The sequence below is a fragment of the Mustela nivalis genome, assembly GCF_964662115.1.
Source record: "Mustela nivalis genome assembly, chromosome: 14".
NCBI lineage: Eukaryota > Metazoa > Chordata > Mammalia > Carnivora > Mustelidae > Mustela > Mustela nivalis.
This window is the reverse complement of record NC_139033.1, coordinates 74,579,058-74,867,415: the sequence shown is the minus strand read 5'-3', so window position 1 is coordinate 74,867,415 and position 288,358 is coordinate 74,579,058. Positions and strand designations below refer to the sequence as shown.

The 288,358-nt window shown below is 43.2% G+C and overlaps 2 protein-coding genes and 1 long non-coding RNA gene across 3 annotated transcripts; 1 reads left to right on the top strand and 2 right to left on the bottom strand.

Annotated features, from left to right (window-relative positions):
- Positions 1-40,151: 40,151 nt before the first annotated feature.
- LOC309847602 lies at positions 40,152-49,667 on the bottom strand. The gene is made up of 3 exons (XR_014302519.1): positions 49,472-49,667; positions 49,020-49,129; positions 40,152-40,257 (listed from the first exon to the last, which is right to left on the bottom strand). It is a non-coding gene; the product is annotated as an uncharacterized lncRNA (long non-coding RNA).
- A 5,260-nt stretch (positions 49,668-54,927) lies between these two features.
- On the bottom strand, positions 54,928-55,833 carry LRRC30 (leucine rich repeat containing 30; the record flags this gene model as incomplete). The annotated part of the gene is made up of 1 exon (XM_082700018.1): positions 54,928-55,833. The coding sequence occupies one exon, from the start codon at positions 55,831-55,833 to the stop codon at positions 54,928-54,930; it is 906 nt and encodes a 301-aa protein (XP_082556144.1).
- Positions 55,834-129,971: 74,138 nt separating this feature from the next.
- Positions 129,972-287,891, top strand: LAMA1 (laminin subunit alpha 1). The gene is made up of 63 exons (XM_082697304.1): positions 129,972-130,159; positions 160,559-160,729; positions 160,926-161,038; positions 183,975-184,217; positions 185,556-185,735; positions 188,321-188,410; positions 191,488-191,605; positions 192,737-192,915; positions 193,641-193,746; positions 196,223-196,383; positions 197,563-197,703; positions 198,925-199,098; positions 200,943-201,044; positions 202,303-202,514; positions 203,306-203,417; positions 206,368-206,478; positions 212,349-212,476; positions 213,814-213,900; positions 214,668-214,879; positions 220,733-220,839; positions 221,377-221,557; positions 222,148-222,284; positions 222,893-223,129; positions 224,449-224,592; positions 225,130-225,309; positions 226,753-226,938; positions 227,506-227,633; positions 228,285-228,405; positions 230,285-230,422; positions 234,877-234,998; positions 237,249-237,335; positions 237,617-237,810; positions 238,314-238,456; positions 240,343-240,432; positions 241,858-241,969; positions 243,420-243,582; positions 248,104-248,314; positions 248,526-248,642; positions 248,745-248,908; positions 250,801-250,936; positions 251,655-251,748; positions 253,025-253,141; positions 255,071-255,253; positions 255,903-256,057; positions 257,785-257,928; positions 258,925-259,058; positions 259,875-260,025; positions 260,775-260,899; positions 266,185-266,335; positions 266,966-267,110; positions 268,241-268,382; positions 271,570-271,684; positions 271,870-272,040; positions 274,293-274,456; positions 275,163-275,348; positions 276,764-276,899; positions 278,002-278,114; positions 281,170-281,359; positions 281,903-282,061; positions 282,592-282,745; positions 283,901-284,034; positions 286,758-286,980; positions 287,538-287,891. The coding sequence occupies exons 1-63, from the start codon at positions 130,084-130,086 to the stop codon at positions 287,696-287,698; spliced, it is 9,261 nt and encodes a 3,086-aa protein (XP_082553430.1). The 5' UTR covers positions 129,972-130,083; the 3' UTR covers positions 287,699-287,891.
- Positions 287,892-288,358: the final 467 nt, after the last annotated feature.

Genomic DNA, 288,358 nt, shown 5'->3' with positions numbered 1-288,358 from the left:
GGGGAAGGGGCAGTTCAGTCCAAAGGGGGCACGAGGGCTGAGGTCACTAGGGCAGAGGTCAGTGAGGCTGGCATTCACTAACCAGAGGCTGGCTGGTAACTCACTAATCCCTCCCTTGGTTATGCATTAAGATCTGGCTGTGTTTATGTAACGGCTGTCTTAGCATGGGGCCATTCATCATTTTGCATAGAACCAAAAGTGGGTATCTATCCTAGAAGTGGCATTTTCTTTGGAAAAGAGGGTATGATGATTTATTACCAGGTTACTGTATTTTGGAGCCTGTATTTTTGTATTTGAAGTCCTATAGGAAACATTGCTGACAGAGCCTTACAAGTTTCCGGAAAATGTCCATTAACACCTTTGCTACCAGAATTATCTCTGAAGGGGAAATAAGAGAAGTGTAAGCGAAGGCTAAGGACAGAGCCACATGTCACCATCGGGGACCAAGATGAGGTTATAACAAATCCACCAACTTTTGAAAAGAGACATAAGAGGGCTTTTATCTTGACTGAATGTCTCAGGCATCCCTGAGAAGGTCACCCACTGTGAGCCCTGTTGGGAGCGGGTTCCGGCTTCCATGGCTTCTCAGAGACCTGTGCCTCTTCTGCATCCTGGGTCTTGTCATACCTGTCACAACTCACATCTGAAATCAATACTCAGGTTCAAATTCCTATCCTGCCAGGGAACCCGGGCCTTTACACACTAAACATTCAGTCTTCCGGGCACCTCCCGATTCCTTCCTTCTCCAGCCTGGACATGGCTTATTACACAGCCGCTCGTTCATCAGGTCCCACCGTCTGCTTTCCCTATGGGACCAGCTGAGATGGCCCTTAGTTGTGTGTAATAGAATCTGACATCGGTGGCTTAATTAGAGGTTTCACTTTTTTCCTCCACAAAAGAAACCCACAGGGCTGATACATATATAAACAGTGCTCTGTTCATATACAGGTAACTTCCTCCTCCTCATTCAGTCATGATTAACATGTGGCTTTTGTCCTTGTCTTGTCGCCTCACGGTCACAAATGGTTGCCCTACTTCCAGCATGGTGTCTGCCTTCCAGGCAGGATGTAGGGGAAAGGGCAGGGGAGATTGACTGTGCCCAAAAACAAACCAAATTATGAAAAGCTCTTTCTTAAAAGGATGACTCAGGGATTTCAGCCAATCTCATGGGCCATCTACAGCTCCCCTCCCCCTAATGCCTTCAGATATGGGGGAGGCTGATACATGTATACGCGTTTACTCATCGCATTGCCTCTCTAAACAGAGCAGGGCTCTTAGTAAAGAGAGTGAGGAGTGGACCTGGGCTGGTCAACCAGCTGTCTCTGCGCCCCTGCACCCTCAGGCTGCTCCAGAGGACAGCCGCTGCACACACATGGTCTCCTGCTCAGCTTTTCTTCTACCCTCAGAGGCTGCCCTGTACACCTCAGCACTCCCTCCGGCCCTCGGCTCAAGCCCTCCGCCCAACCCCACCTCCCTCGTTGATCCTCTTCTGACAGGGACATGCCAACCTTCAGGCAAGTCCCCCCATGTGTAAATAGGCAGACATTTTTCTCGTATTAAATCTCTGCAAATGAGTTCTCCTCACCACACCCTCTCTCTGTGCTTCTATATCCCACCTCCTTGTCCACATGGCCCCACTAAGCTCTTCGACTTCATCCTCTCTCCTGGCTGTCTTCCCACGGACTCTCAACCTGGTAGTACTTTCTGTATCTTGTGTGAGGCCCACCTAAGTCAGTATGTGTGAAGGGCTTAGAGTAGCGACTGATCCATAGAAACATCTCTACAAGGCTTAGCTGTTATTATTATTCTAAAACAGAAAGAAAGAAAGAAAGCTATACAAATAGCCTTCTTGTTTTCTCTCTCTATGTGCACGTGTGTGTGTGTTTGCGTGATTATGGAACCCAGGCACTTGAATATTCTAGAAATACTAGCTTCAGCATGTCCTAAGCCAAGACTACCTTCCTCCTCAGGCCTGTTCACGGTCTCAGTGAATGAGATCAACACTCAGTTACTCAAACCAGAACCCAGGCACCATCCTTAGTTTCCATCTCTCACTTTGTCCCAAGCCCAAAAATCGTGAAGTCAGTCAACTAAACCGTCCAAATATTTTGGAGTTTGCTCCTTCCCCTCCATGCTGTGTTCAACCTAGGTGAATCCAGTAGCAGTCTGGTTGGTCTGCCTTGGTTTGGAGCATAGTCCTCTCAAAGCTCTCCTCTAAGTACCACCTGTGCACCACGTAGACTGCCGGCCGGCTCACAGCTCTCTGCATAGCGGGGCTGACAGCTCACAGGCTCACAGGAGCAGGGCGAATGACCATTCCACTTAAAAAAACTTATCTGATGGCAGCTGAGCAAAATTTAAGTAAAATTTTTCTTTTTAAATATGGACTTTTTTCTAATGGAAAAAATAAAATTAGAATTCATTTCTCCCCTGAGGTTATATATATATATATATATATATATATATATATAATTTATTTATTTGAGAGACAGAGCACACGAACAAGGGGAGAGAGAGAGAAGCAGACTCTTCACTGAGCAGGGAGCCTGACATGGGGCTTGATCCCAAGACCCTGAGATCATGACCTGAGCTGAAGGCAGATACTTAACTGACTGAACCACCCAGGCACTCTGCTCCTATGAGGTTGTAAAGGGCTGAATCTAGTTCTAGAATACAAACCTGATCTGTTTGGCATAAGTTATGGAATTCTGAGCAGTGGTGCTGTGGCCACTACCCCCATCTCTGCCCTTTCCCACCACCTGCCACAGCTGGCTCTCTCCCTTCATCTGGAAGGTCATAATAATAGGCATTCCTTCCCCCTTGGAAGAGCTGGATTTCAAGGTATTTATAAATCTTTATTAAGCTAGAAATTATCCTTGTAGGGATGAGGAGAGAGCCTTGTCTTTAAGTGGGAACATTTTGTCAAAGAGCTTAAAGCTTTTTGATCCCAAATCATTTTTTTAAGTCTGCATTAGGTCAGAAGGGGGCTGGGATCATCATTGTTCTCTGACAGGAGAGGAAGCTGTAATACCAGATGGGAAGGTTGGTAGTAGCTTGCTCACAGTGGTGGATCAGACGGATTTGAGCCAGATTTGATCCCCATGCAATGTTCTGGTCACAGCTTACACGTCTCAAGTAAAATGCAGTTCGTCGTAAACCTGCTCATCTGGACTGTTGCTTTGTGCTGGAGGTTGAAGGGCAGAGAATGGGGTAGTCATGCTATCAAATTAAGAATTTTTTCAGGACTAATGGGAGGAAAATAAAAAAAGTGGTGAAAGTATAATTTAAAAAGTCAGCTTCTTCCAGCTCTCCTGCACTGTCTGATGACTCCTTATCTTTCTATTTATGATCTTACTGGTTCTATCAGTATACCTAATACAACATCTTTATGCTTGCATGGAGAAAGCACACTCTGCTTTCAGACATAAATGGCATTTTAAGGCAAGGCACAAGGATCAAACACCTCCCAGGAGTCAACCTAAGGATGTGGGGCTTAAGTCTACATAGTTCTCCCTTGTTCCTGGGGAAAAGAAAATAGGCAGGAGTCAGGTGATAATGCACAGAGCCCAAGGACTGGGGAGCAGTCAGGCAACTGGGGATATATAGCTACCAAAAGGAATTATTATTCTGAAACTGCAGCTGTTGCTATTAGGATCTAAAATCCTAAATTTTAAAAGCCAGAGGTCAATAATCAGGATAGAAACAACTTGTATTTTGGTCACTGCCTTAATTCTCATTCTCATCTCCCCAAAGCCTTCCAAAGGAACCTTCTGTTTCCATCCACATCAAACTACTCTTCATGGACCACACTCTCTTATGTTACTGTTCTGATTTCCTGGGAAACTCTTCATTGCTTTCTCTACATGCTTGATTTTTACTTATATTGTAAGATTGTTTCCCAGAGCAGTAGAATAAGAACGTCTACAAATTCACTCTTCCCAAATAGCAATAAGAAAACTAGCAGTAACTATCAAACTCACCTTTATCAGAATTCTGGAAATTAACTAAAGGTTTACAATAGCCTGAAGAGAGTTTTTTTCAAGAAAGTTAAATCTCAGTAATACAAAGGTTTGTAGCATTTTCACTTGCCTTCATCCTATCCCCCTCTCACTAGCATTATGATAATCTTGAAAAACAACAACTTCACAACTATGATAGCTATACCCAAAGAGCCACTGAAGGAGGCAGATCAGATTTAGAATTCCCTTAAAGCCCAATCCTTAGTGATTTTTTGCTATTTGAGCTATTTGGCCAGCCACTGAAAAACTCCATTCTCACTACTTGGCTTTATTTCACATGACTCAGAATTTCCTATGTATGTATGAACAGCAATATCTTTAGGTAAATTGTTGAAAACAATTAACAGCAATTGTTTAACATGGCAGCTTCCTGTAGCAATGTTAGAAGTTGGGACTAACAAGAAGCTGACCAAAAAAAAACCCCAAACAACAACAACAACAACAACAACAACAACAACAACAACAAAAACTTAAAAAGAGGTGGGAGATCTGTGATGGGCTTTGAAAAGGTCCAGCAAATTCTGGGGAATTCAAAAGACAGTGCACAGACACAGAGCTATGTGCCTGGCCATAAAAGGTAAAGGTTTTAAACTCTCACCTCGGGCTCACCTTGAAGCTCTACACAATCAGGAAGTGAAGGGTAAGGCACAGGTGTAAACACTGGATCTTTGAAGTCATGCCTCAACATGTATACAGAGTCCCTCACCAAAAGCTGAGGAAACACATTGGTTCAAGGTGTTGAAGAAAATCAGAGATCCAAGGGTGCCTGGAAGGCTAGTTGAAGGTCCAGCTCTTGATTTCAGCTCAAGTCATGATCTCAGGATGATAGGATTGAGCCCCAGGTTGGGCTCCACACTCAGCAGGGAGTCTGCTTGGATTCTTCCCCTCTCCCTCTTCCCCTCCCTCCACTCACACAAACTCTCTCTCAAATAAATAGATAAACTTAAAAAAAGAAAGAAATAAAGAAACAAAGAAAGAAAATCTCTATCTAATCATTAGCTAAACACTAAGTTAACCAAACAAAGAATTCAGTGGCCACACATATTAAGAAATATAAACTTAATAGAATTAATCCAAGAAAGTCACTAGTCAAACAAATGGCAGCAGCAGCAACAGCGACACCTGGAAAAAGGAGAGGGATCTGATTCCCAGAGTTGCCACATCATACTATTTTAAATGTCTACTTTTCAACAACACCAATTGCAACACAAATGAGACAAGCACAGTTGTAAAATGGTATGGCCCTTATAAAGGAGAAAAAAAGCAGCTGATACAAACTTTACCTGGGGAAGTCCAGACAACAGACTCACTAGAAAAATATTTTAAATAAATAAGTTCAAAAACTAATGGAAATTATGTTTGAAGAACTAAAGAAATTTATGAAATTGATGTCTCACCAAATATAGATTATCAATAAAAATAAAGGTTATAAAAAGAACTAAATAGAAATTCTGGGGTTAGGGACACCTGGGTGGCTCAGTCGGTTAAGTGTCTGCCTTCAGCTCAGGTCCTAATCTCAGGGTCCTAGAATTGAGTCCCATACCTGGCTCCTTGCTAAGCAGGGAGCCTGCTTTTTCCTCTGTCTGCCACTTCCCTTGCTTGTGCATCCCCCCACCAAAAGTAAATAAAATCTTAAAAAAAAAAAAAAAGAAATTCTGAAAAATTGAAGTGAAAAATTCATTATTGCGTTCAATAGTGGATTTGAACTAGCAGGAGAAAGAATCAATGACCTTGAAGACAAGTCAGTTGAGATTATCCAATCTGAGAAACAGAAAGAAAAAAGAATATAGATAAATTTATCTGCAAGACCTGTCAGACACCATCAAATGTATCAACATAAGCATAATAGAAGTCCCAGAAGGATAGGAGAGAAAAGGGACAGAAAGAATATTGAAGAAACAATGATAGAAAACTTCCCAAATTTGATGGAAAACATCAAGATACATACTCAAGAACTTTAATGAATTTTAAGTAGAAAACCCAGAGATCCACACCTGATCATATTATAGTTGAAGTGTCAAAAACAAAGGCATGATACCAATATTCATATAATATTCACATCAGCACTATTCACAGTAGCAGAAAGGTGGAAACAATCCAAACATTCATCAATGAATGAATGATAAATAAGATATATACATAAAAATGGAAAATATTTTAGCTTTAAAAGAAATGAAATTCTGACACATGGCATGGGTAAGTCTGAGAACATTATGCTAAGTGAAATAAGCCAGACAAAAAAATACCAAATATTATGCAATTCCACTTATGAAAGGTACGTAGAATAGTCAACTTTATAGAGACAGAAAGTAGAGTGGAGGTTTCTAGGAGCTAAGGAGATGGGGAAGTTAGGAATTATTGTTTAATGGGTATAGATTTTCAGTTCAGGAAAATGAAAAGTTCTGGAAATGTAGTGATGATAGTGATGGTAGCACAATAATGTGAATGTACCTAACTCCATAAAACTATACATTTAAATGTATAAATTATATGTTATGTATATTTTACCATAGTTGTTAAAAAAAAAAGACAAAGAGAACCTTGAATGCATCAAGAAAGAAATGATTCATCATCTACAAGGGATTTTTGAAAGTTTAAAAGCTGACTTCTCTTTAGATGGAGACCAAAAGTCAATGAGATGATATGCTCAGGTATTAAAAAGGAAAAAAAAAAATCTTGTTAACCAAGAATTCTAGATCCAGCATAATTATCATTTAAAAAACAAGTGAGAAATTAAGACATTCTCAGAAAACAAAAACAGAACACTTGCCTCTAATTGATCTATTCTGCAAGAAATTCTAAAGGAATTCTTTAAGCTGAAATAAAAGAATGCAAGAGAGAAAATCAAATCTATACAAAGAAACAAAAAACATTGGTAAACATAAAAATATAGTTAAACATAAAAGACAGTATAAATATATTTTTGTTTGTAACTCTTTTTTCTCCTAGTTGATGTAAAAGAAAACTACTTAAAGCAATCAATAATTATAAAATTGAATTGGTTTATAAGGCATAAGGATGTAATTTGTTTGGTAACAATAATAATACAAAATAGGAGGGAAAGGCATGGAGCTATATTGGAGCAAATTTTGCATATTATTGAAATTAAGTTGGTTTAATCTGCACTGTGCTGTGTTAAGATGTTAATTTAATTCTTAGTGCAACCACTAATAAAAATAATTCAAAAGTAGATAGTAAAATAAACAGCAAGGGAATCAAAATAATATACTAGAAAATACCTATTTAACACAAAAGAAGGCAGTAATAGAAAATTAAAAAGAGAAAAGACACACGCAAACCAAATAGTTAAATGACAGATATAATCTTATTTTATAGTTACATTAAATGTAAATGGTAGAAACACTCCCATCAAATAGCAAAGATTGGCATCAAATAGCAAAGATTGGCAAAATGGAAATTTAAAAACCTTATCCAACCATATGGCATCTATGAAAGACACACTTTAAATTAAAAATCACAAATGGTGATTTTTGGAAGTAAAAGGTTGGGAAAATACACCATTAGACAATACCCAAAAGAGAGTTAGAGTGGAGCTACTATTACGCAAAGTAGACTTTAAGACAAAAATTATGACATAGAGAAAGACATTTTTTAATGATAAAAAGATTAATACATCAGGAAGATAGAACAAGTATACCTAAATAACTAGAAGTGCACCCCATGTTTATGAATTGGAAGGCTTAATTTTGAAAAGATGGTAATAACCCTCAAATAACCTATGCTATAAACTATCCCAATCAAAATTCCAACTACCTTTATGCAGAAATCAATAAGCCAATCCTAAAATTCACATGGAATTGGAAGGAACCCAGGATTACCAAAACAATCTCTCCAGGTCCCGCTTCCTGCCCTCCACGCAAACCTTACTGCTCTGGGATTGTCTTGCTTTTCTCGGTCAGCGGTCGCCATGCCACACACCCTGCAGCCTTCTGGGCATTCTGTCTGTCTGCCTAGTCTGTCACCTGGGGTCTGGTTTCATGTCTGGCTGCTGCTTGTTGCACATCCTGTTTTTCTTAGAAGGAGTCACCCATGCTTCCTCAGCCAGCCCAGACACCCAAATCCCAAACCTCAGCCTGAAGTGAGAAACAATGGGGTTTCAAGGGGGCGAAAGATGCAGATATAAGAACTCTAATAACTGTTGGTGGAGGGACTTTCAAGGGGGACAAGAATGTAAGAATGTTTGCCATGTACTTGGTGTGATGTTAGGCATAACATCTGTGAATTTCTCAGTTAATTCTGTAAAAACGCTTTAGGATAGGGATGATTCTATACCGTTTTTCAAGATGAGGAAATCAAGGCTGAGAAAGGTTAAGTGACTAGTGACTCAACTGCTAGGTACAGAGCTGGGAGACGCAGACCAAGGCCGCTCGTGAAGGGAGGACTCTTTTCAGAGGCCAGCAATAGAGAGGCCCTATCTTGACCTGAGAAGTGTGGGTGTACATTAAGGACACACGTAAACAGCACCACACTTATTTCTGCATCTCCGTTAGTTTGGATTTTGAGTCCCCGGCTTTCCAGCCTCAAGCTCTGGATTTGCTAGCAGGGAGAGAAAGCAGAGTTGGAGCGGGTGTGGCACCAAAGCAGCATTTTGTTTCACTGTGATTAACAGAAAAGAATGGCCCATAAGAAGTCTGTTTTGAAAAGACAAAGTTCTTGCCTTCTCCAGAAAGACTGAGCTTTGGAATTCAAAACAACAGGCTGAATTAAATGGTTTAGAGCCAAAATGGAGAAAATGAATCACTTTATAATACATTATATATCAAGGCACCCGCAATCTAAAAAGGAAGGAAAATAACCCCACAGATAGAATTGACCCTACATTCCCTGTGTGATTGGGATAGGTGTGTATTGTCTGAAATGAATTATTTGGGGTCTGTTTTGCCTGTTGGCCTTTTTTGGTGAGAGAAAGAGAGAACGGAACCGTAGTCATATACGTGTGAAAGCTGGCTTAAGATGAGGGAGTCAGGGGTTCATTTTCCTTGTGCTCTTGTGTTTATTTCCCCAAAGCCTGCATGGGTGATGGAGCAGGAGCTGGAGATCTGTGATGCTTAAGTGATTTCTTTATAATCTTTCTCAAAGCACATATCCCTGTTCATGATATCAAAGTAAAAGCATGTAATCTGTTCTGTATCGATATTTGTGTTAAAGGCATCACAATTGGGAGACTCATGTGGAGGGGATACATAACTTGATGATTAAATGATACGGATTTCACAGTGGAGAATTTATTTTCAGATTCTAATTAGGACCAAAATGAGCTGTGTGGATTCTTGTTAATTCACGTGGATTATCTTGTAGATTATAATATTAATAAAACTCTAGTTTTACATCATTTCCAAAGGAGTCGGGGAGGTCAGGCTGGGAACCAGAGAGATTGGCCTTCTCCTGTGAGCCCGCCGGGGCTTGAGGACAGATCTGTGCCTGTGGACACAGCTCGGGAACCCTCCCAGCAGCTGGACAGGCAAGTGGAAAATCCCTTCCTGTTCCATGATGGTTCTTGAAGGCGTTGTTCTGTGACCCTCCTCCCAGGACTACTCCCTGGGGCTCCATGAGACAGGGGAGAGACAGGACTTGCTGTTTCTGTGTAGGGAGAGGATTCTTCCTTGGCACTGCACATATGTGATCATCAGAATTGTTATTTACTTAGGTAGTCTTCTGCCTGGCCACAGAGAGTTTCTGGGTTACCATTTGCACACTTTTACCTAAGCCCCTAACGTACATTTCCCTGTGCCAAAACACATCAGTGCCTTGGCTAACTGAGCCAGTAGATTTGACCAGTTCACCAGAGTCATTCGCACTCAATAGTCTCAGCCCCTCTCAGCAGGACAGAAGTCTTCACATCACCCAGGGAAAAAAAGAAGAGGGAAGTACTTTTTTGTTGTTGACTCGCTAGGTCCTATTCCCCATGTACATATATCTTCTTATCGAATTCTCCCGAAATCCCACGAGATGGGCATTGCTGCCCTCACTTAACAGATGAAGAAACTGAGCCCAGAGAGTGAAGTGATGGGCCCATGATCTCACGGCTCTCAATCAGAGCCGATTCAGAGAACTGACGTCCATTCCATATAGGCCATCAGCGGGGTGATGTGGCTCTCCGTAGCTGGCGCCTTCTCCCATCTGTCCTGAGAAAAACAGCTCCCCATGCCCTGAAGTGGGGACCACTCAGGTTGTGCTAGAGGAAAGCTCCAGCCCAAAGCACCCATCATGGTTCCCCCAGGAACGGGGAAACTGGCAAAGCCTGTAATGTGGACCTTCCCCATCCCCCACCCCTCCCTCCCCCCTCCCCCACCCCCTTCTCTTTGTCCCCCCATGGAGATGGGAATAAACAACTGAGAAAACAAACGGGTTTCCTGAAGTTTCCTTCCTCTCCTGTCCCAGCAGACTGCATTGTTCTTCACTGCGGAGGACAGGTTTCATATAAATAAGGGATTCAGTGTGACTCCTTTCACCAATGTTAAAATTCCATTTAAAAGTAAATTGACTTCCTGAAATATATGTATTGGCAGCAGTGGCCACCACAGCTGGGATTACATTTTACATTTAACATAGTGCTGTTTGCCTTGACAGATTCCATATTTTTTCATACATAAATCAATAGAGTGATGTTTGAAGAGCTCGAATCTATCTTTCATCGTTCCCCACCCCCTCCGAGCCTGCATTCTGAAACCCATAAAGAAGTAACTTTCTAGCAGGTGTCATTTAGTCGGAGACCATTATTTATGGCATTTGACTATAACACCGTCCACTGTGAACTCAAACAGGAAATGCTACCAGGGAGAGCCAAGAATTTGCTTTTGGAAGGAAGCATCCCAAAAGTGCTTTCTAAATCATATTTCTGTGTGTGTGTGTGTGTTTGTGCACCTATATATGCATGTGTTGTAAGACCATTATGTGTAGTTTTTTCCTGACCCTTGGCCCTGAACTGGGTAGATGTGGGTATGTAAGGAGCGGCCAGCCAAGGCAAGAAGCATCAGGCTGGAAAGGCTGGGAGAAGCAGGGGATGTGCAATGGTGGGAAATGGGCAGGTGCATGGGAGTCAGAGTACCTGTGGTGGGAAATGAGGGCAGGTGAAAGCTCAGAGAAGGTATGGATCTGCCCTTTCCTTGCCCAACAGTACATTTTGAGATTGCCACTTAGCTTTGGGAAGGAAGAAAACCTCTTAAACCTCTAGCCTCCATGAAGCTCCTTCACTCAGCACTCAAGGTGGGAGGTGCTGATCAGACACTCCCAATTCCAGGCTGGAGATCTGGCTTGTTTTCTAGTGGGTGGAGCTTGGGGATATCCAGAAGCTTGTGCAGAAAAATGCAAGACTTGCTGGCTCCATTTTTTTTTTTTTTTAATGTAGCAAGAAAATAAAATTTTGCTCAAATCTTTTTTTTTTAAGATTTTATTTATTTATTTGACAGGCAGAGATCACAAGTAGGTAGAGAGAGTGGAGGAAGCTGCTCAGCAGGGAGCCTGACGTGGGGCTCATCCCAGAACCCTGGGATCATGACCTGAGCCGAAGACAGAGGCTTTAACCCACTGAGCTACCCAGACGCCCCGCTCAAATCTTTTTTTTAAAGACTAATGACCCATAATTTGTTGTTACCATAGGATGACATGATCTGTAGCCTTATTTTCTGGAATTGGTTGATAGGTGTAAAACAAAAAGTAAGTCAGGACTTCTCTGGGACCTTCTACTATTTAACATTTTAGACAAAGCAGAGATGCCGAGTCACAGCAGTGGTGGGTGAGGGCCATAAGCTAAAGGAAGGGCACGAGGGGTAGGAAGGGGGCGTTTCGAGCTAGGAGCTGACCCAGTTGTTCGTATTTGCATGGCCCAAAGGACAAAGCCAAGTACAGAGCTGTTGTAATGATTCTGCTGTTTCAGGAGGTCTCTGCTAGTCCTCTCCCTAACTTGCTTCTGAAGAAAAGAGTTTTCTATTTTATTTTAACCTGAAACATTCTGATTGTTTACATATATAAAAATTCACAGACTATTTTACCTCTTTCCCTGGTATTTGTAGTGCCTAGATTTTTGACTCTTCCATTCTTTACAATAAATGATATTCATTTGAAAGAGAATCTTATGTGCTTTAATTTTTATTCCTCTGCCATTCCATTATTCTGATTTTGGTGTTAGAAATGAGGGAGGCTCCTAGGACTCTCTAGGGGAGAATTGTCTCTGTGCCTTTGACTCCACTGTCAAGAAGGAAACCTACTGGGCCAATGGATATGTCCCTTTTTCAGATGGGTTGAACTTGAAGACAGGAATAAGCATTTACGAGGAAATGGAAACTCTCTATTCCAGTTCTTATCTGTCAGAAATGTAAATATTTGCCCTGTCTTTTGGAAGCAGTATGATCTGAAATTTAGGTTTATGCTAGAGAGAAAAGTGGCTCCATAGACCTCAGTCCTGGACAAATGAATGTTTGCCAGGATCCAGCCCAGCCCTATTGGAGTTCTGCACTGGGATTTGGGCCACAGTCCTAGGCAGCACAAATATTCCTCAGCCCTTGATTTGCTAATCATTGTTCTTGATCCTCAGAGACTCAGAAGGGAGTTGTGATCAAGGACAGGGTTTTCCTGGCCCTTTGACCAAAAGCTCTCAAAGTACCATCTGATAGCTTCCAGTCTAACTATGTAACAGCTCTACCCAGAGGTCCCATTTTATAAATGATTGGAGCATAAAGAGAATTCAGTCAGCCGGGATGCATGGCTAAGAATTCAATCAGAAGAATCTTATTTAGATTCCCTGGCCAGAAGATTGCAGACAGAAGCTTGGTGGAAACAGAGTAAACTAAATCCATCTACTAACTGGTCCTTTGTCCTTTCAGTTGTATTTCCTGGTAGAGGTGGGGGGAGTAGGTAAGCAGCCGACTTGCTCCAGGGAGATCTCTGATGAGTTTCCGCATAGAGTGCTATACTCTTCCCCTGCTGGTGGAGCACAGCACCCCCACCCCGCCCCACTGTCCAGATGCTGCCCGTGCCACCAGATGCCTAAGAACATGCATGAGATCAGGTCAAGTCCAAAGTCTCTGCTTTGGTGCCAGGCCCTACGGATCCTTCCAGAGCCGCCTGGAACACAACATGACTACTTATTATGATTCTTAAGTTTTTATTGTTACTCTGGATGATTCCTCAACTCAGTTACAAACATCTTAAGGGCTTTCGCCATATTTTATATTTCTCTGTACCCTCCACAGAGCCAAGCACAGCGACTTGTATACAGCTCATACTCAGACACTATTAATGGATTTTTGTATGGATTATCTAAAAGGCCCAGGAATGGGAAATCCTTGGACTTTTGATTTAAAAAAAAAATCTTCATCTGCAAGGCTACTCCTGAGTTGCAATGAGAGTTTTCCTTTGACACCTTCTTGGCATGGTATGTCTCCTACCTACTTATTATAAACTGCAGTTACAAAATAATCTAATTTTGGAAAGGATGTGCCTACTGTATTCCATCAATTCGTTTTTAACACTGATGGCTCTTGTAATTGGCAGTATTTTTTCCTTTTCTTAGTGTTATATAAAATAATAGTGTTCCTTATAATGAATGATGACCTAAAGTAACAGAATACAGTGTATTTGTATCTCTCATTTGTCATGTGTCTATCCAGTAATTCATCTATAACTCTACACAGTGGCCTTTACTTGATGAATGAATGTGGACAGAGTCCATAAATTACATCAAACATGACAGTCCCCTACCTTGCTGCCACTCTCATGCATGTTCTTAGGCATCCCCTTAGAGCTTTTAGGGTACGAGTGGACCCAGAACTGGGGAAAGGGAAGGTTGCATAAATAGAAGACACAATAAAGCATGCGTATGCAGAGGAAGACGCTGAGTCATGGTGGTCTGCTTGTCATCTCTACTTCCATTTTATCCTCCCATTTCTGTTTCTTTATGCTTCTAGGGCCTGAAGTTTCACCAGTCCATGATTAATTGTTAAGCTGGGCGTAGAAAGAAGCATCTAAAAACACAAATACCTGAGTCATTGGTCTTATCAGTCTTAGTGTGCCTTCATCTATGTCACGCCTTCTTGCAAGTCAACTGGGAAGAGAAGCACCCGTGCCGGGGATTGCAGGAGAGAGGAATGCATGAAGGACTGAGGTGTGAGAAACTCGGGGCAGCTGGATGCCTTGTTCTGCTCTAGTCTTCAAAACACCGGTTCTGATGTGGCCTTAGTGAAAGCCTGGGTGTGATGGACACAAGGACACAGGGAGGAGGATGTTGAAAGTTTAGAAGCTGTCCTTCTACAGAAAATGGAGAGGACACATTGCCTTCTCTTGCTTCATTCTGTAACACATGTGTGGTGAATAGGAGTATTGTACTCAGCTGTCCAACCTCCCTTCCTTTTCCTTTTGTATTGAGGTACTGGCCCTTCTGCCTTTCAGCCTGGGAGTTTCAGGGACACCTTACTCCACTCCACCACCTGAGTGGCTGAAGTCAATGAATACATCTCATTCCAGAGATGTCTAAAAATGGACACATGACCCAACTGGAAGCAATGAGACGTGTGTGTCCGAAAAAGAATCTTCCACTTGCTTTGGATAGGAAGGTGTGAGGCTGTGATGTCCCATCTGTTGTAGGGCTATATAGATTTTTGTAGGTTGACCTGGAAACCTCACCATCATATATATCATTTTTATAATAAGAATTTTTTTTTCATCTTGGGAGAAATAGCTGACTTCATACAAGCTTTCAGAAACCAATCTGCTGATCAGTTCTAGAGTAATACTAGCAATTTTAAAATAATAAGTCATTGATATATAATATACCAAAGAAGTGAAGAATCTTTTCTATAATATTTCAAAAATTTGAGAGTGACATTGTATCCTGAAATGATATATTATATTAAAAGGGAATATGACACCCTGATATATAAAAATGCAAGACACTGAAGTAATTTATGAAGTGCTAGCAGCTAGCTTCATGTTAAATCTCACTGTGTGGGCACTAAATTACTTTGGACACCGTGGTGAGATGTTTCAGTACATTGTGTTATGAAAGCACCAGGTTCAAGGTCCTATAGTCAGAAGTGGCCTCCAACCCAGTTCTGGTTCTACCCAGTATATGTGGAGAGTGAGTCTATTTCAGCCTGATCTGGTCCAAGTGGGGGGCCCCAGGACATCCAAAGATTAAGATCCATTTGGATCCAGGGTGGTCCTAGAGGACCTAAAGGTAGTCTTCACACTCACATAATACATAAATAAAATAATGATAGCAGCCAATGATTTTAGAGAGTTTTCCAGCTTGCAAGATGCTTTTAAAAACACATTTCAGTTATGCTCTGGGGAGGCAGCATTCCTGCTCCAGAGAAGCAAACAGGAAAGGATCTCGCAACAGACCAGGTACTCCAAAAGCTTTCCTGACCTCAAACATAAAACTCGAGTTTATTAACTAATCCAGATACTTCCAGTATATTTTGCCTTAAGCTTTACCAAGAAAATTGAGACCAAGGGTTGAGTTCCCTTGTTTTCCATCCTCTACATTTTAAGAGGTCTCTGGAATCATCTGTTCTCTCTCCATTTTCTCTTGTCTTAACTGAAAGGGAAAGATACCTCTGCAATATCTAGAGTTAATTCATTTGTTGTGTTAATCCCTCTGGTCAGTCTCCCTAGATCCTCTTGGGCTTCTTTGTTCCCCTCCTCCTTCCCCTCTGTCTCTAAATGTGACGAACTCTGCTCTATACAAATATCAATACTTTCATCTGAAGTCACTGTCTTATTCTTTCTCTTCCTTTCCTTCCATCCCATATCTTTTATTTATTTTTTTAAAGATTTTATTGATTTATTTGACAGAGAGAGAGATCACAAGTAGGCAGAGAGGCAGGCAGAGAGAGAGGGGGAAGCAGGCTCCCTGCCGAGCAGAGAGCCCGATGTGGAGCTCGATCCCAGGACACTAAGATCATGACCTGAGCTGAAGGCAGAGGCTTAACCCACTGAGCCACCTATCCCGTATCTTTTAGAAGAAGTGATCTCTCCCAAGTGTCCTTCTTCCTTCTGCACACACCCACTTCTCATCAAGTGTTGTTAGTTGTACTTTCCTTATGGTTCTAGATTTATTTCTCCTTCCTTATGCCCAAGGAAACCATCTTAATTCCAACCTCTATTGTCTATGTTGTGAGCTGAATTGTGTCCCCCCTCCAGTTCATATCGTAAAGTCCTAACTGCCAATCCTGAAGAATGTGACTATATTGGGAGATAGGGCTTCTAAAAGGGTAATTCAGGTAAAATGAAGTCATTAGGGTGGCCTTAACCCAATATGATTCTTCTCATATAAGAAGAAATTACGACATAGACACAGAGAGGAAAGATCCCACAGAAACAGAGGGAGAAAACGACCATCTACAAGCCTAGGAGAAAGGTTTCATAAGAAACCAACCCTGCCAACACTGTGATCTCAGATTTCCAGTCTCCAAAACTGAGAGAAAATAAGTATCTGTTGTTCAAGTCCTCTAGTCTGTGGTAATCTGTTACGGCAGTCCTAGCAAAGTAATACAGCCCCCAAGTTCTAGTCAGTTCACTAATCACTTCCCAGGCACCCAGATTCTCCCCTTCCAATGACAATGTCCTTCTGTATGGCCAAGAATAATTTTTCTAAATCACAGTGTTGACTACAGTACTTCCCTTCTCAAAAATTCCAATGGCCCCCTTCTACCTGTAGAATAAGTCTGAAAATCATCCTAACATTCAGGCTCCCACAATTTTACCATTTCTCTTTCTAGCTCTGTCTTCCTCAACCTCCCACCTGAATTTTCTCCCTCTTCATACTCAGTTGTTTGCCATACCCCACCATGTTTTTTCCTGTGTGTAGCCCTCCCCTGCTTCATATCTCCATTAAAGGAATCCCCATTTCAAAGCCACAGCCATTTGGGCCCTGCAAAAAGTCATTGCTTAATTTCATTTTCTTGTAAATTGCAGAGGAAAATGGTTTCTCTTCTATTTGTATGACACAGAACCCACCTCACCTAATCTTATAATTATACATACACGGGACACAACATCACTCCTCAGCTAGACTCTACTCTCCTGGAGGACATGGATTTTTGTGTCAGGCTTTGTTGTTTTATTTGGTTTGGTTTGGTTTGTGTTCTTTATACCTCTTGCCAGAATGTTTCATACATAGCAAACGATCAGTAACTATTAGTAATAAATGAACAAGTCAAAGTACAGGTTATAGTGAAAACCTATTACTTCTCATTCTTAGGTAACAGAAGTAATATTTTAAGGGGTAGAGAAACGTGGGATGTGACTCAATGTTCTACAACGGACCTTATTTATTTTTATGTACTTACTATCTTTTATTTCTCTGTCTCTTGTGTCTTACCTATGGATTGTGTTGTTTTTTAATCTGGCTATGAAGAAGCATTAGTAGAGAAGACCGTTGTACTTCACTTGGGTTCTCACTTAATTACTTCCGTAATGTATTCATTGTGTTATTTGTAGTAAGCAGTTTCTGTATAACTTCCATGATTGAGTGGATTCATTTCATAAAGATTAAAAATGGATAGCAAACCATTTTTATTATTACATGTGTTATTAAAGAAAGTATGCTGTTGCTTTGGAACTTTTGATTCAGAGAGAATTTCCTTTTGTTTACTGTATTGCTGAATAATTCCCCTGTTACCCACCCTGACTCCTCTCCAGAATAGCTATGGCTTTGGCGGTGCTTGCTGGCTAGACAAATATATCACTGCGATTGGAAAAATATCACAAGAGGGACAGTTCCAGGTTTGAAAATAGGGCAATTAGCTCTCAGCATGAAAAGGTGTGTCAGATGTTCCTGAAACTGAGTGACAGATAATGTTGGCTTCAATCAGGCATAATACCAAGGGCTGAAATGGCCATGTAGGATGCCTCCCTGTGTGTTTCTGTCAGAGGATGACTTCTTAACTGACTTCCACTACTCACCCCGACAGAATTTGCCAGTAGGTAATTAGGCAGAGGGATGTGTGTGTGTATGTGCGCGCATGCGTGTGTGTACATATATATATATATGTATGTATGTATATATATGTACATATATATACATATATATATAAGGTCAAATATCATTCCCTCATCATTTCCTTTATTAGTAGGAGGAATTCTGCTGCACAAATGATATGTTGACATTTCAGAAAAATCACCAAAATAAACACTAGACACTTGATGTGGGCATCAATAACAGTCTCTTCCTTTGGAGAAACGCTTTGTTGTATTTCGGGTGGGGCTACCCATCGTGGTCCCTCGCAGCCAGCCTGGAGAATCACAGCACCAGCCCTGAACCCCGTGACTGGTCACAGCAGTGAGAGTGTCCTCCACACCAGGCCGATAGAGAGAGCTCCTCTGGGAATCATAACACTGTCACAGGATGGAGAGGCTCCTTTCCTCTGGGGGTTGCTACACTGACCTGGTATAAGCCTTGCCAAGTACACAGAAGCTGTTTGGATTAGAAAAGAAAGAAAAAGACAACTTACCAAGATAAGCAAGGACAAGCTGGAGAGAGAGAGAGAAAAAAGAGAGAAGGAGAGAGAGAGAGAGAGAGAGAGAGAGAGCGAGCATTATTTACATCACTGTATCCAACCTTCCTTCAGGCCATTTCTCCTCCTGTCATCCCAGGTCCAGGAGGGAACAATCCTCTTCTCATTCATGCGTGGGTTAGGTTGAAGAGGGTGGTCATTGTGGGTGTGGAAACAGGGGACACTCTCTCACAGGTAGATGGCCTCTTTGCCTTCCCTGAGCAGGAATTGTCTTAGATAAACCAAGGAAGCTGGAAAGGGTCCAAAGGGCCACAAGATGTCCTGAGTCATCTTCTCAGGAACTGGGCTCCTGGGTCAGATCGTCATGGTGGTTGTGTGTGGATCTCCAGCATATATCTGTCCAAGCCTATTCAGCTTAGTCAAGGAAGTGAGACAGGACACTCCAAAAAATAAGGAACCATTTGGAGCACCCCGCACCAGCCCACCAATATTCATGGCGTGCTCATTGGTACTGTAGGGTTGTGGAGAGGGGCAGAAAGGTGGGGCTTGTAGAGTCACCAAGGGTTCTTGGTGGCTGTGGTCCTTGATCAGGGGCTTGGAAAGCTGGGCAGAGATTATAGTTAAATAACTCTTCAAGTGCCGGGATAAAATTCTTCTCTTCCCTTTTTGGAGTTTCAGAGTTTGGGGGAAATGTTTGCTCCCTGCTTCTCTTTTAGGTTTTTCTTTTTTGTCTTACCCAACTTATCCCAAGGATGATGTGGGTCATGCCAAAAGCGTGGGGCAGACTCCACATTTACTCTGGTCTTCACAAAACTGACACACCTAGCTCTCATGCCTGTAGAGAAAAGTACGTCTCTTTCCAGTGTGGTCAAATGGGGCATTGTACAACTTGTTCTAACTACCTCACAGTATTATTGTGACCAACCAATAAGATAACCTGGTGATAACACTTAAGAAAAACAAACAATAGGTATGATCAATCAATAACTCTCAGCTTTGACACCAAATCTATTACCCAAATGAATGGACCATAGCTTTGCAGTTTGGGTCTGCATGGTTCAGCATGGTTCTTGCTCCAGAAATGCCATAACCAGATAGACTAGGTGGCCTCCATCCGTCATTCTCGTGAATGACGCTAACAGATCCTTTTACTTTTCAGTATTCGCAAGGGAAAAACTTGTTCAAGAAATGGTGAATGGGAAATAACAAGAAAGCACCCATTTAACCATCTGCAATTTACAAAATTATCTTATATTTATAAATTCAAACAATGATGCTTATTTAAGACAGATTAAAGCCTTTTTTTAAAAAAGATAAAGAGTGGGAAGCAGAGAAAAGAGAACAGGTCCATTTGTGACAAGTACTGTTCAAAGCAATTTAAAGTTTCAGGGACTAAATTCTTTTCCTACAGATCAAGAGCCCCTGGGAAGACGGAATGGATGTAGCCATCTCAATCCATCCCCTGTGAGTACTAACACCTTGAGTGAGATAGTGAACAGCTTTTAAAGAGATGAATCTTCATTCCAGGGGTGAATATTAAATTTCACATTTCATAAAGGACTTGAGTCAGATCTACTGCATAAAAAGTGACTCCCAGTTAATGTCATCTACAGGCAAGAAGCACCCTCTTCTTGCTTCTGACTTGGATTGCCTGGCTCGCACCACCAGAAAAGGGTACTCATTTTTTCCTCATCATCACCTCAGCTGTATATTAAAGATATCATAAAGATATTTTATTTCTGTACCAGGATCAAGAGGTTCCTGAATCTCTCAAACTTGTCTGAACCTAGATTTGGTTAACAAGAAATATAGGGACTATCATCTCAGGAGCCTCTTGAAACTTAGCTGGTAAACACAAAGAAGAGTAACACTTCGGAGAAAATGACTTCCTGGTAGGACATGCCTAATGATGGGCCGGTGCTCCCCTGCCCCCACCCCATACCTCTGAACTGGCATGTGTTTGCTCAGGAAAGACGAGAGTGCTCTAGTAGGGCAAGCAGGAAGGATCAGAGAGAGGCAAGTAGGTGCTGCTGCCAGAGAGTTAAGAGCTGATGTTGTCCCGAGTCAAGAAGCTACGAACAACTGCTACAGGTCTCATAGGTGATCCTTCATAGATATGAGGCAAAAACCATGTCAGGGCTGAAAGCTGCTAATAACCCATGTCAGGCAAAACCAGAACCATGATTTCTAAAGGAAGAAATGAAATGTTTCCTGTCACCCTTCTACTTTCCAAATACCAAGTGAGTTCATCTTATTGGTGGAAAGTATATGAAGGGGTTCCTGGGTGTCACTGTTGGTTTGGGCTCAGGTTGTGATCTCAGAGTTCTGGGATCGAGTCCAACCGGGCTCCAAGCTCCGCACGAAGTCTGCTTGGGATTGTCTCTGCCCCTCCCGCCCCTCAAATAAATAAATAAATCTTTACAGTATATGGAGAGAGACACATGGGTGTCTCTGTCAGTTGCACGTCTGACTCTTGGTTTTGGCTCAGGTCATCCTCTCAGGGTTGTGGGATCAAGCACCAAGTTAGGCTCTGTGCTGGGCATGGAGTCTACTTGAGATTATCTCTCTCCTTCTCCCTCTGTTCCTTCCCCCACTCTCGCTCTGTAAATAGACAGATGATAGATAGATGGATAGATAGACAGATAGATAGATAGAGTGTGTGGAGAACATTCCTAGCAAGGGAGAAGAGGAATTATAGCTTCCAAGTTTCTGGCATGTGAAACATGAGAAAGAACATAGGAGGAGACATATTGCCAACAGTTAATATCCAACCCAGCCTCCATCTTAAGTATTTCTAGTTTGGTATCTTTTCTTCACCAACCAGCCCCCTTCCTAACTTCCAGCCACCGCACAGTTGTGATTGGTGCTTACCCACTGAAGCTTATTGTCCTAAATAAATGCATTTCCTAGATGAAAAGCAGTGACCAAGTGGTCTTCAAATTAATTCTCCATTCATTTCTATTTTCTCTCCTTTGGACCCAAACCTCCCTATTCTCTTCCACCTCTACTTTTCTTGATTTAAAAAAAGAAAAAATTGCATAAGTCAACAGTCTAACAAAGAATGCCAATGTGTGTCAAATTTATTGCATCTGACAACAGAGACGTTACCATCATAATGAAAGCTGTTGAAAGTGTAGTAGCTATGTCTAGTTTAAAAGTGCATTAATTCAATTCAGCATTTCCAATTCCATTTAACAAAAGGCCCACGATGACATTTTGACACACTTTTCCTACTCTTGTATCTGATTTTCTTGAAAAGTGAAACCATGCTAAGAAACACCGAGGATATAACCGTGGTGGTAGGGTGGAGGGAAAAGACACATTGAGGACATTTTCCTTGATTCTCCAAGCCAAAAAGGAGTTATGCTACTTTTTGTGAAATTTTCCATCATATTAGAGTGATAAGAAGAAATGAGTCAACAGACCGCATTCTCCTCTCTAGGCTGAAGCCACAGGACAGAGAACAAATACCTCAGTCCCATGGCGTCCTTTTGTCCTGCTCACACCTGGTGAGCCCCTGGGGTGGGGGAGTGAAGTTCTATGAGTGTGCCAGCATCTCAGCTGCTCTCCCTACACTGTGCTGTGGGACAGGGACTCGAATGGCAAGTCCCCCCTCCCCCCACTCCCAACCAGGCTTTTCCAGTGGGCAGTGCTTGAGGGAGCTGGCAAGGAGGGACTAGAGACCTCCTGTCTGCCCCCTCTTCCTCTGAGCGTTCCCTAGCTACCTTTCATCCCAGGCAGCAAGTCTCTGTTGCAGTGGCCGAATCCAGTTTTGGGTTCTTTTTTTTTTTTTTTTTTTCTTTTAAGATTTTATTCATTTATTTGAGACAGAGCTTACAAAAGAGAGCACAAGCAGAGGGAGAGGGAGAAGCAGACTCTCCGCTGAGTCCATTGTGGGGTTTGATGCCAAGATAAGCCTGTCACCCCAACCCCACCCAGGCTTCTGGGAAGCTCCTTTCTGGCTCCCTCCTCTCTGCTTCCTTGCCTCAGCCTGGGACACCAGCTGTTTCTGTACCAAGTGTAAACACGCCCTCAGACAAGGAGGTGTCTGCACAAGGCCACTTGGAGCAATTAGCTGGGACAATCAGCTTTGCATGTGGACACAGCATTTCTGTCATCTGCCAGACCTGCACTTTGAACTCCCAAACTCTGGAAGATCTCAACCATCATACTTTGCTCCAGGAAAGAACGTAGCCGGGGGAAATGTCGAGTTGACTATTACCCAATTGAAGTAACACAGTAGGAAGCAAATAAACCTGATTAAAGAAAATGGAGTACATTTCTGGCTTGGCAGACAAAAAATATATATACAAATAAAATTTTAAATGCACCTGAAATTTTCCCTTGTTACGGCCTTGCTTAGGAGCTGGAATCCTAAATCGAGAGCACCACCTGCTGTCCGTTGTCAGACCTGAATGTTGTGGGTATTCGGAAGCGGAGAACCATCCTGTGTTAATGTTGTGTGAAGGAGTAGATGTATGACTGCCCAAGTCCGAGTTCCCAAAGGGTTTCTGGCCCTGCTCAGAACAGATGAACTTAACACGCATCCGCAGTGATGCCAGCGGTGGTGTGTTCTCTGGCATCCACGTCTTTGAAAAAGTGTCTCTTCCGAGGTTCAGAAGTATGCCACACTTTCCAACAAAATCCATGGCAGAGGAAACTGAAACTGGAGAGTTAATGTACGGAAATAAGTAGTTATGGTTGTACACTAGACAGAATGAGATGACAGGAAACTGTTCCATGGAATTGATGAACTGTGGGATGTTGGAACCAGGAGGGATCTTGGAATATTTTTTACAAGAGCCATACCAAGCCTTAAAAGTAGGTGAAGCGGTTGACAGCTTATAGATGCCATCTTAGGCTACTGGGAAAGTGGTGCCTATTCGAAGAAGCTTTGCAAGTACATTGTGATGATGACGATGATGATGGGTTGTTTGTTACTCCCTCCTTGGATGAGGGGAAAAGACCAACTTCCCAATTGGTTTCTGAAAACCCTTAACGAGAGACACAACTCTTCTAGACAAAATGAAAGCTAAGGATGGAATTGCAAATATCCCCAAAAACAAGAAAACAGAGACTCGCTCATGTTACTCGAAAGAGCAAAGGGTTTTTATTTTTTTATTTTTTTTAAAAGATTTCATTTATTTATTTGAGAGAGACAGTGAGAGAGAGCATGAGCAAGGAGAAGGTCAGAGGGAGAAGCATACTCCCCATGGAGCTCGGAGCCCGATACAGGACTTGATCCCCCAGGACTCCAGGATCATGACCTGAGCCGAAGGCAGTCGTCCAACCGAGCCACCCAGGCGTCCCGAGCAAAGGGTTTTTAATTGAGTTCTTTTCTGAAACACTTTTTGGAGGGCGCGTGGATGGGAAGGAATGCGTCTAGCATGTAGGAACTAGAGACAAACAAAGAGTATTGACCATGGCAATCAAGTCAAGGGGGCAGAAGGAAAGGCAAAAGGCTGAGTCAGCAACAGACTTGGAAGAGAATTCCCCTTCCAAGCTCATCTCACTGTGATGTGATCAGGACAGGTCATCTCGGACAGGCGCAATCAGAAGGGGACGTGCCTCTTGGCTTTCCTGCCAGCTCAGCTCCTCTGCGCCATTGACCAGGAAAGTGTGAGGAGGGGACCCTCGTAGCTCTGATCCTGCTTACAGAGCCAATGATGTGTATAAACCCCAGGGTAACTTGATACTGTGGTGAGAAGGAAGCTCTTCTGTTGTCCCTTTTCAACTTTTTACTGCTTTGCTTTTATTTTCTATGGAATTGATTTCACCACTTTGGGTAGATATGTGATGTCTCCCCTCCCCTACCACCAATAAAATTCCCTGCTATGGACCACATGTATTGATGGCTTTTCTATGCTACCTGCCACGTGATTCATCATGGGCACATGAGTGGAACCAAGGGATCATCAAGGAGAGACATCACAAGACCCTAAGGTGCTTCTGAATCATCAATGATGAGATTATGCTCAGTGAATTTATTTTAAGGGTCAAGTGTATTTTCATATCATCCAGTGTCCTAACAGCGAACACCGACATTGCTGAACGTGATGCTGTGTGACTCGCTGTTAAGAGAATTCCCCTTCCAAGTGTGGGTATACATCATTTGCAATAGAAGCCAATAAAGTCAAATTAGTTTCTGCGCTGATAAGACATTTTCATTACCATGATAATTGGAGGCTTTCTGGGTGAGAGAAATATACCTTAAGGTAAATCTCCAAAAATTATTAAGGAATAGCAAAGCGCGTCAGTCATAATAGATATTTTCATGGCAGCGATAACATTGACGTCGTGGAACTATGTGCAGAGCCTGCAGCACCGCCGACTTTGTCCTCAGCACCGTGGGGGTTCCGAAAGAGTGGAAAAGATATGTCCTGGTCTTTCTCTGAATACTTAGTCAAAAATTGCTCCCTTCTGCACCCACTTCATCCCATATTACTATCTATACCATTAACCTGGATTTATTTTTCTTCATAGCAGTGAATATGGTCTGGAATAATATTTGGCGTGTATACAGCAAAATAATGGAATGAACACACCGTTATTATGCCGTTCTTTCCTTGCTGGCTCTGTCTCTCTCCCATAAAGAGGGGAAGTCCATTGAGGGGAAGACTTGGTCTCATTTGCTACTGAATCGTCAGTGACTAGTAGCACAAACTTAGTGTCTAATAATTGTTTGTTGACCCAGGAATGATGATCAAATCTATGTCAATATATGTTTTGGGTTTTTTTAATACTGGCTTCTTTTTTCCATTTTAAGTAAATCCAGGTGTTTCTGGCTTATACAAAATGATGATTGTAATTTAGCAAGCACTTTAATTGCTATGTGTGATTTATTTATGAAAATGAAACATTTTAAGCCATATATACCTTCCTAACTCATTCATTTTCTGCCAAATTATGTGTCTCATGTTATTGAGCACATCCTTTGGACAAGTGCCTTTTACCTACTAGACATTGCAGTCTTCCACGTTAAAATATATAAACTCCAGAAATAGGATTAATTTGAAACAGGTCAGGTCCAGGACATATATGTTCCTCCTGTTCTGTTGCCCATTTGCTGAGTGAATACTGTATGCCAGGAGTCCCTGTACCTTGTAGATGTCTCATCTTAACTACACAAATAAAATAACTCTAACAATAACTATTATCCTCATTTTGCAGGCACACACACACACACACAAAACCAACAACAAAAAAACCAACCCAGGCTAGTTTAGTAATAAGCCTAAGATTTTTTGGTTTTGGTTTTATTATCATTATCATTATTATTTTTTTTTTAAGATTTTTTATTTATTTATCAGAGAGAGAGAGGGGGAGAGAGCAAGCACAGGCAGACAGAATGGCAGGCAGAGACAGAGGGAGAAGCAGGCTCCCTGCCGAGCAAGGAGCCCGATGTGGGACTCGATCCCAGGATGCTGGGATCATGACCTGAGCCGAAGGCAGCTGCTTAACCAACTGAGCCACCCAGGCGTCCCTCATTATCATTATTATTATTCATCTGAGAAAGGAAGAGAGCACTGGGGGAAGGTCAGATAGAGAGAGAGAATCCTAAGCAGACTCCCCACTGAGCATGGAGCCCAATGCAGGGTTTCATCCCACAACCCCGAGATCATGACCTGAGTTGGAAGCTTAATCGACTGAGCCACCCAGACCTAAGGTTTAACATCTAATAAAATGCTAGGTCCTGGGTCAAACTCTCTGAGTCACTGTTTTGGGGATGAAAGATATGTCCATGTCCACACACATAGTAAGTACTAGGACTGAGCCTCAAGGGCATGTCTGTGACCCTGAAGCCCGTGCTCTTGACCCTCATGCTGCATTTCCTTTTCTTCCTGCCGGTCCTACCTCCGTACTGGTTTTCACGTGTGATTTCCTTTTCTCCTCGTTCTGGGAGAGCGTCTCAGGTTTGTCCCCCTCACTACCAATCTTCTTCCGTGGTGCCATGTCTGCTCTCGACCATATCCGGGTGGATTAATCCAGCATTGAATTCTTAGTTCTTCCATCATCTTCCCTTTGCTTGACATCCTGTCTTGGCTCCATAGTGGTTCATCTGCCTTTGATATTATGTTCTTGTTTGAAAAAGACAACATGGTTTTTCATCCTAGGAAGAATGATAACTTTCTTTCTTTCTTTGTTTACAAATCGTATTTTTATTTTGTTATTATTTAAATCCAATTAGCCAACATATAGTATATCATTTGTTTCAGATGTAGTGTTCAATAATTTTCTGTGAAAATATTTTAGTGGTTTAGAAAAATATTGTTTCAGTGAAATTTTACCATGAGGTTCACTTCCTTTGGTCTGTAAGACTTTTTTCAGGCACCTCCCCCTCTCCTTTTTCCTGTTTCCATGTCTAAGAACACAGAGTTCCTACCAGCACAGGAGAAGGAGAACAAGCGTGCCACATGCCCTTGTCCCCTCTCTGTCTTGAAAGAGCAAGGAACATGCACATTCTTCTCAAGGACACGTTTCCGGTGTCCCTGGAACTCACATCTGCTCCAGGCTTCCTAGTCTCCCTGCCTGATGTTTTTGGCCTTTTGTAAAATATGCAGACTTAAAAAGGAACAGTCCTTGGGATATGTAGTCACCAGGGCTCTTCTAGATTCTGTTAGCTCTAATTATGCTGAAACTATGCTTGATCTGTGCTCTGTCTCTCTCCAGAATACAGCATGCTCTCTTAGATGCCCCAGAATTTTCTAACTGGATCTAATAATGGAAGTAACTTCTTTGGGGAGGAGGAATACAGAATTTGATTGTGTTAACAAGGACCATCAGAGAGTCGGTGCATTACACTTCCTGTTTGTTGCAGAGACAGGACGTCTGAACTTGGGGGAGGGGAGCATTGGGGAAAGATGAACGGAATGCCTACTACCCCTGCAGCAGGATGACTCATTCCTGCCCCCTCACCCCCCACGATGAGCCAGCTTCTGCCTTCTCCATTGAGTCACATTAGTGCTATGGTCTGTGGAAAGTCTTTCCAAACTCTAGCAAGAGGGAGTTGTGAATATATTTTTTTCTTATAAAGTGATAATTATTTTAAGGCGAGCTTAGGGGGATGGCATCAGGCCTGCTGGACTGATGATCTTTTACAATTAGAAACCTTGGCCTTTCCCTCCCCCCAGTATAAAATTACTGCACCACTGACTAACTGAAAGAACTGAAACTTGAAAGTTTTAAGTATCTAATCAACAAACAGATAAAAGGGGATGAATGATAATGATGGGATAAAGTGTTTACTGCCCCATAAGAATATTTCATCTCAGGGGTGCCTGGGTGGCTCAGTGGGTTAAAGCCTCTGCCTTCGGCTCAGGTCATGGGTCCATGGGATCGAGCCCCACATTGGGCTCTCTGCTCAGTGGGGAGCCTGCTTCCCCCTCTCTCTGTCTCTGCCTGCCTCTCTGCCTACTTGTGATCTCTGTCAAATAAATAAATAAAATCTTAAAAAAAAAAAAAGAATATTTCATCCCAGCTTGTCTGTGGTCGGGGCATCTCTTTGGAGAGCAGATCCAGAGAAAAGTTGATGCTGTGCCTCCCTTGGTCCTGATCTCTTATGGGAGTCCAGGGTGATACCTGGTTAATGAGAAGACACCCCCTCCTCACCCCCACCACCATCATCATCAATAACCACATCAAATGCTGTCCCATTCACCCATACCATGAACCCATGGAAAGTTCAGCCCTGGGGGACCTGGGGACCTGGCACGCTCAGTCCTCTAGGGCTCTAGGGTTAGCACCTGCCTGCAACAGCTTGGAGATTCCTTTTATCCCCTCACATAATTGGGGTTATTTGAAATGTCTGGGTTTTAGGTGAGAAGGAAGATTAAATGAAGTAGAAAAAAGCATTCACACTACCTGTGATTTCAATTAAACACATTATTTCAACAATGATAATGAAACAAAATCTTTTGACTGCTGAGGGGCGCTTGGGTGTCTCAGTCCGTTAAGAGTTTGGCTCTTGATTTTGGCACAGGACATGATCTCTGTGTCCTGAGACTGAGCCCCTCATTGGGCTCCACACTCAGCAGGGAGCCTGTTTAAGAATCTCTCTCTCCCTCTCCCCCCCGCAACTCACACGCTCTCTCTCTCTAAAAAAAGTCTTTCAGCTGCTGAGAGGATTAGTTATGACAATGAACTCCTACTCAGAAATCCAGATTTTATCATCAGCTCTTACTGAACTTTCTGGATCCTTAAAGGCAAATAACGTGGCCTGTCCAGTGGGCCTTAGCTTCCTTCCCTGGCTGGGGATAGGGCTCCCTGTGGCCCAGAAGCCTACCCCTGTAGGAGAACACAAGGGAGTGGGGGTGGGTGGAGAGGACCTTCACCTCAGCAATTTTAGGTCTGTCTGTGGGCATGAGAGGGACCCTCCCAAGTCAGCCACAAACCCTCCTGAGGAACGGACTTGGAACACCACGTAGTGGCCAGCATCTCTCTCAATGCACACTATGTCCTTGGGGATTTGGATTCTGGACATGCCGGGCTCCTCCTGTTACTGGAAGGAAAGATGGGTGCTTTGGGAGTAAGAAGTCCTGCATTAAAAGTCTTAGCTCTGGCATTTACTCGTAGCCAAACTGTGACAGCACAGTGAGGAAATATAGGTACAGCACCACAGAGCTTTGCACAGAGTAGAAATGTCAGGTTTGCTGCATGTCCTCTCTGCTTGGCTTTTAGCATAAGAACTAGGCCAGCAAGTCCAGCCAGATGGCCAAAGGAGTAGGAATTATAACTGTGTTCTCTCTCCTTACCCCAGAAGTCTTCTGGCAGAAGAAAACCTATCAACAAGACCTCCAGTGACAACCCCTAATCCTTTACTTCCTTTACTTCCCTCAATGTCTTTGGTGACCCCAGAGTCTTGGAAGATAAGGGGATATAACTGTGCCTTCAGGAGAGCTCCATCCCAAAGAACTTGGGGAGCAGGACTCTGCTGGCCTTCAGGGATGACTCTATTAATAAAGACCTTTGGGGGGTATCCCAGGATTTGGGATCTGGTAACAGTTTTTCCTGATTAGCCCTTGGAGCAAACCAAGAATGCCTCATCCCTTCCCTGTCCCTCAGGTCCACTTCCATAGACCAGCTGCCAGGGAGAAGAGCCCGGTGGGGCCTGTATGTTTTGGAGACATGGTCCTCTCAAAAAGTCAAGGCTCCATCCTTCTCATTCCAGAGATGAAGAATATTTACTGACCTTTTTCTCTGCTAGTTACTGGGAGTATGTCACTGTTTAGAAATCTATCAAAGTTTTCATTTTTTCTGTTAGAGTGTTTCTTTTTTTTTTTTTTTTTAAAGATTTTATTTATTTATTTGACAGAGAGAAATCACAAGTAGACGGAGAGGCAGGCAGAGAGAGAGAGAGAGAAAGGGAAAGAGATGCAGGCTCCCTGCTGAGCAGAGAGCCCGATGCGGGACTCGATCCCAGGACCCTGAGATCATGACCTGAGCCGAAGGCAGCGGCTTAGCCCACTGAGCCACCCAGGTGCCCTGTTAAAGTGTTTCTTAATTGTTTTCTATTGGTGATATGTGGTCAAGAGGAGATCAAATACTAGAGGAGATATAAAGGCGAAACTACTAAAAAGATGGAGAATAAGGTCACTGGTGACTGGGAGTTCAGAAACAGGGCAGGTTGTCCTGCTACGGGAAGGAGCTAATGGTGAGGGAATGTGAGAGATTAGGAGAAATTCTAGCATAACAAAGAGGAAAACAGGGCACTTCTCTATGTTGTTGAATCAGGGATAAATTGTGCATCAGAAATAAAAATGTTCCAGAATTCTCTGAATAATGTATCAGAATTGTCCTAAGATACATGGGACCAAAGAACCTTCTTTACTTTGCCCTGGAGATCTTGAAATAAACCAACAGATACACAAACAAATAAGCAAGTGTCCAAGGGAACAAGGGTATACATATAGGCTCATTCACAGCTGTCTCAATTCCATTGTGCCTCAATGGTCCCAGAAGCCACAAGACAGCTGAGAGTTCGTCATTATCTGCCATTCCGGAAGAACATCTTAAAAGAGCTGTTTTAGCCACTTCTGCAAAGTAAGGGAATATAGTTCTTGCCAGCTCCTTGTCTAAATAGAAACATTTCCGTGAAGCAGCCAGTAAAATCAGTAGCCTTTGACTTCTGGAGGTCAGGACAAAACCTGCTTTGCTTGCAAATAACAAAGCTGATTCTTGTCCAGCCTCTGATGGATATTTAGCCACTGCCCCAAACTGTATAATTGGCATCCTCTACTTCGATCAGCCAGAAATACTACAGAAGAAACATGGAAACGACCCCCAATGAGGCGTATGCTATCAGGATCTGGCTAATTAGATAATTTTCATATCCTAAATGCATTGACCAATAACCCATATATTCACCCCAGGCTTGAAAGAATTCGTCAATGTGTTGTTTGTGCCAAGAGCCACATGTCTGGCCTCTCATTTGGTTTCCAGCTTTCCTTTGCAAGTGGGAGCCATCAGCAGTGAATTCAGAGTAGAGGACCAGGCAGAGGAATCCCAGAGTGACTAGTTGGTGGCGGGAGCAGCACCTGTCCCGGTCACTTGCAGTAATCTGGCCCTCAGTGATTTCGCAATTGTACAGTGGGAAGACTTATCAGCCAGCAAAGGGGACCGCTGGGATACAGTGACAATTCAATTGTCTCTGTCTCCCTTAGAGGAAATGTTTAATTAACAAATGAAAATAATCCAGAAATGGATACCAACTACTGAATACATAAATTAATAACAGCGCCGTGAGTTGATTATACAGGCAGTTTGGTCTTAAAATAACAACTCTATTTTATGTGAGCCTGGAAAATCTAAATAAAGGCTTCTTTTTTTTTTTTTTCTTTTTCTTTCTCTTTTTTTCTTTTATGTCATTAAATAGAAATCTGAAAGTTGACAAAGCCTCTGCAGATCCCAGTTTCCTGAACAAGCAAACAGACAACCAGGATGGGAAATGCCTAGTGTATGTCTCCTCTGCTCAGAGCAGATACCAAGTTACAGGGTGGGAGTAAGCAGAAGCACTTCTACCGGACTCTCCACCCTAAGAACAGAGCATGTAAGTGGCATACGTAAATTCTGTTCATGAGGGAGAGAGCAAGAGAGGAATTCTTTTAGGTGTTCATAAGCTCATTATTTGCTAATTAGAAGAAAGGATTCTGCCTTGAGGGATAAATCTCACCACCCTAAGAGGACCAGGAAAGCTGACATCCCTCCTCTGACTCTAGGGGATCCCATGATTTAGAGAGAAGCCTTCTAGCATGTTCACCATTCAGCTGGCTCTTCGGGGAGTGCTTTAGATTAACAAATGCAAACATTCTAACATTACTGGAGGGATTATTACATCGTGTTAAATATTTCATTTGTCTGACATCACCCTACTGACTCACTGCTATAATTTATTAAATCTGCCTCTTGGTAAAACTATTTGATCGTTTTTCACGGCGGGGCTTGACTTTCAATGTCCTCTCCCACCACACCTGCAAGTGCATCTCTTCCCTTTTGTTCCATCAACGCTCTTATTTCCCACAAGCGGCATGAATCCTGGCTACATGAGTGGAGCAGGTGGACAGGTTGAAAAGTCAATGGGAAGGGGCAAAGGAGGGGTGAGGGTACATCAGAACTGGTATGGGGTGGACATCTGGTCTCCATTGGACAGAGTCAGGACTCAGACAATAAGCATGGAACTTAGGGGCCACCCACAGGTCCAGATGCCTGGGGCTGTAGCAGGCAGAGAATGAACAACTTTTATCCTTGGAGCTGTTGGGACATCCCAGTAAAATGTCATCAACAAGGTGAGTCCCAAGAAAGCTTCTTGATAGGATAGCAATGCACCTTTTATCTTTGTCCTCTAAGATCATTCATTCTACCCCCGAGTACCACGCCCATTCATTTGAAGACTCTTCGTAGAATGCCTACTAGCTGCTAGCTACTCTAGAAGATATAATGATCAGGGAATGGTCCAGAACTCATGGACTTACGCAGCCAGGTGAAATCTCTGCCTTGTACCTTGTGGCAGGTTCATTACAGAGATCATTTTCAATCATTCCAGCAACTCTGCAATGATAGATATGATCCTTACTATGTTGTGGATGAGATGTTAAACCCCCTGTAGTTCACCCAGTCAGGAAGCTGCTGGTTTAGCATTTAGACTCAGATCTTCATGACACCAGAGCCCTTGCTTTTTGTCACGGAAGGAGCTCCTACTCACCCGAGGTAAAGTGTAATGACTGTTATCCTTCACTTGGCTCCATGTAGTCAAAGGACAGTGTACATTCACCTAGGACTTCTTGTTGAAGGAATTTAAGAATGACATCATCTTTTGTGCTCATCAAGGTCTCAAGAAGGCGTTTAGGGCTTTGTTGGTCTTGCTCACATCTATGTCCTTGGGTTCCTCTGGTGGAATCCAATTCCACCAGGTGCAACCCCTTGCACCTCCACCAGTCAGGAAACATGGGATCCAAGCTCATTATAGGAAGCTCTTTTTCAGACTTCAGTAAAAAGGAGAGCATGGTTATAGAGCAAATCAATTCAGATCGATTGCAGATTTTTGTCATTTTCAGAGTTTTTTAGTAACTTGGATAAAAAGCCCCTATCTTGCCCCAGGAGTGCAGATGGGCGTGTTCAGGCCTTTGCATGGGGCCTGAGGAGGGTGCAATTCAATCTGTGTCTCAGAGACAGGCCCAGAGAGGTCTGAGCTCATGTGAAACCTGTGGACTATTACCGCATTATTATATTGAAGCATTTTTATTTGTAAAGTACAAATGATCCTTTCAATCCCACTTGCAATTTCATCATACAACCCTTTTCTGTTAATGAAGCTCAAACACAGCCTGCAGCAGCGTGTACAAGATGGCCACACCTCTTCTGCATGGCCTTGATCCTCGGTAGCTGGGCGCCTTACTGCCCCTCCCCCAGTGGTACTGTTTCCTCCATTACTGCTCCCTCGTGGTTTCCCGAGTGGATTCTTTTGATTAGATCCACCAGGATAGATTACGCAGAGCAATGTAGTGTATCTTACGGGCTGTTAACTGATCCGCCATGACCTCAGGCTAGACAGGGAGAGAAATAATGCTGAAGAATGATCATCTTCCAAATAAACAAATCCATTTAAAACCATGTGTTTTCAACTATTTAAAAATAGGAGAGCCCACCAAAAGCTGGACAAAAGTAGATTTAACAAAACATGAACAGTGGCCACTTCTGGATGGAGAGATGAGGGATAATATCAAGTTTCTCACTGATGCTTTCCCATCTCATTCAGGGTCTATAATAAGCAGGTAAAAATATAATCAGAACAAACACAATGAACATTGTGTAAGTCTTCTTTATGAAATTTTACCAGAAACATTTGCATTTAAAATGTATGTTATACACACATGAAGTCACTTGAGAGCTCCAGCTATAAGCTGATATTTCCATAAAGTCTCAATTTCAGGCTTTTGTCACAAGTATTCATAAAAAAGCCTGAATGATGATCCTACATAAAACAAAAAAAAATTCTGGGCATCATATCTTGAAAAAAACTACTTTTAGATGTTGCAGTAACCTGGGAGTGGGAATTCAGAGAGAGGAAAGTAATCAATGAGGCAGGCACTTCAAACCAAAGTATTTGCCAAACCTAGAGGAACCTGAGCTTCAATTTCCATAGTTTTTAGGGCAAGAGGAAAAGGAGACAATGCCTGGGATCTGCCCAAAGTGAGAAGTCTGCCCACTGCTCTGCAAAAAAATGTCAATTCCAACCAAGTAGCTGACCTTCAAGAAAGGTGAACTGGGAGTAAACCCATATTCCTCTGTGAGGGGATAGCTATAGAGATTTCCTGTCTTAAAGATTTGGGCAGAGTAGAGACAAAATATGTCCACCTGGGTTCATAACAACATGGCAGGTCTCCAGCAGGTATGCAGCCCAAATCTTCCCAGTATGGGTAAAGCTCTATCATGTACATGAGCAGAAAGCTATGCCAGGCAGGTGAGGCACACAAGAATCAGCAAAAGGAAATGCAGATCCTTTCTAAAGGAATCTCTTCCCCACCTCCAACCTTGATTTCAAAGGATTCCTCCAGTTCCTTCAGATGAAGCCCCACAGTCAAATATCATAATAATGATGATCATTTCTGTTGCCTTGGCAAAAATTAGCCGAACTGGAACAGGACATTAGGTGTTAAAGTGATTTTTTTTAAAAAGGTATGTTTAATATGTTAAATGACATGGAAAGGAAAAGGATAAAAAATAGTAGTAAGGAAAAGATTAGAAAGAAAGACCTTGAAGACTGGACTAAGAACCAAGGAGAATAGCTAGAAATTAAAGTGTAGCAATTGAAATTAAAAATTAAGTGAATATTGCTTAGGTAATCAAGACTTAACTGAAGCAAAATTGATTAAGTAGGAGGTATATATATCTGAAGAAATTTTCTAGAATTCAGCCTGGTGAGAAAAGTGAGAAAAAATATGAAAAAAGAAGTTAAGATCTATGGTAAAGTGAGAGAAATCTAACAAACTCTGAATTGGAGTTTCAGAAAGAGTGGCTAGAATAGAGAGAGGCAATTTTATCACTTCTGGGAATTTCCCAGAACAGAGGAAAAACATCAATCTACAGATCCAAGAAGCTAGTGAATCCCAGCCAAGCCTGAGAAATAAAAACACTAAGACACATCATAATGAAAGTAAAGAATAACAAATGCAAGGAAAAACGTTTCATGAAATCGGCCACAAATAAAAGATGAATTGCCTTAAAAACACAGTAAGTAGACTGACAGCCGACTTTTCAAAACAAAATAAAACAAAGCAATGGAAGCCAATATTACAGTGGGAAAAAACAACTCCAACATTCCAAAAGAAAATAACAATCAGCATAGAGTTATATACCTGGTAAAAAAAAAAATGTCATTCGGTAATAAGGACAAAGATATTTTTAGGAATTAAAAATGCGTAACATTTTCCAATAATGACTAACATACTCTAACCAAAGGAAATTTGAAAGGATGTACATCAGTTAAAGAAGAAATGTGATTGCCAGGTGGGAAATCTAAGCTTGACAACGAGGTGATAAAAAGGGGGGGAAGGGGCTAAAACGGGGGCAACACTAAAGATAGACTGTGCTAAGCAGTAGTAAAAATGTCTTGTGTGATTTATTTTAAAAAGAGAGAAAACTAAAATATGCCATGTGAAAAAAGTGCATAATAAGCACATACAGAGGTAATCAGAATTATATTAAAGACCTTGTATAAGACAGTAGAGACATAGATTAACTGTAGACTTTGATAAGTGTTAATTAGAAAAATATATTGCATAACTTCACAACTAGTAGAGGGGAAAGTGAAATGAGGGGGAAAAATTAAATTAAAAGAAAGCAATAAAGGAAAGAAGAAATTTGTAGACGGCAGGACAAATAGGAACCTCCCTCAGAGATATTGTGGGTTCAGTTCCAGACCACTGTAATAAAGACAGTAGTGTAATAAAGTGAGACAAATGAAGTTCTTGATTTCCCAGTGCATATAAAAGTAATTTTATACTAGATTATTGTTATTAAGCGTGCAATGACATTATGTCTAAAAAACGATGTACGTACCTTAATTTAAAAATATTACCAAAAAATGTTAACCATCATCTGGAACTTTCAGTGAATTTTACTCCTTTTGATGTTGGAGGGTTTTGCCTTGATGTTGTGGTTGATGACTGAGCAGGGCAGTGGCTACTGACGGTTGGAGGGGCTGTGGCAAATGCTTAAAATAAGACAACAATAAACTCCGCCATATTAATTGGCTTTTTTTCTTCTGGACAATCTGTCTGTAGCCACAATGCTGTTTGATAGCATTTTACTCAGAACAGAATTTCTTTCAGAACTGGAGTCAATCCTCTCAAACCCTGCCACTGCTTTACCAACTATGTTTATGGAATATTCTAAATCCTCTGTCGTCATTTCAACCATCTCCATGGCATCTTCAGCAGGACTAAATTCCATCTCAAGAAATCACCTTCTTTGTTCATCTGTAAGAAGCAACTCCTCATCCGTGAGTGTTATCAGGAGATCACAGCAACTCGGTCATATCTGCAGGCTTTACTTCTAATTCTGGTTTTCTTGGTATTTCCACCACATCTGTGGTGACTTCCTCCACTGAAATCTGGAACCCTTCAAAGTCATCCATGAGAGTTAGAAATAACTTCCAAACTCCTGGCAGTGTTGATATTTTGACTTATCTCATCCCATGATTCACAAGTGTTCTTAATGGCATCTAGAACGGTGAACCTTTCTGTAAGGTTTTCCATTGTCTTTACCCAGATCCACCAAAGGAATGAGTCCATGGCAGTTGTAGTCTTATAGAATGTATTTCTTAAAAAGCAAGACTAGAAAACCAAAATAATCCAGAATGAATGTTGTCTTTGCAGGCAGGAAAAGAACATTCATCTCGAACATCTCCATCAGAGCTCTTGGGTGACCCAGAGCATTGTCAGTGAGCCATTGTATTTTTAAAGGAATTTTTTTTTTTTTTTTTCCTGAGCAGCAGGTTTGAACAGCAGGCTTAAAATATTCAGTAAACCATCTTGTAAACAGATGTACTGTCATCCAGACTCTGTTGTTCCCTTTATAGAGCACAGGCAGAGTCAATTTAGCATAATTCTTGGGGGCCCTGGGATTTTCAGCATGGTCAGTGAGCACTAGCTTCAGCTTAAAGTCACCAGCTGTAGTAGCCCCTAACAAGAGTCAGCCTGTCGTTTGGAGCTTTGAAGCCAGACATTGACTTCTCCTATCTAGCTATGAAAGTCCTAGATGTAATCTTCTTTAAGTAGAAGGCTGTTTCTTCTACATTCAAAGTCTGTTGTTCAGTGTAGCCACCTTCATGAATTATCTAAGCTAGGTCTTCTGGATTACTAGATGCAGCTTCTCCATCAACACCTGCTGCTTCACCTTGCACGTTGATGTCATGGGTACGGCATCTTTCCTTGAACCTCATGAACCACCTCCTGCCAGCTTCAGACTTTTCTCCTGCAGCTGCCTCACCTCTCTCAGCCTTCCCAGAATGGAAAAGAATCAGGTCTGGCTCTGGATTGGGCTTTGATTGGCTCAAGGGAATGTTGCAGCTGGTTTGATCTTCTATCCAGAACACTCAAACTTCCAAACAGCAATAAGTCTGTTTGGCTTTCTTATCATTCATGTGTTCACTGGAGTAGCATTTTAAATTTCCTTCAAGAACTTTTTCCTTTGCATTCATAACGTGGCTAACTGTTCGGCCCAAGAAGCCTAGATTTCAGCTTATCTCAGTTTTTGACCTGCCTTCCTCACCTAAGCTAAATCATTTCTAGCTTTTGACTTACTAAGAGAGACTGGTGACTGCCTTTCATTTGAACCCTTGCAGGCTATTTTATGGATATTAATTGGCCTCATTTCAATATTGTGTTCCAAGGAATAGGGAGGACTGAGGAGAGGGAGGGAGACAGAGAAACAGCTGGTGGAACAGTCAGAACACACACAACATTTATCAATTAAGTTTGCCATCTTATACGTGTCCCACAACAATTACAAGAGTAACACCAAAGATCACTGAACAGAGATCACCATAACAAGTATAATAATGAAAATGTTTGAATCATTGTGAGAATCTCCAAAGCATGACACAGAGATACAAAGTGAGAGCAAAGGCTGTTGGAGAAAATGGCATAGGTAGACTTGCTCAACACAGGGTTGCCATAAACCTTCAATTTATGGGAAAAAAATATGCAGTATGTTTGAAGCTTCATAAAAGGAAGCACAATCAAATAAAGTGTAGGACCAAATAGATGGTAGAGAAAGATAATCTCAGTTCCACATAGAATTTAGAGCATCTGTTCTGAAGCACCATGGTTATTAACCTTAGATGTGTAAGTAAAGGGAAAAATCAGAAGTTGATTAGCTTCTTTCCTCCAGCCACTGCTGGATGGTTGATAGAATGTCCATCTCTTTGGCACAGATTAATCTTCTTCACAACCACCCTACCAACAAAATTCTATTGAAGAAAAGATCCATCCTGTGAATGCTTTCACAACATTGTGGGAATCCGGCATTCACTGAGGACCAAACCTCAGTGACATGGTCTGGAGGTCTATGTTGCAACTGCTCAACTCTGTGGTTGTAATACAAATACAGTCAGAGCCAATAGACAAAGAAACAGGTGTGCTGTGTCCCAATAAAACTTTATTTACACAAATAAGCAGTGGGTCAGATTTGATGCATGCTTTTCTTCATCTCCCAGAATTAATGCCAGTTTTTAAAGACTTCGCAAGTCCCTTCCGTAATATGGTGTCTGTGGCAACTGAGGCTGCTGACCTCATGTAAGGAGGCAGTAGTGGGGCTGTGCCAGGTAATTCACACATTGCTCTCTGGGGTTCATGATGTTGCAAAACTACTGTCACCAAGAGAAGACATAGAAGGACTGGTCACTCTGTTAGGTGCCATCTTTACTACATGCATCTCACAGACTCTTACCCACAACCTGTGCTAAGGTGATGCTGTGATGTCAGCCATGGAGGCTATGGGCACCCCTGGGTGATGTCCTTGTACAGTAGAGGGATTAACCTTATTTATTAATCCATAAATATATGGATTAAAATAGTGGATGAGGGCTGGCTCTACCTCATGACTCTTGAAATTAGAAGCACAGCGAGAGGCTAAGAGGCCAGTGACACTAATCCCCTTCAACCAAACAAGGAATTCCAGAACCACATTGCAAATGCGCCGCTTGTGGGGATATATTATCCCATAACTATGGGTACAGCTCAGAAAAGGGAAAGAGGCATCCCATGGAATGTCCTGGGATCAGAGAAGGCAGTGGTTTACTTGGACCTCAACAAAAAATGCACCAGGCAGAGAAAAGTAAGAGGAATCTGAATGCAAAGCAGGGACAGATAGGAACTGGCAGAGGCTGCAGTGGGCAGAGAAGTGAAGCCCTAACACATGGAGAACTTTAGGAAACAGGAAGAAAGCAAGCCCTGGAGGAAAGTGCCTTAGACTTCAGGAGACAGGAAGGGCCTGGGAGTTGGGGTTGGCACATGGGATTCTGCAGCAGGCCACGCCCTCCTCGGGTGCCTGGTGGAGACCTTGACCTCTTTCTCCTTCACTGTTGCTCTCTCCCAGAGAGGAGAAAACTGAAGAATAGCAAGCCTGGATTTGCACCTCTCAGAACAATATCCCGGGCCATCGAAGTTCCCGTGGGATGACACTAAATTGTGCCCTACATTTACTTTTTTTTTTTTTTTTCTTTTGACTTAGAACACATGGTGCAAAAAGCATGCTCTCTGTCAGCAGCCAAAGCAACTCATCTGGGACGTGCAAGTACCATCCATCCCATTCGGCATTTTGATCCAGTGCTCCATCTGAGGCTTGAAACGATAGAGCTGCCACCGTATGTGAAATCTGCCTTCTCTCTGTTTACTGTTTCGTTTCATCCTTGATCTGCTGTCACTTTTAGAGGTATTGAACGCATTATTGAAGGGCTGAGTTGATGTCTAAAACATTCCTTAACCTGTCTTCGATTTCCACAGCCAAATATTATGAGTTGTTACAACTGAAACCACAGTGTAAAACTATTTATATGCACTTATCAGGGAAACTAATCAGTGAAATACTTCCTACAATGTTTGAAGACCTGTTTGAATCGGAAGTGATAGACTTATTACATCGGGACAGGTTGGCGTGTTTGGAGATCTGGAGTCGGCGATGCGGTTAACCGTACTGGGCAGCCTGGACTGTGCTCTGGCAGCATGTCGGGGACGGTGTTCAGCCCCGAGTCTCACAGAAGACGCCTGTGGGGAGAGAAGGAGATGAGGAGAGGACAGGCTGCCCGGACAAGGACAGCATGCATCCCACATGAGAATCCCCTTCTCGGCAAACACTGAGGGAGTCTGGGAATGTGCCCACGAGAGCCGTGGGCCCTCTGGAGCCTGCGGTGGAAGACACACATTAGAATCATCCTGACTCCTGAAAGACTGGTACCTGAGAGTCGTACCAGTGTGGGCATCAACCACTAGAACTCAAAGATCATCGCTGGGAGAAATGTGACCGGGATGATGTACTCCATACAGCTGAAGTGCAACGTCTGTCCTTGGAGAATTTAACAGCAGCCCATGATGGCCCAAATGCTCGCGGCTGTCTTAGAGGAGCGCACAGCTTTTGTTACAAGCTAGGGCTGCTCTAATGGTGACAGCAGGGACAGGACAGGAGAGAAGGGAAGGAGCAGAATGTCAAAGGAAGAGGACTTCCCAGAAGCAGGATAGAGACTGTCCTGAAGTTCCTGGCTGGGCAGCTGGGGGAACAGGAATGGGCAGGGGTCAGCCCACCCATCCCAGCTACTTAGAAACCTTTACCTGCCCCCTCCACCCCTCACTGGCACTTCCCCACAGAACCTCCTGTTCTGGATGCTTGTGAAATCCAGCCTGAGTCTGGTTTCCTCTGTTCCCACCCACTCCTCCTTTCTCTTATCTTCTCCAGCTTCAACTTACATCGACTTCCAGTTCTCCCCACAAGGGCCCCTGCCTTGACAGCCTTAAATGATGCCTCCTCTTCAAGCTGATCCTAACATCTCCCTATGGTAGCATTCAATGAGCACAGCCCAGGCTAGGCAAGGCATCAGCCTCCTCCAGGCTTGCTGCCCCTGAGGACAAGACCATGGGCACACTCTGCACCCCACTTTCTTCATTTATGGAAAATAACCGATTAACAGGGTTGTCATAGGAATTATTTATGAGAGATGCATCAGTACCTCATGACTTAATATAGATCAGTTTCTAGATGAGGCTTCCCCAGTACCCACATTGAAGGAACCATTGTAATACCAAAAAACTATCATAGACATGCTAGCGTATTAATGATCTCTTTCTTAAATACACATTCGGGTTACAAACAAATGTAATTGTCAGTAAACAGCTCCCTTGAATTCAGTCTGTTCTTATAAAGGTGTGAGTTAAGAACTCTTTTGTGTGCTAGTAAGAGGAGATATCCAACCACAAAGAAGGGGGTTTCCTGCCAGCAAGATCCTGATGCTCTCCATGGGCAGATCAGGGCAACACAGCTGGGAGATGACACAGTACGACAGTTACTCTCAAGGTGGCTGGCGTCAGACAACCTAGAGTCAATTGCCCTGCTCCCTCAATGACTGCACTGACAAGTAATTTATGCTCCCCGAGTCTCAGTCCCCCGACCTGTAAAATGGGGTAATAAGAGTACCTACGTAATAGAGAGGCATCTTGTCAGAATTAAATAGACCTGACTTGTGCTAAGTAAGTACTCCATAAATGTTACTGACGCTGTGTTATGATCATACTTAATCTTTATTATTTGTTCCACGTACCACCAACAACCTGGGTAACGTCCTCTGTCAAACAAACACTAAAGGAGACGATCCTGCCAATGGGGGCCATTCTGTCCCCAAGCTCATCATTTATTTATTTAACTCATGACTGCGAGTTTAATTATGCATGCTCTGCTCATGTTAAAGTTAACCTAAATAAGCGATATGCACTTCATATGTTTATTTTTTTACTTCTCAAGTACAATATTTCTTAATGAGCCTAACTTTGCTTTATAGGAAAAGGCACTTCTTAATCAGGGATACACATAAATCCTTTGGTTGATTAACAAATTTCAACTAAGACGCAATTTCTAAATTAATGATTTCTAATAATTAGGTGTGACTATATATATTCTGGGTGATGTACTGGCTGCTTAAGGTGGGCCAGGAAGAAAATTGTATGGGGGGCAATTCAACAGTTAAATAAGGCAGATATTCTGCCCACTGTCCTGTGATGGGAGATATTATATATGTCCCACATCAGTGCATGTCTATATGTAATTACATATACATATTACATGTGCATACAATCACACACACACGCATGTACTTTCGATTGTGGTGAGGACCATGAAGAAAAAGTCATGAAGGAAAAGGTTAGGGAAAGCTTTTTTTTTTTTTTTAAGACTTTATTTATTTATTTGACAGAGAGAAAGAGATCACAAGTAGGCAGAGAGGCAGACAAAGAAAGGAGGGAAGCAGGCTCCCCACTGAACAGAGAGCCTGGTGCAGGGCTCGATCCCAGGACCACGAGATCATGACCCAAGCCGAAGGCAGAGGCTTAACCCACTGAGCCACCAGGCATCCCATAGGGAAAGATTTTCTGAGAAAATGTATCTGAGGTAAAGTGTAAGCAGTTGGGCAGGTGCATTCCCAGGGGAGGGAACCATGTGCTTGAAAGCCCTAAGATGGGGCAGTGTTTGGCCCCTTCCAGAACTAAAGATGACCAGCCTGGGTGCACATTCGTGAGAGAACAGAGGAAGGTGAGGAGTCTGAAGAAACAGTTGGAGTGGAGATTGCAGGGCCTTGTAAATCATATGAAAGCTTTTGGATTTTATTGCAAATACATAGTGAAGGCCTTCCAGCAGCCGCCTATCATGGTCCTGTTCACATTTTTAAATATCCCTCTGAGTGCTTGCATGGGGGATGCATGAAAAAGGGGCCAAAAGAAGGAAAAAGGGAGATCAGAATGAGGCATGATGCTGGCGTGGACAGAAGGACAGCGACAGAGACTGGGGAAAGGGTTTCGGAGGGAACATGTGGGACTGGGCGGTAGGTCATATGAGAGGAGTACGACAGTCAGATGGCTAGAATGAACCTTGGGTTGCTGGTGGTTGGGGGCGCCATTTATGGAGATGGAGAACAAGGCACCAGGATCAGGTTTAAGAGAAAAATATCAAGAGATCAAAAGACTTGACGGTTTACATGCGGGTGAGCGCCCAGTTCCTGGATGTGCTTGAGCACCAATGTCTCTTCAAACGATGTGTGGGGAAGGAGTTCAGCTTAGGTGAATTTTAAGTTTTGTTTGTTCTACATCTAGAGTTTGCAACTACTCGATAGATGTTAGCCTGGGAAGATAAAGACGAGAATATTGATGAAGTTTCGGTCAGCCCTTGAACTACGGAACTGGGTACAATGTACAATTTTTATTGCCTTTGATAGCAACCGGACCAACACTTCTCTGCCCTATAAGATATTGTTACATTATATGAAAATGTGAATGTCAAAGATTTGAAATAATGTGGTAACATTATTAAGAAAGCTTTACTTTTGTACAAAATTCAAAATAATGTCAATCCTTTAGGTTAAAAAAAAAATCAAGAACTGTGATTTCAAAGCTGACAAATCCTGTGAATGTTGAAGTGTGTTTATATGGCTTTCCTATGGCTGGTAGACAGAAACACTGATCCTTCTTTTCTAGAATTAGTGATGAACTACAAAGTTTTGAATTAAGATATAGAGGAAGGCATCTGCAAGTGCAGTGAGAATTTCTACGTAGCAGAATTATAGGATTTTAGCTTAGAAATGATCTTCCCTACACTCCCCCCATAGATGTACCTTTATACAATGCTATGCACTCAGTAAAAATATTTCACACATATTCTCAGATATATTCTTTTAAAAAGGATCTTTCTTCTCTTCCCCTTTGTTTCTCATTTTCCCAGAGCGTAGATTTAAAGTAGGTTGTTAGCAAGTTTGTAGACAGTATTTAAACCTCGGTGATACGTGGACAGAACAGCAAGTATCAAATCAGAAGTTATTCCTTAAATTTCTTTTCCCCCAAGGAGGAGGAACTGTAAGATGGAAAAAGGCCTGTCATCATCAAAACACAATGGAGAAAATAATTTCCCAGTGAGAAGATAAAATCCTGCGGGCTGTCTCTGCAGTTTGAGCTAGGAGGGTAGAATCTGTTCAAAAGAGCTTATATTAGCAAGATATAAATGACAATCAGATTATTTAACCAACGTGTGGAAAAAATCATGCATCCATGCCAGGAGAACTTTTCCTTTGTTTTTCAAAATTGTTCAGCCGCTTTATTTTCTTTCAATATCCTATGCAGAAGAAAAAGAGGAAATAATAGATCACAACCTGCATTGATCCCAAAGTGCCCCCCTCTCTCTGTGATTTGTGTAAAAATAGATCAGGACGCATAGAACAATTTTTCTGCCCCACATGCAAGAATAAAAATCCAAAGCTTCATAATTCTCCTTGTGCAGGACTTTATGGTGTTTCCATGTCTGTAGAGATAATATGAAATGAGGTTAAATAGAGGATGGTATTTAGCTGGTGTTCCAAAGCCAGGCTGTTTGCGCTACTTAAACTGGAGAGACTTAGTAATTCAGAACAAGAAAAGCAGAAGAATATACAATATAACAGTAACAGAGAGGCCTTGTGGGCCCTTGTCCTGTGGACCCATCAAGAAGCCCTGGGGATGAATCAGATGCGTAGGCAGGAGAAACTGCAGGAGCAAACTCCAGCGTTCAAAAAGAAAATCTAATGTGAATGTGGATTTGCTATTCCTCACTCTGGTTTTAACCATGTAATTTGCAAACATACTGATGTTCCCTCAGGTCAAGACAAATTAAAACCCGTGGAGAAGGAAAAAAGGGGAGGGGAGATGCATTGAGACTTGTCCGGCTGTATTTCAGGGAAGCTTGAGGGATACCAGCACAGATCATTCCTTGGTGATGGATTAAAATCCCCTGTCAATTAGGAAGTAGACAAAGGCAGATGGGACGTCAAGTGTCCCCTCAGGACATTTGCCCTTCTATGATCTAATTTCTATGTGATTAGAGAATGCCTCTCTTCCTAGCAACCAATAATTGCAGGGCTTTTCACAAACATAAGTCTGAGATCTAGAAGTAGTAAAATTCCATTTATCCAACATCTGGAAAAAAAAGCCAGCTTTACCACCTGCAGGAATTTTCCAGATGACTAAATATCACACTTAGATTACTAAAAGTTAAAGGAAAAGAATTGCCGGTTTTGACCGAAACCCTTCACAATGAACACATCTTTTCCTGACTTCTTCCTGTATATTTTGCTACAGATTCCCAAATGTATATTCTCAACAACAACCGTCCCAGAAACCCTAGATTCTCTATCCTAGTGTCTCTTCATCAGACCCATCGGAAAATCTATTTATCTTCTCAAACTTAGCATGTTGATCTTTTCCCCTGAACCCTTCCCTTTCTCCATAAATGACAACTTTAAACTTCCAGCTGCTCAGGTCAAACACACGGAATTTAATCTGGATCTCTCTCTCTCCGTTTCTCTCCGTTTCTGTGTCTGTCTCTCCCCACCCCGCTTCACATTCAACCCTGCAATTTCTGCAGGAGTATCATCAAAATTATCTCCACAATTTCATCACCTCCTCCATCACCACCCTGGTACAAGCCACCATCATCATCTGTCACTGAAATACTGGAGGAAAGAAAGGAATATTGGAAAAGATTTTTTTCCTTTTTTTTTTTTTTTTTTTTAAGAGAGGGCTCCACGCCCAGCATGGAGTCTGACTTGGACTGGATCTCACAATCCTGGTGATCAAGATCTGAGCTGAAACCGAGAGTTGGACACTTAACCAACCGAGCCACCCAGAGGCCTGGAAGAGATTTCTAACTAGTCTTTCCCTATAAAAAGGGAGAACAATCAAGGAAGTGAATTCTCTCCCCCAAAAGGCATCCCTGCCACAGGTGGCCAGCATGGAGGTGGCATCTGAGAGCCTATGGCTTCTCTTTTCTTGCTTTCCTCATAAAATCTCTCTACCCCATGCACCTTCAGGTTCAACAATTTGCTAGAAGGACTCATAAAATTCTGAAAATCTGCTATACTCGTGGTTATCATTTATTATAGCAAAGAGACAGAAATCGAAATTAGCAAAGATAAGGAAGCATCTGGCAGAATCCAGGAGAGACCGGAGACAAGGTCCCCTCTATCCCCTCCCCAAATGCAACTGTTTGACAGTGCTGAATTCTGCCCGCAAAGACATGTGACACGTCCAGGGTAACAGCAACCCAGAGCACTCACCTGAGCCTTGGTGACTGGTTGATTTTTAGTGGGAGCTCCCATGTGGCTGACTTCACTCCTGTCTCTAGTCTCTCCAGAGGTCACAGTGACAATGTGTTGCCACGGGCCACACCATAAATCACCATGTGAGCGTAGACCGGTATATACAAAGATACTAGTCAGACAGGGTACTTCGAGGGCTTAAATGTTATTTCCCAGGAATGGTCAAAGGCCAGGCTATTCTTTCAAATATGCAGAGTTTGACACCCTAGCCCTGCTAGGGTGCACACAGACCAGGTGCTTTTGTCAAATTCATCCTTGACCTTTACACAATGACTGTGAAGCAACTGGCCTCACAGGGCATAAAAAAATGCATCTGTTCGTCCTGACCGAGGAAGTGTCCTCCTTTGGCCATACAAGAGAAAGAGTCCACTCAAATGGTATTTGTAGTAGTGAATTAATAAGAGCCTGGCAAGTTCATTTACAAACCAAGTGATTAAACTCAATTTTCATTTACAAACCAAGTGATTAAACTCAATTTTCTAAAGCCAACACATCCTACATGAACAATGGAAGTTTTCTTTTCCATATATATATATATATATATATATATATATATATATATATATATATATATTTAGCCAGAACGAGCCATTTTGTTGTTTATGCAGTAAACTTAGATTGAACCTACCCCTTCCCCCCAAGAGAAAAGCGCTTAGAAACAGAACTGGTGAAATATGACCGACCAACCCCTGATAACGGAGCCCACATACAAGGACGTGTCCGGCCAGGTGGAAACGTCCAATCAGTAAAAGCGCACGTATTACCTCCCTACCCACCAAGGATGAGCCAGGCCAGGTGGAAACGTCCAATCAAGGGAAAGCGCGCGTAGTACCCGCCAAGGAGTGTGAGCCCCGTCTATTTGGCACCAGACAAAGGCGCCAATTCCAGCCAAGGCCATAGGCTGAATTAAATGACTATCATGGGGTGAATTTCAATTCAATTGGCCACCTGTGTGTGGCCAGGCTCAACCACATGGACTTTACTCTATAAAAGTTAGTCTGTGAGACTGGGAGGGGTCGCCTCTTTGCAAGAGACAGCCCTGGCTGGTCAGTTTCATTCTCGATGCTTGGCACAAAATAAAGCTTTGCCTGACCTTCGCTTTGTATCAGTCTCGTCCTTTTGTCTACGGACCCTTTCATATATATTTAAAGATTTTATTTATTTATTTGACAGAGAGAGATCACAAGTAGGCAGAGAGGCAGACAGAGAGCCCAATGTGGGGCTCAATCCCAGGACCCTGGGATCATGACCTGAGCGGAAGGCAGAGGCTTCACCCACTGAGCCACCCAGTACCTGGCAGGGGAGATACCATGATCACGAACAATGGAAGTTTTCTGTAACAAACATATTATATACATTTCTGGGAAATTAAACAGATTTCTAGATTATTTACAGTAGACATTTAATTATGATAAGAAAATATAAAATATGAAGACTTGCATTCTTCTCTGCTAGATTCTTTGTTTAAACTATTTCTGTGATTCCCAGAATGAAAACATTCCTTAACCTTGTTTTCTGTATGTTGGCCCAGGAGGAAAAAACCAAATCTGCCCTTCCGAATTCTCTAAGTACTTATGGCAACAAAATTATTCAAGATTCTTATCGGGGGCACCTGGGTGATTCAGAGGGTTAAGCATCTGCCTCTGGCTCAGGGAATGATCCAGGGGTCCTGGGATCAAGCCTTACATTGAGCTCCTTGCTCCGTGGGGGAGCCTGCTTCTCCCTCTCCAGTTCCCCCTGCCTGTTCTCTCTCTCTGTCAAATAAATAAATAAAATCTTAAAAAAAAAAAAAGAATTCTTATTGAACACAACCATAGCTTAGCCTCTTATAAGGAAGGCTAGTCAAAAACAAATTCAGGTAGTTAATTTCCAGTTTCTACCCGTGTAGGTAGGTAGGTAGGTAGATATGTGTGGCTTTGACTAAAGCAACGGAGGCAGAGAGAGGACCATTATGAAGAATCAGAAAAACCAAGGGGAGAACTATTTTGCAGAAACTGCAAAGTATGTGAATTCATTTGCAGAAACTGCTTTTGAAAATTTATACTGAAATTCAAGTTTGACTCATCTGCCTATGTGGACAGGGAAGTGTTGGGGAGGAGGCATACATTTTATCACAAGAGTTCAACTCACACTTAGGAACACATAATGCTTTTTTGTAAAGAGGAAAGATTTCCACTCCAAGTGCCCAAATCATGTTATTGAACCAAATCCAATGAGCTTTTTGTTTTTAATGGAAAATGGATAATTACAAATTCTTTTCTCTTCCAGCAAAACAGAAGAGGTTTTGAATCAGCCAATCAACAAAGCCAAACTAGATTCTCTTTTCTGAGCCTTCAATCCAATAAAAAGTTAGAGGTGGGATTCAGACAATTTGGAGGTCTACATACTTGCATCAGAATTAAATGATATTTTCTATGGTGCCGCAAGGAGATATTAAAACATTCATAATGATCGTGACCAAGCTCCTCAGTGGTTTTTTTTGCTTTTCTTGAGTAATCACGGTGATTATAAGCTCAGCTGTCTATTCACTGAGGCATTTGATAAAGGGAAGACAAAGCAAAAAAAAAAAAAAAAAAAAAAAAATAGAGTCAGAATTTTAAAACTGAAGGAAGCTTGAAATAAGTTCTTGTTAAAATATGTTTGCCTCACCTCACAGGAAACGGAGGCCTGGAGAGGGTAACATCTGTGTGTATGGGTTCACTTCATTATGCGCTGTTCATTCTTCAATCAACGATAAATCATTGCATCTCTTCTATAGCCTGGATGCAAAGGTAAGAGTCAGCAGAGTTCAAAGTCGATGGCAGAGCTGGTCAGGAGAATTAGCAGCACCGAGGTCGTAGCTGAGTCTGGAACACAGGGCCTTTCCCATTTTCCAGTAGGACACATTCTGCTAGCCCACGTCTTCTCCAGTGTGTCATGTGATAGGAACCACAGAGAGGGCTTGTCAGACCGACGCATGCCAAACCCTCCCCAGACCTCCTGAATCTGAAGGGACACCAATGGAACCTGGGATTCTCAGTGTTTAACAAGTGCCCAGACGAACCCTACCACAATCCACCAGCTGTGTTTCTGTGTGACAGCCACGGTCAAGGATCTCTCACCTCTTACTGCCCTCTCTCAGTGGGTAGCTTCCACCATTGGCTAACAGTTCTACATCACACCATTCAGGGAAGAGCCTACATCAGCATTTCTCAGCACAGAATTAGCGAGGGAATTAAAAAACAAAAACAAAGACCAACAAACTAACCAAAAAAAAAAAAAAAAAAAGTAAAAATAAGAAGCTCAGGCCCCACTTAATCCAGCTCTATCAAAATCTCTGAAATGGAGGCGTTCTTTTTTGAAGTTCCTCAGGAATTCTTTTTTTTTTTTTTTTTTTTTTTTACCCCTCAGGGGATTCTGATGAGCAGTCAGTGTTGGGGACCACTGTCAACCTGGGTGCTTTCAGAAGCCTCCTTGCCCATAATGAGATGGGAGAGAGGCTTGACTTGAATTCACAGTACGGGGTGCCACCATTATGACGACGTGCTCTCTCCCAGGCCACGTACATGCCCTTCATCTTGGATTCAGGTAGGGAAAAAAAAAAAGCCACAACATTGTTACAAAGCAGACCACTCTGGGAGGGTGGGAGGGTGGGATTCACAGATTTTCCAAAAGACAAAGCAGAACAAAGCTCAAAAACTGTCAAGTCAGATTGTGTGTACCTCACACTACTGCAATCTCATCATCCCTCTGCCCCTCCTCTATGCTCACACACATGTCTTTATACTCACTTATGCATCTACTAAGGCAGTTTTCCTCCCATTTAGCTGTTTAGCTGAGCTTGGCCCTGGACATGGGAGCCCCTGGAGTGTGGGGATCTTGTTCTTTTGTCATGTCCCCAACACCTGCATAGTCTTAGGATACAGTGAAGCTTATTTGTGCAACTGACCTGCCCACCCTTAGAGAGGAGCTTTCCCTACCCCCTGCAGGGCCTCTCCCCATGTTTATGCACAGAAGTGATCAGCATGACATTCAGGAGACAGAAGAACACAGGCTTCTCCTAAGTGGGCGCTGGCTTCTGGGGAACTCCAGAAAGGAAAGAACATGGCTGATGATACAATGTTTCATTGGCAGCCAGCAGTCTTGTAGCTTTCACAATGCCTGTTTCTCTCCTGGGCATGAGGAAATACTTTGACGCTTTGTGGATAGATGCCAATTCATCTTTTATTTTCTCTCTTGTGCTGAAATAAGGAGTGAGTCTAAAAGCAGCAGAAAATAAGCCCGCTCTTTGCAAGTAGATTCCTTGGACACTACTTTAAAAATCTGCACAGCAAGCTTCATGCTAATCACTTTCAGTGATGTTTGCCTAATGACGCCCAAGCTCTTACAAATTCATTATGAGCCCTCTCTGCTTCCTTTTTATTACTATGCTGTCCTTTTCTTTTTAATTAGTAATGCTTGGGATTCAACACATAACTTGGCAGGTAGCTTAAAAGGAACATTTGTAAAAAGTTCTTTCCTCCACAAGGTCAAGGTTGTTCCCGTTATTGTTTATAATAGCTTTAATGTTCTCTGAATTTTATTATGTTTTCTCAAAATATTTGAGGGTGTTGTATTTGGGTGTTCTTGGGTGAATTATAATGATTGGGTACTGGTAATTAGTTACACGTTACATCCAGGCTGGGTATTTTGTGTTTCTCAAGTAGATCTCACATAGTACTGAAAATAATTCCTTGGTGGAGTTAAGATAGAGCACACATAGGAACTTCAATTGTAATCAGTGGAACAATTGAGGAGGACCATCACATAAGCTAAATCTAGCAGTTTGAATTTCTGCCTTTTTTGGTTTTTACACCATTTTCTGAACTTACCTCCTATCTTTCATCATCTGTAATAGCACCTCAGTGACTCAGTCCAGACTCTCCCTAGCCCATCCGTATTACCGAAGAGAAACACCCCAGCCCAGCCTCACACACCCAGTAATCTCAGGGTGCTAATACCTGCCCCTGTCTTCCAGAGACCAAGCCCAGGGTCCTTTAATCTCCTTCTGTTTGTAATGCATATATACGAAAATGCATATTCAGTATGTGCTTTGAGGCATATGAAATGGAATCTTAAAAAGCAATAATCCACCACCACAAAAAAAGGGTTTAGTTTAATGGGTCCCTGCAAACTATAATAGCATCCCTCTTTCCCTTTCCGTCGCCAGCATGACTCCCATTGTGAGATCCAGGTGTGCTGCTCCAAAGTCGCTCGATCTTAGGTAACTATAGAAAAGCAGTCTCTATTAACGAAAGCCCCAGAATGGTGCACAATTCTTCTATTAACCATTTATTAAGTCAACGAGCTGAGAAATGACTTCATTTTTCCTTCTCATGTGCAGCAGTTTTATGCATTTAGCAGTATTATTCCTCGAACAGATGTGTCTTTTCAAAGTCGTCTTACTTTCCCATGAACGTAGGATTTTTTTCCTTAATTGTATGCTTGTAGTCTGCAACAGCTTCTAAAGGTGTTTCTGAACACACCGCGGAGATTGCTCCGTACCGAGAGCCGAGTGACTTGAGCACCACAATATCATCGGGAATGCGGGCCTCAAGCTCCCGACATCAAACGCCCAATTAGTGCGTATTCTTTGGCTAAATACACTCCGCTGCCAGTGCAGCCATCGTCAGCGCTTTGATTTCCAAAGCCTTAGAAATACCTGGGAGTTATTTGAATGTGGCAGTATTAGAACTACAAAAGAGAAGCAAGAAGCATTCACAGTCAGTCAGCAAACTGCAGAATTTGACAGCAAAGACACTGAAGGTGGTATCTAATTCCCTCCACGTTAGTGTCTTGAATAACTAAGCATGTTTATGCTTTTTTACTTTTTCTTTTTTCTTTTATTTGGAGGGGGGTATTGCTCGGCACTTCCCTTTATCAATAAAAAGGAGCATTCACAAAGAATCAATATCTAAAGCATCCCGGGCAACTACGATGACTTTTATGATTTCTGCCACGCTGAGCATTAACAAAGCAAACCTTGGCACTATACTTTTGAACGGTACCAATGGCAGCATGGCTGTGGGCAACCAAATCGATACCAATTTTTTTTCTCTAAGAAGGTATAATCAGCTCTTGGGTCACCTTCAAAATATGGTCCTGTGCTTTCCCTGGAGTCGAGTTACTGTGGGATCAAATGACTGCAAAAGCAAGGAGAGGAAATAAACGGTTGGTTCAGCGGAAAAAGCACGGTGCTGTCGTGCTGGCCTGCCGCTCTGCCCAGTGCAAGGTCATGGCCATTCAGTGTGAGCCCAAGTGGTTCTTCAGCAGCAGACAGCAACGGGCGTGATCCTGGCACAAGCCGGCATTTATCAGACAGCTGCATGTGCTCCAGCCAAAAAGCTGCAGTAAGCGATCTGCCCGGTTCTGCTCTGCGGAGGAAGGCTCGCCCTGCAGTGCCCCACTGAGTCATGAGGTCAAGGAAGAATGCCACTGAAATCTTTAAATAGCCTTGGCTCCAGCAAGCCAGAGAGGCTGAGGCTACTGGAGTGTGCCTGTGTGTGCCTGGCAGGGACACACAGATCTCGGTGCTCCGGGCTGGGTGCTTGGGGGGGACTTCTTCAGCTGCCTCCCAGCGACATTGGTAAGATCTGTTTGCAGTGGTTCAACAGAAGAGCTCATGCACAAACGTGCTAATGGAATTCTGGTATCTGATGCTAGCAGCAGGGATTGGCTTCCCTCTTTTATGGACGGGAAGATGGACTTGAGGGTACATTGGGAAAATCATTTTTCCTATGGAGAAGTTATGTGGACCCCTTTGAGCAGCTCCACACTAATGTCGCTTAAGCTCAGAACCCGAGAGGGTGCTCCCCACTGCCCCAGGGCCTTGCCACTCTTTCTGGAGTGGGGTGGGGGGTGGGGGGTGGGGTATTGGGACGAGGAGGGTTTGACTGGCTCACCCCAGTCAAGTCCTTCAGTCACTGTTCTTTGGTTACTAAGGATTCAGGGTTTGATCTCGTCTACATCATCCAGTGTGTCATCCTGGCTTGGCCTTTGCTTACGCTTCCCTTGGGCAGGGATCATGACGTGCCACATATTGTAGAAACCCATGTGGGTCTATCTCTGTTACCAGACCATGAGTTTCTTGGTAGAAGCAATGGGGCGCTGCTCCTTTTGAACTCCCAGCCCAGTGTCCAGTGTGCAGAAGGTGCTGAGAAACGTAAGTTTAACTAAATTAAACTAAGGGTGTTAAGAAATTAGGCAAGCCTTCCAGCAACTGCAAATCCCAAGTCCTGATATTGTTTGGTATACTCTGTAGAGAAATCATCCCCCAAACCTGAGCATTTGGCTGGCTCTCCATTGATCTGAAGGGACTGCCCTTTCTTCACTGCCATATTTTCTTTGGAATTTCTTTACCTCTGAATAAATAGTCCTGTCTTAGGGGTTCTTGGCTGCTGACAGCAGTAAGACCCAGCAACCCTGGCAGCAGAAACTCTGTAATTGCTCACCCGAATGTCCACCTTTAACTAACAGCTGTGTACTCTAAGAATTAAAAACAAAACAAACTTAATATTTTTACAGAGCCTTTTGTCCAAAGAGCTTTTAAATGTCACCAAACTCATTTTTTAAATGTCCACATGCAAAAGCGAAGTGGCAAATATTACCCTACTTTGAATGTGAAAAGGGTAATTACTCTTCTGCGTGTGACTTGCTTGTGCCTTACTTCCTCCTTCCTGCCATTTGGCCATTTTCTCCCCCAATTATTAGCCTCACCCCTGAGAGGGCGAATCTAGTAAGGGAGAAGAGAAAATAGAATTGGCTGATTTAACCATCGGCTGGTGTCTTTGGAAAAGCTCAGGGATATGACAGTGGGTACCCGAGGATTGGAAAAGAAGGTTGAAACTGTGCATTAAAAACAGTTGTATTTATTATCTGAAAGCCATCATGCTATTCCTGTCACTCACCAGCAGACGTAAACATAAGCAGCTGGAGTGTTGCTCTACAGTCATTTTAGAGACAGATTTCTTAAGATTGTTTCCCCCAGAACTCGGGGTGGGGAAGCTCTGCCCGACGCGGTCGTTGCCAGCAGAGCAGTCCTCCAGCTTGCTCTTTGGTCCCCAGTAACGTCTGATCGAGGCTGACCTAGGAGCACTCCTCACTGCAGCTCTCTGATGGCCCCCTGCCAGTTCAGGGGTTGAAACCAGATGGTGTTAGTGTCTCATACCATACTTGGCCCACAGCACATCCTTAGCAAATACCTGACTTCTGAGTTCCATCGATCAGACCTGCTGCCTACTCTTCCAAGGGCTGAATCCCGCGGCGCATCGGAAGAATCAGAATGGTTTCTCTTCAGAGAAAACCGAAGACCTGTTTCCATTTATGTTTGGGATGAGATGAACATCACATCAGGGGGCTTCTTAGGCACACACAGAGGTCAAAGCAAACACCTCCATAGAATGAGGGTTCCATACCACTCGGCAAATCTGAACGCAAGCACTGACCAACATGAACGGTTAGAGCAGAAAGCTGAGACCAGAGCAGTACCCAGCGGACAGGTGTCCATGAGCTGGCGCCGGACCATGCCTCTGGGGCCCAGTCAGTTGTGTTTTTTGTCCTTCAGGTAACTGAAGAGCATCTCCAGGCCCCCCTCCACCAGCTCCGGCAGAGGCTTGGACAACGGGTTATGGGAAATGTGGAGCCCTTTGTCCATAGGATTCCAAGCAATCCGCCCCAGTCTCCACAGCAGGTAGAGCTCGTCCGGGAGGGTCTGGATGTCATTGTTGTTCAAGTTCAGCAGCTCCAGTCTGGTGAGCAGGCAGAGCGACCGCGGGAAGGAGTGGATGTTGTTGCTCTCGGCGATGAAGATCTGCAGACTGGCCAGACACTGAATGCTCTCGGCGATGTTTTCCAGGCGATTAGAACCCACGTGCAGGAAATCCAGCTCCTTCAGCGCAAACACGCAGACGGGGATGTGAGCGAAGTAGTTGTTGCTCAGGTTTAGCTTTCGCAGCCTGGAGAGGTCGGCGAAGCTGGCGGGAAGCTGGGAGAGGCAGTTGTGGGACAAGCTCAGGACCTCCAGGCTTCTGCAAGCGCTCAACTCGGCGGGCAGCTCGGTCAGGCAGTTCATGTTCACGAACAGGACCTTGAGGCTCTTGAGGAGGCTGATTTCCCGGGGCAGGCTCCGCAGGCGGTTCCCGCAGAGATTCAAGACCACCAGCCGGCTCAGCTTCCCCACATCGGGCGGGAGAGCCCTGAGCTGGTTGTGAGACAGATTGAGCTTCTGGACCTCAGACAAGCTCCACAGAAAGTCGGGGACGTCCGTCATGCCCTTGGTGACCAGGCTGAAGCTGACGTGACGCATGCCCCGCTTCAGCAGAGCCCGGGGGTCCTTTCCCGAGAGCAGACTGTCGTCCCACGAGGAGAAGGGCTGCCTCCCTCGGAGCAGGACCATCCCCCTGGGGCCCTTGTCCCTGCAGCAAGCCCTTGACTGCTTGGCTCCCATCTTCCTTCCTTTCCACTCACTGGCCTCTGGAGAGGCAGGGAGGGGGTCCCCACCTGCCGAAAGCTGAGCTGCTGCTGGCAGGAAGCTCACAGAGGGGTCTCAGCAGGGCCTTGCAGGGGCCCGAGCCGTCCCGCCGTGGTCCAGCCCCGAGGGTGGGTTTAGGTGGCCTCTCTCAGAACAGCCGGACTGTAATGATACGCTCGTCCCTGAGACTGCGGAACTGAACCACTCAAGTCCCTCTGACTGCCACAAGGCAGCTGTCACTGTCATTCGGCCCCAGTTTTATTGGCCTGGTGTGTGTGCAAAGAGGTCACGGGGAGGCTGCACCTAACTTAGCCTTCTCAGCTTTTCTTGGATATTGGAGCTGAGCAGGTGATAAAGCAGCCCATCCCCAAAAAGCAGCAAAGTGGAGAAAGAAAGCCAACCGTGCAAGGGCCAGACCGTGTGCGTGGCCACGGGAACTCATCCAGACCCCTTCAGAGTGACCGTGAGCTTCATGAACGCTAGTGACAGAGCTCTGTTTCTGAAGCCGCGATGGTCAGATGATATGGCACACACCTGTTTTCAAACTTTGATGAGTTGCACAGTTGTGAAAAAGTCATGGGAGGAGCCTGGACACCTGCAGTCCTCCCCCAGGGTTAAGGTTTCTGCACGGCGCTTGTCACAGGTGACTCCATGAGGAGAGGATGAAGGGGCCCAGACCCCGCCATGTTCATTTCAACCAGAGACGCTCTGCGGTCCTCTGCTTCACTCTGGGCTTCTGGATGGAATAAGACACGCTTTACATGTTCGAGTGGCTGCCTTAGTAAGGTTAGCACGGGATGCCTGTTGTCCTTGAAGAGCAGTGTGGATCACCTCCCTGGAACACACCAACCAATCAATCTCTCTCTCCCCTCTTCCTCCCTCCTTCAACACACTCTTTCTTGAATTAAAATGGTTCATTTATACCTCTAAGTATGTAGGGTTAACTATTGGCATCATGAGCTGAAAACTGTGTCCCCCCCAAATTTCAAATATTGAAGTCCTAACCACCCCCGACCTCCTTGTACCTCAGATGTGACTGTATTTGGAGATAAGGCTATGTGAGGACACAAGGAAGAGACAGCCATCTGTGAGCCAAGGACAAAGGCCTCAGAAGCAACCAATCCTGTTGACACCTTGATCTGAGCCTTGCAGCCTCCGGAAGGATGAGAAAATAAACTTGTGTTGTTTCAGCCTCTCAGTATGTGGTGCTTAGCTATGGCAGCCCTGGCAAACATTGGAGGAGGAGGCGGACACATTTGCATAGGTCGTGATTAAGGAGAGGGATAGCAAGGGTGAGGACCCAGGTTCAAAGAAAGGGCTTGTGGTCTGGAGCGCAGGCTGGCTTGGTTCGGAAACATATGGCTTTTGCTGGCAGCTGGCACAGCCGTTTATATCCTGGAGAGCGATGCTGGTCCTATGACCGTGCTCTCAGAGCTGTGACCACCAAGCCAGGAGTGGGAGCTGAGCCCCAGTTGCACACCGCCCGGGGGATCTGCAGGTCCCTCCACACCCTGGACAGGGGGAGCAGTGGGAGGTGCAAAACGAGGTGAGGCTATTTCTCCCTCCACTTGGCATTGACCCAACAAGACCCCTGGGATTCTTGAACAAAGGTGGATACTTTGGGCATTTTTAAAAATGGAGTTCTTGAGTATTCTGGTTATTACCTGGGGCGGGTTTGGGGTAGGGGGAGGTAATGGGCTAAATTTGTATCCTAAGTTTGGGAAGCATGTTATGCCTTATATGATTTTATCTGACAACAGGGTTCTGCTGTTATAAAATTAGATATGCATCCTCTTTCCCTCTTTCCCTCTTTCCCTCCACGAGCATGAGAAATTATTTAGGGTTCCCGAAATATGGGAGCTGAGATGGTCCTGGCAAGAATTGACAGCTTTCTTCTTCGTGGTAACCCCCTCTTTCCTCTTGTTCTTTTCCAATAAATGCTTTTGAAATACTTATCAATATCCAACGTTTACCACATGTTTACTCTGTGAAAGGCATGGCACTAGGGGGGCACGTGGCGGGTCCATCGATTAAGCCTCTGCCTTAGACACATGATCCCTGGGTCCCAGGATGGAGTCCTGTATGGGGCTCCCTGCTCAGTGAGAAGTCAGTTTCTCCCTCTCCCTCTGCTGCTCCTCCTGCTTGGGCTCTCTCGCCTTCCCTTTCAAATAAATAATATCTTTTTTTTTTTTTTTTTTAAGGCATAACACTAGTTACCGTGCAGGATGGGCATTAAAATCATCTCAGTTTTACAGATAAGGAAGGGAGGATAGAGAAGCTACTTAGGCACAATCAAGTCACTTGCCCAAATTCAAATAATAATATATCTTGTCAATGTGATAATCAGAATTCAAACCCAGTTAGTCGGACTCCACAGCCCAAGCTAGAACCATAAGAAGACTCTGGGCTTAGCCCAGTAGTAAGACAGAATCAATATGGCCAGGATAAGGACTTTCGTTTTCAAGTTGCTAGGACTGAAAGAAACACGGATAAAGAAATGACTACATAATTACATGCATAGAAGTAACTACATAAATTGGCATTAATCCTTCTCAGTCTACCCCCCACCAGGACAAACAAGAAAAGCAAAGTTAAAATGTCGTCCCAGAACACTTTGGCATAAGGAGTTTGATTCCTTCTAAAATAGCCCGGTTCTTCTCTAGCAAAGTTCTTATTTATCAAATGAATGAACTACGTGAATAGCTGACTGTTTCTTCCAAGTTTTGAAACGTAGAGACTGCCCAGTGGCCACCTCCAGGGTGGTCAAGTTGTGTCTGGCTAGTGTCCTCATCTGCGAAATGGGCCACGGCACAGTGATCTCCCCACAGCTCCTTCTCACTAGGCCAGTGGGATTCTCACTGCAAAGTAGACCACCCTAGGGAAGTGAAAGATATTTAACCTTTTTTTCTGGCATGCAAAATTCAAGGCAACTTTTTTTTTTTTTTTTGCTTGCGTTACTATTGGTCCCTGGAGAATTAACAGTAACGGGGAATGCTGTTGGCTTTAGGATTTACTATGAAGTTTGCTTGTCAGACTTAGGCCAAAAGAGACTTCCCAAGGCTCTCTGAATGAAATTTGGTTTGGAATAAGTCTCAAAATAAAGCTTTGTTGAGCAGATCTTTGAAATCCCAAATCATGGTAAATCGTGTGATTGTCTTTAACACCTAAAGAAGTTATAGAATAATTGAAATGTATTTAGTATACTCAATGTGTTTACTACGTTTTTATGTATTCTAATTGATTCCTCTTCCAACGAATGAAAATCAACATTTATGATGTCTCTAGTTTTTAAAAAAATAAAATTAAAATGATGAGAGTATAAAACCGTAGGTTATGAAAGCGCCTACAGCTGCCCCTTGAATTCACACTAACAGTATATCTACTGAAAACAATTCTTTTTATTCTCACTGTGGCTTTCCAGCTTATGTCTACATATCATGTCTCTTAATTTGGAAGAAACTACTGTGTACCTTTAAATAGTAGGTTAAAACAACATTTTGCTAATTTAAAATTTTAAAATAGAAACTATAGAAGAGTATAGACAATCTGGTTAGCCTCTTGCCCATGGAAAGGTAGTTCCTTCTCTCACTAATATTTACGTCCATGTATTTTCTTTTATCAAAAAAAGAAAAAAAAATTGGTCTTAGAGCAGGTTTCCTCAGAAGCTGTGCTTGAGGCCAAAGCTGTGGGCTAATGTCTTATTGAGGAGTACAACTGGGCAAGTAAGTTAGGGGGGAGCCTGGGAAGTAGGACAGGGAGGGAGAGCAAAGTCAAGCTGTGCACTCAGAGACCGACACACTCAGCATCAAACGCAGCCCGTCGCTAAGTTTGCAACCATCTGCGGAGAGGCTGTGTCTCAGAACAGCCTGTGGTTAAGCATCTGTAACATACATGTAATGGGGAAACCCGACGTACGTAACACAGCTACTTACATGGTTAATAACATTAAGTACATTAATAACACATGGTTATTAATGGTCTATGACCCCCTGGATGGTGATGGTACATGGTACGACCTCAGGGTCAATGGCCCCAACACACACATGCACACCCATGCCTGCTGCCTGTTTACTGAATACACTGCGTGTTTTTTATTTTTATTATGCCCTTGTTCATGAACTTAACACTTTTTTTTCGAGGCCAGTCAAACCCATGTTCAGGAAGCACCCCTCTTTCATCTTTCACTCACCTTTTACTTAGAGAGTATTGACTTAGTGTCGGGGGCTGTTTTAGACCCTGTTGGATAGTCTATCTCACATTTAAATGATGTGAGAGGGTGAAATTGCTAACTTCACTTTCAAGATGAGACAGCTGAGCTTTGGTGGGGTTTGCTGATGATGATTCAGGTCACAAAACCAGTTAGTGGCAGTGACCATCAACGCCTGGGTTATCTAGACTAAATTCTGTTCTCTTCCTACCAAGTGCCTACCCTCCTTGCCGCTACACGGTCTTTTAGTAAAGTAGTCTGTTACTATTCTGATTAGAACACATCCCAGCCTTCCAGCTCACAACCAGCTCAGCGGGAGGCAGACAGGCTGGCAGTCAATGTCAGAGGCCCTCATTGCTGTGGCTGACCACCTTGGGTTATAATCCTGACTTTATTACTGAAAGGTTGTGTCTGTATTTCCATGTCTCTATATGTGGGCAAACTACTTAGCTTGTCTGTATTTCCATGTCTTCATATGCGAAGAGGAGACAGTCACAGTACCTATAAGGTTGCTTTGGGAATTAAATGCCCATATACACATGAGACACAGAGAACACAGCTCCATGCCTGAGAACCACCAGAGCTTGGGGAAGATGGCCAATTCCACTGCTTCGTCCAGGGGCTCAAGTGCGAGGAACTTCACAGTGACAGGGCTAGCCCGGTCCCTTTCATCTCTTAGAAACTTCCCTTGGCCCAAGTTTTCAGCTCAGTTTATCGCTTCCAGAGGAAAACAGAGTTTCCTAGAGAGCGAGAAGTTCAGGGGCAGATTCTCAGGCACATCCAAATTGAGCTGCTTTTCTTTCAAAGGTAAGCTTCTCTTGCAAAATCATTTATCCTCAGGTTTCTAGCTCCTTGTCTCCCCCAGAAACATGGGACAATGCTGAAGCTATAGTAGGCTCCCAATAAATGCTTGCTGAAATGATCAGACATCTGGGGCCTGATGGACCTTTGATGCGAGTGAGGAAAAAAACAATGCAGGAGGCACTTGGCTGTCCTGCTTGTTTTTAGTTGCTTCTCTGTGACTATATACTGACCCGTGTCTGCCTAACGAGTCCCTGGGAGGACTTCCGCCACCCGCTGTGTGCACGGGCTGATCACAGAAACCCTAACGTCACCTCCATCACAGCACGTGCTGAACAAAACTCTATCAGACAAGCTAGGCCTGTTTCATCTTGCAGAAGAGGCCGCTATACCTGCTCACAGAAGGTCCTGGTCCTCCTCTCCCGCGTGACACCCAGCATGAAGTGCGGAGGTCTGGCCTTTCTATGTCCTTGCCCATAAATGGGATCACTATGCTTCCTTCTCCCAGGCCTATTGTGAGGACCGACTGGAGTAACTGAAGTGAGTAGTACAGCACCTGGTGCGTTCTAGAGCCCACTGCAATCCATGCTTGGCACTGTGGCCAGAATGTTCCAGAAGCCTATTCCTACCAACCAGCTGCTTACAGGCCCAGCAATGGCACACCTGGGCCCACAGATGCTTCTCACAGCCCATGGTCACACACTTGCCCTGTCATAGTCTCATGCCCTACGATCCACCCCCCAACACACACACCCTTGACTTCTCAGCAATACCAAGGTAGCGGCTGATGGGCCTGCATACCTTCTGAGGGTTCAGGATGAGGCTCCTTTGTTACGTGGGTCCCTTACTTCACATGCTAGCACCACTCCTGCTTCCCACGAGACACAGTGTCACTCAAGGGAGCTTTCATGACAACCCTATTTGACTCCAAGGCTGCCTGGGCATCCTTCCTCCCCTCCTAAAGCATCCTGGCCTTGTCCTTGCCACACACAGTGCTCACTGCCCCCCAAAGCAGTGGTTCTCAACTGGGGCAGTTTTGCCTTCGGGGGACACATGGAACGTCTGAGGCTAGGTTTGGCTGTCCGCCGTGGGGTTGGACAGGTGCCACCGGAATCTCATGGGTAGAGGCTAGGGACGCTGCTAACATCCCATCGTGGAGACAACAGCCCCACCATGAAGTTATCTGGCCCCACATCTCAACTGTACTGAGGCTTAGAGACCCGACCACACGGAAATCACCAGCTTCTATGCCAGTCTCCTCTCCCAGACTATAAATATATTCACTAGGGCTGGAGCTAAATCTTACTCCTTCTTGTTTGCTATCCTTGAGGGCAGGAGATTGGCCAGAGGAGGGCACCTATTCTGTGAATCCTGTCTCCTCCCCTGCTAAGACTTCTTCATGAATTGAGCTCACTCTATTTTGAGAGGGTTACTGCCCCCTACTACTATGCAGCCCACGTGACCAGAAACATAAATACAACCTGTCTTGTTTATCATCCGGTCTCTGACTTCTATTGCTACAGAAGTGCACTGCTCAATTTACCCATTCAGAAACAGAGCCCACAGCAAGGCCACTTCACTCCGGATTCTGAACGTCAACAGGTCCGGCCTGTCCGAGAAATCGAGTGTTGTGCAATTCTCAGAAAACACTGAGTCTACCCTTGCCGGCCAGCTATGTTTTATTAAATCCTCCCACAAATTAATGCTGAGTTTTTAAAAAGGCTTGCTTGCAGAAAGAGACGTATTTTGTTATTGCACACTTTCTCCTCTCTGGAAATCCCTCCACTGGGCTAACGAACCCCAGTTGGCGCAGCTCAGTCTTCCCAGCGCCTCCCTGTCTCTCCACGGAGCTGAGTGACAGTGACGGCTTTTATAGTCCTGCTCACTTGGTCCTGATCATCAAAGTACGTGTAAATGGCACTGAAGGAAAGAGGAAATAAAATGATGTTTTGATTAAAAGTCGAGGGAGTAATCAAACCAAATCAGCATTCTGCACGTGAAATTTGTCACAGAAAGCAAGGTCATGGATTTAAGAGCAACAAGATTTCATATGATAGGCTTGGTCCAGAGTAGCAGAGCTCATTAAAGATCAAGTCTCCTTTTGAAAAGTTTCAAATTATTGAGGTATTTTAGGATAATAAATTTAAAAATGGCTAAAAAATAATAGAAGCGGAGAGACTAAGATCGGTGAACTTAGAGAACTAAGTTCAATTTGTTCAGTCCCAATCTGAGATGTGTGCTTCTCCAATAGGGAGTTTAAAATACGCATGGGTGTGTATTTAACTTATGCATTCCATAAATTAAAAGTTTAAAATCTTATTTAGGGGCACCTAGGTGGCTCAGATGGTTAAGCATCTACCTTCAGCTCAGGTTATGATCTGAGTTCTGGGATCAAGCCCTAATTTGGCTTCTCTGCTCAGTGGGGAGTCTGCTTCTCTCTCCCCACTCCTGCTCTCTCTCTTTCTCTCTCTCAAATAAATAAATAAGAATAAAATCTTGTTTAAAAAATCTCCTCCATCAGGCATGCCTGGGTGGCTCATTCGGTTAAGAGCCTGCCTTTGGCTCAGGTCATGATTGCAGGGTCCTAGGATCAAGCCCCGCATCTGGCTCCCTGCTCATTGGTGAGTCTGCTTCTTCCTCTCTCTCTGCCCCTCCTCCCCGTTCATGTTCTCATTCTCTCTCTCTTTCTCAAATAAATAAATAAAATATTAAAACATATATATATATATTTCAAATAAATAAATAAAATACTTAAATATATGCATATATAAAAATTGAATATTTAAAAAATATATATATTTCTCCAATTACCTATTATTGTTTTCATTTCAGATTTTCACCCCCCTCCCTGTCAAGGTGATACGGTAGAGTATAAAGGGGCGGAAGCCGTGCATTTGAGCGAGTCCACAATCACTTTCAAATCCTTGGTTACAAGTTGGGCTTTGCAGTCAGAAAGCTGAGGGTCAGTTCCTAGCTTTGCCATTTTTTAGGGGTGTGACGTAGGCTGATTACTTAGGCTCTCGAAACCTCAATTTAAAAATAATGTGACTTGGCTGTGAGGACTAAATGGGATGAAGCTGGTAAACTTCTTAGCTGGGGTCCTGGCCTAGAATGGAGTAGTTGGTAAGTATTAGGGATGACAAGTATTGTTTCTCTTCTACTGGTTTAGTGACTTTCGACAAGGCTACAGCCTCACCGAGTTGTTCTGAGGATTAGAAATGGAATGTACACAGCAGTGGCCCAGGGTTGGAGCTCTGTTAGGTGACAGTCATCACCATCATCATCATAGAAACCATTGTCTTGTAGTCACCCAACTTCTAAGTGATTGCATAGAAGCTGAAAGAAAGAGGGTTATGATAAGATGCCTATATGCCTAGAAAATCTACATAAATTATTGCAACTGCATAAAAATTATATATGCACATGGGCAAGAATTGAAAGAAAGCAGGAAAGAATAGAAATTGATTGGTTGTGATGTTAGGCATGTGGATGAAGGTTTTACCTTTTGCTCTGATGTCTACTCATGTTATAACTGTAATAATTGTGCTTTAAAAAGGTTTATTATATAAAAGCAGAATAATATGCCTATATACCTATCTACCACTTTCAACAATTAATAGTGCCTTTTTAAATCATGAAGGAAAATTCAAGTCAGTACTGTCAATTGTAACAACTTTCATAAATAAAGGAGACAATACAATTGTTCTGGAATAAGCAGATGAAGGATACGGAACAGAAAGTAAAAGGGTCTGGCTCAACTGAAGACTTCACTCCAGCTGGCTCAGAGTAACCAGGATCAAGCTCAAGTATGTTCGTGCCACATCATCTCCTGCATTCATTTGATAAGCATTAATGAAGCGCTTGCTGTCTACCAAGCCGGGTACAAGGTCCTAAGAATGTAAAGAAGAAAAAAGCACTGGGAAAACAGAAGATGAAGCCGACTCCACTGAGTTCCTACTGAATTCTTGCTCTCCATCTAACTCTGTACTTTGATGCATGGTTACAAGGGCTGCAATGAATCTGTCTAAGGTGCCATAGGAAGAGACAGAGGGAGGAAGAAGCTGTGTGAGGGATGGGGAAGGTGCAGGAGGGTTCGGGGGAGGCAGGAGCCTGGTTTGGCCATGTGCGGGCTGCGCTGAGCTAGGAGCAGGAGCAGAAAGTGCGGGCACATTGCAGTGGAGGCTCAGAAACAAACAAACGGGGGAGAGGAGCAGCAGCGGACAGGACAGACAAGGGAGGGAGAGGACTGGCACAGAAAAGAAATGGGAAGTACCCCCCTGCAGTGTCGCTTTTCTCAGAATAATTCATCTTTAAAGAGTTATTTGACTTCAGAGTTAAAGACCTATCTCTGTATAATGATTATTCTGCTCAATGTAAGTTCGAAGAGAGTTTCATTGTTCCGGTGTCTTACTTGTAAAGAAAAATACATGGCTTTGGCCATAGGTCCCCAGGGGTCTAACAAGCTTGCATTTGGATATTTGCAAGATTTAATGATCTAATATTGTAATAGATTTTAAGTATCTCTTAAAATAATTAAAAGGAATAGAAAGAAGTCTCGTTTTTATTTTTTTTTAATTTATTTTATTTAAAGGCAATTAGCCAACATGTTTCATTAGTTTCAGAGGTTGAATTCAGTTATTCCTTAGTTGCTCATCACATCCCGTGCCCTCCTTAAATGCCCATCACCCAGTGACCCCATCTCTCCACCCCGTCCCTTCCAGCAGCCCTTAGTTTGTTTCCTAAAGTTAAGAATCTCTCATGGTTTTTCTCCCTCTCTGATTTCTTCCTATCCAGTTTTCCCTCCTTTCCCCTATGATCCTCTGAGATGTTTCTTATATTCCACATATGAGTGAAACCACATGTTAATTGTCTTTTTCTGATTAACTTACTTTGCTTGGCAGAATACCTCCAGTTCCATCCACATGGATACAAATGGTAAGATATCATCCTTTTGATGGCTGAGTGATATTCCATTGTATGTATATATGGCATCTTCTTTATCCATTCATCTGTTGATGGACATGACTCTTTCCACAGTTTAGCTAGTGTGCTCATTGCTGCTGTAAACGTTGGGGTACAGGTGCCCCTTCCGATCACTACATTTGTATCTTTCAGGTAAATACTCAGTAGTGTGATTGCTGGGTCATAGGGTAGCTCTATTTTCAACTTCTTGAGGAAACTCCACACTGTATTCCAAAATGGCTATACCAGCTGCATTCCTACCAAGAGTGTAGGAGGGTTCTCCTTTCTTCACATCCTCACCAACATTTGTTGTTTCCCGACTTGTTGATTTTAGCCATTCTGACTAGTGTGAGGTGGTATCTCATTGTGGTTTTGGTTCATATTTCTCTGATGCTGAGCTGATGCTGAGGATTTTTCATGTGACTGTTGGCCATCTGCATGTGTTCTTTGGAGAAATGTCCGTTCATGTCTTCTGCCCATTGAAAGAACTCTCTTTTTTTTTTTTTTAAGATTTTTATTTATTTATTTGATAGAGAGAGATCACAAGTAAGCAGAGAGGCAGGCAGAGAGAGAGGGGGAAGCAGGCTCCCTGCTGAGCAGAGAGCCTGATGTGGGGCTCGATCCCAGGACCCTGAGATCATGACCCGAGCTGAAGGCAGAGGCTTAAACCACTGAGCCACCCAGGCACCCCAGAACTCTCTTTTTTTAAAGATTCTTTTTTATTTATTTGAGAGAAAAAGCCAGAGTGTGCAAGTGGGGAGAGGCAGAGGGAAAGAATCTCACATGACTCTTCCCTGAATACAGAACCTGGGCCTTGATCTCAAGACCCTGAGATCATGACCTGAGCCGAAATCAAGAGTCGGCCACTCAGCTGACTGAGCCACCCAGGCGCCCCACAGAAAGAAGTGTTAAGTACTACAAATGCTTCACAAGCTTTGCAGTTATATATTGTGTTCAACTAAGCAAACTCTATTGCTACATTAACACCTTTCCTGCGGTGGCATATTCTCATCTCCCATGCTTATCCTCTTGCAAGCTCTACTCATGCGTGCAGACTCATGCTCTCACACTCACCAGGCTGGCCTCACATCCAGGCCCATGGGGTACTGCGGGGAGCCCTCATCTTTGCAAATCCCTGTACAATGCCTGCCACCCCAGCTCAGTTCCTGAGCATGGGGTTTGCTTGGGGTACTGAGGACTGATGGAATCACCACCCAGTCCAGATGCTGGAAGTACAGAGAGTGGGTGGTCCAGGTTCTGGTCTGGTCGCCCCACGATGTGATTAGGTGGGAAGTCCAACAGCCAGCTCAGAACCAACCGAAGGGGAAGGAAGGAGAAATTGTATAACTTAACTGAGTTGAAACCAAAAATTACTACAAAAGCACTCACTTAAATTGCATTCATAGGAATGGGTTTGTGTGAGTGTTCAGTTTCTAGGCAGCTATGAGAGCTTGGGATAGATTTAACTTTAGTTATAAGAAAACGAGAGAGTTATTTATTTTTTTATTTATTTCGCACAGCTCAGTTTGGCTTAAAATCACATATACTATACCTACCGACCTTTTTAAAACTCAAAAACAAAATTAATGGAAACATTATGGGAAAGAAAGCAAATATGTTTTTGTTTTGTTTTGTTTTTTGAAAGGGAAAGAAATCAGCCTTTGTTGTGGTTCATGGCTCTGTAACAATTTGTGTTTTTAGATTCAGTTTGTTTAGTAAATTGGAGCAGTTTATTCTGGCGTTTGGTTCAGGTCACATCCCTGTAACTGTATTTGCCCTTTGAGCAGCAAATATGCTCCAAAAGGCCGAGTCTAGAATGGTTCCTCCTGCCTCTCAAAATCTTCTCTGTGTATAAGCATGAGAAATACCCAGGTGTAGAGTCAGAGGCTTCTGACTGCTTGTGCATGAACCTGTAGTTAAAAGAGCTGGGTCTCTGTCCTCACCTGAGGTGTTCTGGAGAATTCTCTGGCCGAGGGTGATTTCCTGTGAAGCTGGTACGGCTTAGCCCTTCCTCACTTGCCCAGAGTGCCTTCAAGGCACTAGCTGAGACCTCGTGATATGTTGACACTGTGGCTTTTTAAACATAAAATGTACAAAAGTAAGGCATTTTAGCTACAGTCCATTGAATTCCCCTCCATTGTATTCCCCCCATTTCAAGTGGCACTAAAGTGGTAAAACATTTTTGGGATCCAGAAGGGGGATTTGGATAAGGAATGCACCTTGCTTGGGTTGAGTGAGAGGAATTGATGTTGTGGTTTAAAGCCGTTACTTACAGGCTCACTCTCACTCTCTCTCTAAAATAAATAAATAAAATCTTTAAAGAAATTTAAAATAATGGAATGTGGAAGAAAAATGATCAAAGATGAATAATTAAGTAAGTCAAAATTATACTGCCTATGAGAAGCAAATTCTAAGAATCACACAGTGGTTGGAGGCAAGATAATAGGAAACTGAAACTTGAAGTTGGAGTGGACATTTTTTAATGCCTAAACAGAATAAAAGAGCTGAAGAATTCACCCAAGCTGTTTTTAAACGACAGGAAAGGGGAAGAAGTATCATCGAAGGCAGCAATAGGAGAAAATAAAACCATTTCATTCTTGTACCAAGTTCAGATTGTTCAATACATGAATCTCACTTTTGTGACCCAAAGAGACCGAAAATTGGGCCTCTAGAGGCCCTGGCCAAGCAGAGAAGTTACAGAGGAAGAGTACAGGGAACCTGTCTCCTCACAGCATGAAAACTTGCCTTCCTCTCCTTTCCTTGAACGGCTTTTGTTAGTGTTTTTAATTTTCTTCTTTTCGAAGAACCTTTCTTCTGAGCGCTTTAATCCCCCTTTCAAGGAAATGCTCACTCGGCCTCAGGGAAGTTTGCTGTCAATTCCTCTCCTGTCCATGATTTTATCTGACAAATCAAACTTTGCCAAGAGAACACTCGGTTTGCCTCATGTCTCCAGGACTCAGTCAGAGACCTCAGATGAGGAGGACTTTAAAGCTGACAGAACTCTAAGGACCATCCCTCTAAACCGAGAAACCACAGGGGTTAGAGAAATTAAGTGACACGCTCAAGGTCAAGCTGGGTCAAAATCTTGCAACTGCAGACACCTCATCTGGTGTATTTTTTGCCACTGAGTACCTGGTATTCAAGATTTCTCAAGAGCCACCTTTTCCCCATGAGCTGAGGAAAAATCTTGAAAGGCAGTATGCAGGGGTAATGGAGGTGCGGCCAGGGCCAACTTGTCATCAGAGCCCTTGACAGTGCCCTAGAGCCCAGGGCCTCCTCTGTGCACTTATGTTCTTCCAAGCGCATTCAAACCAAGCTCCCATTTGTAAAAGGGCTTCTGTAAGTCCGTGTCCTCTGTTTTATTTTATCATTTTCTTTAAAAACACAGCATTTTACATAGAGAACCATAAAACAAGAAAGGAAGGAAAGATAAAAAAACAAACAAACAAACAAACATCTAAGAAAATTAACAAATCTAAGAAAAGATTTGAAAAGTGAGCCCAGAGAAAAAGGAAGAAGACGTGGGGGGAGGAGGAAGCTGTTGTAGGAGCTTCAAAATCAGGGCCATATTTTCCTCTGTCATTTGGAAGGATTAATTTACCAAGTCGGGGGAACTGTATTGCCAATAAGTAGAAAAGCTTTCAGGTAAAATCTCAGGGAGGCAGCAGCAGACCAGAGACTACCAGCCCGAAGGGAAGATGTTGGAGCCCCAACAGCGAGGAAGGCTCCTCCTCCGATTGCCCTGAGAAGGACGTTGGTTCCCCAGGACAAGAGCGGGCATCATTTCTTCACTCTGGTCCTGGACAAATTCCGCTATGTCCTGCTAGGAAATAGCGCTGCAATTAACAGCAACTTGCCATTGCTTTGTGAGCCTCTCCTTTCTCATTTACCCTCCCAACCCCCACTTCCCCTCACCCTGCTATTAGGTTTGTCCCCAAAGGGTTGTGCTGATTTTTAGTGAGAAGTGTCGGGGGGGAGGGATGGAAGCCGCAGGGCTAGGGAGGATGGCAGGGGAATGTTCTTCACATACAGTTTGAAAAGTGTTCTTTCCAGTCTGGGGAGTCTAGTGTTTTTCTTGCAGTAGCTTGGGAATTACATTTCTGTTTCTTTTATGCTCTGGTTCTTTTGAAATAGATACAAACGCATGTGTTTTCTTCCTCACCTTTGAGAATTACTTCCCTATAAATCGACTCCCAATTTTAAAAAATTACCTCTTTTCCAAAAAAAGTAGAAGTGAAGCAACTCTTCCCTTGAGGGCCTGGCTTTGCGTCCGGGGGCCTTGGTTTCTCTCTGCAAATTCAAGAATTTTTGTAAGGACTCTGTATGCTTCAGCTCAGAGTCTGGCTCATCGTAGGATGTACCCTTAAGTGACAGCTGCTATCATTTTCAGCATCTTGCTTCTCCCTTCCCATATACAAATACAGAGGTGGCTTACCTAAATGAAATTGGGACAAATGTAATGGACAACAGGAAGCCTGGCAGGAAAGTCAGGCAGTCAGCAGCAAAGAAAGTGAATCCGGAATCCCTGTATTGTCCACCTGAAACTAATAGACCACAGTATGTTACGTATGCTCTATTTAAAATAAAAAGCTTAATTAAAAAGAAAGAGAGAGAGAGAGAATGACTCTGCTTCACCTTCCCTTACTCTTCCCTTTCCAATCTGGTTGTGTATCTCTGTCTCTTATTCAATCCAGCATTACTGTTACATATAGACGCTTCAATATCTATGGGGAATTCACTACGAGAAGGTACCAAGGTATGGACACTGTCCTTGAGCCATAGCCAGGAGAAAGAGGGGGTGATAGGGAGGGCTTTTGCAGCTGGAAGGTTGAGTAGACTTTCTGCAGTGCAGTGATTTTTTTATTAACTAATTACAAGGTTTACCATAATCCCAAGAATGACATTTTGCAGGTTTAACAGAGTCAGCAGATCTATCAACCAGTTAGATTAGCCCCAATTATACCATAAAATTCCTCTGTTTACTGAAAGTCTATAAGACATTGAGCTCTAGGCATTTTTCCAAAGAGTAGACTAGAGCGCGAGAGTGAATGGAAAAGAAAATAGAGAGAAAAAAGAAATGGAAAGAAAAAAGAACATTCATGGAGAAAATATGAAAAGAACATAGCGTTTACAGACTATTGAGAAGAGCTGGGAAGGGTTTGGGAAGGGTACCCTTTCTGAAAGTTATTGTAGGAGAGTGACAGCTCTCAGAATCGAGCTGACGCGGTGTCACCTTTTTTTAAAAGAGTACTCAAGGAAGATTTTGTTTTCAGCAACTTTAACACGTATCGTTTGAAGCAGGCTAACCACAGTCAGGCTCTTCCACATGAAGTCCTGCCAGAAAGTTTCACAACTATCTTTTTAGAGCCAAGCAAAGTATTTTTAACCAGTCAACACTAAAGACTCCCTAAAGTGTATCATCAACAAGAGTCTGTACTCTTCCACTGTTGATTCTAATCAGATAATTCAGAACAGTTGAAAGATCTAAACATCAACAAAGAACATACCACAAAACTTAAAAATCTACCATGCTAAAGGCTGGGGGGAATCCCAGTTCTCTGATTCTCTGGCTCTGAATTTATAGATAATTGGACTAAGATCTGGTGCCAGTGAGGGATGCTCCCTGGTCCCTACTAACGGCAAAGCCTGGTCTGAACTTAAACCTGTTTCTTGACTCCAGGTTCAGTGACACCCCACTCCCCTACATGACCCTTTCCTGAAAACACCTTGAAGTACTACCTTTCCTAGGGACACTGTCTTTTAAGCCAGAATTGAATAAAAAGACTGAGACTATAATTGGCTGACTTCTAGTCTTTAATCAGTAGGTAAACTCATTCTGGTTGCCAAGTATGGCCTGCCTTGTGCCTCAGAGATCACCCCATGAAAAGAATAGTTGCCTGCTCTCCATATAATTGATGAGGGGCGCCTGGGTGGCTTAGTCAGTTAGGCATCCAACTTGTGCCTCAGGTCACGATCCCAGCATCCTGATATCAAACCCTGAGTTAGACTTCTCGCTCAGCAGGCAGAGTCTGCTTGGGAGTCTCTCTCCCTCTCCCTTTGCCCCTCCCCCTACTCACTCTTGCTCTCTCTCATCCTGTCTCTGAAATAAATAAATAAATAAATAAATGTATGTATGTATGTATGTTAAGGGGGAAAATGAGCTTTGGGTAAGGAAAAGGAGAATCTGGGTGGCAGACAGAACAGCTGGTATTGATGTGGAGCCCCAAAACTTCTTCCACTCCTCCCAGAAGACACTGGAGGAAATGTGTCATCATGACCTTGGGAGCTGGATGGAAAATTTAGTTTGTAATGGGGAAACTTGGCTTTCAGAACCAGCTCTTCCATTGATTTCCCAGAGAACTTGCCTTCTCTCGCTCAGCCTCTGAACCTCAAGTGGGGACGCCCTCCACATTAGAGGGTTCTGGGGTGATCCAGTGGATAACAGTTGTGTTTACTCATTGTAAACAAGACTTCACTGCACAGATTGAAGTTATTATTAGTCTCATTAATTAGTGCACTTTTTAAAAAATACATCACTCTGATTGATGCTACTTAGCCAGTTAGGAAATGCTTAAATGGACCTATTCAGTTTGACCAGGTTAGTCTAAATTAATAGTTGAGAGAAAGGACTTTGGTGTTTGACAAATCTAGATTTTAATAAGGTCCTACAATCTTTTGTCCTACAGCACATTGGACAAGTTGTTTACTCTTTCTCAGTCTCGGCTTCCTCCTATGTGAAATGGAGATGGCCAAGCCACCTATCTCTCAGGTCAATGTAACCAGTAAAGGAGTGGGCACATGCACCGTGCTTTGCACAAGGCTTCGCATAGACTCAACTGCCCTCAGAATGCTAACTACATTTATTAGCAAAAGGAGTTAAGATTTATCTTCCCCATGGAACTAATAGAGAGAATTTGGTCCTGAGGATTAAAATACAAAGGAGATGCTTGCCTGGGCTGGTCCTAGGGCCAAGCAAATAGGAGTCCAAAGACACTCATAGGCTGTGTGCTGGGCTACTCCAAGGGATCTCAACTAAGATGCTGTTCCAACATACACAGAAAGCTGCAAGACTGGGGACACAACCCACGCACATGTACTGCTCACTCTCGTATCTCCCCTCTCCATCTCACTTCTCCACACAGGGCAAGGTCTCATGGAACTCTGTACAGTATAATGAGGAATTCATAAAATGAACTTAGGAATATAAATTAAGCCATATTCATATCATTTGATCGGCTATATTCTTTAGCCTGGAGATTTATTATTTGTTGATTTTAATTTAAATGGAAAGAACTCCTTATTTCTTAGACTAGGCAGTATTTAAAGAAGAAGCATTATTCAATGATTGTCTATAAATTAATGCTGTCTCAAAGGGGGAAAGATGTGGATGCAGACATGGACGTGTCAAGCCTTGCTTAAAATCTGGATATTTTAGTCTGAATATTTGGTACCAGGTGGAGAATGGAATTTTTTGAGAAATGTTAACAAGTTGGCACTCTGTAATCTTCTGGGCCACACGTGTATGTGTGTATGCACATGTATACACATGCATGTTCTTTTGCTTCATATGGAAAGGTGCTAGCACTTTGCTGTGGGATCCTGGGAGCAACGGTTGGAGTGTGTTGGGGCAGCTGGAATAGAATGTGAAGGTGCGTTGGCAGCTCATATGTGCTCATCACAAAGCTGCTTCTGCCTCCAAATCTTAACCATGCCCTGAGAATCAAGGCAAAAGCCCTTCATCAGGCCCTGCATGAGTTGGTCCTTGCATGTCCCTCCACCCTGTCCCCCAACTCTCTCCACCAAGTCATCCAGTTCCTTCTGTGACCATGCCCTTCCCAATCCCAGCCACCCAGAAGGGTCTCCTCACCATGTCCCTTTGTAGGCTACTCTCACCAATCCTACAGGTCTCCCCCGATCAAGAACTTTGGCATTTTCAGTTGGGTTCCCTCCAGATTTGTAGTCTTTTAAAGACCCAAGCAGCCAAGTTCAGGTTATCTGTATTTTAGAAATTACCCTCCATGATCTAGTTTGGTTTGGTTCTAAAGTAGTTTGGCTTTTGGTATTTGTTTCATATTTTAGGTCATTCTTTGGGAATGTTATTTTTTTTTTAATATTCCTCACTGGCTTTCTGAAAAACCAGTTAAGGGCTTTGGGAGTGTGAAACAGAGGTCAGATGTCAAAGCCAGTATTTTAAAAATTTATGAAATGGAAATGAGGAAGGAAGAGCATAAATAGTGGCTGATGGTGCAAGGCTGGAAATCAGAATGATGGACAAGAGGGCAAAGCAGCACCAAGCAAGGAGAAGAACATCTGTGAGGACTTCAGAATGTTAAGTGGATGAATTCCCTGGAGTATCAGCCATAAATAAAACAATGGAGGCTAGACGTCCTCAAACCCCATCAGCCATCAGGGAAATGCTAATGAAAGCCACAAAGAGCTATCATCACACACCTGTCAAAAAAAGACAAGAGGTAGTAAGTGTTGGTGAGGATGCCGAAAAGGGACCTCTCGTGCACTGTTGGTGGAGATGTAACCTGGTGCAGCCACTGTGGAAAACAGTATGGAGGTTCCTCAAAAACTAAAAATACAAATACCTTATGATCCAGCAATTCCATTTCTGGGTATTTCTCTGAAGAAAATGAGAAGAGGATCTCAAAGAGATAGCTGCATACCCATGTTCACAGCAACATTATTCACAGTAGCCCAAACACGGAAACAGCCGAAGTGTTCATTGACAAATAAATGGATAAAGAAGACGGTGCCATGATGAAGAAGGAAATCCTATCACTTACCACAACCTGGCTGGGACCCTGAAGGCATTATGCGAAGTGAACCAAGACACAGAAGGCAAAAACTGCATGATAGCACTTACATGTGAAATCTGAAAAAGTCAAATTCATAGAAATGGAGACTACATACAGTGTTGGTTACTAGGAGCTGGGAGTGGGGGAAATTGGAAGATGTTGGTCAAAGGGTACAAATTTCCAGTTGGAAGACAAAGAAGTTCTGGGGCTTTTTGTAAGGCGTGATGGTTATAGTAAACGATACTCTATTACGCACTTAAAAGTCGCTGAGACCTTAAATGCTCTCACCGCAAAAAAAGAAATGGTAATTTGGTGACATGAGGTAAGTTTTAGTTAACCCTATTGTGGTAATCATTTTGCAATGTTATAGCTCAATTATATCTCAATAAAGCTGAGAAAACGAATCCTCTGAACAATGGTCCAAACTGTACTCTGTTTACAAGATGGGGGTTGGGGCACCATGAGATCTGAGTGGCCTTAGGTTACTATGGTGCTCCCAGCACGATGGTGCTGGCCTGACAATCCCAAGAGGAAAACATTTTTTTTTTTTAAAGTGCGAAACTACATGTTATAAAAGAAATGGGAGAGGAAGGGCAAAGCAGGAGTGTAGGAGAGGATGAAAAATGACACATCTCTCTAGGTAGGCAGCATGTGAGAGCAATCTTTGCCTTTATGGCTTCCATACATTTTTTTTTCACATATTTCTTTCTAAAATATTAACACATTTGGGTTTCAGTTTTAACTTTTTAAACCTTTGAATTTTGGATCTAACTGCAAGTTATTTTTTGTTAGGTGTGAGGTAAGTATCCAACTTAGTATATATATATCTTTTTCCAAATAGCTATCTGGTTATCCCAGTACAGTTTAGTTAACAGAAAACAATTTCCTCCTGATTCAAAATGATCTAGGTTTTTTACATCTCTTGGTGTTCCCCATGGGAAACATTCATTAAACAGAAATTTCAGATTCCCTGGCCTCATGGGCCTGGTTGATGTGTTACAGTGAAGTAGGGTGAGGGACTTTTGTCTTAGCTAGACCTGAATCCTCTCACATAATTTCAGGACACTTGTGCCATGGGAGAAGAGAATAAGGCACGGTAACTAAATGGTCCCCATGCTTTGAATTCATGTGTTTGATTTATGCCTTCTTGCATTGCTGTACCAATGCTGCAGGGAAAATTAGGCATGTTGGACATATTTAGGATACCTTAGTAGAGTGTGTGTGTGTATGTGTGTATGTCTAATTTTACACTATTTGCCAATACTTGTGTAACTTTTGCCTTTTGGGCTAGCTTTATAATTTGATTCCCATATATAGTGTGATTTTACGATATGGTAGAAGTTAGGTGTTTTTAACTTGGTCTCATGAGGTTAAAGAGGGCTTGTGTTGGAAGTGGCGGTGAAGTTGATGTAAGGAATTGAGCTAGATGAGGGACTGAGGCAAAACTTTCCTGACAGGGCCATGGAAGAACTCGAAATGAGAGAATATGTCATGTTCTAGAAACCCAAAAGGTCTGGGTTGGTTGGATTATTTGAATGATAACAATAATTAGCAACAGAAATAACTAACATGTATTTGTTGTCTACTGTGAGGAAAGACCTTTACATTTTTACCTCTTTTAATCCCCACAAACCATTTCTTTAAATAAAATTGTCTTTATCTGACCACCAAGGAGACCAAAACTTAGAGAAATCAAATAGCTTGTCTTAAGTGGCAAACATATTTACTGTGGAACATTTACCTTTTAAAGGTGAGATTAAGAATAATTTCATCAAACTCTAAAAGAAAATGTGACTTGGTTGTTTGCTCTGTTTTTTCCATGGATTTCTTTATGACCAGAGCAGGTCACCTGTGTTCTCTCTGTGTCTCCTCTTGTGTAGAACAGGTGTTTGACAAAGGTCAGATCCTCCCTCTGTATGGGTGATGCCTATAGCCTCCTCTATTCATGCAACACAGAGAACTCTGCCAGTTACTTCAAGAATGTTCCCTTTCTTTCTGAATCACATCTCCTCCCTGGCACATTTCCTATTTTCTGGCTTGGCCTCCTGCTACTCCAGACACCATCTTACTTTTTACCTTCTTTTCCCTACTAAACCACTGGACTACTTGGCCTATAAGGCTGGATCCAGCTTGCATCGCTGGCTTAAAGCTCACTTTTACTCCACCTGTTACTGAGCAGAGCAAATGTGTGGCCAAGACACCTCTGGGCTCTCTCAGCTTGATGGCCCTTTCTTGAAGCTCATTTTCTTTTGAATCTATACTATAAATCCTTATTTCTCCTTAACTCCTATCTTCCTTTGGCTTCCACAACTATCCAGGTTGTTCTCATTTTCCCAGGAACTCGTTTTTCACTGGGTTCTGGCTTTTCTCCCACACCCAAGATGTGGGCCTGGTGGAGCTCTCACTCGCCAGGTACGAGCTCTTCTCCCCGTTTCTCTCTTGGGATTTTACTGTCAGTGTGGAAGGCATGACTCTGAAAAGGCAGTCCCTGTCCTGGCCACTCTCTAAAAGTTCAAGACCATATTTACAGCTCTCAGTTCTGGATGTCCATTTGGACTTCACAGAAGCTTTTCAAGGTAAATCTAGTTAATATTGAACTTATTTTCCCTTCTTCTATCTAAACCCAGATTTCTTTACTGGGGATGGAAGCTGAAGCTGGCAAACTATGAACCTTTCTTATGTTTTCCATCTTCTTCACCCTTCATTAAGCAATTACTAGAACTCACTTTCTCTGGATTGTTCCTTCCTTTCCTCTTCCGTCCTTTCTTCTTTTCACTCTTCCATTCTCTCCTCTTTCTCTCTCTGTTTTGGTGTTACTTGTCATTCCCTCAACAAATTCATTCCAACATTCTTATTATCTCATGCCTGGGTCTTAGCTGTAGTCAACTATCTAATTTCCTTGCCATTAATACTTGAGCAGTCCAATCCATCCTTTGAAGAGCTGCCAAATTAACATGTATCAACATCAGAAGTATTACATTAAGTGAAAGAAGACACAAAAGACTACATACTTTGATTCCATTTAACCAGAAGGCAAGACAATAGTGATAGAAATCAGATCAGTGATTGCTGGATGTTGTGGGAAGAAGATGACTGTAAAGAGGCACAAAGGAACATTTTTGGGTTCTGGAACTATTTTATATCATGGTCACAGTGGTGGCTACATGATCATATATATTTATCCAAATTCACTGACAATTGGGGGATTTTATTTTATGAAATTTATACTTGATTTATAAATGCATAGCTCAGCTCAGAACCATGTGCTTTACACCCCCAGGAGATATTAATTCATGTTTGCCTATGTTACATGCACATGAGTATGACTGTCTTCAAGGTAGTAGTCACTATCATATGACACACACCCATGCCTCCATGCCTTCTTTCCCATGTTCTGTTGTGGGCCCAGACTTGACATTTCCTAAATGACTTAGAAATTGTCATAACCAACTTCTGTGTAGAATGTGATGAGAATATCTGCTCTTTCTGCCATGCCTTTATTTAGAAAGAATTAACATATGAATAGCTTGAAAGTTCAGAAAATAGCATCTCCATGCTAAGTCTACCCCTATGTCAAGGTCCAACTTCTTTTTTATCTTCTCTTTATAACCTTCACTGATCTTTCCATCTCTTAGTGATCTGCCCTGGTCTTTGAACTCTGATGTAAAGTGATGGAGATTTATTCCATCAGATTTCTGTTGGGGAAAATCACCGTATGTGTTTGAAAAGAAAACTTTGAAAAACTTCTTGATCAAAAGCGAGACTCAAAGAGAAAGAATAAGCCACAAAGAGTGACCACAAAATGCCTTCCGAAGAAGCTGGAATCTATTACCTGGAGAGCTCATAGTTTGGGGCAGCAATAGTCTTAAGTTTGCGTGTGCAAATTTGGAAGGTAGTTGCTGATACGGTGATGAAGTCCTTTCCATAATAAAAGAGAAAGGCATTTGAAACTTCTCCTGAGAAGAGCTCTCAGGGTGAGGGGAGAGAAGCCGGAGAGGCTGGTATGGGTTTTTGGAAAGATGAGAGACAATTCTGTAGCCAGCTCTACCGCTGAGAGATCAACTTTGGAAAACACCGGTGTCTAGGCAGGATTTTCCAGTTGTTTGCTGAGGAGCAAGTGATCCAAACTGCCTCCTACATCTCCACTACCCAGTGTTCACTGAGGCTGACGGTACTCACTAGGGCTTGCAGCTGAACCTGAAGATGAGCTGAAACGGGTGTTGGGGTTGTTTCAGCGGATGGAGACTGCACATGCAAAAGGATGCCTGGAAGATGAGAGGGTGCCATCTGGGTTACCCTTGAACAATGCCATGTGTGTGAGCCTCTGTTCTGGTGCCTCACCAATCACATCAAGCCACCTCGTCTCATCTCAGCCTGGAGGAAGAGACAGACAAAGTATATAAACAAAAGGAACCAACTAAAGCTCCAGTCCTAACTGTAGCCCCATGTGAACTACATCTCCTAGTGACGGTGAAGGAAAGAATGTTCTTCTTTGTATCTTTGGTCCACGCACTTGAAGGTTCTTCCTAACAGATGCTTGTTTTTACTCCTTCTAAACAATTTCCTGGGTTTCCTTTTTGTATGGGATGGCCTGATGGGGCATAGCCTACCCCCCCACCCCATATAGCTCTTTCTTTGGCTAGACTTCTATGAAGAAGTTGTTATCTAATTCCCTTGGCAATTTAAAAAATAGACAAAAGTCTAAGATCAGATTGGAAGTCTGCAGAGATCATCAGTGTCCTGGTAAGAGCTGGTAGCACCTTCTAATGAAATATTTATTACGATTGTGGTTTTGCAAATGAAAAATCGATTTAAAGTAATGTTTCTTCCGGAAGATGGAAGAGCGTAGTAGAGCTTCATGCCCGTCACAGGTTGACATTTCCTTGAACCTCCTAGCTTCAGCCTTCCATTGTGTAGCAAATGTGTGACACAAATGTAGCAGAACGGAGTGCTCTTGCAAGGGCACAAACTGCTCTAACAAGGCCAGCACAGCTGTCCGCATGCCCAACATAAACACAGCATCAGCAAATTCAGGAAAACAGAACACATAATTGAACCGAGATGAGGACAAGAGTCAGATTTTATAAGATCATCCCTAAGTGGATGCAGCTAATAGGGCTTTATCATTTCTTCTCAAATCAGGGCTGAATGGATGAGTAGGCAGCCTTAGGAAGCCCATAGCAACAGAGAAGGATCATAGACACCCACAGCTTCCATGGAGCAAACACAGACTCTCTGGTTGAGGAAATACTTCTGTGAGAGGCTTGGGAAATGGAGGGAGGGGCAAGAAACAAAACCAATGAATAGCAGTATCCCCTGCTTCAGAGAAAAATCCTCAAGTCTTTCTATAATTCCCTATGGGGGACTGTAGCTTATGCAAATTTCTAATACCTGATTGGCACCAAGCACGGGGCCTCACGTGTAGAAGGAACCTAGTGGAGGCGTGTTGCACTATTTTTGTGTTTAACTTTATTAACCCCCTGTTCCTCTTTTCCTCCAAACCTAAGGTTCCCATTGAACATGGCTTAGGTTTGTTAACATAGAACTGGAACGGCAAGTGTAAAAGACAGAATCATGGAAATCAACATTAATATAAATAGTAAAATTGAGATTTTCACTTCTGGTCAAGATGGGATATCTGAAAAATAGGGCAAGATACAGAAACGATGGGTTTATTCATAGTAGCCCAACACTGGAAATCTGAATGTCCACTGATAAGTGAACAGAGAAACAAATTATAGTATATGCATACAGCAGAATCATACCAGCAATAAAAATAATTCTCAGCAACAAAAAATAGCAACCTATGGATACTCATAATGAGATAGAGGCATCTGAAAATAATTACGCTGAGCAAAAGAAGCTATGCACACACAGGACTGCATACTTTTATGATCCCATATATATATGTACATATATATATATATATATATATACAATTCGGATATGCAAATTAATCTATGGTGACAGAAAGTACATTGCTGATGACCCAGAGGTGTGGTGGCAGAGAGGAGGAGCAAGAAAGATTAGAGGGATATGAAGAAAGCTCAGGGGACGTCTACATATGGTGTGTGTGTCTATGTATACATGATGCCAAAATTTGTCAAATTGTCTTTTAAACATGCACTTTCATATCATATCAATTTACCTCAATAAAACTGAAAAAGTTCATTCATTTTCTAGATTGTTTAAATAGGAAAAAATAATATTTACTTTTTTGGTGAGACCTTTTAGTTTTCAAACAAATACGACTTTCATTTTCCGATTTTCACCAGAGCCCTGCGGAACTGGGAGGGAGAATGGTGCTATTTCCATTACTCAGAACACGACTCTGACCTCGCAGATGCGAGGTGTTCTGTTTAAGTTCCCAGGCCCAGGCAGTGCTGGATCCAGGGTACGATTCAGGTTGTCTGACTACGGGACCAATCACGGTACCTGCTCTGTTCAGTATCGAAATCTCGTGGGAAACCCTGCAATTGGCTTCTTAGAGATTTTGTTTCTATCGGCACAAATTCAACCAATAAATCCCCCCCAATCATAGCGTTTTAATAGGTTACTAGAATTAGAATAAAACCAAAGCTACAAGTGACAGCTTGAGAGGATTTTCAATCACAAAATGCAAAGTACATCGCACTCCAGCCAACCCTGGAGAGTCATGGGCCGGTTTACCCATCATGCTGGGTAATCACTGTCAATCCCTGGAAATTCCAGGACTGAGAACTGCCCCTGGAGCACATGTAGTCCCCAATAGAAGAAAGAGTCCGTAGAAGAGTGTTCTTTGTAAATGGCTTACTCTCCATTGACTCTCAGATCCCTAGTGACAATCTCGTTGTTACCAGGGATGTGTTTTCTTGCCATACTTACCTTTGGCTTTTTCTTTTATCTAAAACATATCTGATAGCCAGCGAAGGACACGGGCTGCTCTGCCAACGCAAAGGTCTACTGCAAGGTTGGAGAGCTTCCAGAAAACATAATATTCCGCATCCTCACCAGCCACAGGTCTTGGGTGAGACTTTGACCAGAGCACCAGAGCTTTCAAGTTGTAGCTATAAAGGCAGGTCACTTGCTCCATGGGGATGTGTAAGGATGGAACAATGTTGGCCTTCCATAGAGTCTTGCTAAGAAATAAAGAAATGTGGGGCACCTGGGTGGCTGCATTGGTTAAGCAGCTGCCTTGGGCTCAGGTCACGATCCCAGGGTCCTGGGGCCAAGCCTCACATTGGGCTCCTTGTTCAGCAGGGAGCCTGCTTCTCCCCTGCCTGCCCCTCCCCTGCTTGTGCTTGCACTCTCCCTCCCTCCCTCTCTGTCTCTTTCTGTGCCAAATAAATAAAATCTTTAAAATATATATATAAATAAAGAAATGAGTGTGAATTACCATTCACAATTGGTGTTATTATTTTTAATTTCCTACCCTAAACTCTTCAAGTCAAAATTTGAGAACTAGACAATATGTCCATGCCTCCCACATGTTTTCAGCTGGAATCCCATCTGCAGTGATTGCTGTTCGTCCTATAACTTCCAGTCCCAATGCTGACCCTTCCAGGCTCTCCTCACCGGGACTCACCAGCAATCACCACGCACTTTTTCCCCAGGCTCCACCTCCAGGGCCACCCCTTCAATAAACCTTCTCTGAATGTGCTCCATTTGGCTCTCTGTCCTCATGGTATTTGATATGCATGATTCCCGTGGCCTTTGCAATCTCTGCTTTGTACCATAATCATCTAAGGACACGTCTATCTCCCTCACTAGAGAGCAAGCACCTCGAGGGCACTACCATATTTTACTCAGTTTTCACCATCACATGAAACCTTCCCCCTGGATAATCCAACAATATTGAGTAGACACAAAGAGAGGTTAGGGAAAAGAATATGGAGATAATTCTCCATATTGTGTGATTGTGTGCTCAGAGCTTAGACTGAGACCATGACCTTAGAAGTCCCAGGTGTGTCCCATTGTCTTCTTTCTTCACGTCAAGAGAGCATTTTTCATTTTCAACTGATAATTCCCATGCTTTTTTTTACATAATTTTATTATCTATGTTCACATTCTCAAGTATCTTTTTATAGCGTATGTTTTATAGGTACATAAAACACAAATATTATTTATATATATTATGCATATAATAGACTGTTTTTGAGCTTCATGTAATATTGGAATCACAGTGCATGTATTTTATTGTGACCCCCTTTTTGTTCAAAATCGTGTCTTTAAGGCTTATGTATGTTCTGCTCGTGGAAACACGCCCACTGAGAGACAGAGCAGGGGTCCTCTTGAACTCTGTGTCATATCAACTGCAGGACGCTTCGGCCTCCTTATGCCCAGGAACAAGAAGGCAGGCAGAGGAATGACCTGATTGCCTCGTGGAACTAGGGCCGATTTTCCCCGGTGGGGCAGGAAGGAAACCGTGTAGAACTTGGGTGATCCATGAGTCCTATCTGGCCATCAGGACTGTGGATAAGTAGTCAGCACCCTTGAGCTGAGAAGGAGTGATGGCTAAGGGTGCAGTGTCCTGGGGATTGAAGCTGGGCTCACACCACCGGGTAAGCTGCCCGGTCATAGGCACTTGGGTAGACTGGTTCGCAAGGAAGAAGAGAAAGTTCCTATCCTTACGGATCTTACATTTTAGTGTTGTGAGGCAGAACTCGAGAGAGAAACAAATAAATAGCAGATATAATAAATAAGCAAATTATGGCTTATGCTAGAAGGGATGGGTAGGAGGGAAATGGGAACAATGGGATGGGGTAATGAGGTCAGGAGTGGGGAGGGATTGGCAGTGTCTATTAGGGTGACTCGCGTAGACAAGGGGGCATCTGAGCAAATCTTGAAGATGGTGAGGGATTAGTCCTGGAGCTCTCTGAGAGAAGTGTAGCTGTCTGAGAGAAGCACATTCAAGGCAGAGGAAACTACCAGCGGATCACAGGAGGCAGGAGTGTGCCTGGAACTGCAGGAAGAGGAGGGAGCCGGGTGGGGCGGACGGGAGATGAAGTTAGAGCAGCCAGGGGAGAGAGGAGTAGAGGGAGCAGGTCCTGCGGGGCTTTTGTGAGGACGGTCGTGAAGCCCTTGGCTCCTACTCCAGGTCGAAATGGGAAGCCATTTCAGGTTTTTAAGCAGAGGACTGTTATGAACGGATTTACTACTTTGGAACGATTACCCTGATGCTGTAGGAGAAACAGAACCTAAATGCCAGTGGTGGGGAGACAGCAGCCGATGGCAGGAACCCAGGGGAGAAGCAATGCGGGCTCAGAGCAGGATGTTAGCCGTGGAAAGTAGAGAGGTGGTCTGGAAACGGCTTTAAGAATCAGTCCCCTAGGGGCACCTGGGTGGCTCAGTGGGTTAAGCCTCTGCCTTCAACCCAGGTCATGATCCCAGGGTCCTGGGATGGAGCCCTGAGTCGGGCTCTCTGCTCAGCAGGGAGCCTGCTTCCCTTCCCCTCTCTCTGCCTGCCTCTCTGCCTACTTGTGATCTGTTTGTCAAGTAAATAGATAAAATCTTAAAAAAAAAAAAAAAAGAGTCAGTCCCCTAGTCTTCCTGATACAGTGAAGAAGGGGCATTTGTATTAAGCCAGTGGCAGGATGAAGTGGCAGTCACAGGAGATGGGAGAGCTTGCAAACAGAATCGGGGCTGTTCGGGGGTTTTGGGGGGATGCAGAGGACAAGTTACCCTTTGCACATGGTAAATTTGGGTTATCTAGTAGACATCCAAGAAGAGACATCCAAGAAGAGATATCAAATAAGAAGTTTGATGTATCCACCTGGAGTGCTGGGGAGACCAAATATGGGAGCCTTTAGCATATGGGCGACATATAGTAGTCATGCCAGAAATTTTGATAAATTATTTAACTTCACCAAGTTTAAAGTCAGTGCATATCTTTATGGGTTTTTTAAAAAACGATACAGGGAATTTGAAATCCTGTAATTTTGATTATTCCTTTTGTAGTACACATTTTCCTTGTTTTTGTTTAATCCTACAGGATGTATTGCTATTGTCTTATACAGCTTATGTAGATGTGTCTTTTCCCAGCATCTGTTCCTTGTACCTCAGATCTAGAGCTGGGGTCATTTGCCTTTTCCTGAAATGCATCCTTCAGAATCTCCTTAACAAAGTTGGTTTATATCAGCTTGAAAACGATTTTGTATTACGTTCATTTCTGATAGATCACTTTTGCTGAGAATATAATTCTAAGTTGATATCTCCTTTCTCTGAGCTCAGTAAAAATACCATTTCATGTCCCAGGCCTCCTGTTGTTGCCTCTTGGAAAATCAAATCTCAGACGAGACGTCATTCGATTGGAGTTAGTCCGTGTTTTCTCTCTAGCTTTTCCAAAGAAGTGTTCGTCTCACCATGATGCAACGAACTGTGCATGTTTTTTTCTTTCTATTAATTGTACTTGGAAATTGTTGGGTTTAGTCTGGGAATTGAAGATTTTTATCAGCTTTGGAGAAATCCACAGTTATTCCCTCATCAAATATTTCCTGGGACAGATTCCTGCCGGGGACCTTGACCTTCGAGCCACAGGATCTCTTAACCTCTCCATCAGATGTGGCTGCAGGTGCTGGTCCCAGGTGCCGAACTCTGGATCATGTCTTCAGAATTAGCTTCCATTTTGCTCTCTTTAGGTATACAGTATCGATAACCCAGTCAACTGTTTTCATGTCAATTACTATACATCTATATACATACATACATATACATATATACACTTCTTGTCTAGGATTATTCAGTCACTTTTTAAAATATTTTATTTATTTTTTTGACAGAGAGAGAGACAGCAAGAGAGGGAACAGAAGCAGGGAGAGTAGGAGAGGGAGAAGCAGGCTTCCCACTGAGCAGGAAGCCTGATGCAGGGCTTGATCGCAGGACCCTGGGATCATGACCTGAGCTGAAGGCAGACACTTAACGACTAAGTCACCCTGGCACCCCTATTCAGTTACTTTTAAAACTGCCTTTTTGTTATTATTTTAAGCTCTCATTTGTATCTCTTTAAAACATATTAAACATCCTTATGCTACGTTCTGTAGCAGATCATTCCAATACTTGCTCTCTGGTGGGTCTGGTTCTGCTGTGTTTTTGCCGGCTCTTGATCATGGCACCATGACACCTTGTGTGTTTGGTGATTTTTTTAATGTCGAGTCATATTTTCTGGAATTTTCTTTGAGGGAACTCTTGGAGGCCTCACTTGAAGGTAAATGGTTCCAGAGATCGCTCTGGGCTGCTTCTTCCAGTTATCTCAGGCCACCAACAGCCCTGGATGACTAGAAACTAAATGATGGTTCAATAAATTCTGGACCATGGAAACAGAGTGAATCCAAGGTACAAACCATGGTAAGGCCACCTGGTAGCCATCACTCTTCAGGAAGATTTGTTCCCCTCTCTAGCTCCAGATTCAAGCTACTCAGTTGGCCTTGCCATCTCTTGGGGGCCGGGGGTCAGTACTTTTAGACCAGACTAACACCATGTGGGTAATTGTTTGCGGTTCCATCTTAACACCAGGGGTTCTCCATTTTTCTTCTTGGACGAGCCATGAAAACCAAAGACCAAGGCACCAGGTTTGGCAAAGGTACTCAGGGTTAAACCTGCTTCCTGTCTATTTTCTATTTCAGGTTTCACTTTTACTTCATTCTAGGCCTGTATATTTGCCTGAACTGCTTGTGGGCATATCAGTACCTTATAGTTATCTCATAGCCTAGCATTTTAGCATACGTAAGCAGAAAAACTGGTCAGGGTATCTGTTCCCAGACCGTTGGAATCCCTAAATCACAAACTTTCTACTGTCTTTTCACCTTATTCTTTTTTTTTTTAAGATTTTTTTTCTTTTTAGATTTTATTTATTTTTTGACAGACAGATCACAAGTAGGCAGAGAGTCAGGCAGAGAGAGAGGAAGGGAAGCAGGCTCCCTGCCGAGCAGAGAGCCTGATGTGGGGCTCGATCCCAGGACCCTGGGATCATGACCTGAGCTGAATGCAGAGGCTTTAACCCACTGAGCCACCCAGGCGCCCCTCACAACAGTTGTATTATGTCAACATAGTCTCCTTTTATGATGATTGAAAAGACGCTAGTTTTGGAAAACCCACTACTACTACTACTACTACTACTACTATTTTGTCCTCATAGCTAAGTTTTTGAGAGTATGTATATAGGGAGAGAAAAAAAAACAATTAAAAAAAAAAGGTCACTCCAGAGGCACAGAGGGTTTTTAAAAGCAGGCAAATGGGAGATAAGATCTCCTGCTTCCGAAGCCGGAAGAGTGAGCTCAGCTCCTGTCCGTGTGATTCTGTGGTATGGACAGGTGCACTTGAAGAGGGCTGCGTGGGATAGATCAGCCCAAATAACCACTGCTGGTCAAAACCGGGACTCTAAATTTAGATCCCATTCCAGAAATTGTATATGTGAAGACATATTGGGTTTTGACCCGTCAGGTTCTGTTAATGAAAACTGATTTCTCCGAATCTCCTTTTTGTTGGTATTTATATCAAACACTCTGTAACTGAGCATGAACCATTAGATTTGGATTTTCTGCCTGAAAACCCAAACAACTTGGAGTGTTTCACTTCCCGGTTCAAGGCTTGATCTTCTCTTTGCTCATTTTATTAAATACCAAAAAAAAAAAAATAACGATGGGTTTATATTAAATGTTAACCAAGTCTGTGTGGCGTACGTTTTAAAATTTAATTTGATAGTTGCTTGCCTCTAACCCTCAGTGAATGCGATTAGACTGTGAATAAGTACCACCAATATGTTCATATGCAATGACCAGGAGAATCTGAAAGAAGTGATTTTTTCTGAAAGAATATTTCTCTCCTGTCAAGCCTTTTCCATTAGATTATCAAATCTTATTGATTTGATTTCTCTATGCAATTTGTGGTTCTGTGTGCCTTTGGCCTTTGGGTCTCTTTCATTTAATTTTCAAAATCTTCTGGGAATCGCTTCTCTCTCGTTGTACATTAACTTAAAATTATGCCGAATAATTTTCCATTTAGCTGAATGAGGCAACTAGAAAAGACAGTAATGAATGTTGCCAATCTCCACTAAGCATTGTTCACACTTGGAGAAAATTCTGAAAAGAAAAGTTAAATATATATTTCTCTCTTGGCAGTTTAGAATTTTCCCCAAGTTCCCCCAAATTAACCATAGTTGTTAACATCTCATGAAAATCTCGTCAAAACATTACAGTCTTACCAACAGTAATGCAATATATGCCTTTTCTTAATAAATCCTTATGCTTATGTTTTGATAAGCTAAGATGAATGATTGTTCTGAGATAATTAGATTCACTTTTATCTGTGTTTCTCCAGCATTAAGACTATTTAAATAAATGCATGATTATCATAAAGTCTTTGAGTGACAGAAAGAATAATTGATATATTGTTTAACTTACTCTTAACTGATAATTAGAATGTTCTCTTTTTTTAAGATTTTATTTATTTATTTTTGGGACAGAGAGAGATGACTCCCGCTGAGCCGGGAGTCTGATAAGGGACTGATCCCAGCATCCTGGGATCATGACCTGAGCTGAAGGCAGACAGACGCTTAACCAAGTGAGTCACCCAGGCACCCTGATAATTAGAATTTTCACTTATAATTTTTGATTCACCTTGTGAAAATCTGCAATAAAATAGGCTTACACCTGTATTTGGACCAACTGACTGGAGTTCCGGTTAGGGGACATAAACAGTGAGTAGCCCTGTTTTTTCACTAGGGGGAGCTGTTGGTCCTTCCTTACTCAGGGAACCAGCGCTGGTCATCTGCCTTGCTGCGCTTTCTGATTAGGAGTGTTTCATTATCACTTCAAGCTCGGCACAATTTTGAAAGAACTCTCTAATCATTCAGAGAGGCAGTGAAGAAGCTATGAAACAGCAGCTGATAAACTCAATCAGATACCTTGAAAACTTCTAAAGAATGTTCCGCTGGCTTCAGGCTCAACATCAGATACTGACAACTACTCTAATACAGAAAGTAAAATTATAGAAATTCCACACAAGAAACACATTTCATTAAAGTTGAAAGGGATCATAGGTCAAAAGTTACATGATAAGTGGTCTCAAAACTGCTTATTTTAAAAAAAAAAAAAAAACGGCCATGAAAATGTTGTCAATTAACCTGGCCTTCTTTTTCTTCTTTTTTTACTTTTTTTTTCTTTTTCAATCCAATTCAAAGAATCTGGGCATTCCTAGCCCTCATGGCTTGAGGGTACAAAAGAGGTTCTTATTATCACCAAGATCTGAATGTTTGTTAGCTTGCTAATCCCACTTGGTCACCGCAGAATCTTGACCCCATTTAGAAGTCATCCCTTTGTTCTAGAATCTCAGAGCCCCAGGGAGGCTCTCCAGTGGGGAAAAGGTTTCTTCTCTTATGGTTCGGGTTTTTACTGGGGTCCGAATGGTTGGCAAGGCAGGGAGGAAACTCTTTCAGATGGTAGAGGGTCTTTCTTCCCTAGGATGTAAAGGCTGAGAACTCAGTATCATGACATTCCCGGAGCTCAGGTCAGCCCGTTATGCATGCACCCTTCCTTTCTGGGGCACCCTGGCTCACATGTGCCTTCGTTGTCTTTCTGTGACCTCCTTTCCTCAACCAGTTCGCCAGGCTCACCCACAACCTCCACATAAAGGTAACGAAGATAATACTTTGAACATATTACAATAACGGATTTCTCCTTTCTTTTCCCTAGAAACAGTGTCCCATAGTCGCATTTTTGCCATTTTTGGAAGGTAAGAACTTAGACCAAAAAGAGAAAACAGGAAAATCCCCATCTGGAAAGGAAAAGGAGGTACGCACTTGGGGCTTCTGGCCCCTGGGAATTGCAGAGAGAACAGAATGGAGCACATGGGACACAGCAGAGAAGGGCCCTGTGATGGACTGAACTGTGTCCCCTCACTTCCCTGTGGCCCCAAATGTCCTATGTGGAACTCCGAACCCCCGGTACCTTGGACTGTGACTACCTTTGGAGATAGGGCCTTTAAAGAAATAATTAAGGTGAAATGAGGTCACGGGGGAGGGCTCTAATCCAACATGAGCGGTGTTCTTCCCGGAAGAGGAGTGTGGCATGCAGACTGGCACAGGGGGGACACTGTGTAAAGACACAGGCAGAAGCCAGTCATCTGCAAGCCAAAGAGAGAGGCCTCCAGTGAAACCGACCCTACTGACACCTTCAACTTCCAGCCTCTTGAACTATGAGACAACATATTTCTGTTGGTCAAGTCTGTCGGTCTGTGAGGTTTGGTTACAGTAGCCCTGGGGTAACCAGAGAGCTGACTCCCCTCTCCGGGTTGATGTTTTAGAGAAGAGCTGATGCGTGAAGACGTCAAAAGGATGTGGAGAGCAGGTCTGCAGCCCTACAGCCCACGCAGGATTCTGGGCACAAAACATCGCAGAGTCCTTAAGCCAACGTGGGGAATCCCGTCTGTGTGCAGTGAGTAGCAAAGTGGAGCACGGAGGACAAATGTCTGGGGGTCACTCATACCTGTGTGGGCCTTGTGAGGGTGCAGAAGGTCGCTCACATGTCAGAGGAGGATGGCGGCTGCTGTGGAGGAGAAATCAGGACCCGGCAGGTAAGCCTGCCTGTTGTGCTCCCTGCAGAGGAGCGAATGGAGGTCACAGTCAGACCCTGTCCCTTGGAGAGAGACAGGAGGCAAGGTCAGCAGGCAGCATCCCCAGCCCCAGCCGAAGTGGCCACCAAGTGGGGAGTAGCCTTTGCTAAGAGGCCACTGAGGGCTCACTAATGGCTCACCCAGACACCATCTTGGGAAGGGAACGACAGATGGGCCGTAGACTCTGAAACACTGAACATTCTCTTGAAAGGACAATGAAACCGGAAGACCATTCTTTAGCAAATGTATCCTTGCCTTCAACCTGGGGGCTGGGAACAATGTTTGCAACCTGCCTACACAGGTGCCATGAGGGTAGGGACTTTAACTCTGGCATGACACGTAGCTGGCCACTATTTCTTTCAGGGTACAAGCAAGCTTCATGTACCGTGTGGGAGCTGGGCCCAGGAATGTCCCTACTGCTGCCCGGTGACATGCCCTGTCCCTAGTGAATGTCTTTTCTCTTTCACCTCTTTTTTTTTTTTTTTTCAGTTATCAAATTCCAGCTCCCTGAAAATATCGCCCAAATAATCAATCAGCTGATACACAAAGGAAGCTGTATTAACCCTCTGCTGAGGGAAGAGACTCTGAGGGAGGAAGCCAAAGGCAGGAATCTTCATCAGGATTCTGAAGTCTGGCTTAAGGTTGGTTTTCAAGTGCAAGGGCCTTGATTAGGACAAGGTAGCAGCCATTAGGTGATGGTTAGGACGGGTGGGCATCACGAGGCAATGATCTTGAAGCAGAGGTATAAACTATCTACGATACCTTCTACTGAAAAGCTGATGATGGGTCTTTCTGGAAGATTCTGGAATGACAAAGTAATTTGCAACTTTCTGGGCAAGAGTTTTCTAGAAGAGTGAAGTTAGCTCGAGGAAAACAGTGGCATGGCGAAGTCACGTGACTGCAGACAGAGGGCTGTGTGGCCGTGTGCAGGCGATCAGGCCTTTAAGTCTGGGCAATGTCTCTGCCTGGAACAGCATACGTTCAGGCAAAACCCTGCGGTTCCGCGCATGCACCCTGGTTCCCTGCCACCAGTAGAAGGGATTTGGCAGGAGAACCTGGGAGAAAGTTCTTTCTATTCATACTATCAGAATCTCTCCTCAGCCCTTGGCATTCGTAGACATATCAGAGATGTACACAAATGGGCATAACATGTCAAACAGAAGCCAGGGCCAGGCCCAGAGGTTTCTAACAGCTCTAGGAAGTCATGGTCAGTGAACCGAACTATACAGAAAGACGAGAAGGCAGGACATGGTGGGGCGTGTCTTCTCCTGATTTGGGATTCACCTCTGCCTGCCCCACTATGCCTTCTTTCCTCAGTGTGGCCTATCAGGTTGGGCTCTGACTGAGCCCCTGAGGGACACATATTTGCAGCCCTGCTCCTTCCCAGAGGCAGGCACCTGATTGGATAGGAAAAGCAGCAGATGCGGAGCCAGGAGCCCTGGGCTCACCTCCGGGCAGGTCCTGGCATCACAGCTGAAGAGCACAGGCCCCTGGGCAAGCGGGTTGTTTCCCCTCCCAGCCTCTTGTTTCTCATCTGTGCCAGCTCCTCCGGGTACTTCATAGGCTGGCCCAAGACGCAGCATTTACACTTAGTTCTACAGGGCTCCCCTCGTGAAAGCATTCGGCGGGGCCTCCCCTTGCAATTCGCAATCTCTCCTCTCCCCGCATCTCTCCTGTGCCCCTGCAAAATGCATTCTCCTTTCCTCCGCCAGCCCCTTACCCCTCCACTCCCAAAACCATCGCGACTGTTTACCCTTCGTGTATCTCTGGCTTCCGTCCAGACTAAAATCTTTGTCCCAGGCCTACATGTGTCTAGTTTCTAGAATGCAAATACCAAATATGTTTCCCATATATACAGAAACTCCAAAGGGCCATGGGAAGATCTTTGCTTTGAAAGCGGGGGGAGTGGGGTGCTCAACTTGGATATGAAATTAAAGGAGGCATCGAAAAACTCATCCATCAATATAAATCATATTTTGATGCAGTATTCAAAGTCTTTGATTATCCAAAGACTGGGACCCCCGTCTGACTGCTTGGTTCCGTAAACAATGTTTCATTTCAGAGCTGAGACCAGGGTCAGGTGAGGCCAGGTGGTACAAGTACAGGGTCGAATCCCGTCTTTATTGACAATTTCAATATTCTTGTCCATCCCAAATTTGTATGTTCATGTTTATGTTGGCGAGACTGCACTAAGACGCGGTCTGTCTTGAGGACTAAGTGTTTGGGGCGTGCCCTTTCATTTTGCACCCAGGTGAGTGCTCACTTGCCCCACCCTGGTCCCAGCCCTGCTCCCACTTCCTGGGCTGTGTCATCTCTGCAAAGTCCTGTGCATTCTCTGCACCTCAGTTTCCTCCTGTATTAAACAAGGGGGGGGGGCTGGAAATAACAGCACCTGTCTCAGAGTCATTGTGAAGATCAATTACGTTGGTAAGTGTAACGCATTTACACAGTGGCTGTGTACTCACTAATAGGATTTTCCTCCACGGTGTCTTTGCACATGATGTGACCTCTTCCCACTGCCTTGCGTCGGCCCCATTTCACTCACTTACCCACTCAACCCGCATCCCTTTAGCATCTAATCTGTAAAAGACAGTCCACTCGGTGCCGTGCAGGATTGACTAATGTGTAAGACAGGGTCCTACAAATTTATAACCTAGTCCACAGATACAGTTGGGCCGATTTCAGCGGCAAATCGCAGAATACATGATGAAAACATTACTTAGAAAAGAGAGATTTATTTTTTTAATGGAACAGGGAGTCTGGAGCCAGGGAGGGGGACAGAATTGTCCAATCCAGAAGATCGGTGGCATCAGGGCCCAGGGGCAGCTTCCTGAGGGCTGCCCCAAGGGAGTGAATCCTTCAAGCACAACCTTGGTAGCCGTCATCCAAGAGCCGAAGGAAGGGGGTGGTGTGCCCACGCCTCAGTGTACGTGTGATCGGGGCGGTGCGAATTGTGCAAGTGTGCCGTGTGGACATACACATGTTCTGTAGGGTCTGGGTGGTATATATTGTGCTGTGGTGTATGCGTGTTTGTGCGCTGTCTGTGTGTGGCACATCTGGGTAGATGTGAGTGTGTGCTGTGTGTGTTGTATATGTGTGTGCTGCTTGTGTAATGGGTTGTGTGCTGTGTGCAGTCTCTGTGGTATGGTCTGTATGGGTGTTGTGTATGGTGAGTGTTATGCACGTGCTCTGTGGTGTGTATTGTGTGTGCACGTGCTCTGTGGTGTGTATTGTGTGTGCATGTGTGTGGCATGGGGTATGGAGATGTGTTTTGCCTATGCTGTGGGTTATGTTTTGGTATGTGTGTTGCCTATAGTGTGTGTGGTCCGTGTGGTGTATCATATGTACTGTGTTGCTGGGTGTACGTGTATGCATTGGTGGGGGTAGCCTGCCTTCTCAGAGTGTCCCTCTAACTGAGGAACGCAGCCGTTCTCCAAGAGCTTCCAGCCCTGCCCACCACTCCCCCGCCCACCCCTGCAGTCCTTCGAGAACTAGGCTGAGTGGGTTGGGAGGGGGGTCCCTTCTTGCCCCTTGCCAGGGCACATTGGCATCCTGCTACCACAAAGGAGGGCCCAGGATGTTAATAATCTTCCAGAAGTGTACTAGTAGGGACATTTTAAGAAAGGATTGCCCAAAGCAGAGAGAAGACTCTTTAGTTCAGCATTTCTAGCTTCACTGATTGTGAAGCTGATTCAGTTTTAGTCTTCCCGGGCTCAGTTCCCACCTGGGTTAAACTCACCCGCAAGAGGAGGGACACAGGCAGCTCTGTTAAGAGGGCGGAGTTCAGAGAGCCTGTCTTCTTTGCTGTGGGCAGCCTTCCTCTACACCGGCAATCCCTCTTTTAAGGCAGCCCCTGTGAACCATGGGAGGTACTGGGGACCACTTCCTGCCAAAGGAGGAAGGAAAGAGGGCTTTCTGCGGGCAGGACCAAAGGAGACCTAGTGGGAGGGCCTGTGAGCCAGGTGCGCTTCAGGTGGGGGTGGGGTGGGGTGGGGGTGTGGGAGGGGTTGACCTGGGAGGGGTGGGGAGGGGAGGGGGAGGATTGGAACGGGTGGGGTGCCGGTGGGGAGGAGAGATGGGCACCTGGGAAGATGGAGGATGGGGACCTGGGGGGGGAAGGGAGATAGGGACCCCGGAGGGGAGTGGAAGGAGGGTGTGGACCTGGTACTGTGCGGAGGGAGGTATGGACTGGGGAAGCCTAGGAGGGGGGATGTGAACCCAGGTGGGCTTAAATCCAGTCTAGGAGTCGGAGTTGTAGGCATCTTTGTTGTATGACTTAAAGATACTCAGGTCGGCTACAGAAAATAAGAGAAACAAGCGAGGAGAGGCTGAGCGTGGAAGCAAGAGGCCTGGGAGGCACAGGTGTACCTGAGCTCTGCAGGCATCCATGGGCAAAGCATACCCCGGAGAGGCAGAGGACTAGGTGGGCGCCAGCTCAGGGCTGTTTGCACTAGGGAGGCTCCGTGGTCAGGAGGTGTGTTGGTCCCCCCGACAGGCCTCCGCAGGCCCTCTGTCCCCGCTAGTCTCTGTCAAGCAGCAAGTGCGGGTTAGCTCCCCAACTCAGCACCAGCCCCAGAACCACACGAGGCCCCACAAAGACCCCCCAGAAAAGGGAGTGTGGGGTGGTGGGAGCAAGGAGCAGGAGTCAGGTGGCTAGCTCTACCCCACTGTTGCCGGTCCTACGGGCGCTCCCCTACCCCTCTGTTTTCTCCCTGCTCTTTGTCCAGTAGAAGGGATACGCACTAGAACATTCACAGTAGGAGTCTGGACTGGTGTAAACCTGACATCTTATTTCCTTATTCCTGCTTATTTATTCCTTATTTCTATGTTTTCTAGCATATATGTATATGTTTCTAATACATATGTTTCTAATATATATATACATATATATGCCTTTATAACAGTAAAAGGCTATCTTATTTATTTATTTATTTATTTTTAAAGATTTTATTTACTTATTAAGTGACAGAGAGAGAGATAGAGAGGGAAGACAAGTAGGGGGAGTAGGGGAGGGAGAAGAAGGCTTCCAGCCAAGCAGGGAGCCCAATGCGGGGCTTGATCCCAGAACCCTGGGATCATGACCTGAGCTGAAGGCAGACCCTTAATGACTGAGCCCCCCAGGTCCCCCCAAACCCTATCTTATTTAAATAAAAATAATTTCCATTAGGAAAATGAAGGAGCTTCTTGCACCCGTGTTCCCTCTTGGAGACCCCAGGCTCGCTTCTAGTCTCCCTCCTTCCTGCTCACCCCTCCCAGGCCCCTGTATGGCAGCCGTTCCCTGAGCCCACATTCCCCAAGTCCAAAGTCACCTCATAGGGCCTCCTACAAAGCTGCCCTTCTCCAGGCGTCAGGTTGCCAATTGTCTGATAAGTACCTTGAAGGGTCCCTGTTGTGTTACCACTTCATTTTCTTTTCAACCCAGAGTGAAACTTTAGTGGTAAAAACTCAGTCATCATGTACACACACACACACACACACACACACACACACACACACACCTACACACACACAATCCACTGTCATTTGTTCCAAGAAGCTAAGTGTCAAGGAGGGTTCCAGGATCCTGCCTCCCAGACATCACACACCTAAGCCCCTCTCCTGTTTGGGGCCAGTGGTGGGATGCTGATCTCAATATCTCATATTAGCTGAATGATTTCAAAAGCCCTCCTCTCCTTAACCAGAGTATCAAAAAACTCAAAGCCTGATTAGCTACGTACTGTCAACAGCATTCACCCAAAACTCATCTGGGCTCCAAAAGATTTTTATCCCTTAAAATTATGCAATATTCCAAAATGCAACTTGACTTTGTCTTTTCCCCCAAAGCTTTGTGAACCTGGGAAATACTAAGCTGATGCTTTAATGTTCCCAAAAATCTTATATGCACCTTCCCTTCCCACCACAGGAGTCTCTAGAGGGTGGGTCTCATTCTCCAGCAAAATTAGAAGCTTGAAAGCAAGAGTATTGTTTTATTGTTTTGAGAGAGGCGTTTCCCAATTCCTCAGCTCTTAGCACAGAACCAGGAGGGACTCTGCACCTCTTCGAGCAGTCCCCTGGGTGTATAAGTCCGGAGGACAGTGGGAGGTAGGCTGGGCTACTGTGCCTGGGTTTCTTCATCCATAGAAAGGGGATGACATTAAATCACCTGATACAATATCTGTGAAGGTTAAAGGAGTTAATATACATTGTCCAGTGAGCACTTAATAAATGTCAGCCCTCATTACATGAGGCAGGGGGAGAGCTAGTAGAGAGACACCTAGAAAAAAGCAAAAAGACAGCTCCTAATTTCCTCTGTCAGGGAAGCTCAGAAAGCAAAGAAAGGCACGGTTGCTCTCTACCCACCCCCACCCCTGCCCCGCTCAGGGAAAGTTCCAGAAAGCATTTAACAGTAGTACACTTCCCAGATTGGTAAGGCTATGGTGGAAGTTCCAGACAAGGATCTAGATGGTCTGCTCAGGAGGCTTGCCTTGAGCTTGGTGCAGAGCAAGGAGATCTCCCATAGAGGTCTGGAAGAGGGGTGCCAAGCAGCCACGCTGGTGGAGAGAAGCCTAGTGTGTGTGTGTGTGTGTGTGTGTGTGTGTGTGTGTGTGTGTTGGAGGTGGGAGCTGATGATGCCCAAGCACTGGGGCATCCACCAAGCTCAGCAAGGCAGGCTATGTGGGCCTCAGGCACCCCAACAACCCAGTGACAGTGCCTGAGGGGTGGGCGGTGCCCACCAAGAACCAGCCTGAGACAGAGGTTCTTCCAATACCTCAGACTCGCATCCCCTGAACCCAGAACATCTCAACTCTGCCTTCATTGGGTTCCCAAAATGCTCACAACCTCCCCAGGACCACCTGACCCAAAGAAAGTTCTGGAAAGAACAAGTGGGAATGAAAAGATAAGATGCTTGGACCCACTGTATCTTAGTCCTGTTCACCAACTATGCCATTTCTGGCCCTGTGGAGACATTGTAGTGTCCCCCTGAGGCCTTACAAGGAGTCTGGGTGAGGAGCCTGAGTTCCATTCGTCTCCGGGAACATCCTCCTGTGTTGGAAGGGACAAAAGCATAAAGGGAGGCTGAGGAAATGATGAATTTCCTCCCAATAACATCTCAGCTCAATTCTATTAGATTTGAGGTATAGAGCCTGTGTAGAGGAAGGATTAACAGCTTTCTCTGAAAGATAAAGCAGATAGTAAAAACCCACATATTCATGAATTAAAGCTCGCTTATAAAACCCTCATCATCAAAAATTAGATTTGAAGCAGGTTAAAAAAATACAATTTATGTACAAACATTAAATTGGAAATGATGTGTGCAGAATATGAACATGAATTTCTGCAACCTTGGATCTTTACATTCTTCTTCTCATTGTCGCCTGTTTTCTTAATCTTTCTGACCTTTCATCAATGAGCAGTTTATTGCTGTAGGTTTTTTTTTTTCTTTTTTTTTTTTTTTTTTTTTTTTGCTTTATGGTGTAATTTTTTGTTCTTGCTGTTGGTTTTAAGTACTTGGGGATTGCATTGTAGAGACTATCTCCTAATGGGTTCAGAGCACAGTCTCTGGCAAACTAAAGTCACTGCAGGTTAATTAAGAAATTTAGAAAATTCTTCCACAGACAACTCTGCGTCCCTGAGAGGAAAGTTTATAATTAAGATAGATTTGGTGTCATTAGGATCATTTGAAATGCCAACTCGTCAAAAACAGAAGATAATCAAGCCAGTAGGGAGAAAACACTCTGTATGTTTACCCGGTTTATTGGATGAGCTGACCTTGTGAGGAACAAAGTGTTTTGCGCCCCTCACTGTTTCTATACCTGTGCAGTCTGATCTGTATTTCCAAGTCCCGAAAGACGCCTTAAGCCTTCACTAAAGCCTATCACTTTCAAGGATTAGAACGTCTCATGTTCAGACCCTCATGACTCAAAAGGTACCTCTCATGTCCAGTCCAGAGCTTCCCAGAGCTCAGGCCTGCCCAGGTTCCAGAATGTCCCGGGGCAGGTGCGAGGAGTAAGGATGGAGATGGAAGGCTGAATCGCGTTGGTTGCGTGGTATCAATACCCCCACCCTCCTCACCCCCGCCGCCCCGTGCTGCAGAAGTCCCATGATGACCCTGTGGCACTCGGGAAGCTCTCTTGGGTTCTTCAAGTACATGCATGCCCAGCTGGGGATGTCCTATCCTGCTGCTCTCTGGAAGGGGGCAATGAGGATGTAGGCTTTGAGTCAGTCCTTGAAGCATGCCACCAAGGGGAGGGCCAGGGTGTGCTTCTGGGCCAGGCTCCGGTGGCTCCAACGAGACAAGGCAGAGACAGAGAAAGGACCTTGTATTACTTTCTTAGGGCTGTTGTAACAAAGCACCACAGACTGGGGGTGCTTAAAACAACAAAAATGTATTATTTCATAGTTCTGGAGGCCAGAAATCCAAAATCAAGATGTCGGAGGGTTTATGTGTAGGAGGCCACAGTCTCACAGCTCTGGTGGTTGAGGCTGACATCTTTGGTGTCCCTTGGCTCCCAGCTACATTAGTCCAGTCTCTTCCTCTGTGGTCACATGGCATTCTCCTATGTACCTGTCTCTTCTCTTATGAAGACACCAACCATGTGGCCTTAGAGGCCATGCTGACCCAGTATGACTTCATCTTACTGTAAACAATAACACCTCCAATGACCTTCCTTCCTAATAAGGTCACATTCACTGAGGTTCAGACTTCATTTCTTTTTGGGGAGACACAGTTCAACCCATAACAGACATGGAGAACCTATGGCAGCTCCTCAAAGCTTCATGTTTTTTTTTTCTTTTTTTTAATATTTCATTTATTTATTGGAAAGAGAGAGCGTGAGAAAGGGGAAGGTCAGAGGAGAAGCAGACTCCCTGCCGAGCAGGGAGCCCAACGTGGGACTTGATCCTGGGTCTCTAGGATCATAGCCCGAGCCAAAGGCAGTCGCCCAGCCAACTGAGCCACCCAGGTACCCCTCAAAGCTTCATGTTTCAAGTCTAAAAATCAGCGGGACATTCATGGTCCCTCACGGTCCATCCTCAGGTCTCTCCCTTCCAGACATATGGTCGACCAGTTGTCCTACTTACTCTACACTCAAGCTTTATGAACTACTTAGTCAGGGACGCGTGATGATCTCTGTGGGCCTCTCCATGCCTCCCCATCCCCTCAGCTGAATGAACTCTTTGTATTTCAAGCTAAAAATCACTTCATCTTTAGGACCTCCTCCAGCCTTCAGCTATCGGGGAAGAAGGAACCACCTCTGCTCCACTGTGTTTTCTCCAGAGTTCCATTGTAGCCCTCGACATGTCACCTTCTTTGACTAACTGTGATCCCTTTGTAACTCTGTTAATCATCCCCTATAGATTTGGGGCTCCTTAAATGATAGAATTGTTAGGATTGATAGCTATAGTCTCCATAATCTTCCTCAAACCCATTCAATCCCTTGTCTAGTTGATGTAAAATACTGCCTTTGGCACCTGGCCAAACAATGTTTTCTGAAAGAAGATTTGAGAGGATAGAAACCCCTCCCTCCCACGTGGTAAGGAGAAATTGCTTAACTCCAGTACTGGGTCTCTGAGGATGGCTTCCAGAGCTAGGCCAGGGGTCTGCAAGTGGGGTCTGCCTGGGTGTCAGTCCCTAGATTGAGAGGTCAAGGGTTCTGGCTACCTTAGAACAATAGGGTTGTGAGGAAGGAGAGGGTAGATGGGAAAGAAGGCAGAGAAGGAAATTCTAGGTGTCTGCTATTGGAGAGGAAGAGGAAACCTTTTGCTCCTACTGTTTTCCTGGAATCCTTAGAAGGACCCAAGGAGGGGATGAAGTTGGATGGCTGGTTGAGCATGTTCTAAGTGTGCTACACATAAACTGGAGATAGTGCTCTTTGATTAGTGATAGAGTACTTACAAAGACAAATGAAATGGCAGAATCACTGTATGATTCCTTATAGAAATTCACACTTGCCACTTTTGAATACCATATTTGGAAACTAGCTCCTCCAAGGGCTGGTTTTCCTGCTGTATGGATATTCAGCGCCATCTAGTGGCACACTGAGTAAACAGTTGGTGGTCTGGGGCACAAAGAGCCAAGACGACTTTCGCATCAAAAACTCCATTTGTGTGTGTTTGATAGAATTTATTTCAGGTTACAATAAAATTGGAATGAGAAAATGTTTTTTGCATGTCTATTTAAAGCTTTGGGAATGAATGAAAGAAGGAAACTCTATCTTCAGCTCTAACAACATTTTATCATTTGACAAATATTACCGAGTAACTACCACATACCAGGCCCTGGAAACACCTGGGGGTCAGTGTAGGCACAGCCCTCATGGGATGCTGTATGGGACATTCAGAGTCATTTGTGCACACTCTGATGTTCTAGAGAATCTGTTTCACACATGGACACTCTAAGATTAAATTTTAGGGAGAGAAGCTTGGGTTTATACAACTGTCTATATTTTTTGATAGGTGTGGGACTTCTTATTTTTGATTTTTTAATTTTGAGGTGTTAGTAGACATTACCTCTGCCATTCCAATGGCAGGCTCATTCCCGTTCCTCCCTCCTGTCCTTGACTACAGGTACCCCCTTGGGGAGTTTCCTCAGTCCTTGTCCCTCAAGCCTCATGACTAACTGCTGGGTCTGTGTGGACGACTCATACATCTACATCTCCTTCGCGATCTTGCGTCTTACTTGCAAATCCACATTTCTAGATGCCTATCATTCATCTCCCCCTAGATGACCTGCAGGAACCTTAAACTCCACATGCCCAAACCAAATCCATTTTCTTCTTAAATCCGTTCTTCCTCCGTTTTCTCCTTTGGTTCGTAGTGTAACGTCCACCATCTCACCTGAGCCAGAAATCCTGGCCCCATTCATCCTTAACTTGTTGTCCTCCTGCAACCAGGCACAGTTTTGGGACCTGGCAGAATGGAAAGTCTCACACAAATAATTCAGAATCCCAACCGGTGTGTTTGCTGAAAACAACAACAAAGTTATTTCAAAATAGAAATGAATAAAAGTGTAAATGATTACCCAACTTAGATCACATTAATGTCAGAAACTGTTGTATTTAGGATTCAGAAATATTTGATTACATTAACATTGTAAGTTGGTTCTTCTTAATAGTGTCTTTGTAAGAATTCCTAAATATAGGGGATGATTTGTGAGGGAGTGGATTACAAATGAAGGAATTGTTGCCAAATAATTTCAAAAGTAACATAATAGAATATGCTTTCTCAATTTTTACAGTGAAAAAAATGTGACTATCTTTAATGTGGGAAGCAACATAGGGGAAAAGAAAGAGGTGTCAAGGAGGTCGCCAACTTCAGTAGATGGTTGGAAGTTGTGTTGGAGAGGGCTCTGAGGCTGATGTCCCATTATGTGCATAACTGAGCCCAGTGAGTTGCACTGTCCTTTTTGGAAAATGAGGGTGAGGGGGTGGTGGCCATATTCAGTGTTGCAAAGATAGCTGAAGCTGGAATTTTGCAAGCCAGGTGTTAAACCCGATCCTGATTAAAAATTAAACTATATAAACTATAAAATTGGTTAAATCCCATTAAAAATGAAGATACTAAGTACTCATAAGTTGTCATTTCCTAATGTATTTTCCACACACTCAAAGTTACTGGGTCTCCTGCACTGTGTGGTAGAAGGTGGCTCTGAGAATCTCCTCTCAATTCTGACATCATGCTGGTGGCCTGAAATCAGTCGTTGTGGGAGCATCTACACCGTGGAAACTGGTAAACCCTACAGATCAGGGCTTGCCCCTCAGCTTCCCAGAGATGACTTCCAGAAGCAGGGTACCCGAGGCAAGAATAATAAAATAAGAACTAACACTCACATCGTGGGTTTTATGTGCCAGGCACTGTTCGAACAGTGATCTAAAAGCCATATAAATGTATTGGTTCATTTAATTTAATCATAGACTCACTAGAAGTCTGAGCTAAGTATCACTAATTTGGCCAGTTTGTAGATGAGGAAACAGAGGCACAGGGGTGTTAAGAAACTTAATGAAAAGTTCTTTGGATGGGGTGCATGGGGGGCTCAGTCAATTAAACTGCCAAGTCTTGGTTTAGGCTCAGGTCATGATCTCAGAGTCATGGGATCGAGCCCCATATCAGTCTGAGGCTCATTGCTCAGCGCAGAGCCTGCTTGTCCCTCTCCCTCTCTCTCTGCTCCTCTCCGTGTACTCTCTGTCTCTCAAATAAATAAATACAATTTTCTTTTTTTAAAGATCATTGGACGGTCAGGTGAAAATATCTACTTGCTCCTTCCTAGGAGCTAACAGCTCTAGAGGCCAGGCAGACAGGCAAAAACAACAAAGAATTTCCACCTTTCCCCTCTCCCAGGCATGTGTGTGGGTGCTGCTGTGTTTATTTCAAACCATGACATTCAAGGCAGTTTCATTATGTTGCAGGGACAAACAGTCCCCAGATCTTAGTGACGTAGCACAATAAGGTTTTATTTCCATTCACACTCTATGTCCAGGGAAGGTCACCCAGGGCTCAGCTCACTGCCATCTCTGAGGGTTCTGGCTGCGGGGGTTTCCATCTCAAAACACAGGTTCACGCTCACGGCAGCAGGGATGAGCGGATGTAGCAACTTATGCACGGCCTCTTCAAACATCCACCTGCAAGGGATGCAGTAAACTCTGCCATGTTTCATTGTCCACATCAAGGAGATAAGGAATCGTGATCCTACCATAGCTCCCGAAGAAGAAGAAATGGAGTATGTGTGATCTGCCCTTAATGACTCCCTTGAGGGAAAGTGTGTTCCCTGAGCTCAGAGGACACATGATTGATGTCTGACATGGGCCTGACAACCGAGGTACCTTGGCAGCAGGACTGAGGCTGTGGTGAGGTTGGTGTGCCTTCCCACCACGTCCAGGTAAGGAACGATGGTGGTAGACAACAGTAACTAGTACTTAACCCTCTCTGATCGTGCACCCGTCACCATGCTCAGTGTTATCCATACATCAACTCATGCCAGTCCAGACCTATCACTGGAGAGATCACTGGAGAGATACAGGCACCTTCAGAAGAAGCCTGCTCAGATGGTTTCTAGTATCTATGCCCTTCCAGTATCAGAGTCATCAGAGCCCTTCTAGTATCTATTGTGCAAGTTCTTGAAATGCTGAATGCCCCCAGCAAGATTCACAGACCGAGTAACCACCTTGTTTCACAACAGAGCATCTTAGATGAGTGGGGCCTTCCTCTATTCCCATTTTCCTGCAAATTCCAATTTTGTAACACAGCTTCTTAAGAATGAGGTTGGCCACCATTCTGTCTCCTGGACGAACGTCTGTACCATACCCTCGTATTTGCATAGTGGCCACAGATTCCCCTGGCCAAAGTACTTGAACTAAACCATCATTGGGGCTCAAACTTAGACAAAATTGTCTGATGGGCTGAGTGGGCTCTGATGGAGACAGAGTGGAGAAGGAACAGTGGGATCCCAAGAGAGATCTCAGAGTCGGCACCTGAGCATGGTGATGGAGAGGGAGGGTTTAGGGGCACAGGTATCTAGCCTGCTGGGCTGTATGTAGGGGTTGAAATGCTATAACTCTTTGGGGCCACAGTGAGGGTATCAGAGCCCCAGCGAGGGAGCAGCATCTTCATGGAAGTCTTTTTGGCTTGGCCTCTCAAAGCTAAAAGAGGGCTATAACACCATCATCATGACGGACACGTGGAGAGCTTTGCACAGCTCTAACTCCTTCATGTGCACTAACCACCATCACCATGTGAAGCAGGTACTGTCATTATAATAATTTTCTGGATGAAAACCCTAAGGCATGGAAAAGTAAAATGATCTGCAGAGGTCACGCAGACAGTAAATGGAAGAATCCCATTCCAACCCAGTCATTCTGGTTCCAGACATTGTAGAACTATAAATATAAAAAGCAAAATGAACAGCACTACATTCTACAGAGCAAAGAACCCCATCTGTGTAGGCTGAGATGGTCGCATTTTCTTAACAGGGTGCATTGTTAAGTCTGGACCCAAGATTGGCCAAGGCAGAGGGGCTTACTGAGCGAAAGGAAATGAAGCACAGTTTTTATGGCCATTTGAGTTGGCTTGATAGATTTAGACGTGGGGAGAACACAATGAGTGGCAGATTTTCCATTTCCTGAGTGTGAGGCTGGCATGTGAAGCTATAGGGCTGAGCAGGAAAGGCAGAGCAAACTCTCCTACAGTCTCACTTTGCTTGGGAGACAGATTCCACTGGGAGGGAGAGCCCTGCAGGGAACGTGCAACAGATCTCAAGCTGAAAACATCTGAAACCAGAGGTGCCCCGAGTCTAATACAGGTAATACATTTCTTTTACACAGAGAAAATTATGGTCAAAATTGAAAATCCTCAACAGAGAATTCAGATTTATAAAGAAAATTAAGAACTAAAAATAAAACAGAAAACAAAAAAACAAAAAACACTTGCAATGAATAACTCATTGGGTAAGATTAATAAGCAATCGACATAAAAAATGCTAGGAATAGTGAACTTGCAGAAAGGTAAGCAAAGAATATCTAAATTGAAGCATAACAAGAAAGAAGAGTAGAAATAATAGAATAAAGCATAGGGAAAATGGAGGCAGAGTAAAAATGTCTAAAATAATGTGTAATTAGATTTCTAGACGAGAAGAGAGAGACTGGGAGAGAATAATCAAAGAAATAACATCTGAGAGTTTTCTAAAACAAAGAAAAATATCAACCAACAGTCAAGTAACTAAATGGGCCACAAAAACAAGGAGATGTACAGCTAATGGGCAGATGGAAAGACGCTCAACATCGCTCATCATCAGGGAAATGCAAACTAAAGCAATGAGATTTCACAACACACCTATTAGAATATCTAAAATCCACAAAACTGACAATACCAAGTGCTGACAAAGACGCGAAGAAACAAGAACTCTGAATCATGGCAGCTGGGAAGGCAAAATGGCACAATCACTATGGAAGACAGTTTGGCAGTTTCTTCAAATGCTAGACATGCTCAGGGCGTCTGGGTGGCTCTGTCCATTAAGCCTCCAGCTCTTGGTTTCGGGTCATGTCGTGATCTCAGGGCTCTGAAATGGAGCCCTGTGTTGGGTTTCCGCCACAGCCAAGAGTCTTCTTCCCCCTCTCTCTCCCTCTGTTCCTCCCCTACTCATGTATGCTCTCCTACTCTCTCTAAAATAAACTTAAAATTTAAAAATTAAAAAAAAAATGCTAGACATACTCCTACCATACAACTCAACCATCACGGTTGCAGGCAATTACCCAACTCATCTGAAAGTGAATGTTCACCCAAAAACTAGAACCAAATACCCAGTGAAGAAAACGCATGCTCAAAACAGCAGGAAACTCTGTGGGATTTTTTTTTTTTTTTTTTTTTTTTTTTTTTTGGTCCCGTCCAATTCCCAGCCCAGCAAAGCCCTTAGAGGGGAGCTTCCCTCAGGGAAGAAGGGAAGAGTTACACTTGTTTGCAAAGTCCAGGCTTCTCAGGGAGCCTCTGGAGGAACTGGTTTCTGTTTCCACTGACTCTGAGAGGAAACGGGAATAGTGCAAGTTGCGATATCAGTGTGGAGGCCACGAAAAGTGTGGTGAGCCCCAGGGCACATGGAAAACACGGGAGCACTGCGGACCCACGGGCCCCTGGGGTAAGAGATTGCAGGCAGAGGAACACAGTGACACAGGCAAGGCCCTGAGAAGAAGCAGGGGCAAGACTTCCCCTTCCTTCCTCCTCCAGCCTCTGGGAACCACCGTTCAGCTTTCTGCCTCTATGAATCTGACTCCTCAACGTACTTGACAGAAGTAGATCTATCTAGTATTTGTCCTCCTGTGTCTGGCTGGGACTTCACTTACCATAGTATCTTCCCGGTTCATCCACGCTGTGGCATGTGTCAGAATTTCCTTCCTTTTCAAGTCTCAAAAATGTCCCACTGGATGTGGAGACCACATCTTGTTTATATATCCGTCCATCGGTGGACATCTGGGTTGTTTCCAAACGTGTGGAAACTGGGGGGTATAGGGAGCGATCTCATGATGGATGGTACCTTTAAACTCTGAAGTTTGGCTTAATTTTGGGTGCCACTGGACTTTATTATTTAATGCAGTCATTTTGTCGTCTTTTAGTTTTATCTTTGGTAAGCAGTTAGGCATTTGTTATTGCCATATAACAAGAAATATTAGAATAATGAGAAATTTGTCCCTGGTTAGCATTTCCTGTCAAACATTTAAGTTTCAGGTATAGATTACCCCTGAGTAACTTGTATTTGAAAAAGTCTGCAAATGTACGTGTGGAGGGATATTCCTCATAAACTCAATTTTAAGATGTAAGTCTTGGAAACCATGTACATGTCCGTTCATGGGAACGCAGACAAGCAATGGCTTTTGACGAAATGCAAATAGCAAACCCACCTCTAGAGGATTCTGAACTTAAAAATACCTTTCCAGGTGAAAAGGACTATATAAGAAATGAGGTTTAGAAAGTTTGGGTTCCTCTGTTAAGGAAAAAGGAGCACTTTTCCTCTCCATCCACCTGTCTACCCCTTTCCTCCCAGAACAGGAAATGCTAATCCCACAGGTTAAGGCGTTGGTGAGGTCACATCTGTCGGTCAACAGAGACACTGGGCATTAAGAGGGCCTATACTTGTGTGGGATTGAGCTGTTCAAATTGTTTTAGGGAAGACTCAGCTAGTTCTTGGTCACTCTCTTCTCTCTCTCTCTCTCTCTCTTTTACTTGTCACCTTGGCCTTCTCTTCTGTTAAGTCTCCTCTGTGAGCTCTCTGCTTATTCCATCAGCAAGCTAATCCAAGCCTAGGTGTCCTCAAGGAACAGTCCGTTCTTCTCTCTTCCTCTTTCTCATCCCGGTCTGAGCATACCCATTCTTGTGGCAGGCCGAGTTCTAAGAATAATCCTCCACGACCATTGTCCCTGCTGCTGGAAACATAAATAAGATAAAATACCGTTCCTGGGTCAATAATACATTATATCACCATAGAGAGATTTCCTGGGTGAGCCTAATCTCATCACACCAGTGATTATCTTCACTAATATCACACATTATAATCACACACACACAATCTAAACACACACTGTTCTCTACTGTTTGTCTTCTCTCCTCAAAAAAAAAAAAAAAAAGTAGGAAGGAGATTGTCCTGCTCCTTGCAGTTCCATTGTCAATGATGATCTTGGTGGCCATCTACTTCCATGGGCCCTGAGGCATTGCTGCCCCAATCTCCCCTTTTGGCCACCACCAGCCTTTCTTGGGTCTCAAGCCAGGATCCCCTGTGTTTCATGGTTACTCTTTCTCCTTGCCCTGAGGTGTTCTGAGATAGCCCCGTTTAACTTTTGACTCTGGTTATTTTCTTGTCACATTCTCCACATAACCTAACGCACATCCACAGACGTGTTTCGACCAGTGGTACATGTAAATGGGACAAAAAGCGGCATTGTTCTGAATAGGTTCTCAGGAGAAGCAAAGTCCAACTCTTGTCTATTTGTCAAGCAGATTTTTTCCCAAAAAAGGAATATATTACATTCTTGACCATACCTAATTTAGGAAACAATGGGCTAACAGTAATATCTTCTGAGATAAAAATGTGTATGCTTGCTTCCAAGAAGTGAAGGATCTCTTGAGGATTTTTCCATCAATTGAAAAAAAAAAGTAGGAGCAGCAGAAGGGAACATATTTGAGCCAGATCTCTCTCTCTCTCTTTCCCTCTCTCCCTCACTTCCTCTCTCTCTCTGTATATAGATAGAGAGATAGGGGATAGATGCATAGACAGATACATAGATATCTGCCTTTATCTATATAAATATTTCAACCTATTATTAAGGAAATATTGGAAGTGGAAACATATTATTACTAAGACTACATTTGTTATTTGGGAAGATTTTGCTCTTTTGTTTCATTTTGCTCCCTCATTAAATTTAAATATGCATAGTATTTAATAGAATGTTCCAGATAACACAGGAGGGGTCTTGTTAGAAGTCAGGTCAATCAATGTCACCTACCGTTTTGACCCATACAGACATTCCTGAAAATTCAACTGGATTCTTTAACTAGTCACTCAAAAGCCTTATTAACCAGTTCCTTTACTTTTTTTCCCTGCTTTGATGACATATATTCTACTGTTCCTTTAGTGTCCATCCTACTTTGTTAGGACTTTTGTTACTCTTGCTTTTCCTTCTACAAGGATGTACATGCCTTGGAGGTGGCGAACAGGTCACACTTATCTCCGCACCTCTTGTATTTCTTGGCACAGTGTCTCACTCAAAAGATCCTTATTCAGTTCCGTATTAAAAAAAAAAAAAAAATCAAAATCACCACCCCCGTAAAAGGGACCAGACTGGCAAAAATCTGGCGATATAGATATTTAAAAGAACGTGTCAGTCAGGATGGTTTTGACTGCGTGTACCAGAAAAGACAAATAAAATTTGTTTCCATGATTTTCAGAAGTGGATCTCACAGGACAAGGAGTCTGGAAGTAGCTGGCTCCAGATCGTTTAATTCAGCAGCCCAACAAGATCATCGAAAGCCCAGACCCTCTGCCTTTCTCTGTGTGTTTTCCTCAGTGCGTCAGCCCTTGCCGTCACAGGATGGCTACGCCATTCGAGGCACCGCATCCTCACACAATCATGTCTAAGGGCCTTCCTTCTGGTCCTTTTTGTAATACTGAGGAAAACCAGTTTAAACTTACAGCAGAGAATTCCTTGTGTCTCAGCCAGAATTCAGGATTTCTGTTTCCAGCCAGGACCTAGAAAGAGAGACTAGATTTAACCTCCCACATCAAACAATAGCAAACTGGTCAAAATATATGAAACAACATTTTTAGACATTAAGCCACAGGCAGTGCCAAACTGAAATCCATGAGAGGAGGGAGATTAATGAAGTGAGCCCTCCATGTGCTCAAGATTAGTGCGTGGAAATTGTTTCCAGGACAAGGCACAGAAAGACAACCAAAACAGAGTCTGCTGGCCTCTCTGACTTGAGGAGACTGACATCGGGGTGTCGATGCCAGGCCTGCCAGGATTTGTGGGATCTGGACAGGAGCCCAGCATTACCCCAATGCCACAACCATAAAAATCCCCTACTGTCAAAGAACACTACCCACCGATGTCCCTTGAAAGCATAGGTACAGAAGTCCTCAACAAATTTCAGCAAACTAAATCCAGTCATAGAGTAAATGTGACACATTAGCTAAGATGTTGTAACTTCATGGAGTTTCTCCCAGGAATGCAAGGGCAGTTTAATACAGTGGAAGAGAGGAAAGAAAGGAAGAAAGGAAGAAAGAAAGAAAGAAAGAAAGAAAGAAAGAAAGAAAGAGGAAGGAAGGAAAGAAGGGAGAGAGAAAGAAAAAGAAAATCCATATAGTCAACCCAGTAGTTACAGTAAAAATATTTCAGAATAATCAACATCGATGTGATAAAAACTCTGAACACACTAGGAGGAAAAAGAAACTTCCGCAGGGTGATAAAGTACTTCAAAAATCCTGCAGCTAGCATCGCTCACAATGGTGAAAGACTCATTTCTGATTAAGAAGAAGGCAAAGATGTTCATTCTCATCACTGCTGTTAAACATCACCTTGAGCTTCTAACCTGGGCAACAAGGCAAAAAAAAAAGGAAAGAAAACAAAAAAACCCAAAAGGCTTTGAGATGGAAACTGAGAAGCAAAACTATCTTTTATTTTTTAAGATGACATGACTGTTTATGTAGAAAATCCTATGGAATCTGCAAAGAGCCAGTAGGATTAATAAATGACTTTAGAAAGGTCACAAAATACAAGGTTAATAGACAAAAATTATATGTGCTCCTAACAATAGTTTGAAATTGAAAAAAAAAAAATAATAGCACTGAAAAACCATGGCAGAGTTGGTGACAAATTCAACAACAAAATAAAACAGTACGTGCAAAACCTATATCTGAAACTATAAACCATTGCTCCAAGAAATCACAGGAGACCGTTGTAAATGGAGAGAAATGAGCTGCTTCATAGATTGGAAGCTTAATTTTATAAATGTTAATTGTCCTGCAACTAATCTATAGATCCCTGCATTCCCAAAGTCCCTGTAGGCTTTCGTGTCCATGCGTGGTAATTGACCAACATGTTCTAAAACGTATGTGGAAATGCAAAGGACTTAGAAGAGTCCAAACACACTTGAAAATGGAGAATAAATTTACAAGATATATTCCATCTGATGGCAAAACTTGATATAAAGCTATGGTAATCAAGACAGTCTGAGATTTGCATAAGGATAGAGATACGGACCAATGGAACATGGTAAAATATCCATAAGTAGGTTCATCCATCCATAGCCAATCGATTTTCAAAAAGGTTCTGAGGTAATTCAATGAAGAAAGAATATTCTCTTGGGACGCCTGGGTGGCTCAGTTGGTTAAGCAGCTGCCTTCGGCTCAGGTCATGATCCCAGCGTCCTGGGATCGAGTCCCACATCGGGCTCCTTGCTCCGCAGGGAGCCTGCTTCTCCCTCTGACTCTGCCTTCCACTCTGTCTGCCTGTGTTCGCTCTCACTCGCTCTCTCTTACAAATAAATAAATAAAATCTTAAAAAAAAAAAAGAATATTCTCTTCAACAAACAGTACTAGAACAATTAAACATCCAGATTTTTAAAAATGCACCTCAACACTTACCTCATAAAATACACCAGATGTAAACTTTAAAAGGATCATAAACCTCAGTACAATAAAACTATAAAACTTAGAACAAAGCATAGGAAAAACTTTGTGACCATGGGTTACGCACGATATCATAGGCAGGACACAAAAAGCTCAAACTGTAAGAGAAAAAAATTGACAATTCGAACTTTGTTAAAAGTTAAAGCTTTTGTTCTTCAAAAGTCACTCTCATGATAAAACTCTTCTGTATTACACAGTAATGAGGAATACATGATATTATGCATTTGTGAAAACTCACACAATTGTATAACACAAGGGGTGGACGTTTGTTTATGAAAATTTTAAATAATTTTTCATTTTATTTTATTTTATTTTATTTTATTTTATTTTATTTTATTTCTTTTCAGTGTTCCAGAATTCATTGTTTATGCACCACACCCAGTGCTCCATGCAATATGTGCCCTCCTTAATACCCACCACCGGGCTCACCCAACCACCCATCTCCTTGCCCTCCAAAACCTTCAGTTTGTTTCTCAGAGTTTTTTAGTAGATTGGGGGATTCCAAGAAAAAATACAGACTGTGACAAGAGAATCAAGTGTACTATATAGGTATGAAACAACCTCACTGATGGGAGTGGGAGACAAAGATGCTGAACTAAGTAAATTTGGACATGAATGTCATCTGTAAAATTAAGAGTAAAAGGAGCTTCACACAAACCCTAGTTGATACCATTATTTCCCAAGGAGGTAGGAGTTACTAACAGTTCTGATACTGCTGATACACATTCTGACACATGTGTACCGGAGTTGGACAATTGAGCAAATAAATGGTAAATGGTGGTAGCCAAGTTTTTAACTGTTGGGGTATGAATTCGGGGAGAATCTAGGGAACAAAGCTAGAATGATCCATCTGGTAATGGATTAAAATCGGAGTCATTGGAAAGAACCCACATTTAACCTGATATATATATATATATATATATATATATATATATATATATATATGGTCATACATAGAAATATTTATAAACTTGTGTATATACACAGGTTAGTATCTTGGTTTCTAATGCCGTTCTCCAATAAAAGGAACTCGGACTCCTTGGAGAAATTGCTCATGTTAGGTCTGGGTCAGGAAATCTAGGAGATGAGCCCTGAGCTCCTTGTACTGCCAGAAAGCAGGCAAATGCTCAAAGAACAAAACAAAGCAAAATAACAATCCCACCGTAATGGGGGAAGGGAGTAATGCCAAAGGAGCCAACTGAAAGAGTTCTCAATGGTCAAAGCTGGGGAAAAAATTAATAAATAAAATAAACGAAGTGTTGGATTATAAACTAAAGAATAACATACTGATACTCTGCAGAAGGGGACCATAATGCGACTCTGTAAGTGTGGGCTGTGCGGAGTGTCTTGCCAAGGGTACAACACGGAAAGGGGAAGGACAATAGCTTTACTTGGAGAAACCCTACAAACCCTCCTTCAGCCAGCTGATTAAAGTCAACCTTAAAACAGTCATCAATCATGTACGTATATAATGCCATCATGTGATGTGGTACAATGAAAATGACACTTCACCTCTGTGCTCTTCTTCCCCAAGACCCATAACCACAACCTAATCATGAGAAAAACATCAGACAAATTCCAGTGGAAGAGTGTCCTACAAAATTCCTGACCAGTCCTCCTCAAAACTGTCAAGGTCATCCAAAACAAGGAAATTCTTTCATAGCTGAAGGAGACGTGGAAATTAAATATAATGTGTCATACTGAATAGGATCATGGAACAGAAGAAAGGACGTTATATAAAAACTAGAGAAATCTGAATAAAGTATGCAATATAGTTAAGATGTTAATATTGGTTAGTTAATTTCAACAATGTGCCACACCAATGGAAGACATTAAAATGAAAAAACAACCTACCAAATGGGAGAAAATATTTGCAAGTCAAATATCTGATAAGACATTAATATCCGAAATATATCAAGAGCATTTAAAACTCAATTCCAAAAAATTAAAAAATGAACAGGTGATCTGAACAGATATTCTTCTGGAGAAAACATCTAGATGGCCAACGGTACATGAAAAGGTGTTCAACATCACTAATCACCAGGGAAATGTAAACCAAAATATGTACAATGAAATATCATTCAGCCATAAAAATAAGGAAATCTTGTCGTTTGTGACAACATGGATGGACTTTGAGGGCATTATGCTGAGTGAAATAAGTCAAACCAGAGAAACACAAATACCATGGGATTTCACATATATGTGGAATCTATAAAACAATACAAATCAAATCAAAAAACCAAATTCAGATATATGGAAAGCAGATTGGTGGTTAGCAGGGAAGAGGGACAGAGAGTGAGTAAAATGGGTGAAGGGAGTGAAAGCGTACAAATTCTCAGTCACAAAATGAGTAAACCCTGGAAGGTAATGTACAGCATGGCGGCTATAGTTAATGATACTGTGTTGCATATCTGAAGGTAGCTAAGAGGGATGCCTGGGTGGCTCAGTCCATCAAGCATCTGCCTTTGGCTCAAGTCATGATACCAGTGTCCTGGGATCCAGTCCCACATCAGGCTCCCTGCTCAGGGGGGAGCCTGTTTTTCCCTCTGTCAGCTGCTCCTCCTGCTTGTGTGGGCTTTCTCTCTGACAAATAAGTAAATAAAATCTTTTTAAAAAGTGAAAGTAGCTAAGAGAGTGGATCTTGAAAGTTCTCGCCTCTTGAGGTGAGAAATTATTATAAATATGTAAAGTGATAGGTGTTAACTAGACTTTTTGCGGTGATCGTTTGCAATCTATACAAATGTTGAAATCATTATGTCGTGCACCTGAAACTAACAGGGTGTTTTATGACAATTCTATCTCAGTGTTGATTTTTTTAAAGAAAAGAAAATGAAAAGGCAAGCATATGCCAATAAAAATATTTTTAAAACATATCTGATAAAGGATTTATATCCAGAACCTATAAAAAGCTGATACAACTCAATATTAAGACAAAAACTGAATTTTTTTTAAAAAGGCAAGAGAACAAACACACTTTGCCAAAGAAGATATAAAAGTGGCAAATACGTACATATAAAGATGTTCCTTATCATATCTGATCCTTTGTTATCATAGTCAATATAAATTAAACTACACAAAGATACCACTACTGGAAGTGTTAATATTAGGCAGGATAACAGTGCCAGAGGCAAGTGAGGAAGGTGGAGGAACTGGAAATCTTGGAAGTCGTCAATATTGTTGATAGGAATGCCGCTTTGGAAAAGACTTTTGCAGCTTCTGAAAGCTTATATATACTTATATATTTATCGTATGACTCAGAAACCCCACTCCTAGGTATTTACTTAAGAAAATGATAGCACCATAAGAGACTCTTAATCTTAGGAAACAAACTGGGGTTGCTGGAGGGAAGGGTGTGGGGTAACTGCATGATGGACATTAAGGAAGCCTCGTAGCGGAGTGTTCTATGCAACCGATGAATCAATCCTTGACCTCCACCTCTGAAACTGCTAATACATGTTAATATATGTTAATTAATTAATTTAAATAAAAATTTTTTTAAAAAGAAAATGACAACCCAAAGATTTGTACTTGAATGTTCAGCAACATTATGCATAGGAGTCAAAATCTGTAAGTCCTCCAAATGGATTCGTTGGTTGTGCCGTAGCCATACGATGGAACGCCCCTGGCGAGAGAGGTCCAGACTGCTGAGTCATAAAACAACATAGACGAATGTCAAGTGTGTTATGTTGAAAGAAAGAAGATAAACACAAGGACTACGCACTGTGTCATTTAATTTATAGGAACACTTAGAAAAGGCTGATCTGTAGTGAAAGAAAGCAGAAGAGTGGTTTCCAGAAAGTGGGGGAAGGAAATATCAGCAAAAAGACAGCAGCAAACTTTTGGGGGGTGTTGAGGAAATGTTTCCTGTCATGAGTGTGGCGGAGGTCACGTGGCTGTTTACTTATGTCGGTCTTACCAGATTGTACCCTTAAAATTGCGGGATTTTATTTCACAGATAACTATACTTCAGGAATGCTGACGCAAAAAACACAGAGTCAGGAGCCTGAGTCGAAGCCAATCTCCGGCAATCAGAACAGAATGAACTTGCTCCATCTGCATTTATCAAGGTTCACTCTCGGGTGGGAAAGAGCCGCCTCTGTCAAGCCCAGACCACCTTAAACCTGCATGACACGGGGGTTTGTTAGCAAGAAGAAAAGGTGCCTTTCCATCTAGCAGCTTCTCCTACCCAGGCTCATATATACAGGCTTTGGAGAACAGTAACATCTTTATTTAAGTTAATCATAAATAATCCTTATTCTGTCATTAGAATCCAGCCTTTCGTAAGTAGTAATTACCTATTGAACCATTCCTGGCAACCACAACTGTGGAGAATATTCCCGAAAAATAGTTATTCGATTAAAAGACGCATGCCGAGTTATTCGATTAAAAGACGCATGCCGAGCAAATCTTCCAAGCTTAATGGGCTTGGCAATGTAGGGACGAGTAGATGGAGCTCCCCCTTGAACACTCTGTGACATTGTAACCAGCACATGTGGATTGTGACCTTTTTCAACTCTTCTTTTCCATCCCTTCATATGGGTTATTTTGTTTCCAATCCTTGGCTGCTTCGCTTGGCTTTGAAGGGAGGACATTTTTGGCCTAACCCTCAGAGAGGAAAGACATATGCTGCTCTGCTCTTGAAATCTGTTTATTTTTCCCCACTACATATGTTTTGCTTCCTTCTCTAATGTCTGTGCTGAAATGTAAGAAGTCTGCCTTACACCAGTGGTTCTCATTAAAATAGGCCTGGGCTGGTGTCCCTGTTTCTATGTCGATTTCAGGACCGTAGCTTTTTATGGGTGAGTTAGAGAGCCCTGCATAACTCGTGTTCTGCCGTTTGTGATGCGTTGCCCATAGTTGTACGAGAGTTCAGGCAGAAACTGACAGATCGGGTAGAAGCTCACTTGAATCACCTGATAGTTAAGTAAGACAATCAAGTAGAAGAGAAATCAATGCATTCTTCTAGATTCTTTAAGAATTTAAGTCCTAAATACCTTAGGGACGTAGGTAACAAAAAAGCAAACAAACTTGAGCTCATTATCTCTGTAACCCCTCCCATCAAAAAAGCTCTGCCTGAGTTACAGAGGGGTGACTGTGCGCTGGGCTCCGAGAAGGTTAATAGAAGACTGTTTGCATAACCCTGGCTTTTAAAAACCTGTAACTAAATATATTGTCCATTATGTTCTAAAATTCACAAACAATACACTAATGCTATCTTTATACTTAAATGTCCATCCCTGACGATTTCTTTTACTAGAAAACAAAAACTAGGTAGGCATTGGCACTTTTATTATTGTCTTAGGAAACATGAAAGGTATTTTATGAAGAATTTTAATGAATTCTTTCTGAAGAATTTTAATGATGAGCCTAATTTAGATACCTAGGAATGGCTGAGATACTTGGTTTTTCAAATGGTTGAGGTCAGAGCCACTGCCCAGAGCACATGCCCAGCTACAGACAGCCCAGACCTGGGGACAACTCCACTCCAGTCTTAAGGCTGTTACTTAGGCCTTTTTTTTTTTTTTTTTTTGCCTCTAGTAAAGTCCCCATTCTGCCACTTGAACGGGTAGTGCTGTGTCCCAGGACAGACTCAGACTAAGTCTGGGTCAGAAGAGAAAGAGCATCTCCATCCCAGCACACAATGAATGGAGTTTCCTGGATTGGGGGTTCTCTCACAATAAGCTTCCCTGTTTACAGCATCCCCACTCTATACAACTCCCTTCTGGGGAGCAATCTAGCTATGTTTTCCACCCTAACCTGGCCTCACTCCCCGCTCTGGCTCTCTACTTCATTTATGTGCTCAGCTGGGATCCCTCAAACCATGTAGTTCCTATGTGTCTGCCCACCATGTCTTAGAATACTACCTAAGGATTTCTCTGTGGTTACCATCAGTACCATTTCTCCCAGTATTTCTGGTTCTCCTCCACTTACAGGCACACACTAGGATCCCACTGAAGTGAGGCATGGCCAGATGACTTGCCTTGGCCAATGGAACATAAAGGGAAAGTTTAAGTGTCAGTACATGGTTTAACTTCTTTTGCTGCCTCAGTGAGGTTGGGAGCACACGTTGGAGTGCTTGGGCCATCAGCTTGGGCCCCTGAGTTACAAAAATGAACACAGCCCACTGCTCGCCCATAACAATCAAGACAATACCTCTGTTGTTCAAAGTTTCTGAGGTTTGGGAGTGGTTGCAACATAACCTTGAGTTTATTAACGATAGATCTTCTCCCATGTTTGTGTTTTATTTTTCTGTTTGAGTATTGCACAACCTTTTTATATCCTGTGTTTTGCTGGAGCCTTTAGCACTTGGTTTGCACTCTCTTTTTGTTTTATGCCTTATTATCCTCCATGATCCTCATTGACCTCAACATCCATGTTTATGACTTCCAGCGTCTTAGACCTGTAGTGCTCGCCCTTCTGGTCTTTAGACCATTTGTCTTAGTACCAGTCAGTGTCCGGCAGTATCGTATTCTGGCACTCATTATTATAAGGCATCTATCCCAAGATCGTGATCGTTACATCCAGCCTTTCTCCCAAATTCCAAACCCCTAATCCTTCTACCTGGATTTATCTTGGTCAAGCTACTTAAGTATTTCGTGTTTGTTTCTTCATTGAAAAAGAAGGCTAAGAACCATCCCTATCTCACAGGATTCTTGTGAAGATTAAGTGAGATAATGCACAAAAGCTCTCAGTATCAGTGCCCTGCCCGTTTCGAAAGCCCCGGAGCAGTTAGCTCCAGCAATCCGGGTTGTGCTGTGCTGTGGGCGAGTGCTCTCTACCGCACACATTAGCCTTCCCCTCCATTCCCGTTGTTTTAAACACTTTATTCTAATTCTGATTTCGTCTGAATTCCTAATTCATGGACTCCAATGGCATCCCTTGACTCTGGTGGACTCCCGTGTTTGAACTCCATATCTCCCAGCTGTGGCACCTTCCACATCCCTTCCTTTCTTGACCTGAAGTTGACTACGGACACAGGAATGAGCCCAGGGAGGGCCAGTCACACTTCCAGCCTACAGAATCTCCTTGAGGAAAAGCATGGTTATTGTTCTAAGCCATTCAGTTTAGGTGATTTATGATATAGCCAAAACTGACACATTTTCTAGCTGTGTGATTTTGAACAAATCACTTAGTCTCTCTGAACCTCTATCGTTTTACTGGTAAAATGGAGATACTATTTTTTTTTTTATAAGACATTGTTTTTACTGAAGAAGACATTTATCATTAGAACATATATTTCTTCTATGGTACTCCTCTCTTTAGTGGTTCATTTAAAAAGTAGTTCTTCATGTATTTCGTTATTGAGATACGATTTATCTTGCTGATGAGGTTTAAGCAGCCGGCCCAGAAATTCTCAGTGAAGTGAGTGTGGCTCCCTATAACTTCTTGGAGTTGTCACCATTATTTCACTCCTTGTTCTTACTCACTCTTACCATCAACGGATCAGTAGTGCACCTCCCTTCCAACTGAGGCTTCCCCCACCTTCCAGGCAAGGAAAGAGCTTGCCTGGATTTGTCTCTGAGCAGCGGCACTTGGTGAGCTCGCTCCTGTCTGGAACTTTGTGATCAAGCAGAGTAGACTCTACTCTCTGCCTTGCACTTCCAGCTAGTTGACTTGACTATTTGGTAAAGTCTGAAATACAATAATCCACTACATTTAGTATTTCCTCTCCCATTGGCTCACCTTCCCATCTAATCTGTGGTTTGTTTTGTTTCTTTTCTTTTTCTTTTTTTCATTCTCAGAAATTTTTAAATCCCAATTTCCTTTATTGTCTGTATCCAATTAGTTACTAAGTCCTGTTTCTTCCTTCAAAATCTCATTTTAGTCTTTCTTCTCCTTTCCCACTGCCAGTCCTCTGTTCTAGGTTCTCCCTACCTCGACCCCCGTTTCTATCCTAGTCACCTCCTTCCACATCCCTTGATTCCACTCTTCCCAGTAACTGCTGGAAGATTGATTTTTCTAAGATTTTGATCTTGCTCTTTTGTTTCTCTGCTTAAGAACCCTTAAGTCACCCCACCCATGCTTCCAGGTCAGATCCCTACACCTTGTGGCCTCATGGCCATATCTAAACCTCTTTCCCATCCATGACTAATGGCTCCATTCAAGAGTGGCCGGGATGAGTCCCATCTCCCACAAACAGATGCTGGCAAAGCTGAAAACGCTAATGCTTTATTTAAAAAGTGAAATCCACGGTTGGCCACAGAGAAGAGAAGGATGCAGAAAGAAGGAAGGGGGGAGGCAGGCAAAGCAGAGTGAGGCGTTAGGTGCTGGTTCTGTTTCATGGTGAACCAAAAGGAGCTCACAAGGAGCTTGGCAGGTGTGTCCGCACACTGGCCTCCTCTGGCCAGCAGCAAGGAGGGGCTGGGCCTTCATGCAGCACATGGGAGAAAGAAACAGGAGGGATTTCTGTCTGGCTCCTTTGTCTCCGATTCCTTATCCATCCAAGTTGCCCCAACAGGAAGTAAAGTGCCCTCCACTTCTGGGTTTCATTTGTCCTGTGCAGGAGCTGCTTTGGGGCCACATCTGGCCCAGGGCTGTGTGGTTTCTGCCCATGCCAGAAGGTCTAAGGGGGAGGCAGAACTCCAGCAGCTACAGAAGAGGCCAGAGGGGAGGGTCCAAAGCCAAGATCAGGGCCTGGTTGGTCCCGCATGGAGGGAATCTGAGGAGACCCGCCAGCTTGTGTCTCCTACAGGCTTCCGGCGGCCCTTCGTATCCAAACAGACCCAACCCTGACGCTGTCTCCTGGCTTAGGCTATTCTCCACCATCTTTCACTTTCTGTTCTGCCTTTCTGAGTTCTACTGCTCTTCAGCGACCGACTAAGTTCCACTCTCTCCATAACATACTTCCCGACTACCTGTAGAGGACATTTGCTATTTTGGATGTTGTCTTTTTTCTTAGCACTTGGTTCTCTCCTTGGGTGGGGGTGAGTTCTTATTGTGTAAGCTTCTCTACCCCCTTCCTCACTCCCAATGGCTACTATGGAATGGAAGAGAAGGGCCGATGCCTCTTCTACCCCCACTTTGGACACACGATGTAAGCTCAGTCCATCAGCTACGGGCTCCCCAGGATTTGGACTTGGAGTTAGTGAAACAAAGATGAAGTGAACATCTGAAGATCAAAAGACTCCCCACACTGCAGTCTGCTTCAGCCCTACTGTTTGGGGGGATGACCTTGGCTGCGGTTCTGCTGCCTAGCATCTGGAACTCTCTTGCTTGCTGTGTGTTCTCATGCCTTGTTTTCCATGTTCCTGTGGATTCCGTGAATCCCCTTTTCCTGGCCCAACTGATATCTCTCCAACCCCCTGGCCTGCTTTAGAGGTGGCCAGTGTCAACTTTTGTTGCTTGTAACTCAGAACCTTGTTTATACCTCATAGCTGACGTTAACTTCTGCCACCCTGGGATGTTTACAGCACTTGAGATCATTAACGTCATATGTTTAGCATAATGCTTGGAACCTAATGCATACACAAGAACGGCAACCACGTTATTACATATGTTGAGTACAACATTAATATTGTTGAATACCACATCCTTGTCGTATTCAACAAATATTTGTCAAGTTTCAGGCACTGTAGGAAGTGTTAAGACAGAAGAAAGTGAAAAGAGCCATGTGTTCCTTGTTTAATATGAAAAATAATAATCAACAGAAAATAATAATTAAAAAAACAAAAAAAAATAAAATCAACAGAACAGTTAGAACAGAGATTGTACTACAAAGTACGTTCATAGTACAAAGGAGTAAGCAAGCAGTCCATGAGTACTGGAACAATCATGGAAGACCACCTAGGGAATAAGGTGTTTGATTTGGGTCTTGAACAAGGACCAGGAACGCAACAGATGGGAAGAGGGAGAGATGGGCATCCTTGGCAGAGGGAGCTGTAGCTGTGCTCTGAAAAGGTGGGCTGCCCCCTGGAGAATGGACAGCTTGGAGAAGGTAGTGTGATTGCCAGACAATTAGAAAGGCCAACTTTAATAAGTGTGGGCATGAGTTGAAGAGAGACTGGTCAGCATGGTTCTCCAGCCTCATTCAGATGCCATGATGCCGCCGTGGGAGGGGGGTAGTTGGAGATTTAAGTAGAATCAATATGATCATGGATGTACAGTACACGTTCAAGATTCAACACATAGCAGCTGTTACTATTATTACTGTCATTAATAAGAGACAGTAAGAGAGGTTCTCATTTAGATTTTATAGAGGAGGAACACTGAGGCTCTGAGAAGGGATTTGACCAATTCGAGAGTCGGGTCCTTGATATTCTCTAGAAACATGATTTTAATCTCAGGTCTTCTGATTTTCTGATCTCCAGCATCACCTTCCAGGATTAACTATTGTCTCCTGAAAAAGAACCTGTTGATGAAAGAATGCTGTCCATTCCTACAACAAATCCTGTTTCTTAGTATTGTCTTCTTCCTTAAATTTGAATATTATTTCTGCCATGAAACCATAGTCAGATTTATGAGTTATTTGATTATAAATTGGCTTCTTGATGAAATGTCTGGAGAAGGTGTCATAAAATGACAACAGATGGAGACCTGGAGGCAGACATGGAGAAAAAGAGGGCTTGGAAAACTGAAAATGCAGACTAGTGTAGAATGTTTGCCTCTATCCAGAGTGAAGAGAAGGAGAACTTAAACAAACAAACGAAAAGCAGAAGGAAGCATCATTAACAGTGTTGGTTTGTAAGTATATTCTTCTAAGCCGGGCGGATGAAAATGACAGTGACAAGTCTGTTTATAAACATCTATTTCTTACTTTTCAGATAGTGTCCAGCTCTAAATTTCTTGTGCTCCTATCATTGAAAACACTGATTTCAAAGTTGAACCTTCCTGTTGAAGGGTTTTATTGTTACAAATACCCAGCAGGCAAGGACATCCTGCAGGGTCCCAGGGACAAATGCTGTTTACTTGTCCTTGTGAACAGCTGTCTTCCAGACTCTTCCCAATTGGCTTCCTCTTCCTTGATGAAAGAAAAAGCAAACTTGCCAACTTCCCTAGTGCCTGATTCCCTGCCAAAATATATTTTTTTAAAAATCTTTTTGGGTTTTCCTTCAGCTTGTTGCCGTTTTATTTTAATCTCTACCTATTACTTGGGTTTCAGGAAGATGCTCTCTCCTAGCTTGTATTTCCCCTCAGAGTCTACTGTGTTTCTTCCATAGAAATAAGAAGGTGAATGATGGTGTATCTCTTCATAGGCATTTAGCTGCCTTTCAGAAGCATGTGCTGACAGATCTGCTCATCTTTTATAGTCTCACAGTAGCTATACAATGTCACTTCCTAATCCATGCGTGATGATGATATTTGTCATTGAAGAAAATAATTATTGGGTATTTACTTGATGCCAGGCACTATGCAAAGAGTCTTGATTCTCACTTTTTGGCATAGGTCTTGTATCCCCCTCCCCACCCCAGCCCACCCCACCCCTCATTTTACAGATGAGGACAGTGAGAGCAGGAAAGTTGAATCGTTTTCCAAAGATCACCCCGTCAAGTAAATGTGAGAACTGGTATCTGGTTCCAGACCAATTCCTTCCTTGTTTCACCACTACTTTTTCTTGTGTGAAATCCTTGTTAAATTCCACTTGTTTGTTCTTTTTTTTTTTTTTTAAGGAATGCTCTGGAAACTTAGACTTGTGAATATAAAATACTCTAAGTCCTTTAAGAAACCATGAAGCATCAGAGAGCAGATGCTACTGACATTAACTGTGACCAGTAATGGAAAGTATATCAATATAAAAAGTGTGCATTAAGACTGAGTTTTAAGTGACAAAAACCCAACTCACAATGGTTAAGGAAAGAGGAAAGTTCATTGGCACGTGAATGTAAGGAAGGCTGAAAAGCCAAGTATGCCACCTGGGGTGGGGTGGGGGGTGTCTTAGATAATGACCTCGATCAGCCAACCCACAGAGGGTGGGCGGGGTAGGATGAGGTCATGTTGGTGCAAATCAGGTCTTTTTGTGGTAGCCACAGAACCATGGGAAGGTAATTCTCAGAAAGTATGTGGGACATAGATGTCCTATACATCTATGGAGAAGCTAAGAAGTTTCCTTAAGAAATGATTTCTAAGACATGTTGTCAAAGGTAAGGCCTGAACTGAATGGTGAAAAAATGTTCTTATTTGACAAAGCAGTTCTGGGCCAGGCATGATAGGCTCCTGACATCAGTCATTATTTTGCTTGTGTGGGTCTGTGCTCTTACAAACAAATAGTAGCAATAGGATTTTGAAAAGCAAAAATTTCCCTGACATGCAAGCAGATATATGACAGGATGTTTGAGGTGGGGGAAAAAAAAAAAGAAAGAAAGAAAGAAAAAGAAAAGAAAAGAAAAAAGAAAAAAGAAATAAAGCCATGTTTGGTGAGGACATGATATGTGAATCAAAATTAATAAAGTTAAATTCAGAACGAGTTAGAAAAATGTGTTCTACTCAGGCCTGGAGCACTCTTCTGGTAAGATCAGGCTCTAAGGCAGGATTTATTCGCTCTCATTTTGACAGACTTGTGAGGGAGCTACTTCATCAATCAAGCTAAGTAATCCTAATATGGTTCCATTTTTAATTTCAGCGTAATCTGGTGCAAGTCATGATAATTTACTTCTGCTAACTGCGCAGAGGCGAGTCTGGTTATTCGGGTTATAGGATGTGTCAGGGGAAGACTAAGTTGCCCTTATAAAGGACTCCAACATAGAACGGCTTGACTTTCACAATATTCACAATATTGTATTTCTTTCTTCCGGAATGCAGGCCAGGCAGAGAGTGACTCTGTTCCATAACCCTCCGGGAGTGCTTCACCCCAGTGGGACCGAAGCTGTGTGTTGGAGTAGGTGAGCTGAGGCTAGGGAAAGGAGGACAGACATTGTCCTAGGGATGCCTGGGTGGCATGCGAGGACGGAGGTCTTCTGTCATGGGAAAAGGGCTGAAGTTGCAACTTCACCTCTGTTCGCATCCTATTGGCCTGGACTTCTCGGATCTGTTGTGGATTGGATGTTGGTGTCCCCTGAAAATTCACATGTTGAACCTCTAACCCTTACGTGTGACTGTATTTGGAGATGGACATAAGGAAGGGCATAAGGTTCATTGAGTCCTAACGGTGAAGTCTTGATGTAATAGGAGTAGTGTCCTTACAAGAAGATACCACAGAGCGTTCCCACTATCTCTGCATACACAGAAGAAAGGCCATATGAGGACACAGTGGGAGAGAGCAGCTGTCTGGAAGTCAGGAAGAGAACTGAACAGGCGGGAACCTTGATCTTGGACTTTCAGCCTCCTGAACGGTGGGAAAACAAATTCCTCTTTCCTAAGCCACTTAGTCTATTTTGTTTTGGCGGCTCTTGCAGACTAATACAGACTCATGGCTCGCTGCAAGAAAGGCCAGAAATGCGGTACCCCACTGGGGGATCAAGTCTGCAGATGGAAAGAAGCCTGGATGCCAGGAGGCAACTAGTCATGTGTCGCCTGGCGCCATCAACAGAGCCCTGCCCACCTCTTGACAGCTGCTTTGCCCATTTGGTTATGGGCTTTATAACACATCGGTCCTTGCAAGAAGACCAAAGCTTATAAACCTCTTGGTCCTTCAGAATCCCAATCCTGTCCCACCCCAGACCCCAGGTTCTCCTCTACCACTGCTCTCTGAACCCTCTGTTCTTCTTCATCATCTCCGTAATAATTCACATAATTCCTTCAAATTCTTTCTTTCTCTGACCTTTCCATTACTACTGACATGAGGGGAATCTTCAGTATCTGTTTAGGCTGTGATATAGCTACTTATTATTCTCCCCTCAACACCATCTCCACTTGATTTCTGAGAGATGGTGTTAGTCTAGCGCACTAGCTCCTAATGGCTGCTATAACAAATTACCTCAAACTTACTGGCTTTAAACATGTGTTTATTATCCAACAGATCTGGAGGTCAGAATTCCAACAGGGCCTTCCACTGGCTGAAATCAAGATGTTCTCAGAGCTCCTTCTTTCTGGAGTCTCTAGGGAAGTATCCGTCTCCCTGCCTTGCCCCATCCAGAGGCCTCCGCATTCCTTTACCAAAGGTCCCCATCCTTGCATCTTCAAAACCAGCAATGGCAGTTTGAGTCCTTCTCCCGCCTTCTTATTTTACTTATAAGGGCCTCTAGGATTACATTGGTCCTACCCAGATAATCAAGAAAAATTGCCTCACCTCAAGGGCCTGGGGCCCTCATTGTCCTAGGGATGCCTGGGTGGCTCAGTCAGTTAAGCATATGAACTTCAGTTCAAGTCATGATCCCTGGGGCCTGGGTTGAACCCCGTATCAGACTCCTTCCTCAGCGGAAAGCCTGCTTCTCCCTCTCCCTCTGCTGATGTCTTATGTGCTCGCTCTCAAATAAATAAATAAATTTTTAAAGAAAAATTTAGAAAAAGATCCTTATTTACGCAGAAAAATGCAAGGTCCTAAATCTATGTAATTAAATGAATTTTGGTAATTATGTAATCTATGTAATTAAATGAATCTTGGTAAACCCATGCAACCAACCCCCCATTCAGGACATAAAACATTTCCTTTACCCCAGTTTCCCTTCTGTCCCCTTCCCGTGGATGTTCGCACTCTCCATAGGCAGCCACTGTTTTCCTCTGACTATTTTTGCCTGTTGCTAAACTTCTCTTAAATGGAATTATCCAATACCCTTTCGTGTCTGACTCCTTTCACTTAACACAACGTTCTTGAAGTTCATTCATGTCGCGTGAGTCAGTGGCCCATTCTATTGTATTGCCAAGTAAATATTCTGTTGTAAAATAGACCACAGTTTTGAAATCCATTCTCCTATTGATGGACATATCACACGACTTGGTTCCAGTTTGGGACCATGAATGAAGGGACCATGAAAAAATCCTTATTTAGGGACGCCTGGGTGGCTCAGTTGGTTAAGCGGCTGCCTTTGGCTCAGGCCATGATCCCAGCGTCCTGGGATCGAGTCCCACATCGGGCTCCTTGCTCAGCAGGGAGCCTGCTTCTCCCTCTGCCTCTCCAGGCCTCTCTGCCTGTGCTCTCTCTCTCTCTCTCTTCCTCTATCCCTGAAAAATAAATAAATAAAATCTTTAAAAAAAAAAATCCTTATTTAGTCACCTCTGCGAAGTCCATTTTGTCATGTAATGTAACATATTCCCAGGTTCCCACCATTAGCATGTGCATATCTTTGGGGCGCCATTATTCTGCCTACTACTCCTGATTTGCCTCCTTGGTCTCCTTGTCCTGCCACTTCTCAACAGTGCCTAAGGCTGAGTGTGCTAATCACTTTATCTCCTCCTATGGGCCCTTAAGGAGCTTAGCTTATACTCAGCCTCTTTAGCTTTGTCTTGGATCAGACTCTGACACCATAACCCACTTTCAGTAATTGACCTCTCACCTCTTTCCTTAGAACCAAGTTCCCAGCTTTGTACTCCAGGCCAGCTTCCGGGATCCTGGCTCCATGCTCCTGGGCCCAAGTCCCTGCCTGGAACCTCAATTCCCTTAGAGCTAAAGGACAGTTGGGCTTATAGCAAGCCTCCAGAGAAACAGTCCTGCCCCTTATTCTGGGCACCATGGCTGGGTCTCTGCTGTGTGGATATCAGGCCTCGCAGGAAAAACATTTGCCAAGCGGGGCTTCATCCTCTTGCCTGGGACCATACTGCTTTGAGGCTGGCTCCTCCACTGGGCCCAGCCACCAATAATCAGACCCAGATTGCCTTTGATGCAGGAATCAGTCAAATCTAAACACCTCCGTGTTTCTAAAATGTTGTTGCAGGAGATTAGGATTACCTGGAGAGCCTTAGAACATCTAGATATCCAGGCTGCACCTGGTACCAATTAAATCAGAATCTTCAGGGAGTATAAATCAGTGTATTTTAAAAAAAACTCCATCGATTTCATTTTTTAGGCAAGATCAAGGATAAACTGACACACTGAGATCAGGACCTGAGTTGAAATCAAGAGTTGGGGGGCTCCTGGGGAGCTCAGTGGGTTAAGGCCTCTGCCTCTGGCTCAAGTCATGGTCTCAGGGTCCTGGGATCGAGCCCCGCATTGGGTTCTCTGCTCAGTGGGGAGCCTGCTCCCCACCCTCCTCTGCCTGCGTCTCTGCCCACTTGTGATCTCTCTCTCTCTCTCTCTCTCTGTGTCAAATAAATGGATAAATCCTTAAAAAGAAAGAAAGAAAGAAAGAAAGGAAGAAAGAAAGAAAGAAAAAGAAATCAAGAGTCGGCCCCTGAACCCACGGTGCCCCCCAGGTGCCGTGGCCCATTCAATCTTTGGGATGAAGATTTTACCTCAGTAAAATCTCTCTTAAGTTGTTTACTCAGTGCTTGATTTCCCATCCTATCTCTCTGCCATTTGATGTTTCTTAATATAACTTTTATTTTATATATATTTTTTCTTTACCCTTTTCTCTCTTAACTGCCAGGCTGAACATTCCACAAAAAAAGATGAGGACCATAATATGTCTGTCTTCTATTACCTCTACTTTGCAGATGAAGGAACTTGCTCAAGATGTTTCTTCCAGTAAGTGAGCTAGGAGAACGTGAGCTTCCTGCGAGCTCAGTCCAAGTTCCCTATCACGACTTCTAACCTCCATGCCACCACTCACCTCTCATCAGCTGGACACAACTGTATTTTCTGTATGAGGCTTTCGAGTTTTTTATTTGTATGAATGCTTATTTTATAAAATGGAATGCCCATATTGTCTAGGATTTTGCTTTTCTCACTGAACATACCACAATGTTTTTTGCAAACTTTAAGTCTGATCTTTTAAGAATGCCTATGTAATAGACTGTCACACTGAATTACTATAAACTACTTAACCACTTAACTATTGCTTAGCATTTAGGCATTTTCACTGGTCATTTTTTTTTTCAGGTGACTTTGAACCACACGTCTTCGTGTGCCTGCCTGAACTGAGTTCCTTCTTTCTCACAAATCGTAAACATTCTTATCTCATTTTCACCTTGAACCAGCCATCCCCGGAACTTTCATGGTGCCGTAGCTAATTTATCAAAGCGTGCTAAAGAATAGGAAAATTTGTACAGCAGTCGTTTTTTATTTTTATAAGACACGTAGAATTGTGACATTTTTACTCTTCCATCTTATCTAAGCTTGTTCATTAAATTGGCTTTGTAAATTCTTCTTTCCCTTAATTATCTCCGCTTAATTTTGAGGAATGACAAATTGGGTCCACTTGCACATTTTGATGTCTCCTGTTCACTCCCCAAGTGTGCTGACCCTTTGCTTCCTCAAATCACAAATGAGTTCCTTGTCTGCAGTTCAAAGATAAGGTCTGGCTGGAGTCTGAACTGAATTTCTAGGAACCCAGGACAAAAGGGAGACAGATAACCCCTTATGATTACTGCCGCTGCATTTGATCTCATCCTCCCCACGGAGGATCTCAGCACAGTGATGTAGAGAAGTCTGAACCAGAAACCAGACCTGGGGGCTTGCTCTCACCTGGACATTTGCTCATCTTGGCACCTTAACCCCCTGAACTCATTTCCTCAACTCAAAGGTGGCAGACCCTTTGGCCCCAATGTGGCTGGGCAGAATCTCACAAAATTGGAAATATCACATAAGATAACCAATGTGAATGTGCTTGTTAGCTTGTTACACTCTAAAAGACATATGTGTACGTGTGAAATATCTGTGTGGACACAGTTGTTTCAGTGCAGACAATTTTTATTTAATATTTAAAGGTTTGACACTTGATTAGTTATTAAATACCGATTTACTGAATTAGTTGATACTTAATACTTAAATATTCTAATAGTAAAAAAAAAAAACTATTTTAAATTTGACCCTGTGACGAACACTTTCTCACTCAACCATAGGCATCCTTTAAAAAAAAGAAAAAAATTTTTTTTTTTTTTTAAGCAATCTACACATCCAGCTCTGGGATCAAACTCACAACCTCAAGATCAAGAGTCACATGCTCTACCAACTAAGCCAGCCAGACATCCCACAGCAAGTCCTTTTAAAAGGCCTCAATTCTACCTTTTTTGTTCTTTGCTTCTATAATTGCTAACATAATATTTTATTCACTAAGTGCTTAAGGAAGTATCTTTAGAAAAACTGGAATTGCTAGGGTGGTCAAATTGATTGACACAATGAGATAAAATTATCTCCCTACAGAGAAAAGAAAAAAAAAAAAACCCTAAAAACAAAATGAGGACGTGAGTTGGTGGTACTCAGTGGCTTTTAGTATGTCTTCTGTTTACATCGTGAGAAAATGATATCTACAAAGTGTTATGAATACTTTTAATTGAAAAAAAATCAGAGGAAATTAAAAGCTCTTTAACAGGGACCAGATGTAGTTTAAAAAAAAAAAAAAAAAAGAACAAAGCAGTTGAACTCTTGTGTTAAGATTAACTTCCCAAAAAAAGGGGGGGAGGGGGACCTCTTCCTCCAGCTGTAAGGGGTAAGGGTAGACTAATAATTAAGTCCAAGTGACCCTTCTCGCCTTACTTAGACTGAGTGAGAAACAAGTTGCAACTCATTTTCAGAAGAAAAATCTTTACAAAATCCTACGCCAACAGCCAGTGGGGGAGGCTGATCAGCTAAGCCCCGAGTCCCGTCCGCGAGGCTGGCGGCCAGGACACAGGAGGCCGGGCCACCGTCGGAGGGAAGAGGGACGCTGGTCAGCTACACCCTGGTCGCGCTCCAAAGGGGAGGCCGGCCGCCGGCCCGGGGAGCGTCTGGCGCGGGAGGGGCGCGGGCCCGGAGGTGCCGCGGGTGTGGGCAGCGGCGAGTCCTCCCGGCTCCCGGGGCCCGGCGGGGGCTCAGAGCCGCCGTGGGGCCGGAAGGGTCAACAGGGCAAATGCTTTCTCGGAATTCACCAGCTCGGGCCAACTTCAGCAGATTCTCTCCTCCTTCCCAGCCACTTTCTCCGCCCACCCTCCCCCACCGCCCCCAGCCCCACCCCGCCCGCCGCCCGGGCTCGGAGCGGGTCACCCCGCCACACCCCCCGAGTCGGGGACGCTCTCAGCACCGCGCCGGGCCGGCGGCCAGCTGGAGCGGCGGGTCCCCGCGGGTCGCAGGGGCCGAGCTAGGGGCCCCGCGGGGGAGGGGTCTGCGCGGGCGGGGGCGGGGAGGGGCGGGCGCGGCGCAGGTCGGGGGCGGTGTGTCCAAGGGGCCCGCGGGCTGGAGGCCGGAGCCCGGCGGGGAAGGGCGGACTCGCGCTCTGCGGAGAGCTCCCGCGCGTGGCAGTGCCTTTCTTCCCAGAGCCCACGCGAGCGGCGGCAGCGAGATGCGTGGCGGCGGCGGCGCGGGGGTCGCGCTCCTGGCCTCGCTGCTCTGGGTCGCCGCGCGGTGCCAGCAGAGAGGTGAGCCCCGGTCCCCAGTCCCCGGGCGGGCGGCGGCAGCAGCGGGACAAAGCCGGCCGCTTTGCCGCTGCTTCGGTGGGGGCGCGCATCCTTGTTCGCCTCAGACGGGGGAATCGCACACGTGGGGCTCCCGCGCGGCCCCCACGAAGCGTCTCCCGGGCGGGGCGGGATAGGAATGGGGACGCCACCCGAGATGGACACAACCCGGTCCTACGACCCTTGGGCTTGAAACTCCTCGGGCTCGGGGGTGGGGAGGTGGGGAGTGAGGATCCGTTCCGTTTTTTTGCGATCCGGAGCGCCGCTGACGGGAGCGGCACGGGGTTGGGGAAGCCGGGGGTCGTGGGGTGCAGGAGCGGGTTGCGACCCCCGCAGAGATCCCCAGCTTGCAGTCCCCGGGCTGCGGCGGGCAGGGGTGCGGGCGGCTGACTCGGCGCGGGGAATGAATGGGAAAGGCGACCTCCCGAGTCGCCCTCATTGTCCTGCGGTGGAAAGCCCGCTGGTCCGCGGCGCGGAAAGGGCGGGCTCCTCGGGACCGCTCGCGGCCCAGGTGGGCTCGTGGGGACAGACCGTGGCGAGAAGCGGGCCCCTGGCCGGCTGTCTTGAGCCCTGGGTACTCGCCCGCCCGCGGCGTCCCGGCCACAGATGCTCCTTCCGAAAGGGCGCTCTTTGTGCAGCCCCCGAGGTGGCCAAACCGGCTCATTCCCCGTGCGGGGTTAGACCGCGGTCACCCTGGGGTGACAGAGCCGGTGACGAAGGGACGACTTTGCACGCTCGCCGGCTGCGGTGGTGCAGTGTTTCTCCTGACAAGGTTTGGGGAGAACGGAAACCCCAAGCGAATTTTCAAGGCTTCTATCAATGCCAGAGAGAAAGAGAAGCCCTGTTTCCCTTTCTGCGGACCACTCCATTCCCCCACTCGATCAAGCGGACACTGGGTGAAGTCTTGGCGGCGTCGCTTTCTAGTTGGCTAGGCGGTCACAATACTTGTTGACTGCATCTAATGTGCGCAACACGTGACCATGGACACATCCCTACAAATACACATTTCATTAAAAAATAAATAAATAAATACAGGTCAAAAGTAGGTAGGTGGCATGCGAAATACCCTCGTGGGAAAATGTGTTTGGGCATTGTGCTGAGTCGTGAACTCGACAGAGACGCGTCCATCTCATTCATTCAGGCATTCGTGATGAACGCACTGGACCGGAGCTGGCCACACAGCTTTGAATACCCAGCGCCTGCTCTGCGCGGAGTGGGGCTGGGACGTAGAGGGAATTTACATAGTTATGCGGCCCAGAAAAGAGCCCGCCTTTAAGCGAGGGAAGGCTTTGGCGCTACAAGCCGGACTCCTTTCTCTCGGGTTGCTGAAAGTGAGCGAGTCCCAGTTTCCCACAGGGTGGGGAGAGAGCCACTTGGTTCAGCTTTATTGTTTTAAGAAATTGAAAGTCCTAGATGGAGGCAATGCCGGGAATGTTTTTCTTGCCCCTAGGAGCTGAGCACTTGGCGTGGGAGGTTATGAATGGTGTTTGGAGAAAGTGGGACCACATGGGGCTTTCCTGCTTAAGATGCCTTGGAAAACCACCCACCAGGGGAGTCTTTGAGTCTTTCACACCGGTTCCATATTTGCTGTCTCCACCCCATCAGCCAACACCATGCTTCCTAACAAGCACCTTTGAGGGAGTTTTCATTTTAAGAAATAACTTGTGCTCCAGGGCGCCTGGGTGGCCCAGTGGGGTAAAGCCTCTGCCTTCAGCTCAGGTCATGATCCCAGGGTCCTGGGATCCGGAGCCTGCTTTCTCCTCTCTCTCTGCCTGCCTCCCTGCCTGCTTGTGATCTCTGTCAAATAAATAAATAAAATCTTTAAAAGAAATAAGTTGTACTCTACATATAAAGCATAAATGATTAGTGAAATGGTATTATTTGGTCGTAGTAAAATCAAGCTGACCTGTGGCACTGCTGAGTTGGCTAATTGGTGCCTACATTTTAAAAAATGATCATTATCTAACAGCCACTCAGATTATTAGCAGTCCTCTGTAATATCTGTGTCTCTCTGGATTACCTTACAACTCACTGTATAGGAGGACCCAGTGGCTCACTGACCTTGAAATGTAACCTGTTTAAAGTGAGTTATTCCCTGGGGTTAGAGTAAGAGGTGGTATGTTTTTTAAAATAGTGCCTTGTTGAGTCCACAGCTGGTAATATAGAATTATGATTACAACATAGAATTATAATTGCTTCACAGGTTGGCTCATCAGTTTTTCTGTTTTAAATCATCCTTTCTTTTTTAAAAGTAAAAAATAGATCATTCCAAGTAGAAAGAGAAAAAACAATCTGTTGTATGACTAGAAGAACATGTACTTCGTTCTCAACAGGGCATAGCATTAGAATTAGCATGTATCATTCCACAGTATGGAGTACGTGTGCCTGAAGGGATTTCAAAGGCACACTTTTCTCTTCTGTAAGCTGTATTGCCATGTAAGTGCCAATAAAAAAAATATTGGTCTTAGCAGTGGGAAACAAGGATATGTGTAGTAAAAACATCACTGCCCACCATTTGCATATCCTGGTTTGGCCCACTCCTTTTTCCTTCCTCTTTTCCAGACATTAAATATGAAGCCTACTGCTGTAGTTAATACAATGTCATAAAGAATTCAAATACCACAAAGATATGGTAATGTCTTGAGCCATTCTTAGAACTGCACTGCTCTATAACCAAGTATCCTAAAATGTTTATATACCCACTTATTTCAAAGTAATCATCCTTGAAACACTCTATCATTTTATAATAATTTGTTCATAAAGCCCTAGGGATATTCATTATCATCTATGGTGCATTTGGGGCAGGGATGACAAGCCATACCTTTAAGCTTTAGATGTTTTATTCTCTGGCTTCACTAGCTGGGGGATATTGGGCAAGTTAATTTTCCTGTGCTTTGGTGTCAGCGTCTGCAAACTGGGAGTAATAAAGAGGTTTCCCTGCAGAGGCTGTTAAAGAGGAGATGAAACAATGCAAGAAAAGTGTCAGTACAGTGTCTAGTACAGGGTTAGCCCTCAAAATATTTTATCTAGGAGTATCACTGTTACTATTTTACACAGGACTCTGGGGGAGGCCCTCTTCTGGAACTGTAGTTTCTGGAATGCGTAATTGTTTCAAAATTTGGAGTTTGGAGTTGAAATCAAGTAGTCTTGGGCTTAAATACCAGGCCTGTCTGTCTGATGAGCCATGACATTGGTTAACACCTTACCAGCTCTGAATGTCAATCTTCCTGTCTATAAAATGGGTAGGATTCACATGATTAAATAACACATGAAAATATTGGCATGGCGTTGGGCTCGACATACTGTCACAGGTGTGGGATCTGTGGCGATGACCCTTACTGTTAAGCCTGTCACGTGCACTCACTGTTCTGGGCACCCCTCCCTCTCTCATTGCCCACGTTCATTTGCTCATTTAGGGCTTGTTGATTTTACCTCCTGAAAGTCTGTGCGATCTGTCTGCATTTTTTTTTTTTTTTTTTTTTTTTGGTCCCCACTGCTGACCAGGCTCAGGAATTGTTTGTTTTTCCCATGAAATATTGTGATGGTTCTCTAGCCAAACCTCCCTCCTCCCCTCGTCTCCCTTCTCAGCATCGCCGCCTCTGTGATTTTTCTAGAAACACCACCGTAGGGCTCAGACTGTGCCACCCACACCCCTCACTTTTTCACAGGTATATACAAAATAACAGTGATGTGCATCACACGGGGGGGATAAGCCAAGGGGGTTGGGACTCCAGCTGGCCTGTTATCCCAGAGCTGAGGGGCATTATTTTTTTTTTTTAAGATTATTTATTTATTTATTTGACAGATCACAAGTAGGCAGAGAGGCAGGCAGAGAGAGAGAGGAGGAAGCAGGCTCCGCACTGAGCAGAGAGCCCGATGCGGGGTTCGATCCCAGGACCCTGGGATTATGACTTGAGCCGAAGGCAGAGGCTTTAACCCACTGAACCACCCAGGCACCGAGGGACATTATTTTAGGACACTTGTACCTATTCATAGGCAACGAGTATTTCCTTGCACACAAGCTGCGAAGACAGACAAGTCTGCTATTTGGGTTCGAATGCCCTGGGAAACCTTCCCGGTCCCCCGATGTTGAAGTACTCTCTTCCCTAAACTCCCAGCGGTCTCTCCACTTAGCGCTATCGTCATTTGTATCCACTTATCATGGTGGCGTGAACAATTGGCTGACCAGTCCTTCTCACCCACTGACTGGGCAGGGAACATGTTTATTTTTAAAGATTTTATTTATTTATTTGACAGAGATACAGTGAGATAGAGAACACTGGCAGGGGGAGTGGGAGAGGGAGAAGCAGGCTTCCCACTGAACAGGGAGCCCGACGCAGGGCTCGATCCCAGGACCCTGGGATCATGACTTGAGCCGAAGGCAGATGCTTCATGACTGAGGCACCCAGGCGCCCCTGTGGGGATCATTTTATCCATATCTGCACCATCATTGCTTTGCAAAGTTCCTAGCAGTGAATAGCCACCTATCTTCATTGAGTCAAATTGAAATGAATATCTTTGTTTAGGAATCAAGTAACTTCAAAACATTTTGTTGTGTAGGTAATCCATGCCAAGGTACAAAACTCAAATTGTACTAAAGTGTCTGTAGAAAAAGGTTAAGTCTCAACCTTTGTCACCTTCTTCTGAGGTAACCACTACTTTTGGCTTCTTGTGCATTCTTCCATGGACATCTTTTCATGGAACTCTCAAAAGCAAGCTACTTCTTTGGTAGTAGAAACCTACTTCTTCTCCAACTGTATAAGGGGGTCCCACTCATTTCCTGACAAAACATGGACCAATATTCCTCTCTCCACTGCCCACTCCACATTCTAGTACTTCAGTGGACCTGTTGCAGGGAATTAATACATCATTTAATAAATGTACATACTTGTAAACTTGTCACCTTCAACTTGTCCCTTCCAACGTGGTCTTTGACAGAAAGGTATTAGAGCAGTGTTTCCTAGATCTTATGGACTTTAAAAACTAGGTCACCAGTTGATTTCATGACATTGTACTCTACTCATTCTGAACGTCTTGTTTACTGTGCATTAACAAGCTATTCCTTATGCAGTAAAGACTTTTTAAAAATGTGTTTTAGGAGATTCATGATACAGAGAAGTCGAGTTTGAGAATAATTCTATTAGAAGTTTAAGACAGTGGTTACTTATTTTACCAAGTGTGATTTGTTATTGGAACATCTATGACAGCCACAGAAAAATTTAATTTTTGAAAATAATTCCCAGTGAATAAAGTTAAGTCTGCACTTTGAATAGAGATTCAATGGAGATGACCAGAGAACTCTCCATCTTGGGCCTTAGATGATGTTTTTAGTTACATTCCTTAGAAATGTTTGGACAACCAAGAGAAACTATAGTTTCCTGAGAAAGATGTCTGTAACTTATCTACATGCTTGTAGATAATTCTTTCTCTTGTTTTGTTTTCCAAATACTAATATGATTCCATGGACAATTGAGTAAATAAATAAAGGCATTTCAAAATTAATGAGGAGGAAAAAAAAAAAAACCTTTATTAGAAGTAGTTTAGTTAAGGTCATGAACTTGGGCTCTGTTAGAACATGCTAGCCCAGGAGCTGTTTCGGCCCAAATCCCCCTGCAAGACAGAGACAGCTGGGTTCACTGTATTTTCATGGACTCGATGCTCAGGGTGACAGTCCGTGCTCAGAGTAAGAATTTCATAGCTCAGAATCCCTCCACTTGAGTCTTTGTGTTTTCAAGGCTGGATCAGGAGAGCTTTCTTTGGGTTAACTTGTTGCCAGCGAATGTGTGTCTTGCTTGGGGGCAGATGACAGACAATGGAGGCAGTGAGAATCCGAATCAGCCCGATAGATGACATTCTTGCCTAGGGAAGCATTTATCTCCTCCGAGTGCTCATCCAGAAACTACAGAGTGTGGAAATACGTAAGATCCCGGCTTCGGCTTGTATGCACACTTTTGCTTTTTTTCTCTTCTGAATTTACTATTTGAAGTTTGCCTCTCTTCATTCCTGAACTGTCTTTGAAGTCTGAGCTGTCGGCCTAGCAGGCCGTGTGGCTCAAATTCTTGTGCCAGAGAGCGTCCTGAGTAGCTGGTGGGAATGTCAAATTTAGATCCATGAGCATATATAGAAAATGCCCTCCTTTCGCCGTTGCCTGAAGTATTTCCTGCATTTTATTCCATTGCCCCTTAACTTCCTGCCAGAACCTCAGGAAATTCTCTCCGACAATAAAGATGCTACAGTGTAGCCGACCATGTGTAGTTAAAAGAGAACCTTTGGAAGGGGGCCCTCACCTAACAATGCTGATTATTGTATAGCACACATTTAAATGTCTTCCAGCCTTTTTGTAGTGACAGAATTTTACCAACAAAAGTGATTATCTTGTTACCTTGGGGGGCCCAGCACGGGAACCCGCTCCAGTGTCTTCTCTCTGGATTTCCCCCAGCTCATAGCATTCTTGCTGTTCCCTTGTCTTAGTCTGCTTTTACTTTTTTTGCCCCCTTATCCAAATTGTCCCACCACATTTTTGTTCTTTCCCTTAAAAAAAAAAATCTGACTTTTTTTTTTTTTTTTAATTTTCATTTCTCCCTCTAACCAGGCAAATAGTCACCTGCTGTCTGAATTGACTATGACCAGCCACTTTTTTGTTTGTTTGTTTTCAGAGAGAAAAGGGGAGGGACAGAAGGAGAGGGAGAGAGAGAATCTTACTTAAGCTGACTCCATGCCCAACACAGAGCCCACCTCAGGACTTGATCCCAGGACCCCGAGATCACGGCCTGAGCTGAGATCAAGAGTCGGACACTTAACTGCCTGAGCCACCTGGTGTCCCCATAACCAGCTGCTTGTAGTAACTGTCTGATGCTCGCACGCTTTCTCCTTGACTGGTCAAACACTGCCGTTAGGCTCATGCTGCTGAGGTCCTGCCTTCATCCTGTGCCCCCTGCTTCATCCAGCTCCAGTCCTGCCACAGCCATGGCCCTCCATGATCCCTCCGGTCAGCCAGGACCACTAGACTTAGCCGCGTCTCTCTCTATCCCGGGCGCCTATCTCTCTATCTCTCTCTATCCCGGGCTCTTCCTTCCTTTCTGATTGCAGCTGCATGATTTGTTCATGTTATTTCTTATCTGAATTGCACCCCCACTTCTTACCTAAAACCTAGCCTGACCGCCGATGCACGGCCTGTTGCTTACTGCCCTGGGCCAGCCTTGTGATTATGACCCCAACCAACCAGCCTGTTTCTGCATTTGCACTGTTTTTTGTGATAAGTCAGGCATTGAAGTTTGCATCTCTTCATTCCTGAACTATCTTTGAAGTCTGAGCTGTCGGCCTAGCAGGCCGTGTGGCTCAAATTCTTGTGCCAGAGAGCCTCCTGCAAAGCTGGTGGGAATGTCGAGTTTAGATCCATGAGCATGTACAGAAAATGCCCTCCCTTACCCATTACCTGAAGTATTTCCTGCATTTTGTTCCATTGTCCCTTAACTTCCTGCTAGAACCTCAGGAAATTCTCTATGACAATAAAGAAGATGCTGTCCGGTCCTCTTTTGGATGGCTTGCCTAGAATTCTGTAAGTCAAGGTCCGAAAGATTTTCTTTCCTGCAAAGTTCAAACCCTTAGCTCCCAGCTTTTCTTTCAATACAGCGATAACTTGAGGGTAGAAGGTTCTTGGGCTCAGACCTGAGCCCTTGGCAGTGGGAGAGTGGGCCCACCTACAAATGCTCTAGAGCTTGACAACCATGGAACCCTTACCCAGCCCCTGGATTGCCAGCCCAGCCCTGAGTCCTGGCCCTGCGCTGGGCATGAGTTCCTCTAGACCCTTGTGTTTCATTTCACCCAAAGGGATTAGTAGTCACAGCCCAACATGGGCTCTGGGATCTGTGTCTCCAAAAACCTTATTCCCATTTTGGTATCCAGAGGTACAAGGACTTGAAAGGCACAACCTAAGGTTGGTCTTCAAGCTGACTCTTCTGGGTTTCTAGTTTAAATCATTATCTCCACCACTCTCTCTGCCACTGGGCTTACCATCTGTCCCTGTTACTGTGTGCTACGGTGGGCTAGTGCTCTTTGCCCACCCTCACAATTCCCAGTCTAGTCTTCCAACCCTCTCTATTCTGAATCTCTAATTCTGGGTTTTTTTTTTAATTGAGATACAGCTGACATATTAGTTTCAGGTGTACAACAAAATGATTCGATATTTGTATATATTGCCAAATGATCACCATAAGTGTGGTTAACATTCATTCCCATAGACAGTTAAGAAATTTTTTTCTTGTGATGAGAACTTTTAAGATTTACTCTTAGCACGTTTCGAATGTGCAGCACGGTATTATTAACTGCTTACCATGTGGCGCATTACCTCCCCAGGACTTGTGCATATAATTCTATATAATAAACATATGATATTTATATAAATATAGCTGGAAGTTTGTGCCTTCTGACCTCCTTCACCCAAACACTCTCTTCGTTTTTGAATACAATCTAGTTTCCTAATTCTTTACAACCACGCTCCTGGAAGTGTGGGGTGGAGGGAGTTTGAGATATTCTCTAACATGTGAAATGCCTTTGGAAGCTTCTTTCACTTTTCTTAAAGGCAGTTGACATTTTAAATAGTTAATAGCTTCTTGGAGTAGGGAATAATATTTTCTGGTGAGATTGTTTCTATTCCATGTTTCTAATTTTTGTTCCTGTGTTTGCCTTTTCATTCATTCATGCAGGGAACGTATCTTGGGACCCCGAGTCAGGGATGCACAAAGGCGAGCGTGTCTCGAGGACTCCTTTCTCAGCCGCATTCCTTGCTATGATTCCAGGCACTTCTTGACATTTTTAGTGGGCTTGTTTTTGGAGTCCACAGAACTGAAAAGCGCATATTAAAAAAAAAAAAAATGTTCTCCATGAGCAATAATGGGCAGAGCAGAAATAGAAGGATTAAAGTCTCAATCATGGGTGTTACCATCTATATTTTGTTTACTTATAGTCACATAGGTTCACATTGACCCGAGGAGGCCGTGTTGTGGGGCAGGGAAAGGCAGGAGATGGGGAGGCCGAGAGGCGTTCAGCATTAGCTGGAGTGACAGAGGCAGCTTCTACACCAGACACCCTGTTAAGGGATGTCCGTTTCCTTAGGCTTCCTTTCTTTTCTGGGAAACTCAGATCTTCCCCGCTGGCCTAGCGTGCTCCAGGTGAAGAGGCACGGTTAGTACAGAAGTTCTCTCTCCAGGCAGCACATTAGATTTTAATAACATCAGTGCCCAGGTCCTACCCCTTATGTGGTCTGGGATGGTACTCAGCCGTTTGCACTTTAAAAATGCTCCCCGGGAGGGTGGGACGTCTGGGTGGCGCAGTGAGCTGAGCATCTGACTCAGTTTGGGATCAGGTCATGATCTCGGTGTCCTGGGATCAAGCCCCTCGTCGGACTCCAAGCTTGGTGCAGAGACTGCTTGGGTTTCTCTCTCCTTCTCCTGCTGCCTTACCCCTGTGTTGCTCTTTCTCTCTAAAATAAATACATAACTTGTAAAAAAAAAAAAAGTCTATAAAAACGTTCCATAGGGGATTCTGCTGTGTAGACAGGGTTGAGAGTCACAAAGTTAACATGACATTTGCTGTGCCAGTGAACACGATCGCACTGCAATGCAGGCTTGGGAAAGGGATGCTGTACCTGGTGGTCGTCCCTACCTTTTTCATGGGGGCACCGGGGGGCCCTGAATCTGCCGTTGCCTGGAGGCTAATGCCTTGTGCAGACACCAAGCCCTCGGATCCAAGCACCCTCCTTGCTCGCCTCATGTCTGTTTCATGCGATTCCCACTCCTCCGGGAAGCAGGGATGATACCAAGCACTTCAAAGTTGTGAGGGATCCCTGCTGTCATGGCCCGTGTCACTGACATTGCTCGGAGAAAGACGGTCCCTTCTTTGTGTCCCAGGAGTCCCTTGACAGGCGTTTGTCACTGGTAAATGCTCAGCTGATGCTTATTAACTGCCGAGATTCTGATTACACGAGCACAGTTTTCATCTCGGTTTGCTGACGTTGCTGTGTATAAAGGCCCTTCTTTGGTTAAAATCCCTCCTCATGAAATATGACATTTAGAGTCCCTCCTGTCTGAGGACAAGGTCCAGCCTTGTAGGGTGGAGTGGTTGGTTGATTGGATTACTTTTTTATACTTTAAATAATTCATCCAAAATTTCGTAAATCCATTCTATATATAGGCATGTCCCTCCCTCCCAGCCCCTCTAAATGGACAAACTACAGATACTCTTTCCTCTGGGTTTATCTGGGCCACCTCCTTCTCTCCAGATCCAAGCTTCACCTTCTCAGGTCGGGTGGCTACAAAGTCTAGCTGTCCTTATCCACCTACTTCTCTTATCCTTCCCCGATCTTGTCTTTAATTGATCATCCACTGTGCACTTGCTTTTCCTGCCTTCCTTCAGAAGTTGTTACCTCCCCCTCCCTCAACCATGTTTGGCTTATTATTTCCCTTCTACGTCCACCTCCCCAAATAAAAGCCATTCTTCCCTCTCGATCCCCAGCACCTCCCACCGCCCCCCAATCACATTCCCTCCACACATAGCCCACATACGCTGCATGCCAGACCCAACCCCTGCACTGACCTTGCGGACCGGCTCCCAGTTCATGGTACCTGGAGAGGTATTGTCCTAACTGACCACATACTGGCCAGAACCAGAGTCTGGACCCGGGCCCCAGTTCAGGGCTAGGAAGCCCCAGTCCAGTGGCAGGGGCTGAGTTGAAGTCTCATGTGGCCAATAAGAGATCAGAAAGCTGTTGGTATCCAGAGTCCCTGCGAATTTAGGGACCATGGAGCTGACCAGTGTCACCCACCCCCGTTGAACAGCTTCTCAGTCTCTGTGTGCAGAATTTCCAGGGCCCTCTGTGCTTAGACCCATCCATGGCTTCTTCTCCCAATGCCAACCCTACTTTGGCCATTCTGAGATACCTGGTTCCCCACAGTGTGACGCAGAAGCTCGCATCTGTGAGCCTTGAATACACTGTCCATGGCAACTCTGTGGCCTCTCTGACATGCCCCCACCGGCCCCCGTCATTCAGGTTTTCCACCTGCTTGTTGCCATAGCAATTTGTTTATACACCTGCCACCTGGCGCTTCATAACTGTTAACTTGCCTGTCTCCTGGGGGGCAGAGAGCTTTGTTCTTACTTCTGATCGCCAGCACAGGGCCTGGCATTTCGTGTCAATTCTTTGAATACTAGTTGGGTGCATGAATGGAGGGCCCAGTGCAGACAAGCAACAGGAGTAGAAAGGAATCCAGTGGGCATGGTTTAGGGATTGGGCAGACAGGCAGCTGGGGTCAGGGAAGTCACTGAGGAGAGGGACCGTCTCCTGGAAAGCAGTAGCAGGGAAAGGACAGGTTGCCAGATCAAGAAAGCCCGGTGACAGGATTCTGGGACAGGGAATGAGGAAGAATTCAGGTAATTAAACAAGGGCAGAGGACGGACCAACATTTTGGGGACCAAAATCTTCACTCTCTTTCTAAACCAGAACATGGGATCAGGGACCACCTAGTGTGGGAAATGAGAAGTCCAGATGCTTTTCGTGCTCATAGATAGCACCCAAATATGGAGAGAGAAGAGCCACAGAGTCTGGGAACCAGGAGGGGCTGAACAACTAGAAGAGTTATTGATCTGTTGGGTTTGGTTTTTTTTTCCCCATCTACAATTCAGCACAAAGAAAACACAGATTACATTTTTGTCATTAAAATAATGGCTGGTGGCAAATATTCAATATGGATCTAAAAGCCTGATTTTATTTAACATCTTATTTCTGGATTTGGAACCACTAACATCTAAGAACCTCAAGGTAGCAACATATTCACACACACAGCAGGTACTTACTAGAATGTTCCACATACTGGTGACCGTGGTTTTTGCACCTCCAGTGCCTGTAGTCAAAGGAACATGAGAAGGACCCAGAGAATCCTAGTAAGTGTGTTCGCAGCTCTGACCTGGGAGAGGTTTTTGCTTCTGAAGGCCTCAAACACCAATATACTTCCCACTTGTTGCATTAGAATAATATTGCCTTAAACAGAACGAGAACTCGGATTCACGTCTACATGTCTTCTGCCGTGGGTGTTCCTTGGAAAGGGTGTAACTTCAGGACACTCTATGGTATGTGACTTTAGCCTTGTTGGCATTTGCTAACTAGCTCTTGTAGTTATATTTTCATAGTTGAGGTTTTTTTTTTTTTTTTTTTTTAAGGGAACCTGCCTGCCGTTGGAGCACTTTGTTTAAGTGGAAAAGCAGCTGCTCTCCTCCAGGCATTCTGAGCTAAGGCATCCTCCCTTCTCAGGAACAGAACAAAGGCATACAGAACTTATGTCACAGATGGATTTTTGTTTGATAAAAATCACTTTTTACTGAATGAAAGAATGGCCTATTCTCCTTAGAAATATGAGCATAACATCTCCTGGGTCTTTAGCGGTTTCTAACTTTGTTGGTTTCTTTTTCATTATTAGAATTGACTGACTTAAGATATGCCTCATTGAGGTGCTCAAACGTCCCTGAAAATTTGGGCATAAGACAGTCTTCTGTAAAGGAAATAATTTCAAATTGAATAGGAAAATATTTCCAAAATGATATTTGAAGGAATCAGCCAGGGAAGAAAATAAACATTGCTTTGGTTTCTGTTACCAGCTGACCTAAGCCAATTTTGTTATACAAAATGCTTGGGTACTTTTTTGGTGAATGATGATACCTACCGAGAAGCTCGAGGCACATGAGGATGTACTGCTCCCTGACAACCTAATCCACTAGATGATGCCAAGTGCATAGCTTACACATTATTAACGTACCTTAATTAGCAGTCAGGTCCAAGGCTGGTCATAGGCCATATGCAGTGAACTCGATCGAGTTGCAGCCTTCTGTCGTTGTGGGAGCGCATACTTCTCCATTGAATCAATGTCAAGCGGTACACACCCTTAAACACTGTCTGGATCCAAGACATCTGAAGGACCAAGCCCCAGGTGGCATCCCCATCCTTCAGAATGGAGGCCTCAGCCTGCATGATTTTTTACCCTGTACAATGCAAGGGTGAGGAGAAACTCCAACGTGTTTGAACAGTTGTATCGGGGTGTAATTTACATACCATAAAATCCTACCAATCGGATGTGTATCATGCAATGGTTTTTAGTAAATTTAGAGTGTTGCATAGTTGTCCCCACGATCTGGTGTGGAATATTTCCAAGACCTCGAAAGGCTTCCTCACGTTCATTTATACTTAGTCCCAGCCTCCATCCTCACCTCAGCCCGAACCAATCATCTGCTTTTGGCACTTTTACATTTGCCCTTTCTGGAAATTTCATACGCATAGAGCTATGCAGTATATGTATTCTTTTGTGTCTGTCTTCTTTCTCTTCACATAATATTTTTTAGGTTCATCTAGGTTGTAGGTTGTGGCATGTATCTGGAGTTTGTTATACTTGATTGCTGAAGATGATTCCTTTGTGTATGTAGCCTTTTTTTTTTTTTTTAGCCAGTCACCAGTCGATGGACAATTTTTTTGTTTCCGTTTGGGGTCTGTTAGGAATAATGCTATCAACATTTGCATTCAGGTCTTCCTGGAGACATGTTTCATTTCTCTTGAGTGAAATTCCCAAGAGTGGAATATAGGTCATATCGTAAATTTGTGTTGACCTTTTTTTTTTTTTTTAAGATTTTATTTATTTATTTATTTTGTGGTGCGAAGAGAATGGGGAGGAGGGGAAAGACTGAGGGAGAGAGAGAAACTCTGAAGCAGACTCTGTCTTGAGCACAGAGCCAGACCCCGGGGCTCAGTCTTGTGACCGCGAGATAATGACCTGAACTGAAATCTAGAATCAGACACTTAGCTGACTGAGCCACCCAGGAGCCCCTTGCATTAATTTTTTTTAAGTGGTTATGAGATTCTTTTCCAAAGTGGTTGTGCAATTTTGCATTCTCCCAGCAGTGTATGAACATTGCAGTCACCCTACATCTTTACCAACACCACAGACCGTCTTCCTGATTGTAGTCATTTTAGTGGCTGTGAAGTGGCATTTTGCGTTTTAACTTGCCATTTCCCTATAATTTACTGAGCATATTTCATGTGCTTACTAGCTATTCATCTATCTTCTGTGGGAAAAATATGTATTCTAGGGGCACCTGGGTAGCTCAGTCATTTAAGTATTCAACTCTTGGTTTCGGCTCAGGTCATGAGCTCAGGGTCTTGGGGTCCAGACCGTCATCAGGCTCCCTGCTCAGTGGGGGGTTTGCTTTTCCCTCTCCCTTTACCCCTTCCCCCCAACTCGTGCACTCTCTCTCTAAAATAAATATAAATAAATCTTTAAAAAAGTCTATTCTAATATTTTTCCTGTTTTTTTTATTGGGTTTTTCTGTCTTTTGAATAGTGAGTTATAAGAGTTCTTCATATTTTCTTGATATAAGTCTTTTATCAGAAATGTGATTTGGAAGTATTTTCTCTCAGTTTATGGCTTATCTTTAGATTTTCTTTTTTTTTTTTTTAAGATTTTATTTTTAAGGGATGCCTGGGTGGCTCAGTGGGTTAAAGCCTCTGCTTTCTGCTCAGGTCATGATCTCAGGGTCCTGGGATGGAGCCCCGCATCTGGCTCTCTGCTCAGCAGGGAGCCTGCTTCCCCCCTCTCTCTGCCTACTTGTGATCTCTCTGTCAAATAAATAAAGAAAATCTTTTTTTTAAAAAAAAGATTTTACTTCTAAGTAATGTGGGGCTCAAACGTACAAACTTATGTGCTCTACTGACTAAACCAGCCAGGCACCCTAAATTTTTCTTAACAGTGTTTCATGGCACCAAACGTTTTTTTTTTTTTTTTTTCCAAGTCCATTTTATCAATTTGTTTTTCTTCTTATGGATTGTTCTTTTGGTGTCATAGTTAAGAATTTTTGTCCAATCTAAGGTCACAAAGGTTTTCTCCTCTATCCTCTATTTTCTTCTATAAGTTTTCAAGTTTAGCTCTTCCATTTAGTTCTGTGATCCATTTTGAGTTAACTTTTATGCTTGGTGAGGAGGCAAGATCTAAATTCAGTTTTTGCATGTGGATATCCAATAGCCCCAAACATTTGTTGGAAAGACAAAAGCCCCTTCGCATTTTGCCAAAAATCACTTTGCCGTAAATGTATATTTCTGGATTCTATTTTCTTCCATTGATTCATGTGTATTTTCTCATGCAAATACCATGCTGTCAGGAATCCTTAGGTTTTAGAGTAAGTTTTAAAATTTGTAGTTTAAGACATTCAATTTTGGTTACTTTTCTCTAAATTGCTTTGACAGTTTCAGGCCCCTTGTATTTCCATTAAGTATCAGCTTGTCAATTTCTACAAAAGATGCTAACTGAGCTTTTGATAGGACGGAGACTAAATCTGTAAACAGTGTGGGGAGAATTGCTGTCTAATAGCACTTTTCCTTCCTTCCAAAGGAAAAATATATCACTTTATTCATTTAGGTCTTTTTTTCATTTCTCTCAGAGGTGTTTTGTAGTTTTCAATGTGTTGGTCTTAATTTTTTGCTGAATTCTTAAGTGTTTTCTTCTTTTCCAATTAAAAACACACACGCGCGCATACACACACACACACACACACACACATTCTCCCAGGGACCTATGGAGAGCTGGCCATGCCCTTCTTTGATGCTCATATTTCCAGGACATTGCTGTTAATGTGTTTGGCTGGTCCAGCTTTCTGTAGCTTGCCCTCTGGGACTGCAACCTTAGGCCGGGAGGGCCTTAAACGATCCCCATTCATTTATTCATTTATTCGTTTTCTACTGAATTTACAACTTTTACAACAAGATCATTGTGCTTCCACTTTTCCATTCCAAGGCGAGCCTGCGGTCAGACCCCATCCTTGAAGCTTCTGATGGCCAGGCTTGCCCTGCTTTGAGAAACTGCCTAGACGGCGAGGAGCTGGGTGAGGGTGAGGCAGGTCACCCCCTGGTCTTACCTGAAACCCTGGCAGCTTTGTATAGGGAATAGTAAAGAACATCGTCTCATTTTTCATTGGTCTTTGGCTGATTTCAGAGTCCTGAAATGGTTATTCTTAAAACAGCCGTTTTGTCCAATTCCATATTTTTTTTTTCCAGGGGAGGGTTTGTCAACCTCTTTTCCATGCTGGAGCCAGAAGTCTCTCTAAGATAACTTTAACGTATGTGGGTACCTTGACCACCATGAATTTCTCTGGTGAGAGTCCTATTATCATGCCATTAACAGCCCACTGACTTCCCTAATAACAGATTTCTGATACTCACCCTGCTAATTAGCAAAGTGCCCGTGTTGACAGAGACAGAGAACAGACAGTACGGGGGGCGTCCCTGGAATGTGGCCAGTGATCCTGACTGGAGTACCAGCTGATTGCCCCTGGGAGGTATCTCACCAGTTTTAACACTAATGGCATCTCGGTAGTTTCACCTGAGACACACACGCGTGCACACACACAACTATCACACTTTATACTGAAGTATCTTAAAGTAAATTCCCGATATTATGCTAGTTACCACTCATGCTTAAGTAGACGTTCATCGTGACTCAGACCTCAGTGGACATCCTCAGTCTGACTTGTCAGCACAAGCAAGTAAAAGGGAACTCCGTGGGAAATGCAGTCCCCATGAGGAAAGGAACACCGCATTTAAAGAATTGCTAGCAGTGTTGGCAGCCTGGGATCGTGGCCCCAGAAGTTGGAAGAAGGGCTGACATTCTCCTGGGAACAAATGAGGCCTCTACACTTGCCAACTTCTTCGGGGCAAGAGCCAGAGGAGCCGGGGAAACACAGAGGGAGGTCTGTGCTGAGGTGCGGGAAGGGCAAGGAGAAAACCCTCTGAGAGGAACCTGCAACTTGAACTCAAACCAGAAAACTTAGAATGGGCGATGTGCGCACACTGGTGCGGAGAGTGTAGTAAAGATGGACCGTTGGGCTTTTACTGGTTTGTTCTAAACAAAATGGGCTATGGAGGATTTATGTCCGTGTGATTTATTTGAGAGTAATCTGTTAATGTGGTTCCGCCTGGGTTCTGATTTCTTCATTACTAAATGTGGAAATCAAATAAACTTGCCTTGCCTAGATTATCATAATAGCATATAAATATAGAGAAGAACTTAAAAAATAAAAGGATAATAATATTAAAAATCTTCTTTTAATAAGACAAAAAAGAAAGAGCCTCAGGGGTTCTGCTGTGGTAATGAACTCTGTCTCCTTGGCCTTCCCCACTTTTTTCCAGCTGTTTTCTTTACCAGACTGGGGAGCTGGCCCCACCTTCTGTGAAGGCCCGGCTTTTGCCTTCAGAGGCGTTTTGCAAAGTTTTCCTTCTCCTTCTATCACCTAGACCCTCTCCTGGAAGCTCAAAGGCAAGATTCCGAGGCAGCCAAGGAAGCGCCGTCACGCGGCCCTCTCCAATCCATCTCTCCCCAACTTGTGCAAACCCTTCCTCACAGGCCTCTCTGAAAAGATACCTGGTTAGAATATTAACAGCCTGTGGCACTCCAGCTTAAAGTGTGACTCTTCATCAGAATTAGCTTGCCCTAAATAAATAGGCTTCTTTTAAATTTTAACATTATGTTGTAAGCATTTCACCGTGTCTTCAACAACATCATTTTCACTGTGACTGAGCTACAGGCCAGCGGCAGCATCATTCGGATGGAACAGAGCAGAGGAATCAAACCACCGGGTTGGTTTAACAGATTTCCCTGGTTAATGCTCGGTTGACCTTGTTGCCCTATTATGTCTTTAATTTTGGAACTCTTGAAGATTTCCCTCCTCTCTACGGTAAGCCAAAAAAAGCCTCTGTTTCACTGAAGTACCCCATTCCCTCTGGAAATAGTTGCCCAGGGTCCCTAAGACTAGCATAGAGGATGGGGAGTTTGGAGTTCTGGTTAAACAGTGACAGAAAAGTACTGGGGGAGGTGTGATCTTACTAATCAGTCTGCTGATCTTTCTGCCAAGGCTTGGCTGAATTAGCCAGCTTCAGGGCATTCGAGCTAGAAACAACCCAAGAGTTCATTTAATCTTTCGAATCCAAAATGGCAGCTCCTGGGAGACGCCATGAAGCAGCCCAGCCCCGCCTCAGATCTGCAGTCAGAATCTGTGTTTTTAACAAAATGGCCAGGCAATCTGTGCATGGCAAAGTTGAAACGCTACCGTGATTCTCAACAGTTGAGTGCAGAATGGCTTTCGAATATCTTGGCATAGCTAAATTATAATGATCAAATTTGTGGATGCTAATGGTCAGCTTCTGTCTTTAATAGCATGACATTACTAATTCAGCCTTGGATCAGGATAGCTTTTTTCATAGTACTGTTTTCATATTATGTCTACCTACCCCAAGGGACCCTAATATCTTTTCTACCTTCCCCAAGGTTAGGCTCTGTTTGCCGATGGATTTGGGGGAAAATGTGGAGGGTCCTGCATTTGTCCCTGTTATACGTCTGCTTGTTTTATTTCAGCCATGCTGGGATTCCGCTAATTCCATGAGCCCATGTATTCATGTCCCATACATGTGATGCCTTTTTAATATCATATCTAAATTAGGTTTAATAGTATTGAACAAAGAAGCACTGAGTACACAAAGTAGAAAAGCCAAGTGTTCTGCCTTCAGTTCAATATACTTTAGGTGGCTTCTCTTGTTTTCAAGATTACTGTTTGGGAAAGTACACTTCTTCACCCTTTTCCCCAAGAGGATACACCAGGGCCATCTTGGGCTTTCCATAGGAAATCGGTTGCTGCGGCGGAAGTCTAGGACAACCAGCAGAGAGGGACCCAGTTCCTTTGACAGAGGGAGAACAGAGGGTCTGTAATAGGATAGAAGCCAAAAGAAAGTAGGATTTAAGGAAAAGAGAAAGGTCAGTTTTTTTTTTTAAAGATTCTATTTATTTATTTGACAGAGAGAAAGATCACAAGTAGGCAGAGAGGCAGGCAGAGAGAGGGGGAAGCAGGCTCCCCGCTAAGCAGAGAGCCAGACGCGGGACTCGATCCCAGGACCCCGAGACCACGACCCGAGCCGAAGGCAGCGGCTTAACCCACTGAGCCACCCAGGCGCCCAAGAAAGGTCAGTTTTGATAGAAGCTCTTGCAAGGTCAAGTCAACTGAACATGAATTGCAGGTTGGATTGGACAATGGAAGTCGATGCCCTTGAAAAGGGCATTTTGAGCGAGTTAAAGGAAAAGCTGAAATTGAGTGAAGAAGAGCAGATGTGAGACAAGGAACGGGAAAGACAGGGAAGAAAATTCTCATATACATCCTCGGCGTCGTAACAGCTTTTTGTAAAAAAAAAAAAAAAAAAAATAGAGGAACGATTGCATTAAATGTATATATCCATTGAAAGAGGTAGCCTGAATTCAGAAACAAACAATGGTACTGAAACTGAGAAAGCACAATGTTATCAATCCCAGTGAGAATGTCACTGAGATCATTTAAGTCTGTGTCCTGATTGGAGTGTTTACTCTCGTGGTTAAATGTATTTGTCTACGGCTGGTCTTCAAGGTGGGCGATACCGCCAATGATTTCTTTGTTTGGAAGATGTTCATGTAGGAATGTGTGGAAGTAAGAGGAGCTGTGATCTGGGGGGTCTGGCCACTTTGGGGTTATCGTACTGGTGTTCAGTTACAGGTGGTGACTTGAATGCCAAATGATGTGATCAGACGTGGGCACTAGGGAAGACAGTCCTGGACTGAAGCTACTACTGGGTACACGAAGAACTAATGCAAAATGAAAATAGCGGGCCCTCTGTTTAAATTATGGAAACTTTGAGGATGGTTTCAACGAAGCATTTAACCAAGGGTGAGGCCACTGGTCTTGTACCCTTGACACGGCCGTGGGCACATTCCTCAACAGGGATGCCGAAGTTTTAAAGCAGAAGCAAGGAAAATCTATATAATAAAGCACAAGCAGAAGAAAGAGGAAAATATAACTAAGACCTTGAAGGGTTTGCAGAAATTTTGATGGTTTTTGGAAGTGTTTGGCTGGTTAGAGAAATGTTGAATTAATGGATGTTTTCAGGTATTTAAACAAATGATATAAACATTGTACACATTATACATGACACAAGCAAAATATAATACGACTGCAGTTTATTTCAGCAGTCTGTCAGTATTCCACCTAAAAGTCATATTTGCTTTTTGACTTTCCTTCAAGTTCGTTCACTCCTGGAAGGATCCGGAAAGAGAGCGGAGGGGTAGTGCCTTTCCAGGGCAGTGGGAATGATAGGAAATTTTCAAAAATATGTGTGTGTGCCTTGAGGAACTTTGGTATTTTGTCTAAATGCAATAATGTTTTCCACAGATAGGGTGTTTAAATTGTCGCCCTTGGCAACAAAAAAGAAAAATACTTCCTGATGAATGAATCATAGTTTTTGTCTCCACAACTAAACTTTTGTGCTGAATCAAAACCCACGGTGTCACGGAATGTAAGCCTTAAACGAGCCTTGTGGGAGGAGTAGGCAGAGCCTGACAAGGTGCTGTTTTCTGCTGACAATATTTGTGGCTAGCTGGTTCATTCCCCTTATTCATCTTACAGTGAAAACCTCTGTCTTTGTCAAGGGCACCTTAAGTCCATTGCTATGGAAATGGAGCTCAGCAAAACGCTGTGAAGGTCTTTGGCTCACAACCCCCTTGGTTTTTATGAGATTAAACTTCTCTTCGTCTTTCCACGTGAGACCAAAAAAAAAAAAAAAAAAAAAAAAAGTCAGCCCTGTTAAATGTCAAACTCCTGGGAGTTTGGATTTGACTTTTCCTTCACTGATTACCTATGATCTTTCTTTCTCTCTCCTTCTCCCCACTCTTTCCCCTCGCTGCCCCCCCCCCCGCCATGCTGGAAAGGCCTTTGAATCTCTAGATTATCTTACAGCATTTCTTTTACTAACACCCATCAATGATTAAATTGGTTTAGTCCAAAAACCCAAGTATTTGCTTTTATTTTTTTTAAGATTTTATTTATTTATTTGAAAGACAGAGATCACAAGTCAGTAGAGACACAGGCAGAGGGAGAGGAAGGGAAGCAGGCTCCCCGCTGAGCAGAAAGCCCCATGTGGGGCTCGATCCCAGGACCCTGGGATCATGACCTGAGCCAAAGGCAGAGACCTTAACCCACTGTGCTACTCAGGTCCCCCCCCCCCCCCCCCCCCGCGCCCAAGTATTTGCTTTTGAGGTAGAAGGAGTGGTGGGCTGGAGCCTTTCTCTCCCTGGTGCCCGGCTTCTGTCTTGAGCTGAAAGGACCCCAAGTTGTCTTCATTTAAAAGCGTTCCCTAGTGTTAGATGTTTGAGAAATAAAATAACTCACTGGTTACTTGCGAAAAATTCTCATTGGAAACACAAGTCCTGTTTAACACTAAGCAAGTTTTTTGCATATTTTGCATATTTCAACGTGAGCCTTGATCGTGTATTATTTGAACATTTTGAGGATGATGGTATTTGATATATAAAACATGTTCACTCCGAGTGATTAAAATGATTTTTAGTTTGTAACAAATGACTTGAGATAGAGTCGGTTTAAATGGTGCGTTCCTGTAAGGATCCGCATTTGCAGGTTTCTCCCTGGAAGGGCACAGAAGAGGAAGGGACCGTTGCTGCAAAGAGCCGCTGTCCGTTCTTGGTCAGTCAGAAGTAAAAGTGGGAAAACAGTTTCCTTGTGCTTATTTTTCATGTATACCTAATTCATAATATATAGGTATATTGGTGTTGTTTTCTAGAAAAAAAAAAAATTTGAGGTAAGGTGCATTTCGCCACAACTTGTAAGCAGCCTCCTGAATAGATTTTAGGGATTAGGGATGTGCCACTGTAACTGCTTCCAACTTAACCCCTCCTCAGTCTTTCCTCGTGTCTTTCACCTACGCCCACAGTCCCCCACATTTATGATCGTGTCCTTAAAGGTCAGCCTCGATGTGAGTGAGCTCCGGAGATCAGCTCCGCATGTAAGAAATCACAGGATAACTCTCTGAGGGCGATTTTCTTCCCTTGGAGGGAGGAGATAAAGATGTCACGGAAGTTTCCTTTAGGCTCCTCAAGGCATCTCACCTTTTGGCCCAAGCAACCTGGGTGACATTAAGGGCTCCTTTTCACTCAATGCCTCTGAGCTGCACCGCTGCCCCTGTCCCCACCAGCCAGATCACTTGAGACTTCACCTAAGCAGGACATGAACTCTTGACCTGGCCATGGCCCCTCTCACACCCCTTCAAGACCCACCTGGATCAAGAGGTCAAGGGCCTGCTGGCTGCCTTTGTCCAGGGATGAACTAGATTCCCAGAAGCAGAGGTGGGGAGAAGGGAGACCAACAGTTCTCTTCTCTATGCTGTCAGCTCCTGAGTCTCAAATCTTTAGTCTGAACAATTTCTATTCTTGGGTTCTCAACCTTTGGTAACCAAGGGGCCCCTTTGACAAAGCTCACAGACCCATTCTTGGTATGTTTTTAAGTGAATAAAAATCATGTTAAAAAGAAAACTGAATATATTAAAATGCAGTGCTGCCCTTGCATGGCTAACTCTTCATTTTTGGTGTGACTGTTCAAATGTCACCTCCCCCAAGATGTCTTCCCTTGTCACCTTATAGGACAATGAGAGAAGATTGCGATTTACAAACGGGCACCTAAATTACAGGGATTTATAAGCACACTGTGTTGCAAAGGCAACATCAGAAAGAACAATCAGAAAAGAAGAGAGGGAAGAGGCAGGGCAGGAGGGAAGGGGGTCAGGTGTGACCAAAGTGAACAGTCCTGGTCAGCCTTCCGCTCAGTGAGTCCCTGCGCTGGAGGGGCTGGGTTTCCTCCAGGCCTCCCTACTGAAGCACATCACTGTGGGCTGAGGGTGTCCCTTCTACTGAAAGGAAGATATTTCTAAAACTCTTAAATGGCCTTTAAATGCAAATGTGGTTCTTCATCTGAAATTTAATCAGAGAAACAGAGACTCAAATACATGAAATATAACCATGTAAATCTAATTATATTTGAGGAAATTGATATTAGTGGCATCCACTTATAATATGAAAATAATAATAATAACAACTAATTACTGAGGTCTTAATACATTATATTAAAGCTTTTATGCATAATTTAATGCTCACAAAAGTGCCTAGGCACTGTTCTTCTCGTAGCGTAAGTGAGACTGAGAAGTAAAGCCACTCAGCTTGGCCACACAGCTGACAATTGGTAGACTTGTAATTCACATCGACGGCTGTATGACTCATGTTCTTAGTCCTCACCCAGCCCCGACTTTTCATAAGCACTGGTGACTGTAGTAGACTTGACATTTTAATAGAATTCATAGAAAACACTTGGTTAGAATGTTTATTTTCATTTTAAACCTGGTCATGTACACAGTTGCCATTAAATATGCTCTATAGTTTTTAAAGACTTATTTATTTATTTTTAGAGAGAGGGAGAGAACACGCAGTGTTGGGGGAGGGGCACAGGGAGAGGTAGAGAATCCTCAAGCAAATTTCCTGCTGAACGTGAAGCCCCACACAGGGCTCGATCCCAGGACTCTGAGATAAAATGACCTGAGCTGAAATCAAGAGTTGGGGGTTTAACCAACTGAGCCAACTAGACGTCCCATCCTTATTTATTTATTTATTTATTTATAGAGCAAGAGAGCAGGGGGAGGGGCAGAGAGAATCTTAAGCAGGCTCCATGCACAGCTCAGAGCCTGAAATGAGGTTCAATCCCATGACCCCAAGACCATGAATGACCTAAGCCCAAATCAAGAATCAGATGCTTAACTGCCCATTAAATATGCCATATTAAGTAGAACTTACTGTTTTGGAAGAATTCCACATGATGTAGATTTATCCACTTGGGGATGGGCAAGAGTCAAGGAAATGCTATTGCTATAGGCATAGATGAGAAGCAAAGCCAGCCTCTGAAGGTTCTCTGGCTTGTGATAAATGTTGTATGCAACGTCCTTTGTTTCTCTCCTACTCCTCTCGAGAACCAGACGCTCTGAGGAGTGACTCCCAAAGAAACAAAAGAAAGAAGGAAAGAGGAAAGAAGAGAAAGAGGAAGGCCGGCAGGTGGGTTGGCAGGAGGGAGAGAAGGAGAGAAGTTAGGGAGGAAGAAATAGAGAATGAGGGAGGGAAGGAAGAAGTCACTTTATATTTCTATTTGGTTCTTTCATCCAGAAAGATAAAAGAGTTAACAAATTACTTTTCTTTGCCTTTTTGCACATTGAATGGTTATGAGTTTTTCTTACTTCATTTTCCAGATATTGGGAGAGAGAATGGTAAACAAATTTACCTGATAGTCTATTAAGGTAAAATTTCAGAATCACAGTAATTTAGAAAAAAAAAAAAGGGCTCTTAAAAATACTTCCTTAATAGTTGAAGAAGTAGAGGCTCTGAGAGGTTGATTTGACTGAAGACACATAGTCAGTGTGGAACCAGGAGAAGAGTCTAGATTTAGGTGCTTGGCTCTGTACACTCGGTAGTAATCCAGGAGCCATGGGACGTTCCTTCATTCGTTTACCTGTTCTTCCATTCAGGCTTTATTGGGCATTCACTACCCCGAAGTAGTTCACAGACTGATCAGAGTTGTCTTTAGTTTTCAGAGAAGGATACTGAGGGGAGAACCATGGGAGGGGGCAGGGAGCTGGCATAAATGGGAAGAGCAGATGGGCATGCTGAGGAAGGGCAGGACGAAAGAAGAACATTTATATTAGCCTGGGATTCAGGAAAGACCAGGGCTTCGCTGGAAGGGTGAGTAGGGCATGAGAGATTACATGAAATGTGCAAAGGCAAGGAAATTGAAACTGATCTGAAGACCAACAAGCCCGGCCCTGGAAGGATTTTTAAACCCGTCTTTGCCTGAGTACACACGGTCCTGTCTGCCTGGGCTGTCCCTAATTTACGTGTCTTTTTCCAGATTCTCTCCCTGAGTATATTTTAAAATATTGTTGCATTTTAAATATTATGCTTACTAGAATCTGCGAGTAGATGCTTCTCTTTCGCTTCGGACTGTGGGAGCTCTAGGGTTAGGAACAGCGCAGCTCATTCATCCTGGCATCTCAGGGAGGGGCGTGGCACAGTGCTCTGCACCGAAGAGATTCTCACTAAAAGTTTATTGAACTGAAATATTCTCATCTGCTTTTTCGGACTCATGTGGCTACGTTACTGAGTAGGAATTCATGTTATCTTCCTAAAATTCAAGTCATTAGAATACTTTAATGCTACTAACTTAGAATATTAAGTTATTAGAATACCTTGATGTTGTTCTCCTGGGATAGTGTCAGATGCTTCCAGGGTTTTTCCAGGGTTTTTGTAGTTGTTAGAGGTATTATTTTTCTTGTTCAGCCAGGGGACTACCATGCTTCTAAGAGAGTGCTGGCAAACAGGGTAGTTTATTTCGGATAATAGCCTTCTCTGATGCCTGTACAGATGTTTAGTTGGGTAAACAGGGTTAAGCGAGTGAGAAGTGGGTAAACGGAGAACAAAATGGATTTGAATGCTTTTAAAAAAAAAATCACAGACTTCTTCATTCAGAAATTTACATTCCAATTTTTCTAAATTTCTCCATGATTGAATGAGTGGCTTTGATTGTTTTTTGAAATAAAACCTCCCAACAGCAGAAGCCACTTTGGTTATTCAGCCCTATAAAACAGTCATCATTTTTTTTTTAAAGATTTTACTTATTTATTTGACAGACAGAGATCACAAGTAAGCAGAGAGTCAGGCAGAGAGAGAGGAGGAAGCAGGCTCCCTTTTGAGCAAGAGAGCCTGATGCGGGGCTCAATCCCAAGCAAGACCCTGGGAACATGACCTGAGCCGAAGGCAGAGGCTTTAACCCACTGAGCCATCCAGGCACCCCTCAAACGGTCCTCATCTTTAATTCTATTCTGGGGAGTAAAGTGATCTGCAAATATAGCCATAGATCCCTTAGCTAAGAATTGCAAATCATTTTCTTTTCAGAATATCACATTGATTCTGAGTATGGGTTAGTATGTCATTACATACTAACACTTTATAGAACTCAAAAATGCCCCCCCCCAACAGAAACAAAAACAAAAACAACCCTTCATTAACAAACCTCATGCTTCTCTTACACACAAATGCATCGAGGCCCTCAACCAGTGCTTCTAAATCATTTGAGAAATATTGATGAAAAAGTTGTTACAGTTGGCTTTAGGGCTACTCTACATTTTAGATACTCCAGTTTTAAGTTTAAAGGCAAAAAAAATATTTTCTCCTGAAGGGAAAAAGCATGTAGAAATCTCTAGAAATGAATTCTTGAACAATCCAGACGTCTCTCAGATGAAAACTTTGGTAATTATGTATAGTAACATTGTTGGCTACCAGCTCTATGGTAGTAGTTGTTTTTTTTTAACCTCATATTAATAAGGGAATTTCCAGTAGATTTACATGGTCTTGAAATGCATTTAGGAAGGCCAAATGTTCTCAGGCTGTGAAGAAAGGGGATTTAAAAAAAAAAAAAACTGCTGGTGAATGAGAAGGAATTTATTTCATGCTCAGTGGAGTTTGGCCTCATGAAGTTTCTAGCTACTGGCTAAATACGAGCCTAGAGAAATGATTCCACTGTGGGTCGTGAGTGAGGGAAAAACAGATTCGTGTAACAGTGGGCACTAACGACAGTAAATAATATCTCTCAACCAAAAAATGTCTAGTCTGATTTACTAAGCGCACAGCCAGGCTGTGGGAAAACTGTGCCACACATGTATCCCTCCTTTGCCTTTGATTTTTATGGATAAAATCAAACGTTTGTTCTTGCTGGGTTCTTGATCCCAGTGCCCTTTCCTACCCTTTGATTTCCTATCCCTCCTCTAACTTGAAGCTCCAATAGTTTCCCTTTATTGAAATATTTCCGTGGTCTTTAAAATGATTCAGCAAACTGAAGGGCTTTAAAAAAAAAAAAAAGATTATTTTTAACACATGCTTTTTCTGGTGTGCGTTTCTACCTTTCTTTCATCTTCTAGCAGATACAGTCCATATGCAACAGGGAACTGTGATTATTCTATAACGGTGAAGTGAAAATAAATGTATTATGTAAGGAAGAATGTTTAGTGAATCTTTTTTTTTTTTTTTTCCCAAACACTGGCTTATCTGAGAAGAAAGATTCAGTTTTAGTGAAAGACAGCCAGGTTATTTTTATGACATTAGCTATTTAAAGGTTTTTCTACTCAACCATGTTAATGAAGGAATTTATTTTTCTTTTTATTAGAAATCTATTTGGGATAGCAGCAAGGTAAAGACATGTAGAAGTTCTTTAAAGCCTACTTAGTACAAACACCTACCTAGTGCTGATTACTATGATTAAGATATTGTTCGACCAAATTATGTTACGTTTATGTTCATGAGTGTTGAGCTTCTTTTTTTCAGTGACTCAGGGCAGAGACTTCTGAGAACAGAAAGCAGGCGCCCTCATCACTCCGGCTTGCCCCCAGTAGCTCAAGGCCATTGAGGTTCTCCTGAGTGGGTGGGACCTTTGGGCAGGAAATGGGGAGTTCCCTTGATGGGGAGCACCTGCAGGAGGAGAGTAAAGCGGTGGGAACACTTGTTAGCTTACCATGTAAAGTATTTGTTGAAAGAGAAATGCATTGCTAAATCAAGTCCCATGACCTTGGTTTCCTCTTCTTGCTTGACTAATCTGTGCAAAGGGAATGGACAGAGTTGTTTGTACTACAAATCTAATACATGTCCTATAGAGCCAGAAAAACATCTTTTTAATTATGGGGATAAAACACCAACATTCAAAACCATATTATATTTTAAATGATTGGCTCATAAGATACCTTTGAACCAGCTTACTAGAATAGCGTGTTCCTAAAGGATGGAGAAAATTAGTATTTTACCTCAGAACCAAACAATAAATATCAGCTCCTCCTGCCATCTAAGTACCACTCCCAAGAATTACAGGTCACTTTAGAAACTAGGTCAGTATAGAAAAGATAAGTGTCTAACTACTGGTTGATAAAAATTATCCTTTAGGGAGCTGTATAATTATATATAATGATTCATCTGTTTCTTCATAAAGTCTTTTTAATTAAAGAATTCCCTTTAAAGGAATATGATAAAAATAACCAACTTTAAGTTCAAAGTGACAACTATATATTATATATTAAATATTGGATCTGGTGTAAGTGTGTGCAGTGTTTTACAGTTAGGAATAATGCTCTAGAACACAAATATTCAATAACAATTTTCTGTTGAGAGGCTAAGGGTCATTCTCCTCGGATAAGACACTATGAATGGGTAGTTCTCTTAAATGTGGAAAGCCCTTGGAAGACTACCTAAAATGTTGTTTTTTAAATTTGTATGTACTAAGTTTTTTTTATAACTTAGTACATACTAAGTTTTTTGAAACTCTTATAAAAATTACAATTTTTATTTTGTAACTTCAATTATTAAAATTGTAATTGTAATAGAACAGATAATTGAAAACATTAAGCAGTATCTAAAAAATAAAAATTGAAGACATGGGGGCACCTGGGTGGCTCAGTGAGTTAAAGCCTCTGCCTTCAGCTCAGGTCATGATCCCGGGGTCCTGGGATAGAGCCCCACATCGGGCTCTCTGCTCAGCGGGGAACCTACTTCCCCCTCTCTTCTCTGCCTCCTCTGCCTACTTGTGATCTCTGTAGGTCAAATAAATAAATAAAATCTTTTAAAAAGGAAGACATGAATTCCTTCTATATTACTAATCTTAGTCCATTGTGCTTTTTCAGACTTCATTGGAAAAGAAATACTGCAGAGATATATTAACTCTGTGTTCTTTATAAAGAAAAGATTATCTTCTGTGATCTTGGAAGATCAAATTCGAGTCAATTAAAGAATCCCCACTAAGCCAAGACACCCTCCTTCAATGCTCTGTCTCAGTCCACGATGTCCATTTAGGTAGAATTCCTATCCAGTGTCATGTACACCATCATTTCTAGATCTTTTTGGAATCTTTACAGCTATTATCTTCTTTTACCAAGATAAAGCCAAAGTTCTAAAGAACCTAAAGGAGTTATGCTTCTTATAGTCATCCAAAAATTGTTTTCTGAATAGTTTGGACCAGGTCACTCAAGACAAAAAGAATGTACAAAGGCAAAGATTAATAGTGAATTGAAGAGAAATTTTGAAGCCCAAATTATTGTGTTCTAAAGTTTTATTCACTAGCAAAAACAGGCAGTAAAGACAAGAGGAAGAAAAAAAATCCTAGATAATTATAGGAAGGACCTTGTAAGTTCTAGCAGAAGCAACTATAACAAAATGAGCCAAGAATAGATGCCCTTCTTTTAAGTGAAAGGTGTCAGAATTTCATTGGCAGATTCATGCATTGGATCATTTGAAATTTGCCTTAAAAACTATCTTCCTGGGCACCTGGGTAGCTTGGTGGGTTAGGCCGCTGCCTTCGGCTCAGGTCATGATCTCAGGGTCCTGGGATCGAGTCCCGCATCGGGCTCTCTGCTCAGCAGGGAGCCTGCTTCCTCCTCTCTCTCTGCCTGCCTCTCTGCCTACTTGTGATCTCTCTCTGTCAAATAAATAAATAAAATCTTAAAATAAACAAACAAACAAACAAACAAAAACTATCTTCCCAACATTTTCTTTTTATTTTAAAATTTTTTCTTTACTTCTTTGAGAGAGAGGGAGAGAGAAAGCACACACACAAGCAGGGGAGAGGGGTAGGGGAGAGCATGAGGGAGAAGCAGACTCCCAGCTGAGCAAGGAGCCTGATGTGGGTCTTGATTCCAGGACCCTGGGATCATGACCTAAGCCAAAGGCAGAAGGTTAACCCACTGAGCCATCCTGGCGCCCCCCTCCAACATTTTATTATGAAGATTTTCCATTAGAAAAGTGGAACGCATTGTATAGTAAACATCTCTCATCACACCAGGACCCTACAATGAACATTTCATTCTTCCCACACCACCTATGCATCCATCCATAGCCCATCTGATTCCATCAACCGGCTTATTTTTGGATGCATTTCAAAGTGAGTTTAGACATCAGTACAGTTTGCTCCTAAACTTTTAAGCCTTAATGTCGATATTTACTTATAATTCTTTTTTGTTTTCAAGATAAAATGCACATACTGTGAAATACTCAAATCTGCCCAAATTGTAGATTTGTGCCTTCTATGATTTTTTCATAACAGCATATGTCTGTGTAATCCAAACCTTTGTTGAGATATAGAATGTAACATTAACCCCCCAAAGTCCCTTCGTATTCCCTCACAGGCAGTCCCCACCCCCTGCAACTTTCATTCTAAGTGTCTCCTCATGGATATGTTTTGCTTGTCCTAGAGTTTCATAGAAATGAAACCGCCCATATATGCTGCTCTGTGGAAGGCTCCCTTCGCTCAGTGCATAGACTTAAAAATCTTATTGGTTCACCTGCAAAGTGTGAGATTCTTTTGATTTCAAGTAGCTGAGCTGATCTTGTGGATCCTGACTTTCAGGGCTGTTTCCTGCCATTCTCAACCTTGCCAGCAATGCCCACATCAGCACCAATGCAACCTGTGGTGAGCAAGGGCCCGAGATGTCCTGCAAGCTTGTGGAGCATGTGCCAGGTCGTCCCGTGCGCAACGCCCAGTGCCAGATGTGTGATGCCAACAGTGTCAACCCCAAAGGCAAGTGTCGTTCCCATTCAGAAGGACCCTTGAGAATTGGTGCTTCTTAAAATGAGGACTGAAGGCTTCTATTATTAGGAGTCATGAACATTGTGTTCACCTTCCCCACTTTTCATTGCCACTAGCCTTGCAGTTGGGAAGTCAAAAACTTGAAACCAAGAGCTGAGAGGAACCCATGTTTGTTTTCTTTTCACAGAACGCCATCCAATATCCAACGCAATCGACGGGACCAATAACTGGTGGCAAAGTCCCAGTATTCAAAACGGGAGAGAATATCACTGGGTCACGATCACTCTGGACCTAAGACAGGTAGGTCTGGTGGAACCATTGAAGAATGTCTCCGGGTTGCTGAGTTGTACTCTTCTGACGACCTTCAGGAAAGTCTGGTTTGCTGCTGAACATGTTTCCTTTCTGGTCAGATTGTTTTTCCTTCAGGTGAATTCATGTGAGGTATAGAAGTAGTCTGTGGTATCATTTCTTGTCACATTTTTCATTCCCAGGCATCTGTGGGGAGATGAGGGACATTCTTTGCCTGGAAGCTGGGTCAGTGGAGCATACGCTGCTCTTCAGGATTTTCTGTCAAGCTGTGTGTCACATGTCCTCAGACACCCCGGGGGTGGGGGGACCACACACGCTGTTCCTTTTGAGGTTACTATCTTGCTGTTATCACTGTACAAAGTTATTGCCAAAAGGCTGTATGTAGTAATAAGGCTAGGAAACAAAGGGATAACGTTAAGCCTGTTGGCCATGCGTCCGCCCTGTCATGGCATCTGTGAGGCTGAGAGAGAGCTGGGGTGGTCCAGTACTTGTGCGAGCAAGCCTTCAGTACGATCTGGCAAAGGCAAGGCATAATTGGCTCCGGCTACACCTGTATCCTCTTGCTTTGCCTCCAAACTACATAGAAGAATGGAGAGAAATATGATGTGGGCCCCCATGGTCCCAGTATTTCTGGGAAAGGGAAGGAAAAAGAAAGAAATCTGAGTGGGTAGGATGAAAAGAGAGCTGGCAGACATTTGGGAGCTATTATCAACATTTCTCATTTGAGTTCTTCAGAAAAGCCATCACCTGACGTTCTTGTTTATTTCCATTCAATTACTCTTGCATTGGAACTCATCAGTATCATGCTAAACACAAGCTGGAAGAGAAAAATATTGAAATATGCCTTGTAGGGTTGAAATAAGAATTGTGGGAATTTAATGGCGAATAATTAAAAGTCTTCGAAGAAATGGTAGTTTTTAAAATGTGCAGCATTCTAAGTAGAAGACAAAGTGGTGCTCTGTATATTCACATACAATCAACTTCTGATTTCTAATAAGAACTGTAAACCAGGTAGCAAAATGTGAAGCTCAGGAGATTTTCCTTCCATACACATTTAGGTTTGTAGTATTTATTTAAGTAAAATAACACTTTCAATTGTTTTCAGCCATGTGTCTTGAAGTAATAGATCATGTCTTCATATTTTTAAATCTCCCTAAAGAAAAAGAGAAAAGAGCCTCCCTTTTGGCCTGGCCTTTGTTTTTCTTTCAATGGCGAGAATGTGTCTGCAGGAGATTTTGGTTTTCCCATCTCTTTTTCTATTTATTTTCTCTTTTTAAGGGAATAAATAGAACAATTTTCACCATCAGGAGTGTGATACGAGTTTAGAGACAAAATACCCAGCTGGATATTTTCCATGTAGATTTCAGATTCGTGTTAGGCTATCACTTATCTTGCAGTATGTCACATTTGACTTCACTCTGAAGGGTGGGGAGCTCTTTCCCCTTAGATTGTGTAGAATCAACTTGAGCAATTCCAGGGGATGTCAGTTTTAGGTCTTGAAAGCATGTTTCAAATATAGGCATGTGGGGCACCTGGGTGGGCTCAGTGGGTTAATGCTTCTGCCTTTGGTTCAGGTCGTGATCCCAGGGTCCTGGGATCGAGCCCCACATTGGGCTCTCTACTCAATGGGGAGCCTGCTTCCCTTCCTCTCTCTCTGCCTGCCTCTCTGCCTACTTGTGATCTCTGTCTGTTAAATAAGTAAATAAAATCTTTTTTAAAAAAAGATATGCATGTATGCATAGTTAAAGACCTTTAGGTAATTTCTAGCATTTTTAGATATGCTTCTAAATGAAGATTAATTACATAAACTAATTGGTACTCTGAAATGTCTTTACTTTTTATATGGTTTACAATTTTTGCATGCTTTTAGTTTTTAAAAAAATGCACTGTGCTTATATCTGAGCATATCTTTCAGATTTGTTTATTTATTGAGCCTTTCTATTATGGGCATTTTTTTAATAGGTAGGAAGCATATCTCAGTGGGCATGCATATACCCACCAAGATTCAGAGATTGTTAAGCATTTTGCAATGTTGGTTTCATCTTCCCAGTTTCCAGGTGAATGGCAGTCATTGTGATATTGTACCCATACAGTATTTTTTGTATCTTCAAAAAATAGAGATTTGTCCTGAAGAGGCGTCATGCCATTAGTGGCCCCAACAGAATTAACAGCTATTTCCTAACCACTGCTTCACCACCTGTATAGAATTTTCCCAATTTATCCACCGATGTCTTCTGTAGCTTTTTTTTTTTCTTTTTCAAACCAGGATCCATAAAAACCTGATCATTAGATTTCTTAAATCTCTTCTAATCTGAATTGCTCTCTACTTTTTTTTTTTTTTTTTTTTTTTTAGGATATTGACTTTTAAAATAGAGTAGACCAATCGTCTTATAGAATATCCCACGATCTAGATTTACTGGATTGTTTCATTGTGGTCTTGTTAACGTGTTAGATTTCCTATAAACTAAACTCGGCTCTAAAGACTTCATTAAATTCCAGTTAAATAATTTAGGCCAGAACACATGATCTGTGATCCTGGCTACTTCCTTTGATCCCAAGGCTGGCAGTCCCACTAGTAAGGAGGCTAATCCATTAAGTACTAAATGTATACTTTGTATCTGATATTGATGGTGTCTCCCTTATAAAGTTATCTTGCCTCTCCACCCCCCCCCCCACCATTTCCTTTTTGTCTCCTGGGTCTTATCGAGACTCACATCTAGAGTGTGGCTACACCTTCCAATGACTTTTTACCCTTGTCAGAATATGTGTGTTTTCTTGTCAAGCCAGCCATTATCCAACTACTCGTTAATTCTAGATATGCTCTAGGAAGGTAGGGATCGGCAGGCGTATTTTTCATCTTCCTCCTCTTCTTCTCTTTCATTTTCCTTGCCTGTTAACATTTCCTGCGGCTTGCCTTGCTCACTCTTGCACATCCAGGCCTCAGCAGAGTTGAGACTCTGACTAAATAATTACACTGCAAATCCACCCTTTGTTCTCGAACATTCCCCTCCGCTTTTTTGTTCACAGCTTGATGAAAAAGATGATAGTCACCAATCAAGCCTTTGACTGCTTTGTTTCACTTCTGTAAAAATGTAAATTCTGTAGTACAGATTTCTAAAGTCAAAGTGTAGACAGATCTTAATATTGTTGGGAGCTATAACAACATCATATTATAGACGTGTTCGTGTAACTTAATAGGTCAGCTCCTGAGGCTTTAGGACCAAATTATCAGCTTCATTCTGTGTTGGCAGATGCTAAAGACTTCAATTCTCTAGTTGATGACCCCACTGAAATCCTGGCATTTGTAGCCTCCATGTTTTGTGTTTGGTTACATGAAAGATAAATTAAAGAAATGAGAAAAAAATGGTATTATCAGAAAGTCCATAAATGTCGTCTGGTTTGCAGAAGGACTTAACTACACAGTGTTTGCTTTAGTAACACATTACCAGAGGACCGATTAGATTTATTTTTCACTTCTTTAAAATAATGCCTCCTATTCATTCTGGCATTGACTCACAAAATTTTGAATTTACGCTGTTAGATATTTAGCAGTATCTTTCTTTAAAAAGCAATGCATGAAAGTTAAATGAGTGTGGTATTTTGTTTTAAGAAAAACAAAACTTAAGAGTCATTCCAACACATGTAACGCTAACACATTATGGGGGTGATCTACAAAATGAACTACTGCTCACTGCCAAGTGAGTTAGGAGCTCGTTCATTGGCAGCACCTCCCCCACCACCACCCCCGAGAACTGCATCAGGGGTCTTTTGTGAAAACTTAACATTTTAAAGAAATCATTCTGGGGGAGGGATAGCAGGCACATTTGATGGATTTTTTTTTTAAGATTCTATTTATTTATTTGACAGAGAGATTATAAGTAGAGAGGCAGCCAGAGAGAGGGGAGGAAGCAGGCTCCCCACAGAGCAGAGAGCCTGACGTGGGGCTCCATCCCAGGACCCCAGGATCATGACCTGAGCCAAAGGCAGAGGCTTAACCCACTGAGCCACCCAGGCACCCCAATGGATCTTGACTCTAATGATTGTCACCATTCTCTTAGGCCTTGACAATTCTATGAAAATGTACTCCTTCTGATAGAATTTCTCCATAGAAGAAGCTGAGGATTTCCAGTTTGAGGCATAGGACTTTCAGAGTTAAGACAACCGGCAGAACATTTAATTGTTAGGGAAATTGGGAAATTGAAAGCACAGGGAGCTCCTGCTTCACACCCATGAACATGACTATTACTAAAAGAAACCTGGGATATAATGAGGGTTGGTGAAGGTGTGGAGAAACAAAACCACTGTGCCTCGCTGTGTTCATATACTATGAACATATATAGGAATTTCTCTACAGACACATACATAAGTGCATAAGTGCTTATGGGGACGTAAAATGGTACAGGTGCTGTGGAGGACAGCATGGTGGTTCCTGCAGAAGTTAAACCTAGAATTTCCACACAATCTGGCAATTCCACTGCTAGACATATACCCCCAAAGGAACCGAGAGCAGGAATTCAAGATCTCTGCACACCCCTATTCAGAGCAGCACTACTCACAGTAGCCAAAAGATGGAAGCAACCTGTGTCTGCCGAAAGTAAATGGATAAATGGCGATGGTACATAAGTAGAATGGAAGATAGTCCTGCCTTCAAAAGAAAGCAGATTCTGGCACCTGCAACAACACAGGTGAACCTTGCAAACATGCTAGGCGAAATAGAGCAAATAGGAGGACAAACACTGTATGACTGCACTTACGTGTCATACCTAGAGCAGACCTGTCTAAAGAGACAGAAAGTTGAATGCCAGCAGGGATCAAGCAGCCTGTGCTCACTGGGTGCAGAGCTTCAGCTGGGAAGAGGAAAAAGTTCTTGAGGCAGATGGTGGTGATGCTCACACAGCAGTGTGAATGGACTTGATGCCACTGAACTGCACACTTAGAATGACAAAAATGGTCCTCTTCGATGTTCAGGTACATTTTACCCCAATTTTTAAAAGTTGGCTACTATGACTTACATGGTGTTTTCTATCAGCGTAGGTCCATCTACTCAGGAAACCAGAAGCCACACCAGTTATTTAGAGGGATGGATCTAGCACGAGGAACAGGTTAAATGGTGTTCGAGGATGGGGAGGAGAGTACCAAGGGAACTCAGGGTTGCTTATGGCTGGGGGAAGCCATGGGACGGGTTGGGTTATTCATACCCCGAGGCTAGGAGGAGGCTGCCCCATCTCCCTGCCTCCCTCCTCCAGCCTTCCCGTCTCCTGCTAGTGCTTCTACTCAGAGCCCCACAAAGCAGGGTATAGAAAGGTAGATTTGCAGTTGCTCTCTAAGGCACAAATCCTGCCTTCTCAGTAAGTGATCCCTTTGTTAGCGTGACCATAAAAACAGAGGCCTGCCCTTGAAATCCTGGATGAAAATTGTGTTATAACCATCATTGTCCAGTCCTGAATATGCTTGTAGTGAGTTTTTAGATCCACTTTGGAATGAAGATGCAAAATTTAGAATTTTCAAGGTGAAATCATGGACTGCCTTCTGATAACATTGACAGACCGGATGGGTCCTTAGATCTTGGTCGAGAGACTGTCCTCAGTGCTGTGACTTTAAGAATGACAATGATGGAGGAAAAGGGGAGGCAGTTCTGTTTATTTATGTGCGTATTTATTGTTTCTTTTAGATTGTGCAGCATGGTGGAGACCTAGAAAATGCAGTTGGCTGATATGCTTTCATAATTTATAAAGTAGAAGGCCATAGCATTAAGAAGGAAGGATTGTTTTAGTCAAGTACCTGACAAATTCCACACTAAATAAATGTGAACTCAGTTTCCGTCTGTCATATTTATAGTTCACAAATGACTTTGAAGTCCCAAAGACCTTTACATATCACTGAGGGAAACGTTAACCAAGACCTTGATATAATCTAATTGGAGTTAGCTAGTAGGATTAAGTTAAGGGATGCAATTAAGTAGATGTTGAAAAATAAATTTGTAAGTCAATAATTCTATTTTTTTTTCTGGCTAGGAAAGTAATATGAGCTTGTGGTAGAAAAATTAGAAGGGTCAGGCAAAGGTAAAGAGGTAGCAAAACTTGTTACTGTGAGTGTTATATCGTCAAGTCCTCATATAGTATGAGTTTGGTCCTATAATTATCTCCTTTTGACAAATGACAAAGCTGAGATTCAGGGAGTTCAGGTAACTCACTCAAGGGTAGGACTCCCTGAGGTTCAAGAGCCTGGGCTCTGTCTGTATCACTGGGCAATCCCAAAATAAATATTTTGACATATATAGTAGTGTCCTGTTATTTTACTTAACTTTGTAGCATGAGAATTTCCAAATGTAACTAAAACTCATTATTATATATATATTTTTAAAGCTGCAATAATATTCTTCTATATGGCTTACCCATCACTTGCATAGGAATTCCCAAGCCTGACACCTTAGTTGTTTTCTGTTATGGGTAATAACTTAAGCTTTCAATAAAAAAGGAGGATTAATATCATATGTATGCCTATGAAGTAATGGAGTGAAAGTATTTCAGTTTAAAGGTTCATATTGCAAGTTTTTGGTTAGTTTTATCTTGATTTTCCCATTTAAAAAGGAACATTTATTGCCTGTACATGTATAGAAATATATATATATGCTTCATATCTGAACATGAATATCTAATGTGTATGTATAGGACTTTTATAGTTGACCTTTGGAAACATGGGGCTTAGAGATACTGATCACCTATGCACTTGAAAATTTTTGTAGAATTTTTGACCCCCCAAACCCAACTACCAACCTGCTATTGACTGGAAGCCTTATTGATGACATAATCAATTAGCACATATTTTTATGTTATATGTATTATGTCCTGTATTCTTACAACCAAATAAGCTAGGAGAAAAAGAAAATGTTATTAAGAAAATCTTAAGGAAGAGAAAATGCATTTACAGCATGTACCGTATCACCAAAAAATCTGTGTATAAGTAGACCCATGCAGGTCAAACCCATGTTACTCAATGGTCAACTCTAGGTAGTATATAGATTATATATAGTATGTATATATAATGTATCTATATTGTATATAATGCATATATAATGTATGCATGTGATATATAGTATTTCATATTATAGAATTTAGAAGAATATAGAATTTAGTAAGATAGTGTTATAGAATTATATATAGTATGTATAGAATCTATAGCATACCACATCTATGAATGTGAATATACAATCTCTACATTGTGTGTTCATATACTATGAACATATATAGGAATCTCTATATATACAAATGTATACATAAGTATAAAGTATACGTTTTAGACTACACAGCATTTTTTCCTCATCCATATGATTTAATCGGCTCTCCCCAGCAATCCTGGAATACAGATGACCCCCTTTTAAGAGGTAAGCACACTGCAGGACAGGTCAGTTGAGTGGCTTGCCCAGGGTCATGTGGCTCTGTGTGCTGAAGTTGGGATTGGAAACCAGGACTTCTGGTTCCTTCCACACAATGCTATGCCGTCTCACCTCTCTTGTTCTGGGTCTTGAATTGCTCTTTTCCTCTGCATTGTGGGGAGACTGGCCAGATCTCTTATAATTTCCTCCTGATTTGGGATAGTTCACGTTCTTCCTAATCTCTCCCCCTGTCCTCTTTGCTCAGGTTGTTGCTCCTTTCCCCGTGGTGACTGGTAGATGTGGGTGCTGTCTACCATGTGCTTTTTGGCCAAGGAGCAAGAAAATGAATCCGTGTTTTGTGTTAAAATGTTGAAACCTGGGCAAAAAGTTTCACTGGGGGTGGTCAGATTTGTGAGTAAAACTTGGTATCGTTCCTTTAGAAGATAAAATGTATTTCGTAAAAAAAGAAATGTTTCCTATGGCCCTGAAAATAAAGCTGCTTTTTGAAGCAGTGCTTTCTTTTCTATGTTGGTTTAATTAGGAAGTAGCATTTTGTTGTGGGAACTTAATCACAGAAGGGCCTTTGTTTTATACAAACCTTGAGACAATAGCTCCTTGTTTGCTGGGTTTTCTAAAACCTCATTAATTTGGATGTCTGTTGTTTTTTTCCCTAAAATTTCTAAAATATGGACCAGAACTAGAATGAGGTTTTTTAATTGTGTCATCCAAATAGAAAGTGTTTGCTAAGCACATTGAGCATAGGGTAGTAAGAAAAGAACAGGCAGATTTCACAGTCTTAAGACAGAAAATCTTGAAAGATTCTTAGAACAAGAATTGCATGTAAATTGGAGCTTCTCATTACAAGTGAGTGTTGGCTGTTCATTAGAAGAGGTCAGGCAGAGACCCTTCTTGGAAGCTGTGATAGGAATTACTATGACCATTTCCTTATATGTATTCAAAGTGATTCATTCCATTTCAGTTTTCGGTTACTTTATACTGGTCTCAACCAATTTGAGATATTAAGTTCTTCTTGAATTTGGCAAAAAGAACAGATTGGAAGAAATCTTAAGCTCTTTGCTGTGATTTGGAAGTCAGCCACAGTAAATTCTTGTCCTTTAGACTTTCTTATCTTTTTCGTCCTGTTCTCCGCAAAGCTGCTATTCTCATAGATATGTCTTTCTTTTGTTTTCACACCTTTATCTCATTCTATTGTTTAATACACAACTTCTCCAGTTATCTATGGCACAGCTATTGTGTAAGAAATCACAGCCAACGTCTATGACTTAAAACAACAGCATTCATTTTATATCTACCCTGGTTTCAACGGGCCAAAATTTCAGGAAAGGCTTGATTGAGTGGGCGTAGGCATAAAGGTTCAGTCCATGGTCAGGCCATGGTGGGGATGGAGGTGGGACAGCTATGAAAGGGAGTGTGGGCAGCTAGGGAGGGTGCTGGGTAGCTGGACTGGGGGTGCTGAGGCAGCTGGGGAGAGGGCTCTGGGGAGGCAGGTGAAGAGGGGGTACTGAGGTAGCTGGGAAGAGGGTGCCAGGATAGCCGGGGCCTGACCAGTCTCTCCTTTCATGTGGTTTCAAGACTTCTCTGGGAAGTCTTGGCAGTTCAGAGCTCCAGCAGAGGGGTTCCAGAGAAAGTGGCAGAAGTTGTGTCCCCACATAGATCTGGCCGCCAGAGTCATGCAGCTTCACTTCTCTGTGCTCTATGGGCCCCCAGGTCACTGAGGTCAGCAGTAGAGGAAGTAGAGGAAATGGGAAGCAATGGCGGACTCTCAGTGGGGGAGGGGTGAACAATTGGGCACCTGCTGTAAAACCACCACTTCCTCATCCTTCTGAACGTGGCTGCCTCTGAGGGGCTTCTCCTGTCAGCCTCCCACAGCTTATCCTTAGGGGCCTCACCTTCATCTTTAGGAATCCTAAAGAGCTAGGGGATCCAATGGGAATACAAATATTATACCTTAAGCTGTCCAGTGTTCATGACTGGTAAGCTGAATAAATTCAAATAACTGAGGCCAGGCTTCAAGAACTATGTGGAGTTTCAGTTTCTTGACAAGATTTACTTCTAAGCTTTCAATGATAAAGCTTACTATCAATAGTTTACCAGTCAAGCATAAATATTTTTTCAGTTAGTCCAGTTTCGTTTTCCACCCCCTCCTCCCCTTTATCTGTCTTGAATGGCAGAGTACTGGCCTTACGATGACCATATACGTCTTACTCAACAGGGCCCCTTAGACGGGGCCTTGGGAAGGATTCTGGGAAATCAGCAAAGATAGTCTCAAGACCCTATCAAAATATACTTTGCTTGTCCCCAACTGTTTTGGCTTCAAAATAAAGTTGGTTTGTATATATATGGAAAGAAAGGGAGGTCTGTTCTGAAATCATTATTTCTTCCTGTTATACTGAAGCTAAAAAAAGATAAGTTTTAATTCCTGAAGAAATATTTCTTTGAAAAATACCGTTGCAGTTGGAATCCATTGTAAACTTTTTTTTTTTTTTTTTTTTTGGCCTTTTGCTTAACATTCTGCTCAAATTGCAACATCATTATCTCTAGAAAGTTGTAACAAATAAAAGAGCAAAGTAGCTCATGAATACCTCGGCCATACCTCAAAAGAGCTCTTGTGTTTTTAAGGTTTTCAACTGACCTTTTCTCTATGCAGACATGTCTTTTATTTTGATATAGAAGCAGAAAATTTTAAATACAGGGAAAATATAAGAAAAAAAGTTTTCATTTAAAAGAAAAAAGTTTTTTTAATAGGCTCCATGCCCAGCTTAGAGCCCAACGTGAGGCTTGAATACAGAACCATGAGATCAAAACCTGAGCTGAGCAAGAGTCAGATGCTCAACCAACTGAGCCTCCCAGGCACCCCAATAGAGAAAATTTTTTTTAAAAAATCACTTGTGGGGTGCCTGGGTGGCTCAGTTGGTTAAGTGACGGCCTCTGGCTCCTGTCATGATCCTGGAGTCCCGGGATCGAGTCCCACATGGGGCTCGCTGCTCCGCAGGGAGTCTGCTTCACCCTCTGACTTTATCCCTCTTGTGCTCTCACACTCTCCCTCTTATTCTCTCCCTCTCAAATAAATAAATAAAATCTTTAAAAACAAAACAAAATCAAAAATTTAAAAAAAACTTGTGGTTTTTTTTTTTTTTAAGATTTTATTTATTTGACAGAGAGAGAGCTCACAAGTAGTCAGAGACAGGCAAAGAGAGAGGGAGAAGCAGGCTCTCTGCTCATCAAGGAGCCCGATGCAGGACCCTGGGATCATGACCTGAGCCAAAGGTAGAGGCTTAATCCACTGAGCCACCCAGGTGCCCCTCCACTTGTGGTTCTAATTACCAGGATTTACCTTTTTTTTTTTTTTTTTAAAGATTTTATTTATTTATTTGACAGAGATCACAAGCAGGCAGAGAGGCAGGCCGGTGGGGGGTGGGGGAAGCAGGCTCGGTGCTGGGCAGAGAGCCTGATGTGGGGCTCAATCCCAGGACCCTGGGATCATGACCTGAACTGAAGGCAGAGGCTTTAACCAACTGAGCCACCCAGGTGTTCCCAGGATTTGCCTTTTGATCTAGTCCATCATATCTGAGAACACTGTATAGTTAATAATTCATGATCTCTGCCTATTGGGTGCCAGGGTCTCAAGATTCCTTGATGAACAAGACAACAATGACATCCGGGGAAAGCCCTTAGCCCAGAGAAGTGTACAACAAACAGGAGTTTCCATATACATGTTGGTTACTCTCTCTGCTGCTACACTTGTTATGTGAGGCCGAGCCGGGCCCTCGGGCCTTCTGGTCTAGTGGCAGAAACAGGCAAGTAAGCAGACCCCTTTGGTCCGGTGGTGTAGGCTGTGCAGGGGTTAAGGATGCTTGGATAACACAGAGGAAGGGGCAGCTTAGGGACTCAGGGAGACAACCCAAATGAAGGGAGTGAAGGAAGGGAGCAGGCAATGAGGAAAGGTACATAGAGCAGCTAGGGGAAAACATGTTTACAGAGCCAAAATTGTACATCCAGTCCTGTAATAAATGTCTTCTTTAATTTTTTCTGTTGATTGCGATATAGTTTACGCACCGTGAAATGCACCCATCTTAAGGGTATAGTTGGATGGGTTTTGATACAGAATCCCCCCCTGTGCCTCTTCGGGGCGGTGCTCCTCCAGCCCCTCCCCCTCCCGCCAGCGGAGGAGCCAGGGTTCTGAATGTTTCTCACTGTAGCTTTGCCTGTTACATAATATATAAATGGGAGTAAATGGTGTGTCGCTTTGTGTTTGGTTTCTTTTAGCCTCTGTAGCTGTGAGATTCATCCACTGTGGCTTGTGTGAGTGGTTTGTTCTTTAATTTCTGGGTGCTTTATTTCATGAATGTAACAACATTTGTTTATGCGTCCTCCCATTATGTTGCTTGGGTTTTATTCCAGTTCTTTTTCTCAATGCCTGTTACTTTATTGAGATGTAATGACAGATAGCATTGGGTAACTTTGAGATGCACAACGCGTTGGTTTGAGACATTCATGTATTGCAATATGGTTACTGTAGTGACATTAGCTAACATTTCTATCATGTCATGTAATTACATCTTTTTTGTGTTGAGAACAATTAAGATCTAGTCTGTTAGCAACTTTGAAGATTATTATACAGTATTGTGGATTAGAATCACTGTATTGCGCATTAGATCCAAACTCACTTATCTACTAGTTGCCATCGTTTTTGACAGTTATAAATAAAGCTGCCATGACCATTCTTATGAAAATCTTTTTTGGGACATATATCTTTGTTTCTCTAGGGTTGGAATTGCATAGCCAAAGGATATGTCAATATTTAACTTTATAAGACATTGACAAACCACTGTCCAGCAAGCGTCTCTAGGCAAAAAGCTCTTCTCCCCAGAATCACTGTTTTATGCCGCCTGCTGTCCAGTATTTTAGAATCACTCTTTAATATCTTTATCCAGTTCTCTAGCTGTTTACTCCAGGAGGGCCAGGCCGTACCAATTTCTTCTTCATGCCAGCATCTACATTCCTGTAACAACTTTTGATGACAGAATAATAGGTCACCATCTGGGTACGTGGTAATTTATTCAACCTGTTCCCATTGTTGGACATGTCAGGTGTTTCCAATTTTATAAAATCAGGCTGCAACACATATTTACATATTTTTGTGACCGCAGTGCTGATTATATGTTCATGTAGATTGCAAAAGACGGGATTATTGGGTCAAAGAGTTCAAACATCCTTTTATTGCGACCTGGAGTGCCTTTTTTCAAAAATACTGTTCGGTTTACAGATTCACTAACAGTGAATCAAAGTTTGTGTTTCACAACCCCTGAGGAGCACCGAGATTACCATTTCCTTTCAGTTTTTGTTCTCTACCAGTTGAATACCCGAGCCTCTCTTGTTTATTTATTTATGCATTTGTTTGTGCATTGTAACATATATTAATTGACTTAGGTCACTTTATTGGACATATATTTGGGAGTACTGGATTGAATTCAGATGCTTAAGTAACGCTTATTTGTTCTTGTCTATTATCTTCACATGGATAAATTGTGTCATTATTATTAATCTCTATGGGAGCAGTCAAATTGCTTGTAACATGCTGGTGGCATTTTTTAGACATTTGGATCTCAATGCAAGAGGCAGGATAGAATTTTCCTATTGTAACAAAAGAGAGAAAAAAAAGAATTAACTCTAAATATCATTGTTTGAGAGGTGCCAAAATAGCTATGGCGCTTGAGGAATAGCACTAAAAATCTGATAGTGGTAGCTCACATCAGTTTACAAAATTTGTAAAGTCTTCTCCTGAAAACATTATTTCACACTATACTTACAATGCGAGATAAGTGAAGAACATACTGATTCATATTCCCGCATTTCATTGTGAAAAATGCAGTGGAAGGTAGAGAAAATATTCTCTGGATTTGTCACTTGAAGCCTGAGTTGTAGAAACCATCAAATTGAGTTTTATCATTCTCTAGATGGTAAGAAATTAAAAACTCATGAACTGGGGGAGCGATTCTGGAAGTCTTACTCTAGAAGCATTAATCTCGGTGGGATGACAAAGCCGTCATAGTGACAAAGGTAGAAACTCTAATGACTGGGATGATAGTCTAGATGCCCACACATTTCCTCAGACCTGGGAGCCCTTTAAAATATTTTTGCAGCAACTCGGACGGCACTGACCTGCTCTGGCCTGCCCTTTATGCGCCATAAGGCACGGAAATGGAACCTGGGAAAGCTGTGAGATCAAATTAAAACCTGCAAATTATTAGCTGGGGAGGCACAGCTGTCCAAACCCAGACATCCTGAGAAGTTTGGTGAAGACTTAAAACCACTCATGAGCCAGTGGGGGTGGTGTAGGCTTTCTCTGAGTAACTGATAACTACGATAATAATGTAGAAATCAGCTTTCTTTGTCGCTGAATAGCCAATAGATTTTTTTTTTTTTTTGAGAAATTTTAGATTGACAGAAAAATGGAGTGGGGGAGTACCAGGGTTCCCAAACATCCCCTCTAGAAAAGCTTTTGGTCAAACTTAGGCAGTCATCATATTTTTAAAAGCAAATCAGCAAGTGGCTGAACTAGTGCAGATTTTGTAGTTCCTGCGAACTTGCCCCCTGGTATTTGGAAGGAGACTGAGAATTGTCAGACTTAAAATTTAACATTTTTCTCTTTTCTCTAATACCTTCTGGCATATTATCAGAGCATAGTTCCTTTGATCTTCATAGGACACAAACACAAGAAAGCTAGTGAGATGACCATGGCCTCTGTTGAGATGGCCCACACTGAGCGTTATTTCTTGCTTTTTACCAGAATGACCCAGGGGGGCCAGACAGGAAGCTGCTGCCCAGGTGTCAGCTCATGAACCCCAGGGGGAAGCATTCTGTCTGAACTGTGGATCTCCAGACAAGACATCACTGGGATCTCATCTTCCTTTTCAAACCCTAATGGTTTGGGGCTCAGGTTTTATACGTAGTGAACTACCATCATGTCTTACCGGAGCTCATGAGAACATGACAGAAATAGGGTCATGTAGGAAAGGGAAGACTCTAGACGTGCCCTTACACTGTGTGTTTGACCTCCACATGGTTTCACTGATTTCTCCAGAATTCCCTCACTGGAGATACCGGACTCCCACTCACATTCAGTTTGGAAATCTCCATCTTCCACAAAAAGTTGAATCTTCATACCATCTAATGTTCTTTCCCTATTTTTACATCTTTTTATTTCTTGAGGAACCATTTTTAGGGGTGCAGTTCACTGGCGTTAAGTACCTTCATGTTGTTGGACAACCATCACCACTGTTCACCTCTAGAACTTTCCCATCATCCCAAAATAAAACTTTGTACACGAACTCCCCATTCCTCCCACCCTTCCCCGGCCCCAATGAGCCATACTTCTAATTTCAGTCTCTATGAATTTGACTACTTTAGGTAACCCATGTGGGTGGTATTTATAGTTATTTGTCCTTTGTTATTTCACTTAGCATCATGTCTGCAAGGTTCATCCATGCTGTAGAATGTATTAGAATTTCATTCTTTTTTTTTTTAAGATTTTATTTATTTATTTGACAGACAGAGATCACAAGTAGGCAGAGAGGCAGGCAGAGAGAGAGGAGGAAGCAGGCTCCCCACTGAGCAGAGAGCCCGATTCAGGGCTCGATCCCAGGATCCCGGGATCATGACCTGAGCCGAAGGTAGAGGCCTAACCCACTAGCCACCCAGGCGCCTTGTAGAATTTCATTCTTGTTTAAGGCTGAATAATATTCCATTATAGGGATATCCTAAAGTTTGTTTACCCATATATCCATTGATGGATATTTGGGTTAATTCCATTTCTTGGGTATTGTGATTTGTGCTCCTGTAGACATTGGTGTGCTTTCAATTTTAATGGGCATATATTCAGAATTGGAATTACAGGCTCAAAAAGGAATTCTATGATTAATTTTTCGAGAACCCCCCCATACTGTCTTGCATAATGGCTGCACCCTTTTACATTCCTGTCACATCTTTTTAAGTAAACAAAAGCCTTCCTGCATAAGACACTTATTTAGATAGTCTTTTTAAAAAAAAGCTTTAAATGCGATGATTTAAATGTGATAACCATCAGTTCAGTGCCTGACAAGTGACAGATGCTCAGTGAAGATCGATGTTTCTAAAGGAAAATGAGAATCTTTAAATAGGACATAGACCAACTTCCCACATAAAGAACGAAGTCTTGCAAAAACAAACAAACAAAAACTGCTTTCTAATCTCTCTAGCGCTAAAACTATAAACGATTCAGCTAGATTTCATGAACAAAGGAAAGAAACACACAATTATTGTTTCTAGGAGTTGTAAATGTGTAACGAGCAGGTTAATGTTTAATGGAGTTAGTCAAGTGCAGATTTGCACAGCTTTTCTGGATGGTATTGCCTGTTGGATTTGCGAGGCTTAATGGTTAGGGGCCCCTTTTACTTTCATAGAGTGAGCCAAGGGAGGAGGAGAAGGGACATGGAGCTATAGGTACGAAGGCATTGCTAGAGCGACTCGGGTATCGTGGGCCAACAGGTGATCTAACAGATGAACCAGAAAGAAGCTGAGTTGAGAAGTTGAGAGCTGGAGAGCTCTGCCTGGCCTCTTTGTGTTTTCTTTCTCACTCACATTTGACCTTTTAAAAAACTCTTGAAGATCCACTTGACCTTGTCTCTGCTTAGGTCTTGGTCTTTGCTACATCAGCACCAGCATCTTCCCTGATTTCCCGGCACCCACATCCAGTTGCATGATCTTTTCATCCCTGCTGACCCTGCAGCTTCCTGGTTTAAGGTTCTCTCGTGGTCTAGAAGTCTGAACACAGTGCAAGGACGCACGCCCTGCCCAGGCTCCCTCCCGCTGTCTACACTCAGGCCAGCCTGGCTTCCTGCCATTTCTACACTGCTCTGTGCTCTGGCCCTGCGGGGTCTTCACTCCCTGTCCTTCTGTCCCTTCTCTCCCTTTACTCCTCCCCCACATCACTGCTGTATTGGTTGCATCTGTCACAGTCCCTCTTACAAAGCAGATGCTCAATCCATGTATATTGAATGAACTGTAAGTAGAAAATTGTTAAGGCTCATTCCTCGCTCCCTCCCTCGTGTCCTGCTGGAGTGCTTCTCTGAGAGTAAGATTTCTGCTTCTCTCCCCATCGCTCCTGCTCCCCAGGAAAGGAGCAGTCATTTTTCTACCTGGCTGAAGAGCTGACCATCTGGGGTCACATCTCTGTTCTTCTTTTACTGAGCAGATTATTCTCAGGACACAGGTTCCTGGCCCACAGGCCAAGGTCATGGAGCAGGTCTGCACACGTTTGGTCAGCCCATGACACAGCAGGCTCTATGTCAGGCAGACCACTTATTTGAAGCCATGATGTCCATTTTTCCTTTTTTTTTTTTTTTTTCCCTCTGGAATATTGCTAACTTCTTTCTTCAGTCTCCATGACACATTTTTGAGCCTACTTCCACAGTCAGTAGGGGAAGAAAGAAAAGCTATTTTATTGTCACCCCTGTTACATCCTGAGAAAGGGAAGATGGCATTTTGGGGGAAATCCTTATATAATTTCAAAGGCTAAGATATTCAGGTGAAAACCTGGTGGAGGTTAGGCACCAGAGGATAGGAAAGGTGCCTTTTGTATTTCTCAGATCTGAGAATGATCTCTGAATATATCTCACAAGCATGTTTCTCTCATTTTGGGGGAGGGGAGTGCTGGGCTGTCACATGACACTTACAGGATGGGGAAAAGGTAGACATGCTCACAAAGGGCATTTGGTGACATCCCTGCTTGTGCTTTTGAGGTGGATCCAACTAAGCTTCCACAAAACTTAGCAAAATCATTCCAGAGTGCTCAGGGACATTGAGCGCTGGGGACAATGATGCGGAGACAACATGGGAACAGGGAATGAAAACCAACCCCTTCCTCTTCAGTTTTGACTTCTTAAAAGTGATTCAACCCTTTTCCATTGCAACACTGCTAGTGATCCTTAAATGGAAACTGTGACATGTGGTGCATGGGACAGCTTCCTGGCCTGCCTTTTTTAAAGTAGCTTTTCTAGGTGACAAGAAACAACTGCTTCTGGCAGATGTTTCGAATATCCCTTTCCCTTCTTCCGATTGCTGGTTCTAGGTGCCTCTTCACTGTTCGGATAGGCTTCTGTGGCTGTGCCCTCTATTGGCTGGTGACCACCTTTAGTACTTTTGTTTTTCCTCAATGTCTACTTGAAGTGTCTTGAGCTTGCTTCCAAAGTTCCCGATTTTCTGAGACATGAATCTTTAAAAAATTAAGGAAAGAAACTGAGTTGATCTAAATTTGTCACTACTGATAACCAGTTCTTTCTCTTCCCAATAAAAAGAAAAGGCAGAAAGGGAAGAAAGTTGGGGGCAGGGGAGATTGGATTTTGACATGTTTATTTTGCTTTTCTAACGACAACACCGAATTTAAAGATAAACAAATCTAGTTTTATTCCAGAGTTCTCTTCTCATTCACAAATCTGTTTCCTTCTGTCTGTTAATTTTGAATGCTGGTCCTGAAACTAGGAGATAACAGTAAATAGTCAACTAAAATATGGTAGAAACGACCTTTTAAGGTAATTGTTTGTAAGAGGCATACCTAAAATGTACATTACACATATCCCTCGTGCCAAGATTTCCTTGCCCCAAACTTTGCTTGTTACTTCACAAGATTATCAACTAACTAGATGTTTGAGTGATGGATACTCTAAACTCAGAAGTGATTCGTTGCCTGTGGTAGTAGATGGCCTTCTAGTAAATAATAACTTCTCTATTCTTGAGTAATAAATATTCAAATAATGATTTTGAATTTTATCTTCTAATAATATCATACGAAATAAAGCTTCAAAGCATAAATACACTACTTTTATGGGGATAATTGAGAAATACTACTTATCAAATACACTTAACTCTTTTTTTTCTTCTTAAAGATTTTATTTATTTATTTGAAAGAAAGAGCAGGAGAGCACAGGCAGAGGGAGCAGAAGAGGGAGAAGCAGTTTCCCCACTGAGCAGGGAGCCCAGTGTGGGGCTAGATCCCAGGATTCTTGAGATTGTGACCTGAGTCGGAGGCAGACGCTTAACTGACTGAGACACCCAGGTGCTCCACACTTAAGTCTTTTTAAATGTCATTTGACATAGAACCTAAAACTCTTTTGTCTGGGAAAATCTCTTTTCCAGCACATAAGAGGGAAAACATCCCTCTGGTCTTTTTCAAAGGCCATAAGTGCTCGTATGGATAGAAAATTTCCAGAGGGGTGTTCCCGTGTGGTATCTGGGTCCTCCACAGATTATGGGCTGAGCTCCAGCAGAGAAGGGCCAAGCTTTCTGTGGAGATGAGAGACTTGACTTCACCACCTACATTGGAAGTTAACCCTCACCTTTGGAGAATTAGACTACCTGTGCTTGTCAGATGCCCGTGCCTGAGGTGGATTTAATATATATGTAAGTGAAGACAGGAGCCCACATGGGAATTCCTGTCTGGATTCTCTGCAGGAAGTGGTGTTTGATATAAGTCTACTGTATTTAGGTGACACTGTTTATGTGCATTGCGGTGATCATTAACAAAGGCCACTTGGTGGAAAACAGTGATGAAGGTGAATTTTGAAATGGCTGAGTCAGTGTCAGGTTTGGCAAGACCGCAGTGACTGCAAGTCTGGTGAAAACCTGCATTGTCAGCTTGTATGCGGCCAACCTTAGATGGAGAGGGAAGGCAGTTGAGTCAGCTATGCACACGTGTGTGCATACACACACACACACACACACACACACGAGCAACAGAAGTATCACAGATTTCATTTGCGTAAATGTTTAAGATCTATCTACTAACATAGAATCCCTAACTTTTTCTCTGTTGTGAGCCAGGACCTACTGATCAATGCACACTGGTGAATCAGAGCTTGTATCAATTTGCTAGGCCTACCGTAGCAAGTAACGAAGACTGGGCGGCTCACCCAACAGAAATTTATATACTCGGGGTTCTGGAAGGTACAAGTCGAAGGTCAACATGTTGGTAGGTTGATTTCTTCTGGAACTTAGGTTGTCAGCTTGTAGATGGCTTCTCATGGTGTCCCCACATGGTCGCCCTTAGGTCTGTGTGCATCTGTGTCCTAATCTTCTTCTGAAGTCCCTGGTCGTGTTAAACTGGGGCTCACCTGCATGGCCTCATTTAACTTGAATGACCTCTTGACCCTGTCTGCAGATAGAGTCACATTCTGAGGTAGTAAGGGTTAGGACTTTGACATATGAGTTTTGGGGAGACACAATTCAGTCAAAAACATGGCTTCACTGAGGACAAACTATGTTTGGATGCTTCATGCATTCCTCTTCTTCTTTCATAGATTCACAGCTTGTAGTGCCTTTCTGGGTTTGTTTTTTGGTCTCCAATTTGGGGACCTTGAGGACTATGGAGAGATTGTGAGAACAATACCCAGCTTCACAGCCCAAGGCCTTGATCAAGATAAGAGTTAAACATTTCCTTCCTTGAAGAATTGTCCTGAAGTTTCCCCCTCATGGTTGTCCTTCGATTTAGCCTGATTTTCTCGTAGATGGTTAAGCTCTCAGTATGAAAGCTGACAAGAGTTTGAGGAAAATCCAAGAACAGGGTATTGCAATAATGGAAAAACTGGGTTAGCACCCACTTATTGCCCCAGCCTGGAATGTGGCCCTTCCTTTTCCTTGCCTTCTGTACCAGCAAAGCATGGTGATTGAGTATGGACTGCTGGGCTCAAAGTCCTACAGTATACATTTTTTTAAAAATATTTTATTTATTTATTTGACAGAGAGCAAGAGAGTACAAGCAGGGGGAGTGGCAGAGTGGGGCTTGATGCCAGGACCCTAGATCATGACCTGAGCCAAAGGCAGATCCTTAACTGACTGGGCCACCCGGGAGTCCCTGTGGCTCTCACAGTACCTATGAGATCCTGGGATTACATAACCTTTCCATGCCTAAGTTTTCTCATCTGTAAAGTGACAGAAATAACAATATATACTTCATAAGAAGAATTTAGTGATAGAATTAGAAAAGCCAATGATTCTAATGAGGCACTAATAATTCTAATTAATTATTAAGTAGCTTATTAATTGTATTAATATTATTAATAATTCTTTAAATATTATTAATTATTAATAATTCATTGTTGGCCACAGTACATGCTCCATTAGCATTAGCTGTCATTAATTTTTGTTTCTTACACAACCTCCCATCCCTGCCCCCCACCACCCCCAGCTCATCCCAGGCTCTCCCAATAGAAACTCCAGAGTTAGTTGGAACAGCTGCCACTGCATTTGTTTAGATGACCCAGTGTGCAAGTGAACTTAGGTGTCTTTTATTTGGGTATCACAAAAAGGAAGTTTAGCAGCCTTAGGTATGTGTGGACTTGTGGGGGCCAGTGCTCTTATTGGGACCTATGACTCAGTAGTTTGTCTCTCAATTTCTCTATACATCAGTTTCCAAATATGTAATGGGCACAACAGTCATTTGGAACTCAAGGAGTTGTTTGGGATTAAATGAGATGACACGCATAAAGTTCTTCACATGCATGAAGTCATCCCGTTAGTTCTTTCCATTGTAAATGTGAAACTGGAAAGCAGAAGGGAGATACATTTCATTTCAGCTGTCTTTGTGAATTTCCTTTCCTTCTATCCATCTCTAATGGGCTGCCCCATCATGCTGTCTCACTGGGCACCTCCATTTAAAAAAAAAAGATTTATTTATTTATTTGAGAGAGAGAGAAAGCGCACAAGTTGGGGGAGGGGTTAAGGGAGAGGGAGAGAATCTCAAGTAGATTCCCTGCTGAGCTTGGAGTCCCACGTGGGGCTCGGTCCTACCACCCCAAGGTCATGGCCAGAGCTGAAATCAAGAGTCAGATACATAACCAACTCAGCCAGCCAGGCATTCCTGGGCATCTCCATTTTTTAGAGTCTTGTGAAATGGTAAATATTTTCAGATAAACAGGAAGTTGGAGCGGAGAACTTTGGATTCTGGAGATGATATATGATTATTTATTTAAGTGTCTATAGGAAAGCTACATGAAATGGAATCCGCATGTTTTCTGCAGCTCCAGAGAATGGAATTTATGAGGCACCTTGAGAATCAATTCAGGGAAGATCCCCTAACAGAGGAAATTTCCATAAAACAAAGGAACTATCTTAAGAGCAAGTGAATTTCCTGTCACTGGATTGTTCCAAGAGGGGCTGGTTAGTGGACACATGATTCCTTTTAGTGCTGAATTTGGGGCTACGCAGCAACAAGATTCCCTTCCAAATGCAAGACTTACCTGGCTATTGCTCATCTACATCCCATTTCCCCCCGTTATGCAAGCTCTGCACTTTCTAACTTTTTATTTCTTTCTAAATGAACAGTTTGTAATCTTTCAGAACAGTTTTTAATGTTTACAGAAAAACGAGTGTAAAGTATGGAATCCCATACACCCCTCACTCTTCTGCATCCATTCCCCTTCTTATTCACATCTTGCATTAGTGTAAAATATTTGTTTAAACTGGTGAGCTGATGTGGATACATTATTACTAATTAAGTAATTACAGTGTTTCACTCTTTGTGTTGCACACTCTATGGGTTTTAACAGATGTTTAATGACACGTGTCCACAATTACATATTCTGCAGGGTAGCTTCACGGCCCTAAGAATCCTCTGTGGCCCCCTGGAGGTCATTTGTCCTTCCCCCTCAACCCTTGGCAACTACTGATCTTTTTCTGTCTCTGTATTTTTACCTTATCCAGCATGCCATATTTTGGGGATTATATTATATGTAGCCTTTTCAGATTGGCCCTTTCACTTAACAACATGCATTTAAATTTCCTCTATATCTTTTTATAGTGTGAGAGCTTATTTCTTTTTATCACTGAATAATATGTTAGTGGACAGTGTATCACACTTTGTTCATCCATTCGCCTTTGGAAATTTTCCATTCATTTAGGTAAGTACCGAGCAGTGCAGTTGCTGGGTTGTACGGTAAGAATATGGTTAGCTTTTATAGAAACTGACAAACCACATTCTAAAGCCGCTTTACCATTTTGCATTCCTGTCAGCGATTCATGGGAGTTCCTATTGTTCTACATCCTTGTCGGCTTTCTGTATTGTTCATGTTTTGGATTGACGTCATTCAAATAGGCACACACGTAGTGGACTTTTCCCCCTCATATTCAGATGTGTTATTTCCAAATTACTAAAGAAATACACTTGAGCTACCATTGGTGTAATGTGATGTCACTACGATCATTCAGGATCCCGATGACACTGAAAACGAGAGAACAAGCACTTGTGCTAATATTACTACTGTTCACGATGGTTGTAATTATACACATTTATTTGTGAGAGTATTTTTTTGAGTTTATTTGGCAAAGTGATGCCTCTAGGGGAATATTCACAAGACCTATTTCTGATCAACATTTATATGGCATTATACCCAAAAGCGTGAGGAGACGTTGGCGGTCATCCTATCAGTCTCCCAAGAGGCAATTTATTTTCAAGAGGTTCTAATGGTTCTTGATTGACATCTATTACTATCCTTGTTTTAGGTCTTTCAAGTCGCCTACGTCATCATCAAAGCTGCTAATGCGCCTCGACCTGGGAACTGGATTTTGGAACGTTCTCTGGACGGCACAGTGTTCAGCCCCTGGCAGTATTATGCAGTTAGTGACACGGAGTGTTTGACTCGTTACAATATCACTCCGAGACGGGGGCCGCCCACCTACAGGGCTGATGACGAAGTGATCTGCACCTCTTACTATTCTCGCCTGGTGCCCCTTGAGCATGGAGAGGTACTGTGCCCACCGCAGCCATGTCGCGTTTTTCTCCAGAGCCCTCACCTCTGATGTAAAGATAGCCATTGTAAGAGCCAATATCAGACATTCCAGGTCGATCTCTCTGAGTACAGATTACAGAGATCTTTAACTATCTAGCTGTGTTCAAGATATTGACGGGAGTCTCCTGATGATTGATGTTGTCACCCATACATTTCACCTTATTGATTTCTTCCTTTCAGGAAGAGCCCTTAGTCTTCCGTTTACCGTGACTCAATAACTCTATCAGATCCTCTTAAAGCACCTTTCCCATGACACCAGGGCAAGCACATTTGTTGAAATATTAAAGGGAGAGTGAAAATGCCTCTAAAAGATGTAGTTTCTAGTTTTCTCTGCGACATTCTCCTGTTTGGAGGTGTTGAGAGTTGGAGATGGCTCGTGAAATACTATAGCTCAGTGCTCACCATGCCCAGAGTGGAATTCACACTTCATGAATTCACACTTCATGATTCCAGAGTCCCAGATTGAGTCCTGCATCGGGCTCCCAGCTCCATGGGGAGTCTGCTTCTCCCTCTGACTGTCTCCCCTCTCATGCTCTCTCTCTCTCAAATAAATAAATAAAATCTTTAAAAAAAAAAAAAGGCAGAGTATAATCAAAAACAAGTTATTCTTTTTTTTTTTTTTTTTGGTAAGTAGAGGAAGCAGGATGTGGGTGCGGGGAAGGGCAGACTGAGAGAGAATTTTAATCAGGGCAGATCCCAGTGAGGGGCTTGATCTCATGATCCTGAGATCATGACTTGAGCCAAAAGCAAGAGTCAGATGCTTAACTAACTAAGCCTCCCAGGCGCCCCCAAAAAACAAGCCATTCTTTAGTAGTGTCTGGTTTGATGAGATAAAACTACAAATCCTCTCCTGAGGACTCTTCCTAGCAGGAATTCCGCAGCAAGCCTGCATTGTTTCGAGAGCTGAGATTAAGAGAGTGGGTATACAAAGCTTTCTGGAACCTTCTCTCACTCTTTCCAGTATGTTCTGGGCATTTAGAATTTGTTTCATAGGAGTCATAGCCTAATGATGCATGTTGAAATACCCTCCACACTGGGAGAAGTGGTCCTGTTAAGTTTTCTAGCCATTTCTGAGCTGCCAGAAGGCATAACTTCAAATTAATTGAAGATGTTTTGTGATCATGGTGTTCATTGATAATACTTAACAAATGTTGGGTTTCTACAAGAATCTAGTTGTTCGGTTTGATTTTTAAGTAGTATCAGTAAAAGATTATGTCCTGAAGTTAAACAATCAGGGCTATATTTTTGCATGGTTAAGATGGACATTTGTTTGTTTTGATGTCTTTATGGTTAGATTCACACATCACTAGTCAACGGCAGACCGAGCGCTGATGATCTTTCACCCAAGCTGTTGGAGTTTACTTCCGCCCGATATATTCGCCTTCGCTTACAGCGCATTAGAACCCTCAACGCCGATCTCATGACCCTCAGCCACCGTGATCCTAAAGACCTTGATCCTATTGTTACAAGACGGGTGAGTCTATGGCAGAGCTCTCGCCCATTGTAAGGTTTATTTTGTTTAAGGAACACAGACTTTTCTTTTTGATTGGCTTCGTTCTCCCAGTTGGCCTTTCCCCCGCCTTGTTTCGCTGAAGATCATTATATATGCTTTGTTTAACATGCCACCTTTCTCAACTAGGGGATGGTTCTGACATTGCGTCCTTGCCCTTCCCCCACCCTTCCATAATGCCATTCTGTAGCGAGTGCTGCGGTATTGCTCTTTACACTCTGGTCTGACTCCGCATCTGATCTTTAGCAAGTAAGCTGTTGTTCTCGCTTTTTAAAAGGAAATTTTAAAGTTTGAGTTATAATTTACATTCGAAAAGATGTACTGATTTTAAGTGTATAGTAAATATACCAGGCTTATGTGGGCAAATATTTTCAAATCCCTTGGATAAACTAGGAGTGGAATTACTGAGTTATAGTGTAGCTGTGTGTTTAATATTGAAGAATTTGTGAAGCCGTACAGAAAGTTTGACCGTTTTGTAGACCAGCAACCGGTGAGAGTGCTGTTGTATGACAGATTGTCACAGATTTAGGTTGTCAACCCATTTTCATTTTTTATTTTAAAGATTTTATTTATTTATTTGACAAAGATCACAAGTAGGCAGAGAGGCAGGCAGAGAGACAGAAGGGGAAGCAGGGTCCCCACTGAGCAGAGAGCCGGATGTGGGGCTCGATCCCAGGACCCTGAGACCATGACCAGAGCTGAAGGCAGAGGCTCAACCCACTGAACCACCCAGGCGCCCTTCAACCCATTTTCAGATCAGCCATTCTCATATGTATATGGGGACGGTTCCTTGTGAGGTTAATTTGTATTTCCCTGATGACACATGTGAGCCCGTGCTTATCGGTATCTGACCGAATATTTTTGTCCATATTTCATTTGGGTCATTCTGTCTCCTTATTACAGAGCTATAAAAGACTTCTTTATATTTTGTGTACAAGTCCTTTGTCAGATCTCCACATTGCAAATATCTTCTCTGTCTGGAGTTTGCTTATTCATTTTCCCATGACATTTGAGAGGTTTTAATTTTAATGAAGTCCCATATATTATTTTTTCTTTAATAGTTCATGTTTTCTGTATCTTTCCTGAAAACCCCTTTTTTAATTCCAGGTTTGCAAAGATGTTACCCTAGGCTTCTCTCTGGTAGCTTTATAGTTTTAGCTTTTACATCTATTGTATTTCAAATTAATTTTTGTGTTTGGTGTGAGGTAGAGGTCAAGGCTCTTCATTTCCCTGTATATGCCTGCAACTGTGCCAGCACCATTTGTCTTCATGCCAATAACAAATGTTCTCAGTTGCTGTAGTGTTTTAGACTTAAGCCTTGAAGTCAGGTACTAAAATAGCCCAACTGAGTTCTTTTTCGGTATCTTTGGCTATTCTAGATTCATTTTGTCTCCTTGTACATTTTAGAATGGGTTTGTTAATTTCTGCCCCCCCCCAAAAAAAAATCCTGTTAATATTTTCATTGAGATTCCACTGGATTGATAGATCAGTTTGAGAAGGACTTCGGAAGACATTTTGATAATATTGGATTCTCTAATCTGTGAACATCCTGTATCTCTCCACCTGTCTTGGCCCTCTGTAGTTCCTCTTGGCAGTGTTTGGTTATTTGTTTATTTGTACCTCTATTATTCAGTTTATTCTTAATATACATTTTTGTCTGTTAGCCTTAATAGATTGCTTTCTAAATTTTATTCTCCTTTGCTAATGTGTAAAAATACAGCCCATTTTTGTTGATTGATTTTGTATATTATTTTTGCTAAATTGTTAAAGTCACAGATTATTTCCAGTAGGTTGTTTGTTTGTTTGTTTTAGACTTTCCCAAGTACACAATAATATCATCTACAAATAATGAGAATTTGGCCTTACTGTGCACTCTTTCTGTCTTTGATTTCTTTTTTCTTGCATTATTGAACTGGATGGGACCTCCCATAGATGTGGAATGGAAATGATGAGAGGAAAGCACTTAATCTTTCACTGCTAGCTCTTAGGTTTTCAAGGATTCCATTTATTAGAGCTGAACAGATTCTTTTACTGGCTTGGCAGGTTTTTTTAAGTGGATGGTGGTAAACATGTCTGTAACATATTTTTCGTGAATTTATAGAAATGATCAAATGATTTTTTCTCCTTTATCCTGTTAATATGATGATTTACTTTTACTGATCTTCCTATGTTGAACGAACTTTGCATTTTGGGGGAAAATTCTACTTGGTCATGCATTGTTATCTTTTGTATAAAGTACTATATTCAATTGTAGAGTGCTGCATTCAGTGTTTTTTTATGGGTTTTGAATATGACTGGCTGGTATGAGGTGCAGCTGAGTTCAGAATTCTTTTAGATTCATTTGGTTTCTGTTGATGAGCTCATTGGGGGCACTTTTTGTTTAAAATCAACACAAGGATTTTTGTGCATGAAGTATAATTTAAAAGGTGTATCAAATTATTTTTTAGGTTACCCGTAACAGCTGAGCTGTATGTTGGAGAGCCCAACATTTTCTTTGAACTGAAATAAAAGAGGCCTTAATTTCTGTTTGTCACGTTCTTTTTCCTTAGTATTACTATTCAATCAAAGACATTTCTGTTGGAGGAATGTGTATTTGTTATGGACATGCCAGTAGTTGCCCCTGGGATGAAACTACAAAGGTGAGTTCCAGTATTTTACAGTTTATTAAAACTTTAAAAGACGAGTTATAGCTACAGTGTTTGCCTTACTGTTTTTTTTTTTCTTTACTCAAGTCAGATGTTGAAAGGTATGAAATTATGCTGCAAAAATTTTTTTTTCAGGTAATTTAACTGGTTTCATTTTTTTGAACAAATTTATTCCACTTTCTTTGGAAGATATATTTCTTTTGTTTGTTTTTTCCTCATTTGTCCAGCCCCAAGAAGATTTTTTTTATCATGATAAACATACTCTTTAATCTCTATCACTATTTGACCTATCTTCCCTACTCCACACCCCTCCCCGCTGATAACCATCAGTTTGTTATCTATGACTAAGAGTCTGTTTCTTGATGTGCCTCTGCCTCTCTTTCTTTTTAAATTCTACATATGAGTGAGATCATATGGTATTTGTCATTGTCATTGGCTGACTTACTCTCTAGCTCTATCCATGTTGCAAATGGCAATATTTCATTCTTTTTTTATGGCTGAGTAATATTCCATTGTAGAAGATAGCACTTCTTCATTCATCTATTGACGATCACTTGGGCTTCATTCATAGTTTGGCTATCATAAATAATGCTGCAATAAACATAGGGTACGAGTACCCGCTTTGCATTAGCATTTTTATATTTATTGGGTAAATACCCAGTAGTGCATTTGCTGGATCATAGTGTAGTTCTATTTTTGATTTTTCGAGGAACCTCCACACTGTTTTCCACAGTGTCTATACCAGTGTGTCTACACTCCCACCAGGAGTGTAGGTGTAACCTCTTCTCCTTTCTCTATATCCTCATCCTTTGTGTTGTTGATTTTAGCCATTCTGACAGGTGTGAAGCAACATCACATTGTAGCTTTGATTTGCATTTCCCTGATGATGAGTAATGTTGAGCATCTTTTCATTTGTCTGTAAGTCATCTGGATATCTTCTCTGGAAAAATATTTTTTTTTGTCTTCTGCCTATTTTTTAATTGGATTGTTTGTTTTTGGTGTTGAGTTGGATCAGTTCTTTTTTTTTTTTTTTAAAGATTTTATTTATTTATCAGAGAGAGAGAGGGAGAGTGCGAGCACAGGCAGACAGAATGGCAGACAGAGGCAGAGGGAGAAGCAGGCTCCCTGCCGAGCAAGGAGCCCGATGTGGGACTCGATCCCAGGACGCCGGGATCATGACCTGAGCCAAAGGCAGCTGCTTAACCAACTGAGCCACCCAGGCGTCCCGGATCAGTTCTTTATATATTTTGGAGGCTAACTCTTTCTTGGGTGTGTCATTTGCAAATGTCCTCTCCCATTCAATAGGTTGCCTTTTAGTTTTATTGTTGGCTTCCTTTGCTGTGCAGAAACTTTTTATTTTGATGTAGTCCCAATAGTTGATTTTTGCTTTCATTTCCCTTGCCTCAGAAGACATATATAGAAAAATGTTGCCATTGCCCATGTCAGAGAAATTACTGCCTGTGCTCTCTTCAAGACTTTTTATGGTTTCAGGTCTCACATTGGGTCTTCAATCCATTTTGAATTTATTTCCGTGTATGGTAAAAGAAAGTGGTCCAGTTTCTCTCTTTTGCATGTACCTGTCCAGTTTTCCCAACACCATTTATTGAAGATATTTTTTTCTCCTTGTATATTAATTTCTCCTTTGTCAAAGCTTAATTCACCATATAATTCGGGTTTATTTCTTGGTTTTCTATTCTATTCCATTGATCTATATGTCTGTTTTTTATGCCAGTACCATACTGTTTAAATTACTGCCACTTTGTAATATAACTTGAAATCTGGAATTGAGATACCTTTGATTTTATTTTTCATTTTCCAGATTGCTTTGGCTATTTGAGGTCTTTTATGGTTCCATACAAATGGTAGGATTGTTTGTTCTAATTCTGTGAAAAATGCTGTTGGTGTTTTGGTAGGGATTGCACTAAATCTATAGATTCATTTGAGTAGTACAAGCATTTTAACAGCATTAGTTCTTCCAATCCACAAGTGTGGAATTTCTTTCCATTTTTTTGTGTCATCTTGAATTTCTTTCATTGGTGTTTTATTGTTTTCAGAGGACAGTTTTCTCACCTCTTTGGGTAAGTTTACTCCTAGGTGTTTTATTGTTTTTGGTGTAATTGTAAATGGGATGGCTTTCTTAATTTCCTTTGCTGCTGCTTCATTATTAGTGCATAGCAATGCAACAGATTTCTGTAGGTTAATTTTGCATCCCGCAACTTCACTGAATTCATTTATTAGTTCTAGTAGTTTTTTGGTGGAGTCTTTGGGGTTTCCATATATAGTAACATGCCTTCCTTCTTCCTTACCAGTTTCGATGCCTTTTATTTCTTTTATTTTTTCTCATTTGGGTGATGTATTTCTAAATAAATATATACTATGAATTTTTTGTTGTAAAATACACGTAACATGAAATTTACCATTTTAACCATTTTCAGGTATACGGTTCCATGTATGATCTTTGAAGCTCTTTTCTGTATAAGACTGCAAAGCAAAAACCATGCAGTTATAATTTGTATCATTTCTGCTTTTTTTTTTTAAAAGAATGTTTGCTTTCCTCCCATTTTGGCCCTCTTCCATGTTTGTGGTACTAAATCAAGAGAAAATCAATTTTACCCATTTTAGCATAATATTAAGTGAATAGTATGACGCCCCGTTTCCTTTTAAACAACTTATATGAAGTGACTTGGTATTCCATCCCCCTCCAGTCTTTGCAATTCGCTGACTCTCAAATAGGATTATCCTCTATTGAGGCTGAAAACGAGGCAGATCAACCAAGTGTTTAGGAGGTGCTTATAAACCCTGAACATTAGTGCATCTTATTTGGAAAAGTTTTTGTTCATGAGCTCATTTCAGTTTTAGTTCTACTTTATTCTCTCTCATTTCTGTTTGTAACCAGGTCACGTGCATATATTTTCCTCCAACAATGAATGCCTCCACGCTCCGTTGGAGCCCTATGTCCTCAGGGTCACTGCCATGCTGGATATGTGACCGTGATCAGCTCTGTTACAAATAAAGTTACCAAAATTATGCAGGTTAATTTCCAGATGTCATTTTGTATTTCCCATTTCTAGAAACTACAATGTCTGTGTGAGCATAACACCTGTGGAGAGAGCTGCAGCCGGTGTTGCCCGGGGTACCACCAGCAGCCCTGGCGGCCTGGCACCGTTTCCGCCGGGAACACGTGCGAAAGTAGGTCTCCTGAGAATGGAAGGATGTAGCGTTTTTCCTTCTCAATACGCTTACTCTGATGATGACTTGACATTTTGACTAGTATGTAACTCTATATATTCAAAGAGTTCCCAAAGTGATGTGTTACTTGAAAACTAAAATACTAAGGCCTACGTGCATCTTTAGGGATTTGCCATTTTATTTCGGTTTCCACTTCCCATATGTGAATGTATTCTTTATTAATTTGGTTTTAATTTGGGGGAGGATTTAAATTTTAAGTACGCGATATAGTCACACAATTCCAGCATCCACCAATATATAAACAATATGTAGGGAAAAGTATTACTTCCACTCTGTCTCCATCCATCCTACTTTTTACTATTTCTTATTATGTTCTTCCTGAAATTTTTATGCAAATAAAACATACATCAGCCTATTCCTCCCCCCACCGTAGCTCCTACGTGGGACCTGACATGCCAGGCCTATCATTCTATACATTGCTTTTATAGCTAACAGTATGTCTTGAAAATCTTTCCATGTTAGCAATATGAAACACTGTTCTTCTTTTTTTATTTTATTTATTTATTTTTCTTTTGATCCAGTATGATTAACACACAGTGTTATGTTAGTTTCAGGTGTATGATACATTCATTACTCAGTACTCATGAGGATGAGCGTGACTTCATCTCCTTCACCTATTTTGCCCTTCCCTCCACCCAACTCCCCTCTGGTCACCACCAGTTTGTTCTCTATTGGAATGCTGTTTTTAAAAACAGTACCACTGAATTCCATTAAATGGATGCGATATAATTAAAATAGCTACCCATCCATGGATAGTTTCGTTGTTCCCAGTCTTCTGTTAACACGAACAGCGGTGTGATGATCAAGCCTGTAGATATCATTCATAAATGCAGGTATTTCTGTGGGATTATGATCCCAGAAGATAGGTTGAGGGGTCAAATGGATATGCATGTGTATAATTTTGATGTCTACTCCCAATCGTCCTCTGTAAAATTGCCCATAATCTATTAAATTTACTTATTCTGGAATTTTGATTTAATTTACGGTCCTAGAAACTTACTTAGGGAGGGAAGGGTTTTCTTTATATAGGACTTAATAAATACATTAATTGAGATGCTCGAATTCTCCTAGAATGTAATTGTCACAATAAAGCCCAAGACTGTTACTATGATGAAACTGTTGCCAGTCAGAGGAGGAGTTTGAATACTGCTGGACAGTTCCAAGGAGGCGGGGTTTGCATCAATTGCCTGCAGAACACCATGGGGATCAATTGTGAGACCTGTATTGACGGATACTATAGACCATACAAGGTGAGAGTGTTTATATTATAGACCATACAAGGTGAGAGTGTTTCTTCACCAGAGCTGAATTTCATTGTCTTTCCAAAATGGAAAAGAGATTTTGCTAATGGTCATCTCCAATATTGGAAACTCATTTCCTTCTGTAATATTTTCTTTATATTCTTATTCTCCTAGTAGCCTTTTTCAGATATCCACTTCCTATCCAGTCTGTCCTGTTTTCTTAATCAGAGTAGGATGCTCACTTTTTAATTTAACTTGGATTTGGGGCCCTACTGTCTGTGTAGTCTTGGTTTTGTAATATTAACTGTGAATGTGAAGAGTCAGCCAAAAACTATCGCAGCTGTATCTTGCCCGTAGGGAGTGCTTGGTCCATCCTCTGCTGACCTGATAAGTCGTTATCACCCGGCTCCTACAGAGGTCTGGTCTAGGTGACGGTTATACATGACTGTGAGAGATAGAGAGGAGCAAGGGGATGCCCTGTAACAGTGATCAAGGAGAAGGAAGGCACCTTACTAACGACACTGCCTGCCATCCCATCCAAAAACATTTGGGGCTTTCTGTCTTGAGCTCGCATTATTTTCCTGAGACCTACACTCCCTGGGTATACAAAATCATTATAATAGTCACATCTTGAATAAAAAGTCAATAACTTGTCATTGGTATTATTGTTGATATTATTGCTACTATTGTCATTCATTCTGGTAAGATAATCCAGGACAAACTCTGCCTTTCAGGTGTCTCCTTATGAAGACAACCCTTGTCGTCCTTGTGACTGTGACCCTTTTGGGTCCCTGAGTTCAGTCTGTATTAAAGATGAGCTCCAATCGGACTTACACAAAGGTAGCTCCTTGGTTCGCTTTTGTGCTTGAATTGATTTGGGGGGGGGGGGCACATGGAAAATTTGTGCTTGGTGGAACTATCATCACTGGATAGAATCAGATCACATGATTCTTTACTGATTCTTTTGTTTATGAAATATTTATCAACCTACTTACTATGTGGCCAGCAATTTTTTAGGGCCCAGGAATATGTACTTGAACAAGATGAGCAAAGGTTCTGCTCACAGGCAGACACTCAACGAAGTACACGCATAGTATAACTCCCGGTAGGGATGAATGCTATGGGCATGAAGCAAACTTAGGAGTCATGATTGGAGGGAGGTGGGGTGTAAGAGGGCAATCTTGGGGTGATGGAATGACATTTGAGCAGATAATTGAGCATTTGATAAAAGAAGAAATAAGTCCCAGTTTAAAGCCATACGGGGAACACAGTAAATAGCAATCCTTCTCTTTAGCTCTTAGAAGACACTCACAAGGCTTTTGCATACATCATCTGGCAAAGCAAACAAATTCTCCTGCTGACTTTGTAAATGTCAGTGTTCTTTCTGTTGCAAAAACTGGCAAAGGATTTGCAAATAGCACAATCTCCTGAAAAAGTTGCATCTGTTCAAAGACTTCTGTGACCTCATCAAATTCTCGGTCACTATCAGTTAAAGTGGATACTGACCAGCAGGGAAGGGTTTGCCAAGTGTGGAGCCCACCCGCAATGCAGGGGGTAATTTACACAACTGAATTAATCCTTCCCTGTGACTGGTAATGGGATGCTAATGATAATGAGGATGATGGTGATTGTAGTGACGATTACCCTTGATTGGGTTCACTTTAAGAAATACATCATTTAAACATTCAACCAGAGCAGATAGAAATTATTTAACACATTTTATAGGCAAGGAAGCTGTAGCTCAAAGCAGTTAAGAAACCTGGCTGAGGTTACACAACTAGGAAATTTCAGAGCTGGTGTTAAAAGCAAAAGTAGTGCTGATTGCCCTTTATCATTCCCCTTGTGCTTTCAAAAAAAAGCTTTATTTTGTGATACAGTTCACTAACATACAATTTGCCCATTTAAAGTACAGGATTCAATGTTTTGGGGTACACTTGTGTGTGCAGCCATCAACACAGCCTACTACTAGACAATTTTCATGACTCTGTAAGAAACCCCTTCCCCATGGTAATGACTTCCCATTTCCCTCCACACCCTCTGCCCCAGTGCTAGGCAAACACTGATCTACTTTCTGCCCATGGAGCTGCTTATTCAGGACATTTCGTATAAATTTATCCATGCTGTAGCCTCCATTGGTCCTTTTTTTTTACTTTTCTGAATACTACTCTATCATATGTATGTTCCACATTTTATAAGCCATTCATCAGTTGATGGGTATTTCATTTGTTTCCACTTTTTGGTTATTACATATAATCCTGCTACAAACATTCGTGTCTAGCTTTTTTTGTGGATGTATGTTTTCATTGTTCTTGGGTAAATGGTTAAGAGTGGAATACCTGGGTCATAGAGTAACATGCTTCATACTTTGAAGAAATGCCAAACTGCTTTCCTTTCTTTTTTTTTTTTAATTTTTATTTAAATTCAATTAACCATCATAGAGGGCATCCTTAGCTTTAGGTGTACTGTTCAATAATTTATTACTTGTGTTTAACAGCCAGTGTTCATCATATCATGTACCCTGTTTTCCAAAGTCATGGCGCCATTGGACATTTCCACCAGCCTCTGTTTTTCATCTCTGTTTTCTTTTTTTATTTATTTTATTTTATTTTTTTAAAGATTTTTATTTATTTATTTATTTGACAGAGAGAGAGAGATCACAAGTAGGCTTAAGAGCAGGTATTCCACTCTTAACCATTTACCCAAGAACAATGAAAACATACATCCACAAAAAAAGCTAGACACGAATGTTTGTAGCAGCATTATTTGTAATAACCAAAAAGTGGAAACAAATGAAATACCCATCAACTGATGAATGGCTTATAAAATGTGGAACATACATATGATAGAGTAGTATTCAGAAAAGTAAAAAAAAAGGACCAATGGAGGCTACAGCATGGAGAGGCAGGCAGAGAGAGAGAAGGAAGCAGGCTCCCGCTGAGCAGAGAGCCCGATGCGTGGCTCGATCCCAGGACCCTGAGATCATGACCTGAGCCGAAGGCAGTGGCTTAATCCACTGAGCCACCCAGGCGCCCCTGTTTTCTTTTTTTAAACCAAGATAAACTGTGATCTGTGTGCCGTATCTGGTACACCCCCTGTTTTTGTAAATCAAGTTTTATTGGAACAGAGCTATGCCTATCTGTTGAGGTGTTATGTGTGGCTGGTCCCAGGCACTTAGGGCAGAGTTGGTAATTGCAACAGAGATTTCTGGCCACAAAGCTTGAAATAGTTCATCTCCGGCCCTTTAGAGAAATAGTTTCCAACCCCTGCTTTAACGTTTTTGCCCTACTATTGAGCATTGCCATCCTTTTCTTCCCAGGGAAGCTGCCAGGTCAATGCCCATGCAAGGAAGGCTACACAGGAGAAAAATGTGATCGCTGCCAGTTTGGTTACAAGGCTTACCCAGCCTGCGTCCGCTGTGAGTGTAGTCGGGCTGGGAGTGTGAATGAGGACCCATGCTCAGAGCCTTGTCTCTGTAAGGTACGTGTGCGGGTTAAAGATGACCCTGAGTTTCCTTTGAGGTGTCCTAAGAAAACAACACAGCCCATCAGCTCAGGCGATCAGTTTTTGAGCAAAGCAGCAAAGTTTAAGTAGAAGTCTCCTTTCTGTACCTTCCTGAGAAGCATGATGCTCTGTCACAGTCCTTGTCCTTAGCCTCTGATGGGCACCCAATTTTATTTCTTTCTTTGCTTTCTGGGCAATGGCTGTCTATTCCAGAGGTATTTCTGTGACTTCCGAGGTGAAACCAAATGCTTCATTTCTTAAGCCTGGGCTGTTATCCGACATTCTGGTCCAGCTTAATGTTTCAAGGAGAAGCAGATAAATACTAAATTTATAAAAATATTAATTAAAGGCAGAGATGTTATTTTGGATTTCTCTTGAAAAGGAATTGGACAGTGATAAAAATCAGTTGTTAGGTAACAGGGAGTGGGGACCTTTTGCTATCTGATATTAATACCCATTTCCCCATAATAACCATGACTTGTTGGACTTCCCATTCTATCTTCTGTGCTTCTTCCCATGTAAGCAGGGTCTTAAGCATATGATATAAGTGACTGAAAATAATCTTGAGCAGTTTTTAATAAGACAAATATATACCTTTCTATATTAATAAGACAGATATATACCCTCCTCAGGCTTTAAAATTCTCGAAAGATCACAAAAATGGAAGATTTAGAACCAAGCAATACCATAAAAGTCATTTCAATATAAATGACTGAGCTCTGGGATCCTGACCCTCATTATTTTTTTTAAAAGATTTTATTTGTTTATTTGACAGAGATCACAAGTAGGCAGAGAGGCAGGCAGAGAGAGAGAGGGGAGGAAGCAGGATCCCTGCTAAGCAGAAATCCCGACTCGGGGCTCGATCCAAGGACCCTGGGATCATGACCTGAGCCGAAGGCAGAGGCTTTAACCCACTGAGCCACCCAGGCACCCCTTTTGACCCTCATTCTTGACTACAAAATTAAGTGGTCATAATTTCAAAAATATCTGTTCTGGAAATAATGACTTCATGAAGCTATACATCTCCTTGGAGCATCTATTTTCTTAACTGTTTCTCTGCAAACACCTTTCTTGTTAATGTCATGTTAATGCCACTTTATTCTACCTACCTAGACACACTGGTTTCAAAGCTAATCTTCTCTCTATTCCTTGCAGGAAAATGTTGAGGGAGACAATTGTGACCTCTGCAAGCCAGGATTCTATAACCTGAAGGAGAGAAACCCTGAGGGCTGCTCGGAGTGCTTCTGCTTTGGTGTTTCTGATGTCTGTGACAGCCTTTCTTGGTCCATCAGTCAGGTGCGGGTACCTTCCCAGAGCCCCGATTTAAGATGCGTGCCACCTCAAATGAGTAATCTGAGAGCTGTGTTCTAAAGCATGGGGGTCTGCCTTTTCCTGTACCACCGCTCCCAGCCATTTGGAATGACCTGGGCACGGATCAGAGGCAGCCCGCTACTACAGTATCACAAAAGTTCCTTCCTTGGTCATGTATTTGTTCCTACATACATTTCCCTATCCAAACAATAGGATGTTATTATTATATTGTAGAATGTACCGTGTTTCAGTGCTTTCTGTGGGGAAATGCATCTGGTTGTGGTGTCAAAGGTGAGCTCTGGGCCCACTGCTCCACACTGGTCCCAGGCTGGGGAACTCATCAGGACATGGGGCCATGGAGAATTTTCTAGCTCAGGGAACCTGGTGAGAGTAGGAACAACAAGTGACATAGGAAGTATAAGGGCAGGCAAGGTATCCTCAGTTGTTCTGGGAATGGGGAGTCCTGGGGGGATGCTAAAGGGTGCCTGGGAGGCCAGTGGGATGGCTGGAGGTTAGGGTGGACCCCAGGGTACAGGGCTCATCTGTTGTAAACAACTGGGCTCTCCATGACCATCTCAGGAGAACTGTATTCAGGGTGTGTGTTGGCAGGGGGGCGTGCTGGTCCCTGTCTCTTCTTTTCCTCCCTCCCTGTCAGGTTGGTGAGGAGTGGGAGCAACATGGGGGAGGGAGTGGGAACCCCAAACAGTACCTGAGAAGGAAGATGAATCCCTGTGGCTACCATGGAGGGTAATGGCTTATCATGTCTTTGTAGATGACAAATTAGGAAGATGGGATCTGAAGGTTATTTTTAGACAATTTTCAGCTTTTTTGGTAAAAAGCAGAAGCAATGATGAAGAAATCAGAGTTAGCAAAAGACATTTTGTTCAATGCACCTATTAAGGTCTTTGCTATTTTTTTATTTTTTAATCCTAAAATACATGTCCATGACCTTGACAGTTCTGCTCGCTCACTTGCTTATAATTGATCTGGGGATCTGGGAGAATCTTACTCATTCTTAGATGTTCCTGGTCCTTTGACAAGTAGAAGGGTTGCAAGTCATGTGGGTCTGTGGCCACAGGGTATTGACTCTGCCCCTAAGTAAGGTCTCTGGGTCTACTTCTTCACTGTAGGGATGTTAGTCCTATGCTGGGTGACATCTCAGGGGACTTCTATTTCATGATCTGAAATTCTGAATCTTTTTTTAAGGTGAAAGATATGTCTGGGTGGCTGGTCACTGACCTGGTCAGTCCGAGCAAGATCCCATCTCAGCAAGACGCGCTGAGCGGGCATCACTGGATCAGCATCAACAACACGGTGGTCTCACAGAGGCTGACTTCCAAGTATTACTGGTCGGCCCCAGAGGCCTACCTCGGAAATAAGGTAGGGCCATGGCCGGGAGAGACATCTTGGGCACAGATCTCAAAGCACATTAAGAAAGAACATCTGTTGGAAATTTAAGTCAACTCACATGGTCTGGCTTAGCCTTGTGTGACTTTATTCCATCATTAAACTGGGAACTTTATTCTTGGCCGCATGGGTCATGGGTGGTCTGTTGTAGGAAGTCTTGTCCACGTCTCCCATGACAGGCTCTCTGCTTTCCTCTGCATTCCTGGATCAATGACTCGGGGCTTTGTGAAGCGTGGGGTGCATTCCTGCTTTGTTCAGTTAGCCCTGTACTAACCTTAGCCCCAGAGCCCGGCGCATAGAAGGCACTCAGGAGGGACAGGCTGGGCAGTGGGGCTCAGGAGGGACGGGCTGGGCAGTGGGGCTGGGGTCCTGCCAGCTTCATTATCAAGATGGACCATTTCTCACCTAACATTCCCATTTAGTAACAGACAGGATACTTCTCATTTTAAGAAAATGCAAAATGGTGATTCTACAAAATGGAAATTTGGTTAATATGATTTAACCTGCCATTGTCCCCTTCTTCCTCACCAGTCATTCCGCTTCTTCTTTTTTTCTTTTTCTTTTTTTTCACTTGAGACAGAGAGAGAGAGAGAACACAAGCAGGGGGAAGAAACAGAGGGAGAGAGAGAGAAACAGACTCCCCGCTGAGGGGGGAGTCAAATGTGGGGCTTGATCTCAGGAACCTAGGATCATGACCTGAACCAAAGGCAGACGCTTAACCTACTGAGCCACCCAGGCGCCCCTAATATTGCCACTTCTGTCCAGATTCTGATGATCTGAAAATACACTCAGTGCAATTTATCAGGCTCCGTGCTCCCCTTCCCTGTGCATTTGGTTTGTTTTGAAGTCATGGTATGTGTTTCATCACAGTGCAGGTGTTATAGCTTGGGAAGTTTCCATTTGTTGGTCATATTTTAATTTTATAACTTATTTTATTTAGATTTTATGTAGATTTAGGTTTAAGTAGTGTTTATTTTGAAAATGATTATTTTTCCCCTGAAATTATAATCCTAGAAGGTGTGCTTTATTTACAATAGGATCTTATCACCAAAGGTTAATGATTTTTTTTTTTTCTATTAAGATCACTTTTCTGATTTTATGGTTCACAGACTAGATTCTGAACCTCGGGTTGTTGTCACACATCTGTCATGAAGAAAATCTCCATTTTACATGAAAGGATATGACCAGGAGGAAAAGCCTTTAGCCCTTCTTTTAGCTGATGAGACATGTTCTTTATTGTTCTTTTTTTTTAGTTTATTTGACAGAGAGAGATCACAGGTAGGCAGAGAGGCAGGCAGAGGGGGAGAGGGAAGCAGGCTCCCTACTGAGCAGAGAGCCTAATGCAGGGCTCGATAGCAGGACCCTGAGATCATGACCTAAGCTGAAGGCAGAGGACTTAACCCAATGAGCCACCCAGGCGCCCCCTTTATTATTCTTCTGCAAGCATGGCAATGAGGTCAGAATATTGGGATTATCATCATAGATCTAACTCCTAACTCAGAAAGGGTTTAAGTGAAATACCTTCTCCTGTGTGATTCACAGACACTGGGCCTCACTCACCTTGGGCTCTCTACGAAGGAGCACATCTTCCTTCTCTACCTTTAAATCACATCCTGTATTTTGGTAATACTGGTTAAACAATATTATAATATAATAGACTTTTTTTTCGCTGCCTTACTGCAAACTTACTTATATGCTGTGGCCCCTCGAACGCCTTGCAGCCAGGTGGTTTCCCGACGGATCCTGGCCACCACTTCCTCTTTCGGAGGGACTGTGGTCATGGGCCCTCCGTGTTCACTCTCACTTACGTTTTTCAGCTGACTGCGTTTGGCGGCTTCCTCAAGTACACGGTGTCTTACGATATTCCCGTGGAGACAGTGGATGGCGACCTCATGTCTCACGCTGACGTCATCATTAAGGTACTTGCTTTCACATTGCTTTGCTGTAGAGTAGAAGTGCCTAGCCAAGGGACAGTTTGTGACTCCGAGTGGCTGAGGGAGGGCTTCGTAGCAGGGAGCCCAGGGCCAGGTGGCTGTTTAGCAAGGCTTTGCCTGGTCCAGATATCCCCGAGACCTAATGTGACAATTCTCTCTGAGCCCATTCCTGGAGCTGCCTCAGGACAGCCCATGCGGCTTGTCCCTCCATCCCTGAAGCTGACCCAGCTTTTCAGTTAAAAAGGGGGACCGATGCCAGCCCTGATGTTGGCAGCCCCCTGTCAGCCCTCTGAGCCCCTCTGTCACCTCCTGCCACATTGCCTCCCACGTGAATGCTTAGGCGGCAGTGCTTGGCAGTGTGGGGACGGAGATGGGCTGCCATTTCTGTGCTGAGCCACTGTCCCTAACCCTGTACTCTCACTCTCCCCCTCCCCCGTTGCTCAAGGTGCTCAAGGACACCTTGGGGGACATCGGCCCCCAAGGTGTTCGAGGGGCCACAGCATATAAGTAAGAAATTCCAAAATTTCACTGGAAATTTTCCCAAAGGTAAGAAACCACCTCAGGTTCTAGTCAGCAGTGTCTACCCCCTCTCCTGCTCCCTTGATTTTTTAAAAATTATCTTTAAAGATTTTACTTGTTTATTTGAGAGAGAGAGAGAGAGAGAACAAGCAGGGGGTTGGAGGGAGGGGCAGAAAGAGGAGGAGAAGCAGACTCCCTGCTGAGCAGAGAGGCCAACATGGGACTTGATCCCAGGACCCTGGGATCATGACCTGAGCTGAAGGCAGACACTAACCGACCGAGCCACCCGGGTGTCCTTATCTCCCGGCACCTTGCTGTGCACCCCCGTGTCCAGTCTGCGGCAAGTGGGGAGAGTGTGACATAAGGTATTTTGGTGAATGACCGTTTTAGGGAAAGCTTGAGGTATCTTCATATGCTTTTCTACTTTTGCTCTTCGGTTAAAGTTGAGGGGTGTAGGGGAACGGTGGCACACACATGCTGCTTCTCTCCTGAGATCCCGGTGCGGGACCCAACCTTTAGATTTATTCTATGAATCCCTCTGAGGGGAATACAATGAAACACCTCTCCCCCCCTCATTCTGGACCAAGATTTACAGACACGATTACACCTTCGACCCGAGAACCTAAGCACAAATTAAAAGCCACGTTGCTGAATACAAACACGATTTTATTCTTTGATCATGAAGTTGAATTACAAATACATTCCCTCTTGTTTTAAATGTTAGGGAAATGGACTCACTTTAAGCACCCAGGCTGAGGGGCTGTCTTTACAACCCTATGAAGAGTACTTGAACGTGGTCAGACTTGTGCCGGAGAACTTCCGAGATTTTAATAAAAAAAGGGAGATAGATCGCGACCAGCTCATGACTGTCCTTGCCAACGTGACACATCTCTTGATCAGAGCCAACTACAATTCTGCAAAAAGGGCTCTTTACAGGTATGTTTTGAGAGAAAGGGAAAGCTTGTGGGGAGGGTCTTTAATCTCATATTCATCTATTAAGAATGATGTGTTTTCAGTGCAGTATATTTTACTTGATTATTTCAAGAGCACAGCTAATGGAACCGGTTGTCTTAAAAATACTTTTATTACAATTTTAGTGAAGATGTAAGAACAGTTGTCCGTGACAAACATGCCACAGTAGGAGGTCATCTTGAGGTCAGGATCGGAAACCTTCAGGGCGGTTTTCTGAGAAATGCCTGATAAGTTCACAGTTGTCTGACCACTTTGCATGCGGTTTTTACCCTCCTGATGTTAATGGTCTTAGATTTTACCCTACACTTAAGCTAATGTTCCCATCCTTGGCCATGTGATTACTTCCTATAGGCCAATTTCTGGCAGTGCCAGCATGCACGTTGGACACAGATAAACAAACACAGATTATACATTTAGGAACAATCTCTGTATTGGAGATAGGATGATTGAATGGGTTAGTCTTTCTGAAGTGTTTCAGCTCTGACTGGGCAACATCAGACCCTTCCCACAGCTGTCTAGGCACCTGCTCTTCTTTGCAGACGATGTTGCAAATGTCTCAAATGCTGCAGAGGCCTTCTAGGCAATACCGACAGCTTTCAGAAATCATATTGCTGTGAAAGTCCGTAGCTCCTTACAAAGGTCCCATCACCTATTTGTTTGAACAGAACTTTTTAAAGAATCTACCTTCATCGAGGTGTTAGCTGTCGTTTGCAGGAGGGCGTCTGAGTCACGGGGTGACCTCTGTCTATTGGTAGGTTGGATTCTGTCTCTTTGGATACAGCTAGCCCTAACGTCATAGACCTGGCCCTGGCCACCGAGGTGGAACACTGCGAATGTCCCCAAGGCTACGCAGGGATCTCCTGTGAGGTGAGGCTCCTCTTCTGCCCTCCCCTCTCCTTCCTTCTGTTCTTTCTGAAGGAGAAAAAAAGCACATTAAAGGTGATACAATGAGCCACACTTGAATTTTAACTTTAGAAACCTACCATTTGGATCAGACATTGGGGGGCTATAGGACTATTGGACATCAGTGTTTAAGGCAATCTGGTGCCTCTTCTTGGGGGGAGGTGGTTCTGGGACACCTGGAAATGGCCCAACTTCAGTCTACTCTCTTGCTTTAGTCAACTAGGAAGTTGCGCTGCCCCTGCTGTAGTTTGCATTTCTTTTTTTTAAAGATTTTTATTTTTATTTATTTATTTGAAAGAGAGAGAGAGAATGAGTGAGAAAAAGCCTGAGAGGGGAGAGGCCCGCGGGAGAAGCAGATTCCCCACTGAGTAGGGAGCCCGATGTGGGACTCCATCTTGGGACTCCAGGATCATGACATGAGCCCAAGGCAGCCGCTTAACCAACTGAGCCACCCAGGCACCCATGTAGTTTGCATTTCTAAAGAGGACTGGACTTGATTGCATCTGAACATTTATACATCACCAGCATGACACCTAGAAAACATGAGACAAGCCAGGCCCATTTTGAGACTTTTTTGGAACTCCAGCTGTGTTAACTGAGGTGAGCTCTACTTCACAATGAAGTGTGTGAGAGCACACTTGCTATCACCAGTAAAAGTCACCTGTTGCTAAAAAATATTTTTGAAATACAGTTTGAAACTATTTGGACATAAATATCGATAATAACTCTCTCCTGCCGAGGACTTCCTATGTATTTGGCACAATCCTAACCTCTTTCTGTAGGAAACAGCTAGGAAGTAGTCATGTCGGGTTCCAAGCTTCATCTTCCCCATTAACCACCACACGGTCTTGCCTCTCTTGTGTTTAAGACCGATGATGATTGGGGCACCTGAGTGGTTCAGTGGGGTAACGCCTCTGCCTTTAGCTCGGGCCATGATCTCAGGGTCCTGGGATCGAGCCTCAAATCGGGCTCTCTGCTCAGCAGGGAGCCTGCTTCTCCCTCTCTCTCTGCCTGCCTCTCTGCCTACTTGTGAGCTCTGTCTGTCAAATAAATAAATAAAATTTTTAAAAAATAATAATAATAGAAGAATAAATCCTAAAAAAAATTTTTAAAAAAAGAAAGACTGGCAATAATCATGAACCCTTGTCCTTGGCTGTGAGATTGGGACCATGATTTTTACAAAGTGAGAACATTTAACTTATGAGTTGTTTTTACAAATCTTTATCAATTATAACTTTGCAGTGAATAGTTGGCCTGTGCTTCATAATGTAGATTTTTAATGAAATATTTCTATTTCTCTTTTAAATATTTTACAGGGTTGTTTCTTTTTTGACCCCATGAACTTTTTTTTAGATCTAAAACATATATTTTTAGGACAAAGAATTATCTGTAGGACCTGAGTCCTGTTTGCTTATCAGATAAATGACCTTAAGGCTACCTCATAGTGTGTGGCTTGTGGTGGGTAGATGAAGTAGATGATTAAAAGCCCAGGCCAGCTAGACCAAAAGGGGGCAGCAGTGAGCAGATGCTGCTGGAGAACTCCAGGTCTGCTGGGTTTAGAGGAAAATGTGCTTAGGACACTGGCTCAAGGAAGCACAGGAAGCTTAACATATAATTTTAAGTGTTTTTGTCAGGCCGAAGAACTCATTCTTTCATTAGAAACTGATATAAGGAATCATGCAGCCATAGGTAGAGACTGGAATTCTTAAGAGCTCTGTAGCCACCACACAGACCCCTAGGCAGCTCCCCCTCAGTGCCCATCCGTAGAGTAGCCCATTGTCCTTGATGGGAGCACGGCTGTGTGGCGGCATTAAGGGAACTTACAAAAGGTCAGTGTGAATGAACACATGTATATGTACTCATATGATGAAAATGCAATTTTAACATTTTTTACAAGAGTGAAAACCAGATCCACATCCCTGTTCCGATGGCTCCAAAGTAATTACTCCCCAGTCTGCACTCGAAACACCATTTTATATCTGGGGCAGCCCTGAGAGGCTCTGTGGCCACAGGTCTGGGAGGTGTGACTCTTTCCATTAGCACAGTGGGCATGGGGTCTAACTGTTCCATGTTCCAGATTCCACGTCTATAAAATAGAATAGTTCTCAGGGTCATCCTGAGAAGGATGGGAAGCACTGACTGGGACGGCCCCCTGCTCCTCCCAGACAGGGGCAGCATTGCTGGATACCCTGGAAAGCACACCTGTAATGTTTGCGGTTTGACACAGACCACCCTCGAGTGCTTTGATGGTAATATGTAGTAACTCTTTACCCAAAAGAAAACAAAATCAAGTTGAGCAGAAAATGTCCTCTTGATTGAAACCCTGGTTAAGTGACTGAGTTTTACATGATTATATGAGATTTACATGATAATATTATGGGAAGATACCACAAAGGCGGAGAGCCACTAGGTTTTGATGGTAGCCACCACTAGGTTTTAAAGGTAGACACCTTTAAAAAGAAATGAAGAAGGGTGCCTGGATGGCTCAGTCAATTGGGTATCCCACTTTTGATTTCAGCTCAGGTCATGAGATGGAGCCCCATGTAGGTCTCCACGCTCAGTGGGGAGACTGCTTGGGATTCTTCCCCTCTCTTTCTGCCCCTCCCTCACGTGTGCACTTTCCCTCTCTCAAATAAATAAACCCTAAAAAAAAAAAAAAGAGGACTGGATTATGGTGATGGTGCACCATTCGGTAAGTTTACTAGAAAAATCATTGAACTATATCCTTAAAATGGGTGCATTTTATGGCATGTAAATGACACCTCAATAAAGAAGTGCAGGGAGAAAAAGAAGTATGTTTCTCTACATGTGGAAAATGGAGCAGGTAATACTCCTAGCCTATTGACAAGAAAATGATCTGCATGATGTACAAGGTTGCTTTTGCCCACGTGTGTCACGTGTCCCTCTCTTGCAGTCCTGCCTCCCTGGCTATTACCGCGTGGATGGAATACTCTTCGGAGGAATTTGTCAGCCCTGTGATTGCCACGGCCACGCAGCTGAATGTGATATTCATGGCGTTTGCCTTGTGAGTCTGTTGCTAAAATCTGGAGTGGAGTGCCCCGTCCTACCCACCCCAAAGCCACCTGCTGTGCACAGCGGTTAAAAAAATAATGCTTCCTCCATAGGAGATTATTCTGGCCCTAGTAGACCCCAGAGGAAATTTACAGACTTAAGATCCATGGTATAATATGTTTCCTGATATTCTCCCCTTGCTCTTTTTTGAAAAAAAGTTACTTTGGTGAAAATGGAAAAGAGAGATCACGTTATTGCAGATTTTTTAGTAGAACACCATATTCACTTCGTAAGATTAGAAAGCAATATAAAGGTAGAAAATATCTGGTGATTTAAAAGAATCAGGTCTCTAAAATGAAAGTGCTAGAATTTCTTTAACATACTATACAGTATGTCCTCAAAGGAATACTAAGACATAATAACCACACTCATTTGTGCAATATATAACGTTTTACAGTTCGGCTCGGGTACACTCTTCAAACAAGTACTTCTTTCCTGCAACAGGAGTTGAAATGTGGCTTGACAAATACGCAGTTAATCTTGAGAATGAACTTTGGGGTGGATACAAGGCAAGACCTGTTTTTTCACTTCAGTCAGGAATTCTTTTAGGCTCTTTTGCCTGGAAGCCAGGCCACAATCCTGGGTTCTAATGGATTTGCGGCACAGAGACGGAGAGAACGCCTGTATCCACCAGCTGAGTCCTAGTCACCACACAGGGAAATGTTCAGGTTCTTTCCTGAAGAGATTGAGTCCCAAGGATAGGGAAAATTTATTATGAGACCCGTGGAGAAGATCTCATCACGATGCCATGGATTGCTTGTTCTCTCCAGAACCTAATTTTTCTTGATTCTGTAAGGAAAGCTTTCATTTTGTTCTTTGTTTCATCGTTCTGGAAAGCAAGTGCCTATAGGAGTTATACAAAGTGATGTTTTACACACACACTCGGTCCCTCAGGATCAGTTTCCCAGAGCTTGATGAGGTGGTTGCTTTTTAAAAATGCCTCTGCCTTTCCATTTGGGTTTGTGAGGTCAGGCTTCCCGGGACGTCGGCCCACAGCTTGGGCTGCCCAGCGGGTTGTGGTGGTGGCATCCAAGGCTTTAGGTATAGGTAAGCCAAAAGGGTATTTGCCTGTGCTTCTATTACTGTATCTTTACAAAAATATATATACACATTAAAGTGAAAATGCTAAGTAGCAACTGGCCTTTACATTCTAAATATAATAAATAATAATTTTAATGGAATTTTTCATTGAAAATTTTCATCGAAAATTTGATTTTTAATTTTTAATGGAAAAAGTTTTGGAAATAATGTTAGATTTACAGAAGGCCTACAAAAAATAACACAGCAAGGTCCTGTTCAGCCTTCACCCTGCTTCCCCCGGTACTCACATCTTGCATTACCGGAGTACGCTGATCGAGATTTAAGAAATTCCTGTGGGCACAATCTCATCAACAGAACAGTGGACTTCACTCAGATTTCATCAGCATCCCCACTCATGTCCCCTTACCAGCCTCAATCCAGAACCGCATTGTACTGGCTGCCTTCATTTTAGGACAGCTTTTCAGGTTTCCCTTGTCTTTCATGACTGGCACTTTTGAGGAATCCTGGACATTCTCTGGAACGTCCTCAGCTAGCGCATGTCTGTTTTCTCGTGATTAGCTTGAGGCTGTGCGTTTTAGGCAAGAAAGTATGAAGGTGACATGCCCCTTGGGTGCACATTGTCAGGGATGTTAGCCTGGGACACGTGGGTGAGGTGCTAGCTGCCAGCTTTTTCCACTTTCACATTATTATTTTTGCCTTTTTAAGTCATTCACATTTGAAGGGGCAAAAACAATAAAAATTTAGATTGAAGTTTAAGGAAACCTAAAAACTTGGTAGCATCATTGATCTGGGTTTCATCTAACTTTTTTTTTTCTTTTTCCTATTCTATTTTAAAAAGAAACCTTTGAATTCTCCCCTTTGGATAACCATTTCCAGCCCTGGGCCTTGCTTGTAGCCATCCAGCTTCCAGGAATCCACTCCTGATTTGTAGGTTATCAGAGAGAAAGTTCCAACTGTTCTTACTTAGTGCCCTGTCCTCTTCTTTTTCAAAGAGTCGTTTCAGGTTTACAGCAAAACTGAGGGGTAAGTGTAAGGGTTTCTCATGTACCTTCTGCTCCTGCACACGTACAGTCTCCCACATTATCAACCGTCCCCACCCCCCAACCGGGGACACACACTGGTACCCATGATGACCCCACACTGACACATCACAGCCCCCCAAAGTCCACGGTTTACATTAGCCCCTTCTCTGAGCTCTTTCTGCTGGTCTTTGGAGGAGAAACCAGTTTCATTTCTTCTGAAAGAGAAAGGCCTAATAGGCAGTTGTGTATCTTGGACCCTCCTGCTTTTTCTTCTCCATTCAAGAGAAGATGTTTCTCCTTCCCGGGGAGATGAGCATTCTCCTTCCTCACACGCCAGCTCCACCAATGGAGCTGGTCACGTAAAGGGACAGTGACCTGAGAAAACCTTGAAACAGATTTGGTAGGTTTGGGTTTTTTGATTTGTTTTGTTTTGTTTTTAGCAGAACCATGTAAATGGCTTTCCCAAAGAGAAAGAAAGCCCTATCCGGCCCTTTGAGCAAAGAAATCCTATCATAGATATTTTGTAAGTGGACATAATTAAATGGTTTTTAATGAAACTAGTTATTTTGCTTATACTTTTAGCTCAACCGTGTAGCCATTTACCAAAGCCAGTGACATTTTGAATTAATTTGGGTTAATAATCAAAATCAAGGTCATACAGGGGTTGGGGAGGAAAAAGAGAGCCTAAGACATTCCTACCAAAATGTCACCTAAGGACCAGCAGCCAGCGCAAAACCCAGGAGTTTTTTAGAAATGTACAACCCAGGCCCTATGTCAGACTTCCTGAATCAGAATCGCCCCTGAACCCAGGTGATTTGTAAACAATTCAAATTTAGAAGCCCTGTCAAGGATATCTCTACATGAAACTGGTGAAAGCCTATTTAAAAGGATGTAATACAAATATTTATAGTCCCAAATTAAATTTAACCTATGGGAAAACTTTTGTCAACCTCAGGAATTATAGAAAAGTATGCAGCTTAGAAACTGGAAATATTACTTAAGCCGTTGAATGGAAAAAGGCCAATAAGATCTGTAAAATGAGTGGCTCTCAGAGAAGGGGGTAAAATGAAGTGGCAAGGTAGACCCACAGGTGGGAGGTGGGGCAGGGGTGGGTACAGATGGCAGGAGAAGGCTCTGGGTAGCATAAGCCTGGGCACTGGGGTCATGGGAGGACCTAAGGAGACAGAGTCATGGGTTGACAGGGACTTGGGGAAGAATGTGGAGAATTGGCTCAGCTTTCCCTTGAGCCGTGCAGCTGTCCTCATGCTCGGTGTTGCTTCCTGCGTGGCCCGCTGTGCCCATCCTGTTTCTCCTGGTACTTCCTACACACCTGATGTGGCGTCATTCTGCTTTCTAAAGACATGTTTTCAAGAAGGAAAGAAGTCTTTCATATTTTCCCTGTATTTATGGTTTCTGATACTCTTCAATTCTTGGTATAAATCCAGGATTTCACCTGGTTCTGTGTCCCTGACTCATGAAGAGCTGTTTTTAGCATTTGTTCGGTGCAGATCTGACAGCCAACAAATTCTCTCACATTTTGTTGACCTGAAAAAGGCTTTCTTTCACCTTCGAGTTGGAAGTAGATTTTTGCAGATTTTTTTTTTTTTTCAGGACTTAAATGTTGTTGTGGCTTCCATTGTTTCAAATGAAAAGTCAGTAGTCGGTCTTATCCATGCAATTCTCTGGGTTCTTTTTTTTTTTCCTCTGCTTGGTTCTTAGATTTTTCTCCTTACAATTCACATTTGGTTTTTGTGGGTTTGCTTCTTCTCAGATTTGATAGTTATTATCCTGCCTTAAGAAACAAACAAACCCTTATTTGGAAATTGATTTAAGTGTATGCAGAAGTTGTAGGAAGAAAAATAGTACTTAGGGCACCCACCTTTTACCCAGATTCACCTTGTCACTGACATTTGCCCCATTTGCTGTATTATTCTCATTATCTGTTTGTCTAATCATAATGTTTTTTCTAAACCACTCGAGAATAAGTCATGTACACTGTGCTATTTATCCGTAAATTGTTCAGTGTGTTTGTCCTGAAAATAAGGATTTTCTCTTATATAACCACAGAACATTGTCAACTTCAAAAAATATAACTTTTGTATTCTACTTTTTTCTAATCTACCATCCATTTTTCCATTTGGTCAGTTGACTCCATTGTGCCCTTTGTAGCATTTTCTTTTCCCCGCCGTTACAGGCCCCCATATAGTTCAGGTACTGCATTTTATTGTCATAGCTCCCTAGTCTTCTTTAATCTGAAGTACTTCCACAGTGTTTGTCTTTTATGATAATGGCACCTTGAAGCAAGAATCCTCCTTTCTAATGTTTATTTGCTTACCTACTTGAAGAACACAGTCATTTTTCAAAGAATAAAATGCCCCTTATTAGGGGCTTTTCTCTTGTTTTTCAATGAATTGATTCAGGTTATACCTTTCAGGGCAGAACACCTCATTAGCGATGCTGTGGCCTTGTCAGAGAACCACAGGTGGAAGCCCACAGTGTCCACTGCCCCTCACTGGTGGTGTGAATTCTGATTACACACTCCAGCTATCAGTCAATTACTATACATTTACTGATCTTATCTTTTGCAATTAATAAGCATTGTGAGGGAGACACTCTAAGACTGAACAAGTATCATATTCATCATCACATTCTCCCTTAGGGTTAGCAGTCTCTGATGATTCTTGCCCCATGAACACTTGTATGATATTCTCCATGCTTCTCAGTTGGCACACAGCATTCTACTGTAAGCAAGAATCCTCCTTTCTAATGTTTATTTGCTTACCTACTTGATATCTGTCTGGACTCCTGGATTCCAAATTCTCCCAGATGTGACTGGTGGAAACGTACTCAGTAGTTTCTGATTGCACAATGAATATTATTCATTGTTAAGTTTCTGGATTTCGTTACTTTCCTTGAAAGAAGATCAGAGTTTGTTTTGGCAAGTAGTTAAATTATCACAGGTCAGCTGGATTGTTTCAAGGTTTGTTTTTAAGTTTTGTTAGGGTGGGCCTAATAGAACCTCTACTCTAGGGAAGGTGTAGCCCTACCACAAACAAGTTTTTCTTCTGGGATCTCTACTGGGTGTTCTGGGCATATAACAGAGATGCCCTGCACTGGCTGGTTACAATTCTAGTGGCCCTGGGCTTTGTGTGAGTTCTTAATTTTTCAGCATGCTGCATGGAAATCACACTACACACAAGAAGCTTATATTTAGTAGCTATTTGAAGGGGTCTCCCGTGCAGATTTCTGGAGGTCTAATTCTGTGAAACTCCAATTCTCGAGCCAAATCCCTGCAGTTCCAGTCTCCCCAAACTCAGACCTCTGTCTCCTCAACTCAACAGGATGCCACACTCTGCTTGGGTCTCCCCCTTCCATGGCCCACTTATCAAGAGTCTCCAGAAAAAAGACATGAGATCCTGAGGTTTCATCCCATCACCTCCTTTCTTTCACCTCTGTTGCCTAGTGTCTAAAAGAAGTGGTTCGATATGTTTTGTTTCAGTTTTCTAGTTCTTTCCCACAGAAAGACAAGTCTGGTAGCAGTTACTCTGACATGGGCAGAAGGAAAAGCTTCCCACGTATATCAATTATATAATTTAAAATTTTGTATTAATCTAGAAACAGGCAGCCCTCATCATGTCACAGAGTTTGGTGATTTGTTGGAGCATTTTTTTTCCCACCCTGACTTTAAGTTATTTTTCGATGAATCAGAGAATTGTTTAAGGAAGCCTGAACTGAGTCTTCTCTTCCTGCGTGTGTTTAGGCATGTGAGCATAACACGACCGGGGACCACTGTGAGCAGTGTGTGCCCGGCTTCTACGGGCTGCCTTCCCAAGGGACTCCAGGGGACTGCCAGCGGTGTGCCTGCCCCCTCACCACAGCCTCCAACAAGTAAGCACAGCACCCCCACCAGGGAAGCAGGCCTAGTGTGGCCAGAGAGTCCATTCAGATGTGCACAGATACATTCCGAGCAGGGTTTTGTGTGTGAGAAAAGTGTGCCTCCCAGGTGGTACTTAGTTAAGATTAAAGATGGAGGGGTGAATTCTCTCTTTCTAAAAAGAACAAGTTTGGCATACTAATTTATATAAGAAAGATCATGGGTTGGCAAGAAAACATGCATACTTCGGTTCCTCTTGGTCTAGTGTGGCTTGTTAACTCTTTCAGTGCCCATAGGCTAGGAGGTTTTCTCAAAGATTTTATTTATTTATTTGACAGAGAATGACACAGCGGAGAGAGGGAACACAAACAGGGGGTGTGGGAGAGGGAGATGCAGGCTTCCAGCTGAGCAGAGAGCCCGATGTGGGGCTCGAACTCAGGACCCTGAGATCATGACATGAGCCGAAGGCAGATGCTTAATTACTGAGCCACCCAGGCACCCTCGACCAATATTTATTGAGTGCCTACCGTACACTGAGTTATCATGGAAGGTACTCAAATATTGGAGGATTCATCCATGGCTGCTGGTCCCATGGGACCACCATGTGGTCCTGACTACCATCCAGGGGAGTGGGAAGGGTCAGTGATGCACAAGGCTTTGTTCGCCATGCTGGGCCCGGTGTGTCCACAGGCCTGGATCTGAAAGCTTATTTATCTCTCACTGGCTTACCCTTTAGGACTCTTCCTCCCCCAGCCCAGAGAACTCCCCCACGGGGATTTTTATTTGAAACCTCACTGTGTAAAGCAGATACAAAGAGGGCTACTCTGATGAAATCATAGTGGCCCTCATACCTCCCTTCAGAGGCCTCCCTAGACCCCAGGAGTAAAGGTTGAGAGGACCTTAGTGAGCAGTGGGGATCCTTTAGAGAATGTTCCCGGGCTGTCCCTTGTAAGCTTGAGCTCACTCCTGCCTGGCCAGTGTGGGCAGGACTCTGAGGCAGGCTGACCAGTGCCGGGGAACCCACAGACGGGAGCTCCGCTCAGCCGAGAAGAATGTCAGAGAAGTCCTCCTGGAGGAGAGGGCAGCTGAGTTGGACACAAGGGATAAGGTGATTCCAGGCAGAGAGGAAAAGAAACACCCTCTGGGCTGAGGGACAAGCAAGAGTACAGACGGGGAGTGTCCACTGCCCAGGAGAGAGGCTCATGAGGTGGGCTGCATTTCTGGGGGCCGGGGTTCTGGAGTGAAGTTCCATTGAACGTTCATAAGGAGTGGTAAAACACAAGGATTTTAAATGTTTAGAAATTCTGTGCCACCCATTGGAAAATTGTGTTCATTTGTCATGTTTTGACAGTTTCAGCCCTACCTGCCACCTTGAGAATGGGGACGAAGTAGTCTGTGACCAGTGTGCCCCAGGATACTCGGGAGCTTGGTGCGAGAGGTACTCTGTCGGCATCACTCAGCTGATTTCCAAAATCATATCAAACTTTTTTTTTAGTTAAATATCAGTGATACATGTTTATTTTGATAAATAATAGATAAGTATGATTTTAGATATATAGATATATCTAAGATATCTTAGATATCATAGCTAAGTATGATTTTAGAGTTTTGGTGTGTAATGATTATTTTGCATAATTATAGAGAAGACTGTATGTTGATTAAAAAGCATGTGTGAAAACTCCCCGGGGGGGGATTTTTTAAGAACAGCATTTGGGCTCCTTGAACTCACAGGAGTTCTCATCAGTAACAATAGAAAACAGCGAGGGGCCAGGGTTTACTATTCACACACTGAAATACCCCATTATTCTGGATAGTTCCATAGTAGGGGTGGTTTGATTTAATAGCTGTCTTCTGGCGCCTGAGAGTCCACGCTGTCTTTTCCCATGTGTCAGCCCCAGTGCCCAGCTCTGGCTGAGGTCCCTGGGAGAGCCACGTCACACCCGCGGCGTGCCGGTCCAGTTGGCCCCGGAGCTGAGGGCACATCCACTGGGATTTATGGCTCATTCGGGGTACACTCTCTGTCTTCACAATGAGTGGAGGCAATCTGGATGTCCAGACTGGGTGTTTGTTGCATGGCTTCCCAATCAGTCTTATGGAAAAAGAGTCCGTCTGGTTTACTAACCATTCAGAGCTTCCCTGGATGGCGGGGGTAATGTCTAGAGGAACTACATGCATTTGGATCCCTCTTTCAATACTTATATGCAGATGTGCAGACGGTTACTATGGAAACCCGACAGTCCCTGGGGAATCCTGTGTCCCCTGCAACTGCAGCGGCAATGTGAACCCCTTCGAGGAGGGTCATTGTGACTCCGTCACCGGAGAGTGCCTGAAATGCATTGGGAACACGGATGGCGCCCACTGCGAGAGGTGTGCTGACGGCTTCTACGGGGATGCTGTGACCGCCAAAAATTGTCGCGGTGAGTGTGGGGCTGTCAAGTCAGAGCCCTTACTCATGGCCATGTGGCATCTCCATCTACTTACATGCGTTGGAAAGGGCTCAGCATCTGGGGTAACTTTATCCTGATTGGTGCTTGTGTTAATACCAGTGTAGACCCAAGACCTCACTCTTCCCCTTCCCGGTGTGCCCTGCCTTAGCTTGATCTGTTTCCTACAGAGCAGGTCAGGGGGGGCCTGGAAAATATAGGTGTCCTTCCAATGGGGTGGGGAAGTGGTACTTGATGGGGTGCTGACATGCTCCCCGGCACCGGGGAAGGCAGACTGAGCTTGAAGCCTGCAGTGTTTATGAGGGACAGGATCGGGGTCTCATGAGTCAGGTGGGATTTCAAGATACAGAGTGTGAAATGGGAAGGCTCTATGCTTGGAGTCTCACAGATCTGTTCCTGAACTACTGACTCTCACGTTGCCCCACAGGACTCTTCTTCCTTTCTGATGTTAGGGATCACTTAGAACCACTCACTGAAGACAGCAGGCTTTCCTGTACCCCAGATGACTAACTTGTAGCCTCAGGGCTGATATAGCCCTTGGATTTTTATGTACAGTTCTCGAAGGTGTGAAAAGAGCAAAAATGGCAATTTTACATTATTTTAATAATTTCCTGCAAATACAAAGTTCTGACGTGCTATTACAACAGGGAGACACAAGAGGGAACTAGTGATACAGAAAAGGTATTTTCCCAGGCATGCTTCCAGAGAGGGAAAAGGCTTTGTCACTATGGGCCCATCGACTGGGTCTTGGTGGCACAGCCACCTTGATTGGTTATCACAGGAGCATAATTATGATAACTGGTGTTTGTGTAAAGCTTCAAAGTTTACAGAATGCTTTCACTATACTCATGTGATTCCTTTTCATCTTTATTGCAAACCTTGATGATTCATTTCTCTGTTCATTTCTTGTTTATTAAGCATTTGTTACTTCCCAAACACTGTCCTAAGGATCATCAGAGGAGTTGGAAAAATTATGGCCCAGGTCTATTGGGGAGGCAAAACACGCATGTGGATCTCAGGCTTTGGAGTCTGACTCATGTGGGTTAGAGCTGAGTTTTGGTCTGTGTGACCAGCTGTGTGACATTAGGCCAATGTGTTAACCTCTCTGATCCACAATTTCCTCATTACATAAAATGGACATAGTTTTGTGTATATATATATATATATATATGCTTTACACACACACACACACACACACATATATGTATATATATATATATATATATTAAGGCCTTTGTGAGGATTAATTGGGATAAAAATTTAAAGTTCTGGAAATGAAATAAATGACAGCTATTTTAAGTGCTAACAATAAAAACAGTGTTTTTAAAATTATTTTTCTATATTAATGCTGTCCAATAAAAATGTAAACGACACATATAATTTTAAAATTTCTAGTCACCACATTAATAACATGATACAGATGAAATGTACTGCAGCAATACATCTTATTTTACCCAATTATAAAAGTAATGTCATTTCGTCACATAATCAGATTTTTCAAGTATTATGAGATATTTGCTTTCCTTTTTAATGTTGAGTCTTCAAAATTCAGTGCATGTTTTATAGCCTATTTCAATTAGGATTTTAAACTTTCATAAGAAACCATTGATCTGTATTTCAATTACATAAAATTCATAGTTGCAAAAGGGAATTTACTTACCCAAGTTGTTCACATGTATTTAAAAGTTTTCATCATGACCAAAAAAATCATTCTCCTTTGTATTTGCATCTACATTGACAAAACTGCTTTGGTATTTTGTGTAGAAAGCAGATCTTGGTGATCAACCGAGGTGGGCCCGAGTTGTTGGCCCAGGTCTTAGTCTCAGTGACATCAGAGATCATGTTTGTCGCATCAGCCTCATCTGCAGGGCTCAGGAGACCTGTGCACGCCGTGTCAGGCCAATAGGACAGGCAGCTCTGCACGGTGATCAGTGACCATCCCTGGCGTTTGCACAAAGCTCTGTAAGGGCCCAGAAGAGTGTGGGGCTGCCTCTGGAGTTAGTGCTGCTTGATGTGAGTCTTTCAGGATGAGTCTGAGATGTTTGGGTGGGCTGACAAGAAATAACAAGAATTCATCTCATCAAAGCTGGGGGACAGGGAAGAGGAAATGAGAAAAGAACAAAACTTGTAAAGGCGTGGAGACTAGAAAGAATCCGGACAGTGTCAGTCTGTAACCACACCGCTGCCTGGGCCACCGACCTGGGCCCAGACCCCAGTCCTGCCTGTCCCGACACCATGTGAAAGGCAGGGTCAGGCCAGGGCAGGAGCCATGGCTGACAGGTATGGACAGCGCTGGCCTGCAGAGGCTGCGCCATCTGTCCCCGACTCCAGGTCACTGGAATAGGGGCGGGGTCTGGCCAGATCTGTGTTGAGCCCTGGAACCCCTGCAGAGGACAGAGCGGACAAGGGGAGAGACACGGCCAGAAAAGAAACTTGCTGGGAAAGTTAATGAGGGCTTCCACTAGAGCTTTTGTCGTGGGGGTAAAAGGGAAGATACTAGAAACTCTCCAGGCTCCTGGGTGGCTGAGTCAGTTGAGCCTTAGCCTGTTGATTTTAGCTCAGGTCATGATCTGGGTTTGTGGGATCAAGCCCCACGTGGAGCCCTGCATTGAGTCCCATGGCAGGCTCTGTGCTCAGTGGGGAGTCTCCTGGGGATTCTCTCTCTCCCTCCTTTTCCCTCTGCTCCTCCCTTTCTCTCTCTAAAAAAAAAAAAAAGAAAGAAAGAAAAGAAAAGAAAAAAATCTAGGAAATTTCTGGGTTGACTAGAAGGTGGGAGGGGGTGGTGTCGGGACAGGCAGGACTGGGGTCTGGGCCCAGGTCGGTGGCCCAGGCAGCGGTGTGGTTACAGATTGACACTGTCCGGATTCTTTCTAGTCTCCACGCCTTTACAAGTTTTGTTCTTTTCTCATTTCCTCTTCCCTGTCCCCCAGCTTTGATGAGATGAATTCTTGTTATTTCTGGATATTTCACTAGAAATCCTCCAGGTCTATAATAGGATCCTCCTTACGGACTTCTTAGAGGCTCCGCATGTGAATCTATTCCTGTATTTTACTAGGTTAACCCCAGTGGAAGGGTCAGTATTCAATATTGCTGACATGGGAATTCCTAGGGGTTTTGCAGGGAGGCATTTATATATTCAGGCGTGTGGGAATCAGAGAAGAAAGAGAGCCTGGGGAGTCGTCAGCGTCGGTGTGGTAAGTGGGATTCATGCGTGTGGAACGGGTTTTCCAGGGCAGCATGGGAGCAACCGAGGGAGGGAGAGGCTGTAGGAACAGCTCGGCTATTCAAGGAAACTTATATGCATTAAGTTAAGCGGTTATAATTTTTATATTGTGGGGTTCTTAGGAGAATTAAGATACATGTGAAGCTCCTAGCAGTCAGTTACTAGCAACTACTTTAAATTAATATTATTTACAGCAAGAAATTTTTTTTTTAAAGATCTTTTAATTAGAGAGCATGAGCTGTCGGGGAGAGGGGCAGAGGGAGAAAGAAACAGACTCTCCACTGAACAGAGACATCCCCTGATCCCGCCATGTGGGGCTTGATCTCAGGATCCTGGGATCATGATCTGAGCTGAAGGCAGATGCTTAACCGACTGAGCCACCTGGGTGCCCCTAGAGCAAACAATTTTTTAGTAATAACTACTATTTACTGTTAGAATTGTTATAATAGAAAGACAACTACAAATAGCTGTGAGACATCATGTCTCTAAGGTGTAGATTTCACATTGAAAAAGAAAGAAGGTTATAGTGCTTTCTGTTTATAATGAAGTTTCAATGAAATATACTAGAACATGACCCAGGCACAAAGGGCCAGTGCAGGAAGTACAATTCGTTATCGTCAGTATTTTATGGTGATCACAGGGTGAGCATCGACTTTTCCCCAGAGGCAGGGGAAGAAGGAGGGTGAGACACAAGAAGGAGTGAGGAAACCAGAGGTCGTACCTCGCCTCAGTGAGAGCCAGGTTCGAAAAGGAAGGAGTGTCCATGGGCCCCATCTCTCAGGAAGACACAGCAAGTTGAAGACCCAGAATGAGCTGTTTGAATTTGCTCCTGCGAAGTTCGGGAGACTTCTCACGAGGAGCAGTGTTAGCAACCAAGAGGCAGGAGGGGAAGGTTGAATGGGAAGGTGCTGAAGGGAAGAGAGGGCGACAGGGAGATGGGACCACGGACCGCTGTGTGTGTGTGTGTGTGTGTGTGTGTGTGTGTGTGTGTGTGCACATGTACGCACGTGAATAAATGTGTGTCTACCATTTTCTGCAGGAGACAACTGAGAATAGTTGGATGCTGAGGAGTGTTTGAAAATACAGGTTTTATTATTTAGGTATGGCAAGGCCAGCAGAGGCCAGGAGGAGGGGACACACCAAGGCCCTGGGGGCAGGGTGGGGGGGTTGGTATTCCGGAAGCACCCAGGTTTGCCATGAGGGGAAATGTGAGCTAGAGCCTTTGTTGTGGTTTCCTCAGGAAGGAACGGGCAAGGCAGGGTAAGCACGGTTAGGATTGGCTACTTTGAATCATTTCAGCAGGCTCTGGGGCAGAGGAGCTGTCCCTCATTGTCTGATGCGGAGCTTGGGGTGAGAGGTCAGGGGGATAGAGGAAGTGAAGCCCAAGTGAAGGAGAGGGCTCCTACGAAGGTGTTTGCGGGTGTGGGCTCTCCATGGGGTTGTTTGCCTATGAAAGGTGTCTGGCAGGCAAGCTGTTTACTTGCTCTAGAAATTGACTGGCCTTGGCTAGGGCAGTCTGTCCAGGGTCAGCAACACACCCCCCTCCCACAGGAGCCATGTTTAATGCAAAAGTGAGTTGAGTGTTCAAGGGTAAGCTAGAAGAATGGGCAGTGGTGAGTGGCTCTTGCCACTTGCCCTTGCCCAGCCTGGGGAGGGATTCCTAGACGATCCACCTACACCGGGGAACACCTCCGCATGTGTCTTGGACACAGTCCCTGACGGAGGCAGAATTCCACTGCCTTTCTTCTGAAACTCAGCCTTCCAGCATCGACCACGATCCCCCGCCGATCACTGCGGGACAAAGTATGCTCGGCTTGAGAGAATTTGTGGAGTTTTCCTTTTCTTTTCTTATATCATTATAACATCTGAGAGAGTGTACATATCTGGAGTCCAAGTGTTCAAAGACCATGCACATTCCTGGGGTATTTGGTCAAGAGATTACTAGATATTTTCAATGAAGAACATATTGACAGCTGTGCTATAAATATCAATTAAACATTTCAGGAGCCATTAAGTTCTACCACTTTGCAAAGGTGGGGGGCTTCGTAGTTTTGAACATCAGCCTTATAACCGTAGGTAAAACTGAAATGTTTGGCTTGAAGGTGAGTGTATTGGGGCTACAGGTGACTCGCGACTTAGAACAGGGAAATGTTTTACATTAAACTATGAAATGTAATATTAGCTATTTAGATTGTTATAACTGAGCTTTAAAATATTAAATATTAAATACATGATTGGAATAAGACGAGAGGGCTAAATTGATTTTGAAATCTCCATTGTATGTTTTTTTATGAAGATTCATTGATAAACCTTGGTGGCTCATTTTTACAATTTCAAGGAATTCATGCAATTGGTTAAGATCATTTGCTAATTGTTATCTTAAGAGCCTCAGTGGTTTTTCTGTGAGATGGCTCCTTCCACCAACCCTGGGTTGGCTTACTCTTTGGAAAAACACTAAATTAACAGTTCTTGCAGAGTAACCTTTTCTTTTAGTTTTAGGATTTGAAACATGAATATTTAATGTTTTTCCTTCGGGGATCAAGGGATCTTACCACAACCACACCCAGAAATGGGCACAAATATGTCTCTTGTGTGTGTGTTAGCCTGCGAATGCCACAGGAAAGGCTCCCTTTCTGATGTCTGCCATCTGGAGACTGGACTCTGTGACTGCAAACCACATGTGACTGGACGGCAGTGTGACCAGTGCCTGGTAAGGAGCCTACTGGCCATTACAGACATTCACGTGTTTGTCGGTGATTTCTTTTTTTTTTTTTTTAAAGATTTTATTTATTTATTTGACAGAAGAGAGAGAGAGAGAGACATCACAAGTAGGCAGAGAGGCAGGCAAGGGTAGGGGGGAAGCAGACACCCCGCTGAGCAGAGAGCCCGATGTGGGGCTTGATTCCAAGACCCTGAGATCATGACCTGAGCCAAAGGCAGAGGCATAGCCCACTGAGCTGCCCAGGCGCCCCGTCAGCGATTTCTATAATTGATGCCTTGACCTTGGTTCAAGTGGAATGCCCTTCAGGACTGCCAGAAAGAGCTACTGCCCTAAGCACGGCTGGTGATTGCCGGGTGTCCTGACTTGCAGAGTCTGTATTCAGTTTACAAAGGACTGGAGTGATGTCATGACCACTCTTGGGTTCTGTGAAACATTGACGTTTGATTGGGGAAACATGCTCATAAGGATTCGTGGCTAACTAAAATGTACTTTGGCTTCCACGCTCCTGCCCCCACTGTGCAACAGCCTGGCTATTACGGGTTGGACACGGGGCTCGGGTGCCTGCCTTGTGACTGCAACATGTCAGGCTCTGTGTCAGACAACTGCTCCGAGGATGGCCAGTGTCGCTGCGTCCCGGGCGTAGCTGGGGAGAAGTGCGACAGGTGTGCCCACGGATTCTACGCCTACCAGGATGGCGGCTGTACACGTGAGCTCTGGAATTCATTATCTGAGGCTTGATTGTGATTTCCAGACTTTTCTTTGAGCTCTCCTTTGACTTCCAGTTCTCTTCAGCTCCTTTACTTTTTCTCTTTTAACCTGGAGGATTTCCTATGTTTTTTTTTTTTTTTTTCTGTTTCCTGATCCCATGCTTAATCCGTCTGTCATCTCTGATCAGGCTTTACTAATTATGGGGACTTAGATTAATTACTTCAGTTAGCTCTGGTTACCTTATCTGTAGAAGAGAGAAGCTAATTATAATTTCCACCCAGAAGTTACTTTTCATGTGGGACATAAAGTCCTTACCACGGCATTTGGCACACAATCAATGCTCCGTAGTGCCTGTTTTACACCTGCTTCTGTTTCTCTGTCCCAATTACCCCTTTTGCAACCACATCTCTCCACAAGAAGGAAGAGCCCCCTCCCGAGAGACAGGGATAGGTGACCTTGGGAATCACGAGGTCTCTATTAGGAACTAGAAGAACAATTTAGATAGTGAATCCAAGGGAGCGAACCTGCGGGATCTGCTCTAACCCCCTCGATTGCACAGGGGTCCTGATGCGTGTGTCTCTGTTGTAGCCTGTGACTGCGCTCACACACAGCACACTTGTCACCCTGAATCGGGGGAGTGTATCTGCCCTCCTCATACTCGGGGCACCACCTGTGATGAATGTGAGGACGGATACTGGGGCCACGACCTTGAGCTCGGATGCCAGGTATGCACCACCGTTGCTGGGAAGTACTTCACCAGGGCAAGGTTCACTCCTTCTCTTTCATCTGCGCCCTTGACCTTGACCTGCTGAACAGCTCTGTGGTTTCTGTTTAAAACTTAGTATGGGTCCAGGCAGCCAGGTGCCAGAAGCAGCCGCCTTAAAGCACATTATTCTATTTTCTCCAAGAACCCCACTGTGGAACTGATGGTTTAGAAACTTTATTTTAGTGCCCTTGACACAGATGCTGCCGTGGACACGATCTTCCAGGAGAAGGGCAGAAGTCATTTTCCTGGGGGGTTGAATCCAATCTGCAGCGGTTCTATTTTCAGGGTACCTTTCCTCAGTTGAACTTGGGTATAGTTTGCCTTTTGGAAACAGACTTGACTTGGATATGTAGGATGCTGCTGCTGGGTTGGGTGTGAGGTCACAGGCTCAGCCCTGTGTGCGTGTGCCCCAGGCTGGCAGCTGCTGCCTCCTGTTGGCTCATGGCAAAGTGAGTGGTGAAAGAAACCCCTGTGTTCAATGAAGTCCCCACAGTTACTGTTCTGTAACCTGTGTACATGATGCAAATATAAAAGGAGCCTTTTTATTAAGTGAGTTTGTTTTCCCAGGCCTGCAACTGTAGTGGGGTTGGGGCCTCCAGTCCCAGCTGCGATGTGCTCACTGGCCACTGCCGATGTAAGCCGGCCTTCGGCGGACCCAGCTGTCATCAGTGCTCCCTGGGGTACAGAGACTTTCCAGACTGTGTGGCCTGTGACTGTGACCTCCGAGGGACATTGGCGGACACCTGTGATGAGGAACGGGGTCTGTGCAACTGTGCAGCAGAAACCGGTAGCTGCTCCTGCAAGGTAACAGCCCCCTCTCTCACTCATCACTACGACTGTGGGGCTTTTAACTATTTAAATTAGGGGCGCCTGGGTGGCTCAGTCAGTTAAGCGTCTGCCTTCGGCTCAGGTCATGATCCTGAGGTCCTGGGATGGAGCCCCTCTTTGGGAATCCCTGCTCAGCGGGGAGTCTGCTTCTCCCCCTGCTTCTGCATGCTCTCTCTGTCAAACAAATGAAATCTGTAACCATTTACATCAGCAGCTAGGTTTTAGACACTTTTCATAGTGAATCCTCACTACCTTCTGGGTTCGACCTTCAATTCTTGGTATGATCTTCTAGAACAATGGATGATTCTTTAAATGGAATTTTTACTGGTCGTTATGAGTGTCAGATGATAGACCTGGCAGGTGTTCCAGGCGGCTGAGCAGCCTGTCTATCTTGGTTATACAAGTAAAATAGATAGCACGGGGCTTCAAGAAGATTTGTGATTCAGGGCACCTGGGTTAAGTGTCCGATTCTTGATTTCAGCTCAGGTCATGATCTCAGGGTAGTAACACTGAACCTCAGGCTGGGCTCCACTCTGGGCATGGAGCCTGGTTGGGATTCTCTCTCTTCCTCTGCTCCCTCCCCCAATTTTTAAAGTAATAAAATTAAATAAATAAAAGAAGATTTGTGATTTTCTAACCGGTAAGTAATTATTGTTTCATATGTACTGGCCAGGATGAGGGAAATTTGTGTTTTGTATTTTCCCGGCAGGTAAGATTTCAACCTCTTGTTTAATCCCGTGTATTTCCACTGGTTTCCCCGTTGTGCTATGTTATTAGGAGGTAACTGGTTACCTCCGCCGGGGCTTTTCCAGGTGCTGGTGATACAGAGGAGAGAGAGAGTAGCGGGCTGCTTAGTGACTAGGGAGGGGGAAGGGAAACTCACGCAGATACTCTGTCCTGAGGGTAATGGCAACATCAGTGAACCTGTTTTTGGGCGACAGCAGCTTTCCTTACAGAGATCAGAATGGGAGGGGCCTGCCTCAGTCATCACCTCCTCCTGACCCATTATTGGAGTCACCTGGGTCCTTGGGGCGGTGTCGCGGGTTTGCTCCAGGAGAGGCTCATCAGGGGCCCTATATATTCCCAAAGCATCCACGATGATTCTGATGAGTCACCCATGCCTGAGGGAGTGGATGTTCCTTGAGGTTAGGGCGCTTGCCTAGGGAAACAGCTGCTTTGGGGACGCTTGAGGGTCCAGAATTATTTTTGTGTTTCATTTCATTTCTGTTCAGAAGTCCCATCTCTCTCTCTCTCTCTTTTCAGGTTAAAATAAATGAGTCTTGCTTTCTCTTTAGGAAAACGTGTTGGGTCTTCATTGCAGCGAGTGTCAAGCTGGGACCTATGCCCTCCGCGCCGATGACCCTCTGGGATGTACCCCCTGCTTCTGCTTCGGGCTGTCCCAAGTCTGCTCCGAGCTGGAGGGTTATGTGAGGACACCGGTAAGTTACACATGCGGGAAAATGTGCTAGCGTGCTTTTTTAAACCCTCCCTCCCTGCGCCCCCTCCATGGAAGTCGGGTGACAGTAGAGGACAGAGTCAAGGACTTACTTTAAATTTTGCTCTTAGAGCATCAGAAATTCCAGGAAGCTAATTGGGTTCGTTACGAATCTGAGCTCTGTCTCTGCCATCCGAGGAAATCAGTGAAGCTGGAGCTGAAGGCGCTCAGGGTCGCTCATGAGCTAATCTACCAAAAGCTTTCATTGGAGAGAAGCCAGAACTGCAACACACACCAGTTTCTTTCATGTAACCAAATCCTGCCCCAGCGGAGCAAGTTTGCCCCTCAGGGCAGTAGTGTAAAACACACACAGTTTTCCTCCAACCCAGGTGTTGGAGTTGGAAGGCTGGAAGATGTCTCTGGGACTCCCGTTTTAATACTGAAGCTACCCGGTCTGTGAAACCATAGTAGAATCTGATGAATCAAAGGTGAGGAGTAAACTCCGGCTCTCAGGTCTGTTTTTCTTCCCTTCCATGACCAGGTGACGCTGGGCTCAGGGCAGCCCCTCCTGCGCGTGGTCTCTCAGAGCAATCTCCAGGGCACGACTGAGGGGGTGTATTACCAGGCCCCTGATGTCCTCCTGGACGCCGTCACCGTCAGGCAGCACGTCCACGCAGAGCCGTTTTACTGGCGGCTGCCAGAGTGGTTCCAGGGAGACCAGGTGAGCTCCCCTCCCCCACCAGCCTAGAGCCAGTCTGCCTTTCCCAGAGGACACAGGTGTGGTTTGAAATCATGATGGACTGCGTCAGCCTACCCTTATACCAAGGTGGTTATTCCCTCTAAGTAGAGCTGGAGAAGCTTAATGCTTACAAAAATGCCCCCAAATGTATATGGCTTTCAAATAATTTTTATTTGAAAGTCTTTGTCGGTGTTGGGGAGTGGAGATGCCCGGGTGACTCAGTGGGTTAAGCAGCTGCCTTCGGCTCAGGTCTTGATTCCAGGGTCCTGAGATCGAGGCCCACACGAGGCTCCCTGCTCAGCAGAGAGCCTGCTTCTCCCTCTCCTTCTGCCTGCTGCTCTGCTTACTTGTGCTCTTTATCTCGGTCAAATAAAATCGTCACAAAAATAATTAAAAAAAAATATTTTAAGGCACCCGGCTAGCTCATACATGTATCTCCGAGTTGTGAGCTCGAGCCCCACATTGTGTGTAGAGATTACTTAAGAATAAAATCTTAAATTCTTTTAAAAATCAAATCCTATTATTTCTCTCCTTCCTCAAACAGTCCTTCAACAAATATTTTTCCTTTTTTATTAACATAAGTTCAAGCGCTGTGGTTCTTCTCAGCAAATCGATATTCATTTAGGGGGAAAGTAAAAACCTGGTATAACAGACTATTAAAGGCACCACTTTGCTTAAATAAACACTGGTGCTCATGTATGAAATCACCCAGATCTTTAAAATTTGCCAATATGTGTCCAACATTCCCATAACTCTAAGTCCTTTTAAATTCAAAGGAGCCTGAAAAGAATCAGGAGCATTACCCCACTGATATGTTACTTTGGCCATACCTCCATGGGTGCTATGGAGAGAAAGTTCTGGGAGGTGATCGCTGTGGCCTTGATGGGGTTGGGGGCTTCACCGTGTATCCTCCTCCCCCCACTCAGTGAGTTGTACACCTTAAATATGTACAGCTTTTTACATGCCAGACATGCCTCAACCAAAGTGTTCTTTTTTTTTTTTTTTTAAGATTTTATTTATTTATTTGACAGAGATCACAAGTAGGCAGAGAGGCAGGCAGAGAGAGAGAGAAGCAGGCTCCCTGCTGAGCAGAGAGCCCGATGTGGGGCTCAATCCCAGGACCCCGGGATCACGACCTGCGCCAAAGGCCGAGGCTTTAACCCACCGAGCCACTCAGGTGTCCCAACAAAAGTTTTCTTAAACTTTTTAAAACATCAGTTAAAAAAAAAAAAAAAAAGCTATGGGTTGAGTCAACTTAAGAATCCATAATTAAGTAGAATTAAAAAGTCTCAGATTCCAGATGACCGATTCCACCCATGTGATGCATGTCTGGGACCCAGGATTTCTTGCAAATGGCAGCAGGCTTGTGAAGAAATAGTTTTAAGCCAGGGCCATGTCAGAAGTCAACCGTTTACGACCCCTTAGCTCCTGGCCTACGGCGGCAGCCTGAAGTACAGCGTGGCCTTCTATTCTTCCGACGGCGTCGGCACCTTCAACCTTGAGCCCCAAGTGCTCATCAAAGGGGGCCGGACCAGAAAGCAGGTTATTTACGTGGACCTGCCCGCCCCAGAGAACGGAGTACGACAAGAGCAGCAAGTGGGAATGAAAGAGGTGAGGATGTCCTCCTTTCCTACTGCACCCCTTGACGGGGCGACATCCGCTCTGGGTGCGGGAGAATGGCAAAGCTGCTCGTAGCAGAGTGAGCTGGACCACCCGGGATCAGAATTCCAGGGGGCTTAGCAGGATTTGTAGAAACCATTCAAATTCCATATGCTCAAGAACGGTATGCTAGGCTTATGCTAACTTGCTGCGAATTGCATCCCAAATCCTTTACCCGTGGTGCACAAGTCTCCATCCGTGTGGAGGTCATGGTGTGAAGTCTCTGGGCTCGTGTGGACCTGGCCAGTGCGCACGCACGTGCTCGCACACTCACACGGACTCCGCGGACGGTGGGCCGCGTGGCTGGCCCTGCGCAGGTGACGTGTGTCTGCTGCTACTCGAGGCTGGCACTGCTGTCCCCCACCCCCCGGGAGAGGACAGGAGAGCTTCCTTGGTTAGGCTTGCTCTTGTGCACAGGACCAGGCTCCCTCCCAGAGAAATTTATAAAAGAATCCCTAAATTCATAAGCTTCTGACGATTTGTAATCTGGATGTAATTGAAGGTGTTTCTCCTCCACAGAACTTCTGGAAGTATTTTAACTCCGTTTCTGAAAAACCTGTCACACGCTCCGATTTCATGTCTGTCCTTAGCAACATTGAGTACATCCTCATCAAAGCATCTTACGGTCAAGGATTACAGCAAAGCAGGTACTCAGAACCTTCTAGAATGAAAAAAGCTTTTTTAAACTTGAAATCAGACGGAAGAGATTTGATTCACTCTTATTACTTCCTACCTTCACTAGTGTGTGTCTGTGTATACACAAATACGTATATTTGGTTCCTCACCAAACTTTATTAAATATGAATATGAAATATGTGGAAAATGACCTAGATGATCCATCCTCCAATTAATGTGGACATAAAATATAAGCACATGAGATCTTAGATGAGGATTAAAATATAAATAAAACTAAACAAAAATTCTATTTTCTGCCCTTAAGTTTCAATAGCATTTCTTTGTCATGACACATCAAGAATGTGGTCACCTGCTCATTTAGTACTTATCCCATAAAGGAAGCTACTAGGTTATGGCCAAACTAGGACTTCAGTTGTTTCAGATGGGCTTTGTGGAATATTATTTTTAAGTCCTTACATGTCTGCGGGGGCCCAACACTGTGTAATGACAGGCCTAAGGTTCTCTTTCACGTTCCCTTTGTAATCGGGTAGCAGCTACTCCCAAACTGGCAGGAAAGCTCTGGTTTAATGTATGTGCAAATTCATTACATAATGTGCCAGATTCCTAGAAAGTGTCTTTCTCCATGCGAATGCTCCCTCTCACACTTCTTAATGGTTTTACAGAATCTCAAATATTTCCATGGAGGTTGGTAGGAAGGCTGCAGATTCACCCCCGGGACAGGAGGTGGCGTCCCTCCTAGAGACGTGTCTCTGTCCTCCCGGCACGGCTGGATTCTCGTGTCAGGTAGGGAGACTGTGGTTCAAATCCATGACCTGTGGTGAGGTACTATATGTCGGCTAGTTGAATTTAAATTAAAAAATAAAATAAAATCCATTTCTTGTTTTGAACTGAAATAGGCTTGTTAGAGCAACTCCCAAGTGATGATCAGAGTTTGAATTATATAAGTGTTCTCTTAAAAAAAAAAAAAAAGACTTAATTATGGCTATATATTGTATAAAAGTAAACTTTACTGCCCTAACCATTTTTAAGTGCATTGCTAGTAGGGCTAAATACATTCGCATTATTGTACAGACCTTTGTACCCCTTAAACTCGACCTCCGCAGTCTCCCACCCCCACAGCTCCTGGCAATCACCATTGTGCTTTCCTAGCGAATCTGACTACTCTAGGTCCTTTATGTAAGTAGAATCCCGTAGTATTTCTCATAGATGCCTGGCTAGCCTAATGTCTTCAAGGTTCATCCATGTTGTAGCACATATCAGAATTTGCTTCCTTCTTAAGGCTGAATTACATCCCATTGTATGTATTGATCACATTTGGTTTGTTAATTCATCCATCGGTGGACACTTAAGTTGACTTTTTGCCTGTCATGAGTAATGCTGTCCTGAAAGGCTCTATGCAGGTATCTCTCTGAGACCCTGATTTCAGTTCTTTGGGGCTTATGCTCAAAAGAATTGCTAGGTCATGTGGTAATTTTGTTTTTAACTTTTTGAGTAACTGCCCTACTGCTTCCCACAGCACTGCCCCATTTTTTATATTCCTACCAGCAGTGCACGAGTCCACTTTTCCTACATCCTTGACAACTCTGATTATTTTTTGATAGTAGTTATCTTAGCGGGTATGAGGCGGTAGCTCATTGTAGTTTTGATTTGCATTTCCCTAATGATTTTGATGTTGAGCTTCTGTTCAGGGGCTTACCTGCCAATTGTATCTTCTTTGGAGAAATGTTTATTCAAGTTACTGTACTGTGATTTATAAGAATAGCTATTTGGTTTTCATCCCCTATTTCCTAGCACAGAGTTCTTAAATGCTTAGAATTTCCTAAGTGATGAGATCTATGAAGGTGTCTTTTGCTATGTTCACGAGGTGACTTTTGAAAAGTTCCTAGGTCATCTACGGAGGGAGGCTGGTCACCAAAAGAACCAACCATCAAGCTGGAGAACTTTTAGTCCTACCCCCTAACCTCAGGGGAGAGGGAAGGGGCTGGAGGTTTAATCAATAGCCAGGGGCCAGTGAGCTCCTCAATTATACTCCTATAAGGAAGAATCCATAAAAGCCAAAAGGATAGAGTTCAGAGAACTTCCTGGTTGGTGAACACGTGATGTGCCCGTGGAGAGGTCATGGGGGAGCTCCAAGGCCCCTTCCCGTTGCATCTGTTCCATCTGGTTATTCCTGAGTTACACCCTTTGATAGTAAACCAGTGACCTTGTACATCCTTTGATAGTAAACCAGTGACCTTGTACCTAGAATGTTTCTCTAAGTTCTGCACTCCACTTTAGCAAATTAATCAAACCCAAGGAGGGGGGCATTGGAACCTCCAACCTATAGCAAGTTGTCAGGAACACAAGTGACAATCTGGACTTGTGAGTGGTATCTGTAGTTGGGGGACAGGGCCAATCTTCTAGAACTTCTAGAACTGAACGCTTAACCTGTAAGATTGGATACTATCTTCAGGCAAGTAGTGTCAGAATTAAACTGTGGGATACCCAGCCAGTGTCCGAACATTGGTTGGTGTGTGTGGGGGAAAAACCCACACACCACAACTGGCCCCAGAATATATTGATCGTAAATGGCGATCAGAAGTGGAATTGGTGTCAGCTTCATTACAAGTCCTCTGTCCATTGTTTTAATCCTGTTTGTTGATTTCCTTTTGCCTGCATTCAGGACTGTGCACCCGGTTACTACAGGGAGAAGCTTCCGCAAGGCAGGAGCCGAGGACCCCACCCTCTGCTTGCCCCTTGCGTACCCTGCAGTTGCAACAACCACAGTGACACCTGTGACCCAGAAACTGGGAAGTGTCTGGTAGGTTTGTTGTGTGGGTTCTCAGAGGAGGCACTCGGCCTTTGAATTTCTGCTCCAGAGTCCTATGAAGTTCTTGGTTTAGAGAGAGCCTAAACTAACTGTAACGTTGTGTAAATTTCCTTCAGAAAGGTTCAGCGAAGAGGTCAGATGTTGTTAGTGCAAAATCTTTTGTAAGTCCTGGTTTCATGGATTTTTTTTTTTTGTGGGCATCAGTTTGGGAGTTAAGGGTGCTTGCAGTGTTAGTAAGAGTCAAACTAGAGGAGACCTTTATGTCCTAGAACTGGGTCACCTGGGGTCCTACAATGAGTTAATGCCCATGTTACGCATTTATTTCTGTCCTTGTATTTTTTTGAAAAATGCTTATTCTCTTGGATGTTTTAGTATGCATTTGCTTCTCAGCCACCTTTCTCTTCTATAAAAACAAAATTCAAAATTTGAGGTTATCACTGGCTTTATTGAGTGATTCTTGAATTGGGCAGTATTCCATCTATCAAGCTAGAGGGGAACTCGAGGAGCTGTACAAAATGGAATTTTGGGGGGGAAAAAGGGGGGCAAGGAAGTTATTAGTGAAAAGAAAAGATTGTTCTAGGCAAGATCACTTTCCCATAGAGGGGAGGGCAGGAGTCTGATTAGGTTTGGGACCTCCTCCTCTTTTCAGGGAGGAAGGGCCCATGTGACAGGTTACCTCATTGATGCTGATCATAAAATTCCTGACTGATTAAATGCATTTTGGGGGCAGGTTGAAACTGTAGTTAGGCTATGTAATAGCCCTGGTTTGGTGTCTTGGCCTAAGTGATGCCGTGTTGGGCCTGTGGTTTTCTTTTTAATGCCCTACACCAAGATTGGCCTTAGAAACATAAGGAGAACTCTGATCACTGAAAAGGAACAAATGGTCCAGATGGAAGTCTTGTCACCTTGAGCAAGGCCCAGCTCTTGTGTCTGTGATTTTTGATCAAGTTGACGAGGCCTTATTGATAACCTAGAATAATCTGATATTCTATACCTATTCTGGAAATTTTTTAAAAATAATAACTCTTGTAGAAACATTGGTTACTTGAATAAATTTGTGCCACCACTAACTCACCTCAGGTAAAATAACTCCATGAAAGGGAATGAGCTGCCCACCAAGAAAGACACACCTGAAGATTTAGACCTCCTGGGTGTTGCCTAGACACAAGGGAAGGGACGGGAGAATTAGGACAGCAGGCTCCCAACCCCCGGCAGCCCCTCTAAACCTGTCTTCTATTTGGATCATTTTTCATGTGTGAAATTGGAAGGTCATTTCCACAGGGAACGCTGCTGAACTACGGCAGAGCGCAGGTGAACTTAGAAACTGACGCACAGCATGGTTTTCCCCCATTAAAAAGATATGTGTTAACCTTTGCTGACTCCATTATATATGTGGAACTAAAGAATTATTCCAGTCATATCAGGTGAAATGGCCTTAATGAAGATGCAGATAGTTACAACACTATTAAAAAAAAACAAAAAAAAACTGTACGCACTTTAATCAGCTCATGCTCCGGGCAAAAAGTCCTAATAGAGAAAATGAGAAAATCTCATTAAAGAATTTAAGGAAAATTGATTTCAAGCAACTGAAATCGAGATGCAATTAGCTGGGAAAGGTCCCTTGGCCAGGCATGGGGACAAAGGTCTCATGGACGGTTAAAGGAGTCGATCAGTTCTTTTCACGCTGCATCTTTACGTGGTAGGCTATTTCAACAAGATTGAGTACTCCTAGGACGTTCAATTACTACCCTGCCTTTCCTAGCCCAAATCCACCAGAACAAAGTTCTTTACTTTTTTTTTTTTAAGATTTTATTTATTTGACAGACAATGAAATAGGGAACACAAGCAGGGGGGAGTGGGAGAGGGAGAAACAGGCTTCCCACCAAGCAGGCAACTGGATGTGGGGCTCGATCCCAGGACCCTGGGATCATGACCTGAGCTAAAGGCAGATGCTTAATGACTGAGCCACCCAGGTGCCCCCAGAATAAAATTTTAAGATCAGCAGCTGACCTGTTGTTTCGTACCCTAGAAACAACACGGCCTTCGTAACCCAGCGTAGGAAAGACTGTGGCAAGGAGTCTCCCTGGCATCAACAAAGAGCGCTTTTGGACAGCTCCCTACTCTGCGGGGAGAGGTTGGCCAGGTGTTACCTGGAACGCATAAGTGCTGTCAGCTGGATCTGTTCAGTTTCACAGTACACCACGATGGATACATCTGCTGCAAGACAGCTTAAGTCTGAACTGCAACATTCACGCCAAGCAGTAATTTAGTGAACATTTACACACCTCCTACCATGGGAAGCTCACTCCCACAGCAGCTCAACTCCTCTTTGGGCAGCCCTGATTATTCCTGGAATGGGTGCATTTTGAATCTTTGGAGCCACTGCAACAAACCTCTAGGTCAAGTTTATGCATGAAGAGTGGCAGTATCTTAGCTAGTAACTTACGAAATGGGTTAGAGCCCTCCTTCTCATAGCTGCAGGTCCTGAATCTTCAGCCCTCCTGGTCTGAAGGTTCTGAAGCTAAAAGAGCAAGTTTTTGTTGACATTTCCAAGATGAAATCTGCTTTGTTTATATATCTGATGGTTCAGTGGAAAGGTAGAATGCACGTACCATCCTGCGGTTAAAGTATCCTTCCCAGAGCCCAGCGCCTTTGCTCCAGGTGCGGAAGGGGCATCGCTCTCTGACGCTAGGTGTGTTGTGAACGCAGCCCGCGGGTTTTGCCAGCCTGGTCACCACTGCCTCTTCATCTTGTGAGGTCTCTTTTGTGGTTTAGTGCAACAGGGCACTTCCATTTGACAAAATCCCTTAAGCACCCCTTATGGATTATTACATAGGTGGGCATCAAGGCCATTTTGGATCTGATTTTGTCATTTAGCATGTAAGGTGTCCCTCCTCCCCTTCATGTCCCTGGGACTTGGAATTATCATAAAAATGATTGGTCAGAAGTGTGACCTGGAAAGGAATGAGACTCAGGACAACCAAGATCCCCTGGGAGTTCCTATCCCCGAGTACCCGCTCCCAGGAGACACCACTTAATGGTTTTACAATTGAACGACTGGCACACCTATTCTGTGCACTTCCCACAGCAAGGAATTCATCCTGCAGGTTAGTGGACGTTAACAGGTTCTCATTTCCCGCCACCCTGGGGCAGCTTGCCTTTGGTCCTCTAGGATCAAGAAAGCCAGGAAGTCCACAATCCTTTGTGTATTTGGGAGCGTTTGGTGCTAGAGTTGATGTTAGCAATGACAGCCAGGAAATCTGCTCAGTCCTCGCCCATCTAATATTCTTCATCAGATTTGTATTGTATCATTAAATCAAGGATTGAGAGGCGCCTGGGTGGCTCAGTGGGTTAAAGCATCTGCCTTCAGCTCAGGTCATCACCCCGGCATCCTGGGATCGAGCCCCACATCAGGCTCTCTGCTCAGTGGGGAGCCTGCTTCCTCCTCTCTCTCTGCCTGCCTCTCTGCCTACTTGTGATCTCTGTCAAATAAATTTTTAAAAAATCTAAAATAAATAAAAGTAAAACAAATATTTAACACCTTTTAAGAGGTTGCAAATTTTATTTCTAAAGAGAGAGCACATTTAGGGCATGTGGATCCTAATAAAATCTACTTCCATCAGGTGAGATAGGAATGTAATTTTAAAACCAAAAATACTAGAATATTTTTTAATCAAAAGGAACTTAAAATAGTGTTTCAGATATATAAAAATGTGTCTTTCCATAGCCTCTCTCCCTGCCACGGATAGAGTGTCCTTTAGTTCGTCATTGTTACCTGTCTTTCTCTACTTACATCAGCCACAGAATGCAGTGCCCAAATGTCAACAAAAACTTGTTCTTTTAGCTTCAGGAACTTTTTTAATGGCAGGATCGTAGGACCTGTCATGGAAATGATGGCGTCCAATGTAACTAGAAATGGTTTGGTTATTGCAAAAATCTATTGGGGGTGCTGTAACACCTGGCATTTTCTTCCCTTTTCCTAAATCATCTGTTCACTTCTGTGCGTTCAGTGCCCCACATGTGATCAGTGAACCCCACGTGTGTACAAAACCAATGTGCTTCAAATCATTTGTTGCTAAATATTATAGATCCCTATTTTAAGGAACCGAAGGTTGGCTGCTTTTAGGAGCCCTCTGTGTGTGTATGTGTGTATAAAATATGTATTTTAGCCCTGTGTATATTTTCCATACAAAGACTGTATTAATTTCTAGACTGTATTATAATGAATGAAGGTCAGAGGTGTCAGTGTTTCCAGGATTTAAAAAATAGGAAGAATAAAATGCTCTCCCTTCTTTATTATTTAAAAAAAAAAAAAAAAGTGCTCCCTGATTTGAGCAGTGGCTTGCTTAAGCATTACCAGAGGTAAGGTAAGGTAAGGTAAGGTAAGGGTGATTTCTAAACAGTTTCCCATTCTTTTCCTCTCCTCTTGAAACCCGGGACTCCAGAACTGTAGGCACAGCACCGCCGGGGACCACTGCGATGTGTGCGCCCCTGGGTACTACGGGAAGGTGACCGGCTCCGTGGGTGACTGCTCTCCATGCGCCTGTCCCCGCAGCGGCCCCGCCAGGTGAGCCTACGCAGGTGCGCCCGCCCACCCTTGCTGGTCAAGCTGGGCTGCCTCCATCCTCCACCTCGGTTTACAGGCTCTTGGGGTGGCCGGTTTTAACAAATCTTCTCCATCTGTCGAGAAAGGCTCCGTTTAAGAGAAAGTGTTCATGATCCCAGCATTTGAAGAGCATTTTTTCCAAAGGAAAGTCTCTGTGTTGGTATTGGGGTGTTCGAATGGGAACAAGGCAAGAAGGGACTTTTAATTTTTGTTTCTCAGAGAATAATCTTAGCCTCCCGTCTCTCTGTCCAGCATACCTGGAGATGGGTGGTTACTGGTCTTATGAAAAATGATACAAAGCATTCAGTTCCTGTTTCAGGGAATGGGGTTAGAATTTGTCTAAGCCCATGACTGATGAGGTGCAGAAATGCTTCATGATGATGAGTCGGGGCCAGGCTCTGCCTTGAAGTCCTGATGCTCAGATAGAATTATCAGAACACAAAAAAGAAGCAGAGGTTTTATGTGGAAACTGGAATATCTGTGGGTCCTATAGGTTTAAATGAACTCGTAATTCATAAATACCATTTCATCATCCCCGAGACTATTTGACAAGACATTGAACATGTCCAGACAGAAAACCAACTCTTAGTATACTAAAATGGAGCTTTCTTTGTAATCATTGCTTGAATCTTCCTCTATGGTCTCCCAGTGAGTGACGCTTGATGATGAGTACCAGACGACAGGCACTGTTAGCTTCCTTCTAAACTAGCAAGCGTCCTAAAATCTATACTCACTACTATTTACCTTTTTGTGTTAAATATAACCCATTTTGACTCCCCAATTCCACACCTGTCATCTAAGTTATAGAAGTATTTGTATGTGTGTGTAAAGACGGATCTATTTTAGCATGGCTTAGCTATACTAAATTCACCCACAATTGCAGGGGAAAATGAAATATCTATGTACAGGGAAAAAAAATACACACACACACATATATTTATATAAAATATATATATATAATACAAAATATGTAGTGCACACCCACAGTGAAAGATTGTACAAACACTGAGACAAGAACTGCGTATATATGTATGCGCAGAATTGGAGAAATGGCCAGTTAAGTTATGTAACTGAAAACATGATAGGCTGTTTTAGTGAAAATTCGTATCTCCACGTGTATCCATGCCCATAGCTTCATGGCTCTAGGAGTCCAGAGAAATGTTTGAAAGAATAGTTCACCTTCTACTTTGCACGTTTGTGAAGTGTTTGAATATTTTACTTCTGCAATCAAAAAAATGTTCTAAGCACCCCCAAATGCACACTAATAAATTTTACACATGAGGAAGCAACTACAAAGGTAAGAAACCTCTATCTGTGTGATCTCTGCGTCTGAGAGATCATAGCGGACATGCTTTACTTTCTACATATCTCATGCTTCCACTAAGCCGGTCCCTTTAGTTTTTAAAGAGGAAAAAAAAAGTCTGAACTGAAGCGGGGCTGATAAGAGTAGCTGTCATTCTGGAAACTCAGCACAGGTTAAAACATCAGGTTCTCCCTGCGGTTTTTCTCTGCTGCTTGCAGATACCCAGATGTGCCACTAGATGGCGCAAGGCGCCTTTGTCATTTAAACGTGGGAGGAAAGATCCCAAAGCTGTATCCCAGAGTGAGCGGACGGAGAAGATGATTACACTTTGAATGGCTCTGTTATTATGCCTCTAAAGGTGTATCACATGGCTCCCTACCTTTAGGCTCATTTATTTTCAGATCGCAGCCTCCTTGTGCATGGGCCTTCCCCTGCCATTTCTCCTTGCCTCCTTTCCCACTGGTCACCAGCACGGGTCCAGCCACGCCTTTCCCCGCTTGCTCCTGGTCTTGCCAGGTTCCCCAGTCCCCTTTCCATCCCGGGAGCCAGGTGATAATGCCCTGCAGTCAAGGAACAAGACCCTTCCCACCTGGAAAGCTTTCTTGTTTGGTGACTGATTCGTGGTCAGGTGCGGGATCGCACAGATTCGTGGCCGTCTGTCGATTCTTGTCCTCTGTGTGCACTCGGTTGTCCCTGGACGGGTGTGCACTGAGTATCTTTTGGATACGAGAGACGCTCGTGTTTGTGTCAATCCCGTGTTTGTTTTCCTTCCTTTTGCCCCCACTATATTTTCAGCCCTGGAAAGGTTGTCAGGTGTCCTCCTTCCTAAGAGTAACGAGTAAGTCGCATAAGGGAGATTTGAAGTTCTAGATCTGAGAATTCAAAAAGCTATTTTCTCTTCCTTCTAGCTTCAGCCCCACTTGCGTCTTGGAAGGTGATGCCGATTTCCGCTGTGACGCCTGTGTTCTGGGCTACGAAGGACAGTACTGTGAAAGGTACGCGGAGGGGGGGTGCCCCACGGAAGTCGCTACGCATGTCCCCTGCCTTCATGCAGACGGGACGGTTTTACTAACCTGATATGGGAGACTTTTTCGGTTTGGATGTGTGTGACTGATATGGAATCTTATTACTATTCCCACCCAGTGGAATGCGGTCCCCAGGCTCATGTTCTTTGTTTTTCATTTGGCAGAAAGGATGGCTGTCCTTGGATGGAAGCTGGGGTGTCTGTTGGCTGGTGTTGATCTTACTGTCCACACGTGTATCTTCCTTTCTGTAGGTGCTCCTCCGGCTATCACGGAAACCCTCGAGTACCGGGTGGCACCTGCCAGAAGTGTGACTGCAGCCCGCAGGGCTCCGTGCACGGGGACTGTGACCGCAGGTCCGGACAGTGCGTCTGCAGACCCGGCGCCACAGGGCTCCGATGCCAGGAATGCAAACCGAGGCACATTCTACTGGAAAGCGATTGTGTTTGTGGGTATTCTCCTCCTCTCAGTGTTAAAAGAGTTTTCTCTCTCTCCATTGTGTTCCTGCTGCGGCACCAGCGGGATACATTTAGTGTGTCTGCAAACTGTCTGAGGATAGGACAGGCCAGGCTCTGAATGGAAGTGCATTTGGAATTCATTGCCGTTGGTCCAAGTCAAAGATCCAGAGCGAATGCACTGTGAAGGTCGGAACGGTAGAAGCAAACATGCACCAGGTCTGGGATCCACACAGGGGATCCATTGTTTTTTTTCTGTGGGACCCTGGGGAAGTCACTGATCTGATTTGAGGCTCTGTGGCATCGTGTGAGAATAGGCTCAGCGCTTGCTGCTTCCCTCCCCCCGGGCACACAGGTGGTGGGGGAATGAGACTGGATGTGGTCTATGCAAGTCTTGCCATGGCCTCAGCTTATAAATGTGTCCTGCAGAAGGGCTAGTGCAAATCCATGAGAAAGTGTGCACACCACATTGCATGACCTCAACTTTTTCTTCTAGCTTGTGATGATGAGTGTGTAGGCGTGCTGCTGAATGACTTAGGGAATATCGGTGACACCATCCTCTCTGTGAACCTCACTGGCATTATCCCTGTCCCATATGGAATTTTGTCAACCCTGGAAAATACAACGAAATCTCTCTGGGTAGGTACTGGGAATACAGAGATTGGTAGAAACCTATGTCCCTGCGAGAGAAAGAGAGAGAGAGAGTGTGTGTGTGTGTTTCTAAGGACAGTGTTTTGTCCTTGTCTGTGCTCTCACCAGGCATCCAGGCTTCTCTCTAGGGAAGCGAATTCAGCATCCCAGCCCTAACCTGTTCCCTGCAGGACTGCTCCAATTATCCAAGCGTTGTTCCATAGATGTCTCCATATAAATCCCTCCCCATCTGCCCTGCTGCCTTTTGGGCTAAGACAAGAGCCCACTCACTCCTCCTTGGATATTAGAAAGTGGTTGTCCTACAACAAATACAGGAGAAAAAAAAAATAGATGGCATCTTCTTTTAATGCTGGAACACGCTGAAGGTCAACTGTTCTCTGTAAATGTATTCCTAACTAGATTTGTAAGCCGCAAAATTTTCTTCTCCCTAGAAGTGTATCTAAAAATCTCTGGCGGTAAATCATAGTTTTGTGTTTAGTCAAACAGGATCTGTGTCCAAAACAAGAGGGTGAGAAGTGAAAAAACTGGCTTAGTAGACCGCATTCTACTGTTAGCATTTTTTTTCTTCTGATTGGAAAAAAAAAAAATGAGATTCTTAATTTTGCTTAAAACCTTTACATTCAGACATGAGATCATCAATTCACTGTGTCATGTGGTAATAAAAGGGATAATCCTTCCTGAATGCCGTTTTTAGGTAAAAGTGCTTTTCTCAGACTTAACATTTCCTGAGGCGTGTGAATCTGGCTGTTTCAACCATCCATTCTTATTTATGGTGGGGTTTTCTCCATAGACATAATGGCCATAAAGAAAGGTTGGGGAACTCTAAGAGATGTTTTTTATATTATTTTTCCTCAGATGGAGTAAGACATTTTTGAAAGATAAAAAAATTCTCAAAAAATTCTGAATTTCTAATCACTGTAGACACAATCAATACTATTTTGTCAGTATGGACCCTAGAAATATAACTATATTTTAAATTTATCAAGTAAGATAAATACTTGATTTAAGTTTTAACTGTTTTTCAATGACTTGCTCTTATTTAAACCACATTGTCAATTATTTATTTATTTATTTGAAAGGGAGAGAGAGCATGTGAGTGAGTGAGCAGGGGAGGGGCAGAGGAAGAGGGAGAGAGAGAGAGGGAGAGAGAGAATCCTAAGCAGGCTCCACACCCAGCATGGAGCCCAATGCGAGGCTCGATCTTACCAACCCAAGAGGCTGAGCTGAGCTAAAATCAAGAATCAGACACACAACCAGTTGAGCTACCCATGCACCCTGACTTTGTCAAATTTTTAAACAAATTTTTATGTTTATGTATTGAGTGAGCTCTTAAACTGTCCATTGTTTCTACCTCACCACCTCTGTGGGCAACTTCCTTGACTCCCCTACCCCTTCACAATAATCCAGGCCCCTCCCAGGCTTGGTATAACACTAAAATAAAACCATACAAGTAACAAAATTAGAGGTGAGTTAGCCTAATTTAAGCACTGCATTGTCAGGAATCACAAAGGCTATTCTTTATATAATACTTTTGTATTTTAGCCTAGTAAACATTTTTAAGATGTTAGCTATTCTAGTGAAAACTTACGTGACTCTGATATTGAAATTAAACCAGACTTAAGTCAGTGGCAATATTTGCTTCTGCATGACATATCAGACTTTAATTTCATATCTATATAGGAAATGTAATGCAAAAAATGGCAGTACAGAGACATAGTACTAGAATCAACCCTTAAGTAAATGTGATCCATTTTATTTCTTAATGCAGTTTCAAGGAAAGAATTTCTTTCTGTGAACGACAACAAAAGCGATTTAGTCGAGAGCCAGCAAATTTGTTTTGAAGCACTGTAATTTGTTTACTTTGTTCTTTTTAGGAAGCTTTATTAAAAGAAAATCCACAGAAGGAACTGGCAAAAGATCAGCTTGAAAGTGTTGCAGAACAGACAGACAATCTGCAAAGGGAGGTAAATTCTCCACGTAGAGGGCCCGTTTCCCACGCAGCCCTTGAAAGCAATTGCATTGGGGCGGTCGGTCTGGAAGGTTCTATTAAATCAGGGCAGCCTCTTCCTCCCAGGGGCAGTGCTCCAGGTACTTTGTCATCAAATTGGTTTTAACCCTGCCAGTTTCCGTGCTTCAGTGGGAAGAGACTCCTGCCTTAATTTCTACTGTCACCTCTGCCGAGGGAAGAATTGGCCATCGCAGGGCCAACAGCCTCTCATTTCCTCCTGTGAACCGAGGGGTGGGCAGGCGGGTGTGTGTTCTCTGAGCAACACTCAGACCCCGGGCCTCATGCTGCTGATTTGTGTCCTTTGAATGTCAAGTGAGCCTGTTTGGATGTCAGCAGAGAATCGCTTCTGTTCAGCCCAGGCCACGTGAGTGGTTTGAAGCCACCCAAAAAAAAGTCTCCTCATTTGCAGACAGGGAGGGAAGCCTATTGTCAAATTTATAATTTTTGCTTTTGAATTTCATGTGTGTGTGTTCGCATACCCACACCTACGTGTGTGTGTATATAGATGTGTATGATAGTGTATGTATACTATGCATATACATATCTAGTCTCCGTCTCTACACACACACACACACACCCGTGCACCCTAAAATATTAGGTTGGTTCCTGTTAATTTAGAATTAAGGATGATTTGGGAGGAGTTTAAGGGTTTAAATGTGCTCTAAGTACTTCAGTGAGCGAACATTTGGTAGGAAATGATAAGCCGATTAAAATAATTCTCTCTATCCATTAAAGAAGATTCTCTTTGGATTTTGACTAGAAAACACTTTTAGAACCAGAGTGGTTCCTTGATGCTCCTGAAAATTACAAACAGGCTTTCCTTTTGCAAATTATAACATTCCTAATGAAAATAACAGCAGAGCACAGCCAAGTCTCTGCCCTTGGTCTGCCGGCCTCACACACATCGTGGCGTGTTGGCCTCAGGAAGCCACGGGAGGTTAAGGGGCGACCTGATTCCATGTTATTGGTGAGGCTCGGGAGCAGCTGGGTCTCCGGCCTGAAACCCAGTTTGCCTGACTCCGTGTTCTTTACTCCTTGATGGAATTCTCCTGTTCAATACAAATTAGCAAGAGTGTACTTCTGATATTCTGTCTCCTTGGGTCCTGAAACGAGTGTAAGGTCTTCACAGCAGGCATTGAGGAAGGTTGTGGTTTGAGAGCCTAAAAAAAAAAAAAAAATACCATCTTTTCTCCCACAGAGTGAGTAGTAAATTGTTTGATTAGCGCCTTAGTTTCCACCCTGAAATACTCACTTGGCTTACATGAATCGGTGCACAGCTTTACTCCAGACTCGGGGACATAGTTTGTGGTTGAGACAAGGTACACCAAAGCTTGCGTGCCCGTCCGAGTCAAACTAACCTGGGACCTTTATTTACTGTCAGCTCGCCAGAGTGTTGACGAGTAGCCAAAATGTAACCAGGGAGACTGAAAGAATCCTCAGCAAGACTCAAGACCTCCTGACATTTACTGAGAAGCTGCAGATAAATATCCAAGGTAGGGTGCTCAGTGTGTGGTTGGGGGTCAGTGTCTGACTTGTGCTTATTCGGTGGGAAAAGCTCCGTTCCCTTTATTAAACATAGAAATAGATGTGTGTGACTTGCACTAGATGTTCCAGGGCCAAAGGCCTGGAATAGTCCATAGTTGGGGATCTTGAATTGTCTGGATCATAGTCTTTCATTGGGAGTTTGTCTTTATAAAAAAAAAAAAAAAAAAAAAAGGACGTTTTCTTTATTTTTTTTTATAATGCCTTATATTTAGTTCCTAAGGATCGAGTGGACATGGTGCCTCCCCATCTGTTAAGAATTTGTCAGATTAAGATTTATTAAGCGGAGCACAGGGTGCTGGGTGTTGAGCCAGACTCTCACAACAGACCACAAGAGAAAATGAAATACAGAAGTTTATGACTCACAGGTCCAGCAGGAAGTACCCGCCATGTTGGGGGGGAGGTTAAGGCAGGGTGCAGGCAGAGAGAAAGAGATGACCTGGGACACGTGCCTTTATCGAGGCTCTTCATTGGAGTCTTTTGGGGTCCCAGGCTAAGTCTGGTTTGGTCCATCAAACAAAAACAGGGGGGTTTGGGTAAGCCCCATGGAGGTCCTACAGAAGAGTCCCACAAGCAGAAGGCCCTGGGGGGCTGGGAAGACTGTTGGTCGCAAGTACTATTGGGGAAGTCATTAACAAAACTGACATTTGCTCGTGACCCTGCCAAGGCTATCTAGGGCGTGGGTTTGCATGAAGAACTACTGTCCAGTTCAAGGTTACTGCAGGCTTCTTGGCAGCAACAATGGAGTGTAGCTGAGCTAAACTCTCAATGCCCACCCCTTTGCCCAGAATAGATGTTGACAGGATTTGGGGCTTCAGTGTGATCCCAAAGTGTACCCACAATAGTAGAGTAGTTTAGTCCTACTTAACTGGGCCGTTCTCATCCAATCTGGCTGGTAGTTTTCTGGCACCAGAAACATATCCTTGCTTTTCTTGTTGGATTACTTTAAGGATACATAAGGTACAAATTCCAATACAAATTAGACTTTGTAGGGCCAAAGGTAAGGAAATTATTGGGAGAAATAATGTGCTTATTAAAAAGAGTAATATTGAGTACTGGTGGTTCATGCATAAGGTAAATATTTACCGAGTGCTTCTATGTGCAAACGTTTGTGCCAGGTGCAGGAAATGCTGAGGTAAACATGGCGAGCACAGCCCTTACAAGTTTATGGACACTGGGGCAGACCAACATTAAGTCAACCAGTAATCTCAAGCCCATGAGTATTTTGATAAGGGACAACCAGAGTGCATTGGGATACATGGGCTGACCTGCCTGGCCTGAGGTTCAACCTAGTTTGGATGAACAAAGCCCGCCTTGCTGAAGAAGTTTCTAAGTTTTTCCCATTTTAGTGCTGTTCACTTTTGAGAGACCTGTTACGTGATTGATGACTTGTCTCCATAGAAATGATTGAAAAAGCAGCAACTCTAAATCAGACCTTGGATGAAGATTTCCAGCTACCCAGTTCTGCTCTTCAGAACATGCAAAAGAATATTACATCTCTGCTGGAAACCATCCAGAAAAGGCATTTCATGCATTTGTACCAAAATGCCATCCGGGAACTCAAGTAAGTTTCTAAATACCAATTCATGACACAACCAATTAGAGGTAGGAGTTTGAGTGCTGTGGAGAGGGAGATGTGTGCAAGGAGCGGAAGGAAGGAACACTCTCACTGGGCGCAGAATGTCAGAAAGAGAGGGGCACGCTTGTCAAATAAATGAAACGAGGGGTGCCCACCACTCTGAACAGAGAAGAATACAGTCCGTGCCAGTATCTATCTTTGTGCCGTGGGCTTGGTTTTTCCCTGTGGCTCCAGAAGAACATTTCCATCTAACACAAACAAGAACCTCATGATGCTATATTTATTGAAGATCAACTATAATGCCGTAAATTCTCAGGGAAGAAAATACAGTGTAGTGGCTAGTCCCTGGGCTGTAGGCTCTAACACAGACGGATGTTATGCCAGAATGATTTAGCTCAGTTGTTCAAGCTTTCATGGAAAACCACCATATGCAGTGACAGATCAGCGCATTCAGGGACATGCTCACACGGAGCTTGTATTTCCTTTCAGGCTGTTTTCTTAGTATTTTTGCAGTTATTACTTGATGTAATGGAACACAAGCTATCTTTCTTGCAGGTTATGATAAATATCTTCAGTCGGGTTTAAACAGTTACACAATAGGTCATCATAGTTCCATTTCCTGTAGTGTCATATTTAACCGATATTAATATATTTTGTTATTTTAAATAATGCTGTGATGGCCCATCTTAGACTAAAATCTTTTCCTCTATTTTACACTATCCTCTTATTAGGAGAGGTGATAAGAAGTGAAATCATGGAATTTGCGTTTTGAAGACTCCTGACTTGCATTTCCAGATTATTTTCTTAAAGGTTTAAAAATTCCTTTACACTTCCACTGGCAACATGCTGCAAAGTTAGAGCTTACATCTTTCTTCATCATTGAATACGATTTTTGACATTGTCGTTGATTTGTTAGGTGAAAAAAAAAATGTCAGGTGGCCTTTGGAGAGAGAACTAGTAAAATAATCTCTAGAGCATCAGTTAGGGCTCAGAACTAATCACAAAACCCACATGGGGAGAGGAGAGGACAGTGAGGTCCCAGGAAATGAGGAAGAGGGCTGCCATCTTGGAGCACCTGCTCTGGGCTGGGGGAGGGGGCCGTGAAGACTTCCATTCTCTCGTCTTATCACATAATCTGCTTAGCTGCTTTGTGAGGTTGGGGAGGAGCTAGCTTGGGGAAACAGGCCCAGAGACTCTAAGCACTTTGCCCGATGTTAGACCTCCAGGATAATATGAAAACAGACCATACCCCTAAATCTGTATCACTCCAAAACCTATGATTTTCCAACCAAACACCAAAGGAAGAACCACTTGAGACCTAGTCCAGAAAAGACAGGTGGGTAGAATGTCAGTGGCCGGGTCAGAGACCTCTGCTCCAGTATAGTCCTGCTCCCCCTGACCCTGACCTCTCATATGCATCCTCCTTCCCCTGAAATGCATGGCAGAAGGAGGCAGCAGCGGTGAACGGGGATCATACCTCCACGCAGGTCTTACCGGGACCCACCATTCTTGAGGTGGTTACCCCAGGCTCAGTGCAGCTATGCTCCGTTTCCCAACCACCCTTAGCTCCCCGCTGCCTCCAGGATTACGTGCAAATGTCATGTATCTGATTACAGCTCCATCCATCTCCAGCTTGCCCAGGCTCCCTGGTGGGTCCCACTGCTTCCTCCCCCTCCCCGTGATGTTGTCTCTTATTACTGTTCCCTCCCTTGGCCGCACATCAGAGTCTTGTTAAAGATGGTGGAGATTATTAAGGATGAAGATTCCTGGGGATCAGTTGTAGGGAGGTCCTCACCCACCATTACCCTTCCATGGTCAGTTCAATCATTCATTCATTCTTTCGTTCATCAAATGGATAGAGTCCCCAGGTGATAGGCATCGTGCTAGGAGTTGGGAATACAAAGGAGAGCAGAGCCTTCCTGTCCACTTGGATCTCATAGTCCAATTGGGAAGAGCTCATTTTCTAAGAAGCATTTGCAAGGAAGGGGAGAAGCCACCCTCTTCCCTCTCTCCCATCCTCTTCCCTTAGCACCCCCGACCTGCCTTGCCTGCTAGGCCCTCCACTGCCCTTTCTCTGTTGTAGCCCTTTTTCTATTTGGAATAAAGTTATCTACAAGATTGTTGATCTAACTTGTGAGTACAATCATTACTAAAGCTAACTTTTATTTTTTAAATTTTTGTTTAAAATGTATTCTCTGGCCTACTCTTTCCTATTTTCCCTAGATAATCCCTCTGTATTTATGCCATTTCAAATTTCATGGATAATTTTAGGAATTATGTATCTACTTTTTTATTATAACTCTTAGAAAACTGGCCATTTACCTGAAGTATGGCCTTCTTATAAGCAAGACTATTTCTCACACCTTCCAGTAGCTTATCATGCTTGTGTTGGTGTCCCCAAGACCATGCCCACAGTCAGAATTTTCCTAAGGACCTTCAGGACTCCTGGCCGAGATTTCTAGGTCATGTATTAAGGACACACAGCAGGATACACAGGGAAGAAGACACAGCAGAGCTTGGAGAATCCATGCAGCCTTCCCTAGGCGCGCTCTCCCTCCGGAGGGGGTCACATCACGCTCTGACCCTGGCAACAAAAATGCAGCACCGCACATGTGATGTTTCTTCCTGGGGGGAGCCCATTGAGAAGTTCAGCATCCAAGGTTTTTCTTGGGGGCGGACCCTGTATGCACCCTCTACCTAGAATATGCCAAATTCCAGACTCTGAAGGAAAGCAGGTGTTAAAGCACCTTGCTTGGACAAGCAATTGAGGCCCTGAGCCACTCTTCTCAGAGAGGGAACAGCGGGAGTGCTCACAGACAGCAGCCCAGGGCTGGCCAAGGAGAGCAGAATCTGGCCTGCTGTTTCCCTGTGCACACTGTGCCCCTGATGGCGCGTTTTACCTGATCACCCGTAGCTCTGCTCCCCATCTGTTTTCCATGCTCGTCCCTAGAGCTATCCAAAGCTGCTTCATTAAAGAAGTGTGTCCTGGGGCACCTGGGGGACTCAGTTAAGCATCTGCCTTTGGCTCCAGTCATGATTGCAGGGTCCTGAGATTGAGCCCTGTGTGGGGCTCCCTGCCCAGCAGGGAGTCTGCTTCTCCCTCTGCCCCTCCTCCCCCCAACTTGTGTGCATGTGCACTCTCTTTCTGTCTCTCAAATAAGAATCTTCAAGAAATGTGTCCTGTGACTGCATAAGTTTGGGAAAGGCAGTGTCCACTCAGGAGAGGCAAGGTCTTCAGGGCAAGTCTTCTCAAAGCTTGTAGTATGCTGATGTGTGTGGTCAGTCTCTTAGGGGAGCAGAGAGAGAACGGCCTGACTTCACAACAGAGCTCTTTCTCCTAGAACCTGCTTCCAACTCACGGGACTTGAGGGTCACAGAGGAATGTAATTTGAGAAACACTGGTTTAATTTTATTCATTGGACAAATTTTGTAGGAAGAAATGAAGAGCGCTGCTGAGGTTTTTTGTTTTTAATCTTTGTCAAGTCGTTGATGACTATCATTGCCTGTGATCACAGGTTAGGTGGTAAAGCCATTCATCGAAATGTCTTAGATTCGTTGTTTAATGGTATGAAGGGATCCATGGTCAGACATCAGAAATATATTGGTTTACTTGTGTTTCCCATATACTTTTCGTTCTTTTTGCCTGTATCCTAATTATCATGAGAAATCATGGGAAATTGTAAGAGTGTTCAAAGTTCTGGTGATGTTCCAATGATGTCAGAGTTTAAGTATGTACCTGTGGAAAATGTTTTCTGTTGTGTCTTAGGACAGCAATAGGTTGTCTGTGGAAGCTGAGGGTGACTTACAAGGCATTTTCCATGAAATTTTTCTGAGTTCTCCCAACAAATTGAAGCAGGAAGTTAATCGGATATATTCAACCCCTGCGAAGGTTTATAGTGTGAAAATTGTATTATTCTGTGTAACTTTAAATTCAAAACTGATCTAAACAAGTGGTATGATAGCATATTTACGAAAGAATAGGAAAACATGTCGTTTGATTTCCTAAAGCTTGCTCTCTCCAGTGGTACAAGTTAGATCTTTCTGGCATTTGGATTTTCAGTTCTTATAATATCTGTTTTTTAACTAGCTGTAGGAAAACCTTTATATCTCCTAGATAGATTTATAACTTCATAACAAATGAAACAAATCACTGGATAGCCTCTTTTCAATTTCTTGCTGTACCAAAAAGCAAGATGGCTGCTGTCACCACCCACAGACCGTGGCCCAGTTTTCCTGGATGGAACTGGAGAGAAGATTTCTTTGAATTCCTCTACGAAAATATGTTAGGAAGTTCATGACTAAAGATTGCCTGTTAAGGATAAAGTGCAAATACGCTACGTCTATAGCTGTCTTAGAAAAATTACTTCCTCTTTTAAGAGGTGAGAATGTACCCCTTTCGGCGGCAAGACGACCCAAGGGATGGAAATGCAGAGTCTTTCGCTGTGCATTCATGAGAGGAGAGTCGTTGTTCATTTACTTACTACCTACACCGTCTATATCTAACAGGGCTGCTGAAGATGTGTTATCACAAATTCAGAAGAATTACCAGAAGCCACAGAAAGAGCTGGAGGTCTTCAAAGCAGCAGCGAGCAGCCTCCTTTCAAAATACACCAGTGAGCTGCAGACAGCAGGAGACCTGACAAGGGAGGCAGAGGCGAGGACCCGGGAAACCAACCGCCTGTTGCGCATTGTCCGTGCCAACCTGCACGAGTTCCACGTGAGTCTCCAGAAGGATGGGCTCTTTCCTTCTCTCTCAGGACTGGGAGCCCAACTCTCCTATGCTGTTAATTCCATTTTTAGCTTCTTTAGAAACGAGCCCCATCTACTAGCTCCCGCACGTAGTGTCAAGCACTAACGTTCAGATGCTGGCTTGCTTTTTGAAGCATACTCGAAGGTGAGGTTTTTTTTTTTTTTTTTTTTGGCCCCAGGAAAAGAAGCAGCGTGTTGAAGAAGAACAGAACTTGACCTCAACACTAATTGCCAGAGGGAGACGATTGCTAGAGGCTGTCACTGCTCGTGCTGAGGCGGCTCAGAAGGCGCTGGCAGTAAGTCTGACTCGGAACCTCTTCCTGCACCTTGTTCCCACGCACATGGGTACATGGGTCCACAGAGGCACCTGTGCTCACAATGTGAATTTCTCCACGTAGCAGTTAGAACGTCACCGGGATGAGCTGCTTCTGTGGACTGCCAAAATCAGGAGCCACGTGGATGATCTGGTCATGCAGATGTCCAGAAGAAAAGCACTGGACCTCGTCTACAGAGCAGAGGACCATGCAGCTGAGCTCCAGAGACGAGCACGTGCTCTGGACAGGTGAGAGCCGACTTCGCAAGAGTCCCAGGGCGGGTGATCCTGCGGAGCAAGGCTACTTTGCTCACAGTGTTGAGTCACTCTTTTTGGGTCTACAACCGACGACTCCTATTTTATGCACGTGGCAAGGAGGATTTCCTCCCATGTCCGATAAGGGGGTCATCCTTCCACATACGATGGGAAAATGCACAGTGAACTGGTTAGGAGTCAAACAAATATTATGTCATGATATCATCAAGCCATGAAGGCCTTGTTAAGGAATGACTCAGTGCTCATGGCATTGTTAGGTTGGACAGAACGAAGACATTGATTTTTTTTTTTTTTTTTTTTTTTTTTTAAATCTTGTCCTTCTGGAGCTTGTGATTTGGCTGGCGTTATGGATGGTTGGAAGTTGTGGTTGCCCACACTGGAAGACACCATCCCCTTTATTTTCTGCTACCTGAAGGCCTACTGTTGTCGTACAGTTATCTTAACATATGTTTTTAGCATTCGTTAAATATGTCCTCAACTTGTGACAAAGCATTTCTAAATGAGAAGCATGACTTGAGGACAGTGGTTCTCAAACTTGTCTGCACTTTGGAATCCCCTGGAGGAATTTCAAAAATACCGATGTTTTTGTCCTCTTGTCCTCCCACTCAAAGATCATGACCCGGGCTTTGTCACGTTTTTAAAGATTCCCATGTTATCTAATGTACAGCAAATGAAGGAACTAGTGTTCCGTTCTTACCAGACATTTACACAATATTGTGAGTTAATTGGTTAATTTATTTCTTTTAAGTTTGTTACAATTATAGGTAGAAAAAGTCTGGACTCACTGGGAATGTGTGTGCTGCTGTATGTTGGGTGTGTTTTGTGGGAGGGGGGAAAAGAAATATCTTTCCAATTTGAGGGATGCTGCCATAGAAGATTAGCTCACACAAGGAAAGCAATTAAAAATGATATAAGATAGAACGTTGCATAAATTATGTGTTGCATGAAGCATTGCCGCCTACACATGCCGTAGGAATCCATAATAGAAAATGGAATTAGATCCCCCGCTTCTATCTTTTCATCAGCTTTCATTATTTCCCAAAAGAGAAAAAAAATATTCTGCCTACATACATAGCTAGGACAAAACCCATATTGCCTAGTACAGTTAGTAAGAGCAATGTGGTATGCTACACAAAGTTAAGTAACATCATTATTTTTTATTTATAAATCACCAGATTGTGCCAATCAAGCAGTAACTGCTGGTGTCTGGTTTGGGAATCCCTCAACTTGATAACCTTGGGGAGAAAATGAAGTGAGTTACTCAGCAGGCAAAGATGTGTCAATTGTCAGATTTCATTTTCAAGATAGAGTGAGCTGGATGAAATTGCGCCATTACCAGTTGGCAAGTTCATAAGTGATTTGCCCACTTGTAAGAGGGAAGTTCAGATGATTGAAATATTATCTGATCCTCCTCCAAATCCTCTTGTGAATTTCATCCAATTGGTATCTATCTTTTGAGGAACAAGATTCAGCATCCTTATATATGCTTAGGGAAGCTTTTCGGAAATTAGCATGTGTGCAGCAGGAGAGATGACAGCCAAGGCAGACACACAGCGGGAGCCCAGACAGATGTGGGGGGCTGCACAGAAATGCAGGAATGTTGAGGGCAGCTGGTGGAAACTTGTGGACGGTTAGAACCATGGGAAACAAGCAATAGTCCATTCTGCGGGTGTTAATTAAATGGTGCTTCCGAGTGTTCCAGAGATGACGTAGCTACTTTTGAAGATTACCTTTGGAATTAGAGGGAGTCCCTGTGTTGTTATTCCTTGAACTTTTCTAAGGGTAAGAAACCCGGAAGCTTTCAGGAATAGTGGGCAAGTTTCCTTTAGTTTGTGCTAATGTCTGTAAATATGCTGCTTACACAGTGGTCTTGGCAATGTGAGACACGTGTCCCTGAATGCCACCAGCGCAACACACGTCCATTCCAACATTAGGAGCCTGGTTGAAGAATCAGAGAAATTGGCAAAAGATGCTCTTGAGATGGTGACTACGACGAGCCTGGTGAGAGCTGCCCTGGGGGCCACAGTGTATGACTTCCTTTTCTAGACACTGTGGAAGATTGTTCCAGAAGGTGCTGAGCAAAGACTCAGTGGCTTAAATTCATGTTTGTCACCATTCTTGTCTGGTGAGAGCTGTTTGACTCTGTCATCATGTGATATAAGTTTTAATTTCTTAGGGTCATATTTTTTTTTTAAGACTTATTTATTAGCATGAGCTGGGTGAGGGGCAGAGGGAGAGGGGAGAGCCCCGATGCAGGGCTTGACCTGGGATCATGACCTGAGCTGAAGTCAGCTTCTGAACCGACTCAGCCACCCCAACACCCCTTAAAGTCGTAAATACGTCTTTACGAAGACTAGCGAGTGGTGATCTGGAAATGAGAAAAATCTTAAAATTTCTTATAACAAAAGGATAATACTTCTTGATATCTACTTGAGACATCTTCTCTCTGGAGAAATCTTCACTTAATGGCTAGGTTTTGTCTTTATATATTTAAAAATGATTTGTGTTCTTTCTCCTCAGCCATGAGTTAGGACAATTTAAATTGTCCCTACCCATTACCTTGTGGACTCCCATGTTTGGAACTAGACTAGAGGCTATTCTGAAAGGGTTGCTCTCCTCATCTTCAGTGGGAGTCCACCTGCCCCTCCCCCTTCCCCCACACTGGACACTGGCCCCCCTCCCCACACCATTACCATGTTTAAGGTGTCCTGTTTTCCAGTTCCCAGAATCCCTTGTTTCTAAGGCGGAAGTGGCTCTCCAGCTCAGCTCCAGACTTCTAAAAGAAGGCAAAAGCCTGAGCAGAAAGCATCAAGGTAAGTTTCTAGCTCAGACTGTATTGATATGCAGAGTGAGTAAGCCTCTGAGCATACCACTGGAATGTTCTCCTTTCCTGGAGGAATTTGAACATGAACTCTTCTTTGTCATAGTGACATTCCAAGTTCCTGTCATAGATATATCACATAATTTAAATTTAAATTTTATATTTTATAAATGCCAATGCAGTGAGATCTTCCTTAAGGGTTCAGTAAACAGTGATTTCACACATGTATGGGCTGTCCAGTGAACACAACACAAAATGGCAGCAGGAATCCATGGTGTGAGAAAAACATACACCTTTATTGTAATATATTCTAACAAAAAATGTCAAGTCCTTATAGGAGTAGTCAGTGGACTAAAACAAAGCTCACACCCCTCTAAGAACACTTCCATGCCCAGTAAGGGATCCTCCCATAACTGTCTGAAGCCAAGGGCCCGGGTGTGGGCATAGGTTTTATTTTTCTGTGAGTGACACAATTTAAATTTTATGTCGTCATCTCATGGAATGGAAAGTCCCTCACACTTGACCGTAAAGCAGATGAAACACAAACTCTAGCATCCGTATTCACGGGCTGGGGATTCAGCTTACATGGCAAAAAGGTATATCAGAGGCCACCAACCAGTGAACTTCCTGGCCATTAAAACCTTAGGCAGAACCATCGTGTTCATCAGGTATTTTATCCATAATTCATTTTCTAGCCATGTATCCAGCATTGAAATGTGATTGTGTGTTATACAGAAATATTCAAAGTAAAAGCTTTGATCCAGCAGCTTTGATCAGACTTGAAGGAGGCTGAGTTGAACACCTGTCCTGTGGTGAGAGGGTTGGGGGAGAGGAGGGGCCCCAGCCGGGGAAGTAGGGGGATACCAGGCAAAGATACCTGGGCAGGACAACCTTGGGGGGTTTATAACCCAGAGAAGAGAGGTGGACAAGATTAAGTTGTGAACAGGAAGTTAACGAATGATTAAGACTGAGGGATTTAAACATAAGTTTTCGCCTGAGCTCTAATTAAATTGGACATGCAATTCGAGAAGAAATACTTGACAGAAGGGTAACAAGCAAAATAGAAAAAATGATCAAGGAAGTCCAAAACACTCGTACTTTCTATAATGAGTGGTGCTAAGTCTTGCTGGAAAAATTTCAATTTTGGAGGAGGGTGTCTGTAGAAAGTTGTTGATTCTGTAGATGGGTCAAAGTGATGAAGGTAACCATTGCCTAAGCAACTTTTGAGTAGGCTACCCTAAGAAAACACTTTTGCCCCCTTTAAATAGGTATTGCGTTGGAACTGAGTGAATTGAAAAATACAGTAAACAGAGTTCAAGAGAATGCTGATACAATTACTAGGAGGACCAATGAATCACTCTTAACACTCAGAGCAATTCCTGAAGGTAAGTGGAAAGGGGAATCTTGATTTAATTAATGTTTGCTCCTTGTAAAGTCATTACACACCAGAAGGAAGTCCTACTGCCAGTCTGATTAACAGCCTTGCTCCAAATTGAGACCGAGATAAGAGTTTTTCCTAGCAAAGGAGTATGATTTGGAAGTGCAGATAACTATTTTTTAAATAGCTCCAGAACACCTGCATTGCAATGCTAAAATCATACTCTGAAAATCAAAAAACCTTGGGAGACTTGATCACTCCCCCGATGAATTGCTTTCTTTTAAAATGACTCGACACATCCCTTTAATGAAAGGGTCATTTGAAGAAGCCAGCAAGAAGCTGAATGTTCCCACTTTAAGGGATAATGCTAGATGCATTATAAATGGGGGCAATTAACTCTTGCTTGGTGATCTTCCTTCTTGAGGCAATAAAGCATTCTAAAATAAGCTCAGAAATCACTTTAATATTGATGGGTTAGAAATGTACTATTCATTACCGTCTGAAATAGGAAAACTGTTTAAAAGTATAATACAAATGAGTCTAGCTGCAATGCAGTCCCTCAACCTTCCCTTCTTTTCATAATAAGCCTTATAAGACACCCTAACAACTCCAGAGTTCTCTCTGTGGTTTCAGCGGTAAACATGGAAACTACTGTCAGGGGGTCTGGGCTTGGGGCACTTTGCACTGACTTATAACCTTAAATCATGGGAACACATTCTAACGAAGTTTCGTTTCATTTCATTTTCTTTTTTCTTTTCTTTTCTTTTCTTTTTCCTTCCTTTCTTTCTTTCTCCCTCCATCCCTTTCTTTTAGGACACATGATGTCTGTTGGTTAAATACTTAAAAGTACCTTTTCAGGGGCACCTTGGTGGCTCAGTTGGTTAAGCATCCGACTCTTGATTTCAGCTCAGGTCATGATCTCAGGGTTGTGAGATCGAGCGCTGTATCAGGCTCTGTTCTAAGCACGGAGCCTGCTTAATATTCTCTTTACCCCTGCCCCGCCCCAACCTCCCCTTTTAAAAAAAAACCTTTTTTATTTGGAAGTAATTTCAAACTTGCAGAAAAATTGCTGCAAGAGTAAAAAGGAGCCTGTAGACTCTTTATGCAGCTCCTTTTAGTGTTTGTTTTTGTCCTGTTTGAGACTGGATACTTTAAACGTGAATACTGGTGCCTTTAAAAAAAAATCATCACCCAGATTTTCTAAAACAACTGAATTCCACTTTATCCATTGTGACTGGTTAGTCTTTATTCTGCTGTTCCATCTAGTAGCCAGCTGACGTTGTGGGTAAATGCCACTCCCTCCAGCCTAGGACATGCCTGTCTTACCTAGAAATTTAAATTCCCCGGGTGCCTGGGTGGCTCAGTGGGTTAAGCCGCTGCCTTCGGCTCAGGTCATGATCTCAGAGTCCTGGGATCGAGTCCCGCATCGGGCGCTCTGCTCAGCGGAGAGCCTGCTTCCCTCTCTCTCTCTCTCTGGCTGCCTCTCCATCTACTTGTGATTTCTCTCTGTCAAATTAATAAATAAAATCTTAAAAAAAAAAAAAAAAAAAGAAATCTAAATTCCCCAAAATTCTTATCTACACATGGACTGATTTCAAGAAGGTAATTCATGACTAGGAGAAGGGAGACCAAATAAAGAAGTTTAGCTTATTAACATCTATGATGCTGAGAACACAATTGGTAGGTGATCTCACTGTGTATTGAAAGGTCAATAGAGAACATTGTTACCAAAACTATTTCATTTGTCCCTAAGAGTGTGGTAAGGCATAGGGCATTCAGTCTTAGTACTGCCATTAATGAATGAGAAGCCCTATTTTCTGTTCAGCAGCCTGTAAGAAATACTATACATGTTTCCATGAAAAGTCACATTTATAGTGGTTTATAGTTTTCCCCGTATGTGATCAGAGGAGTGCATGCTTACATTTAAATTTGTCAGGTATCCAAGGCAAGGGAACCAAAGTCAAAGAGCTGGCCGCATCTGCAAATCAGAGCGCAGCAAGCACCCTAAAGGACGTCATGGGATTGAGCCAGAAGCTGCTAAACACATCCACCGACCTGTCCAGGGTTGATGCCACCTTACGAGAAACCAACAGACTTCTACAGGACTCCTCAATGACCAGTATGTCCCGGTTTCCCTTCCCAGTGGGGAAGCCCATGTTGTGAGATTTTCAACTGGCCCAGTGTACCATAGGGTCTTTGTGACAGACAGCATCCCTAAGGGATAAAAATGCACTGATGTCTAGATTTGTATTTATAAGGCGAGAGAAGAGCCTTGGGAAGGGCCTGCTGCTGGCGCATTTTTCATGTACAGTTGACCCTTGAACAACACAGGTTTCAACCGCTGTTGAAAATTTTTTTCACTGTACAGATTTTTTTTTCAATGAATACAGAAAATATAGTTTCTTTGAGTTTCTTAATAACATTTTCTTGACTCTAGCTTACCTCATTGTGAGAATACCGTGTATGATGCATGTAACCTACAAACCGTGTTAATTGACTGTTTACATGGTTGATGGGGCTTCCAGCCAACGGTAGGCTATTCCTAGTGAAGTGTTGGGGGCATCAGAAGTTACACATAGCTTTGCAACTGCATGGGGTTGAGAGGCCTCCACCCCACCCCTGAGTCACCTGAGGGTCAACTGTATTTACCAAAATCTCAAGGATCTGATCATTAGGATGTTCTATTTTATTCAGTGCATTGGGAATAATAAATTCACCTCTCTCGTTTCCTCCCTGCCGCCATCTTTCTCGCCACCGCTACTGGGTAGCTCTGTTAGCTGGAAGAAGACTGAAAGATGCCGAGACCCAAGCCAGCCTTTTATTTGATCGCTTGAAGCCTTTGAAGATATTAGAAGAGAACCTGAGCAGAAACCTATCAGAAATCAAACTGCTCATCAGCCAGGCCCGGAAGCAAGCAGCTTCTGTGAGTGTGGGTTCCTGGGGCTCTCAGGAGCTCAGGCCTCCCGCAGCGGGGGCTTTCGGTAACCTCCGGTCTCAGGGGACTCCTGTAGAGGGGACTGTCACACTGACACCTACTGATTCTGCTCTTACCATCCACATTTCTCCCGGCCTTGTCTACAGTACATTTAAGACTTTGTGTTAGGCTTGGGACGCCTGGGTGGCTCAGTTGGTTAAGCAGCTGCCTTCGGCTCAGGTCATGATCCCGGCGTCCTGGGATCGAGTCCCACATCGGGCTCCTTGCTCCACGGGGAGCCTGCTTCTCCCTCTGACTCTGCCTGCCATTCTGTCTGCCTGTGCTCGCTCTCCCTCTCTGACTAAATAAATTAAAAAAAAAAAAATCTTAAAGACTTTGTGTTAGGTATATTTACACTCATATATATATAAATATATACATATATATATGTGTGTATATATATATATGTATATAAATATATATATATGTGAGATATATATATGTATGGCAACTTATGACTTTCATTTATGGTGTTTATGCTTGGTCTCAAAAATACCATCTCTCCTGCCCTGGATAGTATATTTAAGTGGACTTAAGTAGTCTCATTTTCTTTTTTTTTGCTTCATTCAACCTGGTTCCAAATGATAGCAAAGAGATCTCACGTCTTTGTGGAGATTTATAACCATAGCCTCAGTCGTCGGTCCACAGCTGTTTTCAGCTGCTATAGAGCTCATGGTCTAAGTGTCTACCTGTAAGCTGCCTTTGTCGAGTCTGGCTCCGTGGCCATCATTTCACGAACGTGGCAATGCAAATGTTCCTCAGAGTGTGGCTGCACCCTGAGCCTCATCGCCCAGGAGTCCGGCTGCACAGCCTCCACACACAGGTGCTCACAAATCCAGGGCACTGAGTGCATCGAACACTTGAGAACTGGAAAGAAAGTGCGTTACGGCCATCCGTAGCTCCAGGCCTTGGCCGTGCTCTAAACGGGAGGCATTTCAGGGAAATTTCTTCAAGAGACTAAGCCGTTGACACGCTACCGGGGATAGAGGGCGGATGTGACCTCTGGTCTCATGTTCATCCACCTGAACCCTGCTAGCTAAGAAAAAGCCGTTCTGGAGTCTTCTACTCCCCCCTCCCTCGAGTGACCTCAATATTGGAAAATGGCCGTAGGTTGACATGAGCTCTGGTTTCTGTTTGTTTCAGTGAAAGTCACCAATGAAATGTAAGCCCAATGGACGCTTCTGAATGCTCTGATTAGTACAAATGTATAATCTTTAAAGCTAATATAGGAAATATATGCAGATACTTAGAGAAACGTGTAGTAAGTACAGGGGTTGCTCTATAAATATTTGCTGGATATATAAATAGATTATCCCTTCACGTATTTGGCAGATGATCATCAAACATCCTCCCTGGTTCGGGGTAAAGATTCCAGGGTGATCTGGATAAGCTCCTTGTCTCAAGGAATTAAGTCTCACATGAGTGAGCCCATTTCTTATGTAAAATAGTCTTAAAACTTCAAGACTGACTTTTCCATATTTAAGTCATTCACCAAATAAAATAATTTTCCTCACCATCTGATCTCTCACATTATGAAACACGAAGCCTTCTGCATCCTCAGGAGAGGAAACTTGCAGACCAGTGAAAATTGGTTCTGGAACAGCACATTTGATCTCCTGGCCTGTGGCCAGTGTTTGTCACTGAGTGATTAGGACACTTCTTCTTCCCTTTCACAGATCAAAGTCGCCGTGTCTGTGGACCGAGATTGCATCCGGGCCTACCAGCCTCCGATTTCTTCTACCAACTATAACACCTTAATGCTCAATGTTAAGACAAGTGAACCCGATAACCTTCTCTTCTACCTGGGGAGCAGCACCAGTGTGAGTATGGACCATAGAAAGCCCTAATGAATCTCTTCCAAGTGTATGTAGTTTCTGAATTGGCGGGGTCAGGGGTGGGGGGTGATGAAAGAAAAAACAAAACAAAACAAAAAAAACAGAGCCTTGGCGAAATCTCGAATCCTTCTAAGGGAACTAAACTTTTGCTAACCTAGTGGCATTAGATTAAAAACAGAGTCCCAAGCTGCATGCCTGTGAGGAGGGCCCCGCGATGTTGAGGAGCGTGTCTTCCCTAACTGCACGGTGGCATTTCTTAATGGCTTCTGCAGCCTCTTCAGCCACCGAGCGCAGCCTTGGGGGTGGAAACTGGATCTCGGCGGTTGTCATCAGGGGTGGGGGTGTGCACCCTAAGGGGCATATCAGAAGTCCAGCTTCACCCAGGCTCCTCCACCCAACGAGATTTCGGTGGTTCCCAGAGGGGCAAGTCCCCTATGGAAGACCGACTTGATACCTTTGGCTGCCAGTGGGAATGGGTCAGAACCCTTGTGGGTCTGAGAGCAGAAAATATTAACGAGCACAAGGTCTGAAACATCTTCGTGGGAGCAGAGGTGCAGAACAGATGCAAGTCCGCCTTACGGGGTATCATGACTCCTGTCTTACTACGTATTTCATGTTCACCCACTGCCTTCTCAGACTGGGCAGACCAGTCCAGTGCCTTTCCTCCTGTTCCCTGTAAGTTACTGGTGATCCCCAGTGCGTGTTTCTGAGGAACTTTCTGGAAGGGACTGTGCAGGGCCATGCAGGGCAAGGTTGGGAGGGGCACTATTATCCAACAATGGCGTAACCATCTCCAAGACTCTGAGTCCTGCTCCAGCTCCAGGGAGGGGAACATTTAAAGACAAAAGGTGGGTTTTTGAGGTTTTTGTTGTTGTTTTTAAGAATAGAGGAAATGCTCTAGGAGCTCATTCTTTAACACGTTTTGGTAGTCATGCAAACATCCGGCATGTAAACTCATCCCAGCTCATGTCCGCACCCCAGTCTGATTTCTTGGCAGTGGAGATGCGGCGGGGGAAGGTGGCCTTTCTCTGGGATCTGGGCTCCGGGTCCACGCGGTTGGAATTTCCAGACTTCCCAATTGACGACAACAAATGGCACAGTATCTATGTAACCAGGTAGTAGAGAAAGTTCTCTCCAAGTGTCTCTTTTTTTGAAACTGTATCTTATAAGTTTGTAACATGGTTGTCACATCATATAGTCTTTGAAACTTGGGGGAATTTAGATTATAGTTAAAGGATAGTTGGTTTAGATTAACTATAGAAATAAGGGCTCCCCCCCCCTTATTATAGAAGAAATACTTTGTTACCAAAATCAATGATCAAAAGAAGAAAAATGTTATACGTTTGTTACCTTTAGAATGTTAGGTCTCAAGCTGGCCGACAAGTAAACTGAGTTCTCCCCCACAGAGAGGAGTGAGAGGCAACATGGTAGAAATCCCACATGGGGGGTGTGGTGTGTATGTAGAAGAAGAAAGAAAGCAGGGATCCAAGTGGAAGTGTGGTTTCTTAAAATTCAGACACAAAGCAAAATTCTTCCTTGCAAAGTCTCTCTTAAGGTGTGTCTTTTTTACTTTTCTGTAATCTTATGGTTTATTGTTGCTGGGCATTCTTGACTTTTGCTTTGTTATTTATGGAAAAGGAGTAATACTGAAGGCAGTAGCCTGTTTCAAATAATTAACTGATCATCTGTAACTGGTTTAAGCAAGAAGGTAACACAATGCAATTTATGATTTAGAAGACCTTCTCCACAAGTTTTTGCCAGTAAACTGGGGATGGGGTGGACAGGACTGGAAGACGGAGACCAGTGGGGGGACCCGCTTCAGGGAATGTGGCGAGAAGAGCCTGGAGACTGCCTAGAAACAGATGTGTACTTAACGCGGACAGATGTGGGATTCTGAAAGTGTTCTTTCTGTAATTCTTTGTGACCCATAGATTTGGAAACATCGGTTCATTGAGTGTAAAAGAAATGAGCGCAGCTCAGAAGCCACCAACAAAAACAAGTAAATCCCCTGGAACTGCCAATGTTCTCGATATAAACAACTCAACGCTCATGTTTGTTGGAGGGCTTGGAGGACAGATCAAGGTAACATTCAAGACATTCATCTGAACAGGACTGATGGGCTGCTTTTCTCTAAAACTAGTATGCTTGAACTATTGAACAGATCCAAGGCAGATAAACATTTCTCATTTCTGTGATTTTGCATAATGACAGCACATTTTCAGAGTTGGGCTGGTTTTATAAAGCAGAGGGTCCTGCCGAATAAAGAGCGTAAATGGAAAGGAAGCCAATGGTCCATTTTGCGATTTGAGTTTCTTTTCCAGGACTGAAACAGGGAATTCAGCATTCTATATTCATTTCTGTAATTTCTTTTATCGCTCTTCTAAACCTAGTGGTAGAGTAAGGCTAATTAGTGTTTAACACCAGAGCCAGTGGTATATATTTTATTATACCCCCTCTCCCCTTACTGGATGAAGTTGAATCACTTGGATTTGGTTCTGTGTTCTGGGAGTAAGGGGGTCAGTTCCAGCCGGGCCCTCACTACTGACCAACATGCTCTGAGCTTCTGTTTCCTCACCTACATGTAAAAGGGGCTTCTCTCCAGGGCCCCTGGTAACCGAGGTGATCTTTGCGATCCTGTCTGGTTATCGCTCTTTCTACAATTACACTTAATAATTGGGAGGAAACCAGTGATCACAATGGGGCCATTTTTCTGGTTGTTGTTTTCTCAAAATTTGGATGTTAGATTTGAGTTTCCAGCAAGGAGTTCTGTGCACATAGAGAACTATTCCTTTCCTCATTCATGTGGATTGTGTTTTGTTTGTTTATATTAGAAGTCTCCCGCTGTGAAGGTTACTCATTTTAAAGGCTGCATGGGAGAGGCCTTCCTGAACGGACAGTCCATCGGCCTGTGGAACTATATTGAACGGGAGGGCAAGTGCCATGGCTGCTTTGGAAGGTAATGGGCCCCGCAATTTAATATACAGTCATTCATGTCCCATAGCTGCTTAGGGAATTCCCATGCCCATCACGGTGGCCCAGAGTCTGTCATGTCAGTAGTCTTACCCCAAAGGATAGGGCATAGGTCATTTACTCTTGGAAGCCTGGGCATCATTTTTAACCTTTAAGAAGTAGTTTTCACTGGGTCTCGTATGCTTTCATATCCTTGAGAAGCACCAGATATCTTCTCAAAGCACCTTCTGTCCCCGAGAGCCGTGGGATCATCTTTGATAAATCACTGTACATCTTCAGTTTGAAAATACTTGAGAATGTGGTTTCTGCCACCAGGTTTTATAGCTACATACTTTCTCATTCTTAAATTCTGGAATTCTAGAAATTAAATGCCTTTGGCAACGGAGAACAACTCCCTGACATCGTTTGGCAGATATTGCTATAGGAGCAGGCATTTAATAACAATCTCACCGAGCTCAACAGCCCCCGTTTTTGTTTCTAAAAAGATAACTGCAACCCCAGAAGTATACAAATTTCGTTTCCTCAAGCTTTCGTAATTAAGACAATAGATTGCTTCTGCCATTAGAGAAATGTAACGTCTGATATAATTCTGTCATCTAATGGGCTGCTCTGTCCAGATAGGTATCTGTAATTAACAAGGAGCCGTGACAAGATCAGTTGGAAGCAACTCCCATTACATTTAGAAACTCGTGGGCGAGTTTTCATTTTGTTACTGTCAGAGCTGTTTTCTCTTAGGGCTCGTAGCTTGGGAGTTTGTGGTTTGAGCCTTTTATTTGTTTCCTTCCGTTGACTTCACTGGCTTTGAAAGTCATGACCAGAAGTTTGGTTTTAGGAGCCTTATGACTGAAAAAAATATTAGCTTTGGAGTTTGAGTGTTTCAGGCTCCCTCTCCTACCAAATCTCTCTCAGTGACTTTGTAATAAGTCACCTCACCTCATAGAGACTTGGTTTCTTCTTTCCAGAATAGGAAAATGAAAATCTTGTTGTCCTACCTCCCAGCACTGGTGATGAACCCTTAACCATGATGTACATGAAAATCCTCCATAAACTCGAGACCCCTGGCCCCAGTGTTCCACGCTGAACTTCCTGCAGTCACAGTCCATTGCTTTTTAGGTAGATGCCTCAGGATTATTTTCTTGACAATAAGCATGTGAAACCCAAGGTTTTGTAATTGGCAAATAAGATTAAAAAATGATACTGCCTCATGAGATAATGACACCAGCTCTAGAACTCTGGGAGCCGAGAACTCCCCATCACTTTTTCCTCATGCTGTTTTTCTGATAGGGAAGTTTCCTGAGCAATTTAGTGATTCTAACTTGAGAACGGTTCTGACCCTTGGGCTCTGGGTCACAGATTGACCCCTGATCATTAATCTTACTTGTAGAGAGGAAAGTCTTAAGAGAGCTCAAAAATTTCTAATACAGAAAATGCCCCCTACTTTAGCTGTTGCAGTATTCCTAAGTTCACCCATCACTTTCAGGGTTATGTTTAAACCCCTGGCCTTAATACTCATTAAGGAGGGCACAGATTGCGTGGAGCACTGGGTGTTATATGCAAACAATGAATCATGGAACACGACATCAGAAACTAATGATGTACTGTATGGTGACTAATGTAACACAATAATAATACCGCTGGCCTTGAACTGCAGTAATGAGGGAATTTAATGACTACTAGCTCTTCTCCTCATTTGCTGGAATGAGGAAGTCCATTTTCTATGTGGCCATTGGTTTCTTCTCTAAAGAAAACCCTCCCACCATGTCCACCCACCCTGGACCCCCAGGGAAAGATGAAGGTTGCTACAGACTGAGAGGAGGGATTAGCAGGTGCTCCCCCTGCCCCCCCCCGCCCCCACCGGCCTCCATCCTATTCCTGGAACTGGCTTTTTTGGTAGAAGGTTGACCACCCACATGAACTTCAGGATCAGATTGACTCATTAGCTCAAACAGAGGTTTTCTGGGTACGGAGCAAATCAGCAGGCTATCCTTACATTGACTACCATATTGACTACCTAAAGTATGTTTTTTAAAAGAATACTAGTTTAATAGGATATTAATAAATACTTTTTTCTAAGTGGGGATATAAAGTGTGTCTTGACTATAAATTGTTGGGAAGCACTGAGTGAAACAGTTAAGTACACTGTCTTATGGTGAGGCCATCGGAGCCTCTGATATGCTTACACACACTAATCATGTCCTCTGGAGCGGCTGGAGTTGCAGCAGTCCCAAACTCACCTGATCCCCAACTGTTTAAAAAGCGTTTCAGAGTTGCCTTCATTCCATAGAACATGCAGGGGCAGGTGCAGAGACGGACACAAGGGGGCGCTTTCTGTCCGTCTTTTTATTTATTTATTTGTTTATTTATTTATTTATTTATTATTAAATTTTTAAAGATTGTATTTATTTATTTGTCAGAGAGATGAGCACAGGAAGACAGAGTGGCAGGCAGAGGCAGAGGGAGAGGCAGGCTCCCCGCCGAGCAAGGAGCCCGATGCGGGACTCGATCCCAGGATGCTGGGATCTTGACCTGAGTTGAAGGCAGTCGCTTAACCAACTGAACCACCCAGGTGTCCTTGTCCGTCTTTTTAAATTGAGCTGTCTTCATTTTAGGCAACCTCCTCTACTTATTAGATGAAGACTTTGGCTTAGAGTTAACCAACTAATTCTAGGAAATAAATCAATGTTAGCAGACCGGTGATTAGAATTCATTGCTTTTGACCTTCTTGTTTAAGTAATCTGTCATTATTAAATCATTAGTGTGGTCCTCTGATGTCCTTTAGATTTAAAAATTAATTTTCTCAGAACGAGCGTTTACCTTTGACTTCTATTACCAAGGAAACGAATTGATTTTTTTTTTTTTTTGCTTTTTTTCCTCTTTGAATATATTTGCCTTTTTTATGTTTTTGGCATATGTTCATAATTATGATCTCTTAAATTCTTAAAGGACATTATACAGTAAGCCACTGATTCTAACAGTTTTCATCTAAATATGGAAAAACCTTTTTATTTAATTACCAGGTCTTTATTCTTGTATTAGTGATGAGTGGATGTTGTGACAGGCTGTGTTGGGACCTTTGGGACAGGCCAGTCTCCCGTGTTCCAGGCCCCTGCTAGCTGCTGGCGATGTCAGCATTAGTCATTAGAGTTGATCTTCTCCAACGTCTCCTGGTCTCTAGGAAAGACACCTGTGGAAGCACAGAGGAAGTTCTCTGCCGCTGTGGCAAGTGGAGGCAGAGGTGAAGTGGCATCAGAGGCCCGGGGCCCAGGTGTCCCCGCCACTCACTGTCATACAGCTGCCCTGAGTACTGATGGGTAATAGAGCAGGTGTGACCCCCTATCATGGGAGCTTGCATCAGAGGACTAGTGATTCTTAAAGGCTCGTTGAGCTGAGAGCTGGGGAGGTAAGGTTGTTTTGGCAACCACCCAGCTTTCATTTGTCCCAGAGTCCCTTGCCTGTGCAGGGACCCAGAGCTGCCTTCCTGTGGTCTACCTGGGAACAGGCACCTGGGCTGACTGGTGATACTTGTGGGTCTCATGGTTATAGAACAGAAGCCTCAGACACAAGGGGACAAGCCCCAGAAAAGTGTCATTGGCCGGGGAGGGGGAGCAAGAACTTTCTCAGGAAATGCACAAACATGGTTTCATTTGAGTGCATCCCTCATTGAGGCTAACTCATGTGGCCAGGCCCTGCTGATGGAGAGAAACCAGAAACAGAGAGCTCCCCTCCTCAAGAACAGGGAACTCATTAGCTCTGGAGAGGGAGAAGGCGTGCATAGCAGGACTAGAGAGATTTCTGGACTTTTGTTTGAAAAATGGCTTCACCATTTTCTTGGGTGTGCCCTTGGACAAAGTACTTAATCTTTGAGGCTCTGCTTTTAATAGGCAAAATGACATCCCTTTGAGGTCCTTTGAACATAGCAAAATAATCAGAGCTAACTGGAGTGAACATTTAAGTGCCAAGCACTGTTTAAAGGACTTTACATGTATTAAATCATATATGGCCCTTCCTGAGAGCATCTATTGTCCTTATTTTACAGATGAAGGTAATGACACACAGAGACGTTAGGTAACTCTTCTGAGTTCACACAGCTAGTAAAGAGGGAGACAGGGATTTGAACCCCAGAAGTCTGGTTCTAGAGTCTGTGTCGTTAGCCACATGAAACTGTGACCAGCCAAGAAACAGAGCAATGGAACATACCTGCAGGAAGTCACAGGTTTCAGAATGAAATAATAGAGAATTAAACCATACCTTCTTCATGCAGAGTGCATTTCCTTTAAGTTATACTTCTAAGAAAGGTCAAGGGACAGAGATCTTTCAAAAAAGCAGACCACAGGAAGCTGTCAGCTTGAAGCCTCAGGTTTCATAAAGCACTGATATTTTTCTTTTGTTAATGGAAACAGTGTCACCGTTTGGTTACGTGTCCTGTGTAGAGATGTGGCTCTGAGTTTGGGTATTACACCTTCAGCTGGGGAAAGTGCAAATTCATATCTCCCCCCCCCCCCAAAAAAAAAACCCCACATCCAGGTTCTGAAGCCCAGAAATGTATTTTTTAAATGCATTGTGATATGTTCCAGATAAACTTACTTTGTATTTGAAGAGTGAATAAAGTCAGCCTTTTGAGGTATGGAGATGACCAGAAAACACACAGACCTGAGAAGTACCAAGGTCTATTTTAAATAACTTTGTTGTAAGCATACCTGACATATTTCTGAGATGGTGCTATTGTCAATGATGGTTTGTTTGTTTCTTTCTTTTTTTTTTTTTTTTGTAAAGTGGTCCTTCTGCTACATTGGTGCATACTTGTTTTCCATCACTATCCTAGTTTAACTGATGCATTGCTTAAAACCAGCAGATAAATTATAAAATGTTAATATAAAAGCCAGCAGATAAATGATAAAATGTTAATATAAAAATTACTCTGAAAGCTTTGGAATTAAGAAAGGATAGTGACAGTAAAGGAAGTCAGAACAAATGAAAATCTACCTGATAAAGAGAAATATTTATAGCAGTTACCCATCCTTTGAAGGCCTTTCTTCTTTCTTCTTCCAGTGAACACGGCCTATGTTAACTTTCTTTTCTGTAGAAAGCAACTGGACTTTGTCTTGCATAATCTAGCAACATATTTTAACATAGGTCTTACAGTGACTTATCAAATTATGGAAATAACAGCTCTACCACAATGTTTGTGAGGGGCAGCCCTCAGTAAAAGTATCCTTTCTTTTTAACTTCCTTCCTGAGAATAGATTGTGTTTCCTCTGCTCTGTCTTGCAGCCTACAGAATGAAGACTCCTCCTTCCATTTTGATGGGAGTGGGTATTCGGTCGTGGAGAGAACGCTCCGGACGACGGGGACTCAGATAATTATGCTTTTTAGTACCTTTTCACCCAATGGGCTGCTTCTCTACCTCGCTTCAAATGGCACTGTAAGTATATTCAGTCAAATTGTTGTGAGGATATTTATGTTTAATGACTTCTTTGTGAGCACATACAAATATAAGACGTACATATGTCATACTAGTTCCTCATTTTAAATATTTTTATGTTATAAATTCACTGAAGAACCATTGCAAAATACAGGAGAGCACCATGTAGAAAAGAGCCATCCTACCATTTGTGGAGATCAATGATATTTGTTATTAAATTTTGACTTTCCTCTATCTTGTTCATTGCTCATTCTGATCACTGTGGCCTTCATTGAATTCCATCTATGGGAACTTAATGTTGTTTTTATTCTATTGTGGGGTTGATTTCTCTCAATCTTCTAGTTTTTTTTTGTAGGACTGGCCCATTTATGAATCTAAATGAAAATGATACAAAGATTCCATTTCTCTTACTGTAGATTTTGGCAACAATGTGTTTCTCTCCTTTATACCTGTGTAGTACTCTAGAAAGTCTTCCAGATACTTCAGTTTCCTAACAGAGACTTCTGATGGTTGGGCCAGATCCAGATTTCTGAGTTTGGCTTTGGAAGGTTTTACTCTCCTGCAACAGGAAGGAAAAGGGAATCTGTGAGAACGATGTAGCCCTGGGTAACTTCTTTCTCTTCTTCACAGAAAGACTTTTTATCCATCGAGCTGGTGCATGGCAGAGTCAGAGTAACAGTAGACCTGGGCTCAGGGCCTCTTGCCCTTACTACAGACAGACGCTATAACAATGGAACCTGGTACAAAATCGCCTTCCAGAGAAACCGAAAGCAAGTTAAGTGCACAGAAGGGCAATGAGATGGTACAGGCCACCCTTGTAGGAATAAAAATCCTTCCAAAATCAGGAACGCCTGAGTAGTTCAGTAGATTTAATGTCTGACTCTTAATTTTGGCTCAGGTCATGGTCTTAGGGTTGTGAGATCGAGCCCCGCATAGGGCTCTCCACTAGGCATGGAGCCTGTTTGGGATTCTCTCTCTCTGTTCCCCTCCTCTCTTGTCTCTAGAAACTTGAAGGAAGGAAGGAAGGAAAGAAGGAAGGAAGGAATCCTTCCAAAATCAGCAATTTTTTAAAATTTATTTTTTATTTATTTTCATCATAATAGTATTCCATTATTTTTTCACCACACCCAGGGCTCCATGCAATCTGTGCCCTCTATAATACCCACCACCTGGTACCCCAACCTCCCACCCCCCCGCCGCCACTTCAAACCCCTCAGATTGTTTTTCAGAGTCCATAGTCTCTCATGGTTCACCTCCCCTTCCAATTTCCAACTCCCTTCTCCTCTCTAACTCCCCATGTCCTTCATCTTATTTGTTATGCTCCACAAATAAGTGAAACCATATGATAATTGACTCTCTCTGCTTGACTTATTTCACTCAGCATAATCTTTTCCAGTCCCGTCCATGTTGTTACAAAAGTTGGGTATTCATCCTTTCTGATGGAGACATAATACTCCATAGTGTATATGAACCACATCTTCCTTATTAGCAATTTTTATTTACTTTAGCTTCTTGTGTATTCTTGAATGATCTTCTAATAGAAAGCCATTGTTTTCTTTGAAATACTAAATGCCAGGATTCACATATTGCTGGGGAGAATATTATACTTCTTTTTTTTTTTTTATGGCTTCCAAGAGCATTACCTAACAGTAAGTAGTGAATTGGAATCAAAGATCAAATCCATTCTCTTCCTGACACACACGCACTGCTGTCCTTCAGCAATATGTATTCTGGATTCATTGACTTCTGTACCGAGGATTTTCACATGTCCTTTAATAGTCCAGAACACTCCCCGGTCAAATGTGCAGAATGCAAAGGAATTTATAAAGAAAGAATTTATAAATGAACTTCATTTTTACCTTAATGTTAGAAAATGGTTTTCATTTTCCTGGTTCTTCTTTTTAGGAATCCTAGCAGTTATCGATGCGTATGACACCAGTTATAGAGAAACCAAGCAAGGCGAAACTCCAGGAGCATCTTCGGATCTCAATCGTCTAGATAAAGATCCAATTTATGTGGGTGGATTACCTAGGTCAAGAATTGTAAGGTATTTCACGTGTCATAATCATGTCTGTAACTGCCAAATGTGTTAGCTTCCTCGGGCTACTAACTTCCTTGGGCACCACAAGCCAGGGGACAGACAACAGAAGTACGCTCTCTCACAGCCCTGGAGGCTACAGGTCCAAAATCAGGGTGTCAGCAAAGTTGCTTCCTTCTGAGGGCTGTGGGAAAGACTCTGTTCCTTGCCTCTCTCCTAGCTTCTGGCAACTTCAGGCATTCTTTGTGGACAACGTTCTTGTGCCTTATTACATTGTCCTCCCTCTGTGTGTGTCTGTGTCCAGATTTCCCCTTTTTATAAGGACACTGGTCATATTAGACACCTTAATGTCCTCATCTTAATGTGATCTCATCTGTAACAACCCTATTTCCAAATCGGGTCACAGTCCCAGGTCCTGGGATTTAGGACTTCATCTCCTTTTGTAGGGGACAAATTTTAACCCATAATACCTGCTTTGATTCAAACCACTATGTGTCGTATTACTAGGATATAAAGAAACCCTTCTACAGTAAAATTAATGATTTTTCTATTTGTGGCCTTTAAAACATCTAGAAATCTTTACCAATTGTTACTAATATTCTACAATATTTAGAGACCCATTTTCCATCACAGGTTGTTTTCCTGTGATTTTAGTTGAGATTTTAGTTCAGATTTCCTGAGATTTTAGTTGACTCTTTTTCCAGACCCCAAAAAAAAAAAAAAAAAAAAAATGCTCTCTGCAGACTCATCTGGACTTCCCTTTTGTGTGATGAGAAAGAATAATGTATGTGAAAGTTGAAAGGCCAAGCATCAGGAAGTTAGAGAAAAGATGGTAGAGGAGACAATGAAATAATTTTGTAACACTAATTCATGTTTAGCTTTGTGACTTGACTTTAATAATTGACATATGCTCTCTGTGGGTCATTGTCCTCAGTATTATAATTTTGGATTGGACAATTAAGCCCTAAGTTTCACATCGTAAAAAAACAAAACAAACAAACCAAAAACTCTATAGGAATGGCCAGCAGTCAAGGCAAGATGGATTCCAGGGAGTGGGATTATCAAATGTCCCAACTGAGTCATCCAGCCCAGTGGTCTTCAGATAAGTTAGTAGCACTATTCAATCTTCAGCCGAGTTCTTATAGGGAATCCTAATAAGCCACATGGACGTGCACCCACTCTGGATGCTGTAAGTTAAGCAGCCCAGATCTACTCCTCACCTTTTCTCTTTGTCAGAAATTTCTGGAAGTTCCAAGAAACACCATTTACCACCACAGTCACCATGCCCCTATCCCATCTTGGAAATGAATTAAACTTCAGGGCAGTGGTCACTTGCCCCAGGTTTTACCACTGCCAGGATGGAGCCAGGACTGGAAACCTGTCTCCTAATCCCAGATTCTAGATGTTTCCTCACATAGTAACAACAGGGGTGGATAGTCCTGTAGCATCTGTACTGGACCTAATTGGACACCATGTAGACAGTGGAGAAAAGGTCCCATTTTCTAAGAAGATATCCCAAATCACAGACTTTTATGCTAGAAGGAACTTGGGTATCTATCAAGGCTTAGCTTCTTCATTTATAAAGAAGAAATGGAGTTCCAGAACGGTCAAAATTCATGCAAAATCAAGCAGTTGCCTACTGGTCTACAGGTCATTGCTCAACACAGAAGAGAGAAAAATGAAATGGGACTCTAACTGGAAACCATGTGACTTCAGAGTTCTCCTGTGACTAGCTGATGCTTCAGAGTATAACTCAGTCATCTCCATGTTCTGGAAATGAGAGCTTGGTTACATGAGAACCTTGCCCCAGCCAGTAGTGTGGCAACTTGTTAAGAAAAATAACATACTGATTTGGAGTCAAAGAAACAGGATTTGGATAATCTTAGACATTACCAAATGCAGTTATTTCCTTCAGGACAAAGTTCATGACTATGTAGTTGGGCAATGGTCAATGACTTCTGTAACCATGGGATCCTAGGGAGTAGTTCTGTCCACACCTGCTTCAATGGGAGGCTTATATCCATCTTCTACCCTACATGAAACTTGGGTTTCAGTCTACATGCTACTATTTCCTTATAACTGTGTACTGTCTTTTGTAACTGGCCCATGTTTTAATGAGTATATTTAAATTGCAGTGACTATAATATCTTCTCTTAAAATAGTAAACATTTTATTTAGATAGCCATTTAGTCTAATTCATTAAATTCAGCCCCTTTCCTTGGTCCTAAGAAGAGCATTCATGTGACTTGAAGTCTTCACCATCAATATCCCTCTTAGAGGAAGACCTAGACGTTTCTGCAGAATGACTTATAGAAGCAAATCGTCTTTACTTGTAGACCCATTTTTATTCCTTTTTTCAAAAGTGGAGTTATAAACCAGTTAGAATGGCCAAAATTAGCAAGACAGGAGACAACATGTGTTGGAGAAGATGTGGAGAAAGGGGAACGCTCTTACACTGTTGGTGGGAATGCAAGTTGGTGCAGCCACTTTGGAGAACAGTGTGGAGATTCCTCAAGAAATTAAAAATAGAGCTTCCCTATGACCCTGCAATTGCACTACTGGGTATTTACCCCAAAGATACAGATGGAGTGAAAAGAAGGGCCATCTGTACCCTAATGTTTATAGCAGCAATGGCCACGGTCACCAAACTGTGGAAAGATCCAAGATGCCCTTCAACGGATGAATGGATAAGGAAGATGTGGTCCATATACACTATGGAGTATTATGCCTCCATTAGAAAGAATGAATACCCAACTTTTGTAGCAACATGGATGGGACTGGAAGAGATTATGCTGAATGAAATAAGTCAAGCAGAGAGAGTCAAGTATCATATGGTTTCACTTATTTGTGGAGCATAACAAATAACATGGAGGATATGAGGAGATGGAGAGGAGAAGGGAATTGAGGGAAATTGGAAGGGGAGGTGAATCATGAGAGACTATGGACTCTGAAAAACAATCTGAGGGGTTTGAAGGGGCGGGGAGTGGGAGGTTGGGGAACCAGGTGGTGGGTATTGGGGAAGGCATGTATTGCAGGGAGCACTGGATGTGGTGCAAAACAATGAATACTGTTACACTGAAAAGAAATTTTTAAAAAATAATAATTAAAAAGGAAAAAAAGATCTTGTTTTTAAGTAAGCTGTTAAAAATGGAGTTATAAAATGCAAATTTTGTTGTTCTCATGCCCTTCCCCACAGGAGGGGTGTCACCAGCAAAAGCTATGTGGGCTGTATCAAAAACCTGGAAATAGCCAGATCAACTTTTGATTTACTCAGAAATTCCTATGGAGTGAGAAAAGGCTGTATATTGGAGGTGAGAAACATTAATAAAACGTTTCTATAAAGGTCCCCCTGACTTACCCATGTAGTAAGGTAACAAAATCTAAGCCAGTGGAGGGATGGAAGAGGGATGAAAGGGAGACTGGCAGTAGCCCCCACCATGGGCCATGTAGCATTCCGGTGGACCTAATGGTGTTCCTTTCTCTCTTTTGTGACCAGCCTATCCGAAGCGTTAGCTTCTTGAAAGGCGGCTACGTTGAACTGTCACCCAAGCCTTTGTTACCAGAATCAGAATTGTTGGCCACATTTGCCACCAAGAATAGCAGTGGCATCATCCTGGTTGCCCTGGGCAGAGAGGGGGAGAAGCAGGGTCATCTACCGGCCCATGGGGTAAGTAGCTCAAACGTTATTGCTATTCAGCCAGGAGCTCAGGAAGGAGTTGACTTCGAGAAACACTAGGTGGAGAATGACTTAGTGATGAACATTTATTGTAGCTGTGTGGCCAGTTGCTTAAGAGTGTGCACTTCAATAAATAGAAGTTGCACCGCTGAATGTCTTTCCCCTCGGAATCAGTGATTGCTCTGTTACATAGTCCATTTTCCTTGTCTAGCTACTGAAAAGATAACTTGCTGTCTACCTCTAGCTCTTTTCAAACTCAGATAGCACAAACTGGGCTTTTTTTCCATGTTAGGGTTGTTACTCTTTACTCTAAGGCTAAGACAGTAGTAAATCCTTAATTTTTATAGAATTTTTTTAGTATACTGCTCCAAGAGGCACAATTTCCCTTATCTACAAATAGGATAGAAAGAAATGTGGCCTGTGATAAATAGTGAGCCAGTGGTAGGAGAGAGAAAAGTTGATGGCTTTCCATATTTATATTCCATTTTCAGAGCATAGATATTTACTCTTTCCTTTGCTCAAACTTGCATAAATCATGCAATCTGAAGAGGCTTTACAGAATGCTAATGTCTTGTCCGATGAAGTAGGGGTCATCTAACTGCAGCTCGCAGCCCGCTGTCCTCTATCGCGCATGAGACTTCACAGACACTGCTGTGTAATGATCACAGCCACACATGGGGTGAATTCTGTTTCCTACATTTTGCTGAGGAAATGGGTTCAGAGATCCTTAGTATCCTGTCCAAGGTCACACAGCTGATTTAGGTCAGAAGCAGGACTGGAACACCAGTCTGTGGACCCCTCGTGCCTCCCGAGCCACTTAGAGAAGGTCTAACAATGACACAATGGTGTATGGACTCTACCTTTTCCTTTTTTTCCTAGTTGAGATGAAATTCATGTAAAAGTAACCATTTCAAGTGACCATAAAACCATAAAAGTAACTATTTCAAGTGAACAATTTAGTAGCATTGAGTGCTTCACAATGTTGTGAGGCCATCTCCTCTGTCTAGTTCCAAAACATTTTTGTCATCCCAAATAGAAGCCTGTGTCATGAAGTGGTCACTCCTCATCCCTGGTGATCGCCAGTCTTCTTTCTGTATTGGTCAATCAACCCCCTGTTCTCCAGATTTCACAGACATGGGCTCATACAGCGTGTGATTGTCCATGTCTTCCGCTTGGTGTATTTTGGAGTTTCATCCATGTGGTGGCAGGTGTCAGCACTTCATTTTTATGGCTGAATTGATATTCTGCTGTGTGTACATGGCATAATTTATTCACTGATGGACATTTGGGCTGTATCTACATTTTTGGCTATTATGAATAATGCTGCTATTAACATTCACATACCAGTATTTGTTTGGGTATCTTGAGTGCCTTGAGTTCTTCTGGGTATATGTACCTCCGTGTGGACTTACTAGGTCACATGATAATTCTGTGGTTCACTTTTGAAAGAAGTGGCAAACTGTTTTCCTCCACCATTCTTAATAGGACCACTTGCTAATCAAAAATTGCTATGTCAGCAAAATGGTATGCTGTCATCCAAGGCTCACAAAGAGATTGTGAGACACTTGTATTCCAGTTCTGCTGGTGGAGCTATTTTTAATGTGGCAAAATAGTTCTCAGAGCTTTAATAAGTTTCAAACTCTTAAACCTTTTAATCCCACTTTTAGAAATGTTAGAAACAATTTCACAGGCAAAAGCATTATGTACGGTAAGAAAGAATTGGAAACTAAATTTTTAACAATAAAAAATTGATCAATACTTCAAACGTATCTATTTGTTGGCACATAATATAGCAATAAAAAATGTGAAGGCTCGGGGTCCCTGGGTGGCTCAGTGAGTTAAGCCTCTGCCCGCGGCTCAGGTCATGATCTCAGGGTCCTGGGATGGAGCCCTACATCAGGCTCTCTGCTCAGCAGGGAGCCAGCTTTCCCCTCTCTCTCTGCCTGCTGCTGCCTCCTTGTGATCTCACTTTTTGTCAAATAAATAAATAAGATCTTAAAAAAAAAAAGTGTGAAGGCTATGTAGAAACGGTAATCTCTGATATGGTTAGTGATACGAGCATAATGCCAAATGTAAGTTATATGAGCAGAGGTTAGAAGGCCATATGTAAAATACAAGAGTTGTGTTAGATGTAGATAGATATTCTTAATGAATTGCTTACTTGTTTAATATTCCACATTACCTTCATAAGACAGTAATTTAAAAAATCACATAGTAATTTTTTTCTATCTGAAATCTCTTAGCAACCTTCCCAGCCCTTCTTTTCCATCATGCTGATTGAGGGCCACATAGAAGTGCATATTAACTCTGGGGATGGAACAAGCCTGAGAAGAGCTCTCCTGCGTGCTCCCAAGGGCACATATGGCGACGGCCGAGAACATTCCATTTCCCTGATAAGGACCGGGAGGTATTTGTGTACAAGGGCATGGTGACCTCACCAACAGGAACCTTGTTAGGATACTCTTCACAGTGAAATGATCGGGATGATTAGTATGAGGTCATGAGAATTCATAGATTTTATAGTTTCAAAATAATTCTGGAACCTTGCTAGAATACCTCTCTAGAAATTTCATCTGCTTCAAAGTAAGATATTTGGAATTTTCAAAATTGAAAAACCTTAACCCTTCTCTTTTCTGGAGCCCAGTATATATTGTATAAGATCAGATTAATTCTGTGGTCAATAGTAACACAGTGTTAATAAATAACATTACATCAATACTAAATAGCAAATGGAAAAATAGTAAATAACTGCACAGTAAATAGTTAAAATAGTAAATAGTGTTATATCAGCATCCCTATGTATTTCCCTCCGAAACTGTAGGCCAAATATTTTAAAAGCATGCTGGATTATTTCATTACAGTAAAGTAAAAAAACAATACCCTCCAAAAAGCAATTGAATTCAACAGTATTTAATAACACCCATTCATTTGGGGAGAATGTTCAATTGTATGTTTTCATTTTCAAGATTCACCTTTTTATTCACATAATGTCATGTTAAAATTTATCTTTCAGTATGAACTTTAATCATTCAGAATGAACTTGTGGAATTATATATTAAAATAAAGTTATGTTTCATTATATTTAAAAGCTTTTTTCTCCTTTGACCTTTTAGAGTTATCACTGTCCAGATGGATGAGACCAATCCCATAGAAATGAAGTTGGGCCCCTCAGCAGAAAGCAAGGCAATAAATGTATCCAAGCTGTACATAGGGGGGATTCCAGAGGAGGAGGGGAACTCAGTGCTCAAGATGAGAAGATCATTCCATGGCTGCATCAAAAACCTGATCTTTAATATGGAGTAAGTGTAATTGAGCGTCAACATGTTTCTGCACTTCCTAGAAATCTTTTATTGCTGAGTACTGACAATGATCTGCTAACTCTGCTGTTTGAGATTGCCTAAAATCCTAAGTTTTTGAATAAAAAGTGAACCCCATTGTTCTATCATAATAGTCACCCACATGGATTTTACTGGATTAGAATGATGGATAGATCTGGTAATCCTAGAATTAAAAAAACAAGAAAAAAACAAAACAAAACAAAAACCATTGAACATTAGCTCTATAGGACTATCAGTAAACATCAGAGGTCAAATACACTTGTGACATGAATTCCAGGGAACAGAGATTTTGTGATGCAAGTTTCTTGTTGTCTTGAGTTCACCGCTTTCAAGGAACCTTTATAGCTGGGCTCCTTACAGCTTCAGATTATTAACAGTTCCTCCTAAAACAATGACTGTCTAATGAACTCCTCTTAGTCTGTTTCCTCTGTGGAGCTCATGAGGAGGAAGAGAAGTGACATGTGCCCACAGGCAGTTATTTCTTCCTCAGTCATCCTCTGCGTAGGTAGGAGTGCTGGTGGGTCAGATGCTATGCTGATCTGTGGGGGTCGGGGGGGGGCGGGTATGGAACCAGAGTTTGCGGGGGGCATCAGGAGGCTGAAGTTCCCCTCCTAGCTGGGTGGCTGATTTTGCCTTGAGACCTCAAACAAGGACTTGGATCTTTGAGGGTCACCGTGTCCTCTGTGAAAGAACCTCTTAAGAGTCCTTGAAATGTAAAAGAATAAAAGTACATTAGGTTTCAGCACAATTCTAATGTCAGAGCCTTGGTTTACTCATTTGTACAGTTGATTAATTTATTCACCCAGTTCTCTGTTTATGAATACACAATTGATTCGTCTTCTTCCTCCTGAAAGCAATGAGGCTGGGAAATCCACAAGGCAGAAATGTTTCTGTGCCATTCACAGCCATGTCCTCAGAAAGTGCCAAGAGGGTACATACAAACGGGACATGTTGCAAGGGCTACAGAGTGAAGGGAAGGAGAGCAAGTGTAATTCATGACTTCCTGGCAGATGCAAACCTGTAAGAAAGAAATCAGTGTTTAACTGAGGACAGTGTCCACTACTGTTGAGGACCAGAACCATAGTCTTTCCCTTAGCTCTGCCCCGGCTGCAGGAAGAGCGGACAGCATTCGAGCCCACTCTGGAGGCTGGTGGTCAGGTAGACAACATGGGGAGGGCCTGGAGTGGGGTGGGCCAAAGAATCAAACAAGAGGATAAGATAGACGGACTTCTAGTTGCTGTGGAAGACAGTCCATTTGGTTACTCTAAGAGTAATAGATTAATGATTTTTCATGGATTTTAGTGTTCAATAATCAAATGATGTTGGTTCCTGTGTTGACTTATAGTATCTTAATTTTGTAAACACTCTGTATCTAGACATTTGGATTTCACAAGTGCGGCTGGCAGTGAACAGGTGGACTTGGACACCTGCTTGCTTTCAGAAAGGCCGAAGCTCACTCTTCACGGAGAGGACAGTGAGCGCCTGCCAGAGCCCCAGCCTTTACCACGTCTGGTAAGAGGGGCTTTCCTTAAGCTTTTTTTTTTTTTTTAATTCAATTAGCCAACATAGAGCAGTGCATCATTAGCCTCAGATGTAGTGTTCAACAGTTTATCAGCTGTGCTGAGCACTGGGTGTTGTATGAATCATATGCCCTCCTTAATGCACACCCTCCATCGAGCCCATCCCTCACAAGTCCCCCCTCAAGCAATTAATTTGTTCTCTATCATTAAGTCTCTTATGGTTTCTCCTTTTTTTCCCCTCCCTTCCCATCTGTTTTAGTTCTTAATTTCCACACATGAGTGAAACCATACAGTATTTGTCTTTCTCTGACTTACTCCCCTTACCATCATTTGGTAGCTCATTCCATTTGGCATCACTGTGTAGCTCTGCCCATGTCACTGCCAATGGCAAGATTTCATTCTTTTTGACAGCTGAGTAGTATTTCACCGTGTATGTATTGACCAGATATTTTTAATGGCAGTTACTAGTTTTCTTTTTTTTTTTTTCTGGTTCCTCCACTTCCTTGGTTAAAGCATGTACTCTAATCATGTAGACGGTGAGCAGTCACGCAAAGAGCAGTACCTTCCAAGCATAGCCAATCTTGGACTTCCAGCGGATGCTCTTGGTAGCATCCAAACCCACCACTCCCTTCCCCAGAAGCCTCACATGGTTTGGACTCACTGTGTAGAGGGCGCTGTTCCCAAGCAGACCCCTTCCTGCAGTGGCTGCTGTCCGACCTCCCCTGCTACTGCCTGGGAGGCATCAGACATCCCCCTCAGAGGCCCTGCTGGGTGTGTTTCCTGGTGCACAGGCTGTAGCCACTCCTGTGGCTGCTGATACCCTCTGGCCCTTCCCCTGATGAAAATTCAGGGTAATTTTAAGCAAACCTGAGTGGGACTGAGGTGAAAGCCAGAAGCTCTAATTGCCTTCTCAGAGATGAAGAGACAGCAAGTAAACTATTCAAAGCAAAGACTGAGTCTGTGCCAACACATATTTGTAGCTGTTGGTGTTCCGATCCAATTGCTTCAGAGAGGTTTTCTTTAGGGAAAAACTTGTACATGTCAGGGGAAGCCCTGGCTCTGTGGTGAGAGTCTGTCTGCATCTCTTATTACAGGAACAGTGTGCTGTGGACAGAGCCCCAGACTATATCCCCAGTGCTCACCAGTTTGGCCTCACACAAAGCAGCCATTTCGTGTTGCCTTTCAATCAGCTGGCTGTCAGAAAGAGGTGGGTATTGTTCTGAAGTCTTTATTAGGCGTCTCAGAGAGATGAACAGGGAGGTATTCCTCAGCGGTGAGAAGGCAGAGAACAGGAATGCAAGCCTTGTGCACAACCGATGCTTCAGATGTGGTTCAGTGGGGTCCCTGTGGTTTGTTCTTACCCCTTCTGAGGAAGGCCGGTTGCTGCCCCTGTGTATGAATCTAGGAAAGCACATGGGTAGGTTCTCTCTCTAAATTCCTCTTGTTCTAGAATCTCAAGTTCTTTGGATCTATCAGCATCTGGATTTTCAACCCTACTCTATTATAAGCACTTACTAATCTGATCAAATTATTCCCCCAAACTTTCTCACTGTGCCCCTCAAACTCCTTGGTGCCATATACTAATCTGCCCGGTCCTTCTCGCCCTCACACCTACTTGTCCCCAGGGACCCTTGCTTGGCTTAGCCAGCCCACATTCAACATTTGTCCACTTCTCCAAACCCTTCAGACTGTACCCATCGTCACCACCCCCTCCATCACCCTGGCTTCAGATCTTGACTCAGTGTCTTTGTTCCACAGCTCAGGCCATCATTCTCCATGAATTCAGCAGCTCCACGTCTGACCTTCCAAATCCTCTGGCTCCTGTTAGAGGGTCTTCCTCAGCCACCCTCTCCCCATGGTCATCCTCTACCCTACTTTGTAAACACCCATCCCACCTCCAAAATCTCTATCTGAAGCATCCTATTAATCAGCCGCCACCTCCTTTCTGCTGCTTCCCATCCCAGCAGCTCCTCAACTGTATCAAGACCTCAAAGCCCTCGTGCTTTCTCAGCACTACTCCCTGCAGCCCCCCAACACAGTTTACCCCCGACCCGGATGGTCCCAATGCCATTATGACTGGTGTTCCTTTGCACACTGGCCCTGGGTAGAACTGCTACTTAGCTAATCCATGCCAGGACCCAAACTGGTGGTCAAGGTTGTAGAAGTGTGTATCTCTTCCCTCCCTGGTTGGACGTGAAGCCAGTGAATTCAGATGGAACTCCCAAATCACATGGGCAGCTGGTACTGTTATCGAATATGTTCACTTTTTTTTTACTCCTTATAGCTTCTCTCATCTCAAAACTCAAAATCCCCACAGCCTCTCTTCTTGCCCCAGCCGATGACACCTCAGTGAACACAGAGAACTCCCTCATCTGTCCACTACCAGAAAGAGAAGCCTTGTACCTCTTCCCCTCCTACCACAGAGGAGGGGTCCTACTGTCCCCTCTCTGCCCTCTGGAGCCCATCGCTTCTCTCAGAGCCATCACCCTCAGCAGCCTCAGTGCTAACAAGAGGAGCAGATCCTTGTCCCTCAGTATTTAACTGTACCCCCTGACTCATAACTATTCTATGAGGAAGGTATGCTCTTTATTTGCTCTTTTATAGATGAGGAAGCTGAGACACAGGCAAATCAAGTCACGTGCTCAGGGCACACAGCAGAATGGGATTCAAACCCAGACACTGTGTTTATGCTGGTAACCATTCCCTCTGGTAGCTCCTAACTTAAACTCTGAGAGACTCCATATCCCACCCTACCCGCACAGTATCCTGGCTGTTATTTCAAGACTTCTTGAAAGAACTGCCTTATTTAAAAACAAAAAAAACGGAGGCTGTCTCCTGTGGCAGTCTGCCTTTCTCCCCTCTTGTCCTTCTCCACCAGCCCAGTCAGCCTCCCCTCGCTTCTTGATTGCTCTTGCCACAGTTATCCCAGACCTGCTGTGCCCACATCCCGGGAGCCCTTCTTTGCTGGGACCTCAGCACTCTCACAGGTACTTGGCTGTCTTAGCCCCACACACTCCTGATTTCCTGCTCTCTCTGCCCTTCTCTGCTCGGTCTCCTCTGCTGGTTCCTCTTCGATCAGAGAAGGCCCGGCCCTCTTCTGTGTTTTCTCTCAGGGGAACTTCCATATTTCAGTGGCTTTAAAATATCCTCTATTTGTACCAGCACCCACACGTCTAGCGCTGACCTCTGCTTAGGACTGTGGAGGTGTATCCCCAACTGGCTTCTCCACACCAACATACCAAGAAAGAATTCAGTCTTCCTCTAAACCTGCTGTCCCATCTTTGCTATTTCAGTAGACATCAGCACCCTTTCTCTCGATGCCTAGGACCCTAACCTAGAGATGGTTATTTTCATTCCCTCTCTCTGCAAATTCAGTCCATGTACAGTCCTATTGCTTCTTCTTCCAGAACATTTCATGAATTAGTTCATCCCCTCTGCACCCCCCATAAGACCCCCGTTGAAGCCACCAGGGCCCCGCCTCTGTGGATGGTTGCAGCAGCTGCCTGCTAATGCCTGCTGGCCCCATGGCCTCATACAGGGCTTCTTCACAGCATAGGTTCCTTTGAAGAGGTCAGTCAAGCCCTGCCCATTCCCCTCAGGACTGACTCCCCACTGCAGTAGAGATGGAAATACTGCCTCCCAGAGCCCCTCATCCACAAGGGCAGGGCCACACTCTCCTTTCCTTGTCCCAGAGTGCTTTGGTGATGCTGTGCTCCCTTCTGCAACAGCCACCCAGATGCCAGCTTCTGTCCACTGCTGTGTGCTGCCGTGTCCCTAGAGCCCTGCTAGGGGATTCCTGGATGTCCTGCCAAATCAGGCCATTGTTTTCACATACTCTGTGCTGTCCAAAAAACGTAAGGCAGGTCTACCCTGCTGGGCTTTGTAGGGCTTGCTCCTGTCATTCAGAGCTCAGTGGAAATACCATCTTTTCAGAGCTGCCTGCCTGCCTTCCTACATAATAGAACCACCCACCAGTTCGCCTCTTTTGACCCAGTTTTATCTGATAGATTTCTGGTATTAGTTTTGTAGGAGAAAGGACATTCCTCTATGTTCACTGCTTCAGCCTTAGCATTTAGAACAGTTCCTGGCAATTAAACATATAGGGTAACCATTAATTGGATGAACAGATGGATGAATGAATGATTCTCTGCTGAGACCTTTCAATGTAAAGACTGAAACAATGATTGAGTTCTCTCTCTCAGGTTAATTTTAAAAGTGAAAGTTTATTCCTTTCTGAGGGCCGAGCTCTTGTTTTCTTCTAGGCTTTCAGTTCAGCTAAGTATCCGAACATTCGCCTCCAGCGGTCTGATTTACTACATGGCTCATCAGAACCAAGTTGATTACGCCACACTCCAGCTGCATGGGGGCCATCTTCACTTCCTGTTTGATCTTGGGAAAGGCAGAACAACAGTTTCCCACCCTGCACTGATCAATGATGGCAGATGGCACACGGTATGCTCTCAGGAAGCTTTTAATCACTCATGCTAAGTTTTATTCCATCCAGTTCACAGTCATGAAAATGATATAGCTTGCTTTGTGTGTACTATCTACCCTACAGCATGTAAGATCCTTGCAGGCTGGGACCTTTGCGAAATCCTGAAGTATGACCAGGGCTTAGCTCGGTGCCTGACACCTAACAGGCACTCAGCATTCACCACTCAGTGGTGGAATGAATGAAAGGTTCCAAAAGTGTTCTCGACTTATGAGAAGTAAATCAAACCCACCTGTGGGGTGAATGAGCCCACCCCTAGATCACAGCATTTGCTTTCTTATAACTAGGACTCGGGAGTACTTCCTGTTCTAATATGTGCTTTACCTCTGCCTGCCCCATCTCCTGCCAGGCTCTGGCTCTTCAGCACCAACTGTGTGGAAATTGGAGCCATCCTTTAGGGTCTCATTCAGGCTATTTATAGCAATAATGAAGAGATGTTGCAAACAAATTATCTGTTGTTTTCTCAGATTCCTTAAAAACTGAATATTCTCATTTTGTTCTAGGTCAAGACAGAGCACTTTAAAAGAAAGGGCTTCATGATGGTCGATGGCCAGGAGGCCCCCACGGTGACTGCTGTGGGAGATGGGACCATGCTGGATGTGGAAGGAAAGCTGTACCTAGGAGGCCTTCCCTCTGACTACAGGGCCAGGAACATTGGGAATGTAAGCAGCTTTTTCTGCAGCCCATTTTACCTTTATTGTGGCTGTGTTTTTGTCTTTTTTCTTTTGTAAAGGAAAATGTTAAGTTATTTTGTTTGAGACTAGGGCTTGGCTGCATGATACAGACCTTTTAAAATCTTGTCCCCAGATTTTGTGTTTCGGTTTCCCCTTAGAAGCCCTTGAAGCTCAGCCAGACTTTTCTACCTGTTAGTTAATGAACATTTCCCTTTCCACAGCCATTAGCCCTGGTACAATTCAGGAAAACTAGTGGATTTGTATTTGCAGATTAGAAAACTCAGCATTCTTGAATTCCACACTACTTAACCCAAATCATAGAAAACACCTTTACGGAAAGCCAAATCCTACTAGCTAGTAGCTTTCTTTCAGTTAGATGTTTATGTAGACTATTGTGTAAATCTGATTTTAAAAACCAAAAGCTAATATTTTAATGTTTTGGTGAAACAGGAAAAACTGGCCTTCTCATTATACTTTTATTATACTTAGAGCATCTATTGTCCTGTCATTTGTTTTAGATCACCCATAGTGTCCCTGCCTGCATCGGGGAGGTGACAGTCAATGGCAAACAGCTGGACAAGGAAAGGCCAGTGTCTGCATTTTCAGTAACTAGGTGCTATGCAGCGGTCCAGGAAGGAACTTTCTTTGAAGGAAGTGGATATGCAGCTCTTGGTATGTATTATCAACATGAAAGAAATCTTTGGGTTTATTAGCCTGCACTCTGATATTGATCCAAGAATGAAATGCTCGGACAGGCCTCCTGGACAGACCTGCAGCAAGACAACAGTGAGTTAAGTGTTCCAGTTTATCCAGATTTCTCAACTTCCAATACAAAAGCCTTCTCCCTTGCATGCTATCCAGATGGCCTGATGCAGGCTCACTCCCACCAGCAATGCTGCACCTCCTGGCAGAGGGCACGCATGCGGTACTGGTTTCATCTGTACTTCCCCTGAATTATGTAAGGCATATTGTCACTGCCCAAGTTAATAAATGCCTTTGACAAAAATCAGCATAAAATACCCAGACCAGCCAAATCAAGTCAGGTCTGATGAAAAAAATGACTCCATTGAGATTATTAAAAATACTGATCCTAAGTAGAGGAATTTAAATGTCAAAAATGCCTTAGAATGCAAATTCCTCAAGGCTTTTTGGTTAAACTCCTACTGTTAAACTCCTACTTGCACTCAGGACCATGCTCCTCTTACCTCTGTTCTGCTTTCTACCAAAGGGAACCAGGGAGGCTCTGGTGGGAGATTAGGGGTGGGTGGGTGGGCAGAGGGAAGAGCTAGCACACATCTTTCTTTCAGTCCCAATTCCGCTTTAACCCTGGACTGAACGATTGCCTGCTACATATCCCCAGTTTGGTTTTTCAGTTTTCCTATCACCTAAATAAAATATCCATTTCATTACACCCCACTTTAAAAAATCCTGTGTGCGTGCTAATCTTCTCAGTAAATGATGACATACCCAGTATTGGGAAAACAGAATGGACTGTTCCTGGCTAGATGATGATGAGATTCTATGGATCAAATCCTTCTGCTTTTTCCCTCTGTGACTCTAGATGAGAGGATGGGCCTGCCCTGACTCTAGTCTGGCTTAAGCCTGATGATGGCATAGGTCTTCTTTAAGAGCATCACTTCATCTTACAGATGAGGAAGCTGAGGCTCAGAGGGTGAAAATGACTTGCTGGTGAGGATGAAAGAGCTAGAGCCAGGCTTCCTGAGCCAGGAGCCAAAATGCACAGCCAGCCAGCCCATGACCTCTTTGACCCTGAGCCTTCTTGGGCCAGGCTCACCCCTAACTGGAGGTTACCTTTGTATTCTTCAGTGAAGGAAGGCTACAAAGTCCGATCAGATGTAAACATCACACTGGAATTTCGTACCACCTCTGAAAACGGTGTCCTTCTGGGGATCAGCAGCGCCAAAGTAGATGCCATTGGATTAGAGATTGTAAATGGCAAGGTAGGTGCTTGATCTCGGTGAGGTTCCTGGTTACCCCAGGGTCAGAAACAGAGCAACTAAGAAACAGTAGGAATACCTAGATCCAGATTCCCATGATCCATTTCAATGGAGTGCAGAAAAGGTTCAATTAATCCTAAAAAGATTACAAATAATTTCAATTTTTTTGTTAAGTTTAAAGCAAAATTACAACTATACTACACCATCTGAAAGTTGCCAAACTGATGCTCTTACCCTCCCTAATATTTGTTAACTTATTTGGAAATAATTATAGGCTGAGAACAAGTTAGAGTAACATGTTTAGGGAGGTCCTGTTGTACCCTTCCCCCAGGCTCCTCCAGGGTTATCAGCTTGCATAACTCTAATGCAACATCAAATCCATGAAATTGACATTGGCACAATCCAGACTTTTTTTTTAAAAGTTACACCAGTTGTATGTGTACAGCTGTGTGTAGTTCTATACAATTTTATTATGTATATCTTGTTTAGCTTTATGTATCCACTCTCACAATCAAGACACTTAATTGTACCATTACCACAATGCTCTGTGGGGCCAGCCCTTCATATCTACACCAAGTGCCTGCCTAATGCTGGCCAACCACGAATTTGTTCTGCAGCTCTCCGTTACTTCATAATTGTTGTATAAACCATATGATACATCCTTTGTTCTCTTGAAATTGGCTTTTTACACTGAACCTCGTTCCCTGTAGTTGATCTGGCTTGTTGTATGTGTAAACAGTTCATTTCTTTTTATTGCAGAGTATTCCATGGGATGGATACACCATCATCTAACTACTCTGCTTTTTAGCTTCCAGTCCTCATGTTGGGAATAAAATAAATTTAACAATTAGCAGTACCTTAGTCTCTTTTGCTTGAAATCTTCTTCCAGAGTTTCTCCTTGTTCTCATTCTCCTTCACCCTGCTGGAGCCATCTGGGTGCAGGCAAGATGTGAATGAAGAGTCTTCCTTGTCTTTTTTCTTTTCTGCAAGCTTTCTCTTGACAGTAGTAGAGGTATGACTTGAGTCTCCTAGTTTTCAGGCACAACCAAGTCTTTTGTGCAGATTATAATGAGTGGTCTGAGGTCTCAACATCACCAGTGTGTGAGGACTGATCCTGGAGCTTTGGTTACTCCCATCCGGTCAGGAGTACTGCTGCCTCTTCCTCTTTAAAGAAAAAAAAAAAGATTTTATGTATTTATTTGACAGAGAGAAATCACAAGTAGATGGAGAGGCAGGCAGAGAGAGAGAGAGAGGGAAGCAGGCTTCCTGCCGAGCAGAGAGCCCGATGCAGGACTTGATCCCAGGACTCTGAGATCATGACCTGAGCCGAAAGCAGCGGCTTAACCCACTGAGCCACCCAGGCGCCCCTGCCTCTTCCTCTTTAGCCATCTTCTGCATCCCCCGAGGGCTCTATGAGAACTGGGGGTTTTCTGCCAACGAACTCCTAGGCCAGGGAGGGGTGGAAGAGGGTCTCACCAATCCAGTCCCTACCCAACTGCATTTCGCACCACTTCTCTTGCACTGTGGTCAACTTGTGTTGCTCTGGGACCAATACTTAAATCTTCTTAAGCTACTGCCTCCTGCAAGGGAAGGAACAAGTCTTTGTACTCTAGATTTTTTTCCAATCTTGCTTGTTTCTAGTAACTCTGCTTATTCCCCCATTGTGTTTTTGGCTCCTAGGATATCCTAGAATGGGGATGAGGATATAAGAAAGTATCCCTTACCCTTCACTCTTTCACCCCCTCTTATTTCATCCCCATGTCTACACAGAGCTGCCTCGACATCATACTGCTTGCCTCTCTGCACTAGGGCTTGCAGCCAAATTCTTCCTCATCTGCACTTCAAAGGAATTTTGAAAAAAATGTGACATCTGAAAAATGTTACCAGGAGTATAAAAGTTGCCAAAAATGTAATTTCTGATGTATATTTTACCTCTATTATTTTTCCTTTAAAACTATGTCTAGCTGTCACCCAAGGATTTATAATCTAAAATTTGTTACAGCCTACCTCAAAATACACTATACCACCTCACATACAGCATAACAACCTTACCATAGTATGCTTGCAAGTCTTCCCTGCCATCTTTTGTTGCAAGTCATAGATTTTTTGTGTGTGTGTGTGTATGTTACCACTTGCTATGGTAGAGCGCCTACAGTCTGTCTCAAGACAGCAAGTAAACGTTCCTTCATAGGTGCTAGTCAACTGCTACGAACTGACCCTCAGTCAACCCATCAGCTCCTATTATCCTATGAGCCTCTGATTTGAGGAATTAGTGCAAAAACAGTGGTTCAGGCTTATTCCCATGGAGGTGGTCACTGGTCCTTTCTGTAATTTGGGGAGTAATAAAATCTGAATCCTTTAGAGGCTATTTTTCTTTTTTTTGTTGTTTTAAAGATTTTATTTATTTATTCGACAGAGAGAGATCACAAGTAGGCAGAGAGGAAGGCAGAGAGAGAGGAGGAAGCAGGCTCCCCGCTGAGCAGAGAGCCCGATGCGGGACTCAATCCCAAGACCCTGAGATCATGACCTGAGCCGAAGGCAGCAGCTTAACCCACTGAGCCACCCAGGCGCCCTAGAGGCTATTTTTCAAAATCAGTTTTTCATAGTTTGCCTTCCTTTTTAGAATTTTGGGATATTATCCACTTCAAGAGCATTATATAAATGAATTGTGTTCCTTAGATATGGAAGAATTCACCAAGGTATTTGCCCGTGTCTTGCTGGTCTAGATCTTGTTTCACGTTAACAATGGTGCCGGTAGGATAACAGCCACATACAAGCCCAAAACTACCACTGCTCTCTGCGATGGAAAATGGCACACACTTCAAGCTCAGAAAAGCAAACACCGCTTGGTTCTGATTGTTGATGGGAATGCAGTTCATGCTGAAAGTCCGTACACCCAGTCTACCTCGGCAGACACCAACAATCCTATTTATGTCGGTGGCTATCCTGGTACGTATGGATGTCTGCTTGGCTCACTCTTAAAAAGCATTGTCACTAAGGAAGTCTTAGTTCAGGTGGATATAGAATAGCACTTAAGAAAAATAGTTTGGCTGACAAATCCTTTACATTTTTAGAAAAGTTATTTCAAATACCTAAGAATTCTTGGAAATTAAAAAAAAACACACGTAAATTCACCCTTAGGTAAGACTCTGAGAATAAGGGATCCCACGTAAAGTAAGCTAGATGACTTCACCAAGATGACTTATCTTAGGTGACCCCCAGAGTAGGAAATAATTTTAGGGGACAAACATGATTTTAACTTCTCACACTGATTATGAATTTGAATTATGCATTTCAGAGGCTCCAAGTAATTATTACAAATAATACATAAGTTGTGACTCGGTTAAGGTACAGTTGTGACTTAAAATTATTTTCATTGCCTTCTACTGTGGGAGAATATTATTGTAATTTTGATAGAGAAACCACTTGATATTAGTTATGTTCCGACTGTGCAACTGCTGTCATTTAACAAAATTAAAGAAGATGTCTGCTTTCTTCTTTAACAGCTGACGTGAAGCAAAATTGCCTGAGCAGCCAGACCTCCTTCCGGGGGTGTTTGAGAAAGCTCACTCTGATTAAGGGCCCGCAAGTACAATCCTATGACTTCAGCAGAGCTTTTGACCTACAAGGAGTTTTCCCTCATTCCTGTCCTGCGTCTGAACCCTGAACTGCAGAGAAACTCCACAGCTGGGAATCATTGCTTATAGTTTGAGGAGAATTGTTTTTGTGCATTAAAATCTTTTCAGTTCTGATTTCATTTTCCACTCAGGTTAAGTGTTTCCAGAGAAAAATTTTGTGTTTCTATTAAACTAAAATCATATACACAACAAATACCTCTATTAAATAGTTGAAAATGTAAATTGAATTCATTGGCTCTTTCCTCCTAAACACTGAATATTCTGTTGATTACTTGAGAGTTTTTCACGTTTTGCATTTGAGCTTCATAAAAATAAAGTACTGAGTCTAGTCCAGGACGGCAATGCAGGAAAACTGAACAACCCTCCTCTGTAGACGCACCGACTCTGCACTGATTTACAGAGCAACTCCTGAAGAGCTGAGGGTTGCTGGAATGGCTTCTCTATAACAGTGCACACAAAAACAGCAAGAGAGGTAGAAACTGGTGATGAAAAGAAGCCCACCCCTGTGAACCCCAGCGGGGAAGGACAGCACCAAGGGACCTGGAGCAGATTCATCTGCCCTAGGGTATAGCAAAAAAGCTGTGGTTTAAAAGAGCAATTAGTATAGAAAAGATCCAGCCTTAGAACTCCACCAAATGGGAGAGCTGCTGGAACTGTCTCTGGGTTTGGTTTACACTCCCCTGAACACC

Bases quoted from the DNA above. Each gene is read 5' to 3' on its own strand.
- LAMA1 (XM_082697304.1), top strand. From the start codon at position 130,084: ATGCGTGGCGGCGGCGGCGCGGGGGTCGCGCTCCTGGCCTCGCTGCTC. The intron at 188,411-191,487 runs GTGAGTTCCAGT...TCCCATTTCTAG, and splicing joins CCTGGGATGAAACTACAAAG to AAACTACAATGTCTGTGTGA. The intron at 192,916-193,640 runs GTGAGAGTGTTT...TCTGCCTTTCAG, and splicing joins GATACTATAGACCATACAAG to GTGTCTCCTTATGAAGACAA.